The sequence below is a fragment of the Pituophis catenifer genome, unplaced genomic scaffold (genome assembly GCF_029215685.1).
Source record: "Pituophis catenifer annectens isolate HBS135680 unplaced genomic scaffold, rPitCat1.0.hap2 SCAF_3, whole genome shotgun sequence".
NCBI lineage: Eukaryota > Metazoa > Chordata > Lepidosauria > Squamata > Colubridae > Pituophis > Pituophis catenifer.
This window is the reverse complement of record NW_027256883.1, coordinates 182,174,458-182,462,815: the sequence shown is the minus strand read 5'-3', so window position 1 is coordinate 182,462,815 and position 288,358 is coordinate 182,174,458. Positions and strand designations below refer to the sequence as shown.

At 37.2% G+C, this 288,358-nt stretch overlaps 5 protein-coding genes and 1 pseudogene across 10 annotated transcripts; 4 read left to right on the top strand and 2 right to left on the bottom strand.

Moving 5' to 3' along the window:
* Positions 1–18,094: 18,094 nt before the first annotated feature.
* LOC139315090 (E3 SUMO-protein ligase KIAA1586-like) lies at positions 18,095–20,739 on the top strand (annotated as a pseudogene).
* A 31,010-nt stretch (positions 20,740–51,749) lies between these two features.
* EDEM2 (ER degradation enhancing alpha-mannosidase like protein 2) lies at positions 51,750–61,971 on the top strand. Its single transcript, XM_070939939.1, has 11 exons — positions 51,750–51,928; positions 54,719–54,829; positions 55,981–56,020; positions 56,322–56,427; positions 57,070–57,195; positions 58,468–58,679; positions 58,908–59,049; positions 59,727–59,851; positions 60,262–60,406; positions 60,799–60,920; positions 61,421–61,971. Exons 1-11 carry the CDS (start codon positions 51,822–51,824, stop codon positions 61,916–61,918), a joined length of 1,734 nt encoding a protein of 577 aa, XP_070796040.1. The 5' UTR covers positions 51,750–51,821; the 3' UTR covers positions 61,919–61,971.
* Positions 61,972–67,240: 5,269 nt separating this feature from the next.
* TRPC4AP (transient receptor potential cation channel subfamily C member 4 associated protein) lies at positions 67,241–101,951 on the top strand. Its single transcript, XM_070941661.1, has 19 exons — positions 67,241–67,411; positions 76,483–76,611; positions 77,573–77,689; positions 80,013–80,070; positions 80,875–80,930; positions 82,019–82,147; positions 84,032–84,233; positions 85,019–85,207; positions 86,297–86,439; positions 87,193–87,324; positions 88,828–88,886; positions 92,676–92,777; positions 93,190–93,273; positions 93,863–93,953; positions 94,510–94,650; positions 94,757–94,865; positions 95,321–95,433; positions 95,963–96,169; positions 98,753–101,951. The coding sequence occupies exons 1-19, from the start codon at positions 67,241–67,243 to the stop codon at positions 98,888–98,890; spliced, it is 2,370 nt and encodes a 789-aa protein (XP_070797762.1). The 3' UTR covers positions 98,891–101,951.
* Positions 101,952–102,311: 360 nt separating this feature from the next.
* On the bottom strand, positions 102,312–156,718 carry MYH7B (myosin heavy chain 7B). Of its 2 annotated transcripts, XM_070941658.1 has the most exons (43): positions 156,701–156,718; positions 155,548–155,699; positions 153,585–153,688; positions 150,525–150,668; positions 149,753–149,909; positions 147,634–147,661; positions 144,919–145,015; positions 144,125–144,148; positions 143,802–143,894; positions 142,943–143,006; positions 142,141–142,239; positions 141,249–141,352; positions 137,108–137,246; positions 134,999–135,117; positions 133,796–133,945; positions 131,116–131,286; positions 129,953–130,132; positions 129,729–129,861; positions 127,638–127,714; positions 124,771–124,858; positions 123,938–124,055; positions 121,230–121,353; positions 120,618–120,754; positions 120,022–120,277; positions 119,204–119,446; positions 118,439–118,615; positions 118,080–118,225; positions 116,550–116,640; positions 114,213–114,602; positions 113,067–113,193; positions 112,047–112,165; positions 110,976–111,172; positions 110,357–110,706; positions 108,634–108,758; positions 107,607–107,722; positions 106,533–106,725; positions 105,799–106,002; positions 105,564–105,689; positions 105,017–105,187; positions 104,590–104,694; positions 103,414–103,509; positions 102,886–103,020; positions 102,312–102,419 (listed from the first exon to the last, which is right to left on the bottom strand). In XM_070941658.1, the coding sequence occupies exons 2-43, from the start codon at positions 155,642–155,644 to the stop codon at positions 102,408–102,410; spliced, it is 5,826 nt and encodes a 1,941-aa protein (XP_070797759.1). In that variant the 5' UTR covers positions 155,645–155,699; positions 156,701–156,718; the 3' UTR covers positions 102,312–102,407. The 2 variants fall into 2 exon arrangements, with proteins under 2 accessions (XP_070797759.1, XP_070797760.1); XM_070941659.1 differs by lacking the exons at positions 144,125–144,148; positions 144,919–145,015; positions 150,525–150,668; ... (1 more) ...; positions 155,548–155,699; positions 156,701–156,718 and having other exon boundaries at positions 149,753–149,805.
* A 346-nt stretch (positions 156,719–157,064) lies between these two features.
* GSS (glutathione synthetase) lies at positions 157,065–206,727 on the top strand. 3 transcript variants are annotated; one of them, XM_070939937.1, is made up of 13 exons: positions 157,065–157,076; positions 188,463–188,599; positions 189,514–189,659; positions 190,928–191,003; positions 192,911–193,050; positions 194,442–194,558; positions 196,315–196,395; positions 197,997–198,074; positions 200,090–200,156; positions 201,055–201,249; positions 201,499–201,580; positions 202,751–202,940; positions 206,147–206,727. In XM_070939937.1, the coding sequence occupies exons 2-13, from the start codon at positions 188,471–188,473 to the stop codon at positions 206,268–206,270; spliced, it is 1,425 nt and encodes a 474-aa protein (XP_070796038.1). In that variant the 5' UTR covers positions 157,065–157,076; positions 188,463–188,470; the 3' UTR covers positions 206,271–206,727. The 3 variants fall into 3 exon arrangements, with proteins under 3 accessions (XP_070796038.1, XP_070796037.1, XP_070796039.1); XM_070939936.1 differs by lacking the exon at positions 157,065–157,076 and adding an exon at positions 185,640–185,686; XM_070939938.1 differs by lacking the exon at positions 157,065–157,076 and adding an exon at positions 185,688–185,892.
* Positions 206,728–208,843: 2,116 nt separating this feature from the next.
* On the bottom strand, positions 208,844–272,183 carry ACSS2 (acyl-CoA synthetase short chain family member 2). Of its 3 annotated transcripts, XM_070941655.1 has the most exons (19): positions 271,967–272,183; positions 268,319–268,514; positions 246,944–247,035; positions 241,327–241,430; positions 239,738–239,810; positions 238,316–238,391; positions 237,433–237,547; positions 230,211–230,249; positions 224,302–224,439; positions 222,616–222,786; positions 222,091–222,224; positions 220,882–221,014; positions 220,296–220,352; positions 218,658–218,738; positions 217,308–217,416; positions 214,490–214,558; positions 213,271–213,447; positions 211,367–211,441; positions 208,844–210,770 (listed from the first exon to the last, which is right to left on the bottom strand). In XM_070941655.1, the coding sequence occupies exons 1-19, from the start codon at positions 272,094–272,096 to the stop codon at positions 210,643–210,645; spliced, it is 2,097 nt and encodes a 698-aa protein (XP_070797756.1). In that variant the 5' UTR covers positions 272,097–272,183; the 3' UTR covers positions 208,844–210,642. The 3 variants fall into 3 exon arrangements, with proteins under 3 accessions (XP_070797756.1, XP_070797758.1, XP_070797757.1); XM_070941657.1 differs by lacking the exon at positions 214,490–214,558; XM_070941656.1 differs by lacking the exon at positions 230,211–230,249.
* Between the last annotated feature and the right edge of the window lie 16,175 nt (positions 272,184–288,358).

Genomic DNA, 288,358 nt, shown 5'->3' with positions numbered 1-288,358 from the left:
ATTCAGTTACAATACAAGAGCCTGGTGGCACAGCAGACTAATAGCCTGTTATTATCATCCAGCTGCCTGCAATTACTGCTAGTTCGAATCTCCCCAGGCTCAAGGTTGACTCAGCCTTCCATCCTTTCTAAGGTAGGTAAATTGAAGACCCAGATTGTGGGGGCAATAAGCTGACTTTGTATAAAATATACAAAAGTATGAAGGCTATTGCTTAACGCGTTGTAAGCCGCCCTGAGTCTCTGGAGAAGGGCAGCATATAAATCAAATTAAACAACAACAACAACAACAACAATGTATGGAGCCCCAGGTAGCTCAAAGTTCTCAATAGGTTTGGGGCAAACAAATCAATACATTTTTCATACAATTACAAAACCTCACCATCATACATAACAAAACCTTAAAGGGAAGAGAATAAAAAATTAAATGAGAAATTATGCATTTAAATTAAATGTTTCTTTGGTCAATACTGGTAGACTTCCATTGCCATGCCTATACCTATCTGCCTGATAAGTATGTACACACATACAAACCATAAACTGTATTAATATTTTGATGCTCCCAAGACTTTTGGAAAGTCTGTTAATGAGGAACAGTTATTTATTTACCAAATAACAAACATAAAAAGGATGCTAGCCCATTAAGCTGAACTCTGACAGTCTCAAAGCCACTGTGTTTGATCTTTATGATAGCATATTAAATGGAAGCTAAATAAATTTGTCTTTGATTTTGCTTATTTTTGTAGTGTTATGGCTTTGATCTGTGTCTTATATGCTCTTTAAGCTTTAAAGTATGCTGTGTGGGCCATGTGTGATATGAGGCTAATTAATCAGAAAAGTTCTACAAGAATAATCTAAACGGCCATTCCTACTCTGTAATGTCCTACCTCCAAACAGCTTTTCACCAGCCTCTCCTTTTCTTTGTTGTGTTCAAGACAAAGAAGCTCTTAGGAAAGCAAAATAATTAAAGCTCAGTAGACACAAGTGGGCAACATTGCCTTAGCAAATGCAACATAGTTACAATCTTGAATATAAGATGTACAGAATTCCCTGAGTAATTTCCTCACCAAAAATGTAATACAAATCAACTACAAAGCTGTAAATAATAACCTGATATAACAATCACACTAAACTTTAGCTCAGTGTTGGCAAACCTTTTTGGCACCGAGTGGGAGCACACGCGCATGCACATGCTAGCAACCGTAAGAGCAGCCGCCCAGTGTACATGCGGGCGCCAGGAAGATCTTCCAGTTTCCAGCACACGCATGCGCACCAGTCACCTGGTCTTCCAGTTTTGGGCATGCATGTGTATGTAAAGACCAGCTGGCCGGTGCATATGTGTGCACCGGAAACCGGAAGATCTTCCCGGCTCCCGCATGCGCACCAGGCAGCTGCTCTTCCGGTTTCTAGCACTCTGACGCATGTGAAGACCACTGGCCAGCGTGCCAGAACCTGGTAGAGCAACGGGCAATGGCTCACGTACCCTGAGACATGGCTCTGCTTGCCACTTCCAGCATGCGTGCCATAGGTTCGCCATCATGGCTTTAGCTAATTGAACTCTCTCTGATGATTAAACCATGGAATTATATTTTGACAAGGATGCCACAGCCCACTTATACATTTGATCACTAATTATTCAAGAGAAATAATGGGTCCTTCTTCACTAGGCGACTGGGTTTGGAGTCTTAACAATAAATAGCAGGTAGGACTCTATGGTCTAATTGGCCCCTTCCAACTCTGTGATTCAAGTAGTTAAGGAAACTAGCATTTCTTCACTTATGTTGAAGCATAGTACCTTCTCTTGCTCTCTTTTAAAGAAATATCTGCAATGTGAGTTCTGCACTTTACATCTTGCAGGAACGGGTGAGTAGAGGTGATCTATTTATATAGGAATTGTTCAATGGCTCATGAATAAAACTAGGCTATATTGTTATTAGCTTCTTCGTATGACAGTTCACTGAAAACACTTGAATTAGATAATTGGAATCCAGCTCTCCTGTTGACAACAATAGTATTTTTTTAAGTAACTAAATATGCAGAAGGAAATGATCTGATAGCTTTCATTGTTTTTTGGTTGCTAGGTAAATGCTTTGTCATTTGTCTTTGCTGGAGGCAGTCACATTTGTCATCATAGATGGGATTTTGCCTTCAAGAAAGATAATGGAAATAGAAAGCAGTATTGTAAGCCTTCCTTTGTTGCACATGATGATGAGATTGGTCAGAACCACAACTCACTAGAACAAGGAGAAAATCCCTGCTTATTGTTTTAAGGCCATAGCCAGGGCAATATGAGTTTTGCACAAAAAGCAATCAATGACTAACTATGGTTTTTCTAAGTCATTCTGATCCTGGGAGTTGAAGGAAGCTTAGAAGTGATCTTGTAGGATCAAACCAATGGCCCATTTAAACCAGTCTTGTTAAATTGGTTGCCGGTAAGTAACTCACCAGGTTTTAGGCAGTTTTTCCCTCTATATAAATGCTAGAGATCGAACCTAGGCTTTCTCTATCTATACAGTCTACTGTATTACATATGGCCCAGTGGTGGGTTTCTACTGGTTCGTCCTGGTTCGGGCGAATTGGTAGCAGCGGCAGCGGGAGGCTCCGCCCACCTGCCCGGATGTCTTCACAGGTGCTCTGCACATGTGCAGAAGCACCGTGCGTGAGCGAAGCAAGCGTGCACATGTGCGCTCACAGTTCCGAACCGGTAGCGAAGGTAAGTGAAAACCACTACTGATATGGCCCTTAAGTAGAGAGAAAGAAGAAAATTAGAGATCCAGAATTATGTACAGATTAAAATGTTTGGACTAGGAGTAGAGAGATTTTTAGGCCAGCCTATTGCCGAGTTATTTAGGGAATAAAACAAAGGGAGATTGTTGTGTAAAACACAACAAGTTCCTTGAGAAAATCTGGAAAATATATTGAACAAAAAGGTGAATGAATTTGTGCAGGAAATAGTATAATTCCATCTCCTAATTCATGGAGATCTGGGACCAATCAGGAGATTCAGAAATATTATCTGTCCTCATTTCTCTGCAGTGTTAAAGGCAAGTTAAAAAGAGTAAAATAAAGATATATGGGAGCAAAAAGTTGTTTCTAAGACAATGGTAACATAAATAATTAGCAGCAGGTTCTGTGGTTTCTATTGCTATATATTTTTATTCCATGATTGCTCCAGGGCTGATTTCACAGAAATAATACTGAGTGGAGTATCAAAGAAAGCAGACGTTCCTCATATTTGGAGATTAATTCTGAAAGAATCTTGTCTTTAGACTCTCAGCATCAAGAGTGCTTATGAAAAACTTCTTTGGTGCTTGAAAAGGGTTTTTTAAAAAAAAAAACTTGCTTATTTCTATAGCAAACCTGGGTTTGTTTGGCCAGAAGTAGAATAATTTATTTTAAGCTGATCTTGTATATACTTTAAAATCTCACTGGCACAATTTCAATATGATAACTAGAATTTAAGAACTCTATGTTTATCTTCTTTTTTATTGGTTCTGTTTCTGAGAGCATAGCAATTAGATGTGGGACTGGAAGGGGAGATTTTATTATATTCTCTTATTTACTCAGAGGACCAGCTGATTATGAACAATTAACCAGTTAATAATAAGGATGTTTGAACAGATGGTAAGGATAAACAATATATCTACAAAACTTTTCCTTCATGCTTATTTACAGACTAATTTGTCACAAAGATTATTAATAACTCTTTTATAGATACATATTCCCTTTCTTTACCTTGTCTAGCTATCTACTGCCTACTTGCTCCCTCTTTCTTCATTCTTCATAACTGCCTACATTACAAAAAAGTGGCCCAAGTAGCATCCACAACTTTTATTCTACAATTATTCTAAAATTTAGTAGTCAATTTATAGGTAATAACAGAATATTATAAAATAAAAGTATTTTATTTATTTACATAGTTGTTTTGAAAATAATTCAAGGCAGAAAACATATTATGATGTATTGAATTTATATTTTACCGACAAAGAAATAAAGGGGGGGAACAATACTGTGATGTAATGGGCACCTGGAGAAGGAATGGGGGGGATCTTGGAAAGAGCACCCCAGTTTCCCAGGGAGGAGGCAGTAAATTCCAGAGAGAAGCCCAAAACAAGAGACTATACAGTCATGAACTAGATGGGAGTGGGAGGAAGAGGTTCATGGCAACCACACCCTAAAATCTCTCAGGGTATATCTATTACAGTAGAAGTTTATAGCTACAATCTGGTAAGATTCTGTCTATTAGGTGTAAGCAGAAAAAGAATTAGATTTGGTTGGAATCATTTTTTCATCTTTGAACTTGGGCCTGACACATACTTACCATGTTTCCCCGAAAATAAGACCCTGTCTTATATTTTTTTGAACACTGAAATAAGCGCTTGGCCTTATTGCCATGCTCTCAAAAGCCCGATTGGGTTTATTATCAGGGGACGTCTTATTTTGGGGAAAACAGGGTAATACTCCTTCCTCCTCCTATTTTTCTCACAATGGCAAAACTGTGTGGTGGATTGGACTGAGAGAGAATGATTGGCCAAGCAGTTTTCATGCCAAAGATTGTTCTAGTACTCACAGACTCCTGGTTTCTAGCCTGAAACTAGACCAAATTTGTTTTGATTTCCCATGTACTACCTCAAAGGACTGATAGCATTGGCTGCATTTATTTTGGACCTGTAACAAATTTCTGAAAATTTTTAATCCAAACAGTGATTTCTAAAACTTGAACTTTTAAAGCTTGACATATCTCTACATATACTGCATATGGGGAAAAGATAAACTTGCATGAATTGCAACATTTTAAAGCACATTCCCTGTATTGTTTTCTTTCCTAGAATGAGTTCTTATCTTTAATAGTTAATTACATTTATAACAAAAGCCAATTGTGGAAGGCATCAGTGAGCTATTATCTATTTCATCAACAGCCCATCTCTCCCTCAATCTCTAAAGTTATTTCACAATTGTTTGAATCTTTAAAGAAGAAAAATGTTTCATTTTTTAAATGATAGAGACAGCTAACCTGGAATGGAAGACCAAAATGACCTATGAATCTATATTTATTTTACTGGTATATGTATGAGATTTACCATAAGGCAAATTTCAATGCTGCTGGAATCATGCCCCAGACAAAGATTCTGCTTCATCTCCTGTTAAATTGTATGTTTGTTTTCATTCTACCACAAGATCTACATCTATAGATTCCCCTGTGCTCTCTCAAGAACCTGAGCACTATAATTCAGCAGTATCAATTTAAGTCCATGATTGTCCTAGGAAATTCTACAAAGCTACTCATTTTCTAAACTAAGCTCACTAAATTGTTGCCATTTCTTTTCCCAGCCCAAGAGAATAGATGAATGCATACTGATAATCATTTAATTGCCTTAGAAACAACAAGCAATTAGCACTATTTAAATGCTCCAATGGCACAAATGGCCTTTGAGGAAGGCATGATAACAGGTCATTAGATGTTGGGGTTATATACTAAGAAGCTAGACAGCATGAATGCATTATTCTTTCTCACTGTGCTGTTACCTTCCAAATGAAATACAAGCTCTAAATGCTTTAAGCCTTATAACCAAATACTCTTGTATGAAATGATCAATAGGTTTACAACTGGAATGCAAGGAAAGAAACGGAGGTCATACTTTGAGGTACATCTCTATGAATTTATATCCACTGTTTGGGCAATGACTGTGTGTGGGTGGGTGTGTAGTCTCTGGATTTATACATTATAATAAACCATATTTTTTAATTTAGCACATGGCAAATACATGGACTGTATAGTAGTTCATACGTTAATGTCCAAGTTCACCCAGCCATTCAAGGACAGAGTGGTCTATGTTGAAAAAATCAGACATTAGGCCGGTGTAAGCTCTTGATGGACATTCGGACACTATGTGGTATTTTGTTGAGCAGCACCACAATCACACTGAGGGGTAGAGACAAGACCCCACTTAAACAATAAGTCCTGACAGACACCATGTTGGGTACGGATCCTGTTCAGAGTTGACCAATGCTGGTGAGGAAGGTCAAAACCTGGCACCTTTTTTGTGGGGTCATCTACGTAACTGCCTGTGTCTGGGCATTCAGCAGCTCATTTGGCTTTCCACTGTGTGTTGATGTCTAAGTTGTTAGACAACTATTGAGCATGTGCCAGAGAGGGCTTCCTGGATTTCTTATCACAATACAATATAAGTCCAAATCAACTACACTATGGTTTATTTATTCATTAAATTTGGATAATAAACCATAGTGTAGTTGATTTGGACTTATTATATTATATTGTGGGAAGAAATATGCACCCTGTTCAGTTCCAAGCCGGGAGAAAGGCACTGGAGACAAAATGGAGGCTGGAAACTGATTGGAAAGACGGTCCATTTATTGATGAACAGAACCACATGTTTGTGGTTCTGGTGCAGCTGACAAAATGGAGTTGAGAGTGGAGGGTTTTTATACCTTCTTTGAGCTTTGTGCTTGAGCTTCCTGTTCCTGTGCAAGAACATATATTCTATTGGCTGTTGTCAGACTCCCATGGGGCCATGTAGGGGTTATGTAGGAGTCATAGCTGTCTCTAAAGGCAAAGTACAAATCCTAGATGTTTGTCTGAGCTAAGTTTGGTTGAAGTTTGGACTGCTCTGAGGGTGATGCAATAATTCCTAGTGTGGTTTAATGGCTTTCTCCTATGTTGGATCTTGAGTGACGGCTAATCCTACCATTCTACCTTTGTTTCAGAATATCCTGTCTTGAATGGATTACCAAATCTGCATGTCTAAAAAAATGCCTCCTCAGTTTGGTTTCTGAATAGGCTGGCCCAGTCTTTCTTAATGGGCACTTAAATGTCTGCTGGGGCTATTAAGAAAGACTTGGAGGCTGCTTTCTGTCTCCAAGAGCATGTTTCTCCATTTCTCCTTCAGGGAAATATAATATTCTGCCTTTTTAATATTTCCTAAAATATTTCATTCTTCTAGGAGATGGGTGGGTGTTAACTTTCTACAGTATGAATAGTGGCTTTAATTAAAAGGTATAAACTTTTGTGAGTTTATAGTCACTGGTAGATAGTGTGTCCTAGGGAGCCATTGGATTTTCTGTAGACTAAGACATCCAGGAAGGGAAGTTGGTTGTTCGCTTCTGTTTCCATGGTGAACTGTATTTTGGGGTGTAGGCTGTTGAGGTGTGTGAGGAAGTTGTCCAGTTTTTCTTTCCCATGTGGCCAGATTATGAAGGTGTCGTCTACCAGAAGAAAGCACACACAAACCGCTATCTGCACGCACTCTCACACCACCACCCTGCCCAGATCAACTCTGTAGCCAAGACACTCATTTCCAGAACAAAATGCTTAGCTGACGAACAACACCTAAAAACCGAACTACACACTCTCACTAACGTATTAACATCCAATGGATTCCAAAGAAATAAGATCACCAACCTAATCCAAAAAGAAACCCCCACTAAAATCCAAGACAGAGAACAAGAAAACGGCAAAGCCCTCCTCCCATACATAAAAGGCACCACAGACAGAATAAGCAAAATCCTCCACAAGCATAACATCAAGACAGCATTCTGCACAAACTGAAAAATATCCACAATCCTAAGGAACCCCAAAGACAAAATTGAGTTAGAAAATCAAGGAGTATATGAAATCCCATGCACCGCCTGCCCCACCACATACATCAGACAAACCAACAGACGAATAAGTGCACGCATAGAAGAACACAAGAACTCAGTCAGAAAAGAGGAACCAACTTCTTCCCTGGTCCAACACCTTAAAGCCACAGGACATGATATTGACTTTAAAAAGACCAGAACTATCGCCAAAACTGAACACTTTAACAACAGAATAATCAGAGAAGCCATCGAGATAGAAAAACGCCCACACAGCATGAACAAACGAGACGATACCTCCCGCCTACCAGCCATTTGGAAACCCGCCTTTATTGACAAACGAGTCCCTAACACGACGAATGACACCAGACCCACACTCATGAGAGCCACACAGGATGTCACCACCACACATCCACGCAGAAAGCAGACTCAAACCCACACTGATAATGAGCCACGACCAAGGACCAGAAGCCAGACCGCAGCTGCATCATTAGCCACTTTAAACCCCTCCAATCCATACATGAAGCAGACTGACACCCACCATGAAGAGCTCGCACAGCCACAAACACGAAGCCAAACAACAATGCAGCTCACCAGCTCAAATCCCTCTGCAACTCAGACTAAGCTGAGCACAACCAAGCCCCAACCCAAACAGAACACCCCCCCAGCCAATCAGATCACAACCAACCCCCCATCCAATCAGAGCACAGCCAAGCCCCTAACCAATCAGAACACACCTCCACCTAATCAGAACACAGCCAAGTTCCCACCCAATCAGCTCACACCCCCACTAGCAGTTAAAAGGAAGAGACAGCTGCGATCTCACATTGCTCCTGGAAGCACGAAGCCGAGAACACCAGCCTGAAGATGACGAATGAGACTTCGTCGAAACGTCACCAAGACACTTCCAATTTTACGTGGGAGAAGACCCGAATATAGCTCTCACTTTTTGATACTGTGCCTTTACAGGGAGGATATGGGTGTGGCCTACTGATGACAGCTAACGAGCTAGAAATGGATCTATTTAGGTCTCCCACCTAGCAGTGAGAGCTTGCTAGGTGTTGGAAAAGAAAAAAGCCCAGAACCGAGTAGATGAGATTCTACTGAGCTGGAGCTACAAAAAAAACCTTGGCTACGTAGGGAAAACCTGGCTAGAAGAAAAACACACATAAACCCTACGAAGAAGTAAGAAAATTGATACTGTGCCTTTACAGGGAGGATATGGGTGTGGCCTACTGATGACAGCTAACGAGCTAGAAATGGATCTATTTAGGTCTCCCACCTAGCAGTGAGAGCTTGCTAGGTGTTAGAAAAGAAAAAAGCCCAGAACCGAGTAGATGAGATTCTACTGAGCTGGAGCTACAAAAAAACCTTGGCTACGTAGGGAAAACCTGGCTAGAAGAAATACACACATAAACCCTACGAAGAAGTAAGAAAATTGATACTGTGCCTTTACAGGGAGGATATGGGTGTGGCCTACTGATGACAGCTAACGAGCTAGAAATGGATCTATTTAGGTCTCCCACCTAGCAGTGAGAGCTTGCTAGGTGTTAGAAAAGAAAAAAGCCCAGAACTGAGTAGATGAGATTCTACTGAGCTGGAGCTACAAAAAAACCTTGGCTACGTAGGGAAAACCTGGCTAGAAGAAAAACACACATAAACCCTACGAAGAAGTAAGAAAATTGATACTGTGCCTTTACAGGGAGGATATGGGTGTGGCCTACTGATGACAGCTAACGAGCTAGAAATGGATCTATTTAGGTCTCCCACCTAGCAGTGAGAGCTTGCTAGGTGTTAGAAAAGAAAAAAGCCCAGAACCGAGTAGATGAGATTCTACTGAGCTGGAGCTACAAAAAAACCTTGGCTACGTAGGGAAAACCTGGCTAGAAGAAAAACACACATAAACCCTACGAAGAAGTAAGAAAATTGATACTGTGCCTTTACAGGGAGGATATGGGTGTGGCCTACTGATGACAGCTAACGAGCTAGAAATGGATCTATTTAGGTCTCCCACCTAGCAGTGAGAGCTTGCTAGGTGTTAGAAAAGAAAAAAGCCCAGAACCGAGTAGATGAGATTCTACTGAGCTGGAGCTACAAAAAAACCTTGGCTACGTAGGGAAAACCTGGCTAGAAGAAAAACACACATAAACCCTACGAAGAAGTAAGAAAATTGATACTGTGCCTTTACAGGGAGGATATGGGTGTGGCCTACTGATGACAGCTAACGAGCTAGAAATGGATCTATTTAGGTCTCCCACCTAGCAGTGAGAGCTTGCTAGGTGTTAGAAAAGAAAAAAGCCCAGAACCGAGTAGATGAGATTCTACTGAGCTGGAGCTACAAAAAAACCTTGGCTACGTAGGGAAAACCTGGCTAGAAGAAAAACATATATATATATATATATATATATATATATATATATATATATATATATATATATATATATACATACATACATACACAAACACACACATTATATGTATTATAATCAAATTTAACTCTTCCTCTCATTCATTTCTAAGGAATCTGTGAATTCTTGTTCTTTGGAATCTGTAACTAGCTGAAAGCTTTTTAGCTAAAATAAGTAGGCTGTTCAGATTCCTCTCATCAAATATAAATGAGATAGTTTGAAACCAAAATGCAGCCTCACCATTAATTCATAAAAAGAGGCCTTTTCCTCTCACCAAAATGTCTGTCTCTGGAATTATTTGTAATCACACAAAGATGTTACTAAAAGCATTGAGTTGATTTAAAGTGCGATGACTACCATTTATTTTTGAAACATAAGAAATGAATTGGGCATTCTAGCTTTTCTACTGAATGACATATGTAGCTTATCTAACTAGGCTATGGCTCTGTCAGAGCTACACTTTTTCTTTAAATTTCTATACCTCCGAGAATTATAGATGATGTGATGATGATACCATTATATCATTGCAAGGGGCAGGGTTAATATTTCCAGTACTTTCTTACAGTATTAAGGATTAAGGAAAATAGGAGGTTTTCTTCAGTGGAAATGTGGTATACCTATTTTAGCCTTTATTTCATTTTTTTAAACAACTGCAAAAATTTTGCCATTGAATTTTGATTGTGGAATCTTTGGGGTTTCTGGGGGCCACAAACAACCTTTGGTATGCTGGTCACAGATTGGCATCCTTAGGCTAAATATGCAATTAGCTGTATTAATTCCTTTGGTAAATGATGCCACATTTTGATTCTATGATATGACTGTCAGATGTAAATGCCTTATTCTCTATTGTGTAAATAATGTATATATGGGACATCAGGGGTTAACTTATTCTTTGGATTTTAATGTATTCATAATTTACCACTCCCATTCCTGGCTCCACCCCTTGTATATATAAGGAGCCACCCTCACCATTTTCCTTGCTTCTATCTTGAATATTCAGCGAATATAGAATGCCTATTATTATTAAAGAGAAATATATTTAAATCTCTAATTCTTATTATCTTTATTGAGTCTGATCCTGAAAATATTGCAACAAGCTGGTAGCAGAGGATGGTTAATTGACTCAATAAATAATTAAAAATGTCTAAGAAAGATAGGCCCAACACCAGGGCCTACAGCAAGGAAATAGAAACTGAACAAGAGATGATCAACGAATCCACTAACGCGATTTCGAGAGAATCCGAAGAATACACCACTGAAGAAGAAGAACTGATAAATGAAAATAATGAACAGGAAGAAATCGAAATAGAAAATAACGAACTCAGGTCAGAGATATTGAAGATACTAAAAAGCCAGAAGAACGATGAAAGCCTCATCGCGAACCTCCAAGAAATGCTGAAGAACAACGGAGCAGCGAGAGAGAAAAACGTCGTTAAAGAAAAACCCAAAGATCAAAAAACTGTGAGTGAAATGAATACTGAGAAAGTCGTTGCGAAAAAGAAAAGATGTGATCCCACGCGAAATTTTGAATGGCAGCCATCTTGGTTTCAACGAACTTCAAAAGAGAGTGAAGCAGAGCCAATCAAAACGCTCAGTTCAAAATTTCTGGCGCGAAAAAAGCTATCAGACGACGAAAGTGAAAAAGAAGACTCAAACTCTTCAGAAGAACCAGAATCAGAAAGTGAAGACGATTTAACAAAGTCTCAAGTAAAGTCAGCAATGAAAACGCTTTTTGCTGCTTTTGGGCCAAGATTGAAAATTTCCAAGGCACCAACGAAGAAGCAAGAGATCAAACCGACAACTCGAGACCTGCACGCTCCCATCCTGACTTCGAAGGCGACGACACCTGAGCCCAGAGAGCCATGCCGATTCCGTCCTACACCGCAGACCGGATCAAGTGCCAACGCACACGAAAGAAAGAGAAGAGCTGTCGCCACCACCAGAACCCCTAAAACCGAACCAGAGACCGACTCATCTGAAGAGGAGCAGAACGAGAGAGCTGAAATGGAGAGAACCTTCCACGACGACGCCAAGGAAGAAATGAGCAACGCGCATGTGCAAAGCTACGTAGACGGCCCCGAAAGACTTGAACTGGCCAGAGAACCGCGCAGACTCGTTGCGAGCATCCCCATGCCGTTCTGTAATTTCCTGCACTTGCGAGACCACGGACTGCCTCAGGTTGTAAGTAATGGACAAAATAATGTGGGGAACTTACCCAGTGACTTCCCAAAACTTAGAATTGATGGCATTAATTTACAAGAGTGGTATCAACAACTTCAGGTTGTCTTTATGAAAGAAAATTTACTATTCTTTATAACTAGTCCTCCAAGAAGACCTTGGACTTTAAAAATAGATTGTTTACATCATAGAGCATTTTTCATAATAATATCTAGCGTGTCTCCTGCAATGTATCATAGCATCAAATCAAACCTAACTGTGTCAGAAATAATTCAATGCATGTTTAATCTATTTCACAGCGATAGCGTAGCTACAACTACAAGAATGTCTAAGGATTTCTTTTCTTCTAGAGTGAAACCAGGGGTTTCTATAAGTGAGCATTTGATATCTCTAAACAAAATAAGAGCTGAGCTGCAATTGAGGGGGGAAGTGATTTCAGATCAAACAATGAAAAGTGTTATTATCAATTCACTTGATTCATCATGGGATAGCTTTATGTCACACTTAGATACTATTAATTTAGGATATTTAACCATAGAAAGTCTATCTAACAAATTGATAGCAGAAGACAATTCAAGAAAAAATCGTTCCAGTAATCAAACAGAACACAAATCTTTTAGGAAAGTAGCTTTCCAAGAAAAATATAATGAAGCCTTTAGATGCCACAATTGTGGGTCCAGGGAACACAGTAGAAGAGACTGTCCCAAAGTCTCAAGGGAGAGACATAGGCCAGAATATAGGAGCAAATACAATTATAGACAGTCTTCCACAGATAGACACAAATATAGAAGCCCACCAAATTACAGAGAAAGTAGAGGGGGTAGAGAAAATTCAAAAGAGAGAAAATCTGGGTCACTAAATGGACTAAACAAACAAGAAAGCACCAAAACACAACAAAATGAGAACAATAATTGGCTTATTGATTCTGGTGCAACCAATCACACCACTAACAACAAAAGTATATTATCTTCATTTACAGAAGATAAGTTTGTGATAAAGGTAGCTAATCAAGAAAAGGTTCAAGTATTAGGCAGAGGAAATGTGACCTTGCCTGGTTTAGGTAAAATAGAGGGGGTATTATTAATCCCAGAAATACCTCATAATATACTAAGTGCTATAAAACTAAGCAGAGATTCTGACATCAATATAGTTTTCTCAAAGGGGAAAGCAACTTTAGAGAAGGACAAAACAAATATAGGCACTGTGATGATAAAAGGAGGTCTACCCTATCTGATAACAAAAGAAAGATGGTTACATAACATTGATTCAAATATGGAAGATTGTATTGAAGCAGATGATGAAAATGTTAGTAACAGTGACAATGATGAATGTAAAATATCTCATGATCACAAAAATACACACAATGAGAAGAAACCAAAAATAGGTAAACCAATTCATGATGAGTGTGCTCACATCTTACATAGGAAGTTAGGACATGCAAGCTTTCCTGTAGTTCAAAAAATGACTGAGCACGCAGAAGGTGTCAAAATAAAAAATTGTGATAATTATTTGGAATGCTCAGTATGTAAATCCACCAAACTAAAAACCAGTCCCAGACCAAAAAAATCTAACAGATCAACTAACAATATTTTTGACTTAGTACATATGGATTTAGTTGGTCCATTAACTCCATCAATTACCTATAGAAAACGTTACTTTCTAACAATAGTGGATGATTATAGTCGCTATGGTTTTGTTTACACATTAAAGCACAAGGATGAAACCTTTCAGAAATTTAAGGAATTCTACAAACGCATAGAAACACAACATAATATCAAAATAAAACAAATTATGACAGATAGGGGATGTGAATTCATGTCTAAAGAATTCTCCCAATGGTTAAAGGATAGGGGAATGCTACATTTCACGTCCAATCCATTTTCTGCGTTTCAAAACGGGATTGCAGAGAGAAAGAATTCCACACTACAAACCATGATTAGATGCACATTAGAGGATGCTGGTTTAGGCAAACAATTCTGGTCAGAAGCCCTACATTATTCAAATTACACTCAAAATAGAACCTGGTCCAGTATTGTGAATAAGACACCGTATGAGGTGATGTACAATAGGAAACCTAAATTAGCACACATGCACATATTTGGAGTCACTGCAGATGTGCACATACCTAAGCAGTTGAGGAGAAAGGGAGAAAACGTATCCAGAAGATTAAGATTTATGGGATATGAAACTGGAACCAAAGGGTACAGATTCATTGATAATAATAACAAATTTATAGTCTCCAGAACAGCTGTGTTCCATGAGCAGGCCAATTGGTCTAAACTGCACCTTAATGAAATATTTCCAAATAAATGCAAAGATGCGATATCTTGCGAGGAAGGGACAATAGAAAATCAAAACATTAACAAAAATAAGAACAAAACCAAAACTTGGACAAATAGTCAGCATAAAATAAAGACAGACACATTAACAAAAAAGGAAGCTAGATATTTGCACGACAACCATAGCAAACCTGAAAGAGCTATTAGAAACAATAGAAATCAAATACCAAGTAAATACAAAGATTACATAATGCATATGAATGGAGAACAAATAACACCTAATACATATGAGGAAGTATTAAAACTCCCTCGTGAAGAAAGAGAAAAATGGGAACTAGCTATGAAAAAAGAGATGGAAAGTTTGCAAGGATTAAATGTATTCACTCCTGCGATCGCACCTAAAGATAAAACAATTATAGGTACCAGGTGGATTTATAAAATTAAGAACCTAGAAGGAGGCAATACTTTATACAAGGCTAGACTAGTTGCACAAGGTTATGCACAAAAATATCCAGAAGACTACACTGACACATACTCCCCCACGGTGAGGACAGAGAGTGTTAAAACAGCTCTAGTAGTAGCATCTGCACTCAATCTGGACGTATTTCAATATGACATACAGACTGCGTATTTACACGCAAAACTAGATAAGGAAATATATGTAAGAGCACCACATAGTCAATACACTAATAAGAATGAAATTTGGTTATTAAACAAGAGTCTATACGGATTAAAGCAATCTGGCAAGAGATGGTACGATTGCTTGGTAAAAGTACTAAAGACCATGGATTTCAACGCTACCACTGCTGATAACTGTTTCTTTGTAAAAAAGAGTGATGATCACATTGAATTTGTATTAATTTATGTGGATGATATTTTATATATAGGAAAACACAAAGAGAGCAGAGAAATCTTTGTAAATAAGTTAAACGAACATTTCTCGTTGAAATCTCTAGGTAAAGTGAATAAATACCTTGGTGTACAAATTAACAAAACTAGAAGGGGATTCAAACTTACTCAGAAAGATAAGATCATTGAACTTCTAAACAAATGTAATTTAAACAATGCCAAAACCTGTGACACTCCTATGCAAACTGATTTCCTTAGAAACACTGATGAGTCTTCCCCTGAATTTAAAGATAATACATTTTACAGATCAGTTATAGGCTCACTCCTTTATATATCTAATTGGACCAGACCAGATATTGCATTACCTCTCAATTTATTGTCAAGATATGTTAGCAAACCAACCATGTATCATTGGGAAGCTGTCAAAAGAATTCTAAGATATTTGAAAAGTACATTAGATTTTTGTTTAGTATTAGAACCTAATAATGACAAAGAACCAAAAATTACCTGTTATGCGGATGCAGATTGGGCTGGTGATACATCATGCAGAAAGAGTACTTCTGGTTATATTTTTCTATTGAATGATTGTCCAGTTTACTGGTACACTGGTAAACAAGAACTGGTAGCCACTTCAACCACAGAAGCGGAATATGTCTGTTTATCCAAAGCTGCAAATAACCTTGTATGGTTCAATGACTTGATCTCAGATGTTTGGAAAAAACCTGCATTACCTTTTGTTGTGCATGAAGATAATAAAGCAGCCATTGAAATATCCAGATCCGATGCCATTGGACAAAGGTCCAGGCATATTGATATAAAATTTAAGCACGTGAGACAATTATCTCAAGATGGATTCATCAAAGCAATACATTGTGATACTTCTGAACAATTAGCTGACATATTAACGAAGCCTTTACCTTCTAAACAGCATAAATATTTAACTTCTAAATTGTATGTATTATATTGTCCTGAATCTGAATGTAATTGGTGTTGTATAGCGAACCGGCATTTAGAGGGGGATTTGTCAGATGTAAATGCCTTATTCTCTATTGTGTAAATAATGTATATATGGGACATCAGGGGTTAACTTATTCTTTGGATTTTAATGTATTCATAATTTACCACTCCCATTCCTGGCTCCACCCCTTGTATATATAAGGAGCCACCCTCACCATTTTCCTTGCTTCTATCTTGAATATTCAGCGAATATAGAATGCCTATTATTATTAAAGAGAAATATATTTAAATCTCTAATTCTTATTATCTTTATTGAGTCTGATCCTGAAAATATTGCAACAATGACTTTAACTCATTGCTATAAAGCAAAATATGGCAGAGTCCTTTTCTGGTACAATGGACATCTGCTCACTACCAGGAAATTAGGGCTTGGTTAGATTAGCTGCCTTGTTCTCAGTTGGAGTTTTACGTTCCAGTTTTACTTAAGGGTAAATTAGATTCTGTGCACACATGGATAGGATACTTATGTTTCATAATGGTAAAATCAGAATATTGAAGAATAAAACATTATCACTATGGATGTTTGAAAGTCCCCCATAAATCTATTATTTCGCACTCTTCATGTTTAATGAGACAATGGCTTATTGAGTGATTTCATTTTACAGCTTCTCTTTCTACTCAGTTTCCATATTCAAGGCAGCTAAGAATCAATACAGAATTTTTAAAAAGTTTAAAAACCAAAAACATAAATTAAAACCAGCTGCCTTCAATTGGGTAAGTAACTGTTTTTTTGGGGGGGGGCTTTAAAAATATAGTTAATTGGGGTTTTTTTTAGGAATTGTTTTTTTAGGCATAGCCATTTAAAATTTAGGAAATTTTAAATGTAGCTGCTTTTATCTAAAAATATAAATAAAATAAAATAAAATAATAAAACAAAATATTTGTGCAACTTTCTGAGTTTTTGTGTGTTTCTGTAGTGTTTCACTCTCACTACACACACAAAATCTCACAAAGCTGCATGTGACATTTTGTGTGGAAAAAGTGTGAAAGTTGGTTTTTGAGTTCTTTGTGGCTATGAGGTTCCTGCTTGTTGCAGGGGCCATTTTGGGTGAAGTGCAGCTGCTTTTGCATTGTGTGTAAAGGCAATGAATAATAAGTTACTCTTTTATAAAAGTGTTAGATGTATTAAAAAGCTATGATGTTCTTACTGTTGCAAACTGAATACAAATTGTAATCAGTAGAGACAATGTGTAATGACTTGCTAAAAGCTCCCTAGGAGACAGGAACCTACGGCTTGGGCAAGACCACTATCAGTAAGAAAAGAACATCCACTCAAGGTGAAAATTAAAAGTAAACATGATAGTTGTTGTTAGGCAGGAAATGTCAAGATGGCCCTTTAAAGTGTAAAATAACTTGGAGAATGACTTAGGAAAATAAAGGGGAGTTGGGAGGGCTTCCCAACTGGCATGCATTGTGTAGGAGTATAAAATGTGTAGCTTGAAAACTGCATTTTGAGCTCTTTGAACTCAATCCAATTGGGAAGGGTCTAAGAGGCTGCACTTGCAACCGCTTTTTATTTTTCTTCATGATATCTCCGATAAACCTTTGATTTTGTGAACCAGACTTGTTTTTTAATTGTGAGTATATAATGGGGGTTTTTATATCTCACATGTGTGAGTCAGTTGTGTTGTTTTGTGTTGTGTGTGTGTAAAGTGTGAAAGTTGGTTTTTGAGCTCTTTGAACTTTTTGTGTGCTTTTACATTGTGTGTCCTAAGCTAACAAAGCTCCTTTTTTTTTTCTTTTGCAGTAGCAGCCACCTTTAATAGAAAGGATGAAAAGGCAAAAGACTTTAATCAGTTTCTTGGCCAAGAAACCAAAACTTGCACAACAACCATCAGAAGTGGCCTTGGATGATCCAAAACCATCCCAATCACCACAAGCACCACCTCTTCCACCACTTGAAACCGGAGAAAGCAGCAAGTCAAGTATTGAGTCACCCACCACGCCCAAAATTAAAAGCATTCTTCCAGACTGCTGGACCATGCAACAGTACAGCTACTTCCAAGAGAAGTATGACAGGTTGGAAGTTTCAAACAAGAAACTAGGTTGCAAGTACTGTGCGAAACATGACTTCACAATAGAGAGCAGTATTCATGTGTCCAAAGAATGGAAGCTTTTCAAGATTGAGGCGGCTGGGGGGAAAAAGGAAGTGCAGCAGGCGTCTCTAAGGAAGAAAATGAGAGAACATTTCATATCAAAATCATACACCATTTGTAGAGACAATGTAAAATAAGCAGAGCAGGAAACCATAACAAAAGCAATGGACAAGATTTCTGAAAGGCAATATGGCACCACTTCTAAAATGTTCAAAACTGTTTACAGCCTGGCAAAAACATGCAGACCAATATCAAGCATAGAGGAATTGGTAGAATTACAAACTGAAAATGGAGTAGATCTGGGAGTAGGACTGCATTCAAGGCCAACAGTTGTGAAAATAATTGAGTGCATTGCAAATGAAATTAAAACCCAAATGTTTACCAGCATCATTGCACAGAATCTGAAAATTTGTCTGATCATTGATGAAGCCTCAACAGTATCCTGCAAACCAGTTTTGATAGTTTTTGTAAAATTTGAGGACTCAGAGGACCCCACCAACAATTTTTGTTGAGCTTGTTGAATTGAAAAAACAAGATGCAATATGCATCTTGCATATTGCATCTTCTGCAGTTTTTATCTTTATTCAAACTTCTATACCGCCCTTCTCCTTTCGGACTCAGGGCGGTGCACAGCCAGAAATAAAACATTTTATATACAAAAGTTAAAATAAATTTAAAATAATTAAATAAATTTGGCCCATTAATTTAAACATTCCAATTAAAAGCCATCAAAATTTATTAAAACCAATCATAAAATCAGTTTTTGAAAGTTTATGTAAAGTTGGGTTTACCTGAGACTACCTACAAAAAAATTTAATAGCATTCTGCTCTGATGGTGCCAGTGTTATGCTTGGGAGAAAATCTGGAGTGAGCACCAGAATAGCAAAAGCGTTTCCAAACATCATCATATGGCACTGCTTGAAGCATCGCGTCCAACTTTTTTTAGATGATACCATAAAGGAAATAAAGCAAGTAAATCCTATGCCACTCAGGAGCCTGAGTGGCATAGGAGGCTAATGTCCCTTACTAAGGCAGCATTTAACATCCAGCTGCCTGCAATTACTGCGAGTTCAATTCTCACCAGGCTCAAGGTCAACTCAGCCTTCCATCCTTTCTAAGGTGGGTAAAATGAGGACCCGGTTTGTGGGGCAATAAGCTGACTTTGTATAAAATATACAAAAGTATGAAGGATATTGCTTAACGCATTGTAAGCCACCCTGAGTCTCCAGAGAAGGCGGCATATAAAAATAAATAAAATAAAAATAAAAATAAATTATTTTAAAATATTTATTGATAATATATGCTCCATTTTTCAGCAATCCAATAAGAACCGAGTTGAACTTGATGAAATATCCGAAGAACTTGACAATAACATAATAAGGATTGGTAGAGTTTTTGGGCCAAGATGGGCTGCCTGTAGTTTAAGGGCAACCATAGCTGTGTGGTGTGCTTATCCAGCATTACATCAATATTTTCATGCAAATGCAAAATACTCAGGTATGGCTGCCTGTCTGGAAAATAAATATTTTTTAAATGATTTGGCATTGATGATCGATATTCTGGAAGAAATCTCACTTCTTTCAACTGCACTGCAAGCACACAATACAGACATCATAAAGGCTGAAAAACTGGTGAGAAGATCAATGAAAGCATTTGAACTGCTTACAAAGGGAAAGGGCCCATACGAAAGAAAAGTTGATGGACTAATTACTTCAGAAACCTTCAGAAATATAAACTTTGTAGAAAATCATCAAATTGTTGGACTTCATCAGGAAGGACTTTTAGGAAGCATCATAACAAATTTGCAGAAACAACTGATGGATGTGAACATTTAAAAACTGGTAGCCAATTGCAAGATACTACAAATAAATTACAGTTTCTACGTTTTTTGGTGCCAGAGTACTGGGATTTTGAGGAAGTAGTCATTCCATGGACAGCAGCTCAAGAACAACTGCACACATTTGGTGACATTTTCAATTACAACATTAACATCAATGACTATAGAGATTTTGTGGAGAATGTGTTAAAAGATTTGAAGAGGTATGTAATTCCTGACAGTATGAAAAAAGCAAAAGATATTGTCAGAACAAAAGCGGAAAGGGGTTTTTCAAAAATGAACTTCATATGTTCAGAGAGCAGAAGTCGCCTAACCATTTCCAATTTAACCAACCTCATGACCATCAGCATTACTGGCCTACCTCTTCCAAAATGGGACCCTATTCCTGCAGTGAAAAGTAGTTCAGAGAACACCATCGCTCAGCCAATGATCCGCGCATCAAGTTCAAGAAAAGTGGAAGTGAGGAGAGTGCCACTGAAATAGCTATGTGGAAACATCTTAAAACTAAAGACGACTAACAGTTTTATGTAAGTATTTGTGTACCTCTTTTATTGTTTTTTATTGTTTTGTGTACTTTTATTCTTATTTAAGTATTAAATGGTTAAATTTGTATATCATGGTGTATCTTCTTTTTGTAGGTCATTATTATCATTGGTGCAAAGAAGTGATGTCAAAGACAACACTTTTATTGCTCTTATGTATTTGTGTATCTCTTATTGTTTTGTGTACTTCATTTATTCTTATTTAAATACTAATTGCATGAAATAATTGGTATATTTTCTTTTTGTAGGTCAATAAAGGGTAAAGAAGTGACGTTGATTTGGTCACACCCACCTGGTCACATGACCACCAAGCCATGACCACCGAGTCACCTGACCACCAAGCCACACCCACCTAATAAGCCATGGCCACAGAACCAGTAGGGAAAATTTTTAGATTTCACCCCTGGACCACATGCAACTCCTAAAGGGTGCGAGTAAGTTAGGAAAAGTCTTTCTCTATTATACCATATAAAACATTCTTTGACAGTGCTGATATTTTTTCTTCACAGCGGTGAAATAAATAAATATATAAAAATAAAAAAGTATCAGGACTCTCCATCCCTAAGCTACATATGCCACTAGCAAATACAATTCTATGATTTTAATGTATTCATCAAACATGGGTGGCCTTTATGTCACGATACAAAGAAGAGATCAGTTTGGCAGAAGATATAGATCCAGATTATCATAGTAGCAGTATGTTTCTGTAAACCTTGGGATGGAATAGTTCCTACTGCCTGAGACTTTCTTAGATTGATTCCCTCAAGGTGCAGGGTTTATTTTTATTTAGTGTATGGCACGTGTTAGGTGGCTGGCTGCCTCTGTGAAAGGAATTTTTTCAGGCAGTGTTATCTTTATCCACGGAATGCCTGAATGCCGGTAGGCAATCGGGGAGGTTCCTTTCTTGTCCCTTCCGCAGTTTATTCGCTCACGGGAATCGAACCGCTGAGCTGCCAACCTCAGTGGTGCACAGGCCCAGCATCTTACGAGTGAGCCACTGCAGCCCCAAAGGTGCAGGGTATTTTCCCTTTGATACTGAACTGCCATTCAAGCCAATACCCAGGCTACTAAATATTGGTGGTAGAGGATATAAAGATCAATAAACCATCTGTGCTACAAAATTCTAGATGTGGTAGCTCTACAATGAAGACACAATTGTCAAAAAAGCTGAACTCAGGTAATGGTCCATTCAGAAGCAAAATGTTTATCATAATTAAGAACAGCTCTGATACTCATGCAGATCAACATGTGATACAGTTTATTTACTAAATATAAATTAGGTCTTGAGAACACTTGTCTGCCCTTATTTGGGCTGGGAAATTAAGCTGATCTGGGCCAGTACTTTGATGGCAAACTTCCAGTGGACTTTAGGATTTTGACTAGTCTGGAAAAAAATCCTGGATAAAAGTATTGGCAAATCAGTCCATAGCATTGCCAAGAAAGGTTGATAGGTATATTAGTCTGAAGGGTTTTTTTATTTTTTCTTATCTTAAAAAATTCCAAAGCAGTTTACAACAACATAAATGCATAAACCACAAACAGGATTTAAATAATGTATTTATTTAACAGATAGTTAGGAAATCATATCTGGGAAAGGCCAATATTTTTTTTTAAAGTTCTTAAAATATATCCCATGGGGCAAACAATATTTCTAAAAGGTTTGCCTTCCCATGGCAGCCAATAAGCCATAATGTGAGGAACAAGAGCGCCTCGAAAAATTGTATGCATTTGTATGCTGATATAATTGATGATGTGCTTTAAATTTGGAATATTTAATTTTAAAATCCCATTGTTTCAGGTTTTTTTAGAATACTAGTTCCCTGTTGGTCTTTCCTAACCTCTCTCTGCTTCTTTATTGGACTCCCTTTGCTTGGCCCTTGAAGTTTGCTCGGATTTTTTTGGGGGGTACTATTGATGAAATAGAGTTTTAAAGAAAAACCAAATGAGAACTTGATTTTCCTTGGTCATAGCACCTCTTTCCTTGAATCCTGAAACATCATTAGGCTAGACAGCAATAGATGTAATGATAATCACAATCCCAACTGCTTGGCCCTTGAACCTCTACCCTTCTCTCTATGTGCAATGTTATCTCAACTATTCTCCTGACATTTGTAGAGTTAGTACTATAATGAACAATGGCCCGGTAGTAGTTTTATGGTGTAGAAATACTGCTATTATCCTTCTCCCCCTGTGATCCCTACTGCAACAGGGATCAGATGCCAAAAAATATATATAGTTCAAATGTTTTCCGAAGACACCAATTAATTGTCTGCACAGGAGACTTGAAAGAAATAAAAAGAGAGAAACTCCAAAAAAAAAATTCCAGTTCAGCTGTATACTAAGAATGAACAGTTAGCATTGTTGTTCATTACTAGCATCTTAGCATTTAATTACAATGCAGGTTTCTTTTCTAGATTATGTAGTTTAATTAAGTTCTAAGCTGAGCAAACTAAGTAAATTATAATTAATGTGACTCCTAAATGCTCTTATGTTTCCTAAATGTACAACACATTGTAGGTGCAAATGCCATTTCCCTCAGGAGACCTCCTTGAATTATTTTGCTTCTGCTGTATCTTCCAGCATAAAGCACCAATATATACACATCTGCAGCAGCATCACAGTATGAGTGATGGTAGAAAGGGGATTCAGTATGCACATCATGAGAAAACATAACACTGTAAAAACTGTGTCAAAGCAGTCAAAATGACAGCTCTGTTCACTAGCAACCAATTAATTGACAACTGGATTTACGTAGTCTGAAAGCACCAGGGGGCTTATTTGCCTTATCCACTAACAAAGCAAATGCCTCCGGTCTGAACAAAATGCTCTGATGAGCCACTTTAAGCCAAAGAATCTCAAATGAACTGAGTCATATTTAAGAAGAACACAATTTTATAATAAGGGGGATTGCTTTCATGCGTGGCTAGTTTTGCTAGGCAAGTAGCTGAAATATCAGACATGGAGAAGGTGACTAGAATGCTTTTCATGTCGTTGGTGACAGCCTTCTTGAACTACTTTTGTAATAATTCGTGGAAGATTTCATTTTTTAAAAAAATCAAAGCTTCTCATTGTTCCCATGCACATACAGGAAGTCCTCAACTTACAACTATTTGTTTAGCGACTGTTCCAAATTACACCAGCACTGAAAAAAGTGACCTGTGACTGGTCTGTGCATCTACACTTCCTGACATTTGGCAACTGGCATGAATTTACAATGGCTGCAGAATCCAAGGGTGATCACCATTTGCAACCTTCCCAGCTGGCTTCTGACAAGCAAAGTCAAGGGGAGAAATTGAATTTGCTGAACAACCACACGGTTCACTTAACAAAAGTAGTGATTCAGTCAACAACCATGGCAACGATCGTGCGCAAAGCGCGTGCGCGAAGAGAACCGGTGGTAACACCGGTTGGAACCCACCACTGGTGATGACAGGTTGTCAAGCCTTTGTACTGTAAATAATTTGGGTAACGTTGTAAAATATTCAATTTTGAATGGTTTTTTTTCCCAGTGATGGTGACATGCTGAAGAGAATTCCTCTGTAGAATAATATCCTCAGGAATATTGTTCCATGGATAATCCTGAATCTGTTTTTCAGTCAAGGGAAGATCCGCCTTCAAATATGACCACAAAGCTTGCCTTAAATGAGGTTTGGTGAATTCTCAGTGTTTTACTATTTCAATGCATTCTACTAATTGTGGAAGATTGAACCATAACTGGATGTTATCTTTGATGACTGTATACACCACGATATGCATACCAAGTTTCCCAGAAAATAAGACCCTTATTTTTTGAACCCTGAAATAAGCGCTTGGCCTTATTGTCATGTGCTCAAAGTAAGATTGGGCTTACTATCAGGGGATGTCTTATTTTGGGGAAAACAGGGTAGTTTTCTTTGTGGTGATTTGAGAACTGACTGGAGTTGACTAGGTGGCTCAGTGGCTAAGACACTGAGCTTGTTGATCAGAAAGGTCGGCAGTTTAGCAGTTCGAATTCCTAGTACAAGTCTCCTGCGTGTGCAGGGGGTTGGAGGACTACATGACCTCCAAGGTCCCTTCCAACTCTGTTACTGGTATCTATCTGAACTGTGTTCCTGCAAATGTAATCTGTTAGGGATGGCCTCAAACGCTGGGTGGCGCTGAAGTAGTGAATCTGGTGAAGGGGATAAATATGAGTGGGGTTGTCTTTCCCTTTTTTACACCCTTCTTCCTCTTTCTTTGACTTTCTCTTTCAGCATTACGTCCTGCTGCATGCAGTAAGTTTCCAACTACAGAAATGGATCATTCTCCCCAAGGATTTTAACTAATTTATTTGCAAATAGTTTTTGAAATTAAACTGAGGACCATATAAAATTAACACAAAAGCTATATGAATATACCTCTATTATCAAGTCCCTGGATGTTATAAAAGTGAACTATCTTTTCCTTGTATCCTCTTGTCTCTCTCTTTCCTTCTTCGTGGAGCTAACTGACCGAAATTGTTCTTGAAAGAGGTCTACATTGATTACTGGCAGTAGCTTTGAAATTAAGCTAAGGGCAGCATATGGCTCCAGGGCCACAGACTGCCCACCTTCATTTGAAGCAAAGATGCTTAAAAAAAATATGGTGCCCAGCTGTTTTTGCTCACATCTCAGTACTCATTGGAAAGAACACAATCCATTCTGCTGACTATATCTTAGAAGAGGTTCCGCTTACATCTACGACGGTGATGGTATTATTACATTCAATTAATTCTTAAGGGAAAAGGAATAATTGGACTCTAGGCCAAAAATGAACTTTTGAAAAGCACAATTGTGGGTCAGCAAAGCACTGATTATGACATATCAGTTCAGGAGGACAGTTAAGAAAGTTTGCTCGTGCTATTTTCACAGCAATCTTTCTGTCACAAAATTGACAATTATTTACCTGCCACTGATTTCCTAAAGGATAACATTTGCTTAATTTGGGCAGATTATTATTCTAAACAAAACATGTGGAAAAAAATAACAGTACAGGGAAACTTACAGCTGTCTAAAGTAAGAACAATGGTCATAGCAAAACAAAAAAGCTTTTATCTTTTAATATAACAGCCTTCACAGACAATAAAATGATACTAAGAACGTGTAGAATTGCTAAGAAATAGATGGGAAAGCACCTTTTATCCAAACCATTATGATTTGCTTAGTAACTTTGTATTTACAAAGAACTTCAAAAATTGTGCAGTCCTAATCCAGTATTCTTGACTTCTCTCAACGAAAGAATCTCTTACAGTTAGTCACATTTTATCTGATCTGTATAACAGAAAGAAGTCCTGAAGACAAGACATAACTTTATTTATTTCACCATCTTTAAAAACAAGCCAAAATGACTAATTCAAAGAATAGAATAGAATAGAATAGAATAGAATAGAATAGAATAGAATAGAATAGAATAGAATAGAATAGAATTTTTTATTGGCCAAGTGTGATTGGACACACAAGGAATTTGTCTTGGTGCATACGCTCTCAATGTACATAAAAGAAAAAATACATTCATCAAGAATCATAAGGTACACCACTTAATGATAGTCATAGGGTACAAATAAGCAATCAGGAAACAATATCAATTGTTCTGCGCATCTAACACATTGCTTTTGTTTCTATCTTAATTTGTGCAATGTGCAATTTCTAGGAACATCTTTTCATCTCTGTATTAATGAGAACTCTGTACCCAAAAGATCTGAAAAACTTCACCACAAATAGAATGTCAAGAATATCATAACTGAAACATTATGAAGGGTTAAGGCCAAAAGATCCTTTGTGTATAGTTTCAAAATATATCCTCTGAAAATGAACAATATAATTTTCTAATAGCACCAGAAAAGTATATATATATATAATTATAACTGTTTGCTGTTATGATATATCATAATATTTTTTTATATATTTCTTTCACTTTCACCCAGTTTCTCTGTCCCCAAGCATAGTAGAGAGTTTCCAAAGTCAATTGCCTGTGAGATAGATTAGATTGCAGTAGTGTGAGTTATGCAAGGATGAACTTGAGCCTTGAGCAAAAATTTGAACAAGATTCTTCCATTCAAGATTCAGTCATTCTAATCATTATACCAGTCCTCCTTTTTATATTCTAATTTTTATTGCAAAACAACAGTACTTCTCCAGAACCCATCTTCTTATATAATAGTGTGATAAATTCTCAATCTACAAAAAGAGCTGTACAATGCTTTTGCTCTTTTTTTTTTAACCTACATTGATAATTTGAAAAGTTACATTTGCAAATAAACCAGAAAAAATGGTTGGCATATCGGCTGCAGGAAGAAAAGGAAAAGAGAATGATGCTAAAGTTACAAGAAAAAAATGAAGTAATAACACATCCTGCAAATATATGAAAAATGTTTCATCAGTATTATTCTAGTTTATATAAAGGTCAAGAAATTTCCTCAGAAAAAGTGGATGAATATTTACATAACAGAATTTATGAAAAATCACAAAGAATCGGAGACAAATTTTGAATGGACCTATAATAATAAATAGTGTGGGAAGCTGTTAAAAAAATTAAAACAAAAAAGGTGCCAGGTCCAGGTCATCTGCCAGCCTTTTGCAATACAGATAGCCCTTGATTTATAACCATTCCTTTAGCAACCTTTCAAAGTTATGACAACGCTGAACAAAGTGACTAACAACCAGTCCTCCCACTTGCAAACATCATAGAATTCCTGCAGTCAAGTAATTAAAATTTGGACGCTTGGCAACTGGCATGTATATTGGCTTCTGTGTCCTGGGATAACATGATCTCCTTTTGTAATCTTTCCAATCAGCGAAGTCAGTCTTATTTAACAACTATGTGATTTGCTTAAAAGGCATGGTGGTTCTCTTATTGACTATAGCAAAAAAAAAAGCAAGCTGTAAAATTTGATGCAATTCACTTAACAAAGACCCACAATTTGAGATTTGGATAGCATGGATACTTATGGTACCATAAAGTTAAAATTAACGTAGATTTTAAAAATCATTTTATTAGAATGTCATATTGAGAATGTGGAATAGATATAAACCCAGACGGTGCCTAAAAACACTTCTCCGGATTTCAGCACAGGAAGCATTTTATAGAAGAGAAATAGCAGGCAAAGACAAAGGGTTAACATATCAGGATCAATGGGAAAATATGTGGCTAAAGGGTTGAAATTTATTTTACATTATGATCTTAAAGAGATTTTTCATAAAATGATGTATTGTTGCTATATTATACTAGAGAAATTATCTAGAATGTATAAAGGCATTTCAACTGTATGTTGGAAATGTGAACAGCAAAAGGGATATTTTATCATGTTTGGTGCACATGTAAAAAAGCTTTAAAAATGGATTTAAATACATAAATTGATACAGAAAACTTCAAACATTAATATTCAATGGAAGCCAGAACTTGATGGATAAACAGAAAAAAGCCATGAAAGATTATTTCAATATATGATTACTGCAGTGAGAATATCCATGCAAAAAGATTAAGAAGTATTACTTCACAGAAAAAGTAATGGAAGCTGGGAACCAACTTCCAGCAGAGGTAGTGGGTCCATCATCAGTAACTGAGTTCAAACATGCTTGGGATAAATACAAGTCCATCATCCAACAAAAATAAACTAAAAACAAAAAAACCCTCAAAGGGTAAACTCAATGGATCACTAGGTCTTTTTCTGCTATAAGTTTTCTATGTTTCTATGGAACAATTCAGCACTACCCACAATAGAGGAATGGTTGGTGAAATAGACAGAACTTGCTGAGAAGGACAAGCTGACTTCTTTGATTAGAGAAAGGACAATGTCTACATTTATTGGTGACTGGAAACTCCTTATGGGCTTTTTGCATAACAATGAAAAAAAATGTGGTATATGATTTTGATGATTAGACAAGATCACTTATAGAAAGAAGAAAGTTATGATGTAATATTATAAACTAGAGAAACTAAAATATAATTGTACTTATAACTGCTATGAAGAGTATCTGAAGCCATTTCTTTATATCTTTTTAGATAGGATAGGATAGGGAATAAAATAGAATAGAATGGAATGGAATGGAATAGAATAGAATAGAATAGAATAGAATAGAATAGAATAGAATAGAATAGAATAGAATAGAATAGAATAGAATAGAATAGAATAACAGAGTTGGAAGGGAAGTCTTCTAATCCAACCCTCTACCATTTCAGGCAGGCAGGAAACCCTCTACCATTTCAGACAAATGGTTATCCAATCTCTTCTTAAAAACTTCCAGTGTTGGAGAATTCACAACTTCTGGAGACAAGTTGTTCAACTGATTAATTGTTCTGTCAGGATATTTCTTCTTAGTTCTAGGTTGCTTCTGTCCTTGATTAGTTTCCATCCATTGCTTCTTGTCCTGCCCTCAGGTGCTTTGGAGAATAGCTTGACTCCCTCTTCTTTGTGGCAACCCCTGAGCAATCGGAACACTGCTATCATGTCACCCCAGTCCTTCTTTTCATTAAACTAGTCATACCCAATTCCAGCAACTGTTCTTTATATGTTTTAGCCTCCAGTCCCCTAATCATCTTTGTTGCTCTTCTCTGCACTCTTTCTAGAGTCTCAACATCTTTTTTACATCATGGTGACCAAAACAGGATGCACTATTCCAAGTCTGGCCATATCAAGGCATTATAAAGTGGTATTAACACTTTATGTGATCTTGAGTCTATCCCTCTGTTAATGCAGCCAAGAACTGTGTTGGCTTTTTTGGCTCATATTTAAGTGATTGTCCACTAGAACTCCAAGATCTCTCTCATAGTTACTACTATTGAGTGAAGTACCACCTATACTGGACCTATACATTTGGTTTTTCTTGTCTAAATGTAGAACCTTACTTTTTTCACTATTGAATTTCATTTTATTAGATAGTGCCCAAAGTTCAAGTCTGTTAAGAGCCTTCTGAATCTTAAGCCTATCTTCTGGAGTGTTGGCTATTTCTGACAGCTTGGTGTTGTCTGCAAATTTAATGAGTTCCCCATCCATCCCCTTATCCAAATCATTGATGATGTTGAAGAGTACTGGGCCTAAAACAGAGCCTTGGGGTACCCCACTGCATTCTTCCCTCTATATAGATGCAGTTCCGTTGAGAACTACTGGTTGAGTGTGGTTGGTCAGCCAGTTACAAATCCATCTGTTGGTGATGTTGTCTAACCCACATTTTTGCTTCTTATCAAATAGTAGATTGTGGTCTACTTCTTTCTTTCTCTTTTTTCTACTTTTACTTTTTATTACACTTTAGATTTTTTTTTGATTTTTTTTGTTTTCTCTGTTCTATTTTAGTTTGTATTAGTTCTTATCATTACTGTTAAACTTTCAATAAAATTGTTTTTTTTAAAGTTGGATCTTTTGAACTGTCTTCTTCAGTATTTTGCAGGGTTTTTTTCTTTTTTCCCCACTACTACTGTGCCAGGTGCTAGGCAAATAAAATCAATTCTGCAGTGATAAAAAGCAATTGAAAATATCTAGTCCTTTCTAGCAAAGACTCTGTTGTGGCAGCCCACACTACTTCCAAAAAAATCAATCATCATTTCATCCTTCTATATGTGCAACTAAAATTAAGGATTTATGGTAGACTACTACGGGAAAATATTTTTAGAGAACTACCTTGCAAGATTTTACTGTTCATCAAACTTCTGTTTATAGTTCCTTCCATAACAAGCAATCTCTTCCACCACAACATGAATTATAGATATTAATGGATGATCCCAATTTACATACAGTTTCCATCTTAATGGGCAACAAAACTGCAAACAGGGCAACAAAACCTCTTATGGTAAATGGCATAAAGTAAACAAACCATCATCCCTTTTAAAACATAATGAACTGAAAGGTTGATTATATAGTAATTGCATATTATCTTTACCAGGACCATTACTCTAAGAAATTTGCATTAATTTATGGATAGTGCATTTGTTAAAGAAGAATGTCTGAGCTGGGTACCAAGATGTTTCTGAAAGCATTTAGAATAGGTTAGCCTAAATATTTTAGCAAAGTCTTGTGTCCACTGAAAAATAACAAATAGCAAACTAGCAGAATCAGCATTCTGTGTAGACAAAGGTACACTCTGTGTGTGTGTGTGTGTGTGTGTGTGTGTGTGTGTGTGTGTGTGTGTCTGTAGCAGGATAACTAGTACAATTCAGCTGATATTAATTCCTTTAAGACCACACATGCAAGTGTGATACTAAGCCATGATGAACACAGACTTCCTAAGAAATAACATGGGATCAAAATGCACATCCCATTAGTTTCAAATGGATGCAAGTATATACAAATCCCACCCAATAAAACCATTAACACTATAAAAGTGTGTAACGTTCTTTGGGCCCTGTCCATTGGTTTTAATTTAAACTATAACGATTTAGTTATGATTAGCCTGTGATTTAGAGTCCCAGAATCAAAAATATTACATTCTCCAAAAGATTCTTCTATGTCCAACAACAGCATGGAATTGCTGGTTGCTCAATTCCTTGAAACATCTGGTTGTTTCACAAATAATAATTTCATGTATAAAAGTGTTGTTTTCTGCAACATTCAGGCAATTTCTTTAGCCTGAAAATACACATACAATATATTATATTTGTTGTAAGAGCAAAAGTTACATGATGTTGCTTCAGTCCGCTCATCAAATCAATAAGTACCTTATGATTCTTGACGAATGTATCTTTTCTTTTATCTACACTGAGAGCGTATGCACCAAGACAAATTCCTTGTGTGTCCAATCACACTTGGCCAATAAAGAATTCTATTCTATTCTATAAGTCCATACCATATTGTTTATTCATAAATGCAATATTGCCAACTGGCCAGAAATAAAAAAGTAATTATAATAATATCAAAAACAGTTGTATTATTTATGATTAGCCACTTCAATTACAGCCAGCTGTAAGTAGTGTACACACCATAGGAATCAAAGATTAATAAATAACAAGGATAATTCAAATACAAAAGTAATGAATCCTTTTGTACCAAGGAAAACAGTCTGAATTTTAGTGGCCTTCCTAAATTCCAATAGAATTGAAGCAATTCTAATCTTAGGGTGATGCTGTTCCATATGAGGGAGGCCTTGGAGCAGTGGTGAAATTCAATTTTTTTTACTACCAATTCTGTGGGCATGGCTTGGTGGGCATGGCAGGATACTGCAAAATCTCCATTTCCACTCCACTCCAGGGGAAGGATACTGCAAAATCTCCATTACCAACCCACTCCTGGGGGGAGGATATTGCAAAATCTCCATTACCACCCCACTCTGGGCCAGCCAGAGGTGGTATTAGTCGGTTCTCTGAACTACTCAAAATTTCTGCTACCGGTTCTCCAAACTACTCAAAATTTCCACTACCGGTTCTCCAGAACCTGTCAGAACCTGCTAGATTTCACCCCTGCCTTGGAGGCCTTAAAGTGAAGGGCACTAGAATCAGGGAGAGGCAGCTAGAAGTTTCTTTTGCCCCAGTCTGTGTTTGCTGCAGGTGCTAAGCAAGGATTTTATGGTAGAGTTCTTGACTGGGCCTAGAATTTCCTGCCCACAAGCCATGGAAAAACTGCATAGAATAAAATAGAATAAAAATCGCAAGAAAAGTATAGTCTAAAATGCTGCTTGATGATTATATGCCATCTGGGCCTTCAAAACTTCCAACAGTATAACCATCACTGCTATTGGTCATTATCTTCTAGTCATTATAGACATCTCCAGAGAACTAGGACTTTGCATACCATACAAAGTATGATAAACTGAACCTGCTCATTTGTGTCTTGAGTGAATACTCTGAATAAATTTGCTGAGTAATCCATTTATTTAACTTCTTTTGTATTTTGTGTGACTTCTCCGATGCTAAAGTTCAAAAGCATCAATATACTTTTTATCCTGCCTCTTCAAAGTCCAACTTTCACTTCCTAAGGGTGTCACAGGAAAAACCATTCCAATCTCTGTAAGTAAGACACATCTGAATATCTTTTCCAAGGCCTTAATTGCTACCCTACTAAGTGCTACTGTGAGGCATATTACTTGACTGCTGGTTCCTTTACTCATGATAGATGATGCAAGAAAGCATAAGCTGTCCACCACTTCAAAACCTTTATTGTCAGTTTTAAGGCTACTTACATTGCTGTTTGTTCTTCATCATTCTTAGTCCAGTTGAAGGATGCTTTATTTATTTTCATGCTGCCTGCTTAAATGTAACTATTGTCCACATTTCTCTTGTATTTCTTTATCTTTCTGATTATTAATAACTTCTAGCGTCTCATAAGTAGATCTTGGGCTGCTATTATTTTGCTTTGCTGTTTGTTTCTGTTGCAATATTTTCAGGATCAGACTCAATAAAGATAATAGAAGTTAGAGATTTAAATATATTTCTCTTTAATCGTAATAGGCATTCTATATTCGCTGAATATTCAAGATAGAAGCAAGGAAAATGGGGAGGATGGCTCCTTATATATACAAGGGGTGGAGCCAGGAATGGGAGTGGTAAATTATGAATACATTAAAGTCCAAAGAATAAGTTAACCCCTGATGTTCCATATATACATTATTTACACATTAGAGAATAAGGCATTTACATCTGACAAATCCCCCTCTAAATGCCGATTCGTTATACAACACCAGTTACATTCAGATTCAGGACAATATAATACATATAATTTAGAAGTTAAATATTTGTGTTGTTTAGAAGGTAAGGGTTTTGTTAATATATCAGCTAATTGTTCAGAAGTATCACAATGTATTGCTTTGATGAATCCGTCTTGAGATAGTTGTCTCACGTGCTTAAATTTTATATCAATATGCCTGGACCTTTGTCCAATTGCATCGGATCTAGATATTTCAATGGCCGCTTTATTGTCTTCATGCATAATAAATGGTAAAGTAGGTTTCTTCCAAACATCTGTGATCAAATCATTGAACCATACAAGGTTATTTGCAGCTTTAGACAAGCAAACATATTCCGCTTCTGTGGTAGAAGTGGCTACCAGTTCTTGTTTACCAGTATACCAGTAAACTGGACAATCGTTCAATAGAAAAACATAACCAGAGGTACTCTTTCTGCATGATGTATCACCAGCCCAATCTGCATCAGCATAACAAGTAATTTTTGGTTCTTTGTCATTATTGGGTTCCAATATTAAACAAAAATCTAATGTACTTTTCAGATATCTTAAAATTCTTTTGACAGCTTCCCAATGATACAAGGTTGGTTTGCTAACATATCTTGACAATAAATTGAGAGGTAATGCAATATCTGGCCTAGTCCAATTAGATATATAAAGGAGTGAACCTATAACTGATCTGTAAAATGTGTTGTCTTTAAACTCAGGGGAAGATTCATCAGTGTTTCTAAGAAAATCAGTTTGCATAGGTGTGTCACATGTTTTGGCATTATTTAAGTTACATTTGTTTAGGAGTTCAATGATTTTATCTTTCTGAGTAAGTTTGAATCCCCTTTTTGTTTTGTTAATTTGTACACCAAGGTATTTATTCACTCTACCTAGTGATTTCAATGAGAAATGTTCGTTTAACTTATTTACAAAGATTTCCCTGCTCTCTTTATGCTTTCCAATATATAAAATATCATCCACATAAATTAATACAAATTCAATATGATCATTACTCTTTTTTACAAAGAAACAGTTATCAGCAGTGGTGGCGTTGAAATCCATGGTCTTAAGTACTTTTACCAAACAATCGTACCATCTTTTGCCAGATTGCTTCAATCCGTACAGACTCTTATTTAATAACCAAATTTCGTTCTTATTAGTGTATTGACTGTGTGGTGCTCTTACATATATTTCCTTATCTAATTTTGCGTGTAAGTATGCAGTCTGTATGTCATATTGAAACACGTCCAGATTGAGTGCAGATGCTACTACAAGAGCTGTTTTGACACTCTCTGTTCTCACTGTTGGTGAATAAGTGTCAGTATAGTCTTCTGGATATTTTTGTGCATAACCTTGTGCAACTAGTCTGGCCTTGTATAAGGTATTACCTCCTTCCAAATTCTTAATTTTATAAATCCACCTGGTACCTATAATTGTTTTATCCTTAGGTGCGATCGCAGGTGTGAATACATTTAATCCTTGTAAACTTTCCATCTCTTTTTCCATAGCTAGTTCCCATTTTTCTCTTTCTTCACGGGGAAGTTTCAATACTTCCTCATATGTATTAGGTGTTATTTGTTCTTCATCCATATGCATTATGTAATCTTTGTATTTATTTGGTATTTGGTTTCTATTGTTTCTAATATTTCTTTCAGGTTTGCTATGGTTGTCATGCAAATATCTGGCTTCCTTTTTTGTTAATGTGTCTGTCTTTATTTTATGCTGACTATTTGTCCAAGTTTTGGTTTTGTTCTTACTTTTGTTAATATTTTGATTTTCTGTTGTTCCTTCCTCGCAAGATATATTATCTTTGCTTTTATTAGGAAATATTTCATTAAGGTGCAATTTAGACCAATTGGCCTGCTCATGGAACACAGCTGTTCTGGATACTATAAATTTGTTATTATTATCAATGAATCTGTACCCTTTGGTTCCAGTTTCGTATCCCATGAATCTTAATCTCCTGGATACGTTTTCTCCCTTTCTCCTCAATTGTTTAGGTATGTGTACGTCTGCAGTAACTCCAAATATGTGCATGTGTGCTAATTTGGGTTTTCTATTGTACATCACCTCATATGGTGTCTTATTCACAATACTGGACCATGTTCTATTTTGAGTGTAATTTGAATAATGTAAGGCTTCTGACCAAAATTGTTTGCCTAAACCAGCATCCTCTAATGTGCATCTAATCATGGTTTGTAGTGTGGAATTCTTTCTCTCTGCAATCCCATTTTGAAATGCAGAAAATGGATTGGACGTGAAATGTAGCATCCCTCTATCCTTTAACCATTGGGAGAATTCTTTAGACATGAATTCACATCCCCTATCTGTCATAATTTGTTTTATTCTGATATTATGCTGTGTTTCTATGCGTTTGTAGAATTCCTTAAATTTCTGAAAGGTTTCATCCTTGTGCTTTAATGTGTAAACAAAACCATAACGACTGTAATCATCCACTATTGTTAGGAAGTAACGTTTTCTATAGGTAATTGATGGAGTTAATGGACCAACTAAGTCCATATGTACCAAATCAAAAATATTGTTAGTTGATCTGTTAGATTTTTTTGGTCTGGGACTGGTTTTTAGTTTGGTGGATTTACATACTGAGCATTCCAAATAATTTTCACAATTTTTTATTTTGACACCTTCTGCGTGTTCAGTCATTTTTTGTACTACGGGAAAGCTTGCATGTCCTAACTTCCTATGTAAGATGTGAGCACACTCATCATGAATTGGTTTACCTATTTTTGGTTTCTTCTCATTGTGTGTATTTTTGTTATCATGAGTTATTTTACATTCATCATTGTCACTGTTACTGACATTTTCATCATCTGCTTCAATACAATCTTCCATATTTGAATCAATGTTATGTAACCATCTTTCTTTGGTTATCAGATAGGGTAGACCCCCTTTTATCATCACAGTACCTACATTTGTTTTGTTCTTTTCTATAGTTGCTTTCCCCTTTGAGAAAACTATATTGATGTCAGATTCTCTGCTTAGTTTTATAGCACTCAGTATGTTGTGAGGTATTTCTGGGATTAATAATACCCCCTCTATTTTCCCTAAACCAGGCAAGGTCACATTTCCTCTGCCTAATACTTGAACCTTTTCTTGATTAGCTACCTTTATCACAAACTTATCTTCTGTAAATGAAGATAATATACTTTTGTTGTTAGTGGTGTGATTTGTTGCACCAGAATCAATAAGCCAATTATTGTTCTCATCTTGTTGTGTTCTGGTGCTGTCTTGTTTATTTAGCCCATTTAGTGACCCAGATTTTCTCTCTTTTGAATTTTCTCTACCCCCTCTACTTTCTCTGTAATTTGGTGGACTTCTATATTTGTGTCTATCTGTGGAAGATTGTCTGTAATTGTATTTGCTCCTATATTCTGGCCTATGTCTCTCCCTTGGGACTTTGGGACAGTCTCTTCTACTGTGTTCCCTGGATCCACAATTGTGGCATCTAAAGGCCTCATTATATTTATCTTGAAAGACTACTTTCCTAAAAGATTTGTGTTCTGTTTGGTTACTGGAACGATTTTTTCTTGAATTGTCTTCTGCTATCAATTTGTTAGATAGACTTTCTATTGATAAATATCCCAAATTAATGGTATCTAAGTGTGACATAAAGCTATCCCATGATGGATCAAGTGAATTGATAATAACACTTTTCATTGTTTGATCTGAAATCACTTCCCCCCTCAATTGCAGCTCAGCTCTTATTTTGTTTAGATTTATCAAATGCTCACTTATAGAAACCCCTGGTTTCACTCTAGAAGAAAAGAAATCCTTAGACATTCTTGTGGTTGTGGCTACGCTATCGCTGTGAAATAGATTAAACATGCATTGAATTATTTCTGATACAGTTAGGTTTGGTTTGATGCTATGATACATTGCAGGAGACACGCTAGAAATTATTATGAAAAATGCTCTATGATGTAAACAATCTATTTTTAAAGTCCAAGGTCTTCTTGGAGGACTAGTTATAAAGAATAGTAAATTTTCTTTCATGAAAATAACCTGAAGCTGTTGGTACCACTCTTGTAAATTAATGCCATCAACTCTAAGTTTTGGGAAGTCACTGGGTAAGTTCCCCACATTATTTTGTCCATTACTTACAACCTGAGGCAGTCCGTGGTCTCTCAAGTGCAGGAAATTACAGAACGGCATTGGGATGCTTGTAACGAGTCTGCGCGGTTCTCTGGCCAGTTCAAGTCTTTCGGGGCCGTCTACGTAGTTTTGCACATGCGCGTTGCTCATTTCTTCTTTGGCGCCGTTGTGGAAGGTTCTCTCCATTTCAGCTCTCTCGATCCGCTCCTCTTCAGATGAGTCGGTCTCTGGCTCGGTTTTTGGGGCTTTGGTGATGGCGACGGTTCTTCTCTTTCTCTTGTGTGCGCTGGCACTCGATTCTGTCTGCGGTGTAGGACGGAATCGGCATGGCTCTCTGGGCTCGGGTGTCGTCGTTTTCGAAGACAGGATGGGAGCGTGCAGGTCTTGAGTTGTCGGTTTGATTTCTTGCTTCTTCGTTGATGTCTTGGAAATTTTCAATCTTGGCCCAAAAGCAGCAAAAAGCGTTTTCATTGCTGACTTTACTTGAGACTTTGTTAAATCGTCTTCACTTTCTGATTTTGGTTCATCTGAAGAGTTTGAGACTTCTTTTTCACTTTCTTCGTCTGATAGCGTTTTTCGCGCCAGAAATTTTGAACTGAGCGTTTTGATTGGCTCTGCTTCACTCTCTTTTGAAGTTCGTTGAAACCAAGATGGCTGCCATTCAAAATTTCGCGCGAGGTCACATCTTTTCTTTTTTACAACTATTTTCTCAGTAGTCATTTCACTCACAGTTTTTTGATCTTTGGGTTTTTCTTTAATGACGTTTTTCTCTCTCGCTGCTCCGCTGTTCCTCAGCATCTCCTGGAGGTCCGCGATGAGGCTTTCATCATTCTTTTGGCTTTTTAGTATCTTTAATATCTCTGACCTGAGTTCGTTATTTTCACTCATCAGTTCTTCTTCTTCAGTGGTGTATTCTTCGGATTCTCTCGAAATCGCATTAGTGGATTCGTTGATCATCTCTTGATCAGTTTCTATTTCTTTGCTGTAGGCCCTGGTGTTGGGCCTATCTTTCTTGGACATTTTTAATTACTTATTGAGTCAATTAACCATCCTCTGCTACCAGCTTGTTGCAATATTTTCAGGATCAGACTCAATAAAGATAATAGAAGTTAGAGATTTAAATATATTTCTCTTTAATCGTAATAGGCATTCTATATTCGCTGAATATTCAAGATAGAAGCAAGGAAAATGGGGAGGATGGCTCCTTATATATACAAGGGGTGGAGCCAGGAATGGGAGTGGTAAATTATGAATACATTAAAGTCCAAAGAATAAGTTAACCCCTGATGTTCCATATATACATTATTTACACATTAGAGAATAAGGCATTTACATCTGACAGTTTCTTTAGTATTTACTATGTTATATTCTTTATTCATTGTTACTCCCTAATTGGTTTTACTCCCACCAAAACTGCTTGGACCTGATCAATTAAAACAGGAAACAGGTGCCATTTATTTAAAAGCTTAACTCTAGGGATCTCATTTGCTACCCCATTCAGATTTCAGGTAAGGGGAGGAGAGGTAACAACAATAAGCTATGGGAGCACAATTACATGTCCCAGTTGAAACTAGGGGAACAGTGTTTTTTGTTTGTGTATTTGTTTGTTTGTTTCTTTCAAGGGCTTCTATAGCCACTTATCTCACATAGTGAACGCAAGTGTATCCCAGCAAACAATAAAAACAATAGCATAAAATACTTCTTATTGTTCCCACCCTTCCCACAATCCATATAACTGACCCCCTGATTCAATTCTAGTGGTGGGTTGCTCCCGGTTCGGTCTGGTTCTATAGAACCAGTAGTAAAATTGGCAGGAGGTTCTGCCCACCCACTACGAACATCATCATGGGTGATCTGCGCATGCGCAGAAGCTTCTGAACATGCGCAAAAGCGCGCAAGCGCATGAGAGCAAAGCAAGTGCAAGTGCACGCTCCCACTACGAACCAGTAGTAAAGGTAAGTGGAACCCATCCCTGTTCAATTCCATTCTAGCCCAATGCTTAAAGGAAGAATCAGGGCTTCAGGGCTTCCCAGAAGGCTAGATAGGTACCTCCCCCACATACAAATCTCAGATGGGAGGCTATTCCAAAGTATTATGTGGCTACTACTACTACTACGTTCCTGTCAGAGGCACCTACCAAGATGTTTCCACATTGAAAGGATTAGCTGGTGACATCACTGTTGTCTAGGAGATGCCCAAGGGGCTCCTTTCATGTCCCTCTTATTTTCCCACCAAAGTGGTACCTATTTATCTATTTGCATTTGCATGCTTTCAAATTGCTAGGTTGGCAGGATCTTATTTCATCATGCGGCTCATGCTCTCTGGTTTTGAACTGCCAAGCTCAACGGTCTTCTGATTCAGTGTCTTAACTATATGAGCCACTGTGGCGCTTATTATGTAGCTACAAAGAAGGTCTATCCCACTAGGTCGCAATATTTGAGAGAAGATATCTGGCATTTGCCCACTCTATTTAACCTAGTGGGTCAGGCTGATATCCTTAGGAAGAGGCAATCCCACAGGTAACCTGGTTCTGTACCATGAAAGGTTGTAAGGGTGATAACCAGCATCTTGTGCACCTAAAAAACGTCCAGCTAGCAATACTCAGGCACACCAGAACTCAAAGGGTTGGGAGTTGAAATTGGAAATCCTAAGAATAGATTTCACAAGCTTGGATTACACAATGATAACAGGTCACCTTGCTGCAGTCATAGAAAGTTTATTTCAGCCTATAAATTGTATTTTCTAAAAATGCAGCTGCACTAAGCATTAAAGTGTTCTGTATAGCCTCTCACAGGCTACAAAGTACCTGTTCTGAAGAATTTGCACAGGCATATAAATCCTCATGTGATAGATATATATTCCAATAAGTGTGTGCTGCTGTTTCTTATGAGTCAGCTCTTCAAAGGAAGCAAGTTTTCTTATTTTTTTCTTTTTCTAGGAAAATGGTTATTGTTATAGAACATGCATGGTAAATAACAAATGATACGGTACACAAATGTCCAGGACAACATTTATCAAGTATTTCAACAGTTTTTTTAAAATTTATTTACTCATTCAAAACACTGAATATTTGGTATTGCTATACCAAACATAAGGGTGTCTATTTAGATTTTAATTTAATGAATGCCAATTAAGATGCATGTGTATTTGAAGAAATGTAGCTTTTAAAATAATTTCTATTTTTATACCAATTTAGGATTGATTAACTACTGAAATCTGCTGGTTTAAAATGTGAAATATGTTTTACATTTTCATTCAAAATTATGTATCATCAATCTGCTATACTAAGAGTACTATATTACAGTACTTTTAACTTCAGTCTCTTAACTTTAAAAAATAGCAAATATAATTTACGTCCATTCTTTATGATTAGGCTATGCCTACTCTCTGAATAGGAGACGCGGTGGCTCAGTGGCTAAGACACTGAGCTTGTCAATCAGAAAGGTTGGCCGTTTGGCAGTTCGAATCCCTAGCACCACATAACAGAGTGAGCTCCCATTACTTGACGATTATGCTTTCATTGCTCTCTCAGGACATCTATATTTTTTATTGGTCATAATGTTTTTTTTAATTGTTTTAATAATGTATGCCACCAAACATCATTATGGAATTGAGTAGCATTCACCATTTGACAAATAAATAAAATAAATTATTTAATAAGGAAACACTCACATATTGCTATTTCTCCCTTGCATGGCTGATTGGATTGCTCAGTTCAGTTTGTTTGTTTTTTTTAAACAACCGGACAGATTAAACATTATGGAAAACTAAAGTAAAAATGAGGATGTTTTAACACCGTGATAGCGAACCTATGGCTGCATGCCATAGGTGGTATGCAGTGCCCTCTCTGTGGGCAAGCGAGCAGTCGCCCGAGTTTGGCCCTACTGTGTGTGCATGCGTGCCTCCTGCCGGCCAGCTGGTCTTTGGGTCTCTGCCACATATGCATGGGGGATGGGGTTCATGCGAGGGGAGTGTGCGCATGCACGGGGGCAGGGCACATGCAGGGAGGCGTCCATGCATGCAGGGAGCGCATGCAGGGGGCACACACACACGTGGGGGGCGGGGCTCATGCGCAGGGCTGTGCGGGCATTGCATTTTGGTGATTCAAGGATGCACGCATGCACACATGCTTTCGGCATTCGGTCCAGAAAAGGTTAGCCATCAGTCTTTTAACAGTTTGCTATCATATAGGTCAGGATTATACATCTACAAGTACTCACACAATGTATATTTGCTCTTCATACAACCAGTTGTGATCATATCTATTCTGGACTGAACATGGAGTCTAGAAAGCAACACCTCTAAAATAGCCTTTCCTACTGTGGTATGTCTTAGAATTCCCAGCAAAATTGGAATGAAATGAAATGAAAATTCTGTCTGGAAAATGTGAGTAAGCATTAATTGGGGAAGAACATTCTGTAGTCATATACACCCAGAAATTGTGTAGATATATCTCTGATAAGTTAAGGTTGGATAGAAGAGTGGTCTATGCTTAAGTCCTGGCTATATTTGTGATAAATTGTTCAATAGCTTGAATAATGTTGAACAATATTAAGAGTCATTTCTAATTTCTTAAACCAATTATATATATCATTTTAATATTTCAACTTTTGAGTATATCATAAATTGATATCAACTCCTATAATAACCTATGGAGTGATACTTTGGGAAATCTAGTCAGTAATGAATTTATTTATTTATTTATTTATTTATTTATTTATTTATTTATTTATTTTATTTCTATACCGCCTTTCTCCCGTAGGACTCAAGGCGGTGTACAGTCAAGAAAAATATAGACACACAAACATCATAAAATTGCTAATTATTGATTATATCTTATACAAAGATCTTTCTAAAAGGTTTTTTCATGGTACCAAAAACTGCAAACTACACAAACACCAGTCCTCTCTAGGAAGATTCATTTCAAATTTACCCCCAGTGTTAATCCAGTATTTTTAAAAAATCAGAGTATATTGTGTTTAATTTAAGAAGGTTGGAAGAGGTGCACTTTCTTGCTGGCTGGGGAATTCTGGGAGTTGAAGTCCACACATTTTAATGTTGCCGAGTTTGAAAAACACTGACTTACACTATGTTTTGCCAAGTGTCAGAGCAGTGACCAGGTGCCCAGGCAACTGGTTATATTGCATCCAGAGACAATTAGCACATCGGTGAATAAAGAAACTTTACAGTTTATTTTTAACTCAAGCAAAAATAAAGCACATACATATGGTACCAAGCAAGATGACTCCCAAATCTCTGACAAACTGCCAGGATTTCCTTAATAATCAACAGCAGAGAGACCTCAAGATCAGCCAATTGCTAGGTTCTTACAGAAGTCCCCAATAAACAACAAGCATCCCACAATTTATATCAGAACCTGGCACTATGACTTCATGGCCCGGCTTCTGTGATCCTGAGACTGCAAGACTTGGCCTTGATCCTGACCAGGTGGCGCATCACTCTGGGATGAGAACCAAAAATCTGAGACTTTCCCAGATAAGAAAGGCTTTGCAGTAATGTGAAAATTCCACTCCCCCAACCCCCTGCCGCCCGTCTCTTGCATTCAGCAAGCAAAAGTTGGCTCAGAATGAGCTCTAAATCTTTAGACTGTTCTTAATATGAAGGAGAAATCAAAATATATCATTAAACTTCTCAAAATACACTAGTCTTCTGCATTACCAGAAAATGCCCAATCAGGATATCTAACTGGATCTTTAGGAGGCTCAAATGTACCTTCTTTTTAGGTATAGAAAAATAAAATAACATATGGCCGTAGCCCAGTGGTGGGTTGCAAAAATTTTTACTACCAGTTCTATGGGTGTGGCTTGGTGGGTATGGCTTGGTGGGCATGGCAGGGGAAAGATACTGCAAAATCCCCATTTCCTCCCAATTAGCTGGGACTTGGGAGGCAGAGAATAGATGGGGGTGGGACCAGTCAGAATTTTTACTCTGAACTACTCTGAACTATGGTTCTCTGAACTACTCAAAATGTCCGCTACCAGTTCTCCAGAACTGGTCAGAACCTGCTGGAACCTCTGCCATAGCCCCCTAACAGGTGGCATGAAGCTTCTGGATTGACTAGGCATGACATAAATACCAGGAGAACAACCCTTCCTTAAAGTGAGCAAAGTAGTACTTTACATCTGCCACACCACAAGGTCCAGAAACTTCGACTGCAGGAGCCAGTTATATGTCATATATTCTAGCTCTGGATATGTCCACAATAGCCCCACATTAGTGTTAATGATCCCAAAACTATTTCTTCATATTACAGGTAGTCCTCAACTTACAACAGTTCATTTAGTGACCAAAGTTACAACAGCACTGAAAAAAATTATCAACTGCAGTGGTCCACTTAACATTAAAAGAGGCAAAATGTCTTAATAAATGCCTCACTTAACAGCAGAAAATTTAGGCTCAATTGTGGGCGTAAGTCGAAGACTACCTGTATAAGACATTGTGGTTTTTGCAGAAGCCCAGAACTTTTTTTGACAACAGTGGCTTGCAGTCAAAATGGTCCATTCATTACATTAAGCTATACTGGCTGGCTTCACATATCTTGTTAAAGCTAAATAAACAAATGTATTATGGCTTAGTTTTGGCTTTGAATCAAGCCATTTAAATAAGCAGGGCTACCCCATACAATACCATATTTACTTCACATTTTTTCCCATACTGATTAAGAATTTCTGTGTATTAAAATTGCCCCTAATCTTTCTTGTGGCTAGTATTAGAAGTCTGGAAAATGCTGGAAAACATCTTTGGCTTTGAAGATATTTGGTCCTTCCATTTTGTTTTCTAGTCACATATTTTGTGTTTCAAAAATACTTAGGTCAACTTCTAAAATTCAATAACTGACTGATAAGAGAAATTACTGTTCCAGTGTATGGCAAATGATAATGGTCTAGAACACTGTTAAATTTAAGTCTTGAAAATGAACTTTAATAAAATGTGCTCCAATAATGCACTGTGACAGTTTTTAGAGAAATCAGCTTCAATTCTTTGATTCTCCCAGGAATGCAGTGAGATATACTCATGCAGCCTTGAGCCACAGAATAAGCAAGCAGACAGCTTTATGATAAATGGTCCTAGAAACCTAAATTACAACTGCACCAAATGAACAATATGTCCAAATTATTTTGGTGGCTTTTTGTTGTTGTTGTTGCAACAACAGCTGGCAGGAATGATGTGTTGCTAGTTTTCTCTATAAAGCGACAGTGACACCTAGTGGGCACAGCACCCCAAAGAAAAAAATTAGATTTTAGCTTCAAGGTTGCTGCAGGCAAAATGTCTCTCACCTAAACAACAGAATGAATACATCAAAGAACAATAAAATATCATGAGGTTTCCTCTAAGAAATAGAACAGCAGGATTAAATCCATATATGAAGAGCAATGGTAACACTAAAGAGTCAACGGAAAGCAAAGGTTGATCCCTCCCTTCCTTTTTCAGTTTAAATTCTCCTGGAGCTAGAAAAATGCTATAATTACTATTATCATTTAAATTATGAACATCATAATTTCACACAATGTTTTAAATGGTGGGGAACTTATTCCCCATAGACTTAAATTCATGCTGCCTTTGGTGACATGCTCAATTTAAGCATCAGCTAAGTAAACCACAGTTTAGACCTCACAAAATTTGGCTTTTATAATGTTATGTAGAGTTTTTTTATATGTACAGAGATTATAATCTGTTAAAGAAACCAAGGCAGTCAAATGTTAAATAAGTAATCAGTAAATACATTAGTTTGAAAATAATTTGAATTTTTCACTTTAAATGCCTTGCTATTAAATACCGTATTTTTCGGAGTATAAGATGCTCCGGACTATAAGACTCAACTACCTTTTTGGGGGAGGAAAACAAGAAAAAAAAATCTGCCTCTGCCTCCCAGCATCCATCTGGTATTTATCTGGCCCATTCGCTGCAGCCCGTTTGCCGCTGCTCATTTGCTGCTGCTGCCCGTTTGCTGTCACCCATTTGCTATCGCCACCCGTTCACCGCCACCGCAACCCATTTAGTGCAACCCATTTGATGCGGCCCATTTGCTGCCACCACCCGTTTACCATGGCCTGTTTGCCGTGGCCCGTTTGCTGTGGCCCGTTCAGCATGGCCCATTTGCCGCCACCCATTTGTGGCCGCCGCAGCCCGTTTGCCACTGCCGTGGCCCATCCTAGAACAGCTGATCGGTGCCACACCAAGCCCCCTCCCCCTCCTTATCGCAACATTCACTGTATAAGACGCACCGAAATTTGCACCCACTTTTAGAGTGGAGTGCATCCTATACTCCAAAAATACAGTAATTAAAAGGCATATTATGTTTTCAATTTTTTGTGGCCATTCAAGGCCTTGTTTTGATAAACACCTTAGTCCATCATTTTTTTTCAGCCTTGGGGACTTTAAAATGTATGGACTTCAACTTCAAGAATGCTGGATGGAGAATGATCAAGGGATGTCAACTAGAGTGACTGTCTCTAACCACTTTTGTCTCCACCTGCCAAGACCCCAACAGATTATTCATCAAGAATTATGCCCCTCAAAACTAAAACAAGAGTTTTACCCCAGCCTACAAGACTCTGGGCAGCTGGGCAGCTAGTAGTAGTCTACAAAGAAATGTAAAAAAAACAATTAAAAATCTGTAAGAGGCAACCCAAACAAAAGCAACCATACTGATAAAAACAATAAAGGCCCCAGTTCCAATAAAGACTCCAACCTCACAATAGAAACTCCTTAGGCACACTAAGCAGGCCCTGGAACTGAGCCTTCTGGAACTCCAGAGAGTGGGTACCATACATATCTCTGAGAGGGTGCTATTCCATTTTCCATCTCCTCTGCTTACTCCACTCCATTTGTGTCCTCTTGAGAAAATTGCCTAACCCCCCCCCCCCAGCTACAATTCAGGAAAAGGGGCCGCTTCTCTGCAGTCAATTTATTTCTTTGTTTGCACCTGATCTCAGTCTTATTAAAAGGGATGGGGGAGGGATCAATGTTGACCAATTTTTTCCAGTGTAAAAATACATCTTGTACATTTTGAACACCCTTTCAATAAATTGCAGCAATTGAACAACCATCAAAGATATCAGAGACTCTGGCTTGGTGGGCAGTAGATGTTTCCCACATAGTGGTAGCTCTATGCTAGGAACATTTTACCCAGTTTTAGAGCTCTTTCCTATGCAGCCTGCAAAGGAATTGGAGTGTGTTTAATTCATCTAAACCAGTGTTTTTCAAATTTGGCACCTTTAAGATGTGTGGATTTTTGGCTGGTGAATTCTAGGAGTTGAACTCCATATATCTTAAAGTTGATGATACAACTAATTTTGAACAATTAGTAATTTCATCACTGTTTGTGGTGTTTCCTTGTGATCAGTATGGAACAGAATGTGAGACTTCAGAGGATAACTGCAGAAAAAAGAATTGCTATCAACCTGCCTTCCATTGAGGACCTGTATACTGCACGAGTCAAAAAGAGGGCTGTGAAAATATTTACAGACCCCTCACATCCTGGACATAAACTGTTTCAACTCCTACCCTCAAAACAACACTATAGAGCACTACACACCAGAACAACTAGACACAAGAACAGTTTTTTCCCAAACACCATCACTGTGCTAAAGAAATAATTCCCTCAACACTGTCAAACTATTTACTAAGTCTGCACTACTATTAATCTTCTCATCGTTCCTATCACCCATCTCCTTTCACTAATGACTGTATGACTGTAACTTTGTTGCTTGTATCGTTACAATTTATATTGACTGTTTCCTAATACGATTTGATTGCTTATTTGTACCCTTTGACTATCATTAAGTGTTGTATCTTATGATTGTTGACGAACGTATCTTTTATGTACACTGAGAGCATATGCACCAAGACAAATTCCTTGTGTGTCCAATCACACTTGGTCAATAAAATTCTATTCTATTCTACTCTATTCTATTCTATTCTATTCTATTCTATTCTATTCTATTCTATTCTATTCTATTCTATTCTATTCTATTCTATTCTATTCTATATTCTATTCTATTCTATTCTAAATCCCCCTGCTATAGGAAAGTGGTTTGAAGAAAACAATGGAAATATAGAAAATAATAAAAGTCAACTGGTGTAGTAAAAAATTCTTGGTGTGATGATACCAGAAAGAGCAAAAAGAGACAGACAGACAGCGCAATTACCTTAAACTTATTTACTTCTTAGTGTTCATAGTAAATACAATTTGGATTCAGTTTCATTAGCATATAAATAAAATGGAAAATCTCACATGGTCATAAAAACGTCCATGGTTTTTGGTAGAGGTAGGATAAATATATAAATACAATATCTACACTTTTGAGATGACCTTTGAAATGGTCTTGTCAAGGGCCATAGATAATGGGCATAGATATTGTAACTAAACAATATCTGGATGCCAGGGCTCTGCAATCCTAAATATGTCTTGGTACCTTTGATATAAGAGAAGAGACATCTGTAACATCACCAGCAGTTGTATGCATGTAAATCCCACAAAGAAAAATGAAGACAATATACATTACTCTTCAAATACCCAATTGTTTAAAATATGGAATGCAACCCATCTACATAGCCAAATCTGAAACAGTACTGTCAAAAGCACCAATCATTTATCCAAAGATTTTATATATATATATGGTAGCTTTCTCAAACTTGATATATTCCAGATAATTTGGATTTCATGAGACCATACTGAATGGGATTTGTACTATGAATAGATCCAATACATCTAAACAGCAGTAGTTGTAAAAACTGAAGGTCAGTAGTGGTCTGTAGTTTATCAGCAGATATAAATTCAAATAATGGTGGCATTTCAGATTCATTATCATCCCAGGACTTAAATTCAACTAATAAAATCAAAGTTTGCTTACTTATTTACTGACCCTCAACTGATTGTCATGCTGCTTCTGATCTTTAGTAAGCAAAACTTTAATAATCAAACTGCAGTTCTTCATACCTACTTGTTACATAAATATCCTTCCCTATGTTGTATAGGGAAGCAGGGACCTGTACTCTTTTGATTTAAAACACTGGAATACAATACACAGTTATCTGCTGCAGTAAAACATGACAGTATATTTAAGCAACCCATTTTTTCTAATTCACACAACGGAGAACTGTAATTTAACTCCACTGTTTGGGTTTGTCCATTCAAGGCTAAAAATGGGGCAGGCTAATTTGTGTTCAAAACCATCAAAAGTGGACCTTATGCCACTTTCATTGCTTTTTTTTTTCACAGCAACCTTTAGAAAAGCCCTTACCTGTGCAACCCAACCCTATTTCTGCTACTCTTAATGCAACATATCTGGAGGCTCCCTTGCCCCACCTGAAAATATCACCTGGTGGATAGCTCTTCAACTTTTTTAGACCATACTCTCTTTGGGTAATTCCCCAGTAGATAAAAAAAAGTTCCAAGTCTGGTAGCAACTTTTCCAACTGATTAATGGTATTTTAAAAATACATTTTTCTGAGCTGCAGCTCAGTTCATCTGACAACCAGCTCCTGTTTTTTTTTTTTAAATTGTCAGAGTTGGAAATTGTCCTTTCCAAGAGTTCTTAGAAACTTTAAATAATGTCACTAAACCATCCTGTAGCCTATAGCTTTTAGATGTGCCTCTTTGGAAAACAAATGTTTGTTAAACAAATTTAAATACAACAATTCTGTCAATTTTTATCATATTTATTTATTTATTCATTCAATTTATATAGCCATTCTCACAAATGTGGCGCAGGTGGCCTACAATGCAATCGTGCTAAACTAACACATCTAGACTGGTGTCTTTCAAATTTGGTTGGCAACTTCAAAATTGTATGGATTTCAATCCCCAGAATTTGCCAGTCAGTTGCCAAGTTTGAAGACAACTGGTTCCAGGGAAAGCAAGGTTATTCTGATTCCACTCAAATTTCAAAGGCTGGCACAGTTACAAACGCCACCCCAGCCCCAGTACAGGAACAAACTACAGTAGAACTAAAACTAGATGTCTATACCTCTTGAAAAAGCGCCTTTGGGAGGAACCGGAAGTGTTGTGGCAATACTGACTGAGAAATAGTGAAGCTCCAATGAGTTTTGCAAAAACCCACTCAGACAAACTGCTGTCGTGGGTCTTCGGACTGGTACCGTCTTGGAGAGATGGGGGAGAAAGAGAGGCGCCTTGGAAGACCAAGAGGAACAGGCAAGTTCCTCGAAAGGTCGGAGGCAGCTCTTTGATCCGGCGGTGGAGGCGGCGGCCATTGATACAGCCGCTACAAGCTGGGGCAACTGGACTAAGAATTTGAGCAGGAGCAGTGATTGAATGGAGTATTGTTACCGGGTGAGTGATTAGCCAACTCACAGGTAAAAAGAAAAAATCTTTTAAGCTTAAAAGAGGTCCCAACCTGAAATAAGCAGCTAATTGGCACTTGGGAATTCAAAGTGAAGAAAAAAAAAACAAAAAGGAACTTTAGCCCTATGGTTAAAATGGTTAAAAGGGAAAAAAAAAAGGACAGTAGAAAGAAAATTAAAGCATTATGTTGATTTAAGGGAATGGTATTAGCAGTAGAAATTGTATGCAAGAAGTAAATTAGAAGAAATATATAGATTATTGTAAAAAGGAATAATTAATTGAAATTAATATACAAAATTGAAATATTAGTAAATGATGTAAGTAAAGATGAAATGAAATGTATGTAACAAGTAAAAAAGAAGAAATATATTGTTTAATGTAAAATAGATCAGCAGATGCAATATGAAAGATAGAATGGTTTATACTTTGTTGTTTGGGGATTTATGGATTGGAGAGAATCATCTGCTGATGATAAAGAAGTGGGTGTTAAGGATTGAAAAAACAAATGTATTAATTGAAGATAAGAAATAAAATTGAAATGTTAGTAAATGATGTAAGTAGGATGAAATGAAATATATATAAGAAGCAAAAAAAGAAGTATATTGTTTAATGTAAAATAGATCAGCAAATGCAATGTGAAAGATAGAATGGTTTATATGTGAAAATAATTGGAAGTAAGATATAAAATTGAAATGCTAGTGAAAGAGAAAAACAATTATTGATGTGGGAATAAGAAATTAGGAATTGAAGAAAATAAGAGGTGGAAAGTTAACTTAGTTAAAAGGTTTTAAGGTAAAATGGAATAAATTGAAATATATTGTTAAGAATTAAAAAATATAATGGGAATTTTGAGAAATACATTCAATAAAAATCTGGGATGCCTGGACACCATAGTGAAAAATACTGCATTGAAAATGAATGCAGCAATTAAGAGAGATGGAGAGATGGAAAGGAGTAGGGAGAAAGAAGGAAGGGAGAAGGTGAGAGAGGAATAGAAGAAAGGGAAGAGGAGAGGAAGAAAGGGAGGGGAAATAAGAGTAGGAGTGAAGGTTAGATAGGGAGGAAGAAACGAGGAGGGGGAGAAAGGAAGGGGAAGTAGAGAAGAAGTAGGAGAGGAGGGAAGAAGGTAGGAAGGATAAAAGAAGGGAGAGGAAAGAGAAGAGAAAAAGAAAGATTGCTGAAAAAAAAAAGATGAAATGGAAGAAAGGCAACCCCGAACATGTTTAAATGTACTAGGATAAAGAATGAATTATCAAAGAATTAAAAGAGAATATATATGACTAAAAATGGAGAAATTAGAACTGGAGGGCGAAAGAAGATGTTGTTTATATAAATAAGCATAGAAATATTAAGATATGATTAAAAATATGAAAGAAGAATCTTTTGGCAGAAATTGTAACTAAGTAAAATGTATTTGGATATGATCAGTTGTATAAGATATGCTCTGGCCAATAGTTCATAAAATATTTGGGGGGTGAGGGGAAAAAAACTAATAAAACTTGATTCAAAAAAAGAAAAGCACCTTTGGGACAACTGAAACGAAATTACCAATAAAGGAGAGTATCTGTAGCTCAGGGTTGAAATGTGGGGTCCTTGGTGCTCTCTGAGCTTGCTCTGTTGTCTTGCAGACGTTTCATTAGCCAAACTAGGTAACGTTATCAGTGATGTTATCAGTGCTACCTAGTTTGGGTAATGAAAGAACTGCAAGAAAACAAAGCAAAGCTCAGAAAGCACCCTGAAACGAAGCAGCTGGAGTCCAACGCCTCTCGCGCAGCCGCATTGCCGGAGTAACAGAACAGCCAATCCCTTCATCCTACGTCGTCACTAACGCCAGCACGGACTACGCCGGTGCTCCTGATTGGAGCGTGGAAAAAAAAAAGAGCTGGGGGGTGTGGCCAGGGACGGAGGCGGAACCCGGAAGTGAGTGCTCGGTCGCTCTCTAGATGGCTGCGGAGCGGTGTATTCGGAAGGCTCGGTAGCGAACGCTTCGTAGATGCTGCGCTCACTCCACTCGCTGGGCTGGTTCTTGTTGTGGGTGCTGCACTTGTCTGGGCAACCCTCCCTTGCCGCCGGGAAAGAGGTCGACGTCAATTATTATAGGTGAGCCGGACGCGGGGGTCTTGGGTTCAGGAGCTCTGCTTCCCCATCGTCCCGAAGAAAGCGAGGCGCGCAGCGGGTCCCCCAGAGTTATCCTTTCCTCGGCTTTAAGGGCAGGTCTCGTAAAGTTCCTCGGCTCCTCTGTTGAAGGGCAAAAATGAAGGACCTGCTGAACTTCCACTTGTGCAAATTCCCCCGTTGTTTCTCTGAAGTTGCCAAGAAAGGTGTGCGAGCGCCCTTACAGAGGGAATGAAATCAGTATTACAAAGAGGGGGGTGGGCCGTTCATTCATTCTAATAGAAAAATGACGACACAAAAGCCTTTTTAAAACAACTGGGGAAAAGATAGTCTTTTTAGATAGTCAACCAGGTGGAGATTACTAGAAAGAAAAAAAAAATCCCCGTCTCTCATATGGTAGTTTGCAGGAGGCTTACAAGTGCCAGGAAAGGAAGCTGGTCATACTGCTGCTATTCTGTTAAAACTTTTTTTTGTTTTTTGCCTGAAATCTAATTTTGTCTTCTGAAACTTAATATCTAGAATTACATTGCCTTCTGGCAGGATACTGACGGAGACTTTAAGGTTTACAAATTAAAAATTGGAGTAAAAATTAAGAAAGGAAAAAAAGAGAAAGAGGAGAAAAGATATAATACAGATAGTCTTTGACTTACAACAGTTCATTTAGAGACCAAAGTTACAACGGCACTGAAAAAATTGTGACTTTTGACCGTTCTTCACACTTACGTCCATTACAGCATCCCCCGTGGTCATGTGATCAAAATTCAGATGCTTGGCTACTAGTTCATGTTTATGACAATTGCAGTGTCCTGGGGTCATGTGATCACCTTTTGCAACCTTCTGACAAGCAAAGGAATCCAGATTCACTTCATTAACTTACCAAATGCAATAATTCCCTTAACAACTGTGGCAAGAAAAGTTGTAAAATTGGCCAAAACTTCACTCAACAAATATTTCACTTAGCAACATTTTGGGCTCAGTTTTGGTTGTAATTCAAGGACTACCTGTAATGCTAAGATTCTATTATATCGTAAAATGTTTTCCTATCTGATGGGCAAAGCTTATTTTTCCTTGCTGGTTAAAAGCATGTTTTGCTTTAAAATGGGCAAGTAAGTTATCTCACCAACTTGAGTAATTCATGACAGGGTTACTAGATAGGAACTTCAAAAATTCATACAACTAACACATGGCAACTAAGAGATACAGATAATTGTAACTTTTGCTTCCATCCAGCAGCCCATATCTGATATTTCATGATACAGGAAGATCAGATCTCTGTGATGAGGGAATCTTAACTGTGGGACTCATTCCCAAGAGAAGCGTAGCTATTCCCCTTGTGGAATTTTAAATGACAAAAACATGTTTGTTCATGCAGGCCTTTGAGAGATAATTTGCCCACAGTATTTTTTTTTCTGCTTAAAAATGTCCTTAGAATTTTTTTCTAATTCAGTGATTTAATATTGAAATTATGTTATTAAGTTAAATGTTTCCTGTAATAAAATTGGTATTTGGGGGAGAAAGATTGGTATATAAAATAGCAATAGCACTTAGACTTACATACCGCTTCACAGTGCTTTACAGCCCTCTCTAAGCGGTTTTACAGAGTCAGCATATTGCCCCCAATAATCTGGGTCCTCATTTTACCCACCTCAGAAGGATGGAAGTCTGAATCAACCTGGAACCTGCTGAGATTCGATCTGCCAAACTGCTGGCATCAGGTGATCAGCAGAAGTAGCCTGCAGTACTGCACACTAACTACTGCACCACCGGGGCTCTTAAATAATAATATTTTTAAAAATAATTATGTTTACTATGTAAACCTATATAACTATCCATCTATCAATAGACGGCAATATACATTCAATAAATAAATAAAATAAATAGGAACTCTTATAATATTAAGCTAATGTTTAGTTCAATGACAAATGCATTCCTTTTTGTTACCCTATAATCCCGGTTCTTTCTACTGAACCAGAGTTGCTTTTGGTTAGGAAATAGATGTTGGTAACTGCTTGGTTTCTGGCTCATGAATGGAGTTAGGTTATTTTCATTTTTGCCACATCCAAGTGACCACTGTTTTATACATACATCTTGCAGCAAACGCTATTTTAAAAGTTGAATTCATTCTAGGAGAAGCTTAATCAGGGGTACTTACTACATCAACCATGTTGTTTTAAATCAAATTATTCCTACTGAGTCTCTGTTATAATTTGTTGACTAAGCAGTTAAGGTGCATTAAATGTAACAATGTTAAAAAATGAATGAAATTGTTAATTTAAAAGATGTCATATAGCAGAAATATTTCATCCTGTCTAATCCCTTGTATGCATTCCAATACATGTATCAATTTGCACGGTGATTGTATTTTTATTGTAATATATCAAATGAAGCGATAACTTGCATAAATCTATAAAGAGGGCTTGTAACTCCTCTTTGGGCTTCTTTCTCTTCCACTTCCAGTAGCAATCCTCTCAACAACCCATTTTGTGTGAGAATTGTGTCGGAATCTCTGATTTAAATGTAGTCCTGAAAAATTCTTCATTACCCTTAGCTTTGTGATATGAAAATGAGATGATGAGGAATAGCAATGTTTGAAACACTGTTACATACAATATAGCTTTTATGCTGTGCATTTAAGGTGATAGACTTTTATATTTGAATTGGTCTTTAAGTATGAAGTCTTTAGAAACGCTGAAAGCATGCTAGCGTTTTGAGGGAAAATAATGTTTTGTATTAATCATGTTCAGTAAGGTTACAATTATATCTTTTCTTCCTTAGAGACCGAGTCAAATCCATGTTTTATCATGCTTATGATAACTATCTGGTAAATGCCTTTCCCTATGATGAGCTGCGTCCTTTGACATGTGATGGGCAGGACACCTGGGGAAGGTACTGGGAAATCAATATCATTGATCACTTATGAAATTTTGAAGTAGCAGCTTGCTACAGAATATCTCAATTTGCTAGGACAGGGTCTATAATTTTGTCAAGCGAAAGGGCATATTTACTTTTAAATTGCATGCATGTTAAATTAAGTAATTTCATTTGTCTAATCATTTTCCTTTGTGGGGGCCATAGATGGTTCTCAGGCTATATACCTATACAAAAGAAATTGGAGCTTGTGGCAGAGGAAACAACATAGTCACATCTTCTCAGAGAAAATTTAGACTAGCCTTTCTCAACCTGGACCGATTTATAGATTTCAGTTCCAAAGGTTTTTAGTAACAACCATGTTGCCTGCAGAATCTTGAAAGTCAAAGTTCCCACACCTAGAAAACATCTAGGTTAGGGGAAGCTGATATTAAGTCACAAACCACATAGAATTGCAATGAAAACAAGAGAACATCTCATTAATAGTAGTTGTATAGCTTCAGCTATGAAAAGCTACTCTGGAATGGATTAGAAACACCCAGGTTTAAATCTACCCTCAGCCATGGAAGTTTACTGGTTGACTTTGCCATTCACTCTCTCAGGCTAACCTCCCTCAGAGGATATTTGGGGGAAAATTGGAGACCCTATTACATATGCCCTTTCTATAGGATTACACAGGGTTCTGAAAGAAAGATGGTATATAAATCCAGTAAAGCAGAAGCAGCCTGGGTGGCTGAGATAATCTGTGACTATGACACAGAACAACATTCATTATGTAAAGACCTTTTAATCCTGTCATGGACACCCAAGTGTCCAAGCCAGTTATTCCAGCTTTTATGTGCAGTGAACCTGTAGTATTTGTTTATAATATGAGTCTACCTGTAATGCATTGACAGGTGTATTAACAACAACTTCAAGTGTATACTTTCATACATGAATGTTATTTGTAAAAATATATTTTTATTGTGAGGTAACCTCAGAAATGGCTCTATGATTTCTTATTTGGAAAGTTGAGCATATCAAAACTGTTTAAAATTTATTCATGCAACAACATGTGGATTTTTTCTGACATAGTTAAGATTAAAATGTGTGTGTATCATGTTACTTATAGTTGACATGTCCCCTTCCCTCATGCCATTGGGTTTTTTTTCTCATGGTTTCTTTTTCAGTTTTTCTCTCACATTGATTGATGCCCTGGATACACTGCTAGTAAGTATTGATAATAACTTCATTTTTCATTCATTCATTTTCTATACATATCCTTAGATAGCAAAGGATAGCCTTTGTTCTCCATGCTTGTTGTTTCTGTTTCTCCATTTCGGAGATTAAGAATGATACACTTTCCATACATCTTGATGGTTCGTGTCTTGAAAGCACGAAGGAGTTAGCTGTCACATTCAATCCCTGACTATGAAAAGACGGATTATGGCTGTGCAGTGTTGTGTATCTTGTAATGTTTTCTTCTCATCCTTTAATAAGATTATGTCTTACAAATCATTTTTTTTTCCAGATTTTGGGGAATGTCTCTGAATTCCAGAGAGTTGTTAGTGTGTTGCAGGAGGGCATAAATTTTGATATTGATGTAAATGCTTCTGTCTTTGAAACCAATATCAGAGGTGAGTTGGCAAAGAATCTTGCAAAATAATATGGATTATCTCTGATTTGCAATATAGATTCTAAAAGAAGATTCTAAAACTTCCCTAACTAATAAGAGCACAGTTTTCATTGCCTACCATAAAAGGCATCCAGCAGCCTTCTCAAACTTGGTGGCTATCAGATATTTTAGATTCAATTTCCATAATCGTTAGCCAGCACAGCTATTGGATTATGGGAGAAAAATTCCAGCACATATGGAGGATACCAAGTTAGAGAAGGAGGCTTGTTAGAAATCTTTAGAAATCTAAACTAGTAAATTGCTTTTACCTTTGTCTGATTTTTCAAAATGCTTGTTCTTCATTTATGGCTTTTGAATAAGCATAATAAAATCTCAGCTTTTTTATTAAAAACTTTCTTTGTAGTGATCAAAGGAAAAATTGTTGCGGAGTTAAAAGTGATAGCATCACCTCAGAAAAGTAGAATTGAATGCCTTGCTCTTCTATCTTTATTGAAAAGCAACGGACATTTGCAGGCCTCACTACCTCTTTGGTTCATTTGAATATGCCATGACAAAACTGAAAGTCAGCTGTGTGTATATCCTTTGTCCTTGACACAATCCACTGCTTGTGGATTGTTCCAACAACCTTGATCTTTATTTGTAGTGGTTGGCGGCCTCTTATCTGCTCATTTGCTGTCAAAGAAGGCTGGTGTTAAAGTAGAAACAGGATGGCCATGTTCTGGCCCCCTCTTAAGGATGGCAGAGGATGCTGCTCGAAAACTTTTGCCAGGTGAGCATTCTTGCTGAAGCTTATCATTTCTTGTGTTGTTTATCCCACCTACCCACCCCACCCCAATAATAGGCTACATGCTAGATGAATAGAATAGAGTTGTGAGTAACACATACCAGAAAGTCCTAAATAGTTCACTGGATGCCAAATAGAAAGAAATGGCCATCTTATCGTTTGAAAATCAAGAGTTGTGGCCCTCGGTATACTGGAAAAAGTTACTAAAAGTTGCCATGGACTGCTATGTTTATAAATGGGTTAAATAGCTGTACAGTAGGTATTGCATAACAGATCTGTTCTTTCAGTCCTGCTATAGAGCAGCTCTATAATGGTGATAAAAAGTATCAATCACCTAAAGCAGGATGGGCAACTCGTCAGCTTCATCCAAACCCAGACAAAGCTAAGCTTGGTGGAAACTGGGTCAAGATAATAGCATTCTTACTTTGTAGTTAAATAACTTTCCAATAAGGGGATAAAAAAAATCTCCTTGCCTCTCCAGTGATCTTAGATTGCACCATAGTAGCACTTAAAGTGATGAATAAATACATGTGTTAATTTTGGAGGAAAATAGTTATCCCCACATACACACCACCACCACATTGTGTGAATATTTTACATTTAATTCATCTGATTTGTTGGCGGAAACTAAAACTTGCCTTGGGGTTTTTTTTTTTTTGTTTTTTGTTTTTGGTGAAAGCAAGGGCCTACTGTATTTTTCAGAGTATAAGACACACTTTTTCCCCCCCTAAAGGAGGGTGAAAATTTAGGTGTATCTTATACACCAAATGTAGCCCTGCCCACCCGCCGGACCCCCCCCCCCTTCTGTCTCCGTGCCCTCTCAAATGGAGCTTTAGGAGGCTGCAAATGCAGCCTCTCAAACAGCCTCCGTTTGAGAGGCTGCCTTTGGAAAGAGAAGCTCCTTTGCCAATGGAGCATTTGGAGCCTGCAAATGCAGCCTCTCAAATGGAGAGCCTCTCAAGCAGAACTTTTTTTTCTTATTTTCCTCCTCCCAAAATAAGGTACATCTTATATTCCGGAACGTCTTATACTCCGAAAAGTACATACCAGAAACAGATTATTTGGCTTCTATATCTGTGAAAACATAGAGTGCATGTTGCCTTGATTAATAGCAGCCTGTATATTTTGGGCCAATATATTGGCTTTATAAAATATATTGTGGTACATTTAATTCTGTCATAGGGTAGAAAGTTGGCCTTGATAATACCTTTCCAAGCCCTGTAAATATTTAATAATATTCAAAACTGTGTTTTAAAGCCTTTCAGACCCCAACCGGAATGCCATATGGAACAGTGAATTTACTACATGGAGTAAATCCAGGAGAAACACCAGTTACTTGTACTGCTGGGATTGGTACATTTATAGTGGAATTTGCTACTTTAAGTTATCTTACAGGGGACACAGTATTTGAAGATGTTGCCAGAAGGGCTCTTAAGACCCTCTGGAAAAATCGTTCTGATATTGGCTTGGTGAGTAACCCAAACTGAAGATTCTAAACCAAGATTTAATTCTTAAGAATTACAATGGCACAATGAAAATGCTGTTTAAAGGGCTACAAGTGAATTATTTGTATTGCATATTAGATACTATTTTTTTAAGCTTGCATTGATTAGCAAAACACAACTTTGCTGAATGGAAAGAAATGCAAGGCCATGTTAATCTTACCCAAACCTTTAATAACTGAGTTTTTCCTTCAGGTAGGTAATCACATTGATGTGATTACTGCCAAATGGGTAGCCCAGGATGCTGGGATTGGAGCAGGAGTAGATTCCTACTTTGAATACCTTGTTAAAGGGGCCATTCTGCTGCAGGATGAGGAGCTGATGTCCATGTTTCTAGGTGAGTTCCTATGGTTATGTGATATGCACTTCAAGTTATTTTTAGTGCAATACATTTACTATGGAATAAGAAACCAAAGACAAAACTTATAGGAAAAGAATATGTTTCTCATTATTCCTTACTCAGTCATTATGTCTTCTCCTTCAGTCACTCTTCCACTATTTCCAATTATTGGCCATCTAAGTCTTTTAAACATTCAGTGTAAACATTCTGCCTTAGCCTCTTGCAAGATACCTTCGCTAAGATTTATGTACATAAACTTCAGTGAGACAAATAGTTACATTCACTATATAACTGTACTTAACCCAATCTTCCTTACATATATCAACTTTAAAGATATTTTACATTTTGTCCTCTCCTTCCTGGAATAGCATCTGTCTTGAAAATTTCTGGTTAGTGAGCAGATTTTATACTAATTTTGGACCCTCTTTATGCTACTGTTCTTTTGTTTAAACATAAAAGGAAGATTGCACATTAAATATTTAATGTATATTCCATTTTATCATAAGATACATTGAAAAGATGTATAATAAAATATTTATTTATTAAATGTTTCTAGAAATTCAAATAGAAATTAGAATATGTATGAATAGAGAATACGAACGTTTTCACTTCTGAAACTTAATTTTAGAATTACCCAATAGTTGTCATTGGTTTTACCTTTCCTTTCACTCTAGATTATAACAAAGCTATAAAAAACTACACAAAATTTGATGATTGGTATCTGTGGGTTCAAATGTACAAAGGAACTGTCTCAATGCCAGTTTTTCAATCTTTGGAGGCTTACTGGCCTGGTTTACAGGTAACAATTGCTCTAAATTTCATTAGCATAGTTAAAATATATGCGTATAATTTTTTACTAGAGTAAATGTCTAATGCTGTAGATTGTGTTCTAAATATAAATTGAATAATCTCATTTTAAAAATAAATATTAAGTATAATTTTAATTTTACAATTATAATGCAGATGTCTGTTGCCTTTCTACCAAACTGCCCTGTTTTTCTCATGAAGAATCCAGTGGAAGTATTCTTGAATAGAAATAAAATATTTTTTAAAAAGCTGTTAAACGCAAATATCTAAGTATGTCTTTCGACAGTTTTTTAAAATCCTAATTTGCTTTCTAACGCCATCGTTCATAATCTCGGGAGATCATAATGTGTAGTTGTTTTATTTGCTAAAGGAAAAAAAATATTACATATTTGTTTTTCCCAGAGCCTTATTGGAGACATAGATAGTGCAATGCGAACATTTCTCAATTATTACACTGTTTGGAAGCAGTTTGGTGGGCTGCCTGAATTCTACAATATCCCTCAGGGCTACACAGTGGAAAAACGTGAGGGATACCCCCTTCGACCTGGTAAATATGAACATATTAGAAATACATTCTCTTACACTAAAATGGCAAGTCTTTCTCAAAGTAGCCTCAACTTCTTGGTGTCAATGTGGCCATTTTTGGTAGCAATGTAAAAATCCTTTACAAGTAACTCAAAGCAGCAAATGTACATGATACTGGTCCTCATCCTATTTTCCCCACAAAAACAATTCTATGAGGTGAGTTGGTCTGAGAAAGACTAACTACCCCAAAGTCACCCAACCAGCTTTCATGCCTCTAAGGCAGTACTAGAACTCACAATCTCTTGGTTTCTAGGCCAGCACTTTAACCACCATACCAAACTGGCTATTATATTTGTTACATTCAGTACATATTCAGGAAAGTAACTTTCATTTCTTTTGTCTGTGGCTTTGCAGAACTAATAGAGAGTGCAATGTATCTGTATCGAGCTACACAAGATCCAACACTTTTAGAGCTGGGCAGAGATGTGGTGGAGTCGATAGAAAAAATCAGCAAAGTTGAATGTGGCTTTGCAACAGTTAAGTATTTCTTCCAAATTTTTTTTGTAGGGTGGGAATATTGGGGGTCAGTTTATTCCTTACAAGTCTTCTTGTTACCAGCAAAAGCATCTTCTTATTTTTTCTATAGTACATAAGCAATTTGAATTCTGATTCTACTGTAGAGGTACCAGAATTGCCCCAGAAAATTGCCATTAATCTAGGTGTGCTATTCAGCAGGTTCTGACAGGTTCTGGACAACCGGTATCAGAAATTTTGAGTAGTTTGGAGAACTGGCAAATACCACCTCTGGTTGGCCCCAGAGTGGGGTGGGAATGGAGATTTTGCAATATCCTTCCCCCAGGAGTGGGGTGGGGATGGAGATTTTGCAGTGTCCTTCCTCTGCCACACCCACCAAGCCACGCCCACAGAACTAGTAGTAAAAAAATTTGAATTCCACCACTGGCTTCAATCAATTGTTAGTGCTATATGGCAAGTTTTCACATCTCAACATAACCACTTCTTTGCTTTTATTTTTAAGATCAAAGACCTAAGAGATCACAGATTAGATAACCGTATGGAGTCCTTCTTCTTGGCTGAAACAGTGAAATATCTGTATCTACTGTTTGACCGTGACAACTTCATTCATAACAATGGATCATCCTTTGATGTCTTACCGACACCATATGGAGAATGCATTCTTGATGCTGGGGGATATATTTTCAACACAGAAGCCCATCCTATAGATCCTGCTGCCCTGCACTGTTGCCGGAACCAAAAAGAAGAACAATGGGAGGTTGAAAACTTAATGAGGGAATTCTATTCTTTGAATAAGAGTAAGAAGTTTACTTTCACAAGAACTTCAGATAAAATGGGAAAAAGACAAAAAGATTCTACTGATTTTTCCTCTGAAGATTACAAGAGACAAGCAGGCTCAGACCGGAAAGAAAAAAGGATGGTCCCATTACTGAGCTGCCCCAGTCAATCATTCAACTCAAAACTAGCTGTTATGGGACAGGTTTTCTTTGACAATGCATGATTTCTTTTCTGAAATTCAAATGTGTTGAAATCAGTAAACGTGAATTTTATTTGCATTTTGGTCACTGTTTCTCTGGGAATACACAACATCATGCCACAGGAATCTAGTTTCTCAAAGCAGGATACATTTTGTTGACGTGGGTCCACTTTGGAAAGCAAAAGTATTTGAAAATGAAAAATTAGTTAAAGTATTTTCTGATTTTACCCTGATTCCTCCTGCATTCCTAGTTTTTAATATTTTTCTAAACCAAGGGAAATAAAAGACAAAGATGTCTGGGTTATTGGTAGTGCTGCAAGGTAAGCACTGTGATGGTGTTGTTTAAACATTTATCCTGGGCTGCTTCAATAAGATTTGAGGAATGATAGCAAGGGTGTTCTTTCAGTCAGTTATGGATCTGTAGAAATTCTCAGTCATCCAGGTCATGGTTGTCCCAAAGATGCTTTTTCAGAAGGCAACTGGACTTTGTTTTTTTCTTTTGAAGATGTTTCACTTCTCATCCAAGAAGCTTCTTCAGCTTTGACAGGATAATGGGGAATGGAAGGATTTATAATCCTTGCAGACAGCTGGTCATTTTTTAAAAAATTTGATTTGATTTGATTTATATGCCGCCCTTCTCCGGAGACTCGGGACGGCTTACAAGGCGTTAAGCAATAGCCTTCATACTTTTGTATATTTATATAAAGTCATCTTATTGCCCCCACAATCCGGATCCTCATTTTACGTACCTTAGAAAGGATGGAAGTCTGAGTCAACCTTGAGCCTGGTGAGATTTGAACTTGCAGTAATTGCAGGTAGCTGATGTTAGTAACAGTGCTTTAGTCTGCTGCGCCACCAGGGTTCTTTGCATCCTTTTAGAGGGTTGTTGAAGCACTTGGAGGTTTATCTGTGTCCCTTGGGTTACCTGAGTAGTCCAAATGGTTCCTGTGGTCTACAATTTTTCCTCTGGAAGTTAGAATGGATTTCCAGAGGAAAAATGGCAGATTACAAGAACTAGGAGCACTACTCAGGTGACCCTGATGACACAGATAAACCTCCAAATGCTTCAAGGACCCTCTAAAAGGATGCAAATGACCAGCTGTCTGCAAGGAATATAAATCCTTCTATTCCCCACTATCCTGTCAGAGCTGAAGAAACTTCTTGGATGAGAAGCAAAATGCCTTCAAAAGAAAAAACAAAGTCCAGTTGCCTCCTGAAAAAGCACCTTTGGGTCAATTATGCATCTAAATTCTTTGAACAGAATGATTCCCTTGCACAGAATGAACAGATGGCATTCAATGCAGTGGAGGTATCCCACTGAAGGAAGGATAAGTAGACAAGCTTCACTAGTGGTTTTTTTCTCCTCAAATCACCTCTTAAGCAAACAGGGAGCTGCCAGAGGGAAAAAAATTAAAGAGGCTGCAAGAAATTGCAAGACTGCTGCTTCATGCATATGCAGGAAGATATTTAAAAATCTTTTTTTTTTTCCTTTTTTGCATTTTTACTTTTCTGCTCTTGAACAATTAAAAATTTTAGACACGAGTGTATGCTTATTCTGTACGAGGTAACACTGTCTTCTTAACTTCTCACATTTGTAATGTCACAATATTGGTAAGTTGTTTTTATATTTTTGGCCAGTGTCTCCTGCTTAAATTATAAATGAATGCTGAAAGTGCTGCAAACACTGAAATATTCAAAACATGATGCTTCCTATTGGCAGTTCACCTAGGATGGGTTTTTCTTCACAAAAAAATTGTAAGAGCTCCTATGTTATGGGTGTTCTAATTACATAGAATGAATTTGTTTTCCTTTTCATCGTACTAATATTTTATATTTATATTACTATAAAGGACCAATTAAGACTGATATCGCTAAGAATCTACCTCTTGCAATTTTTGAACGAATGTTTTGGCACAAATTGAGAGAGATTATCTGTGAGATTTAGGATTTCTTCCTTCATGAAATCCCATTAAAGGACTGCCAACATGGGCCTCGTCCATTTGTATAAATTTCAGAAGATCTCAAACTATGCTCAGTAGGGTTGCATAGAAATCCAGATCTGAAAGACAAAACAGGATGTATGAGTAAGCATGTATTATCAGTTATTAAATGTCAGTGAAATGTGCCCTTACTGAAATCATGTCAGTTGCAAAAACTACTGTGTGAGCTCAGGAAAAGATGCAGGTATTCTGACAATTTGCCCATCAAACTTTAAGAAATCTACAGAATGTAAAGATGCTAAATTCCACCGTCCAAATTAAATGTTTCTATACTATAATTAGTTTCTTAAGCATTGATTTCATTGTTATTCATTCTTAAATACTATATTCTTAAATATAGTAATACTATTAATATAATCTTGGTGAGTTTAAGAAGTTTATAAGTAATTACGAGCTCATTGAGCAAATAAGACTGGGGCAAAAAAGATGGAAGTGAAATGGGAGGTAATTCAGAAGTAATTGATTTAAAAGCTGGGGGGGAAATTGGTTTCATTTTATGTTATATATAAAATCTTGGAGAATATCCAAGATTTTGGATTGGATATGGGTTATTCTTTTCTACACTAAAAGATATCAACAAATGTTTCTGCAAAATACCCTACTGTATGTGATTCATGTTTCTTCTTTAATACTAGCAGTAACTCATTCTGATTAATCACTACAAATGCTGTATAATGGGAGACATGAGCTTTACAGTACTGGAAATGGCATTGTAATGTGGAGGTGTGCAGTATAAACACCATTCTTCCAATTTATCAAATTTAAACACTGCTCATCTCACCCAAGGAGTGCTGTATAAAATGAGCATTAAGTAGAACCGTAGGAGAAGCACAAAAAAACAGGTTGGAGGAAGAGAGAAAACCTGCACAGGAAAGATTTAATTCAAGAACTGTGTTGAGGAGAGTGCCCATTTGTAAGACTTGCTTTTAAGAGAAAGCTGTGACCAATTACTTTTCCAATAATCTCAAATCAATTCATTGCAAATCATATACAGGTAGTCCTTGTGTTACAACCACTCATTCAGCAACAGTTCAAAGTTATTGGCATGCCAAACAAGGACTCGTGTCAGGTCCTCAAAAGTTTCAGCCATTGCGGTGTCTCTGTGGTCATGTGGGTTTGGAGTAAAGATTTGGAAAAGATGGCCTAAAGAATCTTTTAGTACTATACATAGTTCTATGAAGTCTTGCCCGAAGTTGACTTTGGCAAGCATCTGCTGAAAATCAGCACTCAGAATCTCCTGACCCAACTCCTCCTTGCTTTCACTGACTTAATTGCTTGGTCTCTGCTTGTCTTTACTCAGCATATTTGGGGGATTTGATAGGGACTTTTCTCAAATGTTGCTATATTGTCCCATTGGGGTGAAAGTGAAATATTCCTGGGAAGAATGAGCAAAAGACAGCAAGACTATACCAAGAGAATATACTCCCAGCTGAGTTGCCCAAAGCCTGAAAGTCATCCCAGCAAGCAAGTATCTCTTAGCGGCAGCAGCGGTGATACAGGAAGATGCAGGTAATGATAAAAGAATAGAATAGAATAACAAGAGTTGGAAGGGACCTTGGACGTCTTCTAGTCCAACCCGCTGCTTAGGCAGGAAACCCTACACCACTTCAGACAAATGGTTATCAAACATCTTAAAAACTTCCAGTGTTGGAGCATTCACAACTTCTGGAGGCAAGTTCTACTGATTAATTGTTCTGTCAGGAAATTGCTCCTTAGTTCTAAGTTGCTTCTCTCCTTGATTAGTTTCCACCCATTGCTTCCTGTCCTACCCTCAGGTGCTTTGAAGAATAGCTTGACTCCCTCTTCTCTGTGGCAGCCCCTGAGATATTGGAACACTGCTATCTTGTCACCCCAGTCCTTTTCATTAAACTAGACATATCCAGTTCCTGCAACTCTTCTCCATGTTTTAGCCTCGTCCCCTAATCATCTTTGTTGCTCTTCTCTGCACTCTAGAGTCTCAACATCTCTTACATCGTGGCGACCAAAACTGAATGCACTATTCCAAGTGTGGCCTTACCAAGGCATTATAAATTGGTATTAACACTTCATGTGAACTTGATTCTATCCCTCTGTTTATGCAACCTAGAACTGTGTTGGCTTTTTTGGCAGCTGCTGCACACTGCTGGCTCATATTTAAATGGTTGTCCACTAGGACTCTTTTGGAGTGTTCTGGAGCCTATCTTCTGGAGTGTTGGCTATTCCTGCCAGCTTGGTGTCATCTGTAAATTTGATGAGTTCCCCATCTACCCCCTTGTCCAAGTCATTGATGAAGATGTTGAAGAGTACTGGGCCTAAAACTGCCTTGGGGTACCCCAATGCATACTTCCCTCCATGTAAATGCAGTTCCATTGAGGACTACACAAAAGCAAAGACTTCATTTCATACTGCACTACAGAAGGCAATAATAAGCCAATTCTATATTTATTTTAATTTTTAAAAACCACATAGAAAACAAAACGTTTGATGATATAGTGCCCGATGTTGAGCGTCTAAGGCAGGATGTCACTCAACATGCTACTGAGGAAGAGCTCGGTTGTAAATAGTAAAACCCCATCCCGAATCACCGGGAATAGACTTAGAATGACTTTATTGTTGTTTTGAACGTACACTAATCATAAATTAAAATGAAATTTCATTGCATAAAGCTCTTAGCGGGTCATCACCTCCAAAATACACTACATAAACATAGTTCATAATTCATAAAAAATAATCCTGCAATAATATAAAAAGAAAGAAGAGTTTAAATAACAGTAGCCTTGCAGAACTTGTCCCGGTTCGTCGTATATGAAGCTTATTTGGGAGAACAGGACCGAGACCCTCTAATGCAGTGTTTCTCAACCCAGCGCTGGCTGGGGGATTCTGGGAGTTGAAGTCCACCCATCTTCAAGCTAACAAGGTTGAGAAACACTGTTCTAATGGATTTTAGATCTTTCAATCGAGGTGATAAAACTCAGGACAACCACTAATCGGCAACAGACAGGAAAAAAAAAACCCAAGAAAAATTAGTGAATACCAACGTTGATCTCCCCCCACCCCCCACAGTCCCCCCAGGCAGCTTGGATGACATAAAATCTGAAGTGCTGCCTTTGATTCCGGAAGACGATATAAAAGCAGCGTTTTTCTCTTTGCTGACGTCGCTCAGAGCGATTCCCTTCTCTTAGCTATACAGCACAATACAGTACCGGTACCTAGTTCTGCCCAAAGACTTCATTTCCCGTCATCCCTTAGGTAAATAAAAAAAAAATACTTCCTGTCGCCGTCCCACCTCGACCGGAAGGCGTCCCCGAACAAAGCTCCGAGAGGAGAGGAGCTTCCTGTTTTGCGTCTGGCCGGGGCAAGAGCGAGTATGGCATCCACCATAGGGGGTGCGGGAGCTGCATTGCCGGCCCTATCACCACCAACGGACCCCGTTTCCTGCACGCTCGGCCGGCGTGGAGCAAAGCGAGGGCCGATCAACATCTTGGCCCAGCTTCGGCATGCACAGCTCAGCGGCCGGGGCCTGACGCGGGGCTCACAGGTATTAACAGGCTCGGCTGGACTCTCTGCGGGGTGGCTGGGCCAAAGCCGGGGTGGGGGTTTCGGGACGACAGGCTTCCCCCCACTTGGAGGATTTGCGCTGTCCTTGGCTACGCCCTCCTTATTCGGAGGGAAATAATGAGCAGCAATAGGAGATGCTCCGGCTGGAACTCCGTCCGTTTTCAGTTGATGGGGAGGGCGATAGCTTTTGTGCGGAGGTGGGAACCTGGTCGCTTTTAGCTAAAAAAATAATAATAAATGACATAAGGATGCGGTAGGTGGAATTGCGGTTGTGAGAATTGCTGGCGTCCTATTCTGTATGCAAGGTACACAATAGGTGCCTGTATGCAAACTCCCTTTCCTGTTGACGACGATGATACTTTTATCCCACTTTTCATATAACATAAAAAAATTCAAGCTGGTGAACCTACCTAATACTGGGGGATTAAAATAGGACATGTCTCCTATTTTCCCCCACAACAATAACCCTGTGAAGTGGGTTGGGCTGTGACTAGCCCAAAGTCACCCATCCAGCTTCCTGAGCTCCCAGGAATTGCTGCTGTGACCTGCCTCTGATTTGTGTTTGATGTTTATGTACCAGAGCAGAATGTTGGCAATGACAGATGTTCAGCAACTTATTACAAGGTGTTCGGGTCAACTGGAGTTGATGGGTGACGTCTCTTCGTTTAGTCTTGCTCTGATACATTCAGACATACCGTCAGGTTATATATATATAATCCAAAACTGAGAATGATCCATAGATCATTCATATGAAACATGAGTGTTCATGTTTCATATGAAACAGTGACAGTTCATATGAAAAGATATATAATTCTGCCACTGAAATAATACATTCAAAATTCAATTTTTAAAAAATCCAAAATAATAGTGACATTCAATTAATTAAACAGAATTTGCTTTAATTGTATGTTACATTGCAATGGCAATGAACAGTAAGCTCTTTAATATTACTTTCATGTATAAATTCTTCTTATTTATTTTATCTTCCTGGTTTTTGATTACACCCAAAAGAAAATACTGAAATTTAGCAAATGGTAATAATAATAAAAGGTTTGTTTCCTTTCATTTTTTTAATGGTATGCAGCCACTTTTGAGACGTGATTTAAATTACAACTGCCAAAAGTTGTCATTTTAAAACAGTATGGAAAAACTGACATTATACTTCACGTTAGTTGGTCCTAGGGTATTAGTTTTTTTAAAATGGATTTTATACCTATGGGATATGTTTCCCCACAGGTGTTCAGATTGTATTGTACTTTACCTTTTGTTAGAGAGATTGACAGTTTCTTTTGTATTTGCTTTGCAGCCATAATCTTTTATAATGCATATTTAAATTATTCTTTGCAAATGGTGATAGAGCAATAAACTCTACCACTTAGTTTTTTAGATTATATAAGTGGCTGTAAATTACATTACTCCTATTTTAGATTTCCATTGCTGTAATACCTGTATGAAGCTGCTCTTGATAGCTTTGTTTAAAAGATTGGAAAAGAAAAGTGGGGAAATGGGAGAAAATAAAGCATTAATTTTATTCCACCAGAACAAAATTCTGAGTTTAAAGACATTTTCATATAGAAATTAGAAAGATTAATATTAAAGATTGAGCTATAGCAAATTGAAATAGCTGAAATAGCTGAAATCCATATATATTATGTATTGTATATTGATCAATCATACAAATATTTTCTATTTTTATTCCTCAGTGAATACTGTACTGTGTTTTTTTTTAAAAAAAGACATATAACCCCCCCTTAAATCTTAACCCCCCCTTAAATCTTGTAATCTTCAAATTACAAGTTGAAACTTTTTAGCTGACTACGTCATTTTAACCTTACTGCACTGATATATCTGTGGCACACATAACAGTCTTTTACCAATGTATTTGATTTAGTTTCCATGCTTTTGGCTATTGCAAGTGAGATTAAGTTTTAAATTTCTGTAAGAAAGATTAAAATACTAGTATAACAAAATATTCTCATAATTTTTAGCCGTGGGTCTCCTTCTTTCAGAGCTCATTCTACATTAGAATTTTAAAGAGTCTTTTACCAACATCTGGATGGCATTAAAATTGCCACATTCCAAAGTTAATTATCAGGGTTTAATTCTCCAAGAAATTGTTCTTAATTTTTTTCTGAAAAAAATGTATTCTCAATTCATTGATAAATTATATATTAGATTCTCAGTACATAAAATGCAGGCAGTTAAAGCCCCTGTGACTCCAGTGAGAGAGGAGCTATAGATATACAGTATCTCAAGCCTTCTTGACCTGAAATGGTGGAAAGGGGCAACTTTGTAAGACTTTTTATTCTGTCCTTGGTTTAAAAACTATCAGTGAAATGGATCAAACATTCTTTCCACTTCATTGATTTCCTTTGTAGGTATTATTTCTGGTAGCTGTCTGTCCACCTGAGCAAAGTGCTTTTCTAGCTTAGACTGACAGACAGTCAGCAAAAAATAATTCTTAACTCCCTATAGCCATCAACATTGTGTTGGGTGTGTTAAGTTATATTATGAATAAATAAAAATTAAGAATTTTATTTTTTGGTTCCTTTCCTTATTGTCTTTCCATTTCCATCTTGCTTTATGGTAGATTAGTTTAATATTAATAACATTAGTAATATATCTTCCTTTTGAAGATATTTTATTTTAGGAGTTTTTTATTTGTTGCATTAGATATCTGTCTTTTTAATTTGTTGTTAGTATTTCGCATTGCCTGGAAATCATCTTTATATGTCTTTATATTTCCAACAATTCTCATCTCTAAAATACTAGGACACAAGGTCTCTTCTGTCTATTTCTATTCTATTCTATTAATTAGACTTCTATACTGCCCTTCTCCCGAAGGACTCAGGACGGTGTACAGCCATATTAAAACACATAGATCAAATATATCAAAATATATAAAATTTGGCTTAAAATTTAAGACATACATACACCCCTTATAAAATCCATATTAGGCCAATCCGGCTTGCTGGAACAGAAGGGTCTTCAGGGCGCGGCGAAAGGTACGCAGGTTGGGGCTAAGACGAAGCTCTAAGGGGAGCTCATTCCAGAGGGCTGGTGCCCCCGCAGAGAAGGCTCTCCCCCTGGGTGTCGCCAGTCAACATTGTTTGGCCAATGGCACCCTGAGGATCCCCTCTCTGTGGGAGCATATTGGGCGCTGGGAGGCTGTTGGTGGCAGAAGGCGGTCTCGTATATACCCCGGTCCTAAGCCATGGAGCGCTTTAAAGGTGGTCACCAACACCTTGAATCGCACTCGGAAGACCACCAGGAGCCAGTGCAGCTCGCGCAGGAGGGGTGTTACATGGGAGCGCCGAGTCGCCCCCATAACCACCCGCGCGGCTGCACTCTGGACCAGCTGGAGCCTCCGAGTGCTCTTCAAGGGGAGCCCCATGTAGAGAGTGTTGCAGTAGTCCAGACGAGATGTGACGAGGGCGTGAGTGACTGTGCGCAGGGCATCCCAGTCCAGAAAGGGACGCAACTGGTGTATCAGGCGAACCTGATTAAAAGCTCCCCTGGCCACGGCCTATTCTAAAAACGAAATAATTTATAAAATATTAAATCAGAAAGCAAGTAAGAATTGATGTTGCTTAATTTTTAGTACTCTATTGTTGTATATTTACAAAAATACATGAAGGAAAAGTGAATGGTGGAAAGGAAGAAAAGTTAGAAAAAGTTATAATTGGATGGGATTGAAATATTGGTTTTGTAGTTTTAAGTATATATTGCTTTAGATGGGTGTATTGTTTTGAAAAACATAGGATTCTGTTCCTGTTTATTATAATTGTGTTTATATCCTACTGCTATCTAAATTGATTTTCAGTAATTTGTCATTAACATTCATGTATTAGTGGTTTAGTGCAGTTCTATTAATACTATATTTTAATATGTACAGCTAAACTCCTTTTAATATTTCTAATATTTAATATTTCCTTCAGCCAGGTACTTCAACATGTCACAGTGTTACAGAACAAAAATATTCCAATCCTCTTATATAATATCACTTCTAGTAAAGTGTAGATTGTGAATTTTATAGAGATACTTGCCCGTGAGGAATGTACAATAGATAACAAATATTTGACAATACAAGCAACAGAAAAGGCAATACTTACCGTATATCACTGCTTAAAACATGACATTCTGTACCTGAAATCATGTTTAAACAGTATCTCACACTTCCACTGCAGTTGCTTTTTATAGCAAACTTACGTTTGCAGTGAGATCTATTTATATTTAATTATGATATTTATTGGGGTTTAGCATAGATGAAACATCATAATGTCTTAAGATCTGTCTGCTACTATTTATATCAACACATAACATGTAAATCATTTGTCACATTACATGTACATAGTAGCTGGCATTAAACATCAGTTTTTGCGAGAAAAAAAAAGGGCAATGGTATTTATTTATTTTACAAATTTCTTGAATCATGCTGTCAACAAAACCCTGGGCAATGTACAATGTAATGAATGCTTAGAAAAAAACGATCTTTCCAACACCCTTCCCCAAATCAAAGCATAAGAAGCAATGGTTGCTCACTCATTATTGGATTCAATAATTGGATTCAATGGATTCATTATTGGATTCAATGGCTTCTTTTAAAAAGAGTTCAGTGCCTTCCTGAATGCTAAGAAGGGACCAAATGCATCTTTAAGGCAGTTTCATGACATCAAGGCAACCATCAAGAAAGCCTATTTTCTGATCTATATCTCTCTCACTTCTCCTTGGGATAGCATCACAAGCAGAGACTCCCTAGAGCAGGGGTCAGCAACCTGCAGCTCTGGAGCCGCATGTGGCTCTTTCACCCCTCTGCTGCAGCTCCCTGTCACTCAAAATATGTGTCACAACCACCAATGTGTGACACCCACCGGCACATGATTTTATTGAGTTTTTCAACCCCCGGTAGGCCAACCATGGGTAAACCCAAGAAAAGTTTCAGAAGAAAACCATGTTTAATTCAACTACATATGCTAGTTTTGTGGCTGCTCAAGAAATAGTCAGGCACGGGAAGGGTTTTGTGGTTCCCAGTGTTTTCTTTTCTGTGGGAAACAGGTCCAAATGGCTCTTTGAGTGTTTAAGGCTTCAGACCCCTGCCCTAGAGGCTATCACAGAATGGGCAGAAATATTTTGGAGGAAGAACCCCGAGATAGCTGAAGCCTCATAAAATTAAGAGCAAAGTAATCTAATATCAGCAGTGAATTTACAGTGTACCTTAAATCTGTTTAATTGATACTACATTACTAGATTTATAATTTTCAGCATTTCAGTAAAAGTATTTGTCATTTTAAACTTCCCTGAATAAATATCAATAGCTTTCTTCTGTAAATGATTCCCATTTGCTTGGTACTGAAGGCAGTTGTAATTAAGGTCACACGGTATAGTTTATCTCAGCATACAGAACCTCTTTGTATTTGAAATAGCACTTGAATAACAACTGTATTTTCAAATCTTGCATGTTATAGAAAACTTTACATTTATGTGGAAGCACTGTTGGCATAAGAGAATAAATATGTATAGTGATATTACTTTGAAGGGAATAAACTTGAAATATTACCTAGAATACTTTTTATTCCAATAGTGAATGCAGAATATTTGACAGTAGGATTGCTTGCTGCATCTAAGTGCCACAGATTCTCTGATGGCTCTCACTTTGCAAATGATGGTATTAAAAAGACGCATAATTGCATATGTCTAAGTTTAGTCAACATATAGATGCTGTTTTGTGGAAAGTTTTATTTGAATCCTATTTTGATTGCTTAAGCAATTGAGTTCAAATTGGATGAAATTAAAGTAAGGATATCCATTTTTTTCAAGCCACATTGAGTAAATATCCTGAACACCAACAAAACTTAACAACTATATACATTCTGGCTGTTTACAAAATGTTTAAAGCACTTTTCTTTTCTATGTATGTGTATGTATGTATGTATGTATGTATGTATTTATTTATTTATTTATTTAGTATAACTGCCCATGTCACATATATGACTGTAGGCTTGTGTATTAAATTTGTTTATGTATTGCATTTAAAAAAACACTTGATTTTGCTTTGATATGATGCAATCTGAATATAGGACATCCGTATCTTTCTTGTCAGGGTCAGATTACTCTCTAATTGGCCTTGAGTTGATCAGTGCTACCAACTCTGCAGGGAGGAGGACCATCTTTTAATACCAGCAATCATAATTATTTTCTTGAGCCACCTACAAGAGCTGGAAATTGCAGTTGTTCTGCTCCTCTGTGATAGGGCAGTTCCTTTCAATAGAAAAGGAAAAAAATGAGTCTTAAGCCTATAGATCAGAGGTCTTCAAACTTGGCAGCTTTAAGACTTAAGGCACTCGAAATTGGTATTAATTGCAGCAGAATATAAGTACAATAAACAAATAAATACTTTTCCCTACCCAAACATAGCCCCTGCCAATCTCATATTACCTTTTTCATATATGCTCTTGGCATTTCCTTCCTGTTCACCAGATGGATGAAGTGCCTTTAAAAAAATAAATGAAACTTGTGTGCAATGGATATTGTGGAATTTTCTTTGCCCCAAGAAAATCAAGTACAGTTTGCAAAAGCCAGTGGACTTTATGTTGCCAGGCTAGGGATAAAGCTCCATTGTTGGGGACTTACACTAGTTTTTAAAGTGAAGGACTGCATATTGTTACAAAGTATTGCATAGAGATATTTTGTATCAGGAGGGACCATGATTTTGAGATAATGTAATCAAAGTTCTTACTGCTTTTCTGGGGAGGGGAGGAAAGTTTGTAAAGAAACATTTATTTGCTATATTTTTAAATTGTGTTTTGTCGATAAGTATTGTGTCCAAGATGTTTTGCAAACGCAAGAAAGAGATTCTATCATTAGGCCAGCAAATTACAAAGAAAGAACATGCAAAGAAAGGGAGTTCAAAGACAGATGAAAATATGAGTTCTTTCAAAATATCCCCCCAAAAAGTTCATAATGTTAAATGGGCATTTATGTTCTGTTTGTGCAAGACTGAAGTTTCCATTTATTTATTTTTATAAAACTTTAATAATAAAACTTCAGAAAATGAATCCTTGCATTAAAAAGCAATCAATGGCTCACACCCTTTAAAGGGGGAAGAAATGTTATTCTTGTTTCACTGCCACAGATGAATGGGGCTGAGTGTCCTTTGTGAAGAAAAATCCCTGCAGTTATTCCTTCTCTGGGTAGATAGAAAATAAACTTAAGAAGCAGGGTGGATTTGATTTAAATCGAGTCAATTTAAATCATGATTTAAATCATGATTTAAATCACTAGTAAAAAGACTTGATTTAAATCAACTCGATTTAAATCATAATTTTTAAAGAGCAACTGTCATCTCTGCTACTCCTTTGACCCGCTGTTGACTCACCGATAGTCCCAGTGTTGCAGAATATACAGCCTTGTGCTACATATCTAAGCTCCATTTCATGCTAAATAAACTAAATTATTTATGTATCTTAAATAGAAAACTATCTTACGATAGATTTTTACCCCAAAAGTTTTTTATTAAAATAAATTCAATAAAAATAAAAAAAATCTGATTTAAATCAAAAAATCCGATTTAAATCAAAAAAATCCGATTTTTTTTTATTTTTTTAAAAAAATCATTGATTTTTATCCACCCTGTTAAGAAGTATACTGTGCTTCTGAGCAGAAACTGCTGAGACACATTTAAATGAACAATATCATTAAAAATAGCAAATATAGGCTTTCAAATATGAGACTGATATGATTGAAACAATCCTGAAGCTCAGAAAGGCTTCTGAAATAATGGTTGACTTTAAAATCTAAATATTAACCCTCTATCCTAAGGGGGAAAATGGCACATGCATATTTAAGGTATAAGTAGCAGGTGTATGGAAGAGTTCTGTTTGAAGTGGAGTCTGTGAGAATGTTAAATGCATTATGCATCTTGCAAATATGAAATTTGCTGTTTTATTATAGTGAACTACAAAAATATTTTCCAGTACTTTCTCTTACCTTGTTTGTTATATTTATTTAGTCTTAGTTACATTTTTTACTTCGTTTTTTTTTTAACAAAGAAAGAATGGATTTTATAGGGGTTTAGTAATTAATGCGATAAACCAACATTTAAAAAATGGCTGATGTGGTCACATTATGATAGGACAAGAAATGATAATTTCCTAATTTAATTCAGCAAAAATTAAGGGAAGGATTACGTTCTCTTCCTTTCTTTGCCAGCTCCCTACTCTTCCCTAAACACCAAATTGTAATATTGTCTTCTATAAGCTACAGTTACTTTAATAAAAAAAAGTGTGGTGAGAGGGAAATTACTGATGATTGATAGATACATAAATAGAATCCAATAAAAAGTATAAGAATCCTCTGCTACTGACATTGATTTTGCTGTTTAAAATGTTTTCATTAGTTGTGTACATTTCTTGATTTTAAATTGTGAAAAAGCAAAATAATTCTTCAAATTATCATTAATTAAAATTCTAATTCTATAGCTCACGGGTGTCAAACTCGATCGTGTCATGTGACACCACATGACATATAGTGATGTGTTTTGCCTTTGTGGAGCCGGGGTGGGTGTGGCCTGCACAAGGTGCATCCAGCCCCGTGGGCCACCAGTTTGACACCCCTGCTCTAGCTAATATTCCCATCGTCTGTTCAGTGTAGAGTGGTTATAAGACAAAAGGATTTTTATAACCATACATCTGAATTTATTTCCAAGAAAAAGAAAAAAAAATCAATAATATTTGGAATTGTGATGAATTGATGATACGTGAAACAAAGATCCATATGCCAAAGAACTGAAAGAACGCTCTTATGTGGCAATAATCTTCAATGCGATATTTTGTCTTTCAAAGTTAGAACTAAATTGTAAACTCCTGTGTTTCTGATAGCATAAATAGAAAGTTAAATATATGTGTGGCACCCAAATTCTAATGATGCCAGAAATTGGATTAATTTCTGGTGCAGTGGAAAACTGGAGAAGTGATCAATTTAAATAATCTGGAAGCATAGTAATAAGTATTCTTTAATGATAAAATAGTTGGAATCTGAAACTCTGTCTTGCAGATCACAGGAGCTTTGTTAAAAGAAAGAGACAAACAAGCAAAGTGGAATGGAATTCCTTTGCTCTTACAAAAGCTCTATGAGACGAGCCATGCTAATAGTGATTTTTCTCAAAGTCAGAGCATCTTAAAGGTAAGTTTATTGCTCATTTTCAATTAAACATCACTGTGTTAAATCTGTTCTTAATCACAATCATCAACAATATTAATAACTTATTGTGTAATTCATTGTACTACAAAATTGCAATTTTGTATAATATATATTTAGAATACGTGGATTAAATATCAAAAGTTACTGTGTAATTTGTAATGTTTAATTTGTAGCATATTCTGTATGCATGATGTCAGCATAATGTCCCAACTCACACTGCTCTGTTCATACTACGTTATTTTATTTAGTTGTATTTCATGAACTAAACATTCCCCATTGTTATTTAGCCTTTCTTCATGGAGAAAATGTTTCAAACTATTGATAGTAGAGATGATGCTGACTAGTCCAGGCTATCACTGCTATACAAGCAATTTAAAATTTCTGTTTATTAGCATATCTAGAATGATTTTGTTATCATGCCCCTTTATATGTATATAGGGTATATCTATATATGAAACATAATTTAATAACTCTCATTCTACATTATTAAAACTAAATCATGTCCATTTTCTTCAAAACATAATTATGTACAGTTGTAGCATTTCAATTCCAGCAATTTCCAAGCATCAGTCCTTGTTTAACAAGATACTAGAATATTTCGTCTGTCACTTTCTGTGCCTTTTTCAGCTCTGTTGTAGCCTTTTAATATATTTTTTCTAACAATCTTGAAAAAATTCAGTATTGCACTGTTTATCATAACCCCAAGGTCTATTTCTTGGTCACTCATTACTAGCTTAGATTCTGGAGGGGAGGGGTCTTTGCTTAATGTGAAACCATTTCATTTGCTTTTATTGAACTGCATTTTTCATATGAATACTCATTATTTTGGGACATGCCATCCAAATTTTGTAGACCAGTTAAAAATAATCAGTTTAAAGTATTGGCCTTTTGAAATTTAATATACTAATGTACCATAACTACAATATGTTTTTGTTTCTGCCAGGAAATTTCTCCCCTCCTTTCTATGGAAGCCATGGCATTTGTCACAGAAGAAAGAAAATCTGCACAAGAATCTACTTTTCCAAATACATATACATTTGACCTATTTGGAGGTGTTGATGTAAGTGATACTCTGAGTCAGTTTTGCCTTCAGTACAGAAACAGGTTCTCAAGTGCTGTGACATTCTAATCCATGGTAGTGAAAGGAAATATTAATGTTTGTCCAAGGCAGGAAGTGAAGACTCATCACTGAGAAATAGTAATTTGGAGAACACAATCTATCATCTTTTAGTTTAGAAGAGGAAAGATTAAAAAGAGACATAGTTGCATATAACATATCAAATAAGAGTAGGAGGCCATGGGATAGTAAAGATGAACGTTTTGCAATTTCACTATGCTTTGTCATCTTTTGAACTATAAGGAAGGATTTTGGTCTTCTGAAATCTCTCTTGGAAAGAAGAACATATGTTTAAAAGCCAGTGAGTTCATATAGTGTAAAATCTGAGAAGAGTGAAAACCATTAATAGAAATATACAAGGATATTTAAAGTTGTGCAATATACTTGTAATTTATGCTATCTAATGCAGTTTGAAGATTATTCTCCAAGCACTTTGTCCTATCCTAACAAATACAAAAAAAAGTAGCATAGTACTATTAGCAAAGTATCTCTGATATAGTCATTCAAGTAACTGGAGTTCTTGAACGTGCCTTAAAATGTCTTTTTACATCTTATCCATGTGGCCAACCATCTGGTATCACCCAATCTCATTGCCTCTAATTCAAGCAAATAACGTTTGTTCAAACAGGAGTTCATTAATTTCTAATGTGGTTTGCCAACCAGCCATCTGGGCTTGGTTAGCTTCTGGGGAAACCTTTTTTCAATGCTAGCAAAGTTAATGGGTGACCCAACTCAGAAACTGAAATTGTGGAAAAGTTACAGCGTAGACGTAGAATATCTGGAAGTATATGCAGTTTGTCTCTAGTCAATAGGATGCAACTGATTGGCTATGAGATGTATCATTTTTATTGTATCTATTATAATCATATGTTCAATCTTAAATATAACTTCATGTTAATAGAATATGACAGTGATTTATGATTATATTAGCTTTGGACTCAATTAAAAATCATTTATTTAGTACAAGGTCAAGGCTAGGGGAACAGCATATTTTATCTCATTAAATATAAATTTACAAGGATGTTTTTAATTGGTTTGAACTAAAGAAGTAAAGCTGAATTTAAAGTTGATAGGGAAGAGTCGATAATTCCTGAAAAATGCAGGAATGTGTTTTATAAAGGTGGAAGTATCTATCTTTCTCTCAATAGCTTTGATATAACAAGCAATCACTAGCCCAGGCTCTTGTAGTCTTGTCTTACCCTAAAAACTGATAATAAAAACAAATTCCATATAATGCTTAATTTGGGGGCAATGAGATTTTCCCCCCAGCTAACTAGCACAAAATATTTAGGATTTATATATTCAGCAATTATTTTGTATTACGTGCAGTTTAAAAGTATTTAAAATAGGGCAGTATTTCTTGTTAAATGTACATGTGATCCTAATGGATCACATTAAGAAGCCAAGGCTAACCAGTGCCACATGATTTAAAATTAGCTTCCCTGTGTTAGCTGGTTTGGAAGCCAACAATTATAATTCTAAATTGGGATATGAAAAGGTTACTAGGTTATTTACCTCTTCTGACAGAGAAAAGGATAGAGCAGCATAAACTATCCATATTTCTCTGATTATAATGTCAAGTGGTTGTCAAAATATTCTTTTTTACCCCACACAAAATTACAATACAATTTACTGAAATGGATAAAGATTATTGACTAGACCTTGAAGTTGGTTTGTTTTTCTAGTTTAATGAACCTTAAACCTACCTGATCCAGGCATAATAGGAAACAGTAGTTACTTCACAACAGCTTCTGTCGTCTTCTTATAACTTCTGTATTAGAAGAGAGAGCACAACGCCAAAAGCTTGTGTATTTAAGTATGAACCCAAACATTGGACAAATATTCTATTAAAACATGGTAAATTTTATGAAGAGATTATTGTAAAGTTTGGGCATTGGATCTTTTATAAAGTAAGGTAAAGTCTTGTTCAAATCAAACTGATGATTTTACAGATATATAACTAGTTTTCTAGTAGTTGGAAAAATACTAGTAAAAGAAGTGGTTTGATATTGACTTGGGGGATGTTTTCAGTTTCCCACACTAATTATAACCCCAGGATCTGCTCATGGCCTCCTATCCAAATATTAACCAAGTTTGGCCTTGCCTTTCTTATTTGGAAGGGATAAACCAGGTGCCTACCACGTAGCTGAATGGAAGTTTTGTGTGTGCAACAAAAAAGAGTTTGCTTAAAATCAATTGCATTCGCTATTCAAATAATTGTTATACTAGTTTGTTAAAGTAAATAAAGTAATTATCTAATTCACAGCTTCTGGTAGAAATACTTATGAGGCCAACATTTATTACACAGAAGAAGAAACAAAAGAGTAAGTAAACGTCTTGTCTCTGTCATAAATTCTTTTTTATTTAGTGTCAGTCACAAGTGCAGGTTTGGTACCAGTTGTTTGCCAATACTGTACATTTTCTGAATTTCTAAAATTTACAGCTTTTAAACTGATAGATCTTAAATATTTTGAGTCATATGTTAAAAGATTAAATGAGGTCAGTATTTTAATACCAATAATTTGGTATTTGTCATTATTTCCAAAAGTTTGCAAGATAAATTATAGTTTAGTCACTGTGGAACATTTACACAAATAATTTAAAACATGCCTTATATTTGTTATGTGAATTTAAATTAGTACCTCTAATTGTTGTCTGTTTACATTGAGCTTTCATTAAATTTGTTTTTACTTTTATTCTAGTTTACTTTTATTCTATTCTACCCATTAAGAATTAATTAATATTTTTTTAAAAAAATTACAAATATATGTGTATCCCATCATTATGAAGGGATAAGCATGGATAAAGCAATATAGCTGTTGTTTTTTTAAAGGGGGATTCTAGTATCTAAAATATATAAAAGTAGACACCATAATAATAATCATAATAATAATTACCATTGAGATGGGTGACTGATGGTAGCTTGTTAGCCATTTATTTATAATCCCCCCCAAGTATACCATTAACCCTAAGTTTATTGGATTTTAACAGCTGAAATACCTGTTTTTGTTAGTATTTTTTGTATTTATGATATTATGTAACATATATTGAAATATAGACAGAATGAGTGATCTTAAAATACTGTATTTCAAAAAAAACCCCACTAATAAGAATATTATGTTTTACAGTAAGTGATGACCTTATCAAGGACTGTTTAAGCATATTGTACAATTCCTGCATATGTGTAAGTCATATTCTGTATACTAAATTTTTTTGTTTGATTATACCTAAAAATCTTACTTAATTTAAAAAAATAACATAGGATTTCACATAATACAGTAGACATAAACACATTGGCAACTGCATTTTATCTCGATATTGTCTTTTAAAGAGGATTTGTTGATATATGATTAATCATAGGACTATTTAAGAGTTTAGTAATGTGGAATTCTTTGCTATTTTGTATATTTTTAATTCCAGATTGAAAGTTATTTTCCATCAAATAAGCTTAGAAAATGTGTTACTGTGATTATTTTGGGATTGCTTTTGATACTTTCCTACTGTGTTCCCAAACTATGGAATCTACTCCATCAATAATAATAGCACTTAGACTTATATACCACTTCACAGTGTTTTATAGCCCTCTCTAAGCAGTGTACTTTTAGGAAAGGAATCAAGATCTTCCTCTTTAATCAGTATTTGCAGTTGAAGCTAGTCTTTTAGGTATTTGTTTTATGTTTATGTTGCTGCGTTAAATGCCCCACATACAGAAATATGGGATAGTAGATAAAATAATAAGAATAACAAAATCTATAACAATAACAATAGCTAACTATTCCTAATATAAACATTATCGGCATTATCAGCAAAAATTTTGTTTATATTATTTTATGTGTGTATATTTTTAGCAGAATGACAGTATTGTCATTCTGCTAAAAATATACACACATAAAATAATATAGGCCTCAGAGATTTAAGGAATCCTCCAAAACAGATATGAGACAGATATTTAGTTTTATAACATCAATCTTTCTGAAAAGCACTTTATCAGTTTCAACCTAGTGCTGAAGAGTTTAAATAATTAAATATAGAGCATAAATCTATCAATGATTCCCTTATTCCATTCAGTCATCCAGAACAGTTTAATTAGAATCCAGAAACATACATTCATTATTTGTTTTTACTATAGATTTATTTTCCTCCTTAATACACTCGTAAGAATTATCAGTTGAGGAATACCATTGTGGATATTTTATTCAGAGATATTGCCAATAAATAAATAATAAATTATCCCAATAAATAATTGGGATAAATGCTTTCTTATTTTTGTAGACTGAAGGAGTCACTAAACGATTGGCAGAAAGAAATGATTTTGTGCTGTTCTTGTTTACTCTGATGACAAATAAAAAGACATTCCTGCAAACAGCCACCCTTATTGAAGACATTCTTGGAGTTAAAAAGGTTTGTCAATAATCCTTGGAAACTATCAATGATTTATATAGGCACAGGAGCATTAATTTTGGAAAGTTTTTGAATCCTTCACCCATGTACTAATTCATTAGTTAGCTGAGAAAATCATCCTTCTTGGCAACTACATTCAAAGTTTACGCAGTTTTCTGATGGCCTTCAAAGGCAGCATCATATAGAATGCTTGGCAACAGTCCAAGCAAATTATGCTAGGGATACAGGTGATCCTTGAGTTATGACCATTCATTCAGCATCTCTTTGAAGTTGCAACAGCACTGAACAAAGGGACTTATGACCAACCCTCAGAGTTCCATCCATTTAAGCACCGCACAGTCATGTGAACAAAATTTGGATGCTTGGCAACCAATTTGCACTTACAACTGTTTGCAACATCCCCCAGTCATGTGGTTACTGACCTTGTCTGCCAGCTTTGCCTAAACAAAATCAATGAGTAAACTAGCAGGGAGGATCGCAAGTCACTTGGTTAAGTGTCATCTCCCCCAGCATTTGTTTGTTGCCTGCAGCTCACCCACCCATCGCTTACTTGGGCCTTCCTGCTCTTGCACACAAACATACACCTCTCAGCTTCTCTGAGCTCATGCCACATTCCAGCACTACCCCAACTCGCTGGAGACCTGTCCCAGGCTTCCCAGGCCTCTTGCACTTCCCTTCGGCACCCTCATGCTCCTTACCTGGGACTCCCTCTGCTTTCCGCTTAAGAACCTGCATGTCTTGGGGTTAAAATGACAACCAGGACTGCCCAGATCACCATGGTTAAATGATGCGGTCATGTGATATTGCACTTCACGACCACATCACTTGATGATGGCAGCCCTGGTCCCAATTGCTTTCATAACTCAAGGACTACCTGTATGGGTCCTCACACTCCAGATGGGGTTGCAGTTGGCATATTAGGTGAAGTTGGTTAAAGGACTTCTGGCTATAGCCTTTAGTTTCCTTTCCATTAGTAGCTGTCATTTCAGGAGGATCTCCAAATCACAGATTTGCTTCCTCAGGAGCAATGCTATCTCCTTGAGAGACACCATTACGATGGTGGATGGTAGTCTGTGACGGACAAAAGTGGCTGTCTCAGGGGACAGCTACCCAGTTTTCTTTCTTCCAGACTCTGGGTACTAAAACAAGATTTCTGTAGCACCTCCAGCTGGGCCTGGGCTGACAATTGAATAGTGATAGGAATCGCATTTAGGCTTATATACCACCCCATAGCGCTTTACAGCACTCTCTGGGCAGTTTACAATGTAAAGCATTATTTTGCATATTGCCCCCAACAATCTGGGTCCTTATTTTACCGATCTTGGAAGGATGGAAGGCTGAGTCAAGGCAAGGTTGAGCCCCATCAGGATCGAATTCCAGGCTGTGAGCAGAATTTGCCTGCAACCCTGCATTTTAACCACTGCACCACCAGGGTATGTATCATTGGTATATCAAGGATGCCTCATCCAAAATTACTTATATGACTTCTCCCAGCGGACATTCATGCAGACATTAAATAGGAGAGGAAATAAGACTGAACTGTGCCACATCTACACAGGATGAGAGTCTTCCCTGCAATCACTGAGTTGCCATGGGCATCTCTTTTGCTTGGTAACACATAGACTCTACTCATGCTGTGACAGATGTGGTAAAAGGGGATGGACAGTGCCAAATTTTCAAAGTTTATAATAGCATGCTTTGAACTTTGCACACCTGATATCTTTTTAAGGAATTTTGTAGAATTTCTAATATGCTTCACCTAAAACTAAAATAAAGTCCATGTACTGAAAGCAATTTGTTTATATGTTGTTAAATTATTCAGAATGGTTAAATAACAGAATGTAAGAAATGTTAGCAATTAAATTGTGAATTGCCTCCTTTTAGGAAATGATCCAGTTAGAGGATATTCCAAATCTCGCCAATCTGGTCTCCAGTTTTGACCAACAGCAGCTAGCAAACTTCTGCAGGATCCTTGCTGTTACAATTTCAGAGCTTGACACTGGCAGTGATGATAAACACACACTACTTGCAAAAAATGCTCAACAGAAAAAAAACTTGGGTCCTTCTCGAGCAGAAATAAATCAAGGTAAAATGATTCCTTTCATTGTTAAATATTCCAAACAAGAACACTCAGGAAAATAGAAAAGTTGGAAAGAATGATGTGCTTTTTTTCAAATTTGTAAGTGTGCATATTGTAGAGATAAGTAATCTATAAGGGGTCAGCAGGCACAACTCAACCATCTGAACTCTTGGAGAATTGTAGGAGGTCATGTGATGACTCAGTTAAAGGGTGGGACTGCTTTTTATTTTTAAGAATGGTAGTGGGAGGGAGAAGCTTCTGGAAGGCAGCTATTTCCATTTCTGTCTTAATTCTATACTTTCATTCCCTCAGCTCAAAATAGTGCTGTAGAAATTCAGTGGCAGTATCATCAGATTTTGCTGGTGCTATTTTGGGGAGGGCCACAAATGGATGTAGAATATTTTGCCAATTAGGTGCTTCCTGCTATCTAACATTGTTACTAAATAGAAAATTGAAAAAATAAAGTAAACGATTTTTCTACCAAATTTCATTAATATGATATCAGAGTGCTAGGGGTCCACAAATGTGGTTGGGGGGTATATCAGGAGCATTTGGGGGAAGGGGAAGGGGGATGAAAATTATCTCTCCAGGGAAATTTAACAGCATAACTTCTCATTTAAATTCAACCTAAAGTTTTCACTTTTTTGCTTGCTTGCTAAAATAAATGTCCTGACTACTCAAATTCTGTAATGTTCTTTTATTTAAGATGGGAATATTAATATAAGTTAGCTAAAATAATTCATACGTTTTTCTGCAATTTAATATAGGGTTCTCTTTGCTCTTTGCCTTAGCTACCCTTCTCAATATACCAGGTTTCATTGAACGACTGTGTAAACTAGCAACCCGAAAAGTATCAGAAACAACGGGAACTTCCAGTTTTCTTCAAGAGCTGGAGGAGTGGTACACCTGGCTAGACAATGCACTAGTTCTTGATGCACTAATGCGTGTGGCAGATGAAGAAACAGAGCAAAGCAGCACAGGTATTCAGCACACGCTAAAAGAGCCAGTTCTTAACATGCAGTTCTTTTGAAGGATCTACCCCGAAATTAGTAACTCTAAGCCACCACATTTAAACATCTTAACTGACAGTGTTCTAATCTTATGGTGAGATGGAATAGTTTGTAATAGCTTTTTCCTATTCAGTCATTTCAATTAAGTCTGGGCAAGATTTCTGTTTCTTCCATTGCCATTGTGTTCTCTTTCCTCCTTTACACCCAAAGCTACTCAGTAAGTATGGCTAGTCCTCGACTTACGACCATAATTGAGCCCAACATTTCTGTTGCTAAATGAGAAATTTGTTAAGTGAGTTTTGCCCCATTTTACAACTTTTCTTGCCACATTTGTTAATGGTTGTTAAATGAATCTGGCTTCCCCACTGACTTTGCTTGTCAGAAGGGGGAATCACATGACCCTGGGACACTGGAACTGTCATAAATATGAACCAGTTGTCAAGTATCCATATGTAAATCACATGACCATGGGGATGCTGCATTGGTCATAAGTGTGAAAAATGGTCATGTCACTTTTTCAGTGCTGTTGTACATTCGAACGGTCACTAAATGAACTGTTGTATGTCGAGGACTACCTATACATAGCATATCACTGCTGCTGCCATTATTTGTATTTAGTTATTAGTTACGTTTTTATTTTACCTTTTCTCTTAAGTACTCAAGTTGACTTCTGTAGGGATTTTCCTTCATTTTATTCCCGTAACAGCAGACTTGTGAGATAGGCTGAGAGGGGCAAAGTTGCTCAAACTCACTCAGTGGGTTTCCATATGCAAGGGTGGCCTTGCACCTGGATCTCCCCAGTCTTAGTCCAACAATCATAACCAATAAAGCACACAGCTACCCCTTAGAATAAGAGTCTTTCTCAAGCACTGAAGCTGGGGAAGAGCAGAACTATCATCAGTAAGGAAGAACTTAAATCACACTCCAGAGAAAGAGACCCAAACATGTATACATGATTGCACAGTTGGACAGTTAATGAGGATGGGATCCAGGAAGTTCACACTGGGGTGATGCAATGTCTTATGAAGGCTTCTGCATTGAACATTTTTCTGCTTTTAGAATCTTCAGATGAGAGTGGATTTGCCAACACCTCAACAAGGAATCAGCTTCCTCAGTCCATGAAAATTATGCATGAAATTATGTATAAATTGGAGGTTTTATATGTGCTCTGTGTGCTTTTAATGGGAAGACAAAGAAATCAGGTAATGTATTACTATTTTTTTTAAGATATTCTCTCCTTGAAATCTTACAACCTTTTAAAAACTAAACTTAGTTTAGTTCTCAGGACACTGTTGATCTTTTTTTAAGTACTTATTTTTAAACCTGCACATTTTTATTCTCTGGGATAAAATAGAAATGCTCTGAGTCACTGTCAGTTCATGTGCCTTACATAACCATTAGACAAAGGGTTTTTGGGTAAAGTAACAAAATATGAATTAGAATATGTCTTTACTATTAAGAATTTACTAATTGAGAAAAAAGTTTAGATAAGAGTTTATATCTCCTAAATCAGGTACCAGTATATTATTTTAATAGGAAAATAGCAAATATATACCTTACTATTACACCTTCCTTTTACTAAGATGATACCAGATGCACTTAAGGACTTATAACTAATTTGTTTCTAATCAGTAATGGTATTTATTTATTATTCCATTCATTCAATTTCAATTTCCCATTTTAAACAATGATTCTGGTGACTTCTAATTCAAATATGTTTATATGCTACAAAAAAAAAAACATTTTAAAACAAAAAAAATCCAAAATAAATATACATAGCAGCTGAGATACTTGACCAATTAACTATAAAGCCAGGAAACAGGGCCCTTAGCACATTCAGCACCAGGTTTTTAGAGCTCTACAAAAGGCTAACAAGGTTGGGAGATAAATATTGTTTCCTTCCAATATTTGAAGTGATAGATAAGGTGAATTAACTGAATGCTCTTCTTCTTTAGGTTCATAAAATGATTGCTGAATTTAGACTAATCCCTGGCCTTAATAATTTATTTGATAAATTAATATGGCGGAAACATTCAGCATCAGCCCTTGTTCTGCCTGGGCATAATCAGAACTGTGACTGTAGCCCGGTGAGTATTAGTTTTATCCTGGTGACAAATTTGCCATAAATAACCATATGACTGTCCTAGATGTAAGGCAGGTCACAAAATATCAAGAAAGCTGTAACTATAAAAATACCCTTTTCACATTGAGTTCTGTCATGGGGATAAATGACTACATCAATATATTTTCTTGGTGACACTGAAATTGTTTGCTATTGCTTTTTATATTTTTTTATTTGTTTCTTTTGTTTTATTTATCAATCTAGCTCACATTCCTAGCATTCCCTGGAGGCTTTTTTTCTAAGTACTAAGCAGTCTCAGTCTTCTTTGATATCCAGGTCATGGAAAAGTTTAGGGGTAGAAAATAATTTTGGAATGAGCACAGGTAATTGGTAATTTTCCTTATTACCACGCCAAGACTTTAGCTAGCTAACAACATTTCTTTAGGAGTGTTAACCTATTTTAAATCCACCATAGGTAGTAATTCTAAAATCTCTAGAATCCATTTTTAGGTTTGGAAGAATCCTGGCATATTTGAGATAAAAAGGCAGATTCCTTTGAAATCTTAGATGTGTAATGCCAAATGTATGTAGCCTTGGGATACTTTTTATTAGTAAATTGTATTTTTTATTACTAATAGTAATGTAATAATGAATGCAGTCTCTCAGCTCCTCTCCAAGTTGGTCTCTTACTAGGCAGGTATGGCATGTGTGGCCAAGATGCCCAAAGCTCAGTCTTGTGATATGACTCTTAACGAAGTAGACAGGGTTTTCTGAACCATTACCTGTTTGTTGGATCAGGTCCATCCTGGTTATAAAAGCAACCAGAAAGGTAACACCATATTGGGATATGGTAGGTGTCAGCCCTGCTCTACAAATTGCACTGGCTGCCAGTTTGTTTCCAGGTGCAACTGAAAGTGCTGGTTATTTCTTAGAGAGCCAGATATAGTTATCTGCAGCCTGCCTTCTCCCATGATGTCTGCCCAGCTAATAGAAGTCAATAGAGTTGGCACACTCCTTTTGACTAAAGCATCTTTTAGGATCTAGGATGTGCATCTTTTCTATCCCCTGCTCTCTGGAATGAGGTTTCCGCCTGAGAGCCAGGTGGCTTCTCCATAATGATAGAAGGATTTAAAGACTTGACTATTCTTCTAGCTAAGCCTGTCAAACTGGTGACCTGCAGGCTGGATGCGTCACGCACAGGCCACGCCCACCCCAGCTCCGCAATGGCAAAAATGTTGCAATACATCATGTTAAATCATGTGACACAATCAAATTTGACACCCGTGTTCTAGGCCCAGGGCTAGGGCAGCTGGAGCCCTTTGTTGAATTCATTTGTAGAATTCATGTATGTATTTTTCTGTATTTTTAGCTAGTTTCTCTTGTTCTCAATTTTACTTGTTCTTTAATTTGGCTTTCCCTACATTATTCATATTATATTTAATTCTGTCAGTGTTGGGCAGTGCCTAAATTGCTGATGCTGATGATTGCAGTTCATTAATTTTATTTATAATTAACCTTCCTTCTGCAGGATATTACCTTGAAAATTCAGTTTTTGAGACTACTTCAGAGTTTTAGTGATCATCATGAGTGAGTATATGTTTGTCATCCTTGTTGCAATTTCTCTGTACGTATAGCTTAACAGTGAACATTTTAACTTCTAATACAGTCAGAAGCTCCTCAAAAATAACAACATAGCCAATCATGTATACAATACCATATTTTTCGGGACTATAAGACGCACTGGAGTATAAGACGCACCTACATTTTTTTTTTTATAAAAAGTTTTTTTTATTTTTTAGACAAACACACATACAAATATTTTCTTTGAACAGAGTATTTGGCCAGTTCACAAATTTAAACAGTGTTTAGTTATTTCAATTAAATTTACAATTTCTATATTTCCTTTTTGCCATATTTATTCCTCATCTGTTTTTTTAAAAAATCAATATTACCCTTCATCCTCATCTCTAATCTTAATCAAATTAATTTTTTCCCTTCTATATTATACCCTTTTCCATTGTCATCTATTTTTATATCCATCCTCACATTGGTTAATTATGTAATACTATTGTTTAATACAAATTCAACATTTTAATATAAATCAATTAATTATATAACTATCTTTTTTTGTATATTAATCAATATGAAGATGAATATTCCAATTATTTCCATGCAATCCAATTTCTTACAAATCAATTAATTATATTTACCAATAATAATAAACCAAATAATTTTCCCCATATATTCCTCCAAACCACAACTTAACCATTTCTATTTTCAACACAATATACAATTAATAGTATCTCAATTATTACAATTCCCTAGTTAAATAGAGCTTTCCCCTTATGTTACTCATTTTCACATCTTAAACTCTCCCAATAACCCAAATAGTTTTGCCCTTATAATCCTCCAAATCACAACTTAATCATTTCTACTTTCATCACAATATACAGTTGCAACAAAAAGTATGTGAACCCCTTGGGATTACGTGGAGTTTTGCATGAATTGGTCATAAAATGTGCTCCGAACTTCATCTAAGTCACAACAATAGAAAAACACAGTCTGCTTAAAATAATACTACACAAACATTAGATGTTGCCATGGTTTAATTGAACATAACATGTAAACATTCACAGTGCAGGGAGGAAAAAGTATGTGAACCTTTGGACTTAATAACTGGTTGACCCTCCTTTGGCAGCAATAACCTCAACCAAACGTTTCCTGTAGTTGCAGATCAGACCTACACAATGATCTGGAGTAATTTTGGACCACTCCTCTTCACAAAACTGTTTCAGTATAGCAATATTCTTGGGATGTCTGGTGTAAATCGCTCTCTTAAGGTCATGCCACAGCATTTCAATCGGGTTGAGGTCAGGATTCTGACTGGGCCACTCCAGAAGGCGTATTCTGTGCTGTTGAGGCCATTTCTTTGTTGAATTACTTGTATGCTTTGGGTCATTGTCCTGTTGCATCACCCATCCTCTGCGGAGCTTCAGTTGGCGGACAGATGGTCGTACCTTTTCCTGCAAAATGTCTTGATAAACTCTGGAATTCATTTTCCCATCAATGACAACAATCCGTCCAGGCCCTGAGGCAGCAAAGCAGCCCCAAACCATGATGCTCCCTCCGCCATGTTTTACAGTGGGGATGAGGTTTTGATGTTGGTGTGCTGTGCCTTTTTTTCTTCACACATAGTGTTGTATGTTCTTCCCAAACAACTCAATTTTGGTTTCATCTGTCCACAGTATATTTTGCCAGTAGTGCTGTGGAACATCCAGGTGCTCTTTTGCAAACTTCAAACGTGCTGCAATATTTTTTTTGGACAGCAATGGCTTCCTCCGTGGTGTCCTCCCATGTACTCCATTCTTGTTTAATGTTTTCCTTATTGTAGATGTGTCAACAAAAATGTTAGCTAGCGTGTGCCAGAGATTTCTGTAGGTCTTTAGCTGACGCTCTAGGATACTTCTTTACCTCATGAAGCATTCTGCGCTGTGCTCTTGCAGCCATTTTTACAGGACGACCACCCCTAGGGAGAGTAGCAACAGTGCTAAACTTTCTCCATTTGTAGACAGTCTGTCTTACCGTGGACACATGAACATCAAGGCTTTTGGAGATACTTTTGTAACCCTTTCCAGCTTCATGCAAGTCAACAATTCTTGATCGTAGGTCTTCTGAGAGCTCTTTTCTGCGAGGCATGGTTCACATCAGACAGTGCTTCTTGAAACCAGTAAACCCAAAACAGGTGTGTGTTTTTAAAGGGTAGGACAGCTGTCAGCAACACATCCAATATCATCACACTGATTAGAGTCAAGGTTGGCTCACTCCTGGCTCCAATTAGCTCCTGGAGAAGTCATTAGGCTAGGGGCTCACATACTTTTTCCTCCCTGCCCTGTGAATGTTTACATGGTTCAATTAAACCATGGCAACATCTAATGTTTGTGTAGTATTTTAAGCAGACTGTGTTTTTCTATTGTTGTGACTTAGATGAAGTTCAGAGCACATTTTATGACCAATTCGTGCAAAACTCCACGTAATCCCAAGGGGTTCACATACTTTTTCTTGCAACTGTATAATTAAAAATATTTCAATCGTTACAATTTCCCTAATTAAATTTAAAAATTTCTAGCTGTTATCCAAGCTACAACTTAATCCTTTTTACTTTCACCACTATATACCATTAAATATGTATAACATCTTTCTCTTTCATTTCTTTTTCTTTTTCTCCCTTCCCATTCTTATTTTTGCCTTTTTCTTTCTCCTTTTTTTCTTTTGTGTTTTAAAATCTTGAACTCTCCTCTTTTGCCCTAAATTTCTCATTGTTTGCACCTACCTTTTTTGGTGAGGGAAAAGAAAAAGAATTCTCCCTCTGCCTCTGCCTCTGAGCAATTTTGCCTCATTACAGCAAACAGCCTGCTTTACTTTCATTTTTGTTTTCAACATAGCTGGATTAGCACAAGGAAAAAAAATCTGCTCCAGCAATTTACCTCTTTGCAGCAAGCAGCAGAGCCCTGCGCAAAACAGCTGAGAGCAAATCAGCTGAGAGTCAGGAGGCCGATCAAATCAACTTGTGCTAATTAGGCTGTGCTGAAGCTGAAAGGAGCTGTTTTTCTTGCTGTTTGCTTGCAAGGAGGTAACTGTTGCAAGGCAGAGGCCAAAGGGTGGGGGCCAGTGGGTGGACAGGGCTACATTCAGTGTATAAGACACACCTAAATTTTCACCCTCTTTTAGGGGGGAAAAAGGTGGGTCTTATACTCCAAAAAATACAGTAATTGCCTTTGATCAATATTTATACATGTCACATATTTAAAACTTACCGTACTTTCTGGTCTATAAGACGCTCGGAGCATAAGACGCACATTAGCTTTAGAGGAGGAAAACAAGAAAAAAAATCTGCCTCTGCCTCCCAGCATCTATCCGGTATTCATCTGGATAGCGTCCTTGCAGCAAACAGCCTGGTCAGCTTCAGAATCTTATCGCAGCCCCAGCATGAGGCTCATCAGGGCTCCATTAAGTTGCACCCACCATCGGTCAGCTGGGACAGGAAGTGACGTTTTTTCCTGTCCCCAGCCTCCAGAGACTCCTAGAGAGGTTCCTAGAGACTCCTAGAGAGGTTCTGTGGTTTCTTGTCAGTTTTTTTCATATATAGATACATAGAATGAGATTACTAATTCCATTCCCTGAACCTTCAATGTCCCAAACTGTGAATGGGCCATGAGGTTACTCAATATATTTTGCCATTGTTTACTCCCTAATATTGTTTTTATAAACTGACCATGTCTTGGCATTATTGCAGACGATGTCAATTTTGGAAATAGCAAATAAATAATGCATTGCATAATGGAGGTGTTCATTCATCTGTTCTAATGTTCATATTAGGAACAAGTATCTACTTTTAAACAGCCAAGAACTTAATGAATTGAGTGCAATCTCTCTAAAAGCCAACATCCCTGAGGTCGAGGCTGTTGTCAACACAGACAGGTACAAAACTGTAGATTTTTCTTCATAATTTGTTTCCTGAAGTAATCTTTGTATAATAGGTCCATTTTACCTTGTCTTTCTCGTGAATACTCAGCGGTCAGTCTTGTACTCATTGCAGCTTAAATATAAATCTATGCCACTTTGATTGCAGAGAGAACTTGATTTTTTAAATACATCAATTTTTAAAATTCAGATAGAAAAGATGTTGTAGATTGTATTATATTGCTGGAAATTTCTAAACAGTCCAAATGTGAAAGCTATATAGGGAAATCTGACACGCGGACCTTTACTTTCTGTATAAAAGTGGGCAATGTACTGTACAGTATTGAAGACGAGTATGCTGAATAGTAACTTTATGGCTTCACGTGGCAGCCCACTAGTTTACTCACTGTCACACCTTCCTATACTTTAGAAGTTTAATTTGCGATGGGAAAAGAGGCTTGCTAACCAGACTTCTTCAAGTAATGAAGAAAGAACCAGCAGAATCATCATTCAGGTGAGTTCTGCTCTTGTTACATAAAACAGTGCTTTGTCATAAGAGAATCTGATCTTTGGGGCCTGCAGAGAATGTATTTCATTATCCTCTGTTAAAAAGTTAAATTGAGAACATGGCAGTAAACTCATTGTTTTACCCTGCAATGCTTCAGCCCTGCCATGGCATTAAAAGTTGCTTAGTCTCCAGAAATGTTGGCTATCAAAGCCTTAGATCCAAAATAACATGTTCTTGTGAGAGAGATCCATGCATGTAGTCAGAGATAGCTATGAGATTTTTTTTCCTAATGATTTCTCTTAGTAAGAAGATGCACAAATATCATTTTCATTCTGAGGTGATAAAATTGTATGCTTTTTTGCTATGGCAAACTTCCAGTTATATGATAAGTAAATTTATTCTCCACACAATGGCCTAAGATTGAAAATTTAAGTATTTTCATTGGTCTTTTTCCTCTTCCTGTTTCCAAATTCTTCCAAAGAAGAATTATACATTCCGTCTAAGCATGAATAAAAAAGTTATTTTTGTTTTGTGCTGGTTATGTGTTTAATGGAGAATGAAAGAACATATGCTTAATTTTCTTCTGTTTTACCAGGTTTTGGCAAGCAAGAGCAGTTGAAAGTTTCTTACGAGGTGCTACTTCCTATGCAGATCAGATGTTCTTGCTAAAAAGAGGGCTTTTAGAGGTAATTTAAATATATGCTTTAGCATCAGTATTCAAGAAATTAATTTTTAAACTTTACCAGAAAACTATTATGAATATGTATGAATGTTTGTAATTTATTCTGGTTTTGTATCTTTGAAAATACAAGTGTACATTATTAATTTTAATAATTTCTCAAGTAATGAAACATTTTTGTAGTATGTAACAAAAAAATCTTGTTGCTAAGTATATGTTTGATTTTAATGTCATGTTACTATATTATTAATTGTATTCTAAGAACCATGATAGTACAGTGGTTAGAATGCAGTATTGCAGGCTAATTCTGCTGACTATAAACTGCCAGCAGTTTGCCAATTCAATTCTCACCGGCTCAAGGTTGACTCAGCCTTCCATCCTTCCGAGGTTGGTAAAATGAGGACCTAGATTGTCGGGGGAAATATGCTGACTCTTTAAACTGCTTAGAAAGGGCTGTAAAGCACTGTGAAGCAGTATATAAGTCTAAGTGCTGTTGCTGTTGTTATTGTAATACAAAATATAATATCTTGAACTTATAGTAACAGTCTGTTTAATTTTGCCAGCATATTCTGTACTGCATTGTTGACAGTGAATGCAAATCACGAGATGTGCTTCAAAGTTATTTTGATCTTCTGGGAGAGCTGATGAAATTCAACATAGATGCTTTCAGGAGATTTAATAAGTACATCAATTCAGATGAAAAGGTAAAACTAAAATCCTAGAATCCCTTTTATACAATTTTAGCATTATGTTTGTTTATTTATTTGTACATAGTATTCTTGATAAAGCCTAATGATTCCAATATTTTAGTTTCAGATATTTTTGAATCAAATCAACAGTTCACTGGTTGATTCCAACATGTTGGTTCGTTGTATTACTTTGTCCCTGGATCGATTTGAGAGCCAGTCAGATATTAAAGGTAAAATAATTTTTTTGAGGCCAAGGAATAACATTAAAAATCTGCACAAATATGTCCTTTTGCAGCTTACCTGTACAACTTGGAAATACTTTGAGATCATTAATCTGTTTAAATGCTGATGAACAGTGATATCTTCCTTGAAGCAAATATTCCAATATAACCAACAATTTTACTGGCCATTGTGCAATCAAGGTTTGTATAGTTGGGCCATAGGAAACAAGTACCCCTTGTCTAAATACCATCAGTTCCCATCATTGATACCGCACTGGCTAATGCCAGGTTTTCTTTGAAGAGGCCAAAATTATCATTCTGAAAAGCACTTCTATTACAACCAATATTTCCAACCAGTTATGAATTGAAGTCATATTAACAGTGCTCCCCCCCCCCCGCCTTTTCGGAATTATAACTCATTCAGGACTCATCATTTTAAATGTAACACACTTCCTTTTTTGTAGTTGCAGAAGTCTTGTCTGAATGCCGCCTATTATCATACATGTCACAGATGTCCATGAGAATGTCCTTTCTTTTCCGACTCATTAATATTATTCATGTACAAACACTGACCCAGGTAATATATGGCAATTGGATTTCAGGAATCTATGTCTATATTGATTTATAAAATGATATTGTCAGCTTTGAAAGCCATATTAGGCCGGAAGCTTCAATGCTGCCATCTCCTCATGTGTGTGGGAAAGTAGGAGGGGGGATTAAGGAGAGGGATTGTTAGTAGACATAATAGCGTTCTTCCTGTCGGTCAAGGACAGGGCGATCCAGCATCTGGAGAAGGAGTGGTCAGGGGGCTGGGTCAAGATGGGACGGACGTTGATTGGAGCATGTGATCGATTGGGGAGTGAGGGAATGGTTTTGGGGGTTTTGATTTACTGAGGGAAAACCCGGGCTTTTCAGATTTGGGTTTTCCCAGATGTGCCAGTTTACCTATTCTAGTAAAGAGAACTTTGGAAAATGCTTGCTTCCGCGTCTTTACTCGGAGTTGGGGTTTTCTGGAACGCTGACAGATATTTTATACTTTGTCGATTGTATTCTGTAGAATAACTAACAATATGGTTTCTCATCTTGATTCTTTTTTTCAACTTTAGGAAAATGTAAGTTGTCTGAACACAAGTCTAGTTATCTTAATGTTAGCTCGAAGAAAAGACAAGCTTCCATTCTATCTGCGTACCCTTCAAGAGATGGAATATACGAAGAAATATCCTGGTTTCATACTGAACAATTTTCATAGTCTTCTTCGTTTTTGGCAGCAGCATTACCTCAATAAGGACAAGGACAGCACCTGTTTAGAAAATGTAAGCCTGCAACCTAAGTTCCTTGCAGATATTTGTGTTTTAAAATTGTGATGCAGAGGAGAGGAGAAAGGTTTTGATGGAATAAAACATGTTAAATCATGAAGAATGTAGTATAATGGTAATGCCTAGCATGGCGGGCTGTATTTCACCGACATACGAAGTGAAAATAAATTAAAATATCTTGTTTGAGCTTTCAACAATGGAAAATACTCATTGTTTTTGTAGTGTTTCTTGCTTGTAAGCCTGAACAGATATAGGAACATTCTGGTACTTTATTCAAGCGAATGTTTACTGCGGACTTTTTCAAAGCAGAATTGCTGCATTATAAAAGTTTGTGCTTAATACAAATAGTTTTACTGTTTTAGCTGTAGGAAAATGCTGCTTCATTAGAAAATGTCTGTACAATCTGTGTGTTCTTTGCAAGGGAACAACCCATTTCTGTCTTCAAGAACAAGGTCCTTTATGTTGTGCAGTGATCAGCATTAGCACATAGCAATCTTCCACCAAAGATGGTTATTAATGAAAGCCACATTTCAGAATGCATTATGGTATGATATAAACAATTCCAAAATATTTGATAATAAAATTCATGCATCCTAAACTAATTAAAATGATTGTATTGAGAATTCTGGTAATTGAACTCTTAGACTAAATATTCCAGTGCAACCATACAGACACATTTGTGTGTGATATTCTTACCGGGATGGACTTTTTGTGCTTCCATTTCAAACCAATACTGCATCCAGAATGTCAAACCTAAAAGCCTATTTCTTTCTGTAATAAAGGAAATAGCTTTACAAGAGTATAAAATATAGTACATGAAATGGATGACTCAAAAAAGAATGTAGGATTTTCATTGGCCAGAAAATTAAGCTTTCCTGATTATTTAATATAACATGTATGTTCTGTAAAATGAGCAGATTTATTTAGCGTTGGATATTTAATTTAGGTACTACCAAAATTAGCTTTTCTTGGCCCAGAATGTTACATAAACTAACTAAAAATATGACATCAGTCAAAATCTGCTAAACATGTGGCAAATAATTTCTTATTTAGTCACCTACATACATAGGATAACCTAGCAAGCTTTCAGGGTTTCAATTCACTCTTGCTTCATTTTTCTTTTGTACCCCTGTATTTTCTCAACCATTTTTAGTCTATTTTGTCTACTGGACCAAATTCTCTGGCAATATCTGTATCATCAGGGTGTAAAATATTCCTAATGTAGAATGGGTTACACCAGGGGTTCTCAAAATTTGTAACTCTGCAGCACCTTAAAAGATAAATTAAGTTCTGTGATCCCTAATGAATAAAACATTTTTTCCCCCATGGGATGATATTTTGGCAAAATATATACCATTTTTAGGCATTAAATTTTATGTGGTAGGTATAGTAATATTGCAGCTTCCCACTGTAGGTTTCCACAGGTAAGAGAAGAAACAAAGCCCAAAGCAAGTTTTGATTGTGCAAACTCAGTCAATAAAGATCTTGAAATTGCTCTAAACTACACCAGTGCCCTGCTCCCTGGGTTAATGTATACGTGAAAGTGTTTTGATCTGGATTCTCTATAGCATCTGGTTTTCTTGGAGATCAGGTTAAGAGTAGGGTGATGAATTGTTGATGAATTCCTGTAACACCCCAACCTAACAAGATTGAGTCTCCAAACATTTGGTGGCAAATTGCTAATTTTTGATCCAATTTTTAATGGACTTTTGGAGGCCCGAGATCAGTTTGGTGGGTTATGTTTTAACAGTTCCTACATCTGTTGTACCTCAAAATAACCCTTCAACACTTCCCTTCAAAAAGGGGCTAAACATTTCTACAGAGCATTTTTCATTACTGTTGTGGCGGGGGTGGGGGCAATTGCACATGTACTACAATATCAACTCAAAATATTTAGTGGCACCTTCAAATACTAGCAATGAGATGTTGATGGCATGTTAAAGTATGTATTTATTTAGGAAATTTAGATGACTGCCCAATTCACTCATATAGACTCCAGACAGCTTAACAGGGAAAAAGCACCAAATACAATATCCCGCACTCCCCTGGCAACAGAAAAACAAACCATTTGATGGGTTCCCAGGCCCGTTGGCAAATTAAGGTTTTCAGGCCTTTCGGAAGAATATCAAGGTGGAGGCCAGTCTTATCTCTTCAGAGGTCATGTTCCACAGAGAGCGAGCTATCACAGAAAAGGCTCTTTTCTTGGCCCCATTAGGTAGACCTCCTTAACTGAGGGTGACCTGTAAAATATCCTGCTTCCCCACTATACCCTGATGTAACTGGGAAAATATAGCCCTTCAAATAACCTCAACCCCGAGCCAAGTAGGGCTTTAAAGGTAATAACCAGCACTTTGAATTGGATCCAGAAGCAAATCCACAATCCATGCAATTCCTGCAAGAGAGATGGCACATATGCAAATCTGACTTGCATAAAACTAGGCGGGCTGCCATATTTTGAACTAGCTGAAGCTTCCAGATCCTTTTCAAGAGCATATAGAACCCCATTTGTACTACTAGCAAGCTATAGTCCAGAGACATTTGTTTTGTTTGTGCTTACTTTTCTTTCTTTTCCCTTCACAGAGTTCATGTATTAGTTTTTCCTATTGGAAAGAGACTGTGTCTGTTCTGCTTAGTACGGATCAGACATCACCTTGTGCCATAGCTAGCTACATTGATGAGGCGTACATGGAGATTGACAGAGACTTCACCGAAGAGTAACACCACCGGTTCTCACTTCCAGTGGACAATACCTCAGAGGGAAACTTGCAGACGTTGGATTTTCAGGGATATGCTGTGTGCACAAACTTGGAACTATGGAATATTACTATCTTAATGTATTTTCTCCCCTTGCCCCACCGCCCTCTTTAAAGAGCAGGATTTCACAAACTTGAAAGGCATCACATATTCAGGGAAATCTGCATACTGTTTGGAATTGTCTGCAAAAAAGTCCACTTTTCCATGCTCATTATGACTAGAAGCCTTTGAGCTTGGTAGGTGGGATCTTTCCAATATGCAAGGGTTAGCTGTGATTTTCCTTCCGGTAACCCAAATTAGAAGTTAAAAGGAGAGGTAATTTCCTATGTCATTGAAACAAGCTGGTTTTATGAGCACATCTAAGGTATACCAGCCACTCTTAAGTCATCACAAAAAGGTGACTCCTGATTTTTCACATCTTTTTCTTTGTTTTGCATTTCAAGAGGATTGTGTGTGCAATTCACTTTTAAATACGTAAAAATGATGGCGTGTCCTTTTTCTCTGCAAATGATTTTAGAAATGTTTCCTACTAAACTGTCCCATTCTCCTCTTTGGTTCACTGTATTATTACATTCAGAAGTATCTCTCTCTGGTCTGTGGATTTGTCTTCAATGGACTTTTACAGTGCTGTCTAGAACAGGTATATATTGCAGTGATGGAAGTAGTTGGCTTTTTTCCCTGTCCTTATTTGTTTGCTTGCTTGTTTATTAGGTTTACAGATACAATCAGTGGAAAAACAAGGAAGACTTAAAAGAACACAAAGGAAATTGAAAGATTTTACTTACAAGCTTTGTAAAATTAACCAAACAAATTTCCAAATGATATTGATATAAATCTATGTATAGTTTTCAGAATATTAAAATTAGCTTTTCATGAAATAATTAACAGTAACCAGTATGAATCAAATTGTAAATTAAAGAATACAATAATTTCTGCCTGATTTAAGAAATGTGAATTTAACCACTCCTAAAAAGATTAAATATTAGTCTAATATATAGATTTATATCAAAATATTTTTGAAACATTTTAACAATTTTACAATGCTTTCAAATCTCCTTTTCATATCCTTTTTCTTTTCTTTTTATTGTTCCATTTGATTGTATCTGTAAATCTAATAGACAAAAAAGGAAAGGAGAGCAAATAAATTAAAAATTTGTACATTTTTTTTCTAAATTCTGCAGTCTGGCCATTTTGTTAATAAACAATGCAAATGGAGTTTTCTTCCACAATACTGTATTGCTTTTGCTGAATGTAAAACCTACTGTTGAACAGAAAGGTGTACAATTTGCAATCTGGAAACATAGACATCAGCTAAAATGACAGAATTAGCACCATCCTTTCTGATGTGTATGTGCCCACACACCAGAACAATATATATAATATGTATTGTTCCTAATGTGTAATAGTAACTGGAAGTTGTCTAATCTACTACTGATACTTGTATTTCATATGGGGTGAATTATTCAGTAAATATGGAACTTGCTGTTGTAACTGCCAGTGTTTAAACAAGTTAGTTGGAAGACAGTTGGTGTTTGATTCCAGAAACTTTTTTTTTTAATAAAAGCTTCATTACAACATTGTGCTCAGGCACTTAATGGAATTTATGAAGCATTAGAACAGCCTTTTTTGTCCTTAAACTTTCAACTATTCTTTTAGATGCATTTACAATTTATAGCAGTTTACCTTAAACAGAATAGATCCCTGAAAAGCCTCAAGTTAAAAATATCAAGAAGATACCTTGATAAATATTTATCCTTCAAAGGATAAAGTTTTGATTAGAATTGGCCATTAGAAATGTAATTAGAAATGTAATAGCAAGAAATCTCCATGAAACCTACAATACTTGAAAGTAAGATATACCAGTAGTTGATCAGCTATTTCCCCATTCGCATTTGCTCTGCATGCGCTATTGCACCTTATTTTTAGGCAAAAGTAATAGAAATAACAGATCTCTTGTGGTTGAGTTGCATACAAAATTATTAAGGTATTTACTGAGGAAAAGACAGCATCCACTTTTTTTAATGATAAGAGCCCTGTCAAGAAAGCCTGACTGCTCCGTAATTGTCTAATTGTGAATCTATTACCTGAACAAAACAGCACTTTATTAAGGTTATCCCTATTGTTTTATCCTTTATGGCTTGTCAGAAATAAAATGGAAACTTTGCAGTAAATCATGTATCTTGCTTTAAAGGAAGTTCTTAAGGGTATGTTTAAACTGGCTTCCCCAGTGGTCCTGTACTCCGTTATACATCTGATGCCTTTGGAGAATGTCATTCAAGAATTTTAGTTTGGGACAAGTTTTGAGAGAGTTAGTTGCTTCTACGACAACCTCACTCTCAATCCTAGGTCATTGTAGTGACTCTATAATTGTAGTAAACATTCAAGACTCAAATGCCTGTGGGTTCCTTTTGATTAGAATTGAAACATCAGCACAGTATGGCCATAGTCTACAAAAATGAATTCTAAGTACCTAATTCATACATATGTCTTGCCTTTGAATGACCATCCTTCTTTTTACTAATCAATTTGGCTTTCAGTGAGACTGCTCTCACTAAAAAAAACACTTAGCTACTCTGAGGATGATTTACCTATCATGCTGTGTATTTATTTCTGGCTTTTCAGTGTAGTCAATTCCAAAGAGTTGGGTTGGAGGTTTTGGCTCAGGGTGCATTATTGGCCTTTTGGTTCCTTATAGGGAAACCTGATTGCCCACGTTCCTCTTCCACAGCTACTGCTGTAGATCTTCTTTGTGTATGATGAGAAACTACAGTAGCCTTGGATTAAATATAAATTGTGTCGAGGAGCAATAACTGGCAAATCACATTTAAATGTGGCTGGGGAAAAAATGGGAAATCGCTGAAGGAATGCAACTGTTTTGTGGCAAAAAGGTGACTCCCCTAGCCAGCAAATGTTTCTGGACATTTTAATTATTTCACACAAATTAATGTTCATGCTGCCCAGATTAATACTGACTTACTAACACAACATAAATGTATTAAATGGAATAAAGAATTCTATTTTAAAACATGACTCGAGAAATATCATTCAAAGAACTGCAGTTGGAGCTTGTTTGTAAAAAAAGGTAGATCAATCAGGAATTTATCTATAGCAGCAGGTCTCTGAGACTGTTGAATGTTCATCATTGTAGCAAGAGAGTTGTGTTAGGCTGTGATAGCCAGATTCTGAAAGTCTGGTTACACCAGAGATTATTTTTTTTTTATGCAAGTCATAAAATGCTTTATTTTAATGTTAATCTCGAAAGATGCTGCCAGACTCTTTCCACATTTGAGGTTTGTCCGTAAATAAGATGTAAGACATTTTTAAAAAGCCTCATAGGAAGACATTCTACAGTTGAATATTCTCAAAAAAAGTTACACACTTTCCATCATGAGCACTAGAGTTTATTCACTACAGAGACAGAAATGACTGTTGCAGCCATTACATAGACATATTCATCGAAGATACGTTATACTGGAGTTTCTTATTCTTCATGCTGTTAACAATAAAAAAAAAGTTATCAGATTTGATTGCTACAGATAGCTTCTCAGAGCCCCATCTCCCTCTTTTGTGAAAAGTATTTTCCATTGTTTTGTGGCTTGGATCTTCCACATCAGAATACAATGATGTTTATAATTATTGTATTCTGATTACACATTACATTGTTGAAAGCTCAAACCCTGTGATGCATTATGTTTTCATGCTTGGAGACAATTATTTTTGACTAAGCAAGCAAAAACAGAGAACACATTAATCTTTCTCATGCCCTGTGTCTTAGCCATCCTTCCTCCTGTCTATTCCCTGATTTATACATCAATTATGGCTGAGTAGCCTTTAGTGGAGCCAATGAAATAACATCACATAAAGAGCTAATGTGTGTTCCCCCAACAATTTATCCATTAAGAAATGAGACTGGTGGGGAGATAATTACCATGCTTTACCTCAGGCAATATTGTTCTCACCTTTAGAGGAATTTCCCTAGTGCGAGTACGCAGCTTGTTCACTTGTGTCTCTGCAATATCTGCTCGTTCCTCAGCATCATCAAGCTCATGTTGCACTTTGCGGTATTTGACCAGGTTGGAGTTGGCTTGTAGCTCCTATGAATAGAAGATGGAATTTGATGTAGTGGAACCAGATATGGGAAAGATTCATGGCTAGACTGAATGACTGGGAAATTATGGCAATCAATGTTCTAGGCACACAAAAGTTTTGGCATATTTTTGATAGCAGTAGGGAAACTAATGCCTGTGTAATCCAGCGAGATAAGGTAGATAAGGTGTAGAGCCAAGGGAGTTGGTCTTCCTTAGTACGTTGGAGAAGTCTGTATTTCTAAAATGTCATTTTTGAATTGTATTTTTAAATTAGAGTTATGGCACAGGAGTAATGCGGACACAAATAGACCATTAAGGGTTATTACAGAATCAAAGGAAACTGGAATTGACTAGGACTAACATTTTGATGCCTTTTAAAGTGCTGGAATCCCTACTTACTGCCTCCTCAAACTGTCGCTTGTAGCTCTTGACTTTGCTCTGCAATTTGTCAATCAGTTCCTGCATTCGTGCCAGGTTCTTCCGGTCCTCTTCAGTCTGAAATGTAATAATCAGATATTTGGTTCATCCCATATATGTTACTACTACCACATGACTGTATAAAAGGGTGAGTTTTCTGATAAATGTGATATGGTTTATCCCTAGTTTAGTGGATTTCCAAAATAATGGGCTTTTTTTTTTCATTTTAACTCCACCCCCTCTCATCCATTAAATTGAGGTTTTGTTTTATTGCAAGTGATGTCATTTTACATCAGTTATGTAATTACACAAATAAATTCATTCAAAGGGTGTATATTTGGATTTAATGCAAAAAGTTTAACAGATAGTTGGATTTAATAGACATACCCTCCCTCTAATTGTGCAGTTAAACTGAGATTCTACTCATATTCTATAGAAGATATTTCTGAAGCGCTCTTTCACTTGTTGGAAATATGTCCTCCTCTTTCCTGATTTTTCTATAAATACATAGGTGCCCATTTAGGACCCAGATTATTGGGGGCAATATGCTGACTCTGTAAAGCACTTAGGGCTGTAAAGCACTGTGAAATGGTATATAAATCTAAGTGCTATTGCTATTGCTATTTTGAGCAAAGTATTCAAATTTGATTCCTATTACTGAGCTATCCTTTAATTGATAGAAATGTACTGGAGAAGATGAAATGGGAAAAATATAGTTTGATTTGGGAATACAATAAGAGAATTTTGTGAAAGATCTCTAGCCTAACTCTTGGTTTCTTGTACTATTTACTCAAACTTAGGTGTTTTGGTCAATTGCTTTAAAGGAGAATTGATCTTGTTTGCTGTGCAAACCAATTGATAATCATGTAGCCAAAGTGATGACATGATATGATGCCTATCAGTTTTGTCTGTGAAATAAAATCACAAATCTAAATTAGAGTGAGGACAATACTTCTTGCTCTCATTCCAAATGAAGCAATCTTGGTGTTTGCTATCTCCTGAAGAACTTTGAATTACTGCTAAAATGGTGGAATATCTGCAGGCAAAAAGGGAAGTTTCACTTTTGTATAATGCTCCCCCTACGTGTTTGTTGGTTTCACCCTGTGTGTTAATGAAAATGGATCTGACGATTCAACATGAAGATGATGAAACTTGTACCTGATAAGTCAATTCTTTGACTCTTCGCTCATACTTGCGAATGCCCTTCTGGCTCTCTGCATTCTTCTTCTGTTCTAAATCCAGGTCACCTTCTAGTTCTCGTACCTGAATAAGACCAAACATTACAGTTAAGTTCTTTTGCCTTCTTCCTTGCCTCAGAAAACAAAGAACTATATTGTTTGTCATGCTTCACAAAGCACTGGAAATCTACGTAGGATATTAATGGACTACAACATGATGAGGGATTATTGCCTCTACAGCAGAGCCTTGCGAATATGATTTTATTTAACTTTAAATGGTTTCAGACTTCACTGAATCCAAAATTTTAATAACCCATCATGTCTAGTTTTATTGGGAACATTGGCCGCATAATCCACAAGAAATTAGGTTCTTGCCAGAAAAAGTAGATGTTCTCTGAAATACAAACCCTGGCTTCCAGTTTCTGAATCTGCTTCTTGCCCCCTTTAAGGGCAATCTGCTCGGCTTCATCCAGCCTCATTTGTAGGTCTTTGATTGTCTGTTCCATATTTTTTTTCATCCGTTCCAGATGGGCACTTGTATCTTGTTCTTTCTTCAGTTCCTCTGCCATCATGGCTGCCTGATAGGGACAACAGCCAAAACATTCATGTAGCATTAAAACTAGCTACTGTGACTGATTATGAAAATTACAGCTATCTGATCTGGAGGGCGCTAGCTTGAGATAAAATGGCTTACAAGGTCAGTACTAGTAACTGATCCTGCTGCCAGATATTACCGGTAGATATTGTCAAATGTTGAGTTCCCCCATTAACAAAAGTTGCTAGATGCTACTCAAATACCCATTTTCATTGTGTATTTGCTATCAAGCTCCATATAAAAGAATTCTGGGAAATACTGGGGAAGGAAACTGCCACACCAATAAAGGCCTAAGCCCTAGATGAAAAATCAGTGTAGCCCTCACAATATTCCCACCCCCTACTCTTTAGGCCCCTTACATCAGTGATGGCTTTTTTAGCCTTCTCTTCAGCATTTCGACATTCTTGCACTGCCTCTTCCACTTCAGTGCTCAGCTGTGAAATGTCTGTCTCCATCTTCTTCTTCTGATTAATTAGGCTTGTGTTCTGGTTGGGAAGAAAACAGTAAACCATGAAAATGCTCCCACTTTTGCTTCCCATCTTGAACTGATTCCAATAGTTGTTATCCTGCTTGAAATTACATTCTCCAGCTCACCTGGGTGTGTAATAGATTGACTCTTTCTGTTGCTTCTATAAGCTCCTGTTCAGCCAATTTCCTTCCACGTTCTGCCTGTTCCAAGGATGCCCGCAGCTCTTCCACTTCAGCCAGCAATAGGTTGTTACGCCTCTCCAAGGCACCTGCCTGCTCCTTCAGATCATCGTTATAGCGTAGAGTGTCATCCAGCTCAATCTGCAAATCCTATGGGTTGTATCAAGAGAAGTCAGTTTTAACACAAGAAAAAATAAAAGTTGTTTTGCAAAACTCAGCAAACCGCTAAAGATGTCAAACAATGATTCCCAATAGTGAACACAAAGAAAGAGCAACCTGCAGCTTTTGGGCCATATAAAGATTTCCAGCCACCAGAGTGTCCCAAAATCACACTATCTCATGACAAACGCCTGACCTTCTATTGCACTTAGCTTCTTGGGACCGAAATAACATTCTTAACAGTACATTAAGTTCCTAGCTAATAAATCCAGCCTGAGGAGAGAAACTAATTCCCCATAGGAAAAAAAAATGCCAACAGTTTTACTTCTATCCCACAGTTGCTATCCTGCACAACGTTTTGCATTCTCTGCAGCCCTTGAAAACAGAAAAATAATAACACATGATACTTCCAAATAAAAGTGCCACCTTTTAATATAAGGTGATAATCATTGAGAAGATTGGGAAAGAGAGCCCTGGCTGGCCGATAGATTACATTTACTTCAAAAATGATTAAGACAGACCTTCAATTGGGATTGGAGCTGCCGCACCAGTTTCTGAGACTCAGCAGCCTGGCGATTGGCATGACTCAGCTGGATCTCCATCTCATTGAGATCTCCCTCCATTTTCTTTCGCAACCTGGTAGCCTCATTTCTGGCTTTGGCTTCAGCATCCAATGAGGCCTGCATAGAATCCATGGTTCTCTGATGATTACGCCTGTAAGAAAAAAGTGTTTTAGTATGAGGCATTTAATTCATTAGCCTGAGTGGTGCGGTGGCCTAGAGGTGGAGCTCTCGCCTCGCAATAAGGAGGCTGTCAGTTCAGTCCTAGGTAAAGGCAGATATTTTTCTCTCTGGGCACAATGAGAATATATCTGCTGAACAAAACTCCACATTAGCGAAGGAAGGGCATCCAGCCAGTAAATACTCGGCTCCATTCAGTTGCCTAGACTCCACCCTGCAAGAGATTCATTGGCATCCTTCAGTTTCAAAAGACTATGGTATCGTGCTCTGGAAAGAGGTCCTAAAACAGCATATAGTGTGACTAAAAAGGCCAATTTGAGAGTGGCAATCCCTTCCACACTGAGGGCAGATACATTCTGTCCCCTGCCCAGCCTGCAGATTTCGCTGGTTCCGGGACTGCCTCTTTGCTTCAGCCTGCAGAACAAGTGTCTCTTCGAATTGGAGAAGGCCATGCTGCATCTTTAGCCTCCAAGCTGAACGATTGGAGGTCAAGGTTTCCCAGTTGTTAATGTCCATTCCCAGGGCCTTTAGGTCCCTCTTGCAGATATCCTTATATCGCAGCTGTGGTCTCCCTCTGAGGTGCTTTCTTTGCACTAATTCTCCATACAGGAGATCTTTCGGAATCCGACCATCATCCATTCTCAGGACATGAGCAAGGGATTATGGGATCATTAAAAGAAGATGATGATTTAATTCATTAGCCCAGTAACACTGAACCATCAATGTGGCCTTGCTTTTTCAACAATGCCTCTGAAAGTAGATTTCCTCACTTGTCATGAAAATCTCAGAAGATAATACCACTACAATTCATCCCATAAAGTATATTACAGATTCTCCAATATGTCATATTTCTACCTTAAATTTTCAAACTCTTCATCTTTTTCTGCCAGCTTCCTATCAACATCAGCTTTGATCTGGGACAGCTCCAATTGGATGCGCAGCGTCTTGCTCTCCTCATGTTCCAGGGCTCCCTTAAGTCACAAAAAATAAAAATATTGATAAATCTCAACAGATGTTCGCTTTCCTTCAATGTGCTATATCCTGATTATGGATTACTATCAACATTTCTGATCGTTGTCTTCCTTTTTAATTTTTTTCTATTTTTTAAAGAGATCAATTCTCATAATGACTTCCATTGACAAAGCTATGGTTGTGATTGATGAAAATTAAATTAAAATTAAAGTCCAAACAACTGGACACCATATTATCTGTGAATTAGGCAAACATCTTTATAATATCCAATAGTTCTCAGGCATTTGGAGATCTTTTGGAAAATCTAGAAATACATTTTTCTGAGCTCTAGATGCCATGCCAGACCCAGATAAATGGCCTGCTTCTACTGTAGTTTTATTTATTGGGTTTTAAATACTGGATCAAAGATACATGGAACAAGTAGCAAAAGGCAACAGCCAGACTATTGTTCTTGGACAATTTGATAATTGCTCTACTTAAATCATATTTTTTTTAAAAAAAAAAAAAACATGACTTGCTGAACAAACTGGTTGATGTAAAAGCAAGCCACTTACTCTTCATTATGTTTATACAAGCCAATGTACACTTTCACAGTTCCGTCAATTCCTATTTCATTTTTACCTCATATTACACTATTCCCTTCACACCCAATTCTTTGCAGCCTCCATTGTAGTTGAGAAGTGATTTGGATACTACTCATATTGCTTGGTATATAGAGCACATTTAAATATTTATTGACTATGGCACAACAAGCTGGTTCACATACTATGTTAAATCATAATCCATGGTTTACAGATCACAGCATTGAATATGTTCAACATGTTAAATCCAAACCAAGTAAAGCATAATATCTGCTGATATATCAAGTTTAAATAATAACAAGGCTTATCACAATCATTCAAGAGCTTACCTCAGCTTCCTCTAAGGCTGCTTGGATGTCACTCTTTTCAGTTTCCAAGCCTTTCTTCAGTTTCTCAAGTTCATGGATGGTTTTTCCACTCATGCTAATTTGATCAGTTAGGTCCATTATCTCCTCTGAAGAGACCAGAACAAATATTATACATTTATTTGTAATATGGAAACCTGGGTAACCCCCACCTATTGTTTGCATTCTCTATTATATTCGGAATCAAATTTAACTTCTAGCCTATAAGGTTAAACTCAGTTATCCCATCAGATCAATCTCACGTCATTAGGGGTAATAGAAGGTTTTGATTACATTATGCTCCATTCACTGGTTTATAGAATACTACCATTTATTCCTACCTGTATTTGTACATTTTGTATTAATAGAGTCACTTAAACAATCACCAAACTAGTATATCTAAGTGTTTTCCTTAATAATTATTAATGTCTAGGAAAAAGCAGTCAAAAGTCACATCAAAAAAGGGAAATAGAGTAAAATACTTATTCTAAAACTCTGAATATTAGGTTTATTGGCTGGGTTGGTCTTATATAGTTGGTTGAATGTAAGATTTTCATGCACACACAACTTGCTCCAAGGAGCGCAAAGCATTTCTCCTTTTATTTAAAGTCCTATGAATTATACCCATCTAGAGATGGCAACTGTTCCAAGGTGACATGGTTATCTGGGAACAGAACATCAGTCTAACATTATCCAACATATTATGGAGCTACAATATTGATCTCAGACTTACACATTTTTAAAAATACTGGCCTATCAATTTTCTACTCATTTTTTGATTAACTGGTTGGGATAAATAGATTATCTATTTATTTATCTACCGTATTTTTCGGAGTATAAGACACACCTGAGTATAAGACGCACCTTAGTTTTTGGGGAGGAAAATAAGAAAAAAGCTGATTGGCAGGTGGATCAGCCTCCTGCAATACCCTCAATCAGCTGTTCCCAGAGGTGAATTTTAGCAACAGGTTCCTTGGTTGTGAGCTCTGTGCCTTGCTTTTTTTTTTTTCTTTTTTTTCTGCCTCTGAAACTTCTGAAACACTGTTTCAGAAAAAAAAAAAATTCCTGCTTCTGAAAGCCTCCAAAACAGAGCTTCAGAAAAAAAAAAGCCTCTGAAGCTCTGTTTCTGATGCTTTTTTCAGCATCTGAAACCTCTGTTTGAGAAACTGGGCAGGGCTACGTTCGGAGTATAAGATGCACCCAGATTTTCACCCTCTTTTTTGGGGGAAAAGGTGCATTTTATATTCCAAAAAATATGGTATTTAATGGACAATCCACCTGTAATCTCTCCCAATCCCATCTTTGCAGCCTTCCCCCTGAAATTGTACCACAGAAATATGTCTATACACTTTCAATTTGCAAAAGGACAATTTTCCACTATTTTTCAGAAAGCAAATCACCTCAAAATCACCTCAAAAAGAACCATCTTTGTTTTAAACTTTTCTCTGCCTTCTTGTATAGAAGCCAATTCATACAGTCAAGTAATAAATGACCTAGAATTGAATGTATAAATCAAAATCCTGAGCCATGCTGAATTAGGTATGGATAAACATATTGGCTCACTTTACAAAAAGTATGTTAGAAAGCTGATTTATTTCTTCTACTATTTCTATCTTCTGGCCTTGTTCTACATTTCTGCTTCTGCCTTAAGGATAATTATTAAAAAGTTATACTGTGCCATTTAAAAGTGATACAGCCTTGTTGATACCTTGCAGATTCTTGTTCTCACGCTTGAGAGTCTCTAGATTCTCCAGGGACTCTTCATAGGCATTCTTGAGCTTGAAAAGTTCTGTGCTCAGGCTACGGGACTCTTTCTGAGAAGATTCCAGATCTGCTTGTGTTTCCTCATATTTCTGTTTCCACTCAGCAATGATCCTGTCAAAACCGCGTTGTTTCTTGTCCAAAGCAGCGGCAGCTGAGTTAGCTCTCTCCAGGTCAATGGACAGATCCTCTATTTCAGTCTGAAGACGATGCTTGGTTTTCTCCAGAGATGAACATTTGGCATGGGCTGCTTCCACAGCCTCCTCTGCCTCTTGTAGACGGATGGCCAGCTTCTTCCTGAAATTTGCCAATCATCCTGGTTAGATAGGGAAGGTATTGGTGCACACACTGGAGACAAAACTTCAAAAACCCTACTACTTCCATTGCATGGTGTCCTGCAACAAGTCCTAATATGGAATTTTCCCCAGCTTTCACTGCAAAAATGTTAATAGACATCACTGCAAAAATGTTAATAGGCATCACTGTGATACCAAAGTGCTTCCCTCTATCATAGAATTTTGTTTCCCAGAATATATTTAGTGTGAATGACTATTGCAGGAACTCACTTGGCTTCCTCTAATTCCTCTGTTCTCTGGATGGCATCTGTTTCATATTTGGTCCTCCATTGGGCCACTTCAGCATTGGCCTTGGACAAAGAGCGCTGGAGCTCCCCTTTGGCTTCCACCTCCTCTTCATACTGTTCCCGCAGAAGGTCACAGTCATGGCGGGATGCTTGCAAAGCATGAGCCAAAGCATTCTTGGACTGAAAAGTTGAAAATTGTTGGGATTAAAATAAAATCAATTCTTTATCAAGCTTCCAACTCTCTCCATGCCAAATAAAAAAGGGATTTGACTAGCATTGAGGCCTGGCTTGCTGCTGCCTATTTATTGTATGTATATGCTGCCCACTCCCATAATAACTCTATGAAGGTAATTATTTGTTAGGATAGCCATGGTTCATGAGAAGAATATGGATGTGTACAGTACACAGATCTGGTTTCTGCTGAACACAGAAATCAAAGACCATGCATATACCTAGCTGTTCACATATTTGTTTCACATTTATATAATCACCCATATCCCAAAATATGACTTTGGGAAGCATACAATTAAAAAAACACTGTAATTTTTTAACTCTTGGTTTTTTTTTTCCTTCCACATTTTCAGACCAATGAGAATTTGGCTATTCTATATCTTGGCTTTGAGATGAGAAGGCACCTGCCCAATGTTTATAGACCCATTTTGTCTCATCAAGAATTGCTGATTCTTGCTTACTCACTAAAAATCATGTGAATGATATCAGCAAAGGAGAAAAATAAGTGCATATGTGGTAAGCAATCAGAATCTATAGTGTTTTAATGTGGCTATGCAAAACAATTTCTAAAATGACAAGGCAAGATTGCAAATCTTCCTCAAGTTGTACAATCTGTTCAGAAATCCCCATTCTTAAATTTCAAAGTAGTATACAGCTTTAGTAATGGAGTAAAAATATACTATATCTAGACAGAAACCCTTCATTTTATTGCTTAATTCATATACTCTGAGATTTGGCCTGGTTTTTAACAACACCAGTCTGAATCCAGGAAAATCAGCTGCTCATTACCACAGATCTAATATCTATATGTTTAAATAATCACCTTGGTCTCTTCTTCTAGCTGCCTTTTGAGTTCCTCAATGGTTTGGGTAAAGGAAGTTTTGCCCCGACTCAGCTGGTTTATAAGAGATTCTTTCTCTTCAAGGAGCCGACTAAGTTCACCTGATTTTGTAAAAAAAAAAATACATATCATGATCAAATTTTCCATCATAGTATTCATAGCTTTCAATTTCTTTGGTATCTTAGATAGACACAGTAAATTTCAGGATTGGTCCTGAATTCCATTGGATATACTGTGAGTTCAACAGAAAAACTGAAAGCTGTATCTTTTCAAGAAAGTGAAAATAGTTGATATGGAACCAAAGCTGTTCTTATATTGTACATGGTTCTTGGTTACTCTGCCATGTTTGCTGTTATCATCCCGGGATTTATGAGTATGCTGTCAGATCAGTTAATAATTCATCTTTTCTTAACTAATCATTAAGAAAGGTTAATGAAACAATTACAGCAAATGTGGGTAATTTATATGCCCTCCCAGAGGTTAATGAAATACAATAGTTTTCATTATTAATCATGCTGGCCAAGATGGCCGGCAATCGTATTTTATACAATTTTCTCCCCTAAAAACCTCCATCAGTGAGCCATTCTATGGCTGAGAAACCACACATTATGCTCAAATCCAATACACAAAGATTTCTCCACAACTTCTGCTAATCATACATTCAAGAGAGAACAACATTCATATACCTCTGATAATTTCAAAAGGTAGCATTTCCATGACAGATCACAGTGGCTGAAATTCCCTCTTCTACCCACTTCTGGAATTGCTCAAATTCCCTGTTTTGTTTGTTTGTTTTTTTGTACCAAATCACATTTCCTCAATGTTCTGCAGCATCTTTAGTTCTTTCATAAGCCATAAGATATCAATGATCTATGCTATATTACTAGATTGATTTCATCTTGAGGAGACCCATTTCTGGTGCTACTCAAGGGTAAAAACAGCTCTGATAGATTTGACAGCTTAGTCTTTTCCCAGGGTCTTTAAAGTGTTTCTATAACATACCACTTTCAGTCTGCAATCTCCCACGCTGGGTGCTCACTTCAGCCAGCTGACGCTGGAGCTCATCCACTTTTGATTTGGCTTCACTTAGCTGATCCTCATATGTCCGGCAGAGTTTCTCAGCATTTGCCTGTAACAGGAAGAAAAGGTTTGGATACATCCTGGAATTGTCTAAGAATTAAATAATCAAGGAATAGGTCCAGTCTAGATTAAGAATTCTACTCCAAGGTTCAGGCTTTGGTGTGATATTCATATGGTAGGTTTGTTAGCTTCCCAACTGAATGCAAAACTGGGATCTATGAGGCATCCTAAGAAGATTTAGCTACTGTTTTTTTCCATCAGTCATTCAGAGTCCTGATCAGTAAAAGATACTACTGGAATGCAGTGAAGCTAAGGCATACAGAAAGTGGGAAGAACAGTTATTGAAATATAGTACCTGATTTCTGCATTAAATAAATATTATCTGTACTTCCAAACTGAGGGAAGACTGTCATCTTTTTTTATCGTAACAATTCTTTATTAGGAAAAATTAATTTTGGTAATTTCTACAATTAATGTCAATTGATGTTTAAAAAAAAAACAAAAACAGATTTATTTCTAGCTAAAATCTAGTTAAAATTTATTTCTGGCTAAAATTATGTTGAGCCAAAATCTTTTTTCAGTTTGTATTCTGAGATTATTTAACTATTATGACACTTTTTTTACCAGGTCTGCTGGGTTGTTGTTGTTTTTACAGCCATTAAATCTAGAAACTTGATAAGAGAAGACAAATTTTCTCAATACTTTGTCTTTTCAACAAAAGGTAAGCTTTTTAACATTTCAAAAGTACCTATATATTCTTAGAATAATGTATGTCTTCACATGTAGCCAGTTCCAAAGGGACTGTGTCAACCGTCATGATTGGCTGGGGAATTTGGAGAGTTTTAAAGTTGCCAAGCTTGAGAAAGATTGGTCTAAGCAGAAAAGCAAGAACTAGCATAGTGCAAAGGGTTGACACAAAGCCCAAAGTAGCAACTGTGGGAGGAATAAACTCTTCACCATACTGATAGCTCTTATACGAGACATGTACCACACAATAACTCTCCCCTGCCATCCATTAATACACAAACAATAAGTTTTAATAGAATTCCACATGACTCAACCATTCACCTTGTTCTTTGTGAGGTACTCAATGTTGGAAGCTAGATCATCCACTTCCATCTTCAATTCACTCTTCTCCTTTTCTAGCTTTTGTTTGACACGCTGCAAGTTGTCAATCTGCTCCCCCAGTTCAGCCGCTGAGTCAGCATGCTTCTTGCGCAGGGTGGCAGCAGTTGACTCATGCTGCAAGGTGGCTTCTTCCAGGTCCCTGCGTAACTTCAAGAACTCTGCTTCACGTTTCTTGTTCAGCTCTATTTGGCAGGCTGTGGCACCACCTGCCTCTTCAAGCCGCTCGCTCAGCTCTTCCAGCTCGTGAGCTACTTCAGCTCTTTGCTTCTCCACTTTGGCTCTGGCAGCTCGTTCTGCCTCAAGCTCCTCTTCCAGCTCCTCAATTCGAGCCTGTAAGGAGATAACAAATGATAGAAACTACCAGAACAATCTGTCCAGTTTCTGCCAGCGTTGCTTATACCTTTTCTACCTTGACTTTCACCAACATATGGATCACATTAACCCTAGATGACCAGAATATTTAGAGTATACTACTTAAAAATCCTCATTAGCTACATGGAATGTTTACCCATTTTGACTTTTGCCACAAATAATATGGTGGAGAGAGGGGAATACTTCAACTTTTCTTTCAATTGTATTATTTTGTTCCAATGAATCAATTTTGTTCCAATGAAAGCCATGGTACCCTGTTACTGTTGCTACTGTAATCCCATTTTCATTGCTCCCTTTCCAGTTAATGTCTCTTTTTATTCATGACAATATGCCTGGGAAGGGAACCTTCCAGGTGTTGCTGAAGTGCAACTTTCTGAATCTCTCACCATTTGTTATGATGGCTGTGGCTCCTGCAAACTGAAACTAAACAAGGTAAGGTAAAGATTCCCCTTGCACATATGTGCTAGTCCAGTGGTGAAATGTAAAATTTGTTACTACCAGTTCTGTGGGTATGGCTTGGTAGTGGTGGTGGGGGGGGAGGTAATGTGATGGTGGGCGTGGCCAACTTTTTTTTTTTTTACTTTTAAAAGCATTTTTTCGTCTGAAGAGGTTGTAGAAAAAATGCTTTTAAAAGCCTCTGATGATCCCAGCTGAGCCGTGCAATCATCAGAGGTTTTTTTTTTTTAACTTTTAAAAGCATTTTTTCTACAACCTCTTCGGCCAAAAAATGCTTTTAAAAGTAAAAAAAAAGTCTTGGATGATCGCGCAGCTTAGCTGGGCATGGGGCGGGGGGCACAGGGATTTTTGCTACCCGTTCTCCAAACCACCACCCATCATCGATACCGGATCAGGCGATCCAGTCTGAACCAGGAGCATTTCACCCCTGTGCTAGTCATTCCTGACTCTAGGGGGCAGTGCTCATCTCAGTTTCAAAGTCGAAGAGCCAGCACTGTCCAAAGACGTCTCCGTGGCCATGTGGCCAGCATGACTAAACACTGTTACCTTCCCACCAAAGGTGGTCCCTATTTTTCTACTTGCATTTTTTATGTGCTTTCGAACTGCTAGGTTGGTAGAAGCTGGGACAAGTAATGGAAGCTCATCCCATTACGCGGCACTAGAGATCTGAACCGCTGAACTGCCGATCTTTCAATCGACAAGCTCAGTGTCTTAGCCCACTGAGCCACCGTGTCCCTTCAAGATAGGAAGAGTCATTTGTTCAATAAATTTTTGATGTCATTCACACAATGAAGGATTGCTGAAGATAACTAAGTCAAGATATAGAGTCTGATTACCAACTGTATGTCCCAAATCTAGAACAAAATTATATTTTGTTTCCGTTCTTCATGACTCCAGATTCTGAAGTTCATCAGTGCTAGTAGGTACTGATAGAAAAGAATATTTATAGTTCAAGGTTGAGTCAGAGAGTCCTTGGTGCTCTCTGAGCTTGTTGTTTTCTTGCAGATGTTTATTATCAAACTAGGTAAAATCATCAGTGCACAAGCACCAAGGACTCTTCAGTCCTAGTAAGTCTTTCATGGGGAAAAGTGGCTTCAGAGTTTTGCAGCTCCTCTTATAATAATTGATCAGATTATTGGTATATAATCAGGTTTAACATAAAAGCATTAAATAGGGACAGAGGAAGGTTCTCATAATTTATTTTATTTCTCTTGTATGGAGTAGGGTTGAGGTATTGTTTTCCCCTTTCGGACGAACAGCTGATTGAGGAAGATAAGCAGTCCTTTTCTCATTGTTTTCAGTCTTGCAAGATCAGCAAAAGAAAAAAACTATCTTCAGACTGCTTTTGAGGGACTAAGAATAGAAATTATGGTACTATGGAAACCCTTGAAGTAACCCAATTAAGATGGTCCATCTGCGGCCTCCATTTAAACCTATATATATATTTACCTGGAGTTCTTTAATTTTTTTCTGCAGCTGAATTCCAAGAATCTGTTCGTCTTCAATTCTTGAATTTAACTGGTTCATTTCAAAGTCTTTCCTATGAAAAAATAAATAAATGTAACTTGTGCATCTTATACTCATGATGCTTGATTCTTTAACTAATGTGATAATTTGTGACATTCTTATTGCTCTCTTGCAAACAACCAAGCTCAGAAAGCAAGAAGGACTCCACAGTTCAATCCTGAGCTACAGATAGTCATAAATGAATAAGTAAGTAAGTAAGTAAGTAAGTAAGTAAGTAAGTAAGTAAGTAAATAAATAAATAAATAAATATTAATCATTCACTTTAAGGTCTGGGGCAAAGAGGAAGATCGTTTGCCTCTTGCTTCTATTTTTCTTGAAGGCAAAATAAGCATGCTAAATAAGATAAGATAAAGATAAGCATGCTTATCTTTTCTCTATTCTTCTAACTTGTCTGAATGAAACTTTTAATTGAAAATGGGAAAATCACTACAAGCAAGAGAGGCAAGTCTTAATTAACAACCAGTGTTTATGTTTCTCTGAAATCAGTAGTGCATAACATTATCTTTTGGCTATTCGCCCAAAATTGAATATTTCTCCTGCAAGCAAACTTTTCAGAGTGTCTTTTGCTAAAAACTGAATTATTACTTATAGCAAACTGAACACATTTCCTGAAATATCTTAGGGTGGAGATGTACTCCAGTTCCTGTTAATGATCTTTCTACAAAGTAGCGATGAAACAGGCATCCTTGCAGATGTTTGTTTTCCAAATCATGTGAATCGTTATGAACTCTAAAACATACACTCTATGGCATCTCTCCTTTTCTTTTCATGTGCATTTGAACAATGCCTCATATACAAGAGCTATCTTCTCAAGATGGCTTTAGGCAATGCAGTAGAAGAATAATTCTTTTTAGTCTGTTAGTATTGCTTCCATGTTCTAAGGTGGAATAAGAGTGATTAAAATAATAACATTAGATAGCAGTACTTGATTCATAATTTCTTCTGCCATTAGATTAGTGTAAAGAAATCATTAAAGTAAATGGTAAAGTAAAAGTAAAAAGAATATTATATAGAGAACATTTTATTTATTTATTTGTCAAGAACGTATTAGGTAATAAGTATAAACATGGATTGGATACATAAAATAGATACAAATAGAAGAAACATTACAATAGGGACGGTGGGCACGCTGGTGCTCTTATGGACACTCCTTATGCACATTATTTAGAGAACCAGTTTGGTTTGGTGATTAAGGCACCAGGCTAGAAAGCGGAAGGCTGTGAGCTCAAGTCTTGGCTTAGCCATGAAAGCCAGCTGTTGACTTTGGGCCAGTCACTCTCTTTCAACCCAACCCTCCTCACAGGATTGTTGTGAAGAAAATAGAAGATGGAAGGTGTATTGAATGTGTTTGCCGCTATGGAATACAAATAAATAAATCAAAATAAAACAGATAGCAGAGTATCTGATTTGGTTGGCTAAATGTCTATTTACCATTTTGAGAAACATACTTACTTTTTGAGTTTCTCCTCAAGTTGCTGTTTATCATTCTCCAGATCCATCACAGATTCTTGTGTTAGTTTTAAATCACCTTCTAGCTTGCGCTTTGCTCTTTCCAGGTCCATCCGTATCTTCTTTTCTTGCTCCAAAGAACTTTCCAGCTAGAAAGCACAAAAACCATAAAATAGTAGAAAAAATGCACATCATTGAAAAATGGACATAGGTATCAAAAATGCTCCAGGGGTTTCTAAAAAAGGGGATATGGGTTTGCAACTAGTTATAACACAATAGGTTGTCCATTCATACATACTACATAATAAGATTAGACATGAGTTCTTCCATTGTGACGGTACAATTGTCATGTGTTAACTCACATCATCCACTTGCTGTTCCAGCTTGACTTTAGCTTTGGTTAGAGTATTGACTTTGTCCTCCTCAGCTTGCAGGTCATCCAAAGCTTGTTGGTGGGCTTCCTGTAGTGCCTTTTTCTCCTTGGTTAATTTAGCAATGATCTCATCCAAAGCAGCCATTTCTTCAACCAGGTTTTTCACCTAGGATATGATTGGATAGCTTAGAGGGATATATTCATAACATGGCAGAATGAAAATCTAAACGAAAGTATAAAGCTAACCATATTAGTTCCAGATTTTGTTCGATAGTGGTTTTTATGAGTCAACAGAGAATGTAACAGTAACAGTAACAGAGTTGAAAGGGACCTTGGAGGTCATCTAGTCCAACCCCCTGCTCACGCAGGAGACCTATACTAGGGATTCAAACCGCTGAACTGCTGACCTTTCTGATCGACAAGTTCAGTGTCTTAGCCACTGAGCCACAAATCTCTGGCTATGTGTGCAATTATGTCTCAACCTTCCCAATAATCTACGCCAAAAATGCATTATTTCTACTATTTGAGATTGAAGAAAACAGAACTTTCTCTTGCTGGTAATATGCTTCTGAATCCTATGAAGAACTGAAATAGCTTAGTGCTCTTCAGGGATTTACCTGAGCTGTAAATTAAGCTCTATAGTTAGATGCAGTAAAGAGTTTCAACTGCTATAGCTAAATATATATTTTTATGCAGTATGCGAGCAATCAAGACTGTTTATGCCTTTATTGTTATTTTTTCCAGTTTTGCTCACCTTGTTTTCTGTGGCATGCTTTTCCTTCTCCACTTTGGCCAGGGTGATCTCCAGATCATCAATGTCTTTCTTCAGCTCAGCACACTCATCCTCCAGTTTTCGTTTTTTAGCAGTCAGCTCAGCATTCATTTCCTCTTCATCCTCCAGACGCTCCACCAGTTCTTTCGCTTTGGCTTCTAGCTGAATTTTGGTCTTAATCAAGAGATCACATCTGTCCTCTGCATCAGCCAAATTATCTTGCTCCTGTGAAGGACATCCAAAGCAGCACTTTACCACTCTAATAGTTCTTAGTAAAATCTCAAAACTGTATATAGATGTATGAAAATGAATATTAAAAGCTATGGTTATTTTATAGGTTGTTGTCATTTATGGACATTTAAAAAGGGACCCTCACTTCATTAGAGTGCCTTCATCTTTCCCCTGGAACAAAAATCTGGCCCATTCTTTTGTGAAAGTTTAATCATAGGTACAGAGTTAGTAATGTTTGTAGACATATATTCCTACTTCTACCACTGAATAGGAAGTGGTCTTATAGCTTTAGAACAGAGGTGTCAAACTGGTGGCCCGTGGGCCGGATGCATCACATGATGCAGGCCATGCCCATCCTAACTCCACAAAGGGAAAAAAACATCATGATACACCATGAAATGGCAACATGATGCCGCGAGTTTGACACCCGTGCTTTAGAACATCTATTAAGTATGTAAAGGAATATCAGTCTGTAAATGTTCACAGTCATGTTCAATCTGAGCTTCCACAAAGAACATGCATTCAATGCCTAAGCTCATTTGGAATGCTTAAGTACATAAGTTACTCACTGCTTGAAGCTGTAGAGACAAGTCATTCTTTTCTTGGATTATGCCGACTTGTTTCTCTTCCAGTTCCTTCCGTTTAGCTTCTGACTTCTCCAGAGCTTCCTTCAGTTTCTGTAATTCCTCCTTGAGGATAGCCATGTCCTTCTCAGTCTGAGCTGACTTGAGGAGAGGCTTGATCTTAAAGAAGAGTTTCATCCAAGACCAATTTTTCACAGCATTAAAAGCACGGATGTTCCACTGGATGGTGTAGAGTGCCTCTCTGTGAGGAATTAACAAAACATATTGAAAACGGAAAACTATGGGATAATAGGAAGTTCATCTGTGCCTCTGTCTAAACTTATGAAGAAACTGAAGATTCTGAGAGGAAAATAGAGAGAGAAAGAAAATGAAAATACTGTGCTGTAAATTATATGCCGATTTTAAAAAAAAAATCTTTAATGTTGCTTCTCCTTCTGAAAAGCAAAATATTGAAATGTACAGGTACAGTAAAGAGAAAGGTACCTCCCTCACAGAGATGTCTCACTAATCAATAAAATTCATAATATTCCAATGGATAACATGAAGCAAATGTATCTGCAGAGGTAATTTTGTTGTTATACCTTCTGGTGATGATTAACTTGTATTCAATTCGCATGAGGCGACCACGCATCCTCGCCTGCAGGAGGGTGATAATCTTAGCCAGCCGTTCATCTCGCATCTCTTCCAGTAGACCCAGCAAACCAGCTTTGAAAAATACCTGAAAGATTTATTACATACTAAAGATAGAACTGATTTCATGTTGATTTTGAATAATATATTTAAACAATTCTGAAGAATATTTCCCTTGTGCTAATTGTTTGCAATTAATTTTTGAGTAATTAATGAATGATAGTTAGAAGATATACTAGGCTTAATTCGCCATAAGCTACTTTGAGATTCTAAAATAGTCCTGTTCAGAAACAAAATATTTCTAAATGTTATATTATATTTTATTTCTTTATGAATTGTTTTAATTTATTTTTTGCTTATATATTTCCATTTCAGCTTTCTTCTTTAAGGTAGATACTGAATATAAGGTGTTTGAAGCTAACACTCAAGAAAGAAAACTGTATTATATAAAAAGAAGAATACGAATCTTAGTTTAGACATAAACATTATGTTTATCCTCAGCACTTTTCTATCACAGTAAAATCAACACATTCATTCATAAATGCTACTTGCACACCAAATACCTTGGTATGTCCAAACTTATATTGGGAGTGGTCGATGTCCAAGGAAAGCAGCAGTTTTTCTGTGGCCTTCCTGCTATCTACAAATTTGTCATCGGGTATTGCAGCTGGGTTCAAGATACGATAACTGGGAGGTAAGATTAACAGTTGAAGGAATAGATGTTTAGAATCATGAGTATTTCTTCATGTAAGCTGCTTAGATTCTAAAACGATTTACTTGGTAAAGAAAGATCTGGAAAACCATGATTTTATTGGAGTGAAGAATTAAATAATACATTAAACGATGGGGATTATTATACTTTATATGTAGTTGATAGCTCAGTATGATTTTTATAGGTCACTAATCTTAAATTAAATGGGGATGCGGTGGCTCAGTGACTAAGATGCTGAGCTTGTCGATCGAAAGGTCGGCAGTTTAGTGGTTCAAATCCCTAGTGCTGCGTAACGGGGTGAGCTCCCGTTACTTGTCCCAGCTTCTGCCAACCTAGCAGTTCGAAAGTACATAAAAAATGCAAGTAGAAAAATAGGGACCACTTTTGGTGGGAAGGTAACAGTGTTCCGTGCGCCTTTGACATTTAGTCATGCCGGCCACATGACCACAGAGACATCTTCGGACAGTGCTGGCTCTTTGGCTTTGAAACGGAGATGAGCACCACCCCCTAGAGTCGGGAACAACTAGCACATATGTGCAAGGGGAACCTTTACCTTTACCTTTAATCTTAAATATTTGTTTAGGTTATTGTTAATGAAGCTGAAGATGCCTGTTTAATACAATATAAACTTCTCCACATTTTTTAAACATCCTTTTTAAAAAGTACCAAGGGATGTCTGCAGGACTGGGGTCAAAAAAGTCAAAATGATGACTATGATGGTACAATCAAAGCTCCACATATTTTTATATACTTTGCACATGAAACACATTTAAAAACAGGCAGAGTTTCAATTGTACCGTCCTACTTGCCATTTTGATGTTTTTTAACATACCCCATGGACATCTCTGAAAATATACTACCCTCTATACAATTATTGTATAGAGTATATGACTCCATATGAAGGCTGCAGATATTCCACAAGTAATACAGTGGGCTAAATAAGCTCCCATTCACTGGACACCTTCTAGAAATGGATAAAAACTATCTATTTTGAACGTTGTAATCCAGGGAAATGAACTGGATAGGCTCCAATGATTCTACTGCTTCTATTAAATCAGAGTTCCCCAAATTTTCCAGCTTTGCGGACCAGTGAGGGAGTGGGGGAGAGGGGATGGTTTTGGGTGAGCAGCTGGCAAGCGTGTGCATGCACAGCTCCATTTGCACAAGTGGTGTGCAGTCGCACCCACCACTCATGCAAATTGAGCTTGTGTGTACGTACTTGTCCACTGCTCACACAAGTGGGGATGCATGTACACGAGCGTGCTTGTCTGCCGTTTCCATAGGCCAGTTGCAAACATCTCATGGTCTGCGGAATAAAATTCTTAGTCTGAATATATATGTGTACTTGTGTGTGTGTAATTGTAGTCTTAATGATGTGAAATTTTAAATGTCCGTATCCAATATTTCCTTCATAAATATATGTGTATACAAAGGAATAATAAAAATCCTTAACTATATGAAAAATCAAAACCCATGAATTTCAAGCATTAATTTCTTAGCCAATGCTATTTCTGATACATGAGATTATTCTGGTTTTATCACTAGAAATTTGTAGGCTAACAATAAACAATAAATGAATTGTTATTTTCCATCATTATATATGCCTTCAGAAAATGAATAAAGTTGCACTAGAAATAAATATTTATTTTTTTCTAACTCTCAGAAACCATAAAACCAACTAGAGTAACTAAATGGACATTACTGCCAGAAATAGCATTAAATATAAAGTTTATCTAGCTTTAAAAGATTGTCATTTAAGGAGTTTTGATGATTTCCCAAAATATATATGATAGTTCTAATCTGACATTAAATTCATTTAACTTTAATTACCCAAACCAAACCACAATGCTCACACAATTTGACTATTTACTCTTCCTTCTTTTCACAGAATTCTGAGAGATGCAGTTTTGTTGTTAACAGTTAGACCCTATTTATTCTGGGGTCGTGGCAATAAAACAAGAATAAAAGAGAAATAAATGTGTAGTATTTATTTATGTGTAGTCTTACCCAATGGAATTGGCCTGTACCACTTATGCCAGCAGACGAGGCATGCTACGGGTCCTGTCAGCCTGATTATTCTGGCTGGTGGGGTTCAGGAGGAGGGCCTTCTCTGTTGTTGCTCCTGCCCCCTGGAACACCTTGGCCCCCGATGTGAGGTTAGTTCCAACCCTCCCATCTTTTTGTAAGGGCTTAAAGACGTGGCTCTGCCAGTCGGCTTGGGGCCCAGTGGGAGAACAGTGCAATGGAGGTGGTTGGTTGAGTAATAACAAATCCCACCTCCCCCCCAACTCCCTCCCTGCCTTCCCTATGTGTCCTTGGTTTTAATGTCTGATTTTAACTTTTTATATTTTAACTGTATATTTAACTGCAAGCCACCCAGAGTTACCCTACAGTAAGATGAGCAGCCAATACAATTTATAAATAAATAAATAGGAGGATACTTTTAGAAATCCACGCTTTCTTCTAATGGCTAGATTCCACAACTTTACCACCTACTTAACATTCCTAGCAGGAGAGAAATGCTAGTATCTTTACATAGGAAAGAAGACGACAGGTTACCGCTGCTTGAAGTCAGCATAGAGGATCCTATTTGGAAACCCTTTCCTACAGATGCGAATGCCCTCAAGGACGCCATTACACCGCAGCTGATGCATCACCAGGAAAGGATCCATGGCTCCTGCATGGGGGGGGGGGGGGAGAGAAGGTGTCTTCAGCAATAACAACTTCTTCTCCAAACTAAAGAACTTAATCCTAAATAAGGTCATAAGAGCCTTGGTGGCGCAGCAGACTAAAGCACTGTTAAATAGCACCAGCTGCCTGCAATTACTGCAAGTTCAAATCTCACCAGGCTCAAGGTTGACTCAGCCTTCCATCCTTTCAAGGTAGGTAAAATGAGGACCTGGTTTGTGGGGGCAATAAGATGACTTTGTATAAAAAAGAACACCGCTTGGGGGGGGGCCAAAAGCCCTACTAAGCAGGTATATACAAAAGTATGAAGGCTATTGCTTAAGCCGCCCTGAGTCTCCGGAAAAGGGTGGCATATAAATCAAACCAATAAATAAATAAATAAATAAAATGAAGGGAAAATACATGAAATACTGTCCAATTAAACAGTCATAGTTACCAAAAACAAGGAAATGGGAGAATTAAAAGGTGAGAAAAGAAATTAATACCTTTTCACCCTGACAGTTATCTAGATACCGGTACAAGTTTCAAAATGGTTAAGATGCCAGCCTTGCTCAATATTTTAAAAAAACTTAATGCCACTTTTTGCGTTATGTGCAACAAAGAAGTCAGTGCTAAAAAAAAATAAATACAGTGTCTTATATACGGACCTTAACCCGGGCATTTCATCACATCTATTTTATGTAAATCTTTTTTACATTCTGTACCTGGAGTCTTTGTTTCATTAGGGATAATGCAGCGGACAAAATGGGGCTGGGTAGCACGCAAATTGGTCATCAGTTTGTTCAGGTTTTCCTGTAAGGCAGACATATAAAGTTAAATAGTTTCATTTGCTCTCATTCCATTCTAAGTCAAATTTTAACATGTATTACTCCTGCCATGAACCAGCCGTATTTTCCTCAATGCAAAGCTGGCCCCAATATTATAATCTTCTCTGAGCCCTTTCTCTCTGTGTCCTCTGTTAGAAATAAGCCAGGAGTTTGGTCAGGAAAAAAGGACAAAAAGGTTCTTCCTTCTGGATTTCACATCCAGAGAAGAGCTTTAAATAGATTGGCATGAAAGTGTTGTTGTTGTTTGTAACCTAGACATTGTCTTAGAATGAAGCTTCTATCTGGAAGGTGGAATAAAAATCTTCTCTCTCTCTCTCTCTCTCTCTCTCTCTCTCTCTCTCTCTCTTTCTCTTTCTCCTTCTTTTTCTCTTTCTCTTCTTCCTACTTTTGAAATTCCAGAGAAAATTTCTCACATAGCAACATAAATTTTGGGTTCAATTGTGGTTGTAAATTGAGGACTACCTGTACTTGCGCTAGATGTTGGGACACAAGTACGTAAAGGCAGTATTTGCATGACGACATCATCCTGCCTATAATATTGTCATTTTGATTTCATTGCAGTTTTCTGTGGACATTGATGGACACAAAGATAATTGGTAATTATGAGAAGAATTTGGCTTCTTTTTTGTTTGTATTGTCCGCAGAATGGACATACACACAAAAAGGCACATAGATATAGCATGATTTTTATGATCATATCTGAATTATTACTGATGCTATCTACAGGTGTCTTGGAAAATAACTTACTTATCCAACTCACTTTATATGTGACAAAGGTGGCACTGCAGATTCAACCAGATGAAAATTTTATTATGCAATGCTCTACATAAATGTTCAGACAATTATGTCTCCCACAGCAAACTTACCCCTATTTGGCTATCTAATCTAGAAATTTCCTGTAATTAGTTACAGATAACATATGGCAGCTAAACATCTCTCTTTTACAAGATGAGTAACATGACATATATACATATACACATACACACATATACATACATACATACATATACAGTACATATCATGCTACTCATTTTGTAAAAGAGAGATGTTTAGAAAGTACACATATACATAACCATACATCATACATACATACATACATACATACATACATACATAGATACCCTGTTTCCCCCAAAATAAGACATCCCCTGATAATAAGCCCAATCGGGCTTTTGAGCGCATGGCAATAAGGCCAAGCGCTTATTTCAGGGTTCAAAAAAATATAAGACAGGGTCTTATTTTCGGGAAAACATGTTTTATAGATAGATAGATAGATAGATAGATAGATAGATAGATAGATAGATAAATAGAGAGAGAGAGAGAGAGGGAGAGAGAGAGAGAGAAGCAGAGGGAGAGGGAGAACATATACATACATACATGCTGCTATTCAGTTCCAACAAGACAACTAATAATGATTAAAATGGAAACAATATTTATTCAAAAAATGTAACATAAACTTAAAATAAAATCAATCACTGGAGGATAAGTGATTAAAAAACTAGAGAAAGAAATATATCTTTATAACTTGTCTACATAAAAAAGTGGGGGCCAAATACAGATTCCAAGGATGAGCACCCAATAGCTGGAAGCAATGCAGGAGAAAGCCCTTTTCCACATCATAAATTTGTGAGCTTTTGACAACGGGGGCATCTGTGCAGGCTCATAATGGGATATGAGATCTTTCAGATAGTTAGGTCTAAAGCCATCCCGATAATGTGGAGCTGAGAGTCAGATTGCTATAGTGGTAAAGGCACAAGGCTAGAAACCAGGAGAGTGTGAGTTCTACTCCTGCCTTAGGCACAAAGCCATCTGGGTGACCTTGGCTTAGTTACTTTCTCTCAGTCCCAGGAAAGAGGCAAACCACTTTTGAAAAACCTTCGGAAAAAAACACCTGCAGGGACTTGTCCAGGCTGTTTCTGAGAATTGGACATGATTGAATGGAAGAAAAAATGTGGACCTGCTCATTTCACCCCGACTCAGCTGAATCTCAGTCTCTGAATCCAGTTTCCCGCTTAAATTTATCTCATTCTCTCTTATCCAGCCCTTTCAATGATCTCAAGAACTTTCTCTTCTAAGTTCTGAAACCTTGGCTCTCAGTCAAAGGGACTTCACAGAGACAAATACAATTTATTGGTTCAATTAGAATTAGGTCTAGCTAGTTCTCTCCCAAAGCAGAAAAGTCGGGGGGTGGGTGGGTAGTTGTTCCAAGCACTGTAAAATCCACATTTGTTTCCTTCTTCCCAAAGGTTTTCCTTCCTGCAGGCAATAGTGAGGAGAGAAATAGCACAGACTTAAAGTGATGTTTATGTAATAAATTATCTAAACATCACTGCAAGTCTTAACTGCCTCTCCCTCAGCAACGGAAAAGCAGCCAGGAACCATGTAGAACAAAGACACCACCGGAGCAGAAATAAGCATTTCCCTATCATAGAGGGAATTAGTTTTCTTTCAAGTATTCTTCCAATTCAATTTGAATGTGAAATGAAGATGTTCACCAAGAACTGATAACACAGGGACAATCACTATTGTGAATTCCCTCGTATCTTTTTTGCCAAGAAAGGAGAATACTGGACCATTTGGGGAGAAGAACCAAGCTTTAAGGTGTCTGCCTGGGATTCAAATTTATAATTGGTGACTTTTAGAATGTTACCTGGAAGAACTGTCCAATGTACCTATTAACTGAATCAAGTACAATTCTGTAGAGTTTAACCAGTGATTTTTGTTCCAAAGTATCAAAGGCTTACCTTGTGCATTGAAGACACAGTTTGGAATGAAGCTGCCTTCTTACGCTTTTCTTTGACACCTGCCTTGTGGGGCTCATCTATCAAACAAAATTTCAGTATATTACTTTAGTGGGACTAATTTAATTTGGGTACTCATTTAGTTTTTAACAACTGTGAGATTAACTCTAGTTTCTAAACAATTAATATTTTAAGTCTACTTAGTCATTCAGCCTAGCTGGTTCATTTATTTATTTATTATTTATTTATTATTTAAATTTTTATACTGCCCTTCTCCCGAAGGACTCAGGGCAGTGCACAGCCAACACTAAAACACACATATAAAAAAAATTAAAAGCAATTTAAAAATATATTAAATAATTTGGCCCCAGTCTTATTAAAAACTAAAACAACCATTAAAATTCATGTTTAGGCCAGCCCAGCTTGTTGAAACAATAAGGTCTTGAGGGCACGGCGAAAGGCACATAGGTCAGGGATCATCTGTATCTCCGGGGGCAATTCATTCCAGAGGGCATGTGCCCCCACAGAGAAGGCTCTCCCCCTGGGGGTCACCAGTTGACATTGTTTCTTTATGAGAGACTGCCAAGACTAAATACTGTTTTCAAATCATTAGAATACAAATAAAATGAGGACCTAAAGGAATGAATCAATTTACATAATTATATAGTGAAATATTTTAAATGATCTATAGCAGGGGTATCAAACTCAAGCCCGTGGGCTGGATGCGGCCCATGGGGTGCTTAGATCTGGCCCGCAAGGCCACCCTGGAAACAACAAAGGTCCGGCCAGTGGTGCATCTGCCAGTGAAAATGGAGCTCGGGAGGGCCACGCATGGGCCTCCCAAGCTCTATTTTCACTGGCAGAGTGCTAACAAAACAAACAGCTAGCAAAAGTGGCATTTGTTCACACGAGTGACGTCGAGTTGGTCACACCCACCCTGATCACGCCTCCCTCCCCACCCGAGGTCAAACACAATCCTGATGCGACCCTCAATGAACTCAAGTTTGACACCCCTGATCTATAGGATAGTCTATAACTTTAGCATGAGCACCCTTATGCCTCTTGGCAATTCTGGTGAATAAAGGAACAGCTTTCCTCAAATCTTTGCTTCTACAACTTATTCTCAAACTCTTAATTCACTTGAACTTGCCTGCAATTTGGCAGTTCAAATCTCACCAGGTTCAAGGTTGACTCAGCCTTCCAACCTTCTGAAGTGGGTAAAATGATGACCCAAATTGTTGGGGGCAATGTGCTGACTCTAAACCACTTAGAGAGGGTTGTAAAGCACTGTAAAGCAGTATATAAGTCTAAGTGCTATTGCTATTGCTATTGCTATTGCTATTGAAGCCAAAATACAATATCCACAAATGATATGTTCTCAGAACATACTTAAGATATACATTGTTTAAAATGAGATATGGAATGCTTATTCCTCTTGTGATAATAAGAAAAAAGGCAGGTGGACTACATATTCTAAGGCTAGACAAAAATTCAGCAGGCTTGATTGAACCCATAATTCTAAACCATTTAAGTTGTGCACAATTCTCTTTCTGCTTATAGTCCCAATGTTTAGTTACATTCTTTTCAAGAGAGATTACCAACTATATCTTATTGGTTTACAATTATTTATGCTATTGCCTTTGAAATATTTGATGATAAAATTTATTTTATCATGTCTTTTGCATCCTAATCTGAGCAATGAGTTGATTCATACCTTATCTTTCTTGATCACTTCAGTTGATCAAATTCCATAACATGGATCTGTTTATATATTTTATTTATTAAATTCTACCTATCATGCCAATCAAAGATTTTGAATACTATATAAGGGATCTCAACTGCTTATCTGCAACAGTGTTTTCAGTGATGTGTGTGGTCTTTTAGGAGCCTATCGTTTCAAATTTTAGATATAATAGAGAAAAATTGTGAGGGAAATATAAAGAAAAGAGATTGTTTCCTGGAAAATCCTGACTTTTGGAAATTGAAAATTTGATCAAGTAGACCTTTCATTAATGTAGCATAACTGTTCCTATGTTCACACATATACTATCTTCAGTGCCATATAAAATAAGCAGGTATGGCAATACAACTCACCTGAAGAAGAGCTGACATAGTTTTCATATAAACTATTCAACAGCTTATTTTGGGATTTCTGGAAGACACCTACCACTGTCTCATTCAAGGGATCCTTATTCTTATCTAGCCAGCCAATTATACTATAAGGCACCTGTTGATAAATGGCCAAAAACAACAAAATCAGAACAAAGTAAGCATTAATTTAAAGTTTATAAGGTGGGAAGTTGGGAACTATTACATACCACTCCTGCATAATGCACCACCTCAAAGTGGGCTTCATATTTGCGCCTCTTATCTGGCCGAGGCTTCTGGAAGTTGGGTGATTTCCCAATGTGATTGTCATACAGCTTGGCCTTGAATGTCATATCAGAAGCCTTGGGAAACATACATTCTTCCTCCAGAATAGAGAGAATACCAAGTGGCTATAAGAAAAGGATATTCATCAACATTTTAGTAGCAATCTTAATTGGTCTTATATTTACTTAATCCAATAAAATGGTGGACCACTCACAGTATAAATAATTAGTAATTCACACATTATTAATTATTAATAATTAATTTTGCCTATTCTGAATTAGGGATCGTATGAAGTTGGAGTTTTCAGAACAATGGACAGATTTGTGTATATTTTGACAAGTAGAACTATTCTACTCATATGAAAACAGCTTCGTGTGGCAGGATCACAATAGTTCTGAGCTATATTTGGATCAATAATTTGGATCAATAAAAATAACTTTCATAAGACTATTTTATCATATGGTAAGAAATTGATTTTGAAATTATTCTTTTCATCTCTAAGTATCTGTATTTGCTTTCTTTTATTTATTTGTTATTTTTTTGCCTCAATTCTACTTTTAAAAGTGTTTGAATTTTCCTCTCTGAATATGTAATATTCTGGAGCAAAACACCTTGGTTTTATTGACATTTCTTTATTTTCTCATTCAAAAGATATCGTAAAATTATATGCTTTATTCTTCTTTGTAGATAGATCTGGAAATAAAGGAGAACCCGGAGAATTTTTTAAAAATGTAAATAAGGACTTCACCAGTGGGAATTAAATGCCTAAAAATAGATCTGTAGGTGCACAGTACAGAACATTCTTTTTCAGCAAAACAACAAAGAATAGATCCTCAGTAGAGTGATTGGAATAAGTTAAGTTAGAATACAGTTAAGAATTTAAAAAAAAAAAAATAAGATAGTGAGGAAGAAGGATGGCAGTAAAAGTGAATTATTTTGCCCTAGTTTTAAAAAGCTTAGCCAGATAAATTCACTGTTGTTCATATAGAAAAAAATTCGGAAGTAAGAGAATAACAGAACAAGTTGTACTCGTATACTTCTTTACATAGCTGATTTATTTATAATACAACATTCCTAAACCTCTCGCTATTGTATCTCTTAACTTTACCTTTTCAATCAGATCAATGCAAGCCTGCAAGTCCAAGCCAAAGTCAATGAAGACCCATTCGATTCCTTCTTTCTTGTATTCTTCTTGTTCCAAAACAAACATGTGATGGTTGAAAAATTGTTGCAATTTCTCATTGGTGAAGTTGATGCATAACTGTTCAAAGCTGTTAAACTGCAGGCAGGAAATGAAACAAAAGGAACTTGAGACTCTACCACCTACCTAAAATATAATCTTTATTAGCACCCTCTGAAAAGCATCAAAGCATTTTGTCCTTTTTGTATATAGTAACTTTCTAATTTGTAAATATACAACTTCAGGCATATATATAACAGAATGGCAAGAACTAAAAAATGTAATTATAAACTTTGTCAAAGAAATATTTAATATTTTTGTAAGCAGCTCACAGTTTTATCAGTTGTGCTGTCAAATTTTATGGCACAATTTTTGAAATTCTATGTTTATGACAATAAAACTATTGTATATGTCCTAAAATGAACTTTTCACAAATTCAAACACAAAAGAAAAACCAACCAAAACTATCCTACATTCCTACAATACTGTCCTACAATATTTTTAAAATTGCTTATACTTCATATGGACCCTTGCATTGTTGCAGCCCTGACTTCTTTTCAGTAACAACACAGTATTTCCTGAAAGATTGCCCATCTTGTTTGTTTGTTTGTTTGTTTGTTTGTTTGTTTGTTTGTTTGTTTATTCATTCATTCATTCATTCATTCATTCATTCATTTATTGGTTCAATTTATATGCCACCCTTCTCTGGAGACTCAGGGCGGCTTACAATGCGTTAAGCAATAGCCTTCATACCTTTGTATATACCTGCTTAGTAGGGCTTTCGGACCCCCAAGCGGTGTTCTTTTTTATACAAAGTCATCTTATTGCCCCCACAATCCAGGTCCTCATTTTACCTACCTCGGAAGGATGGAAGGCTGAGTCAACCTTGAGCCTGGTGAGATTTGAACTTGCAGTAATTGCAGGCAGCTGGTGCTACTAAACAGCACTTTAGTCTGCTGCGCCACCAAGGCTCTTGTTATCTGCCATCTTGTTATATGCTGTTTTATGAGGTCTCAGTGTCTTTGCTGAGATCTCCCAAGATTTGGCCTCTTGAGTGAAATCTCCTGTAATCTATCAACATTTCAGTGATTCTTTAAATATATTTTCAGGATATTAGGTTTTATCTACACCACATTCTGATGTTATAGTACTATTGATCTTTATACATGGCCTTTGAGTAGCTCTTTGTGAAAGTAATTAATTAAATGAACTATTGAACAGTAGTTTGCAAGCCTATGGTCAGGACCTGTGTTGCATTTTCTTCATTGAAAGTTAATATAACTATATTTAAAGATTAAAATCAGTACTACAGTATTTTACCATGTTAAAAAGATAGTCATATGAATCAACCAATGCTAGATCCAATTCTAATATAATTTCCACATGGTTCCCATTTCCATTCCCTAATTTCCCCAAAGAAATCTGAAGATCAGCTTTCATTATCTTCACTGTCATTCAGCAGAATCCACAAGACAGAATCAAAATCAGGCAAGGTGGTGAATATAGTGTAATGATCCATGCCTTGCCCTTTTTGTATATACACGTGTACAAAGAGACAACACTTAGATCAGTGATGGCTAACCTTTTGTGGACCGAGTGCCCAAAGCACGCCCAAAGCCCCAAAATGTAATGCACACGTGGCCCCGTGCGTGCGCCCCCCTGCATGCCCACACCCCTCTGCGCATGCGCACATAGCCCTCAGCACTCACCCCACCCCCCACGCATGCATGCGTGGTCTCCCTGTATATGCCCCGTACCCTGTGCATGCGCAGCAGAGACCCGAAGACCAGCTGGCTGGTGGGAGGCATGCGCGCATGCGCAGCAGAGCTGAACTGGGGTGATGGTTCACGTGCTCACAGAGGGCGCTAGAACCTCTGGCACGCATTCCATAGGTTCGCCATCACGGGTTTAGATTGTTCACCATGTTGCCTGTTTTGAAATGCACACATCCCACTGACATTGCTGCTGCCATGAGTCTGCAATACCTCAAGTCAATTAAAAAATAAATAAACAAAATGTTTAATCGGCTATCTGTTACCTGTTAACATTTTTATTTCATGCTGCCAGCATCTGTGCATTGATTTTTCAAACACCTGCAGTAGTAGCTGTAGGAGGGCTAAAAAAAAAAAGACAGCATGCACTACCACATGTTGTCTTTTAATGAGCTCTAAAATTAGGCTCTTGACAAGAAGCTACATTTTCTCATCCTCCATTCCAGGAGGCAGAGTGAAGGAGAGTCTGTGCCAATAGAAAACCAGATCAGCCAGAGTCTCTCTTTTGTACAACAAAAGAGAAACTGTTTAAAGTACTACAGCTCAACCAGAAATTAACAGATGCAGTTGAAAACAGAAACGACAGCATGAAATCTTATCGTGCTATACAACACAAACCATCTGTGGAAGTGCTCTAGAATTCAAGTGCACGTGGATTTTCACCTCAGATCTTGCAACTTGCCAGCCATAGATTTCACATGAAAAAAAATCAAATAAACAATGCTGGTCTGTATATTTCGTTGTTAACAATATTTCATTGTTGCTTTTTCCAATACAGAATAGTATAAAATTGCTTTCATATGAAGGTGTTTGCCTTAGCCAATTTCCAAACCTACCTCAAAGATCTCAAAGCCAGCAATATCCAGAACTCCAATGAAAAATTGCCTGGCTAGTTTGGTGTCCAAGGTTTTGTTGATACGCATAACTAACCACTTGAACATACGATCATAAGTGGCTTTGGCCAAAGCGCCTACTGCATACACCACCTGTGAGTGCAACATAGTAAAATTTCATCAGAACCACTGTTTTACCTCTAAAGTTCATATCTAATACATAGTTTTGTTTATAATAGAGCTATGAAAAGTATTCAAGAGAAACTTCACAAAGCATTTTAACATGAGTGAAGCATCTCTCCTCCAAGGGTTGAGATAGCTATAGTGTTTGGAACAGGGGTGGGTTCTACTTACCTTTACTACTGGTTTGCATTGTGCTTCTGCGCATGCGCAGATCACTTCTGATGATGTCTGGGTCAGTGGGTGGAGCCTCCAGCCGGTTTTACTACCAGCTCTACAGAACCGGTCCGAACCGGGAACAAACCACCACTGGTTTGGAAGACTTGGCATCAAGGTTTTTTCAGGCTGCCTATAGACGTTGCCCTCACAAACAAGGCTTCTCCTGGGACTCCAAAGCATGCACTGTGCCTTACAGATGACACAGTTGCCTCACACTTTGGAGAGGGCCTTTCGCTCATACTAACATGCTTTGCTGTTTGACTGCTTTGCAAATAAATCTCTGCTCAACAAATCTTAAAAACATATGCTTTGAGATAGCTAAGGTAGAGGTTCCCCTTGCACATATGTGCTAGTCGTTCCCAACTCTAGGGGGCAGTGCTCATCTCCATTTCAAAGCTGAAGAGCCAGCATGTCCAAAGATGTCTCCTTGGTCATGTGGCCGGCATGACTAAACACCAAAGGCACACAGAACACTGTTACCTTCCCACCAAAGATGGTCCCTATTTTTCTACTTGCATTTTTTACGTGCTTTCAAACTGCTAGGTTGGCAGAAGCTGGGATAAGTAACAGGAGCTCACCCCGTTACGCAGAACTAGGGATTTGAACCACTAAACTGCCGACCTTTCTATCAACAAGCTCAGCGTCTTAGCCACTGAGTCACCACATCCCTTTTTGCGATAGCTAGCAAGATAATTATTTATTTCATTCTTACAATTGCAGAAAAGTTTTGTTTAAGACCCACAACTAAAAGATCATATAAGTATATGGGAGTCACATGGCCAAGTTGTACAATTCCCAAATGCTTACCTGATCTACAGTCTGGCCTTTGGTGACATATTCATTTCCAACTTTGACTCTTGGATGAAGCAACCCCTTGATGAGGTCAGCTGAGCTGATCCCCATGAGGTAAGAGGCTTTATCAGCACCTGCAGCACAAGAGCAAATAGCAAAATTTTTAACATAACGAAATTAAAAAGAAACAAGAGTTCCCAAAATTTAAACTTTTCAAATGAGAATGATCATCTAGCTATTTAAAAGTAAGTGACAATTAGTCTTTATGGTCCAGAATTAATAGTAAAGTGCTTCCCACTGAATCTCCTATACCTTGGTGCTCATCTGTTTATTTTGCTAACAATGTGATATTCTGTGAAACATCACAGCAAGCAAAAGGGAGGAGAAGGAATGGCAAAAGAAAGTCCCACAACCCACATCCTAACACCCAATCCTCTTCCATCCAACCCCCCATCATCCAAAACTAGGCACGCACGCTCCAGACTTCCTCTATAACAACTACTACTGACCTTAAATACAAGCTACTTAATGCAAGAAGTCTTGTAAATAAAATATCTGAATTCCTCCTCTTACTAAATACGGCTATATTCGACATTATATTTGTCTGTGAAACTTGGCTGAATACATCCCTCCCTGATTCCATTACTACAGTAAGAGACTATCGTGTTTACCCGGTCAGATCGTGAAATCCGTAGAGGAGGTGGTGTTGCTATCTTCTACAAAAAGTCCCTACATCTAAAAAATATTCAAGTTACACGCGAACTTGCTCTTTCTGAGACCATCGTCTGCGACCTGTCCTTAAATACCACATTTCGATTCTTACTTTGTTACAGAGCCCCAGATTATGACATCGAACATGCAAACAAGTTAACTTCACTACTAACCTGGGCAGCCTCCTGCCCACACCCAATAATCTTTCTTGGTGACCTTAATTTACCACTTATTAATTGGACCCTAAATGAATGTACAACTGAACCTATACATTCAACCCTGTACAATACTGTTAGCTAATCTAGGACTTGATCAACTAGTAACTAACAACACTAGACTCAACAACTGCCTTGATCTCATCTTCTGCAACAGTTTAAATTCAATTTATGGACTACAAATAAAAGAACCATTCTCCAACAGTGACTACAGCATGATTGACTTTTGTCCCAACCTTGGAAAACTGGCTGCCACCTATTTTTCAGATGATAATCGTTTTATATTTATTTATAAATTATTAAAAGTCTTACAAAAACATGAAAAGTAACACAAACTACCATAATTAAAGAATAAAAGCAATAAAGAAAGGGAGGAAGAAGGAGAAAAACAAAAGTGCAGAAAAAATATAGAAAGAAATAGAAAGAAACCTCTGATTTTCTTTGTAACAAATATAAGTTGAATTACAAAATTCTCTCTTAGTCTACGATTATAAAAAAGCACATTGTTTTTTATTATATAGTTTTTCCCCAATCATCAAAATCACAAATCATAAATTCATTTTTTCCATTTCATGCAAAAAGTAACATGTCCAAGCATATCCCTTAATGTTGTTCACATTTCTAGCAAAGATTCAAAGCACCTTTATGCATTTAGACAAATCTGTAGTAACAAATGCCAATGATACACCATATTATAAAAATCCTCTGTGCTGGGAAACAAAACAAATGTTAGTCCTTTCAATCACATATTTTCCCATTGGTCCATTTGTATATTATAACCAAATGTTAACCCATTTTATCATACATTATTTTACTTGTTTTATTTTACTGCCTTGAATGGCAATTATTTTGATCTCTAAATGATTGAGATAGAGAGATCTTCCACTTATTTGGAATTATGGAAAACCTTGGGGACTTTCTCACAAAATGTGGACAGGTGGGGACTGTCTTTTGATAAAATGTGTGTTGTGGGGAACATACCTAGTATAAAGCACATATTTACTAGAATGCTATTTTCTATCCTTTCTAGCCCCTATCCTGATGAAAGGTGTTAAATGAAATAGATAAAATAAACATACATCAATGTTTGGCTATAAATCTCCATAAGCCTGCACTATATGGTTGCTTGTAATGCAGCAGACTAACATGGCTACTGCTCTGGAATTAGCCACTAGTAAGCAGCAGCACAAATGCTTACTTTCAGTGCCTTCAGCCTCTGCCTGTTCTTCCCGTTGCTTCTGCTTGAATTTCATGTTGCCAAACTGCATGATGGAACCTACTATTTTATAGCAGCCATACTTCTCTTCATTGGTGAACCCCAGGATGTCCATAGCATGCTATAAAAAGGAACCAGATAAGATAGTGTTTTTTTTAAAAAGCCATTCTGTTAAGAAGCAAAAAATGAAGAATGAATTCACTGGGTATTTACTAGGACACCAGCAAAATGTCTGAAGTGCTTTAGCCCACTTTAAGGTTACTACAATTAAATGTACATTATTTATAATTTAAAAAACATCAATTTAAAATGTATTATATTGGCTATATTCAATTTTTTAAATCAGTAATGTTGTTTGGATTCCTTAGGAATTCGATGAATGATGCCAAATAGTTTTAACAAAGACTTTTCTGGAACAATCCTATTTCAATATATATTTCTTATTGTGTAATCAGTCTGTCTCATTCAAAACACTGGCATTTGTAAACCTCCTCTTCCATTACTCCATATTCCTCTTCCCCTATGACTGCAGAGACTGAAGGAGTCTCTTCATCACTAACAGAGATGAAATGATAGAAGGTATTGAAGCTACAGGAACTTTGGGGGCAAGTGATCACGCAATATTGGAATTCAACATTATGCAAGCACAAGCAATAGAACAAAGTCAAACTAGAGTCTTTTTTTTTTTTAATTTGATTTACATGCCGCCCTTCTCTGGAGACTCAGGGCGGCTTACAATGTGCTCAGCAATAGCCTTCATTCTTTTATATATTTATACAAAGTCAGCTTATTGCCCCCACAACTGAGTCTTGGACTTTAAGAGAGCTAATTTCAATAAACTTAGAGAAAGCTTGAGAAGGATTCCATGGATGAGAATCCTCAAGGGGAAAACAAATCAAGATGCTTGGGAAATTCTGAAAAGTGAGTGTCAGGGTTCCAAGTAACACCCCCAATGAAAGAAGACTCCAAGGCTAGAAGTTCCTCAAAGTTACATTTTATAAGAGATGTCATATTGGCACATCTGGGAAAACCTGAATCTGAAGGTTTCCAGTTTTTCCCACCCAAAAGAGATTATGAAAGCCCAGTCTGGCACAATACCAATGAAGAAGAAAAATAACAGTTCTCAAAAGAAACCAGCATGGCTGTATAAAGAACTTTCTGACAAATTGAAAGACAAAAAGGACAAATATAAAAAGTGGAAAGAGGGGCACATAACTAAAGCAGAATATCAGCAAATAGCCCGAGCCTGCAAAGATGAAGTGAGGAAAGCTAAGGCTCACAATGAACAAAGGCTTGTGACAAAAGTAAAAAATAACCAAAAAAAAGTTCTTCCAACATGTTAAAAACAAGAAAAAAGCCAAGGAAACAATTGGTCCATTGCTGGGAGAAAGTGGCAAGAAGGTGGCAAGCAACAGGGAGAAAGCAGAACTACTTAACTCGTTTTTTGCAACTGTCTTTACCCAAAGGGAAAAAACAGTGCAACCTATCAAAAACAGAAAAAAAACAGATTAGGAACACAAGTTAAAATAGGGAAGAAAATGGTAAGTGAGCACTTGTCTACCCGAGATGAGTTCAAATCACCAGGATCAGATGGATTACACCCCCAGGTTCTGAAGGAACTGGCAGACAAGATCTCAGAACCACTGAATTATATTTTTCAAAGATCCTGGAGCACCGGAGAACTGCCAGAGGACTGGAAAAGAGCTGATGTAGTTCCCATCTTCAAAAAAGGGGAAAAAATAGATCCATGCCAGATCCATGCCAGACTAATCTTATTACATTCTTTGACAAAGTGACAAAATTAGTGGACCAGAGGAATGCTGTCCATATAATTTACTTGGACTTCAGTAAGGCATAAAGTAGACCACCTACTACTAGATAAAATAGAAAAATGTGGGTTAGACACTATCACCACCAGATGGATTCGTAACTGGCTGACCAACAACACTCAACATGTAGTCCTCAATGGAACTGCATCTACATGGAGGGAAGTATGCAGTGGGGTACCCCAAGACTCCAAGTTTTAGGCCCAGTACTCTTCAACATCTTCATCAATGATTTGGACAAGAGGATAGATGGCAAACTCATCAAATTTGCAGATGATACCAAGCTAGCAGGAAGAGCCAACACTCCAGAAGTTAGGCTTAAGGTACAGAAGGATCTTGACAGACTTGAACATTGGGAGCTATCTAACAAAATGAAATTAAATGGTGAAAAAAAGTAAGGTTCTACATTTAGGGAAGAAAAATAAAATGCACAGGTAGAGTATATGTGGTACTTCGCTCAATAGTAGTAACTGTGAGAGGGAACTTGGAGTCCTAGTGGACAACCATTTAAATATGAGCTAGCAGTGTGTAGCAGCAGTGTGCAGAGTGCAGCCGCGCAGGTGGTTATGGGAGCGACATGGTGTTCCCATGTAACACCTCTCCTGCGCGAGCTGCACTGGCTCCCGGTGGTCTTCCATGTGTGCTTCAAGGTCTTGGTTACCACCTTTAGAGCGCTCCATGGCTTAGGACCTGGTTACTTACTGGACCGCCTGCTGCCACCGGTAGCCTCCCACCGGCCGGTACGCTTTCATAGAGAGGGGCTCCTCCGGGTGCCGTCAGCCAAATAATGTTGACTGGCGGCCCCCAGGGGAAGAGCCTTCTCTGTGGGGGTGCCTACTATCTGGAATGAGCTCCCCCCGGAGATACCGAGGATCCCGGATCTACGCACCTTCCGCCGCTCTCTCAAGACCTTTTTATTCCATCAGGCTGGCCTGGCCTAACTGTTTCCCTTTTTTCCCTTTTTAAAACGTAAATTTTAATTCGTTTTTAATTTCTTGGGGTGTTTTAAATCTGTCTTCGGCCAAATTGTTTAATTCGATTTTATTCAGTTTTAAATTTTGTATTTATGTTTTTTATCCTGTGGCTGTTCACCACCCTGAGTCCTTCGGGAGTGGGGCGGTATACAAATCAAATAAAACTAAAAACTAAAACTAAACTGCCAGAAAAGCCAACACAGTTCTAGGCAGCATAAACAGAGGGATAGAATCAAGATCACATGAAGTGTTAATACCACTTTATAATGCCTTGGTAAGGCCACACTTTGAAAACTGCATCCAGTTTTGGACGCTACGATGTAAAAAATATGTGGGAACTCTAGAAAGAGTGCAGAGAAGAGCAACAAAGATGATTAGGGGACTGGAGGCTAAAACATATGAAAAACGATAGCAGGAACTGGGTATGTCTGGTTTAATGAAAAGAAGGACTAGGGGAGACATGATGGCAGTGTTCCAATATCTCAGGGGCTGCCACAAAGAAGAGGGAGTCAAGCTATTCTCCAAAAGCACCTGAGGGCAGGACAAGAAGCAATGGGTGGAAACTAATCAAGGAGAGAAGCAGGGCCGGATTTAGATGAAAAGAGGCCCTAGGCTATTCCACTTATGAGGCCCTTTCACCTATAGTGAAAGTGTAATTTTAATTTTGCTAACAATTTGAATGTAGGCCCCTCTTGATCTTGAGGCCCTAGGCTGAAGCCTAGTTAGCCTATAGGAAAATCCCGCCCTGGAGAGAAGCAACCTAGAACTAAGGAGAAATTTCCTGACAGTTAGAACAATTAATCAGTGGAACAACTTGCCTCCAAAAGTTGTGAATGCTCCAACACTGGAAGTTTTTAAGAAGATGTTGGATTACCATTTGTCTGAAGTGGTGTAGGGTTTTCTGCCTAGGCAGGGAGTTAGACTAGAAGACCTCCAAGATCCCTTCCAACTCTGTTATCCTGTTTTTTCTGTTTTCTGTTATCACTTACATAAGCTGCAGACCTTATTTTTCCAGAGTCATTTTGTAATATAAATATATGTAATATAAATCTCTTTTGGTAGAGGTATGATTCAGATGATCTGCCTTTAGTCTTAAATTATTCCATTAGGGATGACTAACTACCATGAAAGCAGTGATATATGAAAATATACAAGAGAATTTAGACAAAATTATTTTTTATTGATATGAAGCAACCACAATATTCACTTTTTACTGAGATAAAAGGTATTTATATACTGTATTATATGGCTAATGTAAATAGCACTGAAACACTTTATAAAGAGACCACCACAGTCTTGCTTTATTGATGAAAAAATACTTACATCTGTAAGCATGAGCTCTTCTCCATCATCCAGGTTGTCCACAGTTGTTACTCCTTGTGAACAGAAGTGATAGTCATAAGGGTTGGAAGACACCAAAAGCATATCTGGAATGGAATAGTTTAGAAATTAACAATTATAATTTGGGATATATTATAGGAATTCATTCAATCTTACCTATAAATCTAAGGAAAAAAGAAGTAGAAACATGCAGTGGATTCAACTTAAATTTAATCTCCCTGCAAAAATAAGACCAGCAACTTTTGTAACTTGTCTATTTAATGCCATGTTTCCCTGAAAATAAGACCCTGTCTTATATTTTTTTGAACCCTGAAATAAGCGCTTATTATCAGGGGATGTCTTATTTTGGAGGAAACAGGGTATCTACTGTCATCATAAATGTCTAATCTTTAAGTGATATTCGATAGTACTATATATGTTAAACTGATAAACCTGAGCAGTGCTCTGAAAATTGTTTAATTATTATATAATTGAAATGAGTCATTGAACATATTCATTTTATTGATTAAATATTTGTTAAACCAGCTTTCTATGGATTGTAAGCAGAATTTCAGTGAATTTATGAAATATTATAAGTGTGCATCATCATTGGGAAAGTTCTGGGTTGAAAATTGCTGTTTAGCTATGAAGCCTATTAGAAGTCTTTGAGCCAACAATGACCCAAAAGATGGATATAGATGTGAATGTGCTCATAAGAAGAAAAGTATGAACTTATAGCTTTGTTGTAGATACAGATTTATTGATAGTGATAGCAACTGTTGATTCACAGCAGCCTATCAGACTGCTGAACATAGCTCAGTGGCTGTTCTGGTCTATGTGTCTTCCATGCTGGCTACTAACAAATTCCTTTGCATACCATTTTAATGCTGATTACCTTGTAGCTCTGGCTTTTTTCCAGAAAGGATTTGGTAGTAAATGTGGTAACTCCTCTCTCCTGGCTGCTGGAAAATCACTCTTGATTTTTCCAACAAGTCTAAAAACAAAATGCAAAATATTCAATTGCAAGGCTACTTTACTTTATGACACTGTACTCAAAAGAAAGAGAATCTTGGATTTTATAGGAGATCACTCTTGAAGAACAAAAGTAGAGTTTTGTGAAAGCAAAATACATATTCAATCCAGCAGTTTATTTCCACAGAAGACATACAGGGCAAATTATTCAGGGGCTGCCACAAAGAAAAGGGAGTCAAGCTATTCTCCAAAGCACCTGAGGGCAGGACAAGAAGCAATGGGTGGAAGCTAATCAAGGAGAGAAGCAACTTAGAACTAAGGAAAAATTTCCTGACAATTAGAACAATTAATCAGTGGAACAACTTGCCTCCAGAAGTTATGAATGCTCCAACACTGGAAGTTTTTAAGAAGATGTTGGATAACCATTTGTCTGAAGTGGTATAGGGTTTCCTGCCTAGGCAGGGGGTTGGACTAGAAGACCTCCAAGGTCCCTTCCAACTCTGTTATTCTATTTCTATTTCTATTCTGTAAAGCCCATAAATAGAATATAAGTGCAACAACTGATATTCAGAGGAATCTGGAAATTGTCATTCTTTTTTACATGTATACACTATTATATACACTATTATAATTAAAAATCAACTCTTGCCCATTTATTCAGTAATCTCATTTATAACTTCATCCTACATAAATTTATTCAATTTTCTTCTAGATTCACTACTCACATATGTCAATGTCAGCAGATGCCAATTTCCCTGATGGTCCAAAATGGATACGGATGAACTTGCCCTAAAATATGTAGAAAGGAAAGGGGCTCACATACTGCTTTCTTTTCCAATGTATCACAGTAAGGCTTCTATATCTATACTACAAAAAGTTAGCATTTTCTAAATCTCCATGCTGCCATCTTTTGCAGCCTAGATATTGTTGCTTGCTACTATTATTATTGTTGTTGTTATCATTATTATTATATACTTCATTCATTAAACATGAAACTCAGTCAACTGAGTCATTATTATTATTATTATTTACTTTATTCATTAAACGTGAAACTCAGTCAACTGAACATTCAAAAATGCATCACAAATACCATTGACTGGTGCTAATGCTTGATACAGGTTGCTGCCAGCATCCTTGGTATCAACCAAGTACCTTCTTAAGATGTACAATATTCCAAGTAGCACAGTTTTTTGCAGTTCCACTGGTGTTATTGCAGGAAGCTGCAATTTGTTGATGTATCTTATAAAATTCCTAGACATGGTACCAAGTGCCCCGATGACAATGGGTATCACTGTTACATGTTTCATCCATAGCTGTGTAGTTTCGATGGCCAGGTCGCCATATTATGATTATGATTATGATTATGATTATGATTATGATTATGATTATGATTATGATTATGATTATTCCTGCCTTTCATCTTAAAAGGTATATAATCAGACTATACTTAATAATTAAAAAAACAAACAGGTATGAAAACAGTTTGTTACACTTCTTAATGGTACCACATAACAAACTAACAAAGCATACACATAACAACCATAAAGTGTTATATATTGCTGCTTTGATTTAAAGTATACTTACAAACCGTGAAGAGTTGTCATTTCTTAGGGTTTTGGCATTGCCAAAAGCTTCCATAGCAGGGTTAGCCTCAATGATTTGATCTTCGAGGGTACCCTATGAAACAATCATGGATAATATATTTTCACACTCATAGATCAAAATTTTGCCCCATGGAAAACAAATTTATGCACATATATACAGTAACTACCTGGCCAAAGGGAGCCATCATATGTTTCTAGAACCTGTCCTAAATTTGATAATCACATTGCCTGCTCCTCAGTCAAGTTTTTGATGTTTAATTTTTTTAAAAAAAGTTTACAGTGTTTCCTTATTTAAAAACTTACCCCAGTTTTAGTGGCAGGTGCTTGCTATAAAAAAGATTTTAAAAGACAGATTTAGAATTTCAAAAATACAAAATTAGAGTCACAGAAAATGCCAATCAAAGATGAAAACAATCCAATTTTGTTGATGAGAAAATCCAAAATGATTAAATTTTCATAAAAACTAACATATTTAATACATCAAAAATGTTAAATATATTAGATAAATATAAAGAACAGCACCAAGAAGCAAGAAGGTTAAAAAAAAAAAACAAATCCAAAGAAGGAAAACACTATTGGTGATTTTTTTTAATGTAATCAAAGTCAAAAAAATTACTGATAAGAAAATAAGCAGTTGCAAAGATATTTCAAAAATAAAAAAGGAAAAAGGGAAAAGAAAAAAGAAAAAAGAAATGCAAGAGGAAGAAGAAACAGAATAAGGAAAGGTACAAGATGAAAAAGAATAAAAAGGAGCAAGTGAGATAATTGGGAGAGGGAAATCACAAAAAGCAAGGCTTAAAAGAAAGAGTTGCAAGACTGCTTTGGGGAACTTCCCTCCTTTTTTGAAAATAAAAATAATGGAGGGAAGGGAAACACATTGGTCATTAAAAAAAAAAAAATCCTTGAAGCAACCACTGCCTCATCCTTCTTTTCATGAAAATTTCCCCAAAAGCAATTTTTTCAAGCCTTGCTTGTTTCAAAACAAAAGAAAAGGCCATGTCCAACACACTGCCAAACATAAAAGAAGTCCAAAATGAAACAAAAGAAAAATTAACAAAAGAAAAGAGAAAAACATTTTTTGCAAATGAAGGCCTTACTCCTTTCTTGCCCGGAGAGTCACCCAGGGCTGCGACAATGGCAAAGTATTGAATGACTCGCTTGGTGTTTACAGTCTTACCAGCACCAGATTCTCCGCTTAGAGTAATAGAAATACACAGATGAAGAGCATGAAGCAGTTATCAAAATTTTCCCATACTCACACAATCAGCAGTCAACTCCCACCACCCAGAAATATACTATAGAATTCAGAGTGGAGAAAGACATGCTAGCATATTAACTATCCCGCTCTTAAATACTATTTATTAATGAATGGATTTTGTGGTACCCAGGACACAGGATGTGTTTATGAGATATTTCAAAAAGGGCCTGGATGAACAAGAACAATGTCGCACAGGGGACATCTATCTTTTTCTTGCTCCTGAAAATAATGGGATTGGACAGTATGATGATTCTGTTGCCATGACCTTTGCCTTGTCTGCAATAAGGATTGACAAAGGCCTGTGCTGCTTTGAAAAATATGGTTTTAAGTCCAACGGTTGCATCTGAGCTTTTTATGGGATGAGACACAGGGAAATCTGTTAAAATACAATTTCCTCTCCCCCGATTCCTAAGCAGCACGGTCATCAACTGATTGGATTGTTTTTTCTATCAGTATGAATTACAATTTAGGGTATCAATATGATAAGCATAATAATATTTGACTTTTTTTCATACAAATTGAACATAATGCTAGAAACAAAATAAACTGCTACTGATTACATCAAAATATCTGTTGTACAACAAAGATTTCGATCTTGAGTTGATTGGAAATTCTGAGAGATGCCAGTTCAATATATCTGGCAGTACAAGTTGGGAAAGATCAAGTTAAATGCATTTGTAAGCTTCTACATGTATGTACACATTCTAGATGCATCTGGAACATCTGAACAGACTACAGCCTTGAAGATTAAATGCTCTTAACATTCTGCAATAAGAGGAAAAACTGCAGCTTCAGAGCTTCTGCTCTACATAGTTCTAGATCATTTCTGCACTGAAAGCTACCGGTATTTACTAGCAAGAGGAAAGAAGGCGGCATCAATTGATATGAGTCTTCCCTTTACCATCCCTTCCCAGGAACTGTTGACTAAATGGGTAAGATTGACTCAGCCTGTAGATTTTAGCATTCTTCCAGAAAGTAAAAGCTAGGATGCAAGCTGTTTAATCATCAATTTGTGTTAAATAGAAACAGTTTTCTGTTGTAGGAAGTCCAGACATTCCACTTCCTTTGCTGTTCTACACAAAACAGCTTCATACTTCACACATAGAAAATTATTTTAATTGCTTTCAGGAATGAAAAGTAGAATCATAGAGCTTCTTTATATTTCAAGAGATAACTAGGAAAGGTTGGTTCAACCATATGTAAAACTAAATTCTCCAAAGAGAGGAACTCAAGCTCAGCAGGATATTGAATCTTTTTTCACTTAGGCTGGGATCGTCTTCTGTGCTATCAATAAAGTTCAATGGCACTGGCCTGGCATTGATTTCATGCCTAAAGTTAGCTGCCCTTCCATTGTAATCCCAGCACACAAAGAGCTATACTGAGGTGGGGGTAGGAGTGAGGTCTCTGCAGGCCTAGAGCCAAACATCTCATGCTTTCAGCCCCTGCTTTACCTAATTAGGCCATGGCCAAGGCTGGAAGCTTGGGGAGGGGGGGAGCAGATTAAGCTTTTTATAGCATCATCATGGCTGCTTCAGTTAATACTTCTTCCCTTTCTTTCTTTTTACAAATGGGGTTCAGCCTAATTTCTCCCAGGATCCCCTTTTCTCATAATTCCTGCCCACTGTTCATTCTCCAACTTTGATTTCTTATTCTTTCCCTTTTATGCTACTAGTCTCATAGACTTTTTGTACCCATACTCAGATCTCTTAAAAAGGCATTCTCTTATCTACAAATTGTGGTCATTCATAGTCATACAATTCTTTTTCATTAATCCCTTTCATTAATGTCCACTGATACTTAATCTCTTCAGTTGTTTCCTCTGTAAGTTTGATCTGGTATTTAACAGAGTTTTGATTTTAAGCTCTTGTTCATGTATGGAAACATCCAAGGCATATCTAGTAGTCCATTAGTACAAGGGATTTTATCACGGTTGATGAAAGCAACAGGTACAGATATGGCCATTGAACTAGTTCTGTTTAATGAAACAAAAGTGATGTGGACTTGGTCTAATTCAGATTCCTCAACAGTGTACCTTCCAATTGAACTCATCATAGACCACCACAATGTTTCTGGCAGTCTATCCAAATGGAACGGAATGAAAAATGGAATAATATAAATGGAATTTTATTTCTTTAATTGGGGTTTTTCACAGAAAATGTTTCCCCAGAATATCTAAATGACATGGTGCCCTCAAAACAAATGATGTACACAGGAAGGATGATCAACCATACAGACTGAGTAATTCGCTGTCCCGCTTTTGGTTGGCTGTATACCCCCTGAGACAATAGTAGCAGCTGTTCGCTGACATATAATAGCCAGAAAATCTGAGATAACAAACTGAAAGAGGATAGGGAGTTGCAGGAAGAGATCATTATGTTCCTCAAAGATTGTGCAGCCTGCCCAAACAATTCAGCTTTCTTTTCTCAACAGGATGATATGGTAAACTTGATCTACCTAGAATTGATTTCATATAGAAACCACAGGACAAAAAGAACTTAACTCAAAAGCACATACGAATGAGATATCGATTGCATAGATAAGAGACAGCACTTACGTGATGAGCATAGACTGATTCTCTCGATCTGTAAGGTAAAGAAAAAAAAATTAAGGTTCAAGTCATCCTTTTTAGAGTTTGTATCATTAACACCAGCCCATTCATAGTCAAGCTGATATTTTTCTTTTTTAACTTTCTGATTCCATCTATGAATTTGAGATTAGATTCATTGTCCTTTCTAATACATGGTCTTATTTTAATAGCTGTTCAAAGGGACTCATAAAAAACTGTCCTTATGCAGACTTTTTGTATTCACCATAGAAATTAAGATGAAGATTTCAATACACGCACGAGGGGGGAGAGAGGGAGGGGGAGGGAGAGGGAGAGGAAGATGCACTGAACATTTGTATCAGGTGCTGTACCTAACATAAGTGATTAAAAAAAGAACAGCAAGGTTGGAACCAGTTAAGACTAGGGTGAGAAATCTCTGGGAAATCCAAGGACTGTAGCAGGGGTGGATCCTAAATTTTTTTATTACCAGTTCTGTGGGCGTCGCTTATTTTGTGGGCGTGGTTTGATGGTCATGTGACAATTCTTTAGGATTTAGAAGAGGTACTGGTCTACCAGGCTTTTAACTGCTTGCAGAGCTGTACCAGTCTACCCATTTATTCTTGGAGCGTCCTGGTCTACCCATTTGTTTTTCGAGCGCACTGGTCTACCACCACACTGCCTTTTAACACTGATCAGCTGAAGCCCCGCGGCACGAGTTTAAACAGTTTTTTTCCTTCCAGCCGATCAGCTGGGACTCGGAGGCAGCGAATAGATTGGGGGCAGGGCCAAATAAAAGGTAAGAATAATGCGGGAGGGGGGAGGGAGGGCCCAGCTCCCGAACAAAGAGAACTGGTTCGGTAACATCATATCATCACCGCTACCGGCTCGGCAGAACCGGGCAGAACCTGGAGGAACCCACCACTAGACTGTAGGCTAGATAGAGAAGTCAGAAACTTCTTGGAAGAAGGAAACAGAAAAATGTATACTTTTTAAGTAAAACTAAATAGATCTGCTCATGCGTTGAGCTTGTTTCAAAGGAGTCTTTTTGATATACTGACAGCATATTAGATTCAGAAAGCAGAATCTATATGGGAGTGCTTATGTTAAGTTTGATTAACCATAGATAATCAAAACCAAAATACATCTGTAGCACATCCAAGAGAAGGATTCTAGTTTAATGTTTCTGTTACAGCTGTATGCCACTATCTACCAACCTCTCAATAGATTTTGAAGTGGTATATAGTCTCTTCAGAACATTTGGGTAGAGAAATGAAGCTGGAATGGTACATAACTTATTCCACTCCTATATAGATAGTCCTTGACTTATGACCACAATTCAGCCCAAAATTTGTATTGTTAAGTGAGTCATTTGTTATGTGAATTTTGCCACATTTTACGATCTTTCTTGCCACACCTGTTAAGTGAAACATTGCAATTCTTAAGCTAGTAACATGGTTGCTAAGTGAATCTGGTTTCCCCATTAACTTTGCTTGTCGGAAGGTCACAAAAGGTGATCACATGACCCTGGGACACTGCAACCGTCATAAATATGAGTCGGTTGCCAAGCATCTGAATATTGATCACATGACCATGGAGATGCTGCAATGGTCGTAAGTGTGAAAAATGGCCATAAGTCATTTTTTTCAGCGCCGTTATAACTTTGAATGGTGACTAAACAAACTGTTGTAAGTTGAGGACTACCTGTACTAAACATGTCAGTAGTATAGGTTGTGACACAGGGAGACCCAAAATTCAACAGCTAGTTTCACATTGGCAAAGATTTTCTTAAATCATAGAAATAATTGCTGAACTCTACTGCATGTTTTTGCTTTAGATAAATTATTATGCAAGTCTGTGCTACCTCTAAAAACCATTTTCTCTTCTTTCTGAATTTTTATTTTCAGATAACTAGATCTGTTAGGTACATATGAAGAGATGAACAACTCTGGCATTATTAAAAAACATTAAAAGTTGAAAAACAATTGTGTAAAATTCATAGCTCTCTATATGTTATTGGTACGCAACCCCCTTCATATTGACTCCACCTGGGAAGTGTGAAGAATAGGACTAAATCAGGTGCTCAGTTCCTTTCCCACAATTTTTTGTAAAAATTGGATTAGACACTTACTGCGCAGCATGTCATTGTAGGCATTGTCTGCAATGGCGTAGATGTGGGGCGGGACCTCAGACCTCCGCTTGCCTTTATAAGCTGCTACAACAGGAGCTGTATAGACTGGAAGCCATTTGTATGGATTTATGGTGACACAGAACAAGCCTGAATAGGTCTGAGAAGAAAGAAACAGCATAGCTATGAGAAAAGTAAACCAGGCTGACACCAATAGTACAGTTCATTAACCAAATGCAAGGGTCATACTCCAGTAGAGGGCACATTGCCAACTCTTAAGAGATTTTTATTCTCTCTGTTCCACCTCCTAGTTCAGTTCATCTGTTTCTTCAAATAAAAAATAGTAAGTGAGAAAATACTACATATTCTTTTTATTACCACCTTTGCTTAAAGAGGGTGCAAAAATGAAGGGGTAGCAGTGACAGCAACAAGGAAAAGGTTGGTCCTTTCTGGGTCCAAAGATAGAAAGTTGCACAAGACCCCCCTAAAACTCAGACCCAGTATTAAATCATTTTCTGGCCCTATTGATAAGGATGTAGTTTAAAAAAGAACAAGTAATGTAAAATGTTTCAATTCTAGTACCATATTTCGAATTCATCTAGGATTTAAATATGTAAGATTTTAAAAAATAACTATTTCTAATGAAATTAAAGTTAGCAGTTGGGAGTTTTGTAACACACAATCCTACTATTTGGTACAATGAATAAATCTAAAACTTGTTTCACACACAGGATGCAATACAGTATAATCAACAGTGTTTATCCTTCTAACTTACATAGATCATCCACTTGGTGTAACGCCTTTTTAGGTTATGCAGGACTGAAGCCTCATTGAGATGAGTTAACATAGCCATATCTTCAATCATGTCAAATTTTGGAGGATTCATAGCTTGAATATCATCTTCTTTAACCACAAGAGTCTAGAGGAATCAAATAAATTGTTTGATGAAAATACAAGAACCTATCCTGTTTATGTACTGATCCATAAGCTCAAAGAAAATCCTTAAGGATCTAGCATGCAACTGTTAAATCACATAACTTACATGACAATGAAGCTATTAATTGATGAAGTAGGCTCTAATCCACAAACCTATTCATTAAGATATGATAACATTTTGACATTTATCTCTTATTATGATAAATTTCAGCATTGTCTTTACTATTTCTATTGTGGTTTTTATTGGGTCCATAGACTACCTTGGAAACTTTCAAATAAAAAGTAATTCATAAATGTTTCTCAATCCTTAATAGTACTAACAACCTAAATTTTAATAATTAACAGAACATGTTAGTTATTAAACAAGAAATTAAGCTAGTTAGAAAATATAACAGCAAATTAGATAAAGAAAGAACCGAACGGAACAGAACAGAACTGAACTCTTTATTGGCCAAACATTTCTCATTGTAAATATTTTAGAATCTCAGTGTTCAGGGAAAATATCAAAATATCATATTGATATGATATGCTATTACAATAAACGAACAAAGTGGGGGAACTTATGGATCTCAGAAATCCAGCTGAAGTTTGTTCATGGAGCAGATTAAAGCAGACTCTACACCATTGTGTAGTGGTTTAACTCTGGTCCTTGTCACATTCCATCTAGAAAAAGAGGAGGACTTGTGTTGTGATAGTGCTTGGATCATTCTAAGTTTCTTTGGCTCCAGCTGTGGATACCATTGGATACCAGATAGTTAGTTCCACTCAAATAATTGTTTTATATTAATTTTATAACCCCCAATGCTAGACTGGAAATATTTGAAGGCAGAGTAGTAATTGATGAGGCATCCACTAACAATCCAATCCTATATCAGTTTACATGGGAGTAATTCCCACTGACTTTCAGGATCAGAGTCTTAAGAACTGAGTAGTCAAATCTTGCCTTGGCTCCTGAATTACAATGCAGTTGCTCCCATGGTATAATGTGGCTGCCGCCATTGTGGGTTTGTGTGGATAAATATAACCTAAACAAAATAATATTCTGCAGAGTTTCAAACAGGAAGGTTTGGTGATATTTAGATAAACAGCTGAAGTATATAATTCTATAAATCCAAGAACCAGAATAACTATCATATTACATGACTGTGCCTGATTAGAATGAATTGTATTTAAGAAATGTTGCTACTCTTATTAAAAGAAAACAGTCTTGTCAGTAGTAGCTTATAGAGGCAGCAATGTCTAGTAGTTAAAAACATAGTTTGGAACTCAGATGCACATAGCTACGGAGAGAGATTTATACATCTTATATTTATTTACTTGCTTTTAAATAAATGAATAATCTACTGTTCTTTGATCTGGATGATTTATTAAGATACTAGAAACTAACACATTAGAAGAACATTTTATTGTTCCCTGGCAGCTTATCAGCTTTGCATGTAAGTCTCCAGTTAAATCCCTGGCATCTCCAGAAAGGGCTGTGAAAACACTCTCTGAAATCCTAGAAAGCTTCCACCACCAAACAGCTTTGTAAATTTATCTTAAAACTAAAAGAAGATCCAACTTTTACTTTTGACATCTAAACCCCAAAGATTCCTGCTAGATGAACTTCCCTCTTATAGACCTGGGCAACCATTAAGATCAGCAAAGACACTGCTGTATGTGCCTCATATTTCAGAGTAGAAAATACATAAGGCAGGTAGTTATTTCAGAGTATCGTTTAGTGTTCATATAAAATACATAAGCCAGGTAAGTATTGAAACTAAAATATCAAATGTTGTAAAAGAGCATTTCCCCCATTTAGTCTCATATATGAAGAACATCTGTATGTGGTCAACCTCACCTCTCATCTGAAAGACATTTTACTTCAGAACTCTTTGTTCTCCTATATCCATTTAACACATTAATTTACTCCATCAATTAAATTTCATACTTATCCATACAAAACATATTTATAAATGTTTCTTCCTTATACATGCTGCAAGCCTGGAGTTAACAGTTGTTTAATTATTAATGACTCTCAATCTTTCTTCTTGAGGGAGATTTAATTTCAAACAATTAAAACACCAAAGTAAGACCAGAGGTACAGCAGGTAATTGTAAGGCAAAGTTTAGGCCTTAGCTCTGCTATAACAGAGGAGAAATAGTCATACATTATCATTATCTTGCTTGCTTATCCATTTGAGAAGCTCTTTTAATTATTAGACAAACTTAGAAATAATGAAACTTGCTTTAAAACATTGCTTTAAAAAGAAACAATGGAAATTTTTCAATTAATAATATTCCTATTCTAAGTAATAGCAGCCCTTATACAGAACAAAATATAACATAATTTTATACAAGCATTTTGGTGCTAAAATGTAAATTTAGAAAATATAATTACTTGTTCTAATATATCATTTATCTGGAATATCTTGTCCCCCGATGTGAGGTTTGCTCCAACCCTCCTAACTATCCGTAAGAGCCTAATAATGACATGGCTTTGCCAGTTAGCTTGGGGCTCCAGTGGGGGAACAACGCAATGGAGATGGTTGAGTAATAACAGATCACATCTCCCCCCCAAACTCCGTCCCTGCCCTCCCCTATGTATCTTTGGTTTTAATGTTTGGTTTTAACTTTTTATGTTTTAGCTTATATGTAACTGTAAGCTGCCCAGAGTTACCTTATGGTAAAATGGGTGGCCAATAAATTTTATAAATAGATAAATTTAACACAACACACCAAATAAATACAGTTTAGGAGATAGCTTTTTTCTGTTTAATTTGATAAATCTAATGGAATTGAAAAGAAAGCATAGCATATTGTATTTTCTAGCCTTTGCACAATGTTGAGCCAATGTAACTTTCTTTTTCAGTTTCCTATTTGGTTATTATTTGGTATGTTGGATATATATATATTTTTACCTTTCTATCTTTGGTTTCCACTGTGACTTTGCCACCAGAGGATTCTTTAATTTCAATTTCAATAAAAGCCTCCTTCTCATCTGGAATCCAGGCTCTTTTCTTTCCTTTATGAACCCCAAAAGAGACAAGAAGAACGTAAACATTTTTTTAAAAAGTTGTACAAATAGATATTAGATTCAGATAATGCAGGTGCCATACATAATTATTTTACAAGATCTAGATATATTTTGCATAACATTATTCTTGTTCCTTTAATTCTTCAGTTACTGAATGGGGAAATGCTGCGATTTAAATATTTGTTTCTGTTTACTTTATTCTTATTAATTTTGGAATTGATTTTTCTGTTATTGATATAATAATTCTAGGTCTAGAATTAAAATAAATAGATGTTAAAACTTTGGAAATTAAAATTCGCTGCAAAATTTTGAATTACAATATTTTGATTAATCATTGTCTGCTCAAATATATATATTAGAATTTTAAAAAATAATTGCAAAAAATGAAGATGTGGCTAAATAAGGAAGATTGGGTAAAATATTCAACAATCTTAAGGTCTAATTTTGTAGTAACTCAAATTTTTAGCATTCTTTAATCTCTATCAGAAGGAAGTGTGTGGCTTCTATATATAAAATTCTGTATAATATCAGCAAATGAAATCAATGGTGAGCAATATTAGAATCTAGTCAAGAGGAAAATGTCTTTTAAGGCAACTAAAAGCATGCTCTTTCTGCATTTCTCATCCATCAACAACATCTTGAAAGGTCATTTTCCATATTTGACAAAAAGCAAACATGCATTTGCTTGGATAAGGTGACTAAAAATGGATGGCCACTGATTGCAATCCTGAACATATTTAGGCTGCATCAATCCTATTTACTTCAATGTGACTTAAATAGGCTGTATGTATGATTGCAGAGAATTTTGCAAAATGGAAATTTCTAAACGTCCCATTCATGCAATTTCTAATCACAGTTTCAAGAGATGCCCAAAGATAGCAAGCTTTCCTAGAATTTTTCCAGGAATATTTATCCACTTGTTTTTTTAATTTATATATGATATGTTTCCTTTTAAGAATCAGTCAAATGGAAAATTTGGGGATGAACAATAGCATGATTTTCCTCCTTTTCTTATGTATAACTCTTGCTATTTATTGTAATGTAAGCCAGATCACTCCTGTAAGCAGTGGCAATGGCAGTGGCAATGAGGTAACTGCTGTTTCATATGATAATGTCAGGATAGAAAGATATATGTAAAGAATCTAGTATCCATCCCGACTATAAATTGTTATCTGTTGGATGTCTAACAACTTCCTTAGCAATACATTTTGAGGCTAAACAACTATCGTAAGGGATGCTTCATTTGGATTCCTGTATCGTGCATACAAATTGAACTTGAAGGCTCCAATTCTTTGAATATATGATTCTCAATAGAATATTTTCAATATTTTAGGAAGCAAGAAATTCCATTTCATACTTTGTGCACTTGCTTATTATATACATTTCATTTGTCCTGTAGTTGCTGTGATAAATGCAAATCTCAAGTACATATTTCTCAACGGTTGATTATAAATTTGAACTCATTCATGGCAATTATAAACCTGTTTATAAACCATCCTAAATGAATGTTTTCCTAAATATAATTAAAAGCAAGTAAATGCTAAACCAAACACTTCACAATTCACATAATTATAGCATAGCAACAGACAGATCATCAACATAGCATAAAGATGGAGCTACAATCATTTTACTGCACTCTCCATTGCAACCAAAATGACTAAAGAAGAAGCTGTTTAAGCAGAATTGTTTAACTGTTAATCTAGTTGTCTCAATCTCTATGGCCATAATCAGCTTCAACATTTTAAATGGATAAAAAAAAAGTGCAGAACTCCCCTATCCAGGAAGCAATATTAGAAATGGTTCATGGGGTTGAAAAAGTCCTTTCCACGCAAAAAAGGTGGTCTTACCATCAAATGCCATAGTCTGATACTTCATCATCTCCTCATAACTTTTCCGGAGGAACTCAGCAGCCTCCCCAAATTCTTCCTTGTCCATCCTACTCATATTGACTATTGGAAGGATAAAGCCTAGTCAGCAGCAAACAGGTCAGCCAAATGCCCTAGAGTATGAAAAGACAAAACAAAAAACAAAAGCAAGATGCATTTTAGTCAATAATATAGCCAAATCACATTAATCTGTCCTGTAATGGTTCACCAACCTTTTAATTGCGGGATGGTATGAAAGCTGGATGATATGAAAACATGCAAATTTATATATTCTATAAATTAAAAATAGTGTTCTAATATTTATGCACTGCATCAGATTTTATTCCAAATTATAAATCTAGCTACATATATGTGCTAATTTTAATTATATAATACATTTTTAAAATTCCTATCGTTACTCCATGTGCTTTTTAACTATATAAGATCAGAAAGCGTAGTGAGATTATATTAAATAATAAAGAATGTATGCCCATTGTATAACATCAAAAATCAAACCAAGATGCAACTACTTTAAGTTTATTTGAAAGACAATCAGCATCCCAGGAAAAAATTACTAGTTGGTCAATTTATATTTAATGAGCATCCCACCAATAGGCTGTAAGTTATCTTAGTTTCATGTCTCTGCCAGTTTACACCTCAAAGGAATTTGACTGAGTTAGCATCCTGTGTGATAAGTCACCACAGTGGCAAGTAACACTACAAAATATTATGACAGCCTATGAATCTGTTCTATCACGCACTCCCCAGAACTATTAAGATAAATTGATGGTAACTGCAACAAGATTATTAACATCACTCACTTTATAAGCCCCAACTATTGCTATTGTTACTAAGCCTTGCTATTAAAACAGATAATATCTTCACATCCACACATTCGTACTGAAACCGTCACAATTTCAGTTACACCTGCTGCCACCCATGACTTTCCACACCTCATAAGCGTACATTCTTGTCATAGTCCCTTTAGCCATATTATGAATCCCAAGTTTGTCTTCCAGACAATAGTTCATGTTCCTCTACTTCCCTTTTTGTAAAAAAAAAAAGAATGCACTAAGGAAAGCAGGGCTTCAGGACAGGACAGACGTGCAACACAGACATGCTTTTTATTACCAACCTGGGCTATGGGGCTGAGTGACTCTGTGTGTGTGTGCTTTGAGGCCCCTTTTTATTGTGCCTGTCAAGGTCAGGATAGGGAGAGATATGTCAGAAATTCCCATGTGTCATATCCACACAGCTCCATTGGTGCTGCTATCCTACTGCCCATAGAGACACAAAAGGCAAACTTTTATCTCTCTGCCGATGCAGGCTGGTTATTTTTACCCTATATTGTCAGACAATCACAAAGGCAGAGAGAGAGAGAGACGCTCTTGAGGCAGCACAAGACTTTGAGTTCCAAGCCACTCTTTAAAAATGGGTTAAATGAGAAGCTTCTGTTCATCCACCTTTGTCATTGTTTCAACCTCTGGCAGGCCTCAATACCTACCAAGAAGGTAGCTTTTTGAAAAGGATCCCACAGTGATATTTTTCTTTAGCCAATGCCTCTAGCAATCTCAGGGTCCAGATACAAACCCAACCATACTGTAGCTGTGGTTCTGATTTTGCTGGATAAAGCGAGAGAGAGAAAGAGAGAGAGAGAGAGAGGGAGGGAGGGAGGGAGGGAGGGAGAGAAAGAGAGAGAGAGAGAGAGAGAGAGAGAGAGAGAGGGGGGGGGGAGAACTAAATATTAGGATAAAGTTGCTGATTTATGAAGTAGTGTTCATTACAATGGAAAATATTTGCATCTTTTCTACTCCAACAAAGCATATATTATGAGTTTTCAGGTTATCTAAATGCCAAAAGAAAGGCAAAGAGATAAGCAGCACAGGATAAAATAATGACAATGCCGTGATACAGAGTTTTAACAGGAATTGTATTTTGCTGAAGGATGGCTTTGCACCAGGGGTGAAATCCAGCAGGTTCTGGAGAACCGGTGGTGGATATTTTGAGTAGTTCGGAGAACCGGCAAATACCACCTCTGGCTGGTCCCAGAGTGGGGAGGGAATGGAGATTTTGCAGTATCCTTCCCCTGCCACGCCCACCAAGCCACACCACACCCACCAAGCTACACCCACAGACCCAGTAGTAAAAAAATTGGATTTCACCACTGCTTTGCACTGTGGTTTGGGAGTTGCTAAAAACTCACTAGCTGCTGCCAAGAAAGTTCTGTGCCAAAGGAAAAAGGATGTGCAGATGGAAAAATTAAGTGCTTTTTGGCATTCAACCAATGGTATTAATTCCACCTTCTAATTTGTAGGTAAATTAACAAATTTATAAATGGTGGGTACACACTTTGGATAATTCCTTAATATGTTTGGGTAGCATTAGTGAGTATGTATAAACTAATATACATGGGACTACTGAAAAAACTCTTTTCCTTTGAAAGCTTTTAGAGACTTTAAACTTAAACAACTTCTAGAGAACCATTATAGTGTAGTGGTGAAGACATCAGACTAGAAAGTAGGAAACTGTGAGTTCTAGTCCTTCCTTGGGCATGAAGCCAGATAGGTTTGTCTTGGCCCTAGGAAGGAGGCAATGGCAAACCACTTCTGAAAAACCTTGCCAAGAAAACTATAGAGGGACTTGTCCAGGATGTTTCAAAGCATCAGACATAATTGAATGAGAGGGGGGGAAACATACTCTAGAAACATTCCCAGTTGTGTGAATATGAAAATGTATTATTATTTAGAGTAGACCTTTGTCTAGCAGAGACCCCAGTAAGATTTGATATCTGATAGGTGACCTGCAAACAATCCTGAGATTGCACTTTGTTCTCCCTTTTAGGGAGTTGAACAAAAAAAAAATATTTCCCAATAAGTGGATTTGACATAACTGCTGCTATATTTTAAATGACAAAATGAATTAGTGGCAGCCAACAACATTGAGATAAGCACAGTGGCTTAATGCTCATCATGGCTACTTGTTTGACATTGGCCAATGTTGACAAGACTTGAAAGAGTGAATGTCCTTTTGCTTCTATCTGTCGAGGGTCATAGAGATTGGTTGGCTCTACATTTAATAAAATAAAATATATGGCCTATGTTGATTTGTTAAGGTATTATGGTAGCAGATAGTATTGTTCGAAAATCAAATAAAGCTATAATTAATGTTCCAGTTGGGGTGAAACTTGAATAGGAATAGGAGAGTTATATACAGTAGTCTTTTAATTTCATTGGGTTAAATGATTGTGGAGATGGGCTTTCAAACTCTCCTGGGGGTTTTATTTTTATAAACTTGTGAATAAGCCAGGAATTTTAGGTGCCAAAATGTACCTAACAAATCAGGTTCAGTTTATCTGCAGATGGGCTTATATACTGCATGAGTATATATGTAAATTAATGATGGGTTTAAAGTAATATAAGGATAGCCAAGCAAATAAATGAATGCATTTAGCATATATAGGATCCATGATTAACTTTAAATATTTCATCTCAGATAATGCCAATTTTATATCCTTTCTGAGGATAATCTGTTGGGAATATATCCTTTGATATATTTGCTTTATGCTACATTTTACATCAGTCTGTATATTAGCAGTGGCATAAACATCAGCAGATAGTTAATCCGAGAAATCCAGAAACCTTACATAAGGTAATTGGGTATATATAGAGAGAATGACACATGTATACTATACCTATGTATCAATGGTGGGTTGCCCCCAGTTCGCACCGGTTCTATAGAACCGGTAGTAAAACCGGCGGGAGGCTCCGCCCACCAACCTCAACGTCATCAGAACGCTTCTATGCATGCACAGAAGAGCGTGCAGGCTCGGCCACATTGCGAACCAGTAGTAAAGGTAAGTAGAACCCACCCCTGCTATACTAAATGGGCAGTGCTAGTTAGGATATTCCATTTAAAACTTGCAGACTGGTTCTAGTCCCACTTTATTATGGGCCTCACTCATTGATTTTGAGCCAGTCATTATTTCCCAACATAGATCACAAGGTTATTGTAATGAGGATCAAATTAGAGAAAAATCCATATAAATGACCTTGAGCTCTCAACAGGAAGGCTTGGGTATAAATGCAATGCATATAATAAATACTGGTAATACACAAATTAAATATAGCACCTTAAAATCACAGCAGTTACATCTTTAAAGAAGGCAGCATACCAGGTGGGAAACAAAGGTTTTATGGATGGAGAATTCCATCTCAGGTTACATGGGTTTGTATGAAATCCCAAGGAGGACTGTTATGCTATTGCTAATTACCAGACACCCTTCTGAAGAAATATTTCTCCGTTAAGAAGCTCTGATTAGATGCAGGAAGTGAGACAACTGCAAGCTGTTAGGTCATTTGCTGAAAGGTTCTGCACTCAACAGATCTTGCCTATCAGCTGCTGTGAGAAGTGACTGGAGCAAGGAGGCTAACTCCGAGATTAGATAGAGGCAATCTATGGAGAAGCTATTTCAAGCATGTTTCCATTTTGTAAGACTGGACACTTATCCAGCAGTGTTCAGAGATCTCACATCCTTTCATCCTTTCCTCACCCCCAACCCTGGGGCCACATTAATGGTACCAAGAACAACTATGATTCCTTTAACTTTGTAGTATTTTATGCTCAGGCAGCAGATTCTGGGGGATGGGAGGGGATGGGAGGGGATGTAACTGCAATATTTATATTTATTTATATTTTGGCATTTCTGAACCACCCATTTTCTTCAAAGAGGGACTCTGGGTGATATACAGTACAGTATCAAAATATAAAACAGTATATGAGAATTAAAATAATTTAAAATTTAAAAATAATTTTTAAAGATTATACAATTATAAAAATTTTTGAAGAGACAAGAAAATATTTGAAGAGGCAATTTTAATCCTGTTAAAAATTGATTTATGAAGCTCAAGGAAGGGCTCTTATGGCACCAACTAACCCCATGACTTCATACTCCTTTGAGCTCTCCACACAGGGCTGCAGAGCTATGTTTTGTTTTATTTTATTTATTTAGTTTGTCAAATATGTATGAGAAAACAGGTATAAGTATAAACATGGACATGAACACAGGAAATGAGTACGAATAAATGGGGACAGTAGGACAGGGACGGTAGGCACGCTGGTGCGCTTATGCACGCCCCCTTACAGACCTCTTAGGAATAGGGTGAGGTCCACGGCAGACAGTTTAAGGTAAAAGTTTTGGGGGGATGTAACAATGTTTCGACCTTTTTTCGGAAGGCCAGGAATCCTACACACCATTCCTCCTGAATCCCCTCAACAATTCTTCTCCATTGGAGGACATGTCCCTATAGACTACATGAATTTCTTTTGCACTTCCTAAACAACTCTTTGGTTGTATGGGGGATGCTGACCTGACACGAGCAAGATTCAACTTCCATGGATTTGGAGACATGCCAATTTGCCTGTGGCTTCAGGTAGCAGAATGACTTGGCTTGACCTGATAATTTGCTAAATGTTATGCTGATGAAGATAATGTTGAAGAAAAATGGAAAGAAACAGAAGATTTCTTAACCATGGTTATAAGAAAAGGATTAATTGAAAAATGTTTAGTTATAACATTATCCTGATTTGGATTGAAAGGACAATATTTTGGAATGTGAGAGACAACTATAGGAGATGGATAATTCAAATGTCCTAATCTAATTCAAGTGACTTAAACATTACATTTAAATAGTGGCATTTATGTAGATTGTATATTCTTCATTAATCATCTTTTTAACTTGTCCATGCTTGAACTTATCCAATTGTAAAACGCTCAGATACTTGTAGGCTTTGCCTTGATGGCTCCTACTGGTTTGACCATTCGGCATTTCAATTACATTACTGTTAGTGATTTTACTTCAATTTATTCCTATCAGAGCACATTTCCCCAGGTGAAATTCCATTGCTATATCTGTGGCAAACATTTTTATAGTATTTGTCAATGACTGGCTTTAGATTTCTGATGGCAGCAGATAGTATTACTTGGTATTATACATTGTACCAGACCCATTTTTGCTTCCTGTTACAGCAAGGTTTCACATATTGGAAGCTGTTTCTGGTGATAACCTTAAGTGTTTTAAAATTCCTCAGGCACAGCCCAGGAAAATAATCACACTGAGGTCTCGTTGATTTAAAATAGATACTTTAACATTCTCCAGGCAAGATAAGTGAAATTAGAATAAGTTAACTTGCTATATCAACATAGATCATTCCAAATTTTGACAGATAATTAGCATATATACTGTACTTTTGTGTTTTCTACAGCTGTGCAGCTCTACATATTTGATTCCGAAATATTTTTTTGAGCATGAATGAAGCACTTGTCAGAAACTTTTCCAAGTGGCTACCCTCCACTGTTACAAGTTCTGGGAAAAGTCACAGCTAGTTGAAAAAGTTGTCTACATATACACCACTGTATTCCAAAGCATCTTTATGAAATTAAACACAAAACAATACACAGCCCTAGTAATTTTCCAATGCTCAGAAATGAGGTTCCCTTGAGATCTGAATAGAAGAGCAGAGAATCCCTGGTTCTTCATCCAGCCTTTGACCATTTTATTTCTTTAGCTTTTATTTATTTTACAATATTGTAATTTTGCACCAGGCGAACATTTGCACAAGTTCGCCTGGTGCACCAATTGCGACCCTACTTGGATCAGGAGGCTCTCCTCACGGTCACTCATGCCCTTGTCACCTCATGGTTAGATTATTGCAACACGCTCTACATGGGGCTACCCTTGAAAAGTGTTCGGAGACTACAGTTGGTCGAGAACGCAGCGGCGCGAGCTGTCGTGGGTGCACCTAGGTACACCCACATTACACCAATTCTCCGCAAGCTGCACTGTCTCCCTATTGGTCTCCAGTCACAATTCAAGGTGTTGGTTACCTTTAAAGCCCTACATGGCTCAGGGCCAGGGTATCTTCGAAACTGCTTTCTACCGCATACCTCCCAACGACCGGTAAGATCCCACAGAGTTGGTCTCCTCCGGGTCCTGTCAGCTAAACAATGCCGGCTGGTGGGCCCGCGGGGGAGGGCTTCTCTGTGGCTGCCCCAGCTCTCTGGAACCAGTTACTTCCTGAGGTCCGGACCATCCCACCCTATTGGCCTTCCGAAAAGCGGTGAAAACCTGACTTTTCCGGCAGGCCTGGGGCCGTTGATCTCACTCTTGTGATCCAGCAAGATCTGGCCATGAATGGTGTGAATGAGTTTTAATGTTTTTAATTTTTAAATGTTTTTTATAATGGTTTTAAATGCATTGTGAGCCGCCCTGAGTCTTCGGAGAGGGGCGGCATACAAATTGAATAAATAAATAAATAAATAATAAATTTCTTGGTTTGATTGTTGTGAACCATCCAGAGTCATTAGAAGTCAGGGAGCATACAATTAAATGCCTTATTATTATTATTAGGGGGAAAAAATTAAATGAAGATCATGCAATATCTTCCATTATCTTATTTATTCTATGCCTTAATTTGGCTACATTCTACATACATTTTGAAAAGGATGCCAAAGAAAAGCTTGCCCTTGTTTAAATGTGTAGGTTTTGCCAAGAGAAAGGGACTAAGATGATTTAGATGACTAATTGTTTATTTGTTACAGCCAGCTTTTCTGTTACATATTCCAAAGGTGGGATAATTCAAATGAACTTTTTGACATCCTGTCAATATTATTGACCCAACAAAACTATTGCATGCAAAAATAAAACAAAATAAATTATTGTATTGAAAGCAGATGAGTGTTAGCTATAACTAGCATCTCTCCAGCATATATTTTGAGAGATGAGCTGCATTTGCCGAATATGTTATCTTTTTCAAAAGGAATGTACAGTAAACCAGAAAGAGACATAGAAGAAAGCCTTGTCTTAGCTACATTGCAAGAGATCATTGGGATTCTGTTTAGTGGGGACAAGGGGACAACTGACTTTAAGTAGGGGCTTCTCCGTGAAAGTTAGCTACTAAAGTTCTTTATTCATTTGCAAAGAAGTTGGCAGCTAAGAATCTTTAAAGTCCTTTCTGGACTGTGTAATTAAGGCCTTTGTTGTATACTAGACACTTGTAGCTAGCACTACTGGTTGTTCTAAAGAACCGCAGTTATTCTAAGGTCTTTTTTCCTAAGTGCTATTTTGAATAGCAGCACGTGTCAAATTCCAGGCGTGCAGCTGGGTGTCACCCGTATAAAACATACAGTTGTTGTAGATTATCATGCATGCAATGCCAGAACATGACTTATTGGTTTATGAGGAGTTTAACCTCTGGGCAAACATGAGGCACAATGAACCATGGTTCTTCTTGCTATTTGCTCTGAACATACACCTCCCCTCCCCCAAACAATTCTCTCAGACTGTCTTTTTTCTAAGCTGACTACTTGTTTTTAGAAAGGCATACAGGATGAAACTATTATCCTGACTGGGATATGCAAACACAAGGAAAGATTCCTAAATTTCCAGATCTTTTAACAATTTGTGGCTAAGTCCAATGATCAACATGGTACAATGTTAAACCAAGGAGAAACCATATTTCTATACTGTACATATTTAACTGGGGATAGGGATTTCTTTTCTTTTCTTTTCTTTTTTCTTTTCTTTTCTTTTGTATTGGAAGGCTATGACCTTAACCCTAACCCTATCCAACAAGATGCAGTTCAGTGGTGAGAAAAGTAAGGCCTTACATGTAGGCAGGAAAAACCAAATGCATAGGTACAGAATATGTGGGACTAACTCTTTGTAAAAATCTAGGTAGAGTGGTAGACCATCACTTAAGTATGACCCAGCAATGTGCTGCAGCTACCAAAAAAGCCAATGCAGTCTTGGGCTGCATCAACAGAGGGATAACATAAAGATCAGATGTCACGAGGCACTTAGGTCTCAAACCTGGGTTGTCAGCTTTCCAGCAAACAAGCCCAGCATCCTAACTGTTGAGCCACCGTGCTACCCCCAAAAGTAATGTGTACCATACATGAATAATCCACAACCTCATTTTAACTATTCAAACAATTTGAACTATTGAATTTTTGTGCTTGATGTTATTTATTTGATTTTTTTCTATCTTCCTAAAGTAATTTATTTGGGATGTGACAATACAGGTAGTCCTTGACTTATGGCCACAATTGAGCCAAAATTTATGTTAGTAAGTAAGTTTGTTGATTGAATTTTGCCCCATTTTATGACCTTTCTTTCAACAGTGAAGTGAATCCCTGCAGTTGTTACATTAATAACATGGTTGTTAAGTGAATTTGACTTCCCCATTGACTTTGCTCGTTAGAAGATAGCAAAAAGTGATCACCTGACACTAGGACCCTACAACAGTCATAAATATGAGTCAGATGTCAAGCATCTGAATTTTGGATCACGTGACCATGGGGATGCCACAACGGTCGTAAGTGTGAAAGGTCATAAGTTACATTTTTCAGTACCGGTGTAACTTTGAATGGTCACTAAATGAACTGTTGTAAGTTGAGGAGTACCTGTACTTCAGAAGGCTGACTTTAAAAAAAGATTAGGCAGGGTTAGATCTGTTTAATATTTGCTTGGATTGGAGAGACTACGAGGAAAGCCCAGAGTGGCAGGCTAGTCTAGGAAATTGAACACACTTTCTGGAAGAAGGCAAAGGCATAACCACTTTTGTGGTTCTCGTAAACTACATGAATATGTTCATGACTTCCCCACAAGGCAGACATGACTTGAGAGTTCTCTTAAATCCACTAGTTTATTCCTAATTTGAAATGGTTGCCTTTTAAATCTCACCTCATTCATTATATATTTGGCCATCGCAACCACCATCAAATTTTTTGGAAAATAATTGATTAAAAAAAGAACGATGAAGAATTCTAAGGGGGGAAAAAATGACATCCATTTATAAATAACTTGCTGATCCATCCCTTGGGTCCTTTGGAAGTGATTCCAATGTCACTACTCCAGTAATGCAGACAATACTTGAGCATTGTTTTATTCTCAGTTACTCAGAAACCGACAACAGCAGCTGCCTTTCTATTTTTAGCCTGCCAGAACACCCTCCAATTGTTGTTCTGTACTTTGAACAATAGATGGATGCATTAGGAGGGGGGTTAGCTTTGCTGGCTTTAACTGCAGCATTTCTTACTGAAAATAAGATAGAGATAATGGAGTTTATTTGTCTTTTATATTTTCCTTGAAGCTGTTAACCACAGGGAAATTTTTAATTTAAGGGCTGCTAGGTGTTATTTTCTTTTGTGTTTCAATCTAAATAGTTCCAGGATGCTCAAGTGTAGGGATATGAAATCCCTTTCTTAAAAATAGAACTATTTCTTTATCTTTATTTAGCTATCTTTAAGGAATGATATCATCGCCTCATATTATATGGCCATTTCAATGCATTTGAAACAAATCCTAACTTGTTACAATCAATATTAATGGGTTGCAAAGCCCTAGGATGAATTCGTCTCAACCTATAGTTAGCATGTAACATGTGTAACTTGAGCACAATCAGAAAACAATACATTAATTGAAATCTTGTTCCAACTTTGGTTGGTTGGTTCTCAATTATACATCTTAGAATAGTAAAAGGTTACCTCATTAAAACATCAAAGATTATAACACAATGTGACACCTGACATATCAGTGCAATTTCATATATTCATGACGTATCTCACTTAACAATTCCAAATTTGGTAGCTTGCAACTGAATGCACAAATGAACTCATTTGAGAACAAAGACAATGTGAAATTCTGCAGTGTTTTACCTGCAAAGGCCGATTCTCCCATGTACATTTCATTTTAATTCTGCTATAGTCATCAAATGCTCTATATGTTGCTCTCCCTTACCAGGAGTTGTATATTTTGTTCTAGGGACAAACAATAGCAACTCCAAAGGGTTAATCTAGCTAAATCAGACGCTAGGATCCCAATAGTCCATTTTTAGTAACCTATGACTATCACTAAGAGTTGTATCTTATGATTCTTGACAAATGTATTTTATTTTTCTTTATGTACGCTGAGAGCATATGCACCAAATACAAATTCCTTGTGTGTCCAATCACACTTGGCCAATAATGAATTCTATTCTATTTGTGGATTGCCCTCTATGTTATTTTGTTCTTTTCATTTATACTAATTTTATCAATGCCTTGTTAACTACTGTATATCAGGGGAACCTGGCTGTCCATATCACTGAAGTGTCTAAAGTTAAAAAAGAAGTTATTAACCTTTAAAGAAGTGCCAAGGCAAGATGAACTATAACAATATAGGTTTTTTTTGGTTTTTGTGTCTTAGTATGCTGCACAAACCCAGTCTATTAGTTTAGGGTGCAATGTATTGTGCAAATACAAAAAATGGGTTAGTTCAATAGCCAATGGTGCAGTAGTGGGTTTCAAATCCCGTTGCTACTGGTTCATTCGTGGATGCACTCTCTCTCTGCGCATGCACAGATGTTTGGGTGGGTGGGCAGAGCCTCCCATCGCTGCCGCTACTGGTTTGCCCGATCCAGATGCAGCGGCAATCCATCACTGCAATGGTGGTATTGTATAGCCTCCACTTAGTACTTTAGTATGTCCTCCTTACTTACTCTGCCATATATGAAAAACAAGAGGGTGGGGAGGCTGCTTATGAAAGCAGTTTAGTTTTGCTGAGTACTTTATTTTTTGCAGGGCGAGTACACATGCATAGGACCAAGTTTCAATACCACCTCAGTCAGGGCCATGTCAAAGCTATTTATTCCTTCCCTTTTGTTGCTGACTGTGTATTGAGTTTCAATTGTCTGAGCTTTAGGCAGACCTTGAAAGGGGAAGCTGCATCCTAATGCCACAGAGTCTTTCTTTGATGGTTCTGCAGCAGACACGAGAGAGGTTAACAAGCATAATAAGCTTTTCTTTAGACTTTCCAGGATGCTATTTTTGGCAAACAAAGATAATGTCACAGTTGGTCTTGTTCATCTTGTAGCATATATATGCCAAATGCTTACCATGACTGCCATTTTTAAAGACCATCTAACCTTCACTAAGCTGTGTGGCAAGCCTCTCAGAGTGTAATAGAGATGGGAGTGGTCTTCATTAACAAACCTTTCTCACAGGATTATAATAATATAAAAGAGTTCCATGTTAAGCATCATTTCTACTTTGATATATCATTTAATTTTATTTTGTCAAGAGAATATAATTGCATGTACACTTGTAACTTCATTTATCTAAATTAAGAGTTAGTAAAAGGATAACGTGAACATTTGTGTAATCAAGAACAACCAATAAATAGTATAGGAATCCAAAAGAAATACATCTATAAATATCAGAAACCAGGGATAAACAAGTGAAAGTGCTTTTTTACCTTTATAATATGCTTGAGCGTTATACAGATAGTCCTTGACTAAAGCATTACTGTTCAAGGAAAGTAGAAGCCGGACAAGCTTTTTTTTATGATGCAGTTGAGTAAATAGTTATTGCTTGAAATTGAGCAAAGGCGTTCATGTAACTCAGTAATTTTCAAGTTCGGCAACTTTTAAGATGTGTGGAATTCCCTACTAACCTCCTGATTACCATTGTAATTTCCCAACTCTGGATGCAGTGTTCCTGTGGATGGTATATTGGGCTACCCTTGAAAAGTGTTTGGAGTCTAAGTTGGTCCAGAATGCAGCCGCGTGAGTTATAGTGGGTACACCTAGATACACCCACATTACACCAATTCTCCGCGAGCTGCATTGGCTCCCTATCGGTCTCCGGGCGCAATTCAAGGTGTTGGTTATTACCTTTAAATCCCTACATGGCTCAGGACTAGGCTATCTTCGAGACCGCCTTCTACCACATAGCTCCCAGCGACCGGTAAGATCCCACAGAGTCAGTCTCCTCTGGGTCCCGTCAGCTAAACAATGTCGGCTGGCGGGTCCACAGGGGAGGGCCTTCTGTGTGGCTGCCCCAGCTCTCTGGAACCAATTACCTCCTGAAGTCCGGACTGCCCCCACCCTCTTGGCCTTCTGGAAAGCGGTGAAGACCTGGCTCTTCCGGCAGGCCTGGGGCTGTTGATCTTGATATAGTGATCTTGCGAGACCTGGCCACAAATTGGAGTGTATGTGTTTTAACGTTTTAATGTCTTCTTTTAACTTTTGTATGGGATATTGTTGTATTGTTTTATTCTCTGTTGTAAGCCGCCCAGAATCCCTTGGGAGTTGGGCGGCATAGAAATGCGACAAAATAAATAAATAAATGTTTCTTTTTAGTTTGGTCTCTGCACCATGGACACGGAATAAAAAACTGTGGATACCACTGACCTATTCCAGTTTCAATTTATTTCATAGCCAGAGTGGGGTTCTTTGGGAGAAAGTGGAAAGGTACCAATACTTTGGCCAGTATTTGTAGTTACTGAACAGGAGTCGAGCCCTGAGGCTGGGTCTGGGGAGTGACCTCTCTCCCACAACCAACACTGATTGGAATCAGCCCTACAGGAAGGGTAAGAACCATTTTAAAATGGTGCACCCTATTTCTAACCCCTAGAGCCAGTCTAGAAGGATATGATAATCAGGAGCATCAAAAGCCATGGAGAGATCAAGAAGCATAAAAACTGAGGTATGCATCCAGTTCCACCACAGATCATCTAGAACTAGCTATAGAAAGCATACTGCACACTTTAACCTAAAGGCATTGGATACAGGTTACTGATCTTACTATTCATGTAGCATGAATTATCAATTCTTTCTTATATTCAAATTTCCTGAATTTTGAAACAGAAATAGAAATTAGAAATGGGCTACCACATGTCAATTTGTTTTTTAAAAAATAGGGTACCTCCATATATTTGATATCTTTTTGTTTACTCCTAGGTAACATATCAGAGGATATCATTATCAACTTGGGAAAATACAGTCAGACTTATATATACCCTTCTATTAAAATTATATGTATTAGGGATATTTATTTCTACAAAGGAACACTACAGTTCCAGCATTAACCACAAATAAAATTGCATTTACAAATTAATAGGATTCATAAATTCAATATTTGAGCTGATAAGTAGATAATTCATTTTTTCCAGAATTACTTAAAGATCTTATTCCATCAATGAAGCTTTTTACTTGAAACTGAAACCTAATTTACATTTTCATTATTCAAGTAAATGCAGTTATTAAATACACTATCCGCTATAATCAAAGTTTAAAGTAATAGATGCAGACTTTTTACTACACACGGGTTTTTTTTTTACTCATGATTCCATTATTAATCCTGTTTACAATGGACCAGATCCAGACATTGCATACCAAAAGCATATAAATCAATGGGCTTATTAGCAATGGCAAGTTAATTCCCATTGATTTCAACAGGATTACACTAATCAGGTATTACTATGTCTGGATCTGAGCTAATTTTTTAGGCTTCAAAACTTGGCACACCTTTAATGAACTGAAGCAACAGTGAAGCAAAATAAACGTGAATGTTATCCCCTGGAAATCCTGTTTTATCACATACTTTTTTTCTAAAAGGCTTTGCTATCAGGGATTGGATTTTCTACTAAATCAAAATGAATGCAGTTCTATCGCTAGGTCCAGAAATGTTTATGAACATAGATCACTTCAATATGTTCTGTGATGCTTAGGATGTTTTCTGAAATCTCAACTCCAAAGGCTTATGTGATATAATAATGATTTAAATAGACTCTTTAGTACTTTACAAAAGGAGGGGGGAAACAGTACCATTTAACAGGAATTATAAAGTGATCTCGCTCCAAGAAAATGGTTTCAAACTGAAAATACTGCTGCCTTTGAAAAATTTCAACTGAATAATCACATTTAATTAGTGAAATCTGCAAAAATGTGTATTTAAGGATTACATACTGCAGGTACTATCTTATACAAAACAGGAAATGCCTTTCCCATTAATTTTCTTGCCATCCATGTATTTATAATTTCAGTATTAATTAAAGAAATAATTCGTATTTTCTTTTAAACATATGGTACTAATTAGTTGGCGACATCAGTGTGCACAAATTTAATGATTTAGGATCTAAGCAACTGATTAAATATAGCAGATCTTCAAATCTCATTTATTTATTCCTACAAATGTCAAACCTTCCCCCTTTTCATAAATATTTTTAGTATCAACTGTCCTCTTGTTATGGTTGAAAAACCATCAATAGTTTTTTAAAATTAATAAAAATGCAAGTTGCAGATTGTTTCTGGATGGGCAGTTCCTTGTGCTATGAACAAAAGTCCCTATGCAGAATTCCTTTACATTAATATGCTGGAACATGCTTATTCTTATACATTTTTTCCCACTCTCAAAACTTTGGCCATAGAATTTTTGTTCTCAAATTAGTGAACTAGAACATTAAATCCCAACTTCTGCCATAATTTCTGCCAACATTAAATCCCACGTTTTGCCATAATTAACATGCTTTTTAGTTTTAATTTGAACTTCTGTACACTTGCTCTTCCAAAGATTATAAACTTATTTATTTTGTTCTGACATATTAATCTTATTACTATGTCCATAAAATATGTCTCTAACAGCTTTCTTTATAAGTACATCTAAATATTAAAATCTGATCAATCAGCCTCTGCTGTTTAGAAGACAACTATAGATTTAAGTTTCTATTTTGGGGCACAGAGCCAACAGGCAATTTTCAGAGAAATGACACTTTGCTCAGTTGCTTATCAGTAAAGGTTCATCAAGTGATAAATTTTAACAGCTGGATGAGAAAGAAATGTAACTATCCAGAGGTTTTTAAGTGCCAGCCACAGACTATTTTATAATTTGACAGAAAACTAATTTATAAATTGTCAAGTGTATTTAAACTTTTGTAATTATGTAAACCAAGCAAGATTATTTTATGGATATGAATCCAAACTTTAAAAATTCAGTCTAACATAGAAATGCATTAAGATGTAGGATGTAACACTTAATGTGAATAAAGAAAATGATCAAAGCTGACTATTGTAAAAGCGGCATCTTTCTGAAAAAATTGTGACCTTCAAAGCATAAAAAGAGCACAGGCACTTTTTTTTCAGTCTTGTATTGTTAAACTTTCATATATATTCCAGAAAATCTGAATGGTTTCCTGAACTTCTAAGTAACAAATAACATTTTCTGCAAACTACATTCTGCAGTAGAAAATGTCTTGCCATAGAATACTGCCATCATGTGGCTGTTTAAATAGAACACATTTAATTCACAGATTTTACGAAAAAACTATCACATTTAGGGATTCATGAATTAAAGAAAGAACATTAATCTTACAAACATGTTGACTCTTTTGTCGGAGACACTGAGTTTTTCACTCACTAGTCCTTTAAGGAATATATAGCCACTAAAGTTTTACTTTTGAATTATCTGGAGCAGATTTTATATTGGTTTGAGATTTTAAGATAGCAGGATTCCTATAAACAGTACATTTTTATGACAATACTTATTGTTAGCTTTGTGGCCATTTGTTAAATAATCTGACACAAACTCACCCTATCCCCCCAAAAGTTGGCTCCTGAATTGTTTTGAGTTCACATTTAGACTGTTGAAATGCTACAACTCTCCCAATAACAATGGCACCTATTTCTTCAAGAAAGGTCATCATGAATTTCTGACTTGTCTGGATAGATTTTCAGGTGCATGGGATTCCACTGTCACATTCTAACAGAATTAGTATTGTCTGCTTCTCCTGAAGCACCTTGTTACTATCGCTTGTTAAAGCGATTTAAGATTTTGTGAAATAAACCTGAGATGACCTACAAGCGTTGGCCTTGGCTGATTCAGCTAGTGTTGCCCATTCTACACCAAGATCTCTAAGACCAAACCAGCTATGTAAGGAAAACATCCCATGTAAACAATTGGATTAGGATTCTAGATTTTATGAAATAACCTGAGCTACTGGAAATTTGTCTTGTTGGGCCATATGGGTATAATCTTATCTGGAAGAACAACCAATAAGAAAAGCCTATTTAATTGAACTCAAAATTTCCACTGCTAAGCAAAGTAGTTGTTAAATGAATTTTGCCCCACTTAAGACCTTTTTTGCCAGTTATTAAGTGAATCACAGAGTTGTTAAATGAATCCAGCTTCCCCAATGAATTTGCTTGTTAGAAGCTGACTGGGAAGGTTACAAATAGTGATCACATGATCCCGGGACAATGCAACGATCATAAATGCATGCCAGGTGCCAAGCGCTCATATTTTGGTCATATGACCATGGGATGCTGCAACAGCCATAAATGTGAAAAAGAGTCATGAGTCACGAGTCACTTTATTCAATGCCATTCTACCTTCAGTTACTAAACAAATGGTTGTAACTAGAGGATAACCTGTATTTCTTTTTCTTTATGTCTTTCTTATGTCTTACTACCCCCAGTAAACCCTTTAACCCTGATACAAAGGCTTAACTTTCTTTACCAAGTCAGCACTTTCATCGTGAAAGACATTCTTTAGCATACCTCCCTGCTTGGCTAAGTTACAGAAAAAAGTCAGAGGGAGCCTTGGTAATTCCTCTTCCCTGTAAAAATACAAGATTCCCACCTCCCCATGGAATAAAATGGTGACAATGTATATAAGCTGTCTACAGGAGTATGGATAATTATAATGGGGATCATAGGAGAAAAGCTTGAGAAAGAGGGGATAATGCATCACATCTCAGGTGTCTGTATGCCCAGCATTACAAGTTATATGAATGTTTGGTTAAAAAAAAAAAAACATCCAATTTTTACCTTTTTCTTCACCATGTGGGTGCAACATCTATCTCTCTCTTCCAACTAATCTCCTGAAATAAATTCTAGCAGAAGACATATATAGTATGGCAGAAACAAATATTATGGATTACTATAAGAGATGTAAATGGTGTACTTCATTTTTTACTTTTCCTGTGTAAAATGGGCTTTTTTTCTGTGTGTTTGTAAGGATAGTTCCAAGTTCTTTATTAAGCACAGCCACCTGCCTGGGAAAACAGGATGGATGAGCTGGTGTTCTTAATTTTGATAACTATCAAACCATAAAATATAAACATATGAAATTAAGAGGATAAATAATTATATATACTTTGAAAAACCTAGCTGGGAAAGATGCTATATGCTTGTCAGAATAATCTTTGGCTGCTGAAGATAAGGGGCTCCCAACTATTGAAAGATTGTGAATTTTTGTCTTGTATTTACAGTCAACTGAATGTTACTGTATCTTGTTTCATTGCCATGTTCATGGTTATTTCCAGATTATATTATGCTTTGCAGTTACGATTTTGCTATATTTTGCACTCTGCAGTTTGCAAGCTACCACTCCTTGTGCTGGCAGCACAAGACAAGGTTCTTATGTCTACGCTGTCATCTTGGCTCCTCCACAAACATCACTCTGTTGCCTCCTTCCTGGCCTGGCTGTGACTACATGAGTGTTGCAACAGCTGGAACTTTGACAACTGATTGTGACTACCATTCACTCAGCACTTGGGGTGGAATCACTGGCTGAATGAGAGGGATCCTTTAGAAGGAATAAGGAGATATTCCACCTTGGAGTTGGTTTGGTGGAGGAAACCTCTAAGGTCAAACCCCTTAAACTTATGTCTGCTGTTTCTCAAGGGCATCTGGTGAGATTCTTGTTCTTTATTGATCAGCAATAAAGTATTTATTTAGACCTATTCACTGAGCGGTTTTGATTGCTTGCACCTGACAGCACTTGTATGTTATAACTTGTATGATCATTAAGTGAGGACTATTTGTATATGCGATGATGACCGAATCTGCTTTAAAATGAATTGCCATTGCTTGATTTATAGCACAAAATACCTGATTTTGGGAGATCTAGTCTATGAAAAGGTAAGCTTTTATTAATATGCTAGTTCGGGATACTTTTTACTATTTTTGCTGTGAGAGGCCAATGTTATCTACCCCTCTGAAATTTATCACAGACCTTTTCTATTTAGTATACATTATTAAGAACTTAATCCTATGCATATTTATTTAGAAATAAGTTCAACTGAGTGTAATGGGAGATATCTCTGCAGGAAGCTTTTATCTTCTCACCCTTCATATTTGGAGCAGAATGTATACTCTTCATCGGTGAAATTATATGTTTTCGCCTCTAACTGTTTTTTGTGGTACTTCAATGGGTTTTCTCTGAAGTTCATATCAAGATCTACCAATATTTCATTATTTTTAAATCATCTTTTTCTTACTGCAAATGACTGTATTGATTTTTTTCTTGGCAATATTTACATTGTTCAGGTCTCTTCCAACCATGATTAAACTTTGAAGACTCCTAAGAAAAATAAAAACATGTCAATAATGAAAGACTTCCTTAAAATACAGATTGATTCATTTTGAGCTGCACTGTTACTTTATGATTTTGCAAAATGTATCAAAAACCAGAGCTTAGTTTATTTAGTAATCTCTAAAAATACTATATTTAGTATTTTAAAATACTATATTTTACATTTTAAAAATACTATATTTTTAGTGTGACTTTATAGACACAACTACAATGCACTTTATTATACAAATATAATCTACATTATCCAGATATTTAATACAAAAGAAATGGAAATAATATATATTACATTATTATTAATTTAATTTTATTTACACAACTGGCTGCAAGTTTTTCTTTGATCAGAAGGCAAAAAGCAGGACTTGCTTTTCTGGCTATACAAAAAAATATAGTATATCTTTTGTATGAAAAGCCTTAACATAACAAAAAAAAAACATTTTAGCATTTATGTCTGGTCCAAATACAAGCAAAACTAAATGGAAAAGACAATGTTATGCAAAATTTATTTTGCTTTGATGCTTGCTTGTACTTTAACTGGTATGTTGAACACAGTAAGTTTGATTGCATAACTATAGTATTTAATTTACTAAATATTTGTATCATTTTTTTTATCCCACCTTCATTATTTTTATAAATAACTTCAGGTGGTGAGCATACATAATACTCCTTGCTCCTTTTATTTTCCCCACAACAAACAATAAACAAACAGAAAGCCTTTCAGCTTCAATAAGGGACTGAAGGTGGCTCATAACTCATTTAACACTAGTCAACAAATATGAAACTCAACATTAAGAAAACTAAGATCATGGCATCCAGCCCTCTCAATTCCTGGCAAAGAGATGGGGAAGAAATGGAGGTAGTGACAGATTTTATTTTCCTGGGCTCCAAGATCACCGCAGATGGTATTGTGGCCCAGAACAGATGGGGACTGCAGCCAAGAAATTAAAAGTCGCTCCTGGGGAGGAAAGCTGTAGCAAATCTAGACAGCACACTAAAAAGCAGAGACATCACCCTGCCAACAAAAGTGCATATAGTCAAGGCTATGGTTTTCCCAGTTGCAGTGTATGGCTGTGAAAGTTGGACCATAAGAAAGGCTGAGCGCCAAAGAATTGAGGCCTTTGAACTATGGTGCTGGAGAAGACTCCTGCGAGTCCCTTGGACTGCAAGGCGATCAAACCGGTCAGTCCTAGAGGAGATCAACCCTGACTGCTCTTTAGAAGGCCAGATCCTGAAGATGAAACTCAAATATTTTGGCCACCTAATGAGAAGGAAGAACTCACTGGAGAAGAGCCTAATGCTGGGAAAGATTGAGGGCAAAAGAAGAAGGGCACAACAGAGAATGAGGTGGCTGGATGGAGTCACTGAAGCAGTAGGCGTGAGCTTAAATGGACTCCAGAGGATGGTAGAGGACAGGAAGGCCTGGAGGAACGTTGTCCATGTGGTTGCGATAGGTCGGACATGACTTCGTAACTAACAACAACAACAGCAAATATAAATAACATTTAAATCATAAAGATAAAATATTCAATACATTACACTATTTAAACTAAGGTAAGCAAAATCATTTAAAACAATATTTTAAAGGAATCAATATGCAAATATCTTCTAGACGTAATGAAATACTTTTCTTTGGCTTCGAATCTGGGGCATAGCCTAAGTAGGCATATACTGGATCTGGCTTTTATTTAAGAACAGATAAGTAACATGGATAGGTAGGATATCTGTCTTTTTCTTTGTTCAAATTTCTCCGGTTAGGATATGGATCCTAAAGAGCCTGCATCTGTCCAAGGGACTATTTAAGATGGTCCAGCCACCTGATGGACATTGGTTAGAGAAAAGGTAACCAGACAGAGAAAAAGACTGCCTCCTAATTTCCAAAGATGAAATGAAAAATTGCCCAATAAAGATGTCACCAAATAAAAAGTGAATACTATTATCTAGTAGTACAAGCTAAATAGCAGCTATAATAGTGGCAAAATAGGTATATACCTCTGCTCTTATTATGACTGCAGATTCTTGTTTGGATTGGGTCTGTGCCTTTGCCTGGTGTTTCTGGCAGAATATGTGTGACTCAGTGTAGCTAATGACATTCTAAGGGAGGGTGTACTTCTTAGAAAAAGGCAGTAATGTGGCTCTTTTTGAAGAAGCCATTTTTAAATCACAAATGTATTGGACAGCTTCCACCTGTCTTCAGCCTTCCCATATGAGAAAGGTTTCTTGAAAAGGGAATCAGCTTAAGAAGATTCTGGAATAAACAAATCATCTAGACCCCTTTCATTCATGCTTTAGGCCTGGACATGCAAAAGAAACAGCACCAGCCATTCTGGTCAATGAGCTGCATCAGGACTTGTAGGTCCACTGTATTCCTTCTGAGACTTCTTGCAGCATTTAACTACTGGAGTGTCTACAAGCAATGGGGTCACTATTCTACAATAGTTTTGCTTCTTCCCAAGTTGGTGGTTTAGTTGAATTATGATGGAATAGTAATCAAATATTTGGTTGCTCCAATATGGAGTAACCTAGGATTCAGTCTTCTATCCTACGTTGTTTAAAATTTATTTGAAACAGTTGGGAGATATTAGCTATTGTTTTATGGTAAGGTATCAGAAGTATGATTATGGCCTCCAAGTGTAATACATCAGACTAGAGATGCAATTTAAATATTGAACCAGTGCCTGGATGCCAAGTAGAAATGAATGGAAACAGATTCAGATTATACCCTACCAAAACAGTGGTAAACATCAAGGTCTTCCAGGAGTATACATTAGTTGCTCCAGATGGGCTATAGCCTTATCTGAACCAAGAAGAATCAGTGATAGTAACTAGATGTTGCTTATTATTAAGCAACAGAAGTAGTTTTAGTGAAGCTGCCTTTGAAAATAATCTAGATTCTAGAATCTGCAGTTGCTACAAAATGCAGTAGCCAGGAAGCTAGCAGAGAAACCTATCATTGACAACAGCAACATATTTTAGAAAAGCATTTTCTCAATCTACATGCGAAATCTTTTGGGACAACACTAGTATTTAAGATTTAGAGAATGTATGTTATAATGCATTGTAACTATTGTCTTACTTATCAAGAACACATTAATTTAAATAAAGAAAACATCTAAAAGTACAAGTTGCTTTTCTCAGAATTAAAAGTTAAATAAGTATTTTTCTTCTAAAAGTTTATGCATTAACTTAAAAAATGGGCTAATTCCTAAGTAAACACACACTGTACTACAGCATTAATATTCCAAATTAAGTCAAATTAAATGTGTGTGTGTTTACTTGACAAAAGACAAACCTGGGTAAGTTTGGGATCCTTCCTCTTTGAAATCTCAGGTCTGTTTCCTGAATATACATCAGTTTGCTTGGGCTTGAAGAGAGATATTTCATGGGAACATTTACACTGGCTTTTAATTTGCCGATTAGGATCCACTAGAAATATACTCTCTCTGTTGAGGTAGTTCTTTGGCACGTGGTTTTCTGAACCAAGACAATTAGATACTTTTGATGTGCTGAGGTGTTCTCTAACAGCAGTCTGGCAGCATGAACATTCTGGTTGAGAAACAAAATGTTTTGGTATTTGATGACATTCATTAGTTGGTGATGAAATGTGTGTGGTTAAAAGGTCAGTGTCTTGAAAAGCATCTGAACCTAGATGAAATTTGACTTTTCTTTCACCTATTTTCACGGTTTCACTTTTTTCTACATCCTCTTTCAAATTCCTTATGGGAAATCCATTTTCAAATAAAGATGCTACTTCAGTAACCTGGTTTCTTGGACCAGTTTGGTTCTTGGTTTCTTTGTGTTTGCATAGATTGTGCGAAGAACATGTTGGACAGACATGGTGACAACCACAGCACACTTTCTCAGTGTTGAAGTTTCCTGCAGTTGAATTCCATCTGTTTGAGGCAGTCTTATTGGCTTTCCAATTACTATCTGGGGTTGGTCTAGTTTTCCTTCTAACTGACTCTGAAATATCGTTGTTAGGAAACAAACCACTTTGTGACATAGTTCCACAGGAGCACACTGAAAACTTCTTCAGGACCAAGCCTCCATCTGCCACCTGACTAGTTCCAAAATTCAGTTTTTCCATACTTCTATTATTACACATATTTAATTTATTTGGTAGCTGTTGTGTTTTAGAATTTGCACAACAAGGGGAATGGCAGGTGCTGTATTTACCATAAGATTCCACAGGATTCCAATGATTTCTCTCCATTTCCACACAGGGAACATATGAATGCTTACATTCATTTGGAAAAATATACAATGCTCTAGGACTTCTTCTCTCTGTTTGCAAAGAAGGAACTTGTGAATGTCTCATCTCATCTACAAAAGGCAATGTTGTGGAAAATGGAACAGAATAATTATTTGAATGTGGATGAAGTGGAACAGTTGAACTCCTTTTGTCAATTGGCATATGTGAAATAAAAGTCTCATTTGCCCGTATCTTTGAAGTGGGAGAAATATCCTCTTTATATTTTTCAACTCTGTTCTCTCTGCCAGTCCAGCCTAAAAAATAATTCATTATGTTTTGCATCTTCAAATGATTTTTTTTTCTAATTGGAGAAATATAGTGAAGCCTTTCAAAACTGTTTTTAGGACTTAGCAAATAACAGGAGGAAAACCTATGAATGACTTTGCCAACTCGAGTTTGTTTGTGAGAACTTCTGTGAAGAGTTAGAAACTTATCAGAATTTTTGTCTTCAGAATGCAGATCAACAGTTAAGTCAAGCAATGGGCTGCAGTGGCATTTAGATGTTTGATTTAAAGACACATATTGTTCTTTTACTCTTTTATTTTTGTCTATAGGTTCAAAGTCCAATGTTTTAAATGAATGAAATTTGGAGACGATAGATGGCTTACTTTTATATTTTTGGTCTCTTTGCAATGTTTTCTGTTTGGTAAACACAACAGATTTTACAGGTTTGGACACTTTTAGTTTTCTTTTTTGAAAAGTAGATTTAACTGGATTTTGGGGTGATGACTGAAGAAAAAAATGAGGTAACTGATTTGCCTGTGAATATTTGAAGGGTGAGAAATATGAGGACCAAAGATTTGATGTAGGTAATACTTGATCAGAATATTCATTGGAAGAACTAGATTCTGGTGGATCTGAGTGAGTTCCTAGAAGGTAATTGGCTTCATCAATTAGAATTTGAGAAAGTTCTCCCTGCTTTTTAAAATGTGTGGCTTGTTTTTGTGGTACTATAAGATGATGCAACTTCTTAAACAGTTGATTATGTTCAGAGTCTTTAAACTGAAAAGCTAAAGCATGCCTCTGGGAATCTTCATCCTCACTCACATCTGAAAGTTCAGAATTGCTTGCTAATGAACCATCTGGATATACATAGGTTGCTTCCAGTGTCAAAGAAATAGGATCTTCTGAGCTGGAATGTGAGCAGATCTGCTCAGTAATTTGGTTGTTAATTTGATAAGAATCTGAGGAGTATTCTGAATGGCTACTTACTAAATGACTTTCAAAACTGTGGAAGTTTTTAGGTTTCTTCGGGTCTTTATTTATCGCAGTAGATATTGGTGATTGTTTGAAACATTTATAGCAAATATTGTCCTTTATTTTTATTTCTGTAGAAGAAACTTGCACAGCTTTGTTTTGCTTTGAAGGTAGAGGGTTATCATCTGATGACTGCTTCTGATGGAATTTATCAAATGCACAAGCTTCTTTCACTGTATAAATGATTTGTCCTTCAATGGAATTTTCAGTAAGGATCAGTTGAGGGATTGCTTTATTTAAACATAAGTGGTCTCCGTAAGAATTACTGTATATGAATGGAACTATTTTGCTTGAAAAAGATTTCAGTGACTGGCCATTTGTATTATAGTTCTTACACTTGAAAAACAATAAAGATTCCAGTGATAATTCTTCTTGCAATTTATTAGTGCACTCTACTTTTTCTCCTTGCAGCAAAGGATTGTCTTTGCAGAAACTTGTACTGTCTACCTGGCTATTTTCCAATATAAGCACTATGCCATGCAACTTCTTTTCCCCTTTTTCTTTTTCAAACAAGCTGCATGAATCAAAACAGAAGTAATTTTCAGTGCTAGAGTCAGTCAAATCTAGGAAAAATAAAGGAAAAAACCAGAAACGTTTGCTTTCCAATTGTTAATGTTTACAAAATTCAGCATTACAACAAAAATGTATACAGCCTGTGCTAAAAGCAATAGATTTAGTAACTTAGAAAAAGCAGTGAAAATACCAAAGAGTTTCCTTGTTGACTGGCATCTTTACCTTTGTTATATGTAACACTTTGTTCCCAACAGTCAGAATAAAAATCACATTCACTTTCTGTGTCACAATCTGCCAGGTTTTTTCTGGACATAGCATCTGAAACAGAAATATAGTATGATATACATTTTGTTAGAAATCAAAATAAAATTTAAAATGTATCTGACAATATTTCCATACTAAAATATATCTCAACATTGCAAAGAATTAATTTTTAGTATCTATTGTCCAATTTATATTTTTGTTTATTTATTCACATAAATCAATAGATTGGATGTAATGAACTCATATAATTAATTTACTTACCATACATATCACAATATATAAATTTAGTTATAATGTTCCTAATATGTAAACAGAATCAGCAATTAATAATAAAAATATTTTAAAAGATAGAAATATTCTATTTATGTTAATACCATATGTAGGTTTATAACATATAGGAGAATATGGTACTATATGATTTATGTTTATTTATGTTTATACCATATAGAAGGATTTGATATATTATCTATATATGCTAATCTCCCTAAGCAGCAATAAATTAGAATACATCCTACGTTTTCTAAAGCATTCTTTCTTGTTCTTTTAACTGCTTTTCTGATGCTCCATATGTAAGTTTATCCTCTGAAACAGAAACCACTTTAAATATCAGACTATTTTTAAATATTTTCAATTTGATCTTTGAGATTTTCATGTCGTCCACAATTATTATTTTGTATGACAAATACTTGTGTCTCTTTAAATATCAACATGAGTGTCACTTCTTATGATTTCAAATCCTACCTGTAAAACTCTTGCTTTTTCTATTCAATTGTTATCCATCTATCTTTGTGCAATTATTTACATCTCGTCTCATCTTGCTGTTCTCTGAAATTCAGTGTTTAATTCAACAAATTTTCCTCTGCCTGTTGTCATTTGCTTTTTGTCTTGATTTAGTCATTTTCAGGATATCAGTGAACATCCCTTTTCCCTCTTTTGCTTTTTACATTTTGGGAACATTGGGAACTTTAATGTCGCAAAATTCAGTCTGGTGTTTTTTAGGTATTCTATTTATCAAATCTAATTTAATCCATTTAATCTGTAATTTTCACTGCATAACTATATAAAACACTGCTGTTGTATCTTATTGGTTTCATGACTTTGTTTTCTTTAGTTAAGCCATTATTTTGCAAGATGTTTGCGATCCAAGCTGCAGTCAGCACCAAAGTTTCTCCATCTTTATTTATGGAACATAAACATCATCTTTTATGTTGCTGAGATGAACTATTATATGCTATAATCATTTTTTATTTAGGGTTCAACTGTCTAGTTTCACATACCTAGGCCAAACTTATTAATTATTCAAAATGCTATTTTATATTTGCATTCAGTCCATAATAAATGTGACATTGTTGGTGTTGTGTCAACACTGTATCACAAGTCATCATAGAACATTCAGTTTCACTCTCTCTGAATCTGTGGTTGGAGTATAGACTCAAATAACTGTAATATTGTAATGGATTTGAACTGAGATCAGTCTATCAGTTTTGGGGATGTATCCAAGCACGCACTTTGACATCCTTTTGTTAGTAGTAATGAATACTTTATTTCCTTGGTCTGCAGAAAAACTGATGCATCTCTGATGTGACATGATCCATTCCATTCCATTTTAGTTGCTGATACCCAGAATGTTAATGTTCCTCTTGACATTTCTGCTTTGATCACACCAAGTTTGTCTTATTTCCTGGATTTGACATTCCACATACCAATGATATACATATATATTAGCAGTACTGTATTTAAGTCCCCTTTTGTCTCTGGCTACAACAGCGGCTGGATATTCTTTCAGCTTTAATCCTGCCACATTAAAAGCACTAGTGCTTTTCATACTTGCTCTGTCTTCTCCCCCAATAGCTTTTTGGATATCTTCCAAACTGGGGGTGGGGAGTGTCAAATTTCAGTATCATGTCAACTTTATCCTGGCTGAGAGTATCGTTTTGGTATTCTTGGCAGAATACTGGAGTGGGTTGCTATTTCTTTCTTAATAATTTCTCTCTTGGAACCTGTTTTGGAGTGTTTACTTAATAACTGCATATTGGTATTGGTGAACCTAAAATTATGTTGTGTGTATATATATATATATATATATATATATATATATATATATATATATATATATATATATATATCTACATACATACATACATACATACATACATATATATATATACACACACACACACACACACACATACACACACACACACACACTTCCTTGGGACTAAAGTTCATAGAAGAAATAATGCTTATTTTTGAATAGATATGTATAGGACCACACTATTAACTAAATTATTTAAATAATTACATATTTAAAATAAGTAGGCAAATATATTTTATTGGACCAATTTAAATCAATAAACTAATATGCAAGATTTCATCAACCTAAAGTGATCTAACAAAAGTTGTTACTTTCTGATAGCACTTACATCAATTTGAACATTAAAGCCCAAAACAAACTTCATTTGAAATATTGCTATCTGCTAATGGGCCAGGTTATTCTCAATTTTCCAGGAATCTACTTCTTTGCATGCCTATTGGAAAATAATAAGCAAAAGGTTTTTACAAAATGGTAAGATTGCACTGATCTTAACACACTCCACAAGCTTTGCTTGTTAATTACATTAAATGAATGCCCTATCTTGTTAAATTGTGTTAATGACTCATTCTTCAACTGACAGAAACACAAACATGAAATGTGCTATTATTGATCCGTATCCTGCTTATAGTGTCTGAAATTATATAGTCTTCTCTTCTACAAATAAAGGATGACAAAGGCACTGTAATACACATTACCGTCTATAGAGTTTAATTTGGGTGAATTAAAAATAATTTAAGACTGCCTTGATTGGCTTGTCATAAGACAAGGCCACTGTTATGAGGATATATAGGTAACAGGAGAAAAAAAGATGCTGCTGTGCCATGGTTCAATAAAAATTGAGAAATACAGAGTCTCTCAATTCCGTTATTACTAGCAATTGTAAGTTAGGAACTCTTTGCACAATGCCTTTCTGCTTAGAAAATGTTCTTGCCCCATAGGCTCAGTGGTGGGATTCAAATAATTTAACAACTGGTTCTCTGCCCTAATGATTTCTTCCAACAACCAGTTCACCAAACTGTTCAGAAAGTTAACAACCGGTTCTCCCGAAGTGGTGCGAACTGGCTGAATCCCAGCACTGCATAGGCTGTATAATTCAAATTTTACACAGAAGAAACAAGAAATAGGTATCAATATCAGGCTGAGCTTCTCTTAGCTAGGTAGGGTCACGCCTACTCCTACCTGGATAAGACGCTGCCAGAGAAACCCAACAGGTGGGAAACTATGGAATTGTTTGTTTTTGAAAGGGTCTGAAACAGTATTAAAAAGAGGACAAGAAGAAAGGGGGGAGGGGAGAAGGAGAAACAAGGATCTTCTAAGTCAGGGGTGGGCAATTGTGGCTCTTTTACAACCTGTGGACTTCAACTTGAGACAGCTTGGTTGTCTCAGGAATTCTGGGAGTTGAAGTCCACAGGTTGTAAAAGAGCCACAATTGTCCACCCCTGTTCTAAGTGAGAGCTATTTTCACACATTTGTGATATGGATAAACAAAGAGGGTTGTAGGAAGGAATGCTTCCTTGGATAGTAAAGAAGAAAGAGCCTGAGGGCACATATACTGTTCCAGAAAAGCGGCTCTCCGTTCCGATTTTTGAACTTCACCTCAACCGTTTGGAGGACCCATGAACGCCCCCTTGGAAGGTTTACTCCTGTTCGCCCTCCCTCCTTTCCTCAGCCGGCCATCTCGTTCCACGACGGGCGCTTCTCCTCTCACCCGCAGGGCGTCCCCTTCGCAGGTCTTACAGCAGTTCATCCATGCAGGGTGGTTGTTGTTGTTTTCACCCCAAGGCAGCAGGCGTGATTGTCAAAGACGCTCACAAGTCCGACGCGTGACCTCTGCACCCCTCTGTGACCGGACCCCAACATGGTGAGGTCACCTTTCCCAACATTACAGCCGTCCTTGCAAAGAAGGCAGCAGCTTCCATAGACAGCTTCCTTGTTGTAAAAAGGCCTGTAATACCATTTTCCCCAACCCGTTATCTTGACTTCAGCTTCAGATTCCACACCCTCCCTCTCTTGCTCCGGACTGGCCACCATTCACATTCAAATATGGCGCCCGCTCCCGCAAACGTGGAGAAAAAAAACCCTAGTGGAGAAACATGCATCAGGTAAAGAGCAGGAGGGGAAGGCGCCGGGACCCGCCTCTGTATTTGCATAGGCTCCGCCTTTCTCCTCGGCATTCGCCTTTTTGTTTTTTGTGCGCAGTTTTCCGATATGATTACACTCCTGTCAATCAGTGCAAAGGGCACTGGTGTTTGTGGATAGGCTGAAAGAGTAGCCAATCTGCGAGCTGAGCGGACATAGTTGTGGATTCCCGTCAGAGTGGTCTCAGGTAAAGAGCAGGAGGGGAAGGCGCCAGGACCCGCCTCTGTATTTGCATAGGCTCCGCCTTTCTCCTCGGCGTTCGCCTTTTTGTTTTTTGTGCGCAGTTTTCCGATATGATTACACTCCTATCAATCAGTACAAAAGGCACTGGTGTTCGTGGATAGGCTGAAAGAGTAGCCAATCTGCGAGGGGCTGGCTGAGCGGAGATAGTTGTGGATTCCCGTCAGAGTGGTCTCAGGTACCGGGTGGACGGCTGGGCGGCGGGATATATGTCTTCTTTTTTTCAATGTTTGCATAGAAATTTAAATCCGCGGAAAGGGCGCGGTGTGTTAGTGAGTATCAGTGCTCTGAGCCGAGGATGTAGCGGCCGACGCCTTTCCTCACCCACTGGAAGGGAGAAATGGGAGGACCCAGTGGTGCCCATTAACTCAAAGCCTTTCTCAGGTGACAAAAAGCGGGGTGCGGGACTATTGAGGTGCAGAAGGACGCAGAGCAGCGTTTGTCCTTTTTCTAACGATGAATCGGGGTGTTCTGAAGAGTTAAGCCGCTGCCGAAGGGGGCTTCGGGAAGCAGAAATAGACCGGGACCAAAGCTAGCTAGTATCTGGGGTGCAGAGGTCGATCCTGAAAGGCAAAAATGGCTTTAGATTCTTTAGAAACTACTATAAGGAAACTGTCAATTCATTTTATGATGGGAAAGAAGGCGCTTCACTTCCACAGATTCCGAGCTGAGAATGGGGGAGATCTGTTCTAAAAGAGGCTGTCGTTTACAGTGTTGGAAGAAATGTCCATCTGGGTTCAGTTCCAAGTGGGGAGAAAGAAACTGGAAACATGGTAGCTGATTGGAAAGATGGTTTAATGGTGGACTCAGACTACATGGTTTGAGGTCCTGGGCAAAAAAGCACATGGGTGAGAGAGAGAGAGAGAGAGATTTATACCCTCTCTTGGGCCTTGGCGCTCCCTGTTTCTCTGTAAGAAATGTATTCTGACTGGTTGTCAGACTCCCATGGAGCCATGCAGGGGTAACTTTGTAGAGTCTTGAGTCCCCAGCTTGGTTGAATCTTGCTGGGTGATTTAATCTCCCCATGTGCCATGTGGTGAGTTCTGTTGCTAGATGGGTAGAGGGCTAATCCTATCCTGTCCTGAGGGCCATGTCTTAATCCCATCACCCTGGAGCTGAAGGGAGGGTGCAGGGAGTTGCTTTGTCTTTAAAACATGTTTCTCCTTTTCTCCTCCAAGGAGGTATAATATTCTGCCTTTTTAATATTTCCTAGAATATTTCATTTTTCTAGGAGAGGGGTGGGTGCTAACTTCCTACAACAGAAAGTGAGGGAAAAAGAATGATTAAAAACACTTATTAACTAGAGACAGGCCATAGATGAGTCAGCATTTGCTTACTGACAGTTTAGATTTTTTCCCCTCCTTTGTTTGCTTTCATTTATTTTAATTGGTGTTAAAACAATACTAGTGTGTTTCAGAAACAATTGAATTTTTTCTTCCATGGTTTCAGTCATAGATATTTGATATTATGTTAATAAATGGAATTGGTCTTGTATTTTTTTCACACTTGCTTTGTAACAGAATGAGAATGAATTATTGCAATGTGTGTAGCTATCCAGATTTCTTCCAATAAGGCAAAAGGTTTCAAGTTACAATAGATACTTTAAGGAACCTGATAAAGTTGTTTATACTTGTTCAAGTAAATAATTTAAATTCTTTCTAACTCATTATTAATATTACCAAGTTTGGTTACATTATTCAGCATAAAGTTCCTTTAAACAAACTACTTGCATTAGCCTGGGTTTCTGTATAATGTTTAAAAGATTGTAATTGCTGTTCTGACATAAGTTGTCAAAATTTATATCTGTAGGGATTCATTATTGTACTTCTTGGCTCATGGAGATATGCATCATAATTATTGTTAATAGGTTACTGCTTTGCCCAGAGATATAACTGCCAGATGAACTTTGTTATTACACTAAAAATAATCAGAAATCGGGGAATTCCTCTAATAAAAAATATATCCAGTTAGTGCATTTTTTCTAGCATGATTGTTAATAGGATATTTCTGTATCTCACAAATAGGGATACATGAAAAAAATGTATTGTTGGAGTTCAGACGCAGGTTACATAGACACAGACATTGTTACAAAAGGCAGCATAAATTGATGACTATGTGAAATCTATACTAACAAAGAGGAAAGTTCTGGGAATGGACAGAATATAATGATACTTCAGTAGTGTATTTCACTCATTCTGTTGTCTAGTGGTCATGAAAATCTGATTTTATCTACAATACTATTTCATTTTGAGGTGCTTCATAACTATGTATTTAGGAATCATTCAGTATATTTCTGTAAAACAATGTTTCCCCTGTGTGTGTATGTGCCTGTGTGTAATTGGAAGGAAAATTGCTATCTATGCCACCCATGCATTTTGTAATTCATTTGTTTTTATATTTACTTCAGTAAAAATAATCAGATTTAAAGACCAGTCTCTTAATTCTTTGTGAACTTATATCGTGGATCTAAGAGTTAGATATGTACTCTCATGTCTTTGGTCAAGTGTGAAGTTCACTAAAAGACTTTAGATTCTACTGTATAAAGTACTACTATAGTTTTGTGGGATGTATTCCCAGGTATATATTAGATAGATGATGTGTTTTTAGGACTAAGTTACATAATTATATCTATGAATAAGATCAACTTCTTGGTGGTGGCTCAAACTTATAGAAATTCATTCCAACACATTATGCAAATTTTAAACCAATGTTTAAAATTTGATTATGTTTTAATCTGCCTTTTGCTAACTATTTGGATTGTTAAATATTGAGCTTCTGAACTTTTTAAATGTGTTATACAATTTAATATTACATGATTTCATCCTGGATTTTTTAGTTTATTGCAGTATGGTATTTTTAATGGATATTGAATCTTATTTTTCTTCTGCACATCATCTTGGTGGTATGTGTGTGTATAAAATAATATTTTTAGAATTTTATTGTATCTTTTTCAGTCTTTGCGATGACTACGCTTTGGAAAGATACTTTGCAAAATGTGCAGCTCATTCAATATGTGGCTCCCATTGCAATAGACGTAGCACTACTTGAAGGTGTTCTAATGAGGACTAAAGATGACCCCAATGCTTCTGATGTAAGTTCAAAACTAGAATTCATGTTGCAAAATCTTTGTAGCACCACATACCTACTTGACAGATCTTAAAACAAGTACTTATGTTATTGTATAGCAATATTGTAGTATTACTCAGCAGATATTTAACTACATCTATACCCCCTACAACTTTATTAATTATATGTCCTTTATTCCTGGATTGATTTTTACGTGTTTGTTCAATAGAAAACATACCTATTTTATATTTGTTATATGTACTGCTCATTTTCCACTATCATTTTATATACTTTCAAACCTTAATGGGTAGATAAATTCACTCATATACTGGTCAGTGAAGATAGCTGACAATTATCTGCATGTAAAGCAAAGTTCTCAGTAATTTGTCTCCATGTGATACTTTTTTTCATGTTTTTTTTTTTATTTGATTTATATGCCGCCCTTCTCCGAAGACTCAGGGCGGCTTACAATGTGCTCAGCAATAGCCTTCATCCTTTTGTATATTTATACAAAGTCAGCTTATTGCCCCCACAACTGGGTCCTCATTTCACCTACCTTAGAAAGGATGGAAGGCTGAGTCAACCTTGAGCCTTGGCGAGATTCGAACCCTGCAGTAATTGCAGGCAGCTGGTCTTAATAAGCTTAATAACAGGGTGTATGGTACCATTAACAAATCTGACAGCATGTAGTGATCCAATGTGAGCAAGCAGGCCCATCTGCCTTTCCTTTGTAGCTACATTATTTATGGAACACTTGTTTCCATTAAAGCTCAGCTTCTGAAACTACATAATGCTGTCAATATAATTCTACTGTAATGCTATTAAGTTGCCTCCCCTACATACTTCCAGTATGCTTTTAAGATTTGAAAGAGCTTCATTTCATTATTTGTTCAGAGGGTTCAAAGACAGCATATCCATTGCTTTTCCTTGTTTTAACAGGTTGTGAATTATGCACCTTTTACACTGTTCCCATCTCCAGTACCAGGAAGTCTGCTTGAACAAGCCTATTCCATTCAACAAGATTTTAATCTACTAGTGGATAAAGTTAGCCAGGATACAGAATTTCTAGAGTGTACTCTTGCCAGGTATGTCTGCCTATTGCATATTAAGGAAAAAAAATATTTCAGTTGTAATTTTCATAGTTGCTGGATGGGTAATCCTCAGTTAACAACTTCCCTATATAATGACTTCTCAAATTTACGAGTACTGAAAAAGTAGCTTTACATCTGGTCCTTGAACTTAACAACAGCGCCCCGTGGTCATGTGATTATGATTCAGGTGCTTTTAAACTGGCACGCGTTTACCATTTGCGAGCTCCACAGCCAAATTCTGACAAGCAAAATCAGTGGAGAAGCCAGCAGTAAGTTGCAAATCATTATCACATGATATCATTTTTAATGATTGCAGGTGAATTGCTTAACAACTGCAGTGGAACTGATCTCATAAGTCAGGCACAGTCACATGATGTTTCACTTAATGACTATGTTGCTTAGCAACTCAGTTGTGGGTCCCGATTATGGTCATTAAGTAAAGACAACTTATATTAAAATTGATTTAGTGGAATGTGATATTTGTCTAATTGTTTGCAAATGACTGGAAAACTAAGGAAACATGTTATGAATGTATTTCTAAGTAATAATATCAACCAGCATCCCATTTCATGTTTTGTTACGTTTAAGCTGCTGTGTATATATATATATATATATATATATATATATATATATATATATATATATATATATATATATATATATATTATAGATTCCAAGATTTTTATACTTTGTCATCTGAATGGTCTTGTGATTCTTGTGGTTACATGGCAGTTGGAAATACATAATGTGAATTCTCAGGCGTTATGTGTTTGCTGAAAATTCATGTATACATATTGAGAAGATTTTTTTCACATAAATTGTTGCTGGAGGTCCAAATAGCATCAGAAATATGAAGAACTGGATTTTTAAGATAAATAACAGCCGTATTATGCAGTAAACTGAGGAAAAACTAATGAAAAAATATCTTCCTTATAATAAGTATTATTTTCCTAATATGGTATAAATTCTTTAAAAATGTAGGCTCGTTCAAGATCATTTCCTGCTAAGGTATTTTATATAATGAGCAGCTTTGTTCCGCAAATGTATTAGAAAAAAATACGGAGGAATAAACATCACTCTAAAATATTTGGTCTAATATTTGGATTTCTCTGATCCTTGTATTTTTATAATTCCTTAACTTGTGAAGAATTTTAGGGAACTGAAAGTTTCAATGTTACTTTGTGTCTTTTTAAAAGTGGTTCTTGTATTTTTACAGTATGTCTGAATTCTACATATGATCTCTGTTTTCTACTTCTTCCTAGTATCCTTAAAGTGGATGACTTTACAGCTCAACTGTTTAAAATTTATAAGCAGGTTGTGGATGAAGGAATTGCTCAGGTATTTGATAAAAGCTGCTAAAACTGCTGATTTATTTCTAATATGTCATCCTTATAGCACACCTGTCTGTCATCTATTCCTCAAGCTCAGCACAGCCTGAGGGAAGGATGACAGGCAGGAGAATTTTAACCTAAAAATTTTACTTGTAAGCAGTTCCTAAAACATAGCTGTAATGCTTCTACCGTGTCCCAACAAGCAGAAGCGCTACGCCCAGAAAGAAAAGGGCAAAAGCGGTATTTGCGTTGCCCCAAGGGGCCAGTGGGCTGTACCTGCAGCCAGACAATTGCCCCCCCCGAGCCATCACTTGTGCTGGCCACACCCATCCCTCTGGGCTTATTTTTGGGGTAGGGGTAATATTAGGCCCACCCCAAAAAAATTAGGGTTGGGCTTATTATTGGGGTGGGTCGTGTTTTCAGAGAAACACGGTACTAATGGTAAACATTCACTCAAAAAGTAACCTAAGGAGCCTGGTGGTGCAGTGGACTAAACTACTGTTAAAGTAGTATTTAGCTGCCAGCTGCCTGCAATTACTGCGAGTTCGATTCTCACCATGCTCAAGGTTGACTCAGCCTTCCATCCTTCCGAGGTAGGTAAAATGACCTAGTTTGTGGGGGCAATAAGCTGACTTTGTATAAAATAGAACACTTCTTGGGGGGGCCAAAAGCCCTACTAAGCAGGTATATACAAAAGTATGAAGGCTATTGCTTAAAAGCATTGTAAGCCACCCTGAGTCTCTGGAGAAGGGCAGCATATAAATCAAACAAATAAATAAATAAACCTTCACATTAAATTTAAGTGTAAAGCAAAAAGAAACCTAACCCTAATTCTAGGGGAAAGTACCCTAAACGTTGTCAGGCATTCCCTATCGTAATAGAGGGCAGGTAGTCCTCGCTTAACAATAATAATTCCTGCTGCAAAGTTATGCAGTCATAAAGCATGACCTTACATGACTATTCCACGTAGTGATTGCAGTTCTGCTTGTTCCCAATTAGCATTAAGTGAATCACAGACAATTAAATGAGGACCTCATAAGATTGCAACTTCTGATTTCCTACCGACTTTGCTTGTGAGAAACCAACAGGGAAGGTTCCAAAATGCAGTTAAGTGATCACGGGAGTGCTGCCATGGTTAAAACTTTCAAGGACCAATCATAAGTAACATTCGTTCAGCACTGTCATAAGTTTGGTCACTGAACAAGTGGTTGTTAACCGAGGATCATTTGAACCACTAAGTTATTGAAAAAGGTTATCCTATATAATTCTAAGACTACCATTTACCCTAAATATTTACGATAAAACTAACTAACATACATGCTGAATCAGAGACTAATCTAAGACTTCAGCAAATGATAAATGGCTTATTATCCTGGTGATTTCAATCTGCATTTCTTGGGAGAGGATCTGATGTGGCTCAGAAGTTCCTGGCATCCATGCCAGACTTGGATTATCCCAGGTGATCCAGAACCTGACACAAGACAGTGGTCACACACCCGATCTGGTTTTCCTATCAAAGCAGTGGCAAAGTGATCTAAAATTTGGAGAGTCTCACAGTTGCTTGTGCACTAGTCAACTACCGTATGGATTATTGTAATGTGCTGTACAAAGCAGTGTAACCATTTATATCAACCAATCCCATGGGCACTTAACCCTAAACCTTCATCCTAATACCAATAGAAAAGTTCTCCTTTAAAACTTCCCTTGCCAGTCAGTCCCTACGGAAACATGAACCTAGTACCAGAACTGCTGTCATGTGGATTATATTATGGTTAAGTGCTCAGTGCAGTAAATAAACCGATGAACAAATTGATGTTTGATGAATAATAATGCAGAGTAAATGTCCTCTTGGAATACTTGCCACTATAGCTTCTGCTATAGGTTCTGTCTTACTTCTGTTTCTGTCTTACTTAGTCATTGGTTTTAGGAATCAATCGCTCTGATTACATGTTTGACTATAGTACAGATGGTTCTCCAGCTCTAAAACAAGTAGAGATAAATACCATTGCTGCAAGCTTTGGAGGCCTCACATCTCGAACCACTAAAGTACACCGGTAAGGTTGCCATGAAAAGTTACATTCTTTCACCGTGTATGATTTTAGCAGAGCAAAGTTGACTGGAATTCCACTTTGCTTTGCTTGTGAATATTTATTCAGTGCTGTTTCTATTCTGTAATATGGATGGGTTAAAGCTATGTAAAATGCTGAAGATTTGCCCTTCACCTTTTGTGATTTCATCCAGCAAGTTTTCAATTCTTATTTTAAGACTACTTAAAAATATCATGTATCACTAAGATTTTGGCTGGCTCAGATAGAGCAAAAGTGCATGGGAAAAGGATAGTTGAAATGCCTTAGTCAAGGTCCATTTGAGAATGCAAGCTATCTATATCCACCCTCTGAATCATCATACCCCTCAAGAAGAGATCCACTCCCATTTTCTTGGCCTTGAAAGAGCCTCAAAACCTGACTCTGCCGTTTGGCCTGGGGCTCTGAAGAGGGTGTTCCATGCTGGAGGTGGTTAGTGGACGAGGAAGAAGATCCCATCCCCCAGCCCATTGAAATTTGTTTTTTTATTTAATCTGTGTATTTAAATGTTTAATGTTTTGTATTTGCTTTTTGATATTGTGAGCTACCCAGAATCACTTGACAGAGAGATGGGTGGTATATAAATTTAATAAATAAATAAAAACTTGAATCCAAAGCTGCCCCCTTCTCATCTATGCAACAACTTACTTGTCAGCTCATTGCTCATCCAGTATATTAAGCACCATGGCAGAAGTACTTTCTCTTGGTATATTCCCACTGCAAGTGCAAAGGCATCAGCATAAAATTCTGAATCCTTCTAACGATCAATATCATAAATTGATTCTCTATGCTTACTTGTTTTTATTAAAAATAAAAAAGAAAGCTGAGTTTCTTCAAAATTCTTCATCTGAATTTTGCCTTGAATTATTGTTGCTGTGTTTGTAAGGTGCAGTTATAAAAGACAGTTTCGATACAATGGAGTATAAGTAGTTTATTCTTGAACGATGGACTCCTTAGTGCTCTCTGAAGTTGGTTTTGTGCTTCCAAATGTTTCATTGTCCAACTAGGTAACTGAGTGAGTGAGGAGTTTGTTTTCTGTTTATATACTGTAGCTTGTCCTGCCATTTTGATGGATTGTGGTTTTCTCCTTGTTAAAACCTGTTGCCAAGTTCAGAATGTATTTTATAATGACATTTATTAATGGCACCCTTGAACAAATTGATGCTTTGACCACAAAATATATGGCAATGATAATCTTTACATGTTTCTTTAATTTTGCAAGTGAAAATGTTTTGTATATATGTGCATTACTCATGAAGGATTTTTAGGTATGTGTCTTTTATCTCTCTTAATAGCTTTGTGCTAGCAGTTGTGTATTCTCAATCTTTTATGACTTCTGTATCTATGTGTCCCAATCATAGGCATGTGCTGAATGTTTTGGGGAAATCAAAGGAAGCCTCAAAATTGCTTTCCAATAATCCATCGAAAGGAATTGCTATGGGCATTGCAAGAGCTTGGGAACTCTACGGCTCAGATAGGTAAGATAAGCAGCCTATAAAATATCTGCATAGCTGTGCATTTTATTTTTATGAATAAGAGATACTCTGTGACAGAGAAGGCATGCTTCCTAGGTTTAATTGAAGGGACATAAAGCACACCCATTCTGCCTAATCTCATCAGATGGGCAGAAAGAATTGAAGGAATTGGCAACTCTTCAAATAACCTGGCCCTATGGCATGCAATCTTGAATTGCCCCTGGAAGCCATCTAGTAACCAGTGCAGTTTGCAAAGCAGTAAATGTCAACTGCTTTGGGCGTATCGTAGCATACTAATTACTGCTGACTTTGCCATATTTTGGACCACCTGTAGCCTCCGTGTGGTCTGCAAGGGCAGCCCCATTTAGGATGCATTTCAATAATCCATGAATAGTAGTAGTAGTGATCTTTGAAACCATGATTGAAGGCAATACGATCTAAAGGCAGCAAGTAGAATATTAGTAGAACAGTAACAAGACTATGACTGGAGCTTCAAAAAAAAATCAGTGGAAATAAGCAGGAAGTGGAGTGAGGCCATGCAGTATTTATTGTATGTAAAGGATGGACAACCATATTGTAAGCAAAGAGACGAATAAGAGACCATCCCAAACACCCTAGAGCAGGAGTGTCAAACTCAAGGCCATGGGCCGGATGCAGCCTGCGGGGTGCTTAAATCTGGCCCGCAGGGCCGGCCTAAAAATATCAAAAGACCGGCCCACGGTGCTTCTGCCAGCCAAAATGGCCTGCGGGGCAGCCACATGTGGCCCCCACATGGCCCATTTTTGGCCTCCCTGGACTCCTGAAGCACTCTGCCAGCCAAAAACAGCAGACCTTACATACTGTAGGTCCATTTAATCTACAATCAACAATCTATAATTGACAGCCATTTCTATTTACTATCCTGGAAATTTACCTCTGCTGTTAGATCTTCAATTATGTTATTTATACTATTGTATTTTTATTATTAGTTGAATAATAAAAATACAATAGTATAAATAGCTTTTCTGCTTGGAAAAGCAATTTACTATTAAACAACAGGGTATAAATTTAGAAATAAAAAGTTTAGTGGAGTATGAAGAATAAGTAATAAATGTTTGCCAGTAATATCTGGTAGAAGAGATAGAAAAATGGTTATAGTAAAGAACTGTGGAAAAAAAGAAGAGAAGGGGGGAAAATGCATCTTGAGCCTGTGTCAAACGCCCACTATGGCCACGCCCACACCCTGGCCCTCTGAGGTCAAACACAACACTGATGTGGCCCTCAGTGAAATCGAGTTTGACACCCCTGCCTTAGAGGATTGCATAAAGATTAAGATTATGTATACATAAGTGTACAAAGTGGAGATTATTTTTGTAGATTGCTTTTTGTGAATGGCAAAAACAATTTCAAAGATTGAGGACTAGAAGAAATATGAGACTGATAATACTGGGAGGATGAGACCCATTATTTTTAAGGAAAATTAATGTATTATGTCTAGCTCAGCTGTAATACACTGTTTTCATATATATATATATATATACATATACATATATACATATATGTATATATATATATATATATATATTAAGACTATAAAAATTGCACTGTTCCTAGGAACATAGCACTGGATTTGTAGACGCACATTTTGCCTTTGTATTCTTGCAGATTGCCAATCCCTATTTCTGGATGTTACACAACATATAATAAACACTGAATAAAGTATTTCAAAATTATAATACTTTAACTAATGTAATTACTACATAATATATTTTTATTTCAGAGCAGTGGTGATGTTTCTGGTTGAAGAGGCTCAGAGAAATATTTTTGATCAACGTTGTATAGAAAATGAACTATGGATAAGGTAACAGTTTCATATAATTAGAATCAGCATGCTATTCAGTAGTGCTGGGCAAAATATCTTAAGTTGAATGTTTCAAATTTGAAGTAAGTGTTTTGAGTTTGATACAGAATTCCTTTTTCTGATCTAGAAACATTTTTTTGAATTCCCCAAACAGTCCTGCTTTTGTACTTGAAACAGCTGTCTTACATTTAAGGTGGGAATGCTTTTTGCAATTGAAGTGGTATATTTCAAATCTGAATACTTGTATATATCTCTGCTATTAAATTCATTCCGTGAGAGCTTACATCATTAATATTTGGTTCCTTAAAATATATTTTGAAGAGAAATGTTCAAATTTTAAAACTATTAAAACAAGGCTGAGAAACTCATAGCTTCATGCAACTCCTAAACCACTTTTTTTGGTAGCTCCAGGAATTATGCTATGAAATGAGGAAAATAAGCCACTAAATAACAAACTTAAAAAAATAAATAAAAAGGGCAACAGCCAATATCCATCTCTTCCAAAATCTCAGGCACATTCATTTTAATAACTTAACATCTTATACGTAGCAGCTCTCTGCTCCCCATTCATTTTCTTATGAAAAATACAAACATGGTTTGCTCTCATCTTCTTCCTTGATTTTGGAATGTTGAGTTGATATGCAGTTCCAGAATTTTAACTCCTTTCTATCCTGGGAGATTCTTATTTCATTGCAAAGAACAGTTTCATTTTCCAGCTTGAATTCTGCTAACTATGCCATTTGTTTTTTCTCTGCAAAGCTTTTTAATTTTTTTTCCTGTTTCAAAACTACAAAAAAATGTATGCTTTGTGATGCTAAGGCATATACCATATAGATTTTATTAATAAAGAAAGGATGATGACATTTTATGATACTTCTCAGCTACCAGGACCTCCACAATCAAATATAGTAGCTGAACGTAGCTCTTGGGACACCAGTGCTTTTGCTTTAATTTATATGCCGCCCTTCTCTGGAGACTCAGGGCGGCTTACAATGCGTTAAGCAAGAGCCTTCATACTCATCTCATACCAATCTCATACAGTCAGTTTATTGCCCCCACAATCTGGGTCCTCATTTCACCTACCTTTGAAAGGATGGAAGGCTGAGTCAACCTTGAGCCTGGTGAGATTTGAACTTGCAGTAATTGCAAGCAGCAGATGTTAATCTGTTAATAACAGTGCTTTAGTCCACTGTACTACAGGCTCTTATACCGTATATTAATAATCTGTATATTAATATACAGTACTGTACTGTATATTAATACTGTATATTAATAATAATATTGATTATTAATAATCAATAGATTATTAGATTAGATAATAGATTTGTGTTATGAGGAGGCACTCTGTCCCTCCTCATTACACAAATATCTTCTCTTTGATGTTCCCCCTATGTCCCATTATTCATAAAAGTTAAACGGGGTCAGATTTACCTTTACAGAAGCTGTTCTGATTCTTCATCAGCAATCTAGTCTTTTGGTATGGGTACTTAGGTGAGGAAAACATGTTATCTTTTCCCCATAAAATGGAAGCCCTTTTTTAATTGAAAGCACTTGGTTTCTATTTAAAATTCCAATTCTCCTTGTCTTTCTTGCACCCTAAGGAATATCAAGGTGATCCGAAAAAGTTTTAAAGATGTGTTTGAAAAAGCATCTTTGGACAGTGAAAAGAAACTGTATATGTAAGTAGTGTCCATAGGTTTGCCACTGAATTTTGTTAAACCCTAATAATGCAATATATTAATTATCTTAGGTGGAAAATTATCTTGCCTACATCCAGCCTCATTTTAGAAAAGCTTTGTTGAATCAAGACAGTAATTCTGCCACAACATATTAGCCTGTTTTTAACTAATGTTTTCCATAGCGTGGAAATGCCAGGTTTCTTTGCAGTCTCTCTCAACTTCCAAAGATCTTTCCTCAACATGGAAAGCAGTTTTTGCGGTTGGCACAGAGCAGTAGCTATCAGCCAGATAAAATGTTTAATGGTATCACTCATAGGGACAGATGGTAATTTCACATTTCTTTCTCTCAGTTACAAATCTTGCAGCAACATAGAATAGAAAGGATTAAACAAAAGATTTTGTTAAACAAGGATTAAATTTAAATTTTAGATTATTAGGGCATGGATAGCTCATATGTGAGGTTAATTTTCATATATCTATAGCAGGGGTGAAATCTAAAAATTTTTGCTACCGGTTCTGTGGGCGTGGCTTAATTAGTGGGCTTGGCTTGGTGGTAAGGTGACTGGGTGGGCGTGGCCAAGTCAATGTCACTTCTTTGCCCTTTTTTAACCTACAAAACACAACACAACACAACTGGCTCACCCACAATGTAAAAGCAGCTGTGCTAGACCCAAAATGGCCCCTGCGACAAGCAGGAACCTCACAGCCACAAAAAGCCGAAAAAACCAACTTTCACACTTTACACACACAAAATTCCACATACAGCTTTGTGAGATTTTGTGTGTTTGTGTAGTTAGAGTGAAACACTACAGAAACACTAAATCTCAGAAAGCTGCACAAATATTATTTTATTTTAATTTATTTTTATTTTTATATAAAAGCAGCTAAATTTAAAACTTCCTAAACTTTAAATGGCTAGGTCTAAAAAAAGAACAACTAAAATAACCCCAATTAACTATTTTTTTTAAAGCTCCCAAAGGGGAAAAAAACTTACCCAATAGAACAGGGGTCTCCAACCTTGGCAACTTTAAGACTTGTGGACTTCAACTCCCAGAATTCCTCAGCCAGCTTTGCTGGGAGTTGAAGTCCATAAGTCAAGGCAGGCAGGCAGAAAGAGCTGCTCACCGATGAGCTTGATTGCAGCCAGGGATATTCAGTTGATTGCTAATGCATGGATTGCGATCGTCATGCGATCAGCTAAGGTAAGCAAGCTGGAGGCTGGGAGAGGGGGGGAGGAGAAAAAAAAACTTTTTTTCTTTTACATGGCTCTGGTGATCCTGATCCTGAGTTGCCTGATTAGCAGGCAACTCAGCTGGGATGTCAGAGCTTGGCTAGTCAGAGCCATTTAAAAGGAAAAAAAGGCTCTGATGATCGCGGGGCTCAGCTGGGCATGGGGGGCGGGGGTAGGGATTTTTGCTTACCGGTTCTCCGAACTGCCCGCCGCCATCGCTACCTACTCGCCCGAGCCAGTCCGAACCAGGAGCATTTCACTCCTGATCTATAGTGTATGAGCTCTACAAAATATTTGTGTTGCATTTGTTAAATAAATAGTATCAGATATTTGGAAATGTTCACATGACTACCAGAATATAAATCAAAAATTATTTTTAACTGGATATGTGAAATAACTTTTTAAATAAGTAGCTAATGAATGGCTAAATTAGTACTGATGGAAGTAGAGTCCATTCAATGATTTAAGTGAATGACATCCTGGTTACTATTAAAGCAGTTTCAGTCCTTAACACATCTAGTTGTGTCCTAATTCACTGAAAGGTTGGAAATCAGTTATTATATTTAATTATCAGCAGAACTATAAAAGAATGATCTGTTTGATAATGCTGATTTTACAGTATTTCAGTAGTTGAATAATGTTTTTGAAAATGTAATCAAAGCATTCAAAATTAATAGATTGCAACGTATTGCACGGTTTTTGTGTGTGTGAGAGGGGGTGGTGATGGTGGAGAAAAGGCTTGAGAAATGGAGAAAAGTGCTTACATATTTGCTCTCTGTTTCAGAGATGGGGAGGAAGTAGCAGTGGTATATTACAGGGAAGGCTATATGCCAAGAAGTTATAATGAACAGGTTAGTACCGTAATGATCTTTGGCAGCTAGGCAAAGGTATATAATTCATGTTAAGGACCATTTAGACAATTATCACATATTTCAGGATGAACTACAACAATCTCAATCGTATAATAGTTAAATAGAAGTAATGCAATGTAATAGAAGTCTTGTATACATTTAAAATGAAATTAATTATTCTAAATAGAGTTGGGTCCATGAGCTGTGAAATAAATTCACTGAAAATTATTCAGTTCTTCCTATGATAGTTGGCTGTCTTTCTCTGAATTAATTTCAATAGTTCATTGCCATTTCAAAAATTGCTAAGATGCTCATATGACTTCCTTTCTAAATTATTCAGAAAACAATGACAACATTCTGAAGTGATTTCAACTGGAAGAGTGGGGAGGAATTACTTTGTAAGTTTAATAGCAGTAGTGGTACTTTTGGCTGACATGTCAAATACAGGTTGGCTATTTCAGTGGATAAAGAGATACTTTTATGAGGGTGAAGGTTCGTTCTCACGAGCTTGGAGAATGAACCTCCACCCTCATCCTCCACCCAAGCTACAGATATTTGTGACTATTGCAAAGATATTTTATGTATATCTTTTGCTAATATTCAGGTACCCAGAGGGTTATCTCTGTTTCTTTTCACCTGATTAAACAATAGTTATATATACATAATTTTATCAGTTTTTATACTAAAAGATTCTGTAGAGATGTGCTAATTTTTCTTTTGTCCTGCAGTTTTCGTGGATTAAGTTTTTATTTAGTAAGTTTATTGCAGGAGATGCAGATGCAAGGGGGAGAAGGAACATATAAGTTTTCTCAGCTGCATGATATACAACAATTGTACAATATCTAAAATACTATATGTTACAAAAGTATCTGCAATGAGATATCTTGTTTGTTTTAAGAACTGGGAGGCACGGTTATTGCTGGAAAAGTCCAGAGCAGTTAAGTGTCCTGATATAGCTACACAGCTTGTTGGAACCAAAAAAGTTCAGCAGGAGCTCAGCCGACCAGGAGTCCTGGAAAGATTCTTGCCAAATGAACCAGAAGCAGTGGCTCAATTGAGAGCAACGTTCACAGGTCTCTACTCCTTGGAAATGGTAAGTAGCAATGTGTTGTGGGAAATGGACATTTAATATATGCAGTGCTATAATGCAGTACAAAATTGGAGAGCACAGTAGAGATAATACATACTGTATAAAGTATATACCATTAATAAAATCTTTTGGTAAATTATGAATCTTTTGTCTAGGGCTATTATGTATGTTTAATATGTACTAGACTTGTTGTTAAATGCCAAAGTTAAGCATTTGCTATGGCTACTTTGCAACAGTCTTCTTTTCCTCAAGGATGAAGAGGGTGATAAGATGGTTGCCATTGCTATTGCTGACCCAGATCGATTTGTGTTAAAACCACAAAGGGAAGGAGGAGGTAATTATTTGCTGGGCTTGTATAATGAAAGTTCTAATAATCTATTTTTAATCATAATGTTTTGGTTCTAAAACCACTTAGCCACTTAAATCATCAGATATCTAAGTTAAGAGTTATACAGTAGTGGTTTAAATATGTTCAGAATCAGCTCCAGAATCTAATAATTAATTTTCAAAATCTGTAGTATTTTCATTGCAAATAAGAAAAGTCTGAAACAGAATCACTTTCAGACACATAAATTCTACAATAGCAGAACAGTAGAGCTATTTAGGCATTCTGCTTAAAAGTTACATAAACTTATGAACTTCATTTATGCCATGTTTACGATAGAACCTGTTCTCTACTCAATGTGCGTATAATGCAAATATCTGCAGAGAAGAGAACCTTCACATATACAACTAAGTATGTAGAAAAGTCTGTGCAGTTTACAACTCCGATAGAGTTTGAGATTGCATACATTCCCCTCTGTATGCAGGAAAGTTCATTATATGCACATCTCTTTCAGCAAACCAATAGCAGGGGTATGGATGTCAGCTTCCATTGTCTGTTAACTGTTGAATACAGTTTATTTGTATAGTTTGTTTTAAAGTTACAGTTTATTTGTACAATTTCAGTTAATTAAACTCCTGAATAGGGCTAATATTAAGTAGAAAATCTTGGGTAATTTATCAATTTTTAATACTTTGTAATACTTGACAGTCACAATTATCTTTGACTTGGTGATTCTAAAAATTTCTAAAGAATGAGAATGTTGCTTGCTGATAGTTTAAGTAAAAGATAATTCTGCTATAATGCTGAAAGAATTTAGTTATTCCATAATCATTGCTTATCTGCAGTCTGTCTAAAATACTTAATATCATTTATTAAATTGCAGCAAATCTAGCATTAACTAAGCAATAAAGAGGCATTCCACTATGAAGTTATCTTCTACAAATCCTACAAAAATGTTCTTTATCAGATCACGCATACACATGCTGTTCTGTGCTGTACAGTTTTGGGGAGAAATGCAAATCTGCCCATGTAATATGTTGCTAATTATAGGAAACAGTTTCTCTCTATTTATCCTTTCCACTTGTCCTTCATTATTTGATATTGCTGGATGGGACAGGAACCTAACATACAAATTAGGACCTTTGTTTTGTCTAATATTAACTTCTATTGCATTGCCAGGGAATAATCTCTATGGAAATGAGCTCAAGCAAGTTCTGGAGAAAATTAAGGACAGTTCTGAGAGGACTTCTTATATTCTCATGGATAAGATAAAAGCTCTCCCAACGCTAAATTACTTATTGAGGGCTCATTGTCCACTGAAAATATCAGAATGTGTGTCTGAATTGGGAATCTTTGGAGTCTATATCAGGTGAGAAACAGGCTGCAATTCCTAGAGATATTAAAATTTTACATTCCTATTTGTCTATTTGTAAAAAATATATAGTTTTTTGCTAATACTTTGGATAAAATCTGCACATTAGGTTCATAAGGAATAATGATTATCTTGGAAGTGTTTGTTCCTGTTGGCCCTGAAGAAATGGACAGGTCCTGGGTGTTGCAAGTGCATGCACCTGTATGTTAGATCCATACCCCTCCTGTTTCATATAAGATCTCCCAGGAGGTAGCATGAGATTGGGTCCAAGCAGGGGTGAAATGCTCCTGGTTCAGACCGGATCACCTGATCCGGTAGCGATGGCGGTGGGTGGTTCAGAGAACCGGTAGCAAAAATCTGTGGGCCCCCCTCCCCCCACCATGCCCAGCTGAGCTGCACGAGCATCAGAGGCTTTTTTTTTTTCTTTTAAAAGCATTTTTTCTACAACCTCTTCCAACGAAAAAACACTTTTAAAAGTAAAAAAAAAGCCTCTGATGATCGTGCGGCTCAGCTAGGATTGTCAGAGGCTTTTCAAAGCATTTTTTTCTGCACCTCTTGGCTGAAGAGGTGGTAAAAAAAATGCTTTGAAAAGTCTCTGACGATCCCAGCTGAGTTGCCTGATCGGCAGAGGCTTTTCAAAGCATTAGAAAAAATGCTTTGAAAAGTTTAAAAAAAAAAAAAGTTGGTCATGCCCACCCAGTCACATTACCCCCCCCACACCAAGCCACGCCCACAGAACGGTATTAACAAATTTTACATTTCATCCCTGGGTCCAAGTAATGTAGAATTATTCCTTGAGAGGGGATGGGCCTACTTGCACTTCAGAATGAGTCAGGTCTGTCACCTTCTCATAAGTCTCATTGCTGGATTCAGCTCCTTGTTGTCTCCTTGTTGAGAACATGGTCAGGCTGCAGTTTCAAAGGGCTCTGGCTGAGGCATAATTATCTGGATCCCTTTCAGTTGGGTTTCCTATTTGAACATGATATGAAGGCAACATTGATCACATTTGGTGATGACTTGTGGGAAAACCAGAATGAGATTGGTGCATCCATTCTATTAATCTAGTGGCATTTGATAAAATATCCTTCTGAACCACCTCAGGGATTTGGGAATGGGAGGCATGGTATTGAGAGAGAAAGTTCTAGCCCAAGACCTTTGTTCTGTGGAATATCTCAAGGCTCAGTTCTCTTCCACTTCTGTTTCCAGACTGCTGGGTGAGGTCATACATCAGCACATATGTTGATGACAGTTGTATATCTCCACTGTAAGCCTTCTTGTGATACTATTGTGTGAAAGCCATAGGGACTTGGATGGGAGGAAACAGACTCTACCCTCATAAAATTTAGTGACTGTAGTACTCCCTGGATCCAGAGATTTCTGGGACAGGATCACATCTCTTCAAGTAGAACTAGTAGTGCACAAAATACGGGTCCTTCTAACTTATAGCTCCTGCTTGAAGAGCAGCTGTGACTCAGAGGCCCTACACACAGTTCCACCTTGTGTGCCAGTTGCATCTGCTTCAAGCTGTGACTCAAGAGGTCCTGCTTATGACCACTCATGCATTGAGCATCTCAGAGAGATTACTACCATGTGCATTACATGGGGCTACCCTTGATTATCATTATCACAGCTCACAGGAAGCAGTGAGCTTCCAGTTGCAATTGAAGGTACTGATTCTTACCTGTAAAACCCTTCATGGCTATGGGCCAGGTTATCTTGAATTATTTCTGCTCAGCTATAAGATCCTACAGGGTTGGTGTGCTCAGTTCCTATTTAGACCATATGCTCTGGTGAGGATGGAACAGCAGCCCCCTGAGGTTCATCGGCCCAGACTGTCTGTCTTTGAAAGGTATTAAACATCTGCCCTTTCCCCAGTCATGGGTCAAGGAATAGCATGATTCTGTTAGTTGATTTTTTTCCTGATTCTTTATGTCCTTATGTTTTTGTTCTTTTTAAAAATTATTTGTTCATTATATTGTTCTTACATAGATAGATTGTGGATTGTTTATTGATCATGTATGACACTCTGAATCATGTGCCAAGTACCCAACTATATAGTCATATGTTTCAGTTCTTGAAATCTGAAGCTGTGGCTTAAAGTATTATGCTAGAGTCTCAAGAATTGTTCACAATAGACAACACCAAACTAAATAAACTAGTGAACCAATTCAGCTTATTGACTATAAAGATGAACTAGAAGTCACTAGATGTTGCATTAAATTTATCATGTATATATAGGAATATCTGCCCAATCCTCAGCACAATTAGTTGATTTAATACGCCATCTTGCTATGTTAAATGAAACCACTTAATAGGGGAATGTAAAATAAATCAACTTTAGAAGAAAGTAATCCTATCTGCCCCCTCCTGACACTGCTACTTTCTGCTACTTCCAATAAAAGTATAATAGAAAGAAAAAAAGCACGGTTCTGGATACTCTGTACTTGAGTATTACTATTAAGCTATACTGGTTCTTAGATTTCTGATGGATTACAACAACAGTATCATGCTGTAAAACTTCAGAACTGGCTTTCCACCCAGGTGTTGGAACGATAAAGTTGGAGCCAAAAGGCTGCATAGATCAATGACATAGATGATGATGTGGATAACTGCTTTTTCTTGATTTTTTAAAAATGATTTTGTGTTTCATTTGTTAGCTGTCCACAGTTGTGTGCCATAATATGGGCAGCCATATACTTTAAATAAATAAATTCTTCCATTGCTTACAACTGAAATATTTTCAGTGATATTATAAGAACAATAAAGTGTTTGGCTTGCCATTGCAGAATTGAGCAAGTGTACCAGTGGTGGGATTCAAAAAATTTTTACTACCGGTTCTGTGGGCGTGGCATGGCTTGGTGGGTGTGGCAGGGGAAGGATACTGTAAAATCTCCATTCCCACCCCACTCCAGGGTAAGGTTACTGCAAAATCCCCATTTCCTCCCGATCAGCTGGGACTCAGGAGGCAGAGAATAGATGGGGGTGGGGCCAGTCAGAGGTGGTATTTACCGGTTCTCCAAACTACTCAAAATTTCTGCTACCGGTTCTCCAGAACTGGTCAAAACCTGCTGAAACCCACCTCTGAAGTCTACATACACAAATGATCTACTTAGAATCAAGCAGCTTTGTTTAATGGAACTCTAGCAAGATTACGGATAAAAGGTTGAGTAATGTTATATATATACTTTTTTTTCCCCTTGCAGACATGGTCAAAAGTTTGTAATGAACAAGCATGTGGGTCATCTCTTGAGAACCAAGGCTATGGAACATGCAGATGGTGGAGTAGCAGCTGGTGTAGCTGTCTTGGATACTCCCTATGTGATATAAAAAAAGGACACATTTTTAAGGCACGATTGCCAAGTAGCAGACTTCGTAATCAAACTTATAACAATTCTCTTTAATAATTTGCAGTCCTATCAGAAAATAGAGGACTCTAAATTACCTACATTGAAATTTTCTGCAATATTCTGTCAAAGATGCACTTCACGGACCTAATGTGCTTTTAACAATCATGGTCAACTGGCTGATAGGCATCTCCTAAAAGAGCATATGGATTTCTGATAGCAGAAAATATTCTCGATAACTTTCTACATATTCAAGATGTAATTCTATTTTTCTCAAAGTAGCATTAAGGAATGAAATTCTTCCAGAATTATAGTCTTCTGGGAAACTTCCTGTTTCACTCTGTTTCTGCCTGAAAATGACCTGAGAACAAATAAGAATCGTGTATTCATGTTGGTTTTTATGGTGCTTTTGAAAGATGCACAAACATAGCATTGGGTAAAGGGACATAATAAAAAGCATAAAGTCATTTCAATTTCAGTGATTCCCTGCACCCATCCGTGTTTTATAAAGCAACAAACCTAAGAAAAAAGTGAAAGTTGTGTTTAGTAGAAAATTATTTCAAACCGACTCTAACCTGCAATGTCTATAGCAGCCAGGCTTGCTAGAACTAATTTGAGCTAAAAATAGTAGTGAAAGACTCATCAGCTCTGGCTATCTCATGTCTGAGTAACTGAGGTTACAAAAAAAAATGTGTCAATATTTCTTGAAAAAGGTAGCAAATGTGTAATAAGTTTAGAAATCAGATCTTCTGATGCGAGGAACATATGTGTTAATATAGGTTGTTTTTTAACTGAGATTCTAAAATTTCCAAACGCTGTGAAACAATGGAATTTGTCTTGTTGCAGAAAACAGAATATTCTTCTTGTAATAGCACTGACGGTATACTATCTTTTTAGCCTTTCACACCTTATCACTTTAGAAAGATGACATCTCTATAAATGTCTCTTTTGTTCAAGAGCACTATCTCATTTTACACATGGATATCTTGACTACAGCCTTATTCAATGCATTTTAGAGGACAGGCTTAGAAAATTAATGGATGGGGATGAGGACATAAGTATTAAGAATCAGTAGTATAATTTTCTAAATAATATACTTGATATTGATTGGAAAATATTCTGAAAAATAATTGGTAATGATAATGTATCTGCCACCCCCGCTTTTCCTCCTAAAGTTCTAGCATAGGACCAGTGGGGTTTTGTTTTGATTTTTTTTTTTTGGGGGGGGGGGTGTCATGATGTTCTGACATGTTTACCAATTGCAAACTATTATATTTGTAAAGTTGGAAATATTTTATGGTATATTTGATATGCTATGATGTTAAATCCTACATTTTAACAAACCAGCAGAGTCCAATTACTGTCATCAGCATATATGGGAGACAGCAATTTGGTATGAATATATAGCCATGTATGGCTTTACTAAGTATAAACTGTAGTTTTGTATAGCCACAATTTGAAAAAGGATAAGCGGACCTCAAATCTGAAGCTTTGAGTAGACAAATTCATAATCCACCAGTTCAACTCTTCCATAATGCAGAAGAAATGCTACTGATTGTTCATCTGCATTTTTCTTTAGCTTTATTACAAAATTTAGATTCAACTGCAAGCTAGTAGAACATATTCACTAGACTTGAAGCAAATGAAATCAATGGATCACATTTTATTATGTGCTTTTATCTACCCTTGTTGATAAAAGTTTACTGCAACCAAGTAATAATCGATACCACAAGAAGGATATACATTGATTTGGATTCAAAGGAAAAAACATGCTGTGGTGCACAGGGACATTTACACAACATAGCTTTGCAATACTTTAAAGCAGCCACCTCTTCTTGGGATTGCATGGTTGATGTCTGCAACTGCAACACGTGCCTAGAAAAAGATGTACTTGGTTTAGGAAGATGCAGCCAGGTGCTGGTACATGCTCCAAATCACCTGTCTGCCTCTGAATCCAAAGCAATGTACAGCCCTAATAATGAGTCCCAAATTGAAAACAGGTAGTCCTCAACTTACAACAGTTTGTTTAGTGATTGTTCAAAGTTACAACAGCACTGAAAAAAAGGCTTATGATCATTTTTCACAGTTACAACCATTCTAGCATCTCCATGGTCACATGATCAAAATTCAGCCACTTGGCATTTTAGTCATATAACAGCTGCAGCATCTTGGGGTCATGTGATCACCTTTTGCTACCCTCTGAAAAATCAATGGGTAAGCAAGATTTACACAACCCTGTTACTAAATTAACAACTGCAGTGATTCACTTAACTGTGGCAAGAAAGAGCATAAAATGGAGCAAAACTCACTTAACTGTCTCGCTTAGCAACAAAGGTTTTGGGCTCAATTGTGGTCGTACGTTGAGGACTATCTGTAAAGAGTTTAATAGAAGTCTTACTTTACGGAACCAGTTATGTTGGGGCCTCTAGTAGACCCTGTAACGGTTAAGTTTACTAATTTATAAACAAATGCAGAAAGAAGAAACAATACCAGAAACGTTAAGCAAAACAGGAGAGTGTCCTGGTTTATCATTCAAAACAAGGAACATAAAACACACACTATTATTGTGTTATAAGTTTTATCTTTTTAATTTATTCCAATTAAAACATTTTTTCCCATTTCCCAGCCATATTTATATCATTCTGTGTCCAAAAATAAGAGGAATTTGTATCAACAGCATTTAGTAAGCCACTGGCCTACTATCGGTGCTGTAAAACATAGTTATATGCATATCAATGTTGCAGATCACACACAAGTACATTTAGACTACCACCAGCAGATTAAAAAATGAGAAATATACCCATGAGCAAAGATAAAGCAATGATCACAGTAGTCAAATACACAGTATGAGGGGCATACAGTTGTAAGTTGTTCTATGGATAATGCAGACATCTTCAGGAATACAACAACATAGTTATCACAGGCAAAAAAAAATGTTTCAGATAGTAAATAGCCGTTTCTAATACAAAGACATTCCAAGGTGAATAGCACTAAGTACTGTAATGCCTTGGCAAATTTGAAACAAACCTTTGCCATCTTATACATATATTAATCTGCAAGGATTAAAGGGTTTGTGTTTTCCTCATCTAAGTACCCATATCAGATCTAAAACTAAATTTGATTTTGCCTTTGCTCTTTCAATGGAAACCACCCTAATTTCAAGAAGAAGCCAGATTAATGAACTATGAGTAAAGTCATCTAACTGAATAAAATGTGTCTCTGCTGTGTGGTGGCTTTTTTTTTTTTTTTTTTGTCTTTCATAAATGCAGCAGCTTGACTTTGGTCATACACATGATCTACACAATGATGACATGGAGAAAGCAGGATCAATTTGAGAACATTTAAGTATATCTGGAAGACATTTCCTCAGTGTAACCAGACACATTCCAACAGTCCAGAATCTCTGAATATATTTATTTATTCATTTCCTTTATGTGATTGTGAAACACAAGCTGATCACACAATGACTTCCTTTAATATTTATAGCATCTGCTGCTCATTGGTTAATGAAAATATTAGCTATATCTCCCCAGATTCAACTGGCATTGACATTGCACCAAATATTTCTAGCCAAAAAAAAAAAAAAGGAGCACCTCCCTCTACAGAATATCTAGGCATACAGCACAGCTTTAATGACTAGAACAGCTGAAGTTGCATCCATCATGGAACAATATACTGCAAAAATTCAAATGTGTGCATTCAAACACACAAGCATTTTTGAAAATTAGAATCTGTAGATAAGTGTTATTCCTTTGGGGGAACAAAGAAGTATAATAATCCTTTCCAGTCTACATTTCAACAGAGAGAACACTGGAAAAATAATTTTACACAGCTTCATATTTGACAGTTTTCTTTAAAATGTCTCATTTCCTATGCTGTGCAGCTGGGGTACTCAGGATAATTTTTGTTAAAACAAATGCTTAAGTGTTAAAATATGTATTTCAGTAATACTGCCTCAACATGAGGATTACTGCTTAATCTATTAGTTCTCAAGCCTTTTAAAGGCTCATAACTACAGCTCAGGAGGAAAGCCTCTTCATACCAGTATCTGCATGTTCTAAGCTCCATCAATTATAGCATATTAAGTGTAAAAATAAAAATAATTGAAATATTGGGTGACTGAGGCTGAAATTTCATATGTGGAGTATTGGACTTTAAAATAACAAACAGTGCTAGAGGCACAAAGCTAGATTTACAACACGAAAGGACTGGATGTTGGAGCACCAGTTTGTCTTCTCTTCAGGATCTTCTATTCAGAGCAGCACACGGCAATTTCCCATCTCAAGTCATTGTCTCTCAGGGGCCATATTCTCATCAAATTCTTGAATTTCTGCTGTTTTAGTAGGATAGCCCTGCTACATTATTGTCTCACACCTGTTACTGAAAAGATGGTTTATAACTGCCGGATCTGCCACTGTTGAGGTATCGCCCAATTCCCGGTCATTTTTTGCAATCTTCCTTAATACCCGCCGCATAATTTTACCTACAAAGAAAGTACAGTATTTAAGTTAGCTTTGATTATGAGAAAAAAATGAGGGAATTATTAATCCTGTACAGATAATAATTGATGTGGCCCTAAATCTAAACCTGTCATGCAAAGAAGCTGAAGTCAAATGATTTGCAAAACAGTAAGATTTATGCAGCTTTGCAAAATGTAGGATTCTGGACAATTAAAATACATTCACAAATCAAATCTGACACATAATGGATACACCTAGGGACCCTGGATCTTAAAATAATGAGATTCTAAACTGAGATACCAATGTTTGAATTTTTTTGGGCCTTGTACAAATACGTTTTGCCAAAAGAATAATCACTGTTGTAAAAAGATATACCTATAATGAATATACACACCTACACATAGCTTGTAATATATGTGCCTTTAGTTCAGTAAGTGTATATGTGTGTAAATAAAATGATTGTCTAATTTACAAGCTGTATACTTACAAATTAGTTAACCATTAATTTCTAAAGACTTAAATTCTCACATTGATTTCTGAAGCACAACAACAAATATAGCATTTAGTAACTAGCAAGAGCCTGCAACATACGGTAACAGGTATCAAAATCAAAGCATACCTGAGCGGGTTTTGGGCAGGCCAGGAGCATTCTGGATATAATCTGGAGTTGCAATAGGACCAATCTTTTCTCTTACTGCAAATAAGAAAACGACTGTTTTAGTTCCTATGTACAAAAAAACTGAGTATATTTTTTTTAAAGTCATGTTCAGAAAAATCATTTGACCTCTTCTATCCAATGGCTGATAATTGGGGTCTTGTCTCTATTTAGATATGTTCAGTCTCAGAATTGCAATCTGCCACTAGAGGATGATACATACTCTTCTATACAACACATAAGGATTTCATAACCTACATTATTATAGTTATAATGGGAGCAAATATATGTAATTCAGAGGTGGCATGTTGCTTGGCTTCTTTGTGGCAGCCGCTTAAATATTAGAATTATTTTTCTTATAACCCAAAAACCAAGTTCAAAAAACTCAAGCAAGGCAACATGCTACCTCTGAGTTATACATATTTGCTCCCATTACAACTATAATTATGTATGTTATGGAATCCCTATGTGTTGTATAGAAATTGGGAGGTGGAGGTGTTTGCATCTGTTGATTCCCCTGGAGCCCTGGTCAAGCCTCTTCCTATATGAACAGAATGATCTTGGATACTCCCACTCTCACAATCTTACAAATGCAAGATTAAAAATCTTAGTAATCCAACTGCAAAAGTATTTCCTAGGAAAATCTTCCCCATTAAAATGCTTTCAAAAGGCACAAGGATTTTTCAGAAGTTATTTTTAACTGGAAAGGGACTACTCAGTCGTTACTTATCCCTAAAAGATTATTGTAAGAAAAATAAATGTTAGCAATTCTCTCTGCATATTAAGAAATAGCAGAATTATGTAAAAGGCCTGGGCCAGATAAACACGAAGTGTGCCAATGCATTCTTTACTTGCTGACAGTTGGAGAGTCGCTATGTACACATTTTTGCAGAATTCCCACCGTGTTCATGGGTGTACAGTGTGCTCTTGAGTACTGAAAGTGGATGCCAGTTGGCAGCAAGGGCATATCTTGAAAGGCAAGGACTAAACTTAATTTTGACAGAACCAAAAGGTGTCCTTTTGATTTGAAAAGTACTCTTTCAGCCAGACTGAGGAACAAGGCATTCTGATAGACAGGGATTTTTCCCAGAAAAGCCACAACAAAGTTCATGTGTAATCATGGGATAGAGACCACTACATCCATTACAGGACTTCCCTTTTGCTATACATGTTGATGCTGTATCAGTTCCACTAATGGGGAAGACATTTGATTCCATAAAATATCAGACTGAGATTGCATAATTTACTGTACATATCAAAGGTCCCATGTAATATTCAATTTATTCTTTTAATAAACTGATGCAGTTTTTTTCAAGCCTGGGATCCAGAATTCTGGCAAAACTCCAAATTTGGCCATGCTGGCTAGGAACCTGCAGCCTTGAAAAATCTGGAATTGCTAGATTTGAGACAATTATGTTTAACCAGGATAAACTCTACACTGTTTTCCCCAAAATAAGACATCCCCTGATAATAAGCACAATCGGGTTTTTGAGTGCATGGCAATAAGGCCAAGCGGTTATTTCAGGGTTCAAAAAAATATAAGACAGGGTCTTATTTTCAGGGAAACATGGTAGTAATCTAACTAGATTACACTCAGACAGATTTGAATACAAAGATGGGCATACTGTAGTCTTCCCATAGAATATAAATCCCAACCTTCCCCATTACCAACCCCATTTTGACTGGGGCTGCTGCAAGTTAATTTCTGCAAGATCTGGAGGACCACAAATTGCTCATTCCTGCTTCCTACATTCTATATTCAGGATCCCTGGGTCCTATTTCCTACAATCTAATAGTTTTTTTAAAAGTCTATCTGGATTGATGTACAATTTTCAGCATGCTTCTCTGACATTAGCCAATACAATTACCTTGTTTCTTCAGCTCATCTATCAGTTTGTTTGTGAAATCATGTCCATCCTTCAGAGTCACAAAACAGTAGAGGCATTCTCCCTTCACAGGGTGTGGGTGGCTAACTACGGCTGCCTCCGAGATAGAAGCATGCTCCACAAGTGCCGATTCAACCTCCGCTGTGCTCAGTAAATGCCCTGCAAAAAGAAAAAGAAAAAGAAACAGGGTTTTTCTAAAATTGGTTTTGCCCCACCATTCTTTTCTTTTTATAAAAAAACCAATATATTTTTGAATCAAGCTAAAGATCAGAATGTAAAGCATAAAGCTGGTCACATTTTTTTAAATAATTCATTTGATTTCATTTCTTTATTCTTAGGAAAAAATCATACTGTAAAAGTTGAAAAATAAAATTTGAGATTACAAAATGTTGATATAAAAAAGTTTAGAAAAGCCAATTTTATAGAGAATGAGAATTTATAGTTGTACAGTACCCAATAAAAGTTAGTAATATTAGTAGGCACTTAAGGCTTCCATTTCTCCCAACCGTATTTAATAGTCTGCCATTAAGATAATCCATAGCTTCTTGATGCATGGCATGCTTGCTAGGATTTTATTTTAAAATATGTAATATTAATTGTATAATTATAATTTTAATATATTATATGCCAGTTTTCTTCATATTTGTATTTGTGAGGTACAAATAAAGGATAACCTTTAAGCTTCTTAAGAGGAAATAAAAAATATCTCAAATAATATTAGGATATAAATCTAAATATATAAAATATGTACAAATAATGCTACAGCCAATGTATAGTTGTGTGCTGTAGATATGTAGATAAAAAAAGCTCTTTATTGGTTCACTTTTCCTTTGGTAAAAGCACAGAAACAATTTTAAGGACATAAGCATTTATTTCTTGCCATTTTAATTTTCTAAAGGCTGGCTGATGTCCCATTAAAACTAGCAACATGAAATTACTTAAATTTGTTCATGTCCTGATTTAGTTTTTCTGGTAGGACAAAGGGTGAATACTAGATATTTTTTTCCTTTATCATGGGTTGTATTCTCCAAAAATGACCAAGCACAGTTCCAAACACATTTCTTCTTTCTTATTTGAAAAAAAATGCATCATCTTTGGGGTGAAGACCAAGACCAAGGTCTAAAGATGTTAAAAATCTTATTATGTCAACAAGAGAATTGTACAAGCAAGCTTTTATCCTTCCACAGAATTTGGCTCTTACCAGAAACATTCAGCATGTCATCAATTCGACCTGTGATCCAGTAATAACCATCTTTATCTCTCTTGCAGCCTGGAAGAGTGACAAAATTAAAGGCCTGTAGACTTTAAGTTTCTCTCAATCTTTGCCCCTCAATTTTTCAGCCCTTATACTTGGGTCTGTAATGAACGTGAAGAAATCCCAGCCCAAGAGGTTCAGACCAGGGGTGAAATGCTCCCGGTTCGGACCGGATCGCCTGATCTGGTAATGATGGCGGTGGGTGGTTCGAAGAACCGGTAGCAAAAATCCCTGCGCACCCCCCCCCATGACCAGCTGAGTCGCGCGATCATCAGAAGCTGCTCTTTTTTACTTTTAAAAGCATTGTTTCTACAACCTCTTTTAAAAATGTTTTTAAAAGTAAAAATAAGAAGCCTCTGATGATCGCGAGGCTCAGCTGGGATTGTCAGAGGCTTTTCAAAGCATTTTTTTCTGCAACCCCTTCGGCCGAAGAGGTTGTAAGAAAAAAAAATGCCTTTAAAAGCCTCGGGCGATCCCAGCTGACTTGCCTGATCGTCAGAGACTTCTAAAAGCATTTTTTTCTGCAACCTCTTCAGCCAAAGAGGTTGTAGCAAAAAAAATACCTATAAAAGCCTCTGGCGATCCCAGCTGATTTGCCTGATCGTCAGAGGCTTCTAAAAGCATTTTTTTTCTGCAACCTCTTCAGCCAAAGAGGTTGTAGGGGAAAAATGCCTGTAAAAGCCTCTGGCGATCCCAGCTAACTTGCCTGATCATCAGAGGCTTCTAAAAGCATTTTTTTCTACAACCTCTTAAGGTTGTAGAAAAAAATGCTTTTAAAAGTAAAAAAAAAAAAAAAAAGTTGGCCACGCCCACAGAACTGGTAGTAACAAATTTTAGATTTTACCTCTGGTTCAGACCCAGAAGAATTTATAATCAAACCTAAATCATTCATACTATTTAATCTCCAGAGCTTGGGAAAATCAAATTCTAAAAAAAAAACATCTGAGATTTAAACTCCTTTGGTTATTTCATGGGTTGAGCTGAATTGTGTCTTTGAAACTAAAGTTCTAATTGCCACTAGTTAGAGACTGTGCATTTGTGTGTGTGTGTGTGTGTGTGTGTGTGTGTGTGTGTGTAATATTGATTGTAGGTGTACTGCTACCCAAAATAGTAGCCACTAAGTAAAGTCTGCATGATTCATGATATTTTTCTTTTTCCTTTCTGTCATTTACTATTCAAATAATTTATTAACTTTAATTTACACCGTGTATTATCTTCTGGAATTAGTATTCACATTCAGTATTTCTTGGCTTTTCTAATAAGCTTTATCAAGGAGTGGATTATGGAAGCCTACCCAAGAGGATCTCACCAGGAGTGTGAGAGGTGAAACAGTAAAGATTATGAGGGGAAAGGCTGGGAACTCTGCTTGAAGAAACTTGAAAAACTAGTCAAGTGATTGCATGCATGAGAAAATGTGCTTCATTTCAGGGCTGTGAATAGTATCTTTAAAAAGCTGAGACCGCACTCAACATGTAGTCCTCAATGGAACTGCATCTACATGGAGGGAAGTATGCAGTGGAGTACCCCAAGGCTCTGTTTTAGGCCCAGTACTCTTCAACATCTTTGTCAATGACTTGGACGAGGGGATAGATGGGGAACTCATCAAATTTGCAGATGACACCAAGCTGGCGGGAATAGTCAACACTCTAGAAGATAGGCTCAAGATACAGAAGGATCTTGACAGACTTGAACACTGGCTTTAACAAAATGAAATACAACAGTGAAAAAAGTAAGGTTCTACATTTAGGGAAGAAAAACAAAATGCATAGGTACCATATATGTGGTACCTTGCTCAATAGTAGTAACTGTGAAAAGGATCTTGGAGTCCTAGTGGACAACCATTTAGATATGAGCCAGCAGTGTGCAGCAGCTGCCAAAAAAGCCAACACAGTTCTGGGCTGCATAAATAGAGGGATAGAATCAAGATCACGTGAACTGTTAATACCACTTTATAATGCCTTGGTAAGACCACACTTGGAATATTGTATTCAGTTTTGGTAGCCACAATGTAAAAAAGATGTTGAGACTCTAGAAAGAGTGCAAAGAAGAGCATCAAAGATGATTAGGTGACTGGAGGCTAAAACATATGAAGAACGGTTGCAGGAACTGGGTATGTCTAGTTTAATGAAAAGAAGAACTAGGGAGACATGACAGCAGTGTTCCAATATCTCAGGGGTTGCCACAAAGAAGAGGGAGTCAAACTATTCTTCAAAGCACCTGAGAGTAGAACAAGAAGCAATGGGTGGAAACTAATCAAGGAGAGAAGCAACGTTGAACTAAGGAGAAATTTCCTGACAGTTAGAACAATTAATAAGTGGAACAACTTGCCTGCAGAAGTTGTGAATACTCCAACACTGGAAATTTTTAAGAAGATGTTGGATAACCATTTGTCTGAAGTGGTGTAGGGTTTTCTGCCTGGGCAGGGGGTTGGACTAGAAGACCTCCAAGGTCCCTTCCAACTCTGTTATTCTATTCTATTCTATTCTATTCTATTCTATTCTATTCTATTCTATTCTAGTCTAGTCTAGTCTAGTCTAGTCTAGTCTAGTCTAGTCTAGTCTAGTCTAGTCTAGTCTAGTCTAGTCTATCTATAAAAGAGTTCTACTTTAGAAGAATTCAGTTGTAACTGCTGGAAACTGATGAGGTCATAGTAGAAAAGAACATTTATGAGAACTTCTAACATGTTTAAATATTTCCAAATTAAACAGGAAGTAAGTTTCATAAGATAATATTTTTGAGTCAAAGTTTCTTTGTGAAGACTTACCATCCCCAGTCACATAATAACCAGGAAACTTTTGGAAGTAGGTTGCCTCAAACCGCTGGTGGTTTTTGTACACTGTGCGCATTATTCCAGGCCAGGGTTGCTTAAAAACCTAAAGATGATTATAGGTGAGAAATGTGAGGAAAGTAGAAAACTTCACTGGCTAAGTTCAAGCAAAATACAAAGTACTGTATAATGTGATTTATATGATTCAGATGTAGTACTATATATGAACCCAAACAGTTGGGTTGAAAATCATAGTTAATGTTTTAGCATTGTCCGTGATCCACACAACTGTAGTTTGTTCCACATACCATATTTTTGGTATGATAAAAAGAATAGCCCAAGTTTCCAACTACATGTCATCATATTAAGAAAGCACTTGGACAGAGCTCTGCTTGATGTCAAAGCACAGAATTAAAACAAACAAAACAATGTGATATACTGACAAATATTTCACTGTTCAGGAACGTAGCAGTGATAGGCCTTGAAAAGTTTCATATTGTCCCCACCTGATATTTAGAAATGTATTACTTTATAATTTTAGGTGATAGCATAATGAATAAATAGTAATACAAACAATAAGGACTAGTCTGCTCCAAACTCAAACTAATAACTAACTTCAGAAACAAAATGATATCATATCAGATAAACAGAAATGTGGTAATCAGACCCAGAGGCTGGATAAGCTGGATAGCTCCCAAGCAACTTTGTCCTCCAACCTCACCCTGTTATTTTTCAGCTACTGGGCACCAGTCTATTCTGCAGGCATATCCATTATCTCCTACTCCTGATAAAAAGTATGGGTAAAAAGCCATGCAAATTACCCCAAGATAAGTAGACAAAGTGTACTGTGTCCACTTTTAGAAAGCAATCTGAACTTCCCCAACTCTCCCTCAAAACTGCTGAACAGAGCCAAAATATCTGTGGTATAGAATCCCATAAGTGGATGGATTATTATTGATTAGTATGTTTAAATAAAAGCTGTGCTCAAACACCAGAAGAAGAGGCAATGTCTTCTATACTTATTTCCTCACTGAAATCTTCCCATAGTTTATCCTAATTAAACAGTTACTAATCCTGATAAATGGGAAAATACAGAAGTTTATGAGGGACAATTTGAAGCAAAACAGTCTTCATTGCATGTCTACTTATAACATGTATTTTTTTAAAAAAACAGAACCAAACGTAGAGTTCTCTCATCAGCATCCATTCAGGATCTCAAAAATGCAGTAAGGAAACTGAGTTAAGCACAAACAGTCCAGGCAAAACTTGTCATTAACTTGGAATTTGAGCCATGAAACTCCATATAGTGATTAAATCATGCTATCCATCATCATAATGTTCTCTTACCAAATAACCTTCAGCTTCTCCTTCTAACTCTTCCCCGGATTCATCCAACACTGCAGGGACCACTCCAAAGAAAGGAAAAGTCTGTCCAGAAATATTTTTAGAAAGATTTTAAAGATCAAATCTAAATATACGGAAAGTTGGCAGGTAGACTTGAAAGGAACTTCAACCCAGAACTGAAGACATCCCCAATTCTTTATACAATAGGAATGGCAACCTTGTTCAATCTGGAGGCTGCAAAGGAGATTGCTGGAATGTGTAGCCGAAACAGGTGAATTAAAGATATTCAGTCTTTTTTTAAAAAAATGTGGTTGAAGGGAGTTTAAAGAGAAAACTGGGTGCTTGAGTCTTGCAGAAGTTTGCTACAGAAAAGAGAGCTGGAAACACCAAATACACCAAACTATAGATGGTTTACAGTCTACCTGTGCAATTATATAAACAGATTTCCAAGGATTTCTTTTTTAAAAACTTCTGTAGCTTTAGCATTAAGTTCAGATTTCAGGTTGGATTTCAAGAATTAAACCTTTTTTCTTTAAAGAATACTCATTCACTTAATTGATTTATATGACTAGTCATTTTGCAAATGTGGCCATGGGTGGCCAACAAAATTTAAAAACTATACAACGAAAGGACCAAGAAACAAATAAAACATGAGACTAACATGCTATGGCAAATGAGAAAACCAGCAACCAATCCACTTATGGTCAACTGACCACATGGGTAAAGACAACTGGAAAAAGATGGTCCCTAAAACAACCCATGAAATATTTTATAGGTAGCCCTCAACTCATGATAGCAATTAGGACCGGAATTTCCAACACTAAGCAATACAGTCATAAAGCACAATTGGATTGCCTAATAACGCATCCCAGTTGCATGATGAACCCTGTCATGATTAACTGAAACACACATTGTGAGGCAGCTTTCTGACAGCTTCCCACAGCCAAGTCAATGGGGAAGCCAGCAGGAAATTGCAAGTCCCTGGTGGCTCACAAGCAGGCTGGCAAATAGAAATGGTGGCTGTCAAGTTGGAAGAGCGCACGGGGGGCAGAACAAGGCTCAGTGGGCGTGTGCAGGGGGTGAGGAAGATCTGGCAAGGCCAGGGAGGGTACAAGAGAAGTAGGCACATGGGGGCACAGGTGTGCGTGGTGAGATTTGGAAATGCATGTGAGGGTGCAGGGAGGTGTGTGAGGCTACAATAGAGATGCAGTAAGATTCAGATAGGCAACACAAGGGTGCAGAGAAAGACATTAAAGAGGGTGTACAGGGGTATGTGATTGGCTAGGGCAGGGGTGTGAAACCCAATTGCATCGCAGAGGGTATTGGGATGTATTGGGATGTTTTTTGCCTTTGCAGAGCCAGGGTGGGCGTGGCCTACGCAGGCCCATCCGACCCATGGGCCACCAGTTTGACAGGCCTGGGCTAGGGTAAAACAAGCATAGAGGGGATTAGGGAGGGCCCATAGGTGGGGGAGACTTATCCCAGCAGCTTGCAACTTTCCCTGCCAGCTATCCTATTGACTTATATATATATGAATAACTGTGTATATCATGGTCCAGATAAGGGCACAATTGGTACACAACATAAAGCTGTGCAATAACCCTCCTGCATACAAAGAGAATATGCCAGAGCTATACTTACAGCTGAGCCTGGCTTCATAGGTGTGGCATAAGGGAGAGGAGTCAACACATGACCACCCTGCAGGAAGAAACCAAAAGCAGCAATGGAAACAGTTAAACCAGTGAAAAATGCCTCACGCAATATTTTCAGAGCCTGAATTGAATGAACACACAGAGGTGTATTCAAGACATCGCCATCATCATCATTTCAATTTTTATTGTTAAAACATTCATGTCTATTTTATTGAATTTCAATCAAGAAAGCACAAAAAATGCCATGAAGGCTCTTCAAGGAATAGTTCTTGCCTAGCACAGCAGAGGAAGAGTTTGGATTGTGAAAGAAAGAGAAAAACCAAGTTCGAATAGGATTCGGAATCTTGAGGAATTCCAATAGGATTTTGGAAACCTTGATCGTAAGGAGAAGCTTGTAATTACTTCAGGAAGCGACTACATGGCACAAATACACAGCAAAGGAACAGCATCTAAATTATGACATGCTGTAATGAGTTGGCAGGTAAGTTTGAAATCCAAGCCTTGGAGAACAAGGAATCACAGAAGTAACGAAATAATTCACAGGTTAATAAGAAAGCTGAATATAAAGAACTCACGGTTTCCGTTTGCCAGAAGGTATCCACTATAGGGCATCGTTCTTCACCAACTACCCTATAAAACCACAACCAAGCTTCTGGGTTTATGGGTTCTCCAACTGTTCCCAGCACTTTCAGGGATTTCCTGCTGTATCTGAATAAATAGGATATGAATTTTAAAAAGAAAATTGTTCTAGAAAGAAAACTTGTTTTACAATTTGATTTCAAAGCTAGCCATTTGCCATTACTGAATAAACAAGAACATTTTCAGAAATCTACAATGCCTTTACTTGGTCAAAAGTGGATTTAAGTAAAGCAGAAACACATTAACTATCCCCTCACATAAGCAATTTAATTCTAATGTCTTGTAAATTCCTATAATTGCGTGCTAATGGCATGCTGCCTGAGGCTGAGAAAAACTGAAATCCAAAACATTTGGACAGTTTCACTGATCTGATCTGATCAGTGTCTATCCTGAACATTATTCCCTTTCAGATGATTGAACAATAAAAGCAGGCAGAGTTCACAAACTGCACTAATACATGATAGAGCCTGCTTAGGTGTGGTTTAATGTGTTACATGGACACAGCCATTGTGGTTTTTTAAAATCATGAATTAGTTTATGTATGAAGCAGCTACCACAACATTCAACAAATCTTATTAAAAAATAAAGATGTTTAGCACATTTAATCTAGTCTAGATGCTCAGGTTACATTTAGTCCTCACAGTCTTACAAGCAGTCCCCCGTTTCTCTAAAACTGAGCCATAGTTTTTATTGCAACAATAGTGAAATATATTATTTAAATTTAGCTTTTTTCTTAATCATACATGGTTCTTTGTCCTGCCATGAAATGTCCCTTGGAGTTCAGCCCTGATATGAATGCAAGCATCACAACTGGCCTGAAAAATATCATGTGGCCCTAATCTGAATATTTTCTAGTCCAATTTCCAGAGAGGCTGGGATCTAATCTGCAGTGCTCCGTGCCTATTTTCTTCCGTGTTTCCAAGACATTTCAATTTAAGCAAATCTACCCACATGTATTCCCCTTTCCCCTGGCTTTGACATCCAGGACAAAAGTTAAGTATAAACATGTACCCAAAACACAGATGCCTAGGGATTTGACTGGAGTAGTCTACTTTGCTCTAGTGCTCTAAACCAGTGCTACATATGTATTTCCAAAGGGCATTCCTGGAAGCCAGCCTTATTGTTTTTCTTAAAGTCATGCTTACTTTTTGACAGGTTCATCTCCATATTTCATGAGAAGACGAATGGCAGTGGGTGCTGTGTAGAACTTGGTCACCTTATACTTGTCAATGATGTTCCACATACGGCTAACATCTGGGTAAATAGGGAGCCCTTCAAACTGAAAAGAGATAGCAATTAACAATGCACCATGTTGACTGCTAATTTCAGCACATGGACCTACATTTTACAGCCTATTATGCTCCCAAAGTTCAGGAAATATTGCTTAGCAGAGGAAAACCTCCACAACACTAAAGCACAGAGTAGAGAAGAAACTCCATGAAACTTTCTTTCTTAAGCCTGTCAAAATAAGGAAAAACTCTTTTAAAAAAAAAATCAGCATCAGATCAGAATATAGGTCAAAATATGATTTAGGGAGCTATATTTTTCAATTACCTTAATTGCGTCCTCACTCATTGCTGTTAAGAAAGTTGTAAAGTTGATGCCATTCACTCTACAAAGGAATTAAGACTTGATGTTTCCATACTGTCAGACTTTATCATAGAACTTACTAAGACACTGGTTGCCCCATTTGCCAAGGGTCCATACGTGAGATAGGAATGGCCAGTTATCCATCCAATATCAGCTGTGCACCAGTAAATATCCTCAGGATGATGATCGAACACATATTTAAAAGTAGCAGCCGTGAAAAGCATATATCCAGCTATTGTGTGTACAACACCCTGAAATACAGAACACAGAATATCCATACAAAGGAACATTTAAATATAAATTAGTTCTCATTGGCCAGGAATTGCAGCATTGCTAAAAGTTATATTAAGATATAACAACCAGCAGGAAATTAGTTTTAATTTGCTGAATTTATCATATTCCAGTGCACGTCTACAAGGTATGATCAGATTTTTCAGAAAAATATGAAATGAAGCCATGAAAACTTGGTTTTTCCTTCAGATGTTAGGGCTATATTGTTAGCAATACTGCATACATGTTCATTTGGAATACTGAATTTTATCTTAGACACCTTGGCTTTTATACTTATTTACTTTTAACTACATATTTGTATTTTATTTTGGTTTTATATTGTTTTTGCCCAGGGTTATTTGCTTATGATAAGCTACTCTATAAAGTTTCCAAATAAATAAATAAATCTTCTAAAATGTTCCCTTTAGTTTTATCAATCTCTACACAGTTAATTCTTGCTGAAAAAGTGCATGTATCCTGTGGCCCACACAAGCCACAGAATACTTATTTGTACTCTGCCACCGAATTCCACAGTAGACAAATCACACTACTGATTTTCCTTCTCTATACAGTACATCTAGAATTATACCATCCTATGCAGCAGTGGTGAAATCCTCCGCGGGTTGCCAACAGTTCTCTGCCCGCGCATGCGCAGTGCATGCCAAACGCATGCTGTGCATGCGCAGTGCATAGACATGCGCGCTGTGCATCATACATGCACAGTGCATACCAACGTGCACTTCGCGCATAAAAAGGAGCCTTTTGAAGGTAAGTAGAATAGCGAGGGGGGAACAGCTGTGCCGCGCAATTTAGATTCGCTAGAAAGCAGGGTTTCCTGCTTTCTAGTGAATATAAATCGCGTGGCACAGCTGATCATCGGAAATACCAGTTCAGATGAACTGGTAGCTTTTTTTTACTACCGGTTTGCCCGAACCAGTGCGAACCAGTAGCATTTCACCCCTGCTATGCAGGTTTTATAGTAAAAACCAAGACAAAACCAGCCCCAATATTCAATATACCATTCTTGAGCAATGTATTAGGTGTGGTCCTTGGTGCTCTCTCAGCTTGGCTGTTTTCTTGCAAACATTTCGTTACCAAACTAAGTATCAACATCAGTGCTACAAGAGTGTAAAGTTTGCAAAATCTCCATTCCCTTTTAAGGACTAAGAACTAAAGGCCCCACAGTTCCAACTTTGAGATAGATTCTCTTCTGTGTTAGTAGGTGTCAGCTCCAGAGTTTTTGGAGCTTCGCAAATTAATGGAACAGAATGGGCAGAAAACATGGCAATTTTTGATTTCATTATTATAATTATCCTTTATTCAGGACTCTATCTCAAATAAAACTATAAACAATCTATCTCAAGTAGAACTATAAACAAATGAAGTTTAAAAACAAAGTGTAGACATAGGACTAAGAGCAGTAAAAAGAGTACGATTTGACAAAAGCAGTACTATAACTTTCTACTTAACACCAGTCCAGGAAAATGTTAACTTACCTTCGGTTTCCCTGTTGATCCACTGGTGTAGAGAATAAACAATTCATCTTCTGCATCACACCAGACAGGCTCACACTCCTTGCTAGCATTTTTCATGATGTCATGCCACCAAATATCAACTTCTGGATCCCAAGGAGTCTGAAGGAAACCACACACCATAATACTTAAATGCAGTCTAACCAGGAAAAAAACAAATGCACTCTTGCAGCTAAACCAAAAATTATTCCACAGTAGCTGAAAAGTCCTGTTTTACTATTTCTAACCCTTGTTATTTGCTACATAGCTTCCTGACACAATAACACTTGCTTAAACCTGTGGACAATTTTATTTCCTACTTGAATTCAACATATTTGCTATAGCTACTGAGAGACTCTTTAATACTACATTTGTTTTTCTTGAAAATAGCAACAGCAATAGCACTTAGACTTATATACCGCTTTATAATGCTTTACAGCCCTCTCTAAGCGGTTAACAGAGACAGCATATTGCCCCCAACAATCTGGGTCCTCATTTTACCCACCTCAGAAGGATGGAAGGCTGAGTCAACCTGAAGCCTGGTGAGATTTGAACTGCCAAACTGCAGGCAGCCGGCAGCCAGCAGAAGTAGCCTGCAGTACTGCATTCTAACCACTGCGCCACCGTGGCTCATAAATAATGGTTTTTCAAAATATAAGGGAAGCTACCAACTTTATTATTAAAATTAATATATCACTGGAATCAGAACACAAGATATTGATAAAAGAAAAAGACATATGCTACTCTAGTAGTCACTATTTCTAAAAACATGCTTTGCAAGCTTTGTACCCATCACATTAATCCAGTGAGGTGAGCCAATATTTTTAAAATTTGGATGTATAAATGTAGAATGGGGCTGACTTACAAATTTGTTTAAGCTTAAAGAGTTAGCATCAGAAGTGAAAATTTGTTAAGATTATATTAATGATATTCCTCATTGGACTTTAGTGAACATAATGGAATTAAGATATACTAGAAAAATTATATAACCAGGGATTATCTACTGTACCAAAAATCCAGACATCCACTAATTGACATCTTTCTTGTCATCTTGTAGGCATCCAAACATTTTGATGCACACTACTCACAAGTAGCTTCACTATAATCATTATAACAAGCTTCATGCTTTTGTTATTTCTTCTCAACCACTTGAATCATGTTTAAGTTTGAATCCAATTCCATATTAAATGTAGAATTGGTTTTTAGTTTTTTAAGGGCAGAATTAATTTTAATTTTAATCTTGGTCCTTTAAATGATTCCTCAGATCTTGATCAATCCCTTCTATCCAGTCAAACCCTTTACATCACTTTACACTAGTACTCTTTTTCTATTTTATTCATATCAGCCTCCAATAGCGCATTCTCCTTATGGTAGTCAAGAAAACCTAAAAAAACACTTCGAAAACATGCAAATCTGACACAACATGCATTTTAACTCCTCTCTCTAGCAATGTGCACTTTTAAGTAGAAAAATCTTCACCTGTGAAGCACAGCAGGCATCAGAAGACAACACAATTTTAAAAAGAGTCAGAAAAACTTGGCATGCAGAACATTTGTCAGTGATACACATAATGAAAGATGTCTATTAGTTCTGCTTTGTTTCAAGGAGCCAGCAGTGGCATAAAAGTGGTATAAATACTTGAAACAAACAGAACAACCCAAGCAGCATATCATAGTGTCCCATCTTTCTACAGAGAGAAGGGCATGCTGAGGCTAAAAGACAGCATTTTGCATTGATATGAGCAACTCATTTGAAGTCAGCTCTCTCCAAGTATGTTGAAGTACAACTTTCAGAATGCCCAGGCACCCTGAGTTCCAACATTTCTGACAAAACCACAGGCTAGAGAACTTCCGGATTTGCAACATAGTCCTGATCCAACATTCAAGTTACAGCCATTCCAAGAACAGCCATCAAAAGTTGAGCTGCAAAAAATTGACAATCCATGCAGTAGGTTTATTAGTTGTTCTCGCAAATTACACTAATCAACAAATGCTTTGGTGTTTTTTCTATACAATTCAGACATGTAAATTAAATCTCTCTATTACCATATATTTCCACTGTAATTCCCTATAGTCAGATAAATTATTTAACTATGATAGATCTATCCCCCCTTATGACAATGGCTGGCAGCATCTCAAAAAGTAATGGCTTTGAAGGAAGCATTTACTTTATCAGCAAAACTCCTCCGTGTTGTTAGCTTTTTAAATTTATATATAATAAGAAAAAATTGCTATCCTTAATGACACGAGAAATGCCCAACATTGTTCTGTGTGAAGTTTTTGTATTAAAAAGTGTAAAAATGTTTTTAATTAGATTAGCTTTTTTGATCCTAAACATAGTGTTTTGAATGAAGAACCGTTGAGTGTTATAGTACCAATTAGCAAAACTTTTGGATGAAGATGCTCAGGCAGCAGGCAGTATAGAGCTAATCTGTCTCCGCTTGGCAATGACTCATGATCAAGACATTCATTATCATTTGACACAAGAATCAAACCAGTGTTTTCCAGAGCTGAGAGCACAGTTTTTAAAAAATTCAAAACTGGAAGCACTATCTTTCTACTGATTCTGTTGTGACCCCGACTACCGAGCCTGTCCTAACAGAGGAGGAGGACTCAGAAGATGATGGGGAGGAACTGATAAGGCCTCCCTCTCTAGGACCCTCCTTTCTGACAATGCCTCAGGTTCCATCCGAAGGCCAGGAGAAACAGCCTGGGATGTGCCAGGAGGAAGGCATATTGGAGCACCAATTGATAGGGAGCGAGGATAATGAATCCTGGCTTGATCCCAGGCAGCATCAGAGGGAGAAGCGTGCGCAGCAATGGAAGAGGCGTGGGAGGGCCAGAGATTGAGCTGAGTCATGGAGCCACACCCCACCAGGAATAAAAGTGGGTGGGATTGCTCTTCAGGCTTTGTGACGGACAAAGTTAAACCCTGAAAGTCACATTGTGATCTCTGAAATTCGGCTTGGATATATTTTGGACTGAACATTGACTAAACTCTTGTCTCATGGATAATTTGTTGCTCCTGGAACGGACGGAAGATAAGTCCTCTTCTGCTTTAAGGGAGTGAAAACGGTCTTGGCAGGCATTCGGCAGTTTGCTGCCAAAACCTTGGTCTGCCAGGAATTCTAATCTGTTTACCTAATAAAATATTGGCAGGCGTGCTTGGTATTACGTTTGCCTTTGTGAGGAAGGGGGACAGAACAGATTCAAAATGTAAATTTGGAGGTATAAAAGGAAAAAAACCTTGAATTGTTCTGTTTTTCCATGGCTGTCAGATATGGCTTCACCAGATTGAGTTACGTCTAGGCAGTGACCTCTGCAGAAATTCAACATGCAGACCAAACTGGATAACACTGAATAATCCAATACTCCCACCCCCCCTGCAAAAAAGTAGCAGAAACAACCATTCGTAGTAGAAGCTGACAGAGTTGCAAGTCAAATGAGACTCAATTGGATATTCAAATTTTTAGGATGTATAGACTCATCTTAAATACTTTACTCTAATAACTGTACTACATAACAGATTATATATTAGTCCAGCAGATAAGGCAACTGATATAGCCAATCAAACAAACTGAATATATGAGGATGTATTTATGTTGAAGATATTCTAATTACTGTACATCTGAATTAATTATAAGTGCTAGAGATTTTTTTAAAGTCAAAACAAACTTGATTTGTTTGGCTTATTCATGCCAGCTTTATGTTTGAAGCTGGGTTTTATTTAAGGCAGCCATGTTCATTTAAAATATTAAAGTAAATTGTAGTCTTCTCAAAAGGAAACAAATGCAGGATTATGTATCCAGTTCCAACTGAATTTTAAAAGATGGTCTTTGAACATTGTAATCCAGGTATCTGAAAAAATACAAAGTTGGCTATTCAAAAAGGCTAGCATGGAAAACCTATATAAGCAGCAACAGTATTTGTACTACCAGAAACTGAATATCCTTATGCAAGATTATTTCACCTTCTTTACACTGCCTAAGATTCACTGAAAGAAGGCATAAAATTACTATGATAGAAAGGAAGCAATTTAATAGATCTAATGTAGCTTTTTCACTCTATGTACAATTTCTTTATGAATTATCCCATTCCATCAAATAATCCCTTTCCAGTATCAGGTGTAAAAAAAAAAACAGTTTGCATAAGTACCTTCAAATTGGAATCAGAAAGCCATTTCAGAGATTCTGAATTCCTGAAAAGAATAGTTTGCCAATATCTAAGCAAATCATTTTATAACAATATCATGATGCTAACTAATACCAAAGAATGATAAAACTTTGTATTCACCACCATGATCCCTTCCTCATATATATTCCCACCTTTTCTATAAATTTGCAACCCCTGATTGGCAATGCTTTTTCTTACTTGAGAATATAATCATAGCCTGAGTTTACCCATTTCATCAATCCATTGTATACTCTAACCATGGCCTTTTATACAAGCCCCAATGACACATCATATTGCTAAAATCACACTTTGCAAACTGTAATGGTAGATTTCCCCAAATATGCTCTGCCAAAACCATGTCAGTCTAACCATAGCTTAGTGGAACATGAGAATCTAGTCATCATTAGAAAATACTTCAAAAATAATCTGGCTCATCTAAACTCCTAATGCAGGAAATCTATCAATAGAAAAACCCATCAGGTGAACATTTAATCTTTTTTAACACAGAACAAAATTGTTTGATATGTATGATATGTATGCATTATTAGAAAACTTTCCTATGTTTTCCAAATGATAGATTCCCTCTCTTCCCCTCCCCACTATCTATATGGCAACTCTTCAAATCAATGAAGATGACTATCATGTTGCCTCTTGCTCATCTCTTCTGAATACCATAATCAACTTCTCCAAAAATGCTGGATTTCTTCAAAGCTTTCCTCTCTTGTTTTTATCACCCCATCCACCTCATTGCACTTTATAACTATCCTTATGATTTGTTGAAAATGATTGCAAAGAATATGAAAATATTCTAAAAATATTATAGAGGCCACATACCTAAAAATAGAAAATTTCAAGGAATTTGGTTAAAGGCTGTTTCAGAACAATTATCTTCAGATGTATAATCAATGCAAATTGACTGTAATCCATAAACCGTAGGCTGTAATATAGTAGTAAATTGTGCCTATTATCTGTTTGTAATCAACCAGTTGCTTCACTTAATAGCATTGATATCACAGAGCTCTGTAATTATACAATTCCATTAGCAATACTCTTTCCATTATTCAAATCCAGACCTAGTTTTCCAGAATTGTTCTTTAGAAAACAACAATTCTTCACAGCTGATAACAAATGTGAAATGATCTTTTGCACAATTTATCAACACTAGTACTTCAATGCTGGTAAATTTTGCTAGTCAGTGATGAAAAACAATGCAATCAAGAATTTCAGGGTCGGTTTTCAACCTCTTTCAAACAGGAATGTGCAGTTTGTATGTTGTTTGTGAAAGCAAAATTGAGTCATGGAGGTAATCTGAATGAAGCCATTCTGCACAATCTCAGTATAATTGAATCCGGGATATGAGTTGACAGTTGCAACTGAACTTATTTCCAAGGAAACATTCAACCTTTAAGATACAGATTCCCTTATGGTCTCAATACAAAAATAAATCCCATTTACATTTTAAGGAAAAAAAAAACAATAGCACTATAAAGCGGTTATTTTCCCTACTCCCTAATCCCAGGTTATTGAAATCTGGCTCCAAATTCCCTTCATCCCATTGTGACAGTGACGCCCCCAACAACCATGCAGGTGCTGGAATGAGGTTAAAAGGCCACACATTGCAGTGAGAGAGCAAAAGAGCAGACAAGAGAAGAGGTGTGCTGGACGTGGTAAGCAGAGCAGAAGGATGCCGTGAAAAAAACTTCTGCTACACACAGTAAATACCTTTGGCTGGACTTTCTTTGAGCTCTCAGTCTTTTTTTCCTGCCAAAAATTCACAAAGGAGATATAATGTTTGAGAAGCAGTCAAATTGAACTTGGCCACTTATCATCTGTAAATGCCATGATAGCAAAGATGGGTTGTATAATTAGAAATCTGAATATCATGGAATAAAGTGCTTTTAAAAAAAACAAAGAACATAAAGGAAAAATTGCACACAAGGGATCTGATAACCTATCAATATCTGATTAGCCAATTTCATTTCAAAAAGCATTTTTCTCTCCATAGGAAGCAGGGCTCTTCCATGTGACTGGTGGCCCTCTTGTCCAGAGTCTGTGTTTTGTGTAAAGCCCATCCATTCCTAACTGGCAATTCCTACGCTAGAACAAAACTGCTAGTTGGCAAGGAATGTAAAGATCCATGAAGCGTTATTCCTATTTATTTAAGGTGTATATTACAGGCTCCATCAATTAAGCTATTAAGCTTCCCACCGTGAAGTTTGTTTCTCCAAACAAAGCCAAACAGCCAACTAATGTGTTGCCATGCCAAAGCAATCACTTTACCATAGTTTGGTGCGGAGGTGGGTTTCAGCAGGTTCTGACCAGTTCTGGAGAACCGGTAGCGGAAATTTTGAGTAGTTTGGAGAACCGTTAAATACCACCTCTGACTGGCCCTGCCCCCATCTACTCTCTGCCTCCCGAGTCCCAGCTGATTGGGAGGGAATGGGAATTTTGCAGTAACCTTCCCCTGGAGTGGGGAGGGAATGGAGATTTTACAGTATCCTTCCCCTGCCATGCCCACCAAGCCATGCCACGTCCACCAAGCCACATCCACAGAACCAGTAGTAAAAATTTTTGAAACCCACCACTGGTTTGGTAGCTCTTGATTAAATCCAAGCCACATAAATTCTCTTATCCTAGAGAAGGAACAAGTTGTGAGATTGATAGATTCCTGAGGATCCTGAAATGGATTTTTTTTTTTAATTTGATTTATATGCCCCCCTTCTCCGGAGACTCAGGATGGCTTACAATGCGTTAAGCAATAGCCTTCATACTTTTGTATATTTTTAAAAGGCAGCTTATTGCCCCCACAAACTGGGTCCTCAATTTACCTACCTTAGAAAGGATGGAAGGCTGAGTTAACCTTGAGCCTGGCAAGATTCAAACTTACTAATTGCAGACAGCTGGAGTTAAATTACAATGCATTAGTCTGCTGAGCTATCCAGGCTCCAGGATCTGCAAGGATTTCTGATTTTCCAATTGTTTGACAGCAACAATAAAGCTTTCTCTCCCCTTCCCCCCCCCTTTTTTTTTTAGTTAAGTATATGAAATAAAGTTATAAAGTTTGGAAAATTGAAATGTATGATGTTGACATGCATACCTCCTGGCTAATAGTGGTGGGGTGTATGTGTCTTGTTTCTTCCCTATCTCTTGGATTTTGTTAACACCTTCTTGATGGAAGAATGTTGGAGGAGTTGAACTTTTTTGGCATTTTGGCCAATACTACCCTGGCTAATCTTGAAAGACTTGGGTAGAACATAAGCTGGTTAGCACTTGGATAGGAGACCACCAAGAAATTTCATAGCTGTGGGCTTGGACAAGAAAGTAAAATGAATCCTGGAATAAGGTTAATGGCAACCCACTACTATATTTTTTGCTAAGAAAACTATGTAGTTAGTCAGCATGAGTTAAACTTGAAGGAAACTTTATTTCTTTAAAATAAAAATATTATCCAATGGTTGGTATTATTTTTTCATAGACTAATGCAGCAAGGATTACTTTTTATAAATCGCCATGTATAAAGGATAGTGAGATTAGTCTGAGAAGTGAAAGCAAATGCCTCTGCTAGGCAAACACATACCCAAATTTCACTATTTCCTACCTAATCAATTTGATGAACCTCAATGTTCTAATAACAATAAGGAAAGTTTGTCATTCTAAGGGAAAGAGTGGTGCTAATAAAAGAATAACAGAGTTGGAAGGAACCTTGGAGGTCTTCTAGTCAAATATCCTACTCAGGCAGGAGACCATATACTATTTCAGACAAGTGATTGTCCAATCTCTTCTTAAAAACCACCAGTGATAGAGCACCCACAGTTACTGAAGACAAGCCGTTCCACTGATTAATTGTTCTATCAGGAAATTTCTTATTTCTAGATTAGTCGTCTCCTTGATAAGTTTCCATCAATTGTTTCTTGTCTTGCCTTCAGGTGCTTTGGAGAAAAGGTTGAACGCCTCTTCTTTGTGGTAGTCCTTTAGATATTGGAACACTGCTATCCTATCAACCCTAGTCCTTCTTTTCACTAGGGTAGGCATAACCAATTCCTGCAACCATTCTTTATGTTTTACCCTCCAGTCCCTAATCATTTTTGTCGCTCTTCTCTGCACTCTTTTAGAGTCTCAACATCTTTTTTATCATGGTGAAGTATAAAATTTTTGGTAAAATATTCAATTCTTCCAATCAAAGATAGTTGTTGCTTCACCCAATTTTCTAAATCCTTTTGAATTTGTTGTAGTAGCTTTAAATAGTTATCTTCTTTTATGGAGGAAATTTTTGCTGTTATCCAAATGCCAAGATATTTTACTTTTTTCACTACTTGAATTTCCAATATCCTCTCTAATTCCTTATTTTGGCCTTGTGTAAGATTTTTGGTTATTATCTTCATTTTGTTTTTATTTATTTTTAAACCAGCAACCTTACCAAATTTCTCTATTTCTTATATTAATAATTCTTCCATTTCAAGGAGATCTTCTATTATGAAAGCCATATCATCTGCAAATGCCTAGGTTGTATACTCTTCTTTTTTAATTTTTAACCCTTTTAATTCCCGATTATCCCTAACCTGGATCAATAAAACTTCTAGTGAGAGAATAAATAAGAGGGGGGATAGTGGGCATCCTTGCCTAACCCCCTTATTTATGGTGACTGTCTATTAGATCTCTGTTTACCATTATTTTCGCTGTTTAATTTGAATATATTGCCTTGATCATTTTAATAAATTTTTCTCCAAATTTCATAGTAATTAATTGTATGATTAGGAACTGTCAATTTAAATTATCGAAAGCCTTTTGTGTATCCACCAGTACTAATACTAATTGTTTTTCAGGGTGGGCCTCATAATATGTATGTAAAATTCTAATATGTTCATTATAATTCTTGTATTGTTTCTTATTTGTCGTTTGGGTAGAAACCCATTTTGATCCAAATGAATAATATTGTTTAATATCTTTTTGAGTCTTTCTGCTATAATTGTAGCCAGGATTTTATAGTCAGCATTTAGTAGCAAGATTGGCCTATAGTTTTGTATCAATTGATAATCAGTATTTTCTTTCGGGATTAATGTTATGAATGCCTCTGTCCATGAGTTTGGCATTTTAGCTCGCTCTAATACATCGTTATACATTTCTAACATAATTTCCTCTAATGGTTCTTGGAATTTTTTATATATTTCCTCAGGAATCCCATCTGGCCCAGATGTTTTATTGTTTTTTGCTTCTTAACTACCTCCTTCATCTCTATTAAGGTAATTTTATCATTTAACATTTCTATTGCTTCCTCTGATATATTTGGCAGGTTTCTCTCTTGTAGATACTTTATTATATTTTCTTCTGCAATACTTTCTTGACTATATAGCGCTTGAAAGTAACTTTGAATAATAGTCAATAATGGTCCATCAATCTTGTAATGCAGATTCCCTTGTTCATCCTGTAGGTGTTTTATCAGCTTTTTAGTTTTTTCCTTCTTCAGTTTATGGGCCAACCATCTTCCAGGCTTATTCACTGTTTTGAATTTTGTTTTGCCACTTTTATGTTCCGTATCATTGCTTCCTGTTGTATTAGATTGATTTTATGTTTCGTTAGGTCTCTTTCTTCCTTAATTCTATCGTTCTAGGGTTCTTTCTGCAGGGCAGTTTCCAATTTTTTGAGATTCTCCAATAGTGACATTTGTTGTTCCCTTTTCTCTTTATTTCTCCTCACCACATAAGCTATTGTTATTCCCCTCATATATGCCTTTGGAGTGTCCCATAAGTTCTGTAGTGTTGTTTGTTTTTTTCTATTCTCCTTAAAAAAGTTTTTCAATTCCTTTTCCATTGTTTGTAGATAGGGTTTTTATTTTACAATTCTTTGGTTTAAAGTCCATCTCCTTTCTTTTTTGACCTTTCCATTTTATTGTTAAAGGGCAGTGATCAGCCCAGGTATTTGGCAGTATTTCTATATCTTCTATATTATTAATCAATTCTGGATTCATCCATGCCATATCTATGCGTGACCATGAACTATGTGGGTGAGAGAAGAAGGTGTATTGTTTTTTCCCTGGGTTTAATTGTCTCCACGCATCTCTTAGATTTAGTTCTTGGACCATTTCAGAGAACGCACTTGGTAGTTTTCGTCTTTTCTGTTTATTTTTCTTTGTAGTCCTGTAATCTCTTTTATTGTCTACTACCGCGTTAAAGTCGCCTATTACGCAGATATTTTCAGTCTAATTCAGTTATTTTTCTATGTAGTTTACTGTAGATTTTTTTTGTTTTGTATTTGATGCATAGATTGTCACTAAAAGAATTTGTTTATAATTGGTTGTGATTTCCATTATCAAAATTCTATCTTCTTCATCACTGTATACTTTCCTCGAATTTAAACAATCTTTTATATATACTACGATCCCTCTTTTTTTGTTCTGTGCCAGCGCTAGATGTAGTTTCCCAAGTTTGGGGCATTTTAAAAAGTCACTGTGTTTTTCTTTAATGTGGACCTCCTGCAGGCAGATGATGTCCATATTTTCTCTTTGAAGTCTTGTTAATGTTTGTTTACGTTTCATAGGTTAATTGATGCCATTGATGTTTAGTGATAGCATCCTTATTTCGTCTTCCATCCTGTTATTTGTATGTAAGTTTTGGTCCATTCCTTACTCTTGCCTCAGTTTGTGCTCTAGTTTTGGCTCCTTCTCTCATCTGTCGTTCTATTTCCCTTTGATCTCTTATGTCTTGTTCTGTCATTTTTTCCTCTGATATCTGGTCCTCCTAACATTTGCTTTCTGCTTCCTCTCTGCTGTCTTGTTCATCCTCCCCACTTATGTAATGGTCATAGAATTCTTGCGCTTTTTCCAGGGAGTCAATCCGAAATTTCTTTTCTTGCCATGTTATTAACATCCCCTCAGGGATGAGATGGCTCAATTTTAAAAATCAAGCATTATGTGAAAAATTGATATTTTAGGAATTCTTAAGGACAGCAGATGGTCAGTCACTTAATTTTCCTGTTAACAACAGATACATTAATATAAGAAATATGCAATCTTTAAAAAGAGTTCAGAGAAGTAGCTTATTTATTTGCCACAGATAGATTTTCTCTCCCCTGCCCAATAAGGAAGAGGATATTGGCAGAGGATTGTGACCAACAGTTTATCTGAAGAACCTAATATAGCAAACATACATTTCTATCAATAGTGTCTATCAGAAGCTCAGGGATGTTTCTACTGTTCTGACCTTTAAAAATTGGTACTAGTTTGGCATAGTCAATAAATGCATACTTCCCACCTGGCTGCCAATCCTGATCTCTTCTGGTTACAAGTCCATGTAAAATGTCACGGAAGTCTGTTGTGATAAAGCCAACGATAAGCAATTGCTATAGTGTTGCTATTAATGGATATGAGACTTGTAATGTGCTAAAAATAGGGTCTATATTTGATGAGTAGCAAAAACTCAGTGAGATGGTAGATCCATTTGGAATTGTGAAACAGTACAATCCAAATACTTATTAGCTTAGTGAGCACTAGATAAAAGTCAACAACAAAACTTCTCATTAAACTGTGACTGAAATATAAAAGTTCATAATTGCATGTTTAAAATAAGACACTAATTGCAAGACTAGGGTTTCTTGGCTTGTATGAATATTGTAAAAGATTGTGGTTATTTAATTGGGTAAGAAATGTCTCCAACAGAGAAAGTAGCTTTAAATTCATAGAAACTTTTCAGGAAACAGACAACTCTTTTACTACTTTGGAGATGTGACAGGAGCAGCTAGTTACTATTTATTAATAAAGCAGCACAAGATCAGGAACGGTAGTAAACAGATAAATTGATTAGTCTATAGGAGGACATAAGAATATATTTATATGATATATGTTTGAGAGCAAGCAGAGGTAAGTCCTCAAAGATATCAGAAAGGCAAATAAAGAATTACTGTGTCAATGGTTATACTAACTAATACGTTTGATAGATATGGTGGAATTTTAACCTCCAAGTTCTCAGCCAGCATGGCAATTTTGGGAGTTGTAGGACTATATTAGGGGAATGCTTGGATTAATGGATTTTTGGGTGCTGATTTTAAAATATGTCTGATTTCCAGTAGTAGCAAAAACCCCTTGCAAACATAAACAGAAGAGATTCTGAATTACCATTCACATACCATTGTACTTTTTTTCCTTAAACTTGGAAAAATGACTTTCCTTGATTAAAAAGGGAAATACCCTAAACAGAATAAAGTACAAAGACTAATAATTCCAGCTTGCCACCTGCAAGCCTAAGTGTGTTGATGAAAATAGCCCATCTTCCAGTCTAGATCTAAAGTACACTGGGAGAATGTTCACAGACTTTAATTTTATCATACAAATAAGTTGGTGAATTCTTGTTGTATTTTAAAAAAAACAGGAAATAAATGTAACATGTTTTTAGATATTTAGTAAAAATGGTTTTCTATACATGCTATCGTGATAAATTAATTTTAAAGAGTTCCTGAACTAGAGAAGAGAAAGGAGAGGAGAGGAGAGGAGAGGAGAGGAGAGGAGAGGAGAGGAGAGGAGAGGAGAGGAGAGGAGAGGAGAGGAGAGGAGAGGCGAGGAGAGGAGAGGAGAGGAGTGGAGAGAAACAAAATGTAACTTTAATTTATGTTAACCATTTTTGTTGTATGTTACAGACCACATGTACTTATCTTGAAAAGACCATATAAAAATGAAAAGACAAATATTTCCTTCTGTGATCAATAACAGCATCAACACCATTCATTATCACAAAGATAATGGAACTGACAACAGAAAGATTATCTCCCCAACCCAGCTACCTGCAATACTGAATTGTTCCTTAATTGCCCAGTATAATGAAGCACAACCTTGAGGGCAAAAATCTAAACTCCCTCCAGCATGATAGTTAGGATATGCAATCACGTTTCTTTCTCTTTCTCTACCACAAAAATGCCTGATCAAGCCCCACAGATCCACGTTTACACAATAACTCACTTGTAAACTTTGACAGATTCTTTTCAGAGGTGGAGACTTGCTGCTTGACCCATCTTGAACTAGTTCTTCTCTTCCTAGATGCTTAACCACAATACATCTTTCCAGAGGGTTACCCCTAAAATAGAAGATGAATCCATGAACATGAATCACTTGAAAAAAATCTTCAGTATTCCTGATATTTTAGTTCAGTAAACAAGCTAAATTAAATAGGTAGAATAGTTTATATGGATCACAACAATAAATAGTAATATTTAAAGGAACAGTAGGGTTCTACTACCAAATACATGAATCATGGTTAAAATTATATCCAGTCTTATATTAAAGGGCAAAATTAATGAATTTTAATAAAAGGTCTTAGTTCCCTTGAGTGACCTTTCACAGATTCCAAATCATCTTTGGGGTGGCTGCCCTATGAAGTCAACCCATAACATGACAAGATCATGACTGACTTTTATTGTCATTTCAAACTATTACTTTGGGAATACATTTTTACATACACATCTATATATTTCCTCACACATGAAATAAGAAATTATGGAGCGGCTGAGAAGGTATTTGAAAGGAAGTAGGGTAACTTCTTATAAATGTCATTTCAACTCAGATTCCAAGAAATCTGAAAGAAGCATTCAAATCATTCCAAAAGATTCTCCCTTAATGAACTCACAATAAATGAGGTTGGAAGTTCTTTTAGAAGTTTTCAAGATTCTGCATTTACCCAAGGCTAGCATTAAAACTATCCTACTGAAATTTGTGTAGTTCTTACTTCCTTGATCTTCTGTCTGGAATGCTATGATATTTTTAAAGCTACAGTCCATGCGTATTCCTAAGGAAACAAATATATCACAAATTCCCTTCATTGAAAAGAATCTTTGAACTTACTTACTTAGCTTTACACTTCTGTAAGGCTTCATCAGCTATCTGCTTCAAGTTAATCAGCTTATCACCTCTATAAAAGGCATCTAAAACAACAAGTAAATAATTAAAGTGGTTCATCAGAAGGTTATCCATCATAAAGGAGGGACAGAATAGTTTAAAGTAAAAGAAAGAGAGAACAATGGATTTAAGGGAAAGGCCAATGCAGTAACAGCAGCAGTTTCTTCAAAATTCAGGGAATTTGAAAGGATGTGGGTTAGGGTTAGATTAGGGAACAATCAGAACAAACTGGATGGCCTTTGGCATATCTTAGTTCTGGTATTGGCATCCTATTTATTTCATGACAGAATTAACAGAATTTAACAGAATAACAAAGTTGGAAGTCTTCTAGTCCAACTCCCTGCTCAAGCAGGAGATCCTGTACCATACAAATGGCTGTCCAAACTCATCTTCAAAGCTTCTTGAATAGCTTGAACAACTTGAATAACTTGAATAGCTGTTTGTTGTTGTTGTTGTTGCACATTAAAACATAATGTTGCAGGATCCATTCTGAGTTGGACACTGGGACCAGAGGTTTAGTCTTCTAAGCTTCCAGACTTGTGCTGGAGCCCATCCTCAGGGAATGTTTCTCTTTCCAAAATGTGTGCACTGGGGTGTTCTATATGTAGTATTTATGTGATGTGTGGTTGTGTGTGGTTTTTTAGTTGTTAATTGGGATGTTGTGCTGTAGCACAAGGAAAGAACCAACAACTTAATAGCTGGCCATTAACCCCTCAAATAAGAACTAAAAGCCACACATAATTGGGCAACACATAAATTCTACAAATACTACGCATAGAACAGCCCAGTGCACACATTCTGGAAAGAGAGAGAAGTTTCCTCAGGATGGGCTCCAGCACAAGTCCAAAAGTTTGGAAGACTAAATCTCTGGTCCCGGTGACCAACTCAGATTTGTTATGCAACATTATCCTGGGATATGTGCATTTGCCTTCACTTGTAAAACATAATGGGTCTAACAGTTAAATGAATGTAGGTCTTACAAATCTGAAAATCAATTAATTTTATTAGAGAAGGATCATCTAATAAAAAGCATTAATTGAGCAAGCCATGGCTTTTCAAATGTAAGGCCTGCTTTTTTTTAACTAGAGCATTTTCCTGCTTTATAACAGCTAAGAAAATTAAATTCTTTTTTAAAAATACTTTGGACATTAGATCATAAGCAACAAAAGTTATGAATTAAAATGTTTATAATTCCAGAACTCTGTTATATTGACAATAGATTGATCAAACATATTCCTATGTGTTTTAACTGGAAATAGCTCCTTCTTTTATTTCAAAGATGAAAAGTATAGAGTTATCATTAATTATAAACCCAGTGAGGTTATGCTGATTATATACTAAAGAACCTACAGGTTATCAAAAAGCTATTTACCTGCAGTTATGAGAAGTGAGCAGTTGGAATCTAGAATCCTCTCACAAAGAGATTCTGCTGAAAAGCCTGCAAACTGAAATCATAATCACAAATATAACTACCGAACAGCAGTAGCCACAACAATGCCAACTTGAACTCGTTTGAATAGGATTTCTGACTGTGAGTAGGAATAATGCAGATATAAATGTTTTTAGCTAATTAATTAAAAGGCAGTTGAAAACTCTGTTTCACAATACAGCAGAACTCCTTAGAAGAAAATCTTTGTTACAATCAGTGAGAAACGCATTGCAGATAATTATAATCACAAACTGTAGACATGTTTCATTGAAACCTAGCTTGATCAAAATTGCTGCCTTTTTCCTAATGTATAAACATACTGTTGAGTTAAAAAGGTTTAAGGATATGGTGCTTCCATTATGCCTCTTGAACTAAGGAAAGGAGGTCGCTGGTTGGCTACTGAATGAGTCCAGAAAAAGGCATGGCTCCTTTCAGAAGAAGCCAACAAATACAGCAACAGCACCCATGCTGGATTAGAAGACCTTTGCCTAATTCAGTTCCAAATGCTGCAAACTTTTAATGCAAAGCATCACAGCAAATAAACATGCTGCTATGGACTGATGCTTTGCAATTTGTCAGTATTCTGTTGAACTATTTAATGCAATGTTTTGGGTTAAACTCCTTAAAAATGTAGGGAGATTTTTTTTTTTTAATTAAATTATTTAAACCTGAGGTCTTCTTTGGAAAACAAAGTGATTAATCAGCATCTGCTTAGTCAAAAAGTGGCATAATGGCATACTCACCTATTCAAGAAAGTAACTCAAAATCACAGGGGAGGGGGAGTTAGCTTAATTTAAATTGCTACCTATGTCATAGTTCATTTCAATTAGGTTTTATTGTACAGTACCTGATCTGCAAAATACAGACAACCATTATTTATTTATTTATTTATTATTTGGACTTATATGCTGCCCTATCTCCGAAAGGACTCAGGGCGGCTCACAACAATAAAACACAGAGAGTTCAATTTTAAAAAAAATACCCATTAGTTGGCAGCAAGAACTTTTTGTATCATTTGGATTTGCAGACCACACACACTAGCCCTAATTTCAATTAGTAACTCATAACCTTCAAGGCAGTGGTGAAATCTAAAATTTGTTACTACCGGTTCTGTGGCCGTTGCTTGGTGGGGGGGGGGTAATGTGACTGGGTGGGCGTGGCCATTTTTTTTTTTTACTTTTAAAACCATTTTTTCTACAACCTCTTCGCCGAGGTTGTAGAAAAAATGCTTTTAAAAGCCTCTGACAATCCCAGCTGAGCCGCGCGATCATCAGAAGCTTTTTTTTTTACTTTTAAAAGGATTTTTTCAGGCGAAGAGGTTGTAGAAAAAATGCTTTTAAAAGTAAAAAAAAAGCCTCTGATGATTGTGCAGCTCAGCTGGGCATGGGGGCGGGCAGGGATTTTTGCTACCGGTTCTCCGAACCACCCGCCTCCATCGCTACCAATCGGGCAATCCGGTCCAAACCGGGAGCATTTCACCCTGCTTCAAGGCTATAATTCAATAAATGTTTTCGTTGAATAAATATTCCTACCACAATAGAATGAAGTGCTCCAATTCTGGCACAAGCTAGCATAGCAACCACTAGCTCAATTATCATTGGCATGTATATGGAAACACTGTCTCCTTTCTTCACGCCTGTGAAGAAAAGAAAAATTTCAGATCAGCTAACTAAAACAATTTTCCCAGTCAACCACACAAAACATCATAATAATACCTGAAAAAACAAATGAACTTATTGAACAAATAGACATTTATTAAATTAAGGATCCCAGAGTTAGAGAAGGCATCTTTGCTCTGATTTGATTTAAGCCAGCATCAAGATGAAATAAAGAAATGTTCAACACACACACACTCTTCAAAAAGGAATTAAAATGCATAACTGATTTCACTGTTTTATTTATTTCTTGCTTTTATTGTTTTTATAAATAACTCAAGGTTATTTCCCCACAACAACTTGGTAAGGTGGGTTGGAGTGAGAGCTGGTGACTGATTCAAAATTATCCAGCTGGTTTTCATGCCTAAAACAGGACTAAAACTGACAGTCTCCCAGTTTCTAGCCTGACGTCTTAACCACTAGCCCGAATTGGTTCTATAAATTACTGAGAAAACTGGTATCAAAGAAAGGGAAGTGGAAGAAGCATATACACTGCAGGAAGTTAAAATACAAGTGCTAAATGAATTTAAAGGTAGATTAATTTTCCAAGAAATTGAAACTAATGCTATAAATATTACTGCCAAGAAAAAATGGCAAAATCAAAATTGTAAATGCTGTGAGAATATTGAAAAATGCTGGGCTACAGAAGTAGTTGGTATAACTGAGACTTGTTAAAATATGAGTATGTTTTGCTCGTGGAGTAGTTCTGTGACTTATTTAACATGTGTAAGTAAAGACTACATCCATACCTGAAAATTGAAAGAATTCTATCATTACTGTCTTATAAAAAGAGAAATGTAGCAACAATTAATGTAAATGCACAGGAGGATTTCTTTGTTAAACATGCCTGAGAATGTTGGCAGAATTCTGCCTGAAGGGTGATAATGTGTGAAACACAGGAAGAGATTATGGCTTTATACTAAGCATGGGGTTTGTAGATTAGCTTTTCAACTTTGCTCTTCAACATGTCATTGAGAAATAAATGAAGCCGTTATTGTACATATATTGATTTAAAGAAAGTGCATGATAAGGAAAATTTTATGAAATGTTTTGTGCAGGTATGGGGTTGGGATTCAGCAGAACCTACCGTGTTTCCCCAAAAATAAGACTGTCTTATATTTTTTGAACCCCAAAATAAGCGCTTGGCCTTATTTTCGGGGAGGTCTTATTATTTTGGGGCATGTGGAGCAAGGTGGGGCTCCTCTTGCCGTCTTACCTGATTTCCAGCTCTGCGTTTAAATATTTTCAGGGAGGGCTTATTTTGGGGGGGGGAGGCTTATTTTAGCACATGTGTTCAAAAGCCCGATTGGGCTTATTATCAGGGGATGTCTTATTTTTTGGGAAACAGGGTATGTATGATGCAGGTAGACTAATATGGGAATAATATGTATGATTAGTGAATGATTAACCCTAATCTTACTATTTAGGACAAGGATCAGATTTATGGATAAATGTGTAAGTCATGTTTATGGTAATATGAGAGATGTGTCGCTTGGAGAAATGAATGTACTTGTATTTTTGTATGCAATGAATGTTAGGTTGTATGATGCAATAAGAAGTATGGCTCTGAAAATGGATGTGTCCAAACCAAGTTAATTATGTTTGAAAAGGAAAATGGAGTATTTATTTATTTATTTTGTCACATTTCTATGCCACCCCATTCCCAAGGGAGTAAACCATTGTATATTTTACATAAATGAAAAAAAAAATTGTATATTTTACATAAATGAAAAAAAAAAGCAAGTACATGAAAGTGTCTGCCTTCAGAAACAATTTATTGAAGATAGGAAAATGTTAGTATGCAAATGCTGGCAGTAATGGATAGTAAAAATGGTCTTTTACTATCCATGTGAGGAATGAATGCTGAAAGAAGTAAAACTGTGATGAGTGTGTTTCTGCCTACTATGTAATATGAAAATGAGGGCTGAGTAATTCAAGGAGAAACCAGAAGTTTATAGGATAAAACAAAAAGAGGCAGAATCAAGAATCAATAAATGTTGAAAGAATGTGGACTGAATATAACAATGAGTGACCAACATGAAAGAGGAATATCAGTCTGATCATACTGAGATAATAAATGAGGATCAAATCTTAAATTTTAAAATTTTATGCTACATAATTTTATTTTATAATCGTTCCATGTATCAGCACAACTACTACTATTCTTATAATCACCTGCATTTTGAAAAATAATTGTTTGGACTACAAACATGTTCATATATTTGCTAGCTCTGTGCCAGATATCAAGCAGACAACAGGTGACAGTAATAATTTCAAACACAGTTACTGCCTTCATGCATACTGCCTTACTCATCAGTATATTTCTATTCTATTACTAAGGAGTACTTTTGTATAACTGGTTAGGAATGTACTGCTTGAGAAATTTAAGGTTTCATTTAGGGTGAAAAGTGATCAATATGTACAATGTTTTCATAGTAGGATGTCATATTTAGCATACCTCAGAAGGGGAAGGCACTCTGATTTATAAAATGTGTACAAATGTACAAAATATACAAGTGTACAAAATATACAAGTGTAAAAAATCAGAAGAGATGGGTGACAAGCAGCTCTATTCAGATATTTCCCCTTCAAACACCGCTATCGAAATTATACTCCTGGTTCTTAAATGTTTCAAGCTAAACACCACGAATGGAGAGCTTCAAGAAATACAGGAAATTGTTCAAGGCATAAATTTATTAAGAGCATGCAGGGAACCAGCTGATCTCAGGAGTGGAGCGTTCTATAAAGATCTGCAGGTCTGCTATAACCTTATTGACTTTAAGGATAAATAATGACTGAATAAAACTGAACTAAAATATGCATATGGAATTGGGTATGCTTAGCCATCTTCATTTTTAAAAGTGTACCCTTTTCTTACCTACCAACCAGGGGTGAAATGCTACCGGTTCAGACTGGTTTGGCCGAACCGATGGCGGGTGGTTCAGGTTTTAACCAGGAAGTAACCTTTTTTTTACCCTCTGTGCATGCGCAGAGGGTCCAAAATTGCATGTGATGTATACATGCATACAAAGCACGCACTTCCAAACCGGTAGGGAAGGTAAGTAGATTTCACCCTGTTACCAACTATGTATCTTGCAAAGATGTGGAAAATCTTATCTGATTGAATTTATTAATCTTGTTTCAAATGTGGACTCAAAAGAATTGAGACAATGTGGCAAAGCTGAAGTTAATACTAAACTTTTTCTGCCTTAACAATATACCAGAAGCAGAGCTACTGGTAGTTATAAAAATTACAGTCTAAATTATGGCTGTAAAGCCATCAAAATAAGGCTAATGGTCACAATAAAAATTATGATCTGGATTGTTAAGCATAGGACATTTCCAGTACACCCACAAAATCACCTTCTAGAATATGTTAAATACAATTCAAATTCAGATGATCATCAGTTATGGATGGTGAGGATTAGAAGATAACATTTAAGGGCATAGACAACTATGGTGCCTCCATAACCTCCTTTAGTCCATTCTCATATGATCAGGAACCTAGTGGTACATCTTCTGATTTTTCTTCCCAGGTAATATTGTTAATTTTGAGTGCACAACAAGATCACACTTAATAATTTCATTGTGGATGAGAGAACTGACCTCACATGTAGAATAATGGAATTGCAGTGGATCTTAGAAGTCATCTAATCTGACCTCCTGCTGAATGCTTAGACTACAGGTGTCAAACTCAATTTCATTGAGGGCTGCATCAGGGTTGTGTTTGACCTCGGGGGCCGGGGTGGGCATGGCCAGAGTGGGAGTGACCAGTGCAACATCATTTGTGTCAGGAGGCATCTGTGGTGGCCCGAGCGCTCTGCCAGCGAAAACGGGGCTTGGGAGCCCGTTTTCACTGGCAGAGGCACCACGGGCTGGTCCTTTGCTGTTTCCAGGCCTGGGGGGCAGATCTAAGCACCCCGTGAACCGCATCCATTTGATACCCCTGGATTAGACCATGGTAAATAATCTGGATGACAGATTTTACCCTAATCTATCCCTAACAGAGCCAGCTTTTTCACTTAATATTAACCCAGAAGTTAAGAATACCAACTGCTTTTCTCCAAACTAGAGTAGAGGGGCTTTTACTAGTTTTAAATTAACAAGACAGATGAAAATGCTGCTTGATATACCACCCACATTGCTATCCTGGAATTCTCCTTGATTACGCTCTGAGATGGCCTCTGAATGGTATTGGAAAACTCCAGAACTCTGATCTTGGGACTTCAACATTGAGACTGTTGCCACTCTAGTAAGACAAGTCTGGGATTTCATAGCCTCTATGACAATCATGGTTCTCTCTTTAATCAAAAACAAATAACAACCTAGGTCAGCACATATTCTCAATTTAATTTTTGCTTTGCAACATGAGAAGGATGACAGCCTAGATACTGGGGTCACTCTGCCGTACTGGTCAAACCATCACTTGTTAAACTTTTGTCATCACCTCTCTTGGGAACAGATGAGGACTCCTAAAATGTATAGAATATGATGTGTTCTTCAAATGAGCTAGAAAAATGCACTAGAAAATCCATAACCATTGATCCAATCAAAGCTCTCCTATGAAAAGAAGTTAAACTGGCCACTGACATGATTATACTTAAATCTCCTAATCACCATTGTGAAATCAGGCTTTCTTCCTGGCTTTATGGAGAGTTGTGGATGATGAAACCGGTCAGGAGATTAATAGAGTGCAAATGGTGTAAGGTCCAGCACATGCTGACACAATACACATTAGTTCACAAACTGCTGACTCTGCAGCAAAAGTTAGAAGGTGAGTTGCTATTTTTTAATGCCCATTGTATCTTCAAGTAGCACAGTTTTTAAGACAGTTAAGAACTTACAATACTACCATTTGCTCTGGAAATTTTTACCTTAAAGCTCTTGGAGGCATGCTGTGACAAATTTGTGGGGCATTTTGAGAACACAACTCAAGGGGTAATTCTCAGTTTTCCAGGTCTGAAAATGTGGACAAGAACATGGTTTCAAGGTACCTAAGAGATTGTCTTCACTTCTTCATTCACTAAGATTACCAGGAAAGGATTAGATTTTTTGTGCCAAAGCTGATAGTGTGTCATCATGCATGTTTTTCACAGGCAACCATTTTCTGTGATGGTACCGGTACTCTGAAATCTTCCTAACCCACCAAAACCAGACAGGTGTCTATACCTTTGATTGCACTGAAGATTTACCACTTCTCTCAGGTCATCTCTGTAAGAATGTTGGATTAATAGACTTAATTTGTTTTCCTTCTCCCTGGTGCTTTTTTAATGATATTGCTTTAATTTATGGTTCTGTTTTAATTGTTTTCTGATTTATGAGAAATATATATAAACAAAAAATCATGATAGCTATTTAAAGGTTGTGTCTCCTCCTCATAGATGGGGAGGAAAACCATCAATTCATAGTTGGGGACAACAAGTGACTATCACTCTGGTCAAGGTCCAGAGCAATTTCCAACAAAAAGCATGTGAATTCCTACAACATCAGATACCTTGTTCTCGAAGAACATTGGCAAATTGGCAGACTTTGCTCAGCAATTCACTATATGTAATTTTCATGGAATCTCCTGGTTCATTTCCTTCCCTATAAGAAAAGAAAAAAGATATACAGTATAAATGCAAAAAAACTGTATATCAAAGTTAAACTTCACATGTTTTACTATAAACAAAAACTAATAAAATAGCTTAAAGCAGCTTGGTGTTTTTTACATGGAAATAGAGAATAAATAGTTTATGCCACCTTGGAAAAACCACAGCTTTGAAATACAGTTAAAAAATACACAAAGCAAATCCTATCTATAGAAGAAGACCTCAAAACAATAGACAATTAGGGAACCATATGTTCCAATTTCCAAAGTATGCATTTGCACTGACATAGCATGATTTGCTACTGCTTTCTGACTAGTTGCAATTTATCAAAATGTTAGTTCACTGATTTCAAATGGCAAGTTCCTAAATACGAGATGTCAAATTTTAGGAAAATTTTCTTTGCCTTTTTTCCCCTTTCTTTTCATGTTCAAAGTTTGTGCAAAGAATGTGTTGGTACTGATGACATATATGCCTGGATAAAGGACTATAATATTTTAACATTACACCAATTTGAATGTGAATAAATGCAATCCTATACATATTTACCTGGAATCCTGTGTAAACCAAAGACGGAATTTCCAAATAGCCATGCACAGAATTGCAAGAACATTTCTTAAGGAAACAAACAGTCCTATAAGAACATGTGAAAAGATTATTTTGCTATTTTGTGTAATGGTATCTGCCCTTAATTTGGGAATAGGAAGCTGGGACCTTAAATCATATGGGAAAGGCACAATTCTGCCCTATATAGTAGCAGATGTTAGCTTAGCCTTCCAAACAATTTCTGCTGTTCTTCTGTGAAAAAATAGCATTGCTTTCTAAATGAATGGCAGAAAATATTTATCAGCCAAGCACAATTCTTTTGTTCCAGATTGCCCACATGCAGGTGACAAATAGTGTGAATCTTTATGATTTTTATAAATTTATATGAAAGATGGCATTTAGCTTTCTACCCATACTCGGTCTAAATCACTGTGAGAGAGTGAAGGGGCCCCAGCTTCATCCTGGCCAGCCTCTTTTGCCATCTCTCACCTCAATGACTATCTTTAAATTTCGCTGACATCCAAGGTTCCCCTTTTCCATCTCATCATACTTGTATGGCTTATACCTCGGCAGATTTGCTTGCGCTGCGAGATGCCCCCCTCTCGCGGCGATGGCCTTCCACTCTATCGAAGGCCTACCTTAAGGACGGGCTTTGGAGCCCCGAGAGGTGGCATGTTTTAAAGCGGGGATTGAGGGGTTTTTTAATTAGGGTTTTTAATAATCTTTTAAGGGGAACTGGGAAGGCGACCAAAGGGGATGGGGGGGGTAATCCACCTAGGTCAGGGCCCAGCCTGGCACAGGGTAACGGTCTGGAGGGCGCAGGACGAGGGATTGGGGATGTCATCAGCACGGTGGATGGGAGGGGCAGATATGGCGGGAGCAGAGGACCTTATCTTGTGCCGGGGGTGCGCACTCGCTACTTGAGAGCGATTGCACGCCCCGGTCCTCAAGGCTCCCCTCGGATACTAGGTGGCTCAGATACTCAGGACCTGGGCCTCCGGCTAATGCTGTGCAACGCCAGGTCCGTGGTAAATAAGGGCCCCCTCATTTACGATCTTATTCAAGAGGGGGGAGCGGACCTGGCGGGTATTACGGAGACCTGGTTGGGCCCGGAGGGAGGGGTCCCTCTGGTTGAGATGTGTCCACCAGGCTTCAGAGCATTCCATCAGCCGAGGGCCCAGGGGAGGGGCGGGGGGGGTGGCGGTTATTATTAACGAAGGTCTGGGTCCGAGGGAGACCATTGTGCCACAGATTGCCGGGTGTGAGTCCCTCTTTGTGAGATGGGGTCATGGGGTTCAGATGGGCTTGCTGCTTACGTACCTGGCTCCCTGCCGCGTGGCAACGGCCCTGCCCGAGCTACTCGACGTGATAGCCACGGTGGCAGTTGATACACCCAGGCTTATGGTCATGGGTGATTTCAATCTGCCGTCCGTTGGTGAAACGTCAGAGATGGCTCGGGAGTTCATGGCTTCCATGACGGCCATGGACCTGACCCAGTTAGTTCATGGCCCCACTCACAGGGGGGGACACACGCTGGACCTGATTTTTGTCTCTGGCCAGTGGTTGAGTGGTCTTATTATAGGGGATATAGACATGAAACCCTTGTCATGGTCAGATCACTCACTCCTTCGTCTGGACCTTCGAACCGCTACACCCCGCCGCAGGGAGGCGGACCCAATTAGATGGATCCGCCCCAGGCGCCTGATGGATCCTGATAGGTTCCAGACGGAGCTTGGGCCAATTCCTGAAGATCTGGCACACGACTCGGCCGAGGACCTAGTAGCTGCCTGGGATCGGGCGGCTGGTGGGGCCTTGGATCGAGTCGTGCCTTTGCGGCCTCTGACCCGGTGTCGATCCCTCGCGGCTCCTTGGTTCACCGAGGAGCTGAGGGAGATGAAACGCCGGAAAAGACGCCTAGAGAGTGGTTGGAGGGCCAGTCTCGCTGAATCTGACCGAACACTGGTAAGGTCGCATATTAAGACCTACCTAGTGGCGATAAAGACGGCAAAGTTTAACTACTTTTCCGCCTCTATTGCGTCATCAGGGAATCGTCCGGCCGCCCTGTTCAGGGTAACCCGCTCCCTGCTCCATCCGGGAGCGCGGGAGGATCCCTTGGAAGGCAGGGCGGAGGATTTCGGACAATACCTGTATGACAAAATCACTCAGATCCGGGGGGATTTGGACTCTGACTGGGTAGATCAGGGCAGGGTGACGAGGAATAGTCTTGAGAATGTTACCTGGGAGGAGTTTGATGCTGTGACTCCGGATGATGTGGACAGGATTTTGGGGAGACTTAGTGCGGCCACATGTTTACTGGACCCGTGTCCCTCCTGGTTGGTACTGGCCTCCCGGGAGGTTACACGAGGCTGGCTCCAGGGTGTTATCAACGCTTCGTTGAGTGAGGGTCACTTCCCCGCCGCTTTGAAAGAAGCAGTGGTGAGGCCTCTCCTCAAGAAGCCGTCCCTGGATCCGGCAATATTGGCCAACTATCGTCCTGTCTCCAACCTTCGCTTCCTGGCGAAGGTTGTTGAGAGTGTGGTCGCGCGACAGTTTCCACAATTCTTGGAGGAAACATCCTATCTAGATCCGTTCCAGTCGGGTTTCAGGCCTGGACACAGCACGGAAACGGCATTGGTCGCGTTGGTTGATGATCTCTGGAGGGCTCGGGACAGGGGTTGTTCCTCTGTTCTGGTCCTGTTAGACCTCTCAGCGGCTTTTGATACCATCGACCATGGTATCATGCTGCACCGGCTGGAAGAGTTGGGGATGGGGGGCACCGTATTACGGTGGTTCTCCTCCTTTCTCTCCGACCGGTCGCAGCTCGTGTTGGCAGGTGGGCAGAGGTCGACCTCAAGGCCTCTTATATGTGGAGTGCCTCAGGGGTCGGTCCTCTCGCCCCTCCTGTTCAACATTTATGTGAAGCCGCTGGGCGAGATCATCCGTGGCTTTGGGGTGAGATACCACCAGTACGCTGATGACACCCAGCTGTACATCTCCACCCCAGGCCACCCCAACGATGCCCTTGAAGTGATGTCCCAGTGCCTGGAGGCTGTGCGGATCTGGATGGGGAGGAACAGGCTCAGGCTCAACCCTTCCAAGACTGAGTGGCTGTGGCTCCCGGCATCCCGATATAGTCAGTTGACTCCATCACTGACTATTGGGGGCGAGTCGTTGGCCCCCACAGAGAGGGCTCGCAATCTGGGAGTCCTCCTGGATAGGCAGCTGTCCTTGGAGGAACATCTGACGGCTGTAACCAGGGGGACCTTTTGTCAGGTTCGCCTGATCCGCCAGTTGCGGCCCTTTCTTGATCGGGATTCCCTGTGCACAGTCACTCATGCCCTCGTCACCTCTCGCCTTGACTACTGCAACGCTCTCTACATGGGGCTCCCCTTGAGGAGCACCCGGAGGCTCCAACTGGTCCAGAATGCAGCAGCGCGGGTAGTGACGGGAGCAGCCTGGCGCTCCCATGTAACACCGCTCCTGCGCGAGCTGCACTGGCTCCCAGTGATCTTCCGGGTGCGCTTCAAGGTGTTGGTTATCACCTTTAAAGCGCTCCATGGCATAGGGCCTAGCTATCTTCGAGACCGCCTGCTGCCACCGACAATCTCCCATCGACCCGTGCGCTCCCACAGAGAGGGCCTCCTCGGGGTGCCATCAGCCAAACAGTGCAGGCTGGTGACCCCCAGGGGGAGGGCCTTCTCTGTGGGGGCACCTACCCTCTGGAATCAATTGCCTCCAGAGATAAGGAGAATCCAAGACCTCGGTGCCTTCCGCCGTGCCCTTAAAACCTTCCTTTTCCAGCAAGCCGGGCTGGCCTAATTTTTTTAAGTGTTTTTAAGTGTTTTGTTTATTGTTTTTAATTAATGGGGCCAAATTTATATATGTATATTTTAACTGTATTTTAATATTTGTACTTGATGTTTTTACTTGGCTGTTCACCGCCCTGAGTCCTCAGGGAGAAGGGCGGTATACAAATTCAAAATAAAATAAAAAATAAAAATATCAAGTGCTCCTAAAATAACAAATATAGGCACAGTTACTTGAGCAAGGATGCAGACTCTTATGAAGTGAAGAGAGGGATCAGCAATCAGTAATTAAAACTGGCATACATTTCTGCTTTGCAGATACAGCTAAGATCATGCCAACTGGCAAAATATGGGAATGCAGCTAGATTGTTAATGCATAAATTTAGGGCTTTTAAACTATTCCATTTACTAAATATTACTTGTAGTAATAGGTATCACTCATTAATTCTTGACCAAGTCAAACTCCTTCAACAACTGCTAATGTCCTGTCTGCATTAGGTCTTATATTCCTATAATTCTTAACCTAAATAAGAAACAGTTGGAGGAGGCAGAGCAGGCATAGAGCTTTGCTCAGAAAAATGTATTTTTCAATACCATACTGTGAAATTTCCTTTCACAGTTTATCCATTTCCAAGCCAAATTTATTACTAAAAATATATATGCATGTGTAGAAGAGACTGACACTATTGTCCTAATTGCAACAGATAAAAAATTTACACAATATCAACATATGTTCCATGGTTTCAATGTTTAAATCCATTTCTACATATGTCTCTCCACAAATACTTAAAATCGACACTAATTCCAACCTAATTGAGCACTTGCTCAAAATGATGGTCCACAGCATTTTTTTTCCTCAAGAGATTTATAACTGAATAACATTTCAAAAGTTTACCTTCATTTGAAAGCACTAAAATCACTTTGCATAATATGAGCAGTGTAGAATGTAATTGAAAAAGGTATTCATTCTTTGTTTTATTGTTTTGTATTTTATTTTTTATGATAAAACAATAAATTAAAAATTAAAAAAAGAAAAAGGTATTCATTCTTTCTTGCCTACAGATAAAGACTTGGCACATGATATAAATTATTAAGGCTACTGAAGGGTATGTCAAAATTAAAATGATACAAACTGTTCTCTTAAGCTGAGCATAAATTAAAATTATAGTCTTTCAAATACGGAATTCACAAAATAAATCTGAACAAGAAAAAACAAAACTCTGAATAAAGCCCAAATCCAAATGATGCATTTTTTTCATTTAAATAGAATCATTAATTTAGTTTTACAAGGTGACCAGAGGTGGTCAACTTGTAAAATGTAAAATTAGCTTAACTATCATTTATTAGAAGCCAACAACCTTTCATCTGTTGTGAAAAATGATGGCACAATAATCAGAACATGATATGGCAAATCTGACTCTTTACCACACAGTAATTGGAGGTTACTACATTCTCTGTTGGCAAGATGGACAAAGGATAATGATTGCATTTTGAAAGCCTGAACATCCCCAATAACAACTACAAAGACAACTGAAATATTTCAGAATGGTTTGGCCTTCACTTATGATCTCCTACACAATACAATATTAGCAAGTTCATGTCCATGTATTTACTTAAAGCTAAGGTGACAATAAAACACAAGACAAGCTCAGGACTGAAGACAGACCATGAAAAATTGATCCTACCATTCTTCAACAGATAGCAAAAATCATCCAAAGACCAAAAAATAAAATAAAAGTAGTTCTGGTACTAGCAGCCACTGCAAGCTCAGTTAAGAAAGAAGCAATTATGCCTTTCACAAATATATTCTCTGTAAACTTTCTTTCCCACAAAACTATATTAACAAGATATAGATATCACATTATAGTATCAACATAGAGAGAGTATCAATATATATATAGAGAGAGGGAGACATTTCTTATTAAATATAATAGGCTGGGGTTACAAAAACATATATTTTTTCTGATGTTTGGACCTATAGATACAAAAACACATTAATCAACCATTCAGTTTCAGAGTCCACTACTGTATAGTGTGGACTCTGGCTAATAAATTTAAATAATAATTTGAAATTCTAGACATGATTAAATGTGAATGACAATATCTTTGCTTTAAAAAAAGTTACACCAGTAATCTTAGAGATGTTGAAAGGGCATTTGACTCACAAAATCTTTTGCAAGAAGTTTTCAACATATCCCATGAACAAGACTGGTTACTTTCTGTACTTCTTTCTGTTCTGTACTCTTTAGAACTGAAATCAGGTATTCTCAGAACTAGAACTTGTACATCTGTTCTCATTTATTCACAATTGTTACAAACTAAAAGGTGAATTGGAAAAACCAATGTTCAAGGCAGCATATTACATGTGCATTACATAATAATCACAAGAATCACGTAGAATTCAAAAGTGAGTTGACTCATTAAACTTAATGGGCTTGTTAAAGAAGCTGAGTATTTTTCTCAGCCTTGTGCCAAATTCTGGAAAAAAAAAGTCAGGCTGCTTTAATAAACAACAGAGAGGTGCTAAATTTTGTCTATCATCCAAAGCACTTCTTCCAGATCATTTTGAAGCATACACATACCCTTAGTAAATAGTCCTGGGAAAAAAGTTTCAAAAATTTCTTTAACAATCTCCATATCCCTCATCTTAAAAATTGCATATTTTCTTAAACGCAAAGCCAACATTATTTTTTAATTAAGTAGGGGTCATAGTGTAGATTTTAATAAAAACAAATATAAAACCTGCAGGCTTATACAGGCTCCACTTTTTGAATGAAAAGAAGTAACGGAATTTAGAAACAATGGAAAGAGGAGGCAAAGAAGAAACTAGAAAAACAAGGACCCAAGAAAAACCCGTTTTAATTGAACAAGCAAATAAAGAAGAAATTGTTTGGCTTTAGGTCTTAGTGTCAGCCCAATTACTAGAATTGCTTTCATTTTTTTTATCTGCAAGCTAAAATTAAATATTGAAGGAAAATTAATGCAGGTTCTTGATACAGTAGTTATTTGAACAAGTTAATTAGAGGAAAGATAACCTGAAACATATGCCAGGGCTACAAGCAACCTCAAATCTTTTTGTGGGATGTTAGGGACCCATTTATTCTAATTGCTAAAAACAATATTTTAAGAAAAACACCCAGAAATCGTAGACTGAGCAAAGGAGACTGATCATAATATCCCCCTAAAAATTCCTCTTCAAACCGATTTTTTAAAATTGTAGAGCTGCCAACAAATACATTCAACAGCACCTAATTTACCTCACGGCAGTATCCATTCTGACCTTCAGCCTCCCCCACAGAACTAAGTGCAACACAACTCCTGGTATAAACCACAACAAAGAGGTGAGAAACAGGAAACATCTCTACTCAATTTTAAGCTCAAATCGATAAACCAATGTTAAAGTATGAAACTTCAATGAAAAATGATGATACTTTTTGAACCTCTCCTGGAGAAAAAGGGTATCAGACTGCCAAAACACTCTCAAAAATAGTGAGAATTAGAACTGAGATTATTATCTCAGGATACTGTTATATAAGGACCATTAAATAAAAACTGTAGCACTTCCATATGAGGTCTTTATGTCAGACTCTTCCAATCACACAACAGCTCACTTGCAAGCATCTGCTAGTGTTCAACCAGCTCTACAACAAGTAATTGAAAGTTTACTTGTTGCTCTGAGGGTCCAGTGATGTGGCAGCATCTAGTCAACTTTGGCTGCACCTTAGAAACTAAACAGGATCAAATGTGGTCAATAATAATAAACCTTGTTAGATGCTGCAATAAGACTGCAGAGACTGACTATAAATAACAGCATGACAAGTAACAACAATGGTGCAGTGGAAAATCTACAAGAAATACCATTTGTTTGCAAGCAAGAACTGATGGGACCATAAAATAGAGAAAGTCATAAAAATGAAGAAACCAAACTACTCTGGAACTTTAGAATTCAGACAGACAAGCAACTGCCACATAACATAACAGACTTAACAACTGTTACTAAGAAAGGCAAAGTATGAATATTGGAGATGGCAATACCTAGAAACAGCAGAACAGAATTAGTATTTGGATAGGAGACCATCAAGTAATCCTAAATTCTCAGGGAGGCTGGAAAGCTGATAAAATATCCCCAAAGAAGGGAATGGCATGTGGATATTCCATGAAGTCATCAAAAATAAAACTTCTAGCAAGTTTGACTTTTACCTAGGGAACATATTTTCACATTGGCAGAAATTCCCATCTTCCCCAAGAGTTAAGAACATACTGTAAATGCCTACAAGCTGCTACCCATTTTTTCCTTTACTACAGAGCTCCACTAAAAATATTAAGTATGAAATTCTTCTTGGCTGCACCAATTTTCTGATGGTATGCAGAAAACTATTTTGCTCAGTGTTAAACTAAGGTTCAGAACCCAGTTCAATTTCCATAATGAAAAAAATGGAATATTAATAAATACGTATGCTTTCAGTTTCCAGAGTTACATGCTTCCTTAGAATGAACCCAATAATATTTAGTAGAAATGTAACTCGGTTTAAAAGGCAACAACATGCCATAGACAATCATTTTTTATTAGACGAAAGAGAAATTTACAATGTGTCTTTAGAATAAAGTTCTTCCCAGTTGTAGAAGAAAGACCTGTTTCTGATCTCCGGGTAGCTATAAACTTTATGGCTGTTAAATCTGCAGGTCATTAGAAAGCTATTTCAGTATATCCACCTGGTATGGACACTCCCATGAAGACATATTAAGCAAATATATGAAGAAACTTATATTACCTAAATAATGTTCATGTACTGCCTTCTTAAAGTTATCTAGTGTTGTAAGTGCATGACTATTGAATCTAGAATTGTTTAATTTGAACAGACTGGAAACATATGTTGGAAAGTCTATTTCTGCATAATTCCACATTGATCAGAAAGCATCGCGAGTTCCAATATACATTGCTGACAAAAATGTTTTGTAGTAAGCACAGAAATCTACAGATAGTCCTCCACTTATGACCACAATTTAGCCCAACATTTCCATTGTTAAATAAGACAGCTTTTAAGTGAGTTTTGTCCCATTGTACGACCTTGTCACAATTGTTAAGTTAATGACTGTAGTTATTAAGTTAGTAATACAGTTATTAAGTGAATCTGGCTTCCCCATTGACTTTGCTTGTAAGAAAGTAGGAAAAGGTGATCACATGACCCCTGGACATTGCAACTGTCATAAATACATGCCAGTTGCAAAGTGTCTGAATTCTGATTAAGTGACCATGGGGATAGCACAATGGTCATAAATGTGAAAAACGATCATAAGTCACTTACACCAAGTACCGGTGTAACTTCGGTCACTAAACAAATGTTTGTAGGTCAAGAACTACATGTATATAGTTAGCTCACGTTATTGAACAGTTGTCTTCAAAATTCAGTTCAAGGCTATCTATATTCTCCTTTTTAAACTCTCTTATATGACTGCCCATTCCCCATTCATTATTATAATGACCAGAAATCTATCTTCCATTTCAGTTGCCTTGTGGCAAGATGGGCATAAGCAAATTTAAATAATAATAATTTATTCTATTTTGACAGGTAATATGACAGGTAGTGGTAAAACGTAAAGCCACCTTCAAGCAGAGCTTGACACCTGCATCCATTCCATTTTCTTGTTATAAATGTGATTTACCACTGCCTTTCTCCAAGATTCTTTCTTTCCAATTTCCAACTAGCCAACTGCCCTGATTTCCCAGGTAGTCCCAATGAAAATACTGACTAGAGACAATGCCCTTTGCTTTCTGAAATTGGCCATGTTGACTACATGTGCCATGCTGCCACCTGCTGAGCCTGGTGAACCACAGTAGCACCCATTATCCCCAGATACGGCTTTTCTGGAGTGTACTCTCTAATTCAAAAGTGCTATATAACTTCAGATAAACTCCTTCAGAGGAGTTTTACATAGATTTTAACACATAAGTATTAAGGACTGATAAGAAAATGTCATAGTTTCTAAAGATATAAAACATGTCCTCTCTGTAGAATTTTCTATGAATATACCAAGAGCTAAAATATTCTAGTTTCTTCACTCACACTTGACACCTATTGCCAAAATCAAGAGACTGCATGATTTAATGTTAAAAATTATGAGCCACATTGTGCCAAAAGGATATCCTTGCACAAATATTCATAAATATACACATCGAAGAGGAAGCTCTGGTATAACTTCCCAAAACTTAAGGAGACTGATGGCACTTTTTCCAACCAATTTGCTTCGCAGTTTCCTTCATTGGATCATAGCATGACTAGGTTGATATAGGCCCGTGATGGCAAACCCATGGCACGCGTGCCAGAGGTGGCACGCAGAGCCCTCTCTGTGGGCACGTGCGCCGTCACCAGCTGCTCTACTGGTTTTCAGCATGCACATGTGTGCCGGCCAGCTGGTCTTTGCGGGTGCTGGAGCACTGGGAAACGGCCAGAAAATGGCCAAAAAACAGGCATGCACACGCCAGCCAGGTGGTGTTCGGGTTTCCGATGCTCCAGCACGTGCAAAGACCAGCTGGCCGGCGCGCATGCACGTGCTGGAAACCAAAAGACCAGCTTGGCCAGTGCATGCATGCGCACTGGCCAGCTGGTCTTCTGGTTTCCGGCGCTCTGGCGCACGCACGTGCACATGCATCCCGGTTTGGGCACTTGGTGCCAAAAAGGTTCGCCACCACTGATATAGGCTTTAAACTAGGTGGAAGAGGAAGACAGGTTGCTTATGTAGATGCAGAACACATGGGAGACAGATTATATTTCATCAATTAACAATTGGTAGCCTGACTGTAAATTTGGTGGTATGTTTTGGGTGAAAGCTGGAAGCATGTTGGTATACATGACAATCGGTGAATTTCCTGTAGAATGTGAGGTTTGTGTTTCCACTATGTAGTTCTACAGTAACATTCAGAAAGTAGATTTGTTCTGTAGATAGGTCTAGGTAGATAGGTGTTTAAGTTATGATGGAATCTTAAATAAAATCTCAAGTAAAGGAATTTCAGAGGGTAAGAGTTAAGAAAGCATTCTTATAAGGATATTGAGGAACATTTGTGTGGCCATGGTTGTGTCACAATGGCCTAGCAACGTTGCCATTTCTCAGCAACACTGTACCATGTTGTACAATATCATCAAAATGGAATTTAAAGTAGCCACTGCTTCTCTATGTGCATGAATATCCATTTTGTGCATCAAGATTTAGGACATCACCATTAGTCCCGCACAGTTAGCTTAATTAATAACAATTCTGGATTAATGTAACAGCTTACAGGCAGGAAAGGCCGCCTAAAGCTTTTAAGCAAATTACAGTTCCCTCCCTTTCATTAATTTGCAATTCAAGTATTATCTGCAACATAAATTTGATTTAATCACTGAAAGAGAACTAAAAGCTTTTTCTATATTTCTTCCAGTTTCTCTTCAAAAATGTACACAAGGTCATAAAGAGAGTTGGGAATACTCACAGGCCCCATTTGTGCATTATAAAATCTCATTAACTGCAGTATGGCACGGGTATAAATTTATATATCACCATAATGCTGTCTTAAACATCAGTGACCATGTGCATGGGGTATTTTCTGAAATTAAACTAGGATACAAGCATAGACATGCTCCCTTTCCATTCTCATCCAGGCCACCAAATCCTATTCTTCAATTTCCCCATGTAACCTACATGTTGATTTTGAAATACTGTTTTATCATATGGAATTCTGAATGCACTTTTCATGTTAGACAAACAATTCCCCAAAAAAGGGTGCTGTTTAAATTTGAGATGGAAAAACTATGGTTATTCAGCTACTGTCAGGGTTATAGTTCAGCAACTATCACTAACAGCAAAGCATGTAGGAGTTGCAGTCCACCAGCATTTGAAAAGCCGCAGGTCTCCTCCCTCTCCACAGTCATAATCATATAGTAAAAAGTTATATTTTATCTTTAATTTTTTATAATAAAAAGTATTATTTATCTAATTGACATCTAATTGATTTTTACTGTATAGTTCTGGAAGAAATCCTCTATTTTACCTGCAATTAATGGTTCTGCATTTGTTAATACTAACAATACTTACCTAGTAACTATCACACTAAGAATCTTTCCGATGCAGATTTAGAAATGAGTAATGTGAGTTATCTAAGGGTTAAATTCATTCTTATGCAATTCCAAATTTATTTCAAAATAGCTTAAGCAAGCAATATACACTGTCGATTAAGTTCTCTGAAAATAAGAAAGTGCTTTTCCTGATAATGTCTCTTGTTAACTACACGCAGATATGACACCATACCAGTAGAATTGCTGATAGTCAATACATGGACAAGGAAATTCTTCCTAAGAGTTCCTCTACCATGAGATAAAACCATTTTTCATCCTCCAGATACGTAGAGAGTAAAGAAGATGATTTTAGCACAGATAAGCAGACTTTGTTATCAAAGCAACATGGTAAAAAACATGGCCTAAGCTCAAGTCATGCAGAAGGTATGTAAAAATCTCTCAGAAAGCCACCACCCTAATTCTCAGGAGTGTAAGAGGGGGAGGAGATAAATCACAATCAGATTTGCAAGATTCTATATCCGTAATGGCGAACCAATGGCACGGGTGCCACAGGTGGCACATGGAGCCATATCTGTGGGCACGCGAGCGTTGCCCTACCTCAGTCCAGCACACATGTGCATGCTGGCCAGCTGATTTTCGGGCCTTCCAGGCTCATTGGAAGTCGGGAAATGGGCTGTTTCCAGGGCCTCGGGGGGAGGCGGGGGAGGCTGTTTTTGCCTTCCCCAGGCTCCTAGAAAGAGCAAAAAAATGGGCCTACTGGGCCCACCGTGCCATCGTGTGCCAAAAGCGGGGGGGAGAGCGGGGGGGAGAGCGGGGGGAGAGCGGGGGTGTCATGCGTGCATGCGTGGGGGGACGGGGCGCATTGAATTATGGGTGTGGACACGCGCGCATGCAATCCCCTTCCACTACCCCTGCTTTTGGCACGCCATGGCAAAAAGGTTAGCCATTACTGTTCTATAATATAGCCAATCTTAATAAAAAATAGTTTGTCTTCTGGTGGAATTGATTTCTTGGCCTGGTATATATTCTGGGGTTGATACAATGTTGCTGAGTAGCAATTCTCACAACTGAGTTCATTTATTGGCAATTGTGAATAGCATCCATCACTTCCTAATATCCAATCTAGAACAACTCGAACTTAAATCCTAGAGGTTATATGTTTGCACATTTAAGAAAGCTTTTCTATGCCCAGTCCTGAACTGCTGAATGTACTGATTAATGCAAAAACAACTGTGACAAAAAGCAGGAGTAACAGTGATAATTTTATATCAATCTATCTCCTCTAAAAAGTATTCCTTTAAAGTAGCATTATGAGTCTGCTTTCTTTCATATTCTAGATTTTAAAAATAAGATGGGATTTGCATAATCTTTGAAAAACCTATTATGTGTTCCTACTTTAAATACTTTTAGTTTAGGTAAGTATAGCTTGAAGAGACAATCCCAAGAACATTCAAAAAATATGTAACGTTATTAAGCACTACCACTTTCAGTTTTGAATATACACCATCCAAATCAGAGTGCATGCAGTAATTGTGTCATCTTTTTTGCAGGGAAAAATTTTTTTTTTTACCTCCTTAAAAGATTTGTTTAGAGTTTAAAGCAGTTTTGCTTTAAAGAGTTTCAAGAATTGGATGCTAAAGCATCTTTCTCACTTTGTATCTGAAGCAAACTACATGCAAGCATGCAGCAGATAGTTTTAATAAAATTAACAGAATTATCAAAAATCCGTTCACTATTATTTTAAATTATTAAGTCATGTATATTTAAGGGAAATTGTTCAATAGCATGTCTCTACACAAACAGCACTACTTATTTGTAGACATTAAGCAATATCTCCTGTGTAATTATAGAGTATGAGCAATCATCTTTCAGAGATTATGGCATCTGTCTATCTGGTTTTCTTACTCAACTAACCATCCTGGCAAAGTACCAGCATTGGTGAAATGCAATTTCTGAAATGAAGTCTTGCAAAACTATAACCACAGCCAAGTAGAAAGAGAAAATTCTCAATAAGCATGTATATTAGAGATGTTATTTTAAGACAGAAATCTTGTAATTTGTACATGTGCGCGCACACATACACTTAATTCTTAATACAGAAAAAAATGGTTCATTAAAAATTCTTATATGAAAAGGAGTTGAAGAGTGTTAGTGAAACTTTTTGAGACATTTGGCAGGGACTAGAAAAGGAAGGGTCAATTTGACGTTTTCCAATGAACTTCTGGAAGAAAAGGAGCATAACCATTATTTGCCCTGTAGACCTGATGATTGAGGCCTTAGCTTAGCACTTAACATTTGAAAATAACACAAATCTGCAATTCACCATTCTTTGTGATCTTTGGTAGTAGCCCAATATCAACACTATTTCATCTCTTTAAAAATCATAAGAAGTATCTGCTTTACCTATTACATTAAATCGTGGTTAGTTTAGCCATAAATTAGTATAGAACCACAACTGGTGAGGTTCGTAGATTATGCCAAGCCATAAACTATGCTCTAGAAATCACAAGGCTAAATTTATCCACTCAAATCACTGAGCAATATGTAAAGCTATTTACAAAGCAGAAAAGCAGTCTGAATGAGTATACAGATAGTCCTCAACTTACAACCACAATTGAGTCCAAAATTTCTGTTGCTAAGCGAGACAAGTTAAGTGACTTTTGTCCCATTTTATAACCTTACAACCTTTCCTGCCACAGCTGTTGAGTGAATCACTGCAGTTGTTAAGTTAGTAACATGGCTTCCTCATTGACTTTGTCAGGAGGTTACAAAAGGTAATCACACAACTCTGGGTCACTGTAACTGTCATAAATATGAGTCAGTTGCCAAGAATTTAATTTTGATCATGTGACCATGGAGATGCTGCTACGGTTGTGTGAAAAAATGGTCATAAGTCATAAGTCCATTTTTTCAGTACCATTTTAACTTCGGTTACTAATTGAACAGTTGTCAGTCAAGGATTATCTGTAATTCAGAGAGCCAGTTTGATCTAATGGTTAAGGCACAAAACCTTGAGTTCAAGTCCCGCCTTAGACATGAAAGCAATTGGGTGACCTTGGGCCATTCACTCTCTCTCTTTCTCAGCCCAACTCACCTAACAGGATTGTTGTTGTGGGGAAAATAGGATCGCCAGCTGCTGCGCCCCCCTCCGATCCCCACACAAAGCAAACTAACACATGCCATGAGCACATGACAAGACCTCAGCCTCGGAGCCAAACCAAAGCCCGGGATGTTGCATCACAGCCATCTGCTCAAGACAATACATCACAGAACTCAGGATGTCACAATACTAGAGCTCAGGATGCTATCACACAACCCATTACCCAGGTCGTTACAACACAAAAGGCTAATGGGCACACAGCTAGGACCTCGCCCACACAGGATGTTACGAACAGCCGACTAATCTGCAAACATCAGCTCCATCTACTAATCAAGATGTAACAACACAGCCAACCAACCCACTTACAACAACAAAGCCAGCACTCCACACCTCCCCACCAGTATTTAAAGAGAGACGGCATCTCCAATCACGCTTTGCTCACACAAGCACGAAGCCGAAGACACCAGCCTGAAGATGACGAATGAGACCTCGTCAAAATGTCGCCAGGATACTCTCAATCTTACATGGGAAAAGAACCGAATACGCCAAGACTTGCATACGTATATATATATATACGTATACGTATATATATATATATATATGTATACATATACGTATACATATGTATGTATGTATGTATGTATGTATGTATGTATACATATATGTATACATATAGGTATACGTCAGTTGTGGGTTTCAAAATTTTTTACTACCGGTTCTGTGGGTGTGGCTTGGTGGGCATGGCGTGGCGTAGCTTGGTGGGCATGGCAGGGGAAGGATACTGTAAAATCTCCATTCCCACCCCACTCCAGGGGAAGGTTACTGCAAAATCCCCATTTCCTCCCAATCAGCTGGTACTTGGGAGGCAGAGAATAGATGGGGGCAGGGCCAGTCAGAATTTTTACTACTGGTTCTCTGAACTACTCAAAATTTCTGCTATTGGTTCTCCAGAACTGGTCAGAACCTGCTGAAACCCACCTCTGGTATACGTATACAATAGACAGTTTTCACAATGTGATAATCTGATGCCTGGATTTTACCTCTGATCAATCCCAGCAATCCAGCCAATGGTAAAAGATTATTGGAGATGCAATCCAAAGCAGCTGGAAAGTATCCATATTGGCAACTTCTGGTTTAACAGCTTGGATCAACATTGTATTGTCCATTTTGTACCCCACACAAATGCAACATACATACATACATTCATTCATTCATTCATTCATTCATTTATAAACAAACATGTAGATCAAAATGCAATAGTCCTATGTGTAGCATATGGAGGGACACCAACAAACTTAAGAAAAAAACCCTATGCAAAGGAATCCTACACAGCCACCATTTTACATATAATCCATATGTATTTTAGACAGGGGTCTCCAACCTTAGCAACTTTAAGACTTGTGGACTTCAATTCCCAGAATTCCTCAGCCAGCAAAGCTTAAAGTCTTAAAGTTGCCAAGGTTGGAGACCCCTGTTTTAGAAAATAGAGTTTCAAATATGCATACTTCAACAAAGAACAGAAAGTTCACAGGATGAAGGAGGAGAATTATAAAAAGACTGACTCTATATTAGGCATGCTCAATAAAATATTCTTTCCATTTTCCTCAACCCTTTTTAAACTATCACCAATGCTATCTTCAAAAGCATACTAAAAGATCCATGGGAACAGGAGTCCAGGCAAAAGAGCAGGTTCTACTTTTCCCAGAGGAAAAACATGAGAAGAAAAGTGGTCTTTCCCAATCTGCTTTTTTTTACACCAGAAAGACTGCTTCATGAACACAGTATCTTTTCTCCCATCTGCAGGGAAGCAATTTAGGGAGGATAGCTCTAAGTTTCTAAAGTCCAGAAAGGGAGAGGTTTGTACGTACCACAATACATATTATTTTCTAACTTTAGCATAAGGAAATTCTACTTTAAAGGTATGCAATATCTTTTCATGTTTGCAGAGCAAACATCAAGCCCTAAAACCAGATCAGAGAAAATAGATAAAAGTCACTTTGCTGAGCTAGAATATCCAATGACTTTCTAAATCAGGAGCTGTGAGCAGAATAACTTTCAATTTCATAGACTAAGAATATTTTTTAGTTATTTATTTTATTGAATTTTTATGCCATCCATCGCCTCTGTGACTCTGGATGGCTTTGTTCGTTAGCTGAACAAAAAAAATATATTTTTATTCCAATAGCATCCCTTTTCAGGGACAATTTCCCTCAAACTAAAATAAAATGCATCATCTTATATAATCTTCAGAGTACAAAAGCTTCTATCTACACAATCATGATGGCAAATTCTAATCCTTTGCTGCACATAATTTCTATATCTCTATAAGCAATAAATACAGTAAAGTCAAGATTTCCAATTCACATATTTGCAACACTAGCAGAAATAAGCAGCATAAAAAACTAATTTGAACACTTCTAAATAGCAAATTCATTCCATGTCTGTTTATTTACCAATAGCTGAAAGTATTTGATGACATTTATTGTTTGTCATTGCCCTAATGACATTTATTGGTTTTTACTAACTCTGGTGCCTCTTCTAATGGTAGGCAAAAATTTAAGACAAAAATGAATCGTGCACGTTCACATTTGCGAACTGGTAGCAAAGGTAAGTGAATACCACTCCTGCCCATGATCATATGATCAAAATCCGGATGCTTGGCAACTGGCATTTATTTACGATGGCTGCAATGTCTCGGGGTCATGTCATTACCTTCTGACAAGCAAATGATTCACTGTAAGAACTGCAGTGATTCACTTATCAACTGTAGTAATAAAGGTAATAAAATGGGCAAAACTCATTGAGAACTACCTGTAAATCATAATAGTTTCTTTCCTCCAATATGCTTTAAATAGAACCTGTCTTCTTTTCTCTGTCTCATTATTAAATTACCTTATGACATTGAATTATCAAAGTTATGTATCTGCACTGACCCACAGTAACTGAAACTGTAGCAAAATATTATAAGTAGTTCTCAATGCCACTTAAAAAGATTACAATATATACAATACAATTAAGTTCATGCATGGATATTGAGGCAAACTACAATGTTGCAGAATATTCCAGAAAAAGTAAAAGAAATTCTATGGCCTCAAAATGGTGCATAGGCATATCACTTCCAGCTTACATTAAGTGAACCTGTTTTTTACACACTCTTGTAGTTTTGCAAAAAAAAATAATCTGTTTCCTTGAGTATATTCAATATAAATTGAAACAGGAGACATATTCAAAGAATTATATTGGCATCACTTTCCATAGTTTATTGTCCTATCTAGCATTAAAGGGTGCAATATTGCCTCACAAAGAAATGTCTTGCTGCCAGACTATCTTTAATCAATATTGGTTTTGAATTGAATGTAAAATTGAATTTTACAGCTATCAATAGCTGTAAAATTCAGATTCTGAAATGTCAACTATTGCTTTAATATTGAAAAAAAATGCAACTTATTTGTATCTCCTATACTTTTTCCTCAGATAGCCTGATAAAAACAAATTGCCACCAACCTGCCTTTGATCTGTATAGTGCATGAGTCAAAAAGTGGGCTGTGAAAATATCTTCACACTTCTCACATCCTGGACATAAATTGTTTCAACTTCCACCCTCATAACGATGCTATAGGGCACTGCACTCCAGAACAACTAGACACAAGGACAGTTTTTTCCCGAATGCCATCACTCTGCTTAACAACTAATTCCCACAACACTGTCAAATAACTTACTAAGACTGTATTACTATTATTCTTCTCTTCCTTACTAGTATCTATCCCTTCCCACTTATTACTATAACCATGTTGTTTGTATCTTTCAATTTATATTGTTTTTATTTGTTTCCTAGTATGATTTGATAGCTTATTAGTAACCTTGACTATCACTAAGTGTTGTATCTTTTTAATCTTGATGAATGTATTTTATTCTCCTTATGTACACTGAAAGCATATACACCAAAGACAAATTCCTTGTGTGTCCAATCACACTTGGCCAATAAAGAATTCTATTCTATTCTAATTCTAAATCTGATTTAGAAAAACTGTAAGATAATTTGAACTTTGAAGTCTGCTTAGAAAATATTTCAATATGCATAGTATGGATACAACTACTGGTAGTACAAAATGCTGCAACTAGGCTACTGAAAGAGACCACCTCTTAGGATAAGGTTACACCATCTGAAAAAATTGTGATAGCTGCCATCATGCTAAAAAGTTATGGCTAAATACTTGTTCTGACATACAAAGCATTATATAGTTTAGGATTTGGATATCTGATGGGCAGTTTTTTCTAGCAAAGGATCAAGAAGGGATCCCCTCTCGATTATATCATATTTTCCAGATTTTCTCTATATGGCCACTCAAAAGAAAGAGCATTCCAGATATAGGTGGTGGAGCACTTGTGGAATTCCTTTTACAATCCTTTATGGTTGTCATAGTTTACTTTTATTATCAGCTGAAGACCCTATTATTTATATAACCTTTAAGTTACTTTTCATTGGTATGCCAGTTACTGTATTGTAACAATAGCATTGCCATTTATTTGCTGTTGTTTTATGGTTTTAATTTTTGCAGCTTTATATGGTTTTATCGATTTGCATTGCTGTAGGAATTATTTTTAATTACAGTAATTGGTTAAATAAATGTTAAGTCAGCTTTATAAACAGCAATACTATTATAGCTGCAAAAAATGGAAACATTCTGGAGTATAATCTGAGTGAAATCAGTTGGACTTACGTCCTACTAAACGTTGACAGGATTCGTGTCACATTTCCTGATTCTTCTTTTGCTCAGTAAAGCAAAAGGGAACTAGAAACTAGAACTATCAGAAAGAGGAAATAAGTTATATTAATATCCTTGAATACAAGAAACAATGAAGCTATTACATGGCAGTTACTTTTTTAAAATGTTAGGTTTTCAGTGTTATGGTTTTAATTTATTGATTGTCACTCAGAGTTACAGAAGCAAGGGGATGGCCATATATTTAAATAGATAAATATGCAAAAAATTTAAAACTGCATATGTAGATCACTGTGAAAAAGGAATATATGCTAATGAATAGACGGCAATAAACTTTGTTTTTTCAACAAGTATCTGTTATGCAAAAATATTTGCTTTTATGGCTACTACACACAGCCAAAGTATAGTTTACTGTTGTTTTCAAGCTCTATCATTTGACTAAGATTAGCCTACAGCTGGAAGAAATGTGACATGTTGAAAGTACTATAAAGCAGGAGTGTCTAACTCGGAATGGCGTCACATGACGTATCGCGACTTTTTTCCCCTTTGCTAAACTGGGCATGGGCGTGGCCATCATGTGATGCATTTGGCCCGCGGGCAGTGAGTTTTACAGTCCTGCTATAAAGCATTGCTTTAACAAACTGAAGCCTGTTAAACAGAAATAATAAGATAAATAAGAGCAGCACCACAAAGATTTAAAAAATACTTTAGAGAGTATACCCATTTGTTGTTTAGTAAAAATGGTTACAAATGCATGCATAGGTCAGAAATGAATTTTGCATTATTGTTGTATTAGTGAATGATTGCCAGGTAATCACTAAATGAAGGGTAGTTTTTTTGCAATTTGCATTTTAGACAGAGCATGAAAACTGAGAAATCCATAATATCTGAGGATAATTCCCTTTACTTTCTCTTGCACCTTGCAAGAGAGTTTCTAAAGACACAATACTTATTCATCCTTTACCATCATCTCCAATATTTCATCTCACAACCACAATTTAATGTTAAATTTATATCGGAACTCTCTAAAACTAAGTAAGCAGCAGAACATTACCAATAAAATGCTATCTTGTCTCCAAGTTTATTCTCGTAAACATTTCTGTCCAAAACATTGTAGCAAATGTTGGTTGTAGCTCCTTTCATCCATTCAATAAAGATTTTCCCTTTGGTAACATCAAAATTGTACTGCAGGAATGGTCCAGTGTGTTGGTTCCTCCAGTAAAATTCTTTGGCTATATCACCCCAAAATTCTGCAAAAAAGTAAAAAAAAATGTTTCAAACACATAAACACTGTCAGATATCAGTGTCTAAAGACCCACCGTGCAATCTTATGAACACTTACTAAGGAGTAAGCAGGCAGGTCTAACTTTTGCTAGATATTGGCTGTATTCTGAAGCTTATATTAATAGTCATTCTTAGCAAAAAAAGATCCACAATCAAGATTTTTTTTCATGATAATATTTCATTCACGTGCCATTTATTCAGAGGCAAGATAAGAGAATTCTAGCTAACATCCTATTTTCCATAGCAACAAATCTGATGTTTCTGGGTACATTCACAAGCAGGACAAAGCAGAAAGTTAATATTTTGAATTCCATATAATTTCCTATTTAACTACATACTATCATTATAACTGAAAATATATACTGCCCATATATTGAGTAGAATCTACATTATATGTTCATAAATGCACCAATTATCTTCTTTCTCCCAATTTGAAATATTACAAAAATTGTTTAAATAATTTCCTTTTATCTATCATAATATTAAATGTTTCTCACTTTTATGAATAAAAATATTGTGGTCATAAATTGAGGACTAGCTATACTTTATATACTTAGTTCTGGAATTTGCACTGGCTCTGCAGTGTTTTGGATTCAAACTGTAGGGGAGCCAACATAATACTTGTTGGCAACTTCTTAAAGTAGTCATGCATTTTCGCACAGCTGCCAATAATCCTGCATTCTGTGATTCTATGTCTGGGCTTTTAAACAATCCAATGCAACTTTTTATTTTCAAATCCAAAGCAATGCACAAGTTGACTGTTTAATATCAATAAACATGTTGGCAAAATCTTGTTCATTTAATTCTTAATTGCATGCTTTGTTTTCAGTTCCGTTAATTCTAGTGTTAACATCAATATATTTTGGAGCCTTAACACAATTTTTTCCCTGAAGCTCATCAAACTCCCTGCCCCTTCCTGACTATAAAAATATATTACTATAATCAAATCAACTGAAAGGCTGACACATGCTGAAAATGAAGAATGGTGGTCTGTAAAGTCATCTTGATTTCCAAGTATGCCACTGGGCTTCAAATGAATCCCAAAGACATTTTTGGAGATTAAAAAGCAGGGCCAGAGGAGGGGAAAAGGTTCAGGGGACCATGGTAGGACGTTGGAAGGGGAGAAATAGAGTATTTTCTACCAAATGTTTTTATCTACTGCTTATTTTTTTGTCCTTCGTTGAGAAGTGTATTTTAGTAGTTTTACATATTTCTTTTGGTACAATGAATTAAGTAAGTGGGTGAGTTTTTTAATTTAACAGTAAATTAGAGTTGGAAGGGACCTTGGAGGTCATCTAGTCCAACCCCCTGCTCACGCAGGAGACCTGTACTAGGATTCGAACCGCCGAACTGCCGACCTTTCTGATCAATAAGCTCAGTGTCTTAGCCACTGAGCCACCTAGTCAGGCTGTGTTTCTCTCTCTCTCTGTGGATGCTACTTATTTCCTTCTGCATAATGGGTGTTGAATTCAGTAAACTTATATTCTACAACTTCTTCTGCAAGCAGAAAAGTCTAATATAATCTCTTCCTTATGTACCAATGGGGTGTAGAACAGCACTATTATGAGTGTGTATTTTATGATAAAACAATAAAGAATGTGTTATCTTCTTTAAATATCTCTCATACTTAGAAACATAACTTTACAGACCTATAGCTCTTGCAAGTCTCAATGAGCTTCATTTGTGTTCATGTCTTTTAGTTTGTCCAAAACCATACAACTGTGAGTGGTGCTAAATCAAGCAGCCACTAAACAAGGACTACCTGTTGCAAACACAGCCCTCATAGACAACATGGTAGAAACATGGTAACAAAATATCTTGGGGTGGGATTTTCCATAGATCAGGGGAATTCCTCCAGTTAAAGCCCAAAAATCTTAAAAGTTGCTAAGGTTCAGAAAAACTGATTTAGATATTAAAATCTGGCTGCTTGGTTTCTCTGCTTATCTATTGCTAAAAGGTTGACACCCAATTGTAGTCAATATCTTGCTGCAAGAGCCAGTTTAGTATAGTGAGTAAGGCTTCAGGCAAAAGCTGGGAGATTGTCAGTTCTAGTCCCATTTTAGGCACAAAGCCTGTTGGGTGACCTTGAGCATTCTTTCTCTCAGACATAGGAAGCAAACAAAGGCAAACCACTTCCAAAAAGCCTTGCCAAGAAAACTGAAAGAACTTGTCCAAACAGCAACCAGGAGTCAAAAACTTACTCAAAGAAACCCCCACAAAACTTGCTACAACCAGGAGAATGTTACTAACCTCAGCCAAATCTTTGACAGCCTAGAACTGACAACATATAATCTAGGCACGGTTTTGAGCCAAATACTGGAGGACTAATGTGAATAAGTCTTTATTCTGGCAATAGTTATTGGGGTATTCAAGAAAATGAACTCAGGGTATACTGTAGATTGACTGAAGTCCTTCCCCCATTTCTGCTGCTCAGCTGGAAGTGTATTGTCATCTTTCATTTGGATGTTACTTCAATATGCAACATCATCTAATTACATTATACACTCATGCTCATTTAGATAAACAACTGTGTAAGGAAGCAAATGACAGTTATGAATTAGGGGGGGGGAGAAGTCTGATGAGATTAGTATTAAATATTGTGCATGGAAAACCTATGCGTAAGTACAGAAGCTTCCAAACTGCTGGTCCCATTTCATAATCTGATATAACCAATTTCCAAAAGAAAACACATTTGTGGATTACAGTAAAATCACATTTATACATGTCTATCTCTGAACTGCTCAACTGCTCTTTGTTTTAGCATAAGAAGTTAAACAATAGGGAGTTGGTTTGTGTTTTTTTTTTTTTTTATGGTCCAGGTTGGTGAGGTGGTGTTTATAGATCAAGAAGAGATTATTTTTCTTCCATTTGGACAAATAATTAACATGACGCTGGTTGTAAATTCAGAAACTTAACTTAGAGCCAGACAAGGGAAGCACCTACACACCCCTCCTTGAAACAACCCAGCAAAGTAATTCTAGCAGAGATGCTAGGAGACACTTGTTGCTCACTCACACGAGAGCGGAGAAATCCGCTTCGCAGCCCGGACTGCCCACCTGCGGCTATCCCCGGATGGGTTCCGGGGCAGTGGCTGGTTCGCCTTCGGGACCCTGATGCATCCGATCAAAAGGATCGGCAGCTACCAGTATCCGACCCTATTACAGGAGGAGCAGGAAGAGGACAGCTATGCGAGCACATGGTAGCAGAGGAGAGGAGAGAAGCTGGATCGCGGCGCCCTTGGGACGGAGGCTTCTCGCTTCCAAGCGTCCTTCTCTCGCCCTCCGGCCCCAGCCACGGTCCGCCTCCCATCCCGCCTGCCACGGTCAGGAAGTCAGGCAACCGCGAGCGGCCTGGAAGCTTGCCCCCAAGCTGACAGGGAAAGGCGCGCCAACCTCGCCCACCACGGCCTGGCACTCACCCTGCGGCTCCTCCACCGAGCGTCGGTAAAGCTCGCGGTATTTTTCCAAGGAAGACACATGCGCTTCCCGCGCCGGCTCCGGCGGCGCCCGGTAAAGCCTGGCGGCGTGCTCTGCTTTGGGCAGCACCATCCTCCGGGCTCCAAGCAAGAGAAGGAGCGGAACGCCAAGCCGCGGCTGACAAGAAGCGAGCGAATGACGAGCGCTGAACTAGGAAACACCCCGGCGGAGCTGTCTTTACCAGGCTCCGGCTTCTGGGAGGAGCCGGGGGCGGGAGGAAACCCGGGCAAGCTCCGCCCAGGGCCAAGGCTGCTGCTGGGTGAATTGGCCCGAGATACGAGGGAAGAGCGACTGCTTGAGCTGGGCTGGCCTGACCGCCTCTTCTCGCTTACGGCTGCTCTCCAGCACGTCGCGGCCGCCTATTCTTTTCCCCTAATGGGTGGTGCAATTGTGTAATTTTAGACTCTGGACTTAATGGGGTAGTAGTGCCTCCGTCCTCTTTAGGCGGTAACGCGTGTTACTTCACACTTTGCTTCACTGAACTCTGATGGCATTTGGCGTTCCTCTTAGGCAGTGTTTCTCAACCTTGGAAGCTTGAAGATGGGTGGACTTCAATTCCCAGAATCCCCCAGCCAGCAGCGCTGGCTGGGGGATTCTGGGAGTTGAAGTCCACCCATCTTCAAGCTTCCAAGGTTGAGAAACACTGCTCTTAGGCTTTCTCCTCCACGGAGCCCTGGATTTATGCCCATGAAGCCCTTGGTCTGAAATCAAGAAAAAAAAAATCACACTTGAGCTTATCTCGATCCAGTTTGGTTACTGGGCCTAATCCTGCTCATTTGCGTTTAGAGTCTGATCTGACCTTTCACTGACTCAGGGGTCATGGTCTGCAAAATAGATGCAAAATTAGTAGATCTTTCTTTCTGAGCTGGAATCAGTGTTTCTTCTCAACTTTGGCAATTTTTAAAGACCTGTGAACTTCAACTCCCAGAATCTCCCAGTCACTGTGCTGGCTGGGGAATTCTGGGACTTGAAGGCCACAAGTTAAAGTTGCCGAAGTTGAGGAATATTAATTTGATAGCGTCCATTGTTTCAGTCCATTGCTCATGATAGGAGCATTAAAAAATAATTTTGGAATCATACTGATAAATTGCGAGAGGAGCCTTTGTACCATGGTTCTCACACTCTGAAATACCTTTCCCCTTAAACTGAAATTAGCCCAGTCCCTATTAGCCTGCCAGAAAGTTTTTAAAACATTTTTCCCCAATAGCCTGGGGCACCTGCAGGATGTCACATTCAGAATGTTGATCCATTCTCCCACAGTCTATTTGTTTACTATTTGTTTAATCGTTTTTAATAATGGTTTATACTTGTTTTAACTCTGTTTTTTTGTATACCACCTAAGATCATGTTTGTAAGATGGACAGCTATATAAATTTGCTAAATAAATAAAATTATATAATTGTCTCTAGACTGAACTTATTGGATTTTGATTTTGAACAGAGATTGCTATATACATTCAGCAAAGTAAAGCATGTCCTTGTTAAATTATTATAGGTTGGATTTACCCACAAGCTAAACCATAAACCATGGTTTTCAAATCACAGCAGCTGTCTGTATATTGAATTAAACCAGACATAGCCCTTTATTCTACACAAAGTAGGTTTCTTATTTATATCAAAGAAAAATGTGAGATGATCAACAGATATAAATTCCATATTTAAAAAGCAGAACAAGAGACAAAGTCTATGAAACTAATTCCTTTATTTGGTTAACTGTAGAGTAATAATATCTTTACAATGATTTTGTAAACCTTCATTTGGCCTAATAAAGTTTATAGATACTTATTTTCTTCTCTCAGCCCATACTGCTACTCATGTTTTAGAAAAAAATATTAAAATTGATTGAGGGCTGTTCAAGATAGGGGGTATAATCCTGATATTTGGACCATATAGGTAGGATCTTTACTAATCACACGTCATTACGATTGTGATATTGCCTGAATTATTCTTGTAAGTGACATTTTATCCATTTTTTTGCATTTGTTTCAATAGGATCTAACAAGAAATCTAACAGAATACAATTTTGAAGTAATAAGTTCATACATTGTGCTAAGCCATAATTTGTTCAACTATGAGGTAGAGAATAAGCTATAGTTGCTGCTATAAACATGGTTTGTATACTACAAAGATAAGATTCACATAGCAGTCCATAAACTATGATTTATATACTACAATGTCAGGATTCACACAACATGCTAAATCAAAACCAAACAAACCATGTTATAGTCAGGTGTTTCATATATCCAATGTATATCGTATTTTTGTGGCTGCCATAAGGAATTCACTGTTGGCTTATAAGCAATCTGCCACCTAGTCCTACAATCAGTCTTCCTTGACTGTATGATTCAATAGCTGCATGGATCATTTGTGAAAAGAAATTGTAAATTATGCCACTTAGGAGAAAGAATGGAATTTAATACCAGAATGAACATTCTGAAATCTACTTCCTCCTAAACAGATCTAAATGTTACACAATTTTAACAGGGTTGGGCAGAGAAAAATGGTTCCCTGTGCTTCATGATGCTATAAAAACTTTCCATCACCAAACTATTACATTGATTATTTCTTCATTGCAATTATATCCTGCCTTTCTCTGGATGCACAATGAGGCTTTAATGGGGTCTCCTCCAGAATCCTTCAGCTACGAGGAAGTGACTGGCACAAAGTCACTCAGTGAATACATGGTTGGATAGAAACAGACTTTAGGTCTCCCTGGTTCAAGTATAAGATATTAATCACCATAACACATTTACAAATCAGGGCCAATAAATAAGCACAGCTCATAAATGCCAAGCTGGAAAATGCATCGATAACAATATCAAAAAAAATTACTTTAAACTAAGTATTATTCTGCGGAGGAAACAATCCATTTTTCCCCCAGGAAAATAAATCAAGCTACAATGAAAAAAATCAACCTGAAAAATTGTGATGGGAAAGGACTGCAACAACTTGAAACTTCCTTGTCCTATTGTGCATAACCATCTCTTCTTGTCTAAAGTTCCAGATAGAAATACAAACAGGCATTCATTAATGGACACGGTGGCTCAGTGGCTAAGACACTGAGCTTGTCAATCAAAAGGTCAACAGTTCAGCGGTTCAAATCCCTAGTGCCGCGTAATGGGATGAGCTCCTGTTACTTGTCCCAACTTCTGCCAACCTAGCAGTTCAAAAGCACATTAAAAATGCAAGTAGAAAAATAGGGACTATCTTTGGTGGTAACAGCGTTCTGTGCTCCTTTGGCATTTAGTCATGCCAGCCACATGACCACGGAGATGTCTTCGGACAGCGCTGGCTCTTCAGCTTTGAAACAGAGATGAGCACCGTCCCCTAGAGTCGGGAACAACTAGAACATATGTGCAAGGGGAACCTTTACCTTTACCTTTAATGGTAGCTCAAAAAGACTGGAATAGCATAAAAGGAGCCTTCACGCATCACGTTTTTGGCCTCTGCATGTCGCAATTTTGACCAGTTCCAGGCGGCGGGGATCGGCCAAAAACACGACACCCAGAGGCCAAAAATGTGGCATGCGGAAGCCAAAAATACAACGTGTGGAGATTGAAAATGCGACATGCAGAGGCAGCGATCGGCAACGATGTGCTGTGGTGATCCCTGCAGCCTGGAACAGGTCTAAAACAGGATGTGTGGTGGCCAAAAACATGAAACTGGCCGAAGGGTGGGGACCAGAAGGTGGGCGGGGCTTTGGCAACATTCAGTGTATAAGATGCACAGACATTTCCACCCACTTGGGGGGGGGAAGTGCATCTTATACTCCAAAAAATATGGTATATGCAAACATGATAGACCACATGATGTTCCCAAGTCTCATAGCTCTGCAGTTGCTATCTGAAAACTAAACATGTGAACAGAGTTAATTAGCAAGCATTACATCTCACAGTATCAGGTGATCAGAAAATGATTTAATCAGCCATGGTCCATTAATATATATGAGTCATCATTTGAAGTTTCTGTAATCAAGTGCTATAATGAACTTTCTCCCATGAAGCTTAAATCAGCCCATAAATTTGTCTGAGTTTATGATCTCATTTAGCAGATTTATTCCTTAAATTTATAACCACTGGATTGGATACAGGCCAAATGAAAGGTTTTACTGTTGACATTTGGACTGTTTATATTAATAGCAGAATCTGGTCACAGGATAGAGGGGACATTCTAGAGCAGGGGTCTTCAACTCCCAGAATTCCCCAGCCAGCAAAGTTGCCATGGTTGGAGACCCCTGTTCTAGGGGATGGGAGATCAGCAACTGGTGTTGATCTCTATTTTCAGCCTGGTTGCAGCAATACTGGATCTATTCCTAATGATCTGTATCATATAATACCAAGATCTAGTTGGATGAAAGTAGTGATGTTACTTCTGGAGATCTTTCTTTCCAGGGTTTTGGATCTTGGACCAATCATAGACTTAAAGTCAGAAGGTGCAAGAGGTACTGATCTTAAGGAAAAAATTATTATCAGGGACACTACTTCTAAGGTGGAAGGATATGAATATCTCTTGTGTTAAGTTGGGTTTTAGGGACAAATAGAGTATCTTTCTAGTGTAGCAACAGCCCTGCTACACATTTGTATATTTCTTCAGGCTTCCTGCATTTGTCTTGGGCTCTTTATTATTTATTCAATTTTTATGGCCACCTACTCACCAGCTAGTTTCTAGCTGGTAATAGAGTCTATGGAGGTCAGTCAGAGAAAGCTAAAGTGTTCACAGCCTTTTTGGTAACCTCTCTGGCTTAGTACATCCTGCTAATCATATATTAGACCAGGGGTGTCAAACTCATGGCCTGTGGGCCGGATGCATTACATGCTGGCCACACCCACCCCTGGTTTAGCTAAGGGGGAAAAGTCCCAATATGTCACGTGATGATGACGTGACAACGTGAATTTGATACCCCTGTGTTAGACCCTGTGTTTGTCTTAGATAAATTGCCTGGTGATCTTAACATAGAGGTATTATATCTAGCTGTAGCCTGATCCAGTTAAGAACTGTTGTCCAAGGCCTTTATAAAACAAACCTATTAAGGTTTTGTCTGGGCATGGTATGAATGTAGCACTAGGTGCTGCAGTGAATGACTTGTATTGGGAACTAAATGAGGTTAGTCTACCTCTCTTGGTCCTATCAGATATCTTAGTAGCTTTAGATACAATGGACTTTGTTATCTTTCTAGGTTGCCCATGCGCGTTGAAGATTCAGAGGTATTGTTCTATAATTGTTCCATTCTTACTGTACAGTATTGAGCAATTCTAATAGGAGAGGAAAGGTTTCCCCATCAGCTATTCCTTTTTGGGGTGCCATAGCGATCAGTCCTTTACTGTTTCATATGTATATAAAATACCTAGGAGACATTGTCCAATTATTAAAAGTGCGATACCACCAACAGGCTGATACTGAGCTTTATATTGCCATCACAGGCCCAGCGGGAGATGCTACCAGTCTTGTCCTACCCTCTAGTGGCTGTTAGGAACTGGACAAAACATGCAGAGACAGAAAGAATCAAAGAAAGACTGCTGTGTACACACCATGGTTCTCTATTAGTGTCACTGTTGCTCTCAGAAGGGTAGCATTGCCCTTTAGGGAGCAGGTCTGTGATTTGAAATCCTGTGCGCTGATCTATGATAAACTCTGGCATCTCAATTGCTTTATAATATTTTGAATTTTTGGCAAGCTATTTCATCAACATTGCTAATTATGGAGAATATAAACTAAATAATTATGTTTTATTTTTAAATTTCAAATGGAAATACCTTAGGGTTTTGTAATAGGTAGTCCTCAGAGCAGTGGTGGAATTCAATTTTTTTTACTACCGGTTCTGTGGGCGTGGCTTGGTAGGCGTGGCAGGGGAAGTCTTCCGTCTCTGTAGTATTGATGTGAAAGCTGCTGCTTGTCACTTCACTGATCTTTTTTCTTCTGCAAACCCTCCCCCCCTAATAATTGTCACTTAATATGTTGGATAGTAGCAAACACTACTTAAAGATGACTTGAATATTTAACAGGGGCAGAACATCTCCTGTAGACCTCAATCTGCCTATGAGATGCTTACAAGAATCTCTACAAACTGCAGCATGTTATGAATAAATACACTACTTTTTTTTTTTTAATTTGATTTATATGCCGCCCTTCTCCGGAGACTCAGGGCGGTTTGCAGTGCATTAAGCAATAGCCTTCATACTTTTGTATATTTTATACAAAGTCAGCTTATTGCCCCCACAAACTGGGTCCTCAATTTACTTACCTTAGAAAGGATGGAAGGCTGAGTCAACCTTGAGCCTGGCAAGATTAAACTTACTTTAATTGCAGACAGCTGGTGTTAAATTACAGTGCTTAGTCTGCAGAACTATCCAGGCTCTGAACCCAAATACCACAGGGAAAGCAGCACACATGAGTAAATGAAAAATATCTAAGGAAGAGAAAGTAATTCAGGCTGACATTAGCAATGCTTGGCACACTGGGCAGTTATGAGCTACTGAAAGGCCAAGCTGAGCCTCTCTGAGATGGTATCAATTTACCATTGGAATAGTGAAAATAAAAGGACACTGCCAAGGTTAGTTAAATGCAACTCTTGTATTCTCTCCCTTCTAGTTACGGTAATTTCCATTCTTTCTCTTTCACAGAAAAGCATTTGAGAGAACTTCTTGTGATTTTAATTTGGTAGATGTCTCTAGAACGAAACATTGGGGCTCTAAAATACTTTAAAAAGTGGGTATAGTCATAGAATGGCTACCATGGAAGCAGAGTGACTTAGAAAAGAGGTGTGCATAAAGATAATGTTTCTGTGAGAAGAGTCAGGCTGATTCAGTCAATTCAAAAATATGTTCTACTGCCCTCTGATGGGACAACAAAAATGATTAATTAGCAGTTAGATTAATATTCTGGAACCTCTCCAGAATGAAGCCTACATTAGTTCAGACTTATTCTGTGCTATTTAGATGTGGCTGAAATTTAAAGAAGAATGCAAAAGAAAGTAATTGTGCTTGGTGCATGTTATGCAGCCATAATATAAACCTGAATTACCCATTAAATCTCAAGTGTGGCAACAGTCCCAGGTTGCCTTCCTCAGCTGCTTCCAGATATGCTAGATGACTGGTCCCAGAAGTTCTACTTAGTATAGCCTCTCCCAATGAATAACAGAATAACAGAGTTGGAAGGGACTTTGGAGGTCTTCTAGTCCAGTGGTCACCAACCGGTAGTCCAGGGACCACTGGTGGTCCATGAGAAATTTTTGGTGGTCCATAGAAAAATTATTTGCATTTTTTTTATATTGCACTAAATACTATTTATCTTTTTTTTTTAAATCATATTAGTGGTCCGCGGGATTTAAAAATTATGAATTTAGTGACCCCTGAGGTCAGGGGTGAAATCTAAAATTTGTTACTACCGGTTCTGTGGGCATGGCTTGGTGGTGGTGGGGTAATGTGACTGGGTGGGTGTAACCAATTTTTTTTTTTTTTTTACTTTTAAAACCATTTTTTCTACAACCTCTTCAGCTAAGAGACTGTAAAAAAATGCTTTCAAAACGCTCTGACGATCCAAGCTGAATTCCCTGATCGGCAGAGGCTTTTTTAAAAAGCCTCTGCCGATCAGGGAACTCAGCTGGAATCGTCAGAGCATTTAAAAGAAAAAAAGAGTTTTTTTCTTTTAAATGCCTTTGACGAGCCACGCGATCATCAGAGGCTTTTTTTTAACTTTTAAAAGCATTTTTTCGGCTGAAGTTGTAGAAAAAATGCTTTTAATGCCTCTGATGATTGTGCGGCTCAGCTGGGCATGGGGGGGGGATTTTTGCCATCGGTTCTCCGAACCACCTGCTTCCATCGCTACCGGATCGGGTGATCTGGTCCGAACCGGGAGCATTTCACCCCTGCCTGAGATCCAAAAGGTTGGTGACCTCTGTTCTAATCCAACCCCCTGCTCAAACAGGAAACACTATACAATTTCAGACAAATGCATCCAGAGACCATCAGTTTGAAATACGCTGGAATAAAATTACTTCTCCTTCAGTGACACTCTTCCTTACCTACATTGTCTCTCCAAAGCAATAATTGTGACATCACTGCAAGTCCACTGTATATTCTCTGACAAATCAGGTATGATGGTTCAACATATTTTGCTGAAGCAACAATAATAGCTGGATTTGTGCAAACCTGAACAAAAGAAAGAATGTTCTCAGCATAGATGGAAGGTTTTTATTGTCTTCTGTTTCCTAATAATTTTGCCTCCCTAAAGTCTAAAAATGGTCAAATATTTAAAAAGACATTTTAAAAGCAAAATGATAAAAGCTTTTTTATTTTTAAGAAGATAGAAATTAGATGCAGAAAAAAATGTTGCCTGAAGCAAATGTATTGTTTTTGGTAATGGTAAGATAATGGTAGTGTAGGAAGTTAGCACCCACCCCTTTCCTGGAAGAGTGAAATATTTTAGGAAATATGAAAAAGGCAGAATATTATATTTCCCTGGATGAGAAATATGAGAAGCACATTTTACAGACAAAGCAGCTCCCACCTTCCTGCCCCCACCCTTTGTCAATGGGCCATTAAGGCTTGGGCCAGTCTATTCTACATAACAAAGATCTACCTCCTTCAGGCAGAGCCATAGTAGGAATTGCCAAAGATAGGATTAGCCCTCTACACAATAGCAGCAGAAACTCACCACATGTGACCTGGGAAGCACATGTGACCATCAGCCAGCAAGGCCCTCACCCCCTGGGAGTCTGACAACCAATCAGGAAATTCTTTCTGGGCCCCAAGAAATGCAGAGCCAGAGAGAGCATAAAACCCCGAAGATTTACTGTATCAGCCCCTTTTCTGTTCAGGAACTCAAGCCATGTGATCCTGTCCACCATTAAACCATCTTTCCAAGCAGTCTCCATGTTTCCAGTGTCTGTTTTCCCCACTTGGAGCAGAACCTAGAAGGATGTTTCTTCCAACAGTAGGTCTGTGCCTGCTCACTGCAAGAGTGGGTATTAATATAAGCAAGGTGTTTTCCATGAGGTCACATGTACATTACAATGTCTTTACAATTCTCCACAGAATTTAGCCAAACCTTCAGAAAACCAAAACACAAAACAATCTTGGACACCAGGGGGCAATATAGAGCTAGAGATCACGTTTGTATGTAGCTCATTTCAAATGGATGTCTTAAAAAGAAAATAAGGTGAAAACACAATTAGCCTTTTTATCTGTCAGTATTTACATGTATATTTTCTATTTCCATCCAAGCTCGTCTCAAGTCAGACCTCTAATATTTCTCTTTAATGAAGAAACTTTCAAGATCTATTAAATTGGTGTATTAATTAAAAACAACTTCTGTTAAAATAATAGTGTGGAGTGTGGTTTCTTAGGATATTGCAGCAGATGTGCACAGGGCTGCAGGTTGCAGCTGTTCAATTCTTTGTCAGACAGTGTCTTTACTATGAAGAATAAACAAAGTGGCTGTAAGTCAAATACCCACTTCTAAATGCAGACAGATTTTTAGTTGACTGCAAAATTATATCCTAACAATTCAAGCAATCAAAATGGCCATCAACCTAACAGGAAGAATAAAAAGACAACTGCCCAAGGAAATAGCTATTTTCTTTGCCACCAAGTCATAGCATCTGGATTGGTTACCCCTTTCTGCCCTTTTCTGGATTACACTTTGGCAGAATCTGTCCTCCTCCTGTCTGTAGTCTTATCTTTTTTGTGGCCGTTGGTTTTACGTCAAAGGCACATTTCAAGCTTTATTCTGTTTCTGTACTTTCTTGCAGTTGAAATCCCCAGAGTTCAGTAGCAAGCATTATAAAACAAGGAAGTAAGCGAGCAAATGAAAGAGGTGCCTCCGAGATCCATGTTGGGTTGATGTGCCCTTTCTATTGCCAAATCATACTTCTCTACAAGGCTTGTGGCTATTTTGTCCTTGTGGATTCTCAGCATATATTCTTTGTCTTAATGGGACAACTTTTTTTATTTTTACCCAATTGCCTGGAGGTTTATTTTGTTTTTCAGATTAAAATCATGCTGCAAAGAAGTCGTAACAAATGCGCAATTTACTGTTCAGTTTGTTACCCTTAGGCGTGATGGAAGAGACCAAGGAACAGGGAGATATTGGCCCTGCTCCCTTGGCGTTCTTTGCACCTCTCCAGTGTGGCACTATTATCTCAGGCTGGCCTGGGTTCTTCCAATGTTTTGCCTCTGCTACATGCTTCCCGTTTACAAGACTTTTCAATTCGATTCCTTTCCTCATTTGTTTTCACTACAGTTGAACTCAAAACAATCTTCACAATCTCCATGGAAACAGATTTAGTGGCTCCTATGGAAACAGACGTGAAGGAAGAACCCCTGCAGAGTCGCAGCTTTTGGAATAACTCCCACCCACAGTGTAGACAACAACTGTGATGCCAGATACCACTAATAAGCAAGATAAGATGACCTGTTTATTTAAGGGCATTACAGTCCAATGACAGTTGCGGATGGATATCCTGGCTGTACATTTTGCATGGCTGTATCTGAAAAGGACCATTTTATATAAGTGCTAGAAATATTGGCTTAGTGTCATTATCCAAATGTCCATCTTCCTTACACTATACAGTATCTCCTTATACTGCATCCTGGATTTCCACTTTGGAGGGAGGCTCTGAGCATTTTGTATTCTGAGCATCCTTTCATCATTATCCATGCCTTGTCTCTCTCTTAAAAGGCAAAGAAGGCAATTCAGACAGACTCCTGCATGTGCAAATCTGTATTCTTTTTCATTATATGGTTATAAGTGAAATGGTGCATTTAATCAGCTCTGAATAGCAGTTAGTGTAAATTAACTAATGAATAGCACATTGATAAGACTGTTCACATTAAATGTTGAGATTCTAGAAAGAGTGCAGAGAAGAGCAACGAAGATGATTAGGGGACTGGAGGCTAAAACATATGAAGAACGGTTGCAGGAACTGGGTATGTCTAGTTTAATGAAGAGAAGGACTAGGGGAAACATGATAGCAGTGTTCCAATATCTCAGGGGTTGGACTAGAAAACCTCCAAGGTCCCTTCAAACTCTGTTATTCTATTCTATTCTATTCTATTCTATTCTATTCTGTTCTGTTCTGTTCTGTTCTGTTCTGTTCTGTTCTGTTCTGTTCTATTTTACTCTATTCTATTCTAAATGAAAATAAATATTTATATTTAATTTTGGAACTCTTTCAGTCTAACAATGTCCATTACACACTGAAAAGGGACAGCTTTTGGATGACAGAATTATAATTTTAACATATTTTAGAGGGCAAGGAATGAAATTGCTATGATGGTGACATAATTATGTATATTGAGGGACAAGTCAATATGCTCCTAGTTCTGGATGATAGTATTTCTGCTCATATATACCTGCTCTACTTGTCTTAAGCTGATCCAGAACAGAACACACCAATTTATTTTATTACCTGTTGGGACTCAGTGAAAAACTACATTGCCCATACTAAATTATTGCTACCAAAGAGTAGTATCACAGCCTTGAGGAACCAGAAAAAGGGATTAAGGGGGAGCAGCATATTGCCCATAAGGCAAGAGTGGCCCATTCAACCCTTGCATAATACAGAATATAATTTAGCACTGCACTGCCTTCCAGATCCACTTGTACTGTATTCCATCAGTGGTTATGTTTTTTTTCAACTTTTGGGCTCTTGAAAAAAAAAAGGATAGTATGGGAAGCTATCAGTTCAGAAGGGTCACTGAAGTATTGTCAGCTGGGCAATTGTGGCTTACTGTTCTGTTGATCCATGAACCTTAGCAGAAGCCAGGCTGTTGACTAAAAGCCAAAATATACAGTAAGCATACAATCCAACAAGTTATGGATGATCCTCCTCCCAGTATGACTTAGTCTAGCATGGCTTCTGGATTCCTGTTCCAACAATGTGATGACATTTTGAATTGTTGTAGTCAACAGGTTTAGAGGACATGAGCTCATGAAAGATATCAGCGAGCCATAAAGATTTGATAGCTGGGTGATTATTAAAGAAATGAATCATATTTCAGGCAAGCTCTGGAACTGGAAGATTTTTTAGGACTATACCATGTTAAATAGAAAGGGTGGTTTTGAGGCAACAATGACTTCAAGGAGGAGCAGATGCTCTTCTGAAATATTTCCTATTAGTGCCATTTGTTTCTCCAGTTTCTGTTATGCATAAAGTAAAGCTCTTGCAATGCTAATGGTGAATTGTACCCCCATCATTGGCGTGACTGTTGGGATAGTGTTTGGGGATTTGAAAATTAGTCAATGGGGGAGGTGAACTATACAGGCAAATGCCTAAATGGGATTGTGTTTAGGAAAAATGCAAGAGCTGGGAGAAGAATGCATTTTCTGGGAAGATTGCATTTAGAAAGTTTCTTTGGAAGCCTCTCAAAACTGAACCCTGCACTAGAGGGAGAATAGTGACATTCCAGAGCCTGGTACACAGTATGTTTCAAAAATATCTAGACAGTTTAGAAAATAGGCAAGAATAAACAAGATGAATTTTAAGAGAGATAAGTGTAACATCCTGTAGTCTGACAAGCAAAGACTCATGTAAAAGGAGGTAACCTGGGCTGCAAAAACACAATCTATTTTGCCTTGGTGTTGTGGCCTGCCAGTGGCCATCAGAGCTGGCAGCAGATTCGGACAGTGAGGAGGTTGGGGAGGAACGTGGGCCAGTCCTGGAGTCTGGGGAAGGCTCAGACGATGGCTCTGAGTTGGAGGCAGAGAGGGGGCCAAGGCCATCTGGTAGTTCTTTTCTGCTTCTGGAGTCTTCAGAGTTTGACATCAGCAAGGCAGAAAACAGCGTGAGCCTATTCCCAATGTGCGCATGCGCAGAGCTGCCAGGAGACAGGAACAATTAAGGAAACAGGGTCGACTTGGGAGTAAGGTTTAGAGATGATTGGCCCCTCCCATAAGACATAAAAGAGAAATGAATGGGACGTGAGCTTTTGCAGGAAGCAATTAGTTAATCTGGTCGGTAAAAGCTCTGGAAAAGCTCTATTTGACTCTGTGCTACGTTTGGCCTTGCCCTGCGTTTGGCAATTAGTTCTCTGGCAGCATTCCAAGGGAGATAAGATGAGTGTTTGCAAACACTACTCTGAAAGACTGTTTATCAAGTCTTGCGAACTGTAAATGAAAGTAATTTACAGCCGTATGAATTAAAGAGGTTTGCCGGGACTAAGTTTGTGCTGTTTATTTTTAAGGAAGCCTAGGTCAGAACACTTGGTTATTATAATTCAAAAAGCACAGTGGCAAATTAGAGAGAATTTAGAAGAGGGGTACCAAAATGGTGTGGGGTTCTGAAAACAAGCCTTATGATAAACATGAGATGAGGCAGCAGCCAAAAAAGCTAACACAATCCTTGGTTGTATAAACAGAGGCATAGAATCAAAATCACATGAAGTATTAGTAGCGCTTTCTAAAATCTTAGTGCAAAGAAGAGCACCTAAGATGATTAAAGGCCTGGAGACAAAAAAACATGTGAAGAATGGTTGCAGGAACTGGGTATAGCCAGTCTAGAGAGAAAAAAGGACTAGGGTGACATGATAGCAGTATTCCAGTATTTGAGGGGCTGCCACAAAGAAGAGGGGGACAACTTATTTTTCAAATCACCAGAAGGCAAGACAAGAAACAATGGATGGAAACTAATCAAGGAGAGAAGCAACCTGGAATTGAGGAGAAACTTCCTAACACTGAAAACAATTAACCAATGGAACAGCTTGCTTTCAGAGGTTGTGGGTGCTTCATCACTGGAGGTTTTTAAGGACAGACTGGACAGTTACCTATCTGAAATGGTATAAGGTCTCCTGCTTGAGCAGAGGGCTGGACTAGAATACTCCCAAGGTCTCTTCCAGTTCTATTCTGATTGATCTTGATTAGGTTTTCTCTTGGTTGTTGGCTATTTTATATTGTATAATTTTTTTTAATTTGATGTTAGCCACCTAGAGTCATTATAGTGAGATGGGCAGCCATATAAATCAAACTAATTAATAAATTAACTACACAAAAGCATCCCAATACATTTAACCTACAGAAAAGGTATTTGAGGTGACATACTATAGCAGTGTACAAATAATGGAATGACTATCACTTAGAAGAGTGAATGGATTAGGCGTCTTTTATCTTGGAGGGTAGAACTAGAACCATTGGGTTGAAAAGTAGCAGGGAGGTCACTTCAAGAGGAAATTCCTGATGGTAAGAGCTGTCATCCAGTGGAAGAAGTTGCTATGTTTCCCTTCATTGGAGGTCTTCAAAGAGAAGTTGGATAGCATCTGTCAAAAGCACTTTAACAAATCCTGCACTGAGAAGGATGTTGCACTAGATTTTTTAAAAAGTTGTATTATTTTTAACTAAACAATCTTTAATCTTAAAGGAAAAAGGAAAAAATAGAAACTAAAAATACAAAGAGAGATAGTTTAATGTAGTGGTTAAGGCATCAGGCTAGAAAACACGAGAACATGACTTCTAGTTTTGCCTTAGGCATGAAGCCAACTGGGTGAATGTTGGACTCTTGCAGTCTTAGGAAAGAGACTGTAGGAAGAAATATCCTTCTGGGTTCAGCTCCAAGTGGGGAAAAAGACACTGGAAACATGGAGACTGCTTGGAAAGATGGTTTAATGTTGGACAGGAATCACATGGTTTGAGTTCCTGAACAGAAAAAGGGCCAAGATGCAGCGAGTCCCCGGGTTTTATGCCCTCTCTGGCTTTGAACTTCCTGGGGCCCAAGAAGAGTATCCTGATTGGTTGCCAGACTCCCAGGGGGTGGGGGTCTTAGCTAGCCTTGCTGGCTGATATAATCTTCCCAGGTGCCATGTGGTGAGTTTCTGTTGCTAGATGGTCCTATTGTGTTGCAGATGATGGTCCTTTGACAAAGGATTGGGTTTCTGCTTCTGGCCCATTGACAAAACGGGGGGGAGGCAGGAAGTTGGGAGCTGCTTTGTCTTTAAAACGTGTTTCTTCATTTCTCATCCAGGGAAATATATTCTGCCTTTTTAATATTTCCTAAAATATTTCATTCTTGTAGGGATGGGTGCTAACTTCCTGCAAGACAATAGCAAACTACTTCCAAAAAACTTTGTCAAGAAAACTTCAGGGACGAGTCCAGGCAATCACCAGGAGTCATAAGCAGTCTGAAGAGCACCCTACCAAAACTTATTAAGAAAAAAAGGAAGGGAATCTATTTATTAATAGTCACCAACTTACAATAAATTCACTACTATAGTAAAGTAGGACATTGTACTAGATGACCTTTGAGATCAATTCCAACTCTACTATTTTTTGTTGCAAGAAGAACTGTAGAAGTCTTAATGCAGGAGAGCTTGCCGTATATGATTTAATAGGCATTACTGAAATCTAGTGAAGCAAAATTTCTGAAAGGAATGAAACTGCTGAAGGGCACAACTTATTTCAAAAGGATAGATCAGACAAAAGGAAGAGAAAAAATGGTATCAGAGATGTAGAAGTCAAGAAAATGGAGGACAGAAATCCAGCCCAGAGCATATGGCTAGGAGTAAGTGAGGAGGAAACAGCAATGAAATTAGTGGGGGGGCTGGGATGGAGGAGAGACTGCCAAGATTCACAACAGGTTACAACATTTCTAGGAATGTGAAACAGTAATAATGTAATACAAAGCAGATAGTATATGTAGATTTTAGCAAAGCCTCTTACAAAATCCCAGTAGAGGAAATGGCAAAATATGGATTGGGCTATGCACTAAATGCAAGTTGTATTCAGACAGTACAAAATGCCACACAAATACAGAATTAGTTCATAAGAAATTTGTCTAGTGCATTATTGTGTTGGCTTACTAACATAGAGCCTGAAACCAAACAATTGAGCTGAAGTCAATGGATCTGAGAAGTTAGCCTAGCTTTTCAGCATGGCTACAGTTTATGCACATGTAATATTTACACAGAAACTTTGATAACATTCAGAAATCTAGCTTTAGGGTTGAATAAATGGAGACAGATTAATATTCAAAAGTTATTATCTGCAAATCCTTTTAATCCTTAAAAATTCATATAGTGATTCCAATTTTAAGTTGCCTTTGAAAACATCATGACCACAGAAATCAAAGAATGCATTATTGAAGTGTTACATGAATCATAATCTTTTTCTCTTAAGAAACTATCAAAGACTTAGTTGAACAAAAGACTCCTTAGGCTGGTTCATTGCACTAATATTCCCATTTTTTAAAAAATGGCTTGCTCTGGGCAAATTACTCATTTGTGTAGCTGTGTGTCTTCATTAACTTATTAGAATTATTTTTTTCTAATGACAGACTAGGATACTCAACTATATAATGGAAGGTATTCTATTGGCCAGGAAGGAAAAGTATTTAACAGTGTGTGTTTTTGA

What these genes read in the sequence shown, in the direction of transcription:
- EDEM2 (XM_070939939.1), top strand. Translation starts at nt 51,822, where the DNA reads ATGCTGCGCTCACTCCACTCGCTGGGCTGGTTCTTGTTGTGGGTGCTG. An exon ending in ATCGTTCTGATATTGGCTTG is followed by an intron (nt 58,680 to 58,907) that starts GTGAGTAACCCA and finishes TTTTTCCTTCAG; the next exon opens with GTAGGTAATCACATTGATGT. An exon ending in GCTGATGTCCATGTTTCTAG is followed by an intron (nt 59,050 to 59,726) that starts GTGAGTTCCTAT and finishes CTTTCACTCTAG; the next exon opens with ATTATAACAAAGCTATAAAA.
- TRPC4AP (XM_070941661.1), top strand. Translation starts at nt 67,241, where the DNA reads ATGGCATCCACCATAGGGGGTGCGGGAGCTGCATTGCCGGCCCTATCA. An exon ending in ACCTATTTGGAGGTGTTGAT is followed by an intron (nt 77,690 to 80,012) that starts GTAAGTGATACT and finishes TCTAATTCACAG; the next exon opens with CTTCTGGTAGAAATACTTAT. An exon ending in ACATCAATTCAGATGAAAAG is followed by an intron (nt 94,651 to 94,756) that starts GTAAAACTAAAA and finishes CCAATATTTTAG; the next exon opens with TTTCAGATATTTTTGAATCA.
- MYH7B (XM_070941658.1), bottom strand. Translation starts at nt 155,644, where the DNA reads ATGAGTAGGATGGACAAGGAAGAATTTGGGGAGGCTGCTGAGTTCCTC. An exon ending in CAGCCTTAGAGGAAGCTGAG is followed by an intron (nt 107,723 to 108,633) that starts GTAAGCTCTTGA and finishes TTGTGACTTAAG; the next exon opens with GGAGCCCTGGAACATGAGGA. An exon ending in AGCGACAGTTTGAGGAGGCA is followed by an intron (nt 103,021 to 103,413) that starts GTAAGTAGGGAT and finishes TTCTATTCATAG; the next exon opens with GAGCTACAAGCCAACTCCAA.
- GSS (XM_070939938.1), top strand. Translation starts at nt 185,718, where the DNA reads ATGTCTTCTTTTTTTCAATGTTTGCATAGAAATTTAAATCCGCGGAAA. An exon ending in ATGACCCCAATGCTTCTGAT is followed by an intron (nt 188,600 to 189,513) that starts GTAAGTTCAAAA and finishes TTGTTTTAACAG; the next exon opens with GTTGTGAATTATGCACCTTT. An exon ending in CAAGAAGTTATAATGAACAG is followed by an intron (nt 200,157 to 201,054) that starts GTTAGTACCGTA and finishes GTTTGTTTTAAG; the next exon opens with AACTGGGAGGCACGGTTATT.
- ACSS2 (XM_070941655.1), bottom strand. Translation starts at nt 272,096, where the DNA reads ATGGTGCTGCCCAAAGCAGAGCACGCCGCCAGGCTTTACCGGGCGCCG. An exon ending in CAATGTTCTTCGAGAACAAG is followed by an intron (nt 241,431 to 246,943) that starts GTATCTGATGTT and finishes TTTTCTTCACAG; the next exon opens with GCGTGAAGAAAGGAGACAGT. An exon ending in GAATCTGTCAAAGTTTACAA is followed by an intron (nt 230,250 to 237,432) that starts GTGAGTTATTGT and finishes AATTTTTGGCAG; the next exon opens with GAAAAAAAGACTGAGAGCTC.